Source organism: Bombina bombina, chromosome 3, assembly GCF_027579735.1.
Source record: "Bombina bombina isolate aBomBom1 chromosome 3, aBomBom1.pri, whole genome shotgun sequence".
In the NCBI taxonomy this organism is placed as follows: Eukaryota; Metazoa; Chordata; class Amphibia; order Anura; family Bombinatoridae; genus Bombina; species Bombina bombina.
The window spans coordinates 527,751,120-528,039,477 of record NC_069501.1 but is presented as its reverse complement, the minus strand read 5'-3'; the positions used below and the strand labels follow the sequence as shown (position 1 = coordinate 528,039,477).

General features: G+C 38.0%; 1 protein-coding gene across 1 annotated transcript; it reads right to left on the bottom strand.

The window, feature by feature from the left end:
* Nucleotides 1-52,644: 52,644 nt before the first annotated feature.
* Nucleotides 52,645-233,914, bottom strand: CNKSR1 (connector enhancer of kinase suppressor of Ras 1). Its single transcript, XM_053706965.1, has 21 exons — nucleotides 233,831-233,914; nucleotides 233,326-233,483; nucleotides 227,526-227,728; nucleotides 215,636-215,720; nucleotides 160,042-160,083; nucleotides 158,771-158,890; nucleotides 148,632-148,691; nucleotides 146,421-146,489; nucleotides 143,863-144,501; nucleotides 143,716-143,777; nucleotides 134,267-134,382; nucleotides 99,048-99,160; nucleotides 86,359-86,380; nucleotides 85,988-86,160; nucleotides 62,691-62,764; nucleotides 62,488-62,559; nucleotides 62,199-62,272; nucleotides 59,509-59,558; nucleotides 57,492-57,618; nucleotides 53,980-54,152; nucleotides 52,645-53,699 (listed from the first exon to the last, which is right to left on the bottom strand). Exons 1-21 carry the CDS (start codon nucleotides 233,880-233,882, stop codon nucleotides 53,466-53,468), a joined length of 2,718 nt encoding a protein of 905 aa, XP_053562940.1. The 5' UTR covers nucleotides 233,883-233,914; the 3' UTR covers nucleotides 52,645-53,465.
* Nucleotides 233,915-288,358: the final 54,444 nt, after the last annotated feature.

Sequence of the window (288,358 nt, the reverse complement as noted above, 5' to 3'; positions counted from 1 at the left end):
AAGGTAGGAAGATCATCAGGGGCTTAGTGTTAGGTTTATTTAAGGGGGGTTTGGGTTAGATTAGGGGTATGTGGGTGGTGGGTTGTAATGTTGGGGGGGGGGGTATTGTATGTTTTCTTTTACAGGCAAAAGAGCTGAACTTCTTGGGGCATGCCCCGCAAAGGGCCCTGTTCAGGGCTGGTAAGGTAAAAGAGCTTGTAACTTTTTAAATTTAGAATAGGGTAGGGAATTTTTTATTTTGGGGGTCTTTGTTATTTTATTAGGGGGCTTAGAGTAGGTGTAATTAGTTTAAAATTGTTGTAATATTTTTCTTATGTTTGTAAATATTTTTTTATTTTCTGTAACTTAGTTCTTTTTTATTTTTTGTACTTTAGATAGTTTATTTAATTGTATTTATTTGTAGCAATTGTGTTTAATTAATTTATTGATAGTGTAGTGTTAGGTTAATTGTAGGTAATTGTAGGTAGTTTATTTAATTATTTTATTGATAGGGTAGTGTTAGGTTTAATTATAACTTAGGTTAGGATTTATTTTACAGGTAAATTTGTAATTATTTTAACTAGGTAACTATTAAATAGTTCTTAACTATTTAATAGCTATTGTACCTGGTTAAAATAAATACAAAGTTACCTGTAAAATAAATATTAATCCTAAAATAGCTATAATATAAATGTAATTTATATTGTAGCTATATTAGGATTTATTTTACAGGTAAGTATTTAGCTTTAAATAGGAATCATTTATTTAATAAGAGTTAATTTATTTCGTTAGATAAAAATTATATTTAATTTAGGGGGGTGTTAGTGTTAGGGTTAGACTTAGCTTTAGGGGTTAATACATTTATTAGAATAGCAGTGAGCTCCGGTCGGCAGATTAGGGGTTAATAATTGAAGGTAGGTGTCGGCGATGTTAGGGAGGGCAGATTAGGGGTTAATACTATTTATGATAGGGTTAGTGAGGCGGATTAGGGGTTAATAACTTTATTATAGTAGCGCTCAGGTCCGGTCGGCAGATTAGGGGTTAATAAGTGTAGGTAGGTGTCGGCGACGTTGTGGGGGGCAGATTAGGGGTTAATAAATATAACATAGGGGTCGGCGATGTTAGGGCAGCAGATTAGGGGTACATAGGGATAACGTAGGTGGCAGCGGTTTACGGAGCGGCAGATTAGGGGTTAAAAGTGTAATGCAGGGGTCAGCGATAGCGGGGGCGGCAGATTAGGGGTTAATAAGTGTAAGGTTAGGGGTGTTTAGACTCGGGGTACATGTTAGAGTGTTAGGTGCAGACGTAGGAAGTGTTTCCCCATAGGAAACAATGGGGCTGCGTTAGGAGCTGAACGCTGCTTTTTTGCAGGTGTTAGGTTTTTTTTCAGCTCAAACAGCCCCATTGTTTCCTATGGGAGAATCGTGCACAAGCACGTTTTTGAGGCCGGCCGCGTCCGTAAGCAACTCTGGTATCGAGAGTTGTATTTGCGGTAAAAATGCTCTACGCTCCTTTTTTGGAGCCTAACGCAGCATTTGTTTGAACTCTCGATACCAGAGTTAAATTTATGGTGCGGCCAGAAAAAAACCCGCGGAGCGTTAACAGCCCTTTTACCGCCAAACTCCAAATCTAGCCGCTAGGGTTTATTTTATAGGTAAGTATTTAGATTTAAATAGGAATATTTTAGTTTATAATATGAATTAGATTTATTTAATAAGAATTTAGTTAGGGGTGTTAGGGTTAGATAGAGTTAATATAGTTAATATAAATACTATAGTAACTATATTAACTATATTAACCCTAATATAATTAGGGTTAATATAGTTACATGAATGTGTTTAATAGAGCCGAAATTAAACACATTCATGTGGCCTGGCCTTGAGCTACACGACACTAACTCAAAGAATTTCGCTTTCTTTATAAACCACTCCGGCAAAACAGGAACTGGCGATCAAATATACATTTATTTTACAATTTAAAAAAATATTAGTCACACAGGGCACAAATATTGACACCAAAAGCAACATAATACCACAATAGAAAGCTCAATAGCTCACAGGAACCAAGTGTAAAGCGGTGAGAGTTTCTCAGAATGTTGCAGTGGTCATATGATGGCCCTTCCAGAATATGTCATATGACCACTACAACATTCTGAGAAACTCTCACCGCTTTAAACTTGGTTCCTGTGAGCTTTTGAGCTTTTGAACCCTGTTTTTATTGTGGTATTATGTTGCTTTTGGTGGCAATATTTGTGCAATGAGTGACTTTTTTTTTAAATTGTGTAATAAATTTATAAAATAAAAGTACAAAGCTCGAATATACATAAACCTCAAAACTCCAATTAGTGATCTTCTTGCCTCAAAAAATAATATATATATATATATATATATATATATATATATATATATATATATATATATAAAAATAGTGAAGTACTGTATATATATATATATATATATGAGCAAAAATGCTCAAAACTGCCAAGGGGCTACTCATGTAACGATGAGCCTCAACGGTTTTGGAGATGACGCACTTCTGGTTTTATACTGCCAGATACCCAGTATTCACCCAGCAATACTCCGTGCAATACATTTAACAAACTTTTATTAAAAACAATATAAAATTTTAAATAGCCACAATTTAGCTCCCAGTAGTCATTCTGGTATTTAACCACTATGTGCACTCAGTGGGCAGCATGTAACTTTCTTACAGCAGGATGGGAGTGGATAGGATTTGTAACCGCTCCTCAAAGATCCGACCTAGGATCCAGTAATCTCCAAATACCTTTCCTTGGGATGTTTTTTAGGGGGCGTGGCTATGAAGTATTGTTCCAACATTTCACTGTATGCATTGGCACACATGAGAATATGCGATCGGGTTTGCGCACAAGTTGGGTGTAAGGTTTTTTCCATACTTTTTTTGCTCCATTGACTTCTATGGGGGAAAAAGGAACTCCAAAAGAAAGGGTGCTCCAGCTTTTGCAGTTTAAAGTAAAATGACCTTTATTGTGCCATGGTCCACAAAACAAACAACGTTTCAGACCTACATTAGGTCCTTAGTCATGTCTATGGGGAAAAGGGAATCACATGCGCGTGCAATATTCTAAGTTACGCTTTTTTGTGCTTGTCAGGTTAGCGCACAAGCAAAAACAGTTTAGTTTCAACTCATAATAAAAGCGCAACCCAAAGCGCCCAAAAATCTTACTTCTAGCGCAGTTAATGCTCGAGCGGGAGAGTTAAATAACACTCCACTTGTAATCTAGCCCTATGTGTTTAACCCTTGCAAAGTTAAAGTACAGCTTGGGAGCCACAGAGCGGCTGGTCCCAAGCAAACATGACAACTAACCCAATTAGCGGTGCAACTACCACTGCTGATTGGGTGACCGTCGGTTTCTGCTGAGGATCAGCAGTCCTCTGCGGCTATCATCTTACAATGGCAAACTTACGCCTAGATTACGATTTTTGTCGGTAAGGCTGTGCGGTGCTAATGAGCAGTTTTCCCTCACCGCTCACCTACAGACAACGCTGGTATTACATGTTTTTACAAACCCGGCGTTAGCCGCAAAAAAGTGAGAGTAGAGCAAAATTTAGCTCCACATCTCACCTCAATACCAGCGCTGCTTACGTTAGCAGTGAGCTGCTAAAACGTGCTCGTGCACAATTTCCCCATAGGATTCAATGGGGGAGAGCCGGCTGAAAAAAAAATAACAGCTGCAAAAAAGCAGCATAAAGCTCCTAACGCAGCCCCATTGATTCCTATGGGGAAACACATTTTATCTCTACACCTAACACCCTAACATGAACCCCGAGTCTAAACACCCCTAATCTTACACTTATCAACCCCTAATCTGCCGCCCCCGACATCGCCAACACCTGCATAACATTATTAACTCCCAATCTGCCGCTTCGGGGCACCGCCGCCACCTACATTATAGTTATGAACCCCTAATCTGCTGCCCCCCAACATCGCGGAACCCTACATTATATTTATTAACCCCTAATCTGCCACCCCCAATGTCGCCGCAACCTACCTATACTTATTAACCCCTAATCTGCCGCCCACAAAGTCGCCGCCACTATGTTGAAGTTATTAACATCAGCCAATAGGATTTTTTCTACCTTAATTCCGATTGGCTGCTAGAATTCTATCAGCCAATCGGAATTGAAGGGACGCCATCTTGGATGACGTCATTTAAAGGAACCTTCATTCTTCAGTTGGACTTCGTTGGAAGAGGATGATCCGCGTTGGATGTCTTGAAGATGAAGCCGCTCAGCGCCGGATGGATGAAGATAGATGATGCCGCCTGGATGAAGACTCCTGCCCGTCTGGAGGACCTCTTCTGGTCGACTTCGATGAAGACTTTTGCCCGTCTGGAGGACCACTTCGCCCGGCTTCGTTGAGGACTTCGGCTCGGTTGGGTGAAGACTTCTCAAGGTAGGGTGATCTTCAAGGGGTTAGTGTTAGGTTTTATTAAGGGGGGATTGGGTGGGTTTTAGAGTAGGGTTGGGTGTGTGGGTGGTGGGTTTTAATGTTGGGGGGTATTGTACTTTTTTTTACAGGTAATAGAGCTGATTACTTTGGGGCTATGCCCCGCAAAAGGCCTTTTTAAGGGCTATTTGTAATTTAGTATAGGGTTGGGCTTTTTTTATTTTGGGGGGCTTTTTTATTTTATTAGGGGGATTAGATTAGGTGTAATTAGTTTAAAAAACTTGTAATTATTTTATTATTTTCTGTAATTTAGTGTTTGTTTTTTTTCGTACTTTTGATAATTTTTTTAAATTGTATTTAATTGTATTTAGTTTAGGTAATTAATATAATTATAGTGTAGTGTTAGGTGTAATTGTAACTTAGGTTAGGATTTATTTTATAAAATAGTTGCGGCGACGTTGGGGGCGGCAGATTAGGGGTTAATAAATGTAAGTAGGTGTCGGCGATGTTAGGGCCGGCAGATTAGGGGTTAATCATATTTAACTAGTGTTTGCGAAGTGGGAGTGCGATTGTTTAGGGGTTAATATATTTTTTTATAGTGGCGGCGATGTCCGGTTCGGCAGATTAGGAGTTAAAAAAAAAAATGTTTATTGTTTGCAATGTGGGGGGGGGGGCTCGGTTTAGGGGTTAATAGGTAGTTTATGGGTGTTAGTGTACTTTTTAGCACTTTAGTTAAGAGTTTTATGCTACGGCGTAAGCCCATAAAACTCTTAACTACTGACTTTTAAATGCGGTACCAGGCTTGACAGGAGAGGCTGTACCGCTCACTTTTTGGAAGACTCGTAATACCGGCGCTATGCAAGTCCCATTGAAAATATAGGATATGCAATTGACGTAAGTGGATTTGCGGTATTACCGAGTCTGGCCAAAAAAGTGACCGGTACACCTGTCATTTGAAGACTCGTAATACCAGCGGGCATTAAAAAGCAGCTTTTTAAAACGCTGCTTTTTAAGGCTAACGCAAGACTCGTAATCTAGCCGTTAATTTTGTTTGTCATAACACTCTAGGTATGTATCACACTTTTTCAAGTGAACCAGGTGTTTTATTATGTTTATAAGGCCAAGTTAATGGAGGGTTGCATTGCTTGTGGTGATTTGAAGGAAACATTTTTTTTTATATACATATAACATATCAACAATTTAGAAATGCATTGTAAAACATATTTATATTTGAGTAGTATAAATCCACAAGTAAACACTGCACTGAAAAAAGAACTACAGAAACATAGAAATTTTATAGGTGGTTAGACGTTAATTTCTCTTATTATTATTTCCATTGTTATCGTGCGTTAAAGCAGTTTGGAGGCACAACTGTTGAAAAGCCTTGAGCATAGTACTCTTTAAAGAGACATGAAATCCAATTTTTTCGTTCATGATTCAGATAGCTCATACAATTATAAACAACTTTCCAATTTATTTCTAATCATCTAATTATCTTCATTCTCTTGATATCCCTTGTTGAAGGAGCAACAACCACTATTGGGAGCTAGCTGAAAGTCAATGGCAGAAGACATATATGCACAGCCACCAATCAGCAGTTTCTAAGCCTACCTAAGTATGCATTTCAATAAGGATACAAAGCAAAAAAAAAACAAATTGGATAATAGAAATAAATTGGAAAGTAATTTAAAAGCTCCTGCACTGATCAAGATATCGCTGTTTAGCACATTGCTGAACAGGTCCTACATAACATTCCAGCATTTAAGGTGGTAAATGCCATTAGAATTATGCAAATTTAAAAATTAGAACATATTTTCATGTTGTTTTTTTGTCAAATATGCATAATTATATTATATATTATAGGCAATTTCATTTTTTAGTTTAATGTCCCTTTAATAAAACATGCAGTTTACTGAATGGATTCTGTAAAGACTAGAAACACAGAAATATAATGTAATAATACGAGGTAAATATAGAAGTAGCACATATTTGTGGTCATTTTGTTGTTATTACAAGGCATTATTGACCTCATGATGCCTCTTTTATTCATGTACATCCACAGAAAAGGTTAGTCTAGAAAGGTGTGGTACATATCAGTCACTAAAAGGAGGTAAGACAACCGGTGAACCATTAATCAGAGCAGTGGCATAAGAGTGATATGTTATTGTATTCAGGCTTTATGCTGTGCACGGCTCATTGAAATGCTCCATCCCTAACATTTTTCTCCCACTCCCCTTTATTCTTCTGTCTCTCCTTTTTCTCTTTACTTGTTAAAACCCAACATTTTTCTATCATGATTCAGACAGAGCATACAATTTAAAAAAAAACAAAAAACTTTCCAATTTACTTTTTTTATCAAATCTACTTCTTTTTCTTTGCATTCTTTTTTGAAAAGCAGATAGATAAGCTCAAGATTGGCACATGTCTGAAGCATTATATTGCACTAGTTTTGCAAAAAAATAAACATATTGATAAATGAATTTATTTCATGGTGGTGAGAATCCATGATCCATTACTCCAAGGAATTTTTCTTCCCTACCACTAGGAGAGACAAAGATTCCCAAACCCCAAGAACTCTATAAACCACTCCAACCTCACTAGTACTTCAGTCTAATGTATGGCTGAGCACAAAGAGGAAGGAAAAGTAATAAGAGCAAACAAAAGTTATCAGGTAAGCATAAAACACAATTTATGCTTACCTGATAAATGTATTTCTCTTGAGGTGTATCCAGTCCACGGATCATCCATTACTTGTGGGATATTCTCCTTCCCAATAGGAAGTTGCAAGAGGACACCCACAGCAGAGCTGCTATATAGCTCCTCCCCTAACTGCCATATCCAGTCATTCGACCGAAACAAGCCGAGAAAGGAGAAACCATAGGGTGCAGTGGTGACTGTAGTTTAATCTAAAATTTTGACCTGCCTTAAAATGACAGGGCGGGCCGTGGACTGGATACACCACAAGAGAAATAAATTTATCAGGTAAGCATAAATTGTGTTTTCTCTTGTAAGGTGTATCCAGTCCACGGATCATCCATTACTTGTGGGATACCAATACCAAAGCTAAAGTACACGGATGAAGGGAGGGACAAGGCAGGTACTTAAACGGAAGGTACCACTGCCTGTAAAACCTTTCTCCCAAAAATAGCCTCCGAAGAAGCAAAAGTATCAAATTTGTAGAATTTGGAAAAAGTATGAAGCGAAGACCAAGTCGCCGCATTGCAAATCTGTTCAACAGAAGCCTCATTTTTAAAGGCCCAAGTGGAAGCCACAGCTCTAGTAGAATGAGCTGTAATCCTTTCAGGAGTCTGCTGTCCAGCAGTCTCATAGGCTAAGCGGATTATGCTTCTTAGCCAAAAAGAAAGAGAGGTTGCCGAAGCCTTTTGACCTCTTCTCTGTCCAAAGTAAACAACAAACAAAGCAGATGTTTGACGAAAATCTTTAGTAGCTTGTAAGTAAAACTTTAAAGCACGAACCACGGCCAGATTATGTAAAAGACGTTCCTTCTTTGAAGAAGGATTAGGACACAATGATGGAACAACAATCTCTTGATTGATATTCTTAGTAGATACCACCTTAGGCAAAAACCCAGGTTTTGTACGCAGAACTACCTTATCTGCATGGAAGATCAGATAAGGAGAATCACATTGTAAAGCAGATAACTCGGAGACTCTACGAGCAGAGGAAATAGCCATCAAAAAAAGAACTTTCCAAGATAAAAGCTTGATATCTATGGAATGAAGAGGTTCAAACGGAACCCCTTGAAGAACTTTAAGAACCAAATTTAAGTTCTCTGGGGGAGCAACAGGTTTAAACACAGGCTTGATTCTAACCAACGCCTGACAAAATGCCTGAACGTCTGGAACATCTGCCAGACGCTTGTGCAAAAGAATAGACAGTGCAGAGATCTGTCCCTTCAAAGAACTAGCTGATAATCCTTTCTCCAAACCCTCTTGGAGAAAAGATAATATCCTGGGAATCCTGACCTTACTCCATGAGTAGCCCTTGGATTCACACCAATAAAGATATTTACGCCATATCTTATGCTAGATTTTCCTGGTAACAGGCTTTCGTGCCTGTATTAAGGTATCAATGACAGACTCGGAGAAGCCACGCTTTGATAAAATCAAGCGTTCAATCTCCATGCAGTCAGTCTCAGAGAAATTAGATTTGGATGATTGAAAGGACCTTGAAGTAGAAGGGCTCGTCTCAGAGGCAGAGTCCAAGGTGGAAAGGATGACATGTCCACTAGGTCTGCATACCAGGTCCTGCGTGGCCACGCAGGCGCTATCAAAATCTCAGATGCTCTCTCCTGCTTGATTTTGGCAATCAGTCGAGGGAGCAGAGGAAACGGTGGAAACACGTAAGCCAGGTTGAAAGACCAAGGCGCTGCTAGAGCATCTATCAGCGTCGCTTCCGGGTCCCTGGACCTGGATCCGTAATAAGGAAGCTTGGCGTTCTGGCGAGACGCCATGAGATCCAGTTCTGGTTTGCCCCAACGATGAATCAATTGAGCAAACACCTCCGGATGGAGTTCCCACTCCCCCGGATGAAAAGTCTGACGACTTAGAAAATCCGCCTCCCAGTTCTCTACACCTGGGATATGGATCGCTGATAGGTAGCAAGAGTGTTTTTCTGCCCAGCAAATTATTTTGGAGACTTCTAACATCGCTAAGGAACTCCTTGTTCCCCCTTGATGGTTGATGTAAGCCACAGTCGTGATGTTGTCCGACTGAAATCTGATGAACCTCAGGGTTGTTAACTGAGGCCAAGCCTGAAGAGCATTGAATATTGCCCTCAATTCCAGAATATTTATTGGGAGGAGTTTCTCCTCCTGAGTCCACGATCCCTGAGCCTTCAGGGAGTTCCAGACTTCACCCCAACCTAACTGCTTGGCCCTTGATTTGGACCTGTCCTGAGGAAGGGCATGACCTTTACCTCCAGTAATGTCAGCAATAATTTCCTTCAAACCAGGCCCGAATAGGGTCTGCCCCTTGAAGGGAATGTTAAGTAGTTTAGACTTTGAAGTCACGTCAGCTGACCAAGATTTAAGCCATAGCGCCCTATGCGCCTGGATGGCAAATCCAGAATTCTTAGCCGTTAGTTTAGTCAAATGAACAATGGCATCAGAAACAAAAGAATTAGCTAGCTTAAGTGCTCTAAGCTTGTTAAGTATGTCCTCCAATGGAGTCGTTGTCTGTAAAGCCTCTTCCAGAGACTCAAACCAGAACGCCGCAGCAGCAGTGACAGGAGCAATGCATGCAAGGGGCTGCAGGATAAAACCTTGTTGAATAAACATTTTCTTAAGGTAACCCTCTAATTTTTTATCCATAGGATCTGAAAAAGCACAACTGCCCTCGACAGGGATAGTAGTACGCTTTGCTAAAGTAGAAACTGCTCCCTCCACCTTAGGGACCGTCTGCCATAAGTCCCGTGTGGTGGCGTCTATGGGAAACATTTTTCTAAAAATAGGAGGGGGGGGAAAACGGCACACCGGGTCTATCCCACTCTTTATTAATAATTTCTGTAAACCTTTTAGGTATTGGAAAAACCTCAGTACACACCGGCACTGCATAGTATTTATCCAGTCTACACAATTTCTATGGCACTGCAATTGTATCACAGTCATTCAGAGCAGCTAAAACCTCCCTAAGCAAAACATGGAGGTTCTAAAGCTTAAATTTAAAAGTAGAAATATCAGAATCAGGTTTCCCTGAGTCAGAGATATCACCCACAGACTGAAGCTCTCCTTCCTCAGCTTCTGCATATTGTGAGGCAGTATCAGACATGGCTCTTAAAGCGTCTGTATGCTCTGTATTACGCCTAACACCAGAGCTATCACGCTTTCCTCTAAATTCAGGCAGTCTGGCTAATACCGCTGACAGTGTATTATCCATGACTGCCGCCATGTCTTGTAAAGTAATCGCTATGGGCGTCCTTGATGTACTTGGCGCCATTTGAGCGTGAGTCCCTTGAGCGGGAGTCAAAGGGTCTGACACGTGGGGAGAGTTAGTCGCCATAACTTCCCCCTCATCAGAATCCTCTGGTGATACATTTTTTAAAGACAAAAGCTGATCTTTATTGTTTAAAGTGAAATCAATACATTTAGTACACTTTAAATCAAGTTAACAAGCAAATATAAAAAAACAGTACTGTGCCTTTAAGAGAAACAAATTTTGTCAAAATTTGAAAAACAGTGAAAAAAGGCAGTAAATCAAACGAAATTTTTACAGTGTATGTAATAGGTTAGCAGAGCATTGCACCCACTTGCAAATGGATGATTAACCCCTTAATGTAAAAAACGGATAAAAAAAACGAAATAAACGTTTTTTAAACAGTCACAACAACTGCCACAGCTCAACTGTGGCCCTACCTTCCTCAATAAACGACTTTTGAAGCCTTTAGAACCCTTCAGAGATGTCCTATAGCATGCAGGGGACTGCTGAGGGAAGCTGAATGTCTCTGTCTGTAATTTTAACTGCGCAAAAAAGCGCTAAAATAAGCCCCTCCCACTCATACTACAACAGTGGAAAGCCTCAGGAAACTGTTTCTAGGCAAAAATCAAGCCAGCCATGTGGAAAAAACTAGGCCCCAATAAGTTTTATCACCAAAGCATATATAAAAACGATTAAACATGCCAGCAAACGTTTTATATTGCCATATTATCAGAGTATATATCTCTGGTAGTAAGCCTGATACAAGTCGCTATTAAATCACTGTTTTTAGGCTTAACTTACATTAATCAGGTACCAGCAGCATTTTCTAGTCCCTAGAAAAACTTAAAACTGCACATACCTCAATTGCAGGATAACCTGCACGCCATTCTCCCTCTGAAGTTACCTCACTCCTCAGACAATGTGAGAACAGCAGTGGATCTTAGTTACAAGCTGCTAAGATCATAGAAAACGCAGGCAGATTCTTCTTCTAAATACTGCCTGAGATAAAATAGTACAACTCGGTACAACAACAACGGTACTATTTGAAAATAACAAACTTTTGATTGAAGAAAAAACTAACTATATTTTACCACTCTCCTCTTACTACCTCCATCTTTGTTGAGAGTTGCAAGAGAATGACTGGATATGGCAGTTAGGGGAGGAGCTATATAGCAGCTCTGCTGTGGGTGTCCTCTTGCAACTTCCTGTTGGGAAGGAGAATATCCCACAAGTAATGGATGACCCGTGGACTGGATACACCTTACAAGAGAAATTATGTTTTCTTTCATATAGGTGTTGAGAGTCTGTGATCCATTACTCTTGGGAACTAATAACATAAAGAGTGAGTTTTAAAAAACAACAACATCTTCTTCACTGAGAAACTAAATCCACAAGCCCCCCAAAAAAGGCAATTTAAAAATCACCAACAAGCAAAAATAAATCAATCTGAGACAACTGCCTGAAGGACATACTACCAAAAGCAAAAAACATTAACATGGTAGAACAAAATATGCAAAGAAGACCAAATAGCTGCCTTGCAAATTTGGTCCACTGACAAAACATTATAAAAGAAGTGAGAACAAATCTGATAGAATGAGCAGAAACCCATCTAGCTGGAGGTTGACCTGCCTTAAAGAAAGCTATATGAATCAGAAGCTTCAACCAAGAAGCCAAAGAAACAGCAGAAATGTCTGCCCTTGCATAGAACCAACAAAAGGAAAAAACAAACTAAATGTTTGTCTGAAATCCTTAGTAGAGTCTATATAATACTTCAAAGTTCTAACAGAATCCAAAACATGAAGAGATCTCTCTGAATAATTCTCAGAATTGAGCAGTAAAGAAGGAACAACAATGCCCCAACTTATAGAAAACACAAGAAATAGTAGAAAACTCAGAAATTCTTCTAGCAGATGAAATAGCTAAAAGAAACAAATCTTCCAGAAAGATGTTTAATATCCACCTGATGCATAGGCTCAAAACAAGGAACCTGCAAAATCCTCAAAACCAGATAACAGTTCCAAGGAGGAAAAACTGGATGATAACAGGCTTAATTCTAGGCAAGGCTTGAACTAAACTAGTTACGGAACATAACTAAAAAGGGCCAAAAACTGACCTTTGAAAGAACTGGTGGATAAACCATTTTCCAAACCATCCTGTAAAGATAGCAAGAATTCTAGGAATTCTAAAAGAATGCCACGAAAAAACCCTGATTTGAACACCAAGAACTAAAGGCCTTCCAGACCATTAATTAAAAAGTCCCCTAGTCACAGACTTACGAGCATGTATAGGAAACTCAGTAACTGATTCTGATTCAATATCCATGCCATCATGCTGAGAGATCTAGAATCCAAATTAAAAAAATGGACCTTAAAATAGAAGGACGACTGGATGCAAAGGAAGCAGCCAAGGAGAGAAACAGGACATCAAAACCAGATCTGCATACCAAATTCTGAAGGAACAAGCTAGAGCAATCAGAATCACCAAAGCTCTTCCTGACAGATCTTGACAATCACTCAGGGAAAAAGACCAGAGTTGGAAAAAATAATTAAAAGGCTAGCTAAAATGACCACTGAACTACCAGAGCATCCACAAACAAAGTTCAAAGAAGCCATCAGAACTATCACTGGGCAACCCCAAAGATCTAATATCTGATTGAACATAGCCAAATGAAGAGTCCATTCTTCCAGACAGAATGATAGACGACTGAGAAAAACTGCTGGAATATGAATAGCATAAAGCAGACAACTATTAGCTTCTGCCCAGGAAAACGTTTTTTATACTATCGGCATAACTAGGGAGCTGTAAATTCCCCTGATGATAGACATTAGCTGCAGATGAAACATTGTCTAACTTTGAACAGAGAAAATATTGCCTTTTCAACAGAGGCCATCCCTGAAGGGCCATGAATATTGCACACAGTTCTAAAACATTAATAGGCAACCTTGCCTCCTGAGAAGACCAAATGCCTTGTGCCTTCTGAGACACCCAGATGGCCCTGCAATCATGAGATTACAGATGAAGAAGGATGAAAAAAGAAGCCCCCTACAAAAAGAGCTAATAGTTCGGATACCAAGAGAGAAACAGATGTGTGTATTCTGGAATGTAAACAAGTCCTTTTGAGACAACTGAGTATGGTCACTTCATCATTGGCAAAATATACAAAGCTAACCCCTAAACCGCAAAAACCCCACATTGCAATAAACCTAATTAACCTATTAACCCCTTAAACTGCCAAAATCCACAACGCAAATAACTAATTAAATTACTAAGACCCCTAACCTAACACCCCCTAAATTAACACAAATTAACTAAACTAGTTACAAAAAAAGCTAAGATTACAAAAAATAAAAAAAGGCTAACATTATAGAAAATAAAAAAACAAATTACCAAAGTTTACAAAATGAAAACCTAATCCCTATGAAAATAAAAAAGCCCCCCCAAAATAAAAACACCCCCTACTCTAAGAATAAACTACCAGTAGCCAGTAAAAAGGGCTTTTTGCAGGGCATTGCCCCAAGATAAACAGCTCTTTTACAGAAAAAAAGTCTAAGTCCCCCCTAACAGTAATAACCCCCCAAAATAAAAGAACCTAACACTAAAAAACCTAAACTACCCATTGCCCTGAAAAGGGCATTTGTTTGGGCATTGCCCTTAAAAGGGCATTTAGCTCTTTTACTGCCCATTCCTAATCTAAATAAATAACCCCCCCAAAAAAACCTTAAAAAAACCTAAGTCTAACCCCCAGGTTGGTACTCACCGTTCCTGAAGTCCGGCGGAGAAGGTCCTGTTCCAGGCAGTGAAGTCTTCTTCCAAGCGGCTACCTCATCTTTCTTCTTCCAGGAACATCCGGCACGGAGTGGAGCTGAAGACTGGTGACTGCGGAGCTGAAGACCGGGGACCTTGGAACTAAAGACCGGCGACCCTGGAACTGAAGACCGGCGACCACGGAGCCATGGAGTGTGGAGGATCTTCTTTGTACGATCGCCACCGTACACTGAATTGTGAATTCAAGGTACGCGATTAAAGATGGCATCCCTTGGATTCCTATTGGATGATTTGATTCTTCAAATTCAAATCAGCCAATAGGATGATAGCTACTGAAATCCTATTGGCTGATTTAAACAGCCATTTTCCAAATCCACCTGGATGGCAGGGTGGTGAATGAATCCACCTGGATGCAGCATAAGCTGCATCCAGGTAGATTCTTTCACCCGTCACCACAATAGACTGCCCTTCCGAAAATGGCAGGGTGGTTCGGTGGTTTCGTCACCACAATAGACTGCCCTCTGGTTAGGCTATCCCAATAGTCTGTCTCATAATGTAATTTTGTGAGGTCACGTTCAACCCTTGATTGAAATTCCTCTATATATTTCCCCTAGATTGAATATGGTAAAATGTAGATTTGGGTTTAAAGCCCTTTTTCCCGTCTTCCTGTAGAAGTGTATCTTTCATTTGTTCACCCTGTAATTCCAATAATTTTTCTACCATACACATATCAGAAACACCTAATCCCAATTCTGCTATATTCTAATTATCTGGGATCTCTTCAGATGTTTTATTATAGTTAGTGGACCTGTCCCTTCGCTGCCATATATGGACTGACTTTGCCTGGTAATCGCCAAAATCTCTCAAATACTTGGTAAGTTTGTTATTTACGATATCATCTTCTGTATCTTATATGGTTTTATGTAATATTTTATCAAAGGTCAGATATTCTGGTTTATGTTTTTGTTTTTCTAGTTGTTTCTGAAATTGATCTATTTTATATTTAATGTCTAGTAGTTGTCTATCCTTATAAGCTACCAACATATACATCAATCTGAAGGAACACTCATCTAATGCAGAGTCCCATTCTTCTTTAAATTTAGCATCATCAACTTCAAAAGTAGGATATTTATTAATGTGTATAGGCTCCTATGTATCATTTTCAGACCTAAGTACCTCTGTAATTTTCCAAACTTGATTCTGCCATCAATACCTCTATTTTGGAAAACACATCACTCAGGGATAATAAGGTACCATCCTGTTCAAAGAAGCAGTCAAAGTCCTTATGTGACATTTCCAATTGATTAATGTCCCCAGTGAAAAATAACTGACTGTGGATTCCACTTGACCTTCCAAATAAGTTAATTCCATAGTAGCAAGTCCATATAGTAATAATAATGAAACACTGAAAGAGTCACCTCTTATTTCACAAACAAATGATGCTGTTCCTTAAAATAACATCCTTAAAATATATTGTGGATATAAACTAACCTTGCACAATAGTCAGAATAGTTTCCATTTTGAAAAAAGGAAATTAAGAAACTTGTTCTGAGTTTCTAGATCAGAATTGACCTGAAAGTTCCCTCTTTCTTTGAAACAATGAATATTTTGGAGTTCCCATCTAACTGAGACTTTACAGGGTTTCTAGGAACATTGGACAGAAAAAAACCTTTCCTTGAGAGGCCTTAATCTGAAACCTATTTGATATCCTTGAGACTATATTAAGAAACCAAGGAACCTGAACAGACTAAAACCAAGCTTCCTGAAAGAAGCGTAACCTATCCCCTACCAGAGCTTCTGGATCGGGGGCCACACCTACATGCAGACTTGGAAGAGGGAAAATATTTCTTGAAATGCTTAGACCTGTTCCAGATAAACTAATTGGTACTGACCCTGTCAGCATTCTCCAGAGGCAGGGGCGGAACTACCATTGGTGAAGCAGGTGCGGTGGCACCAGGGCCCAAATACTGGGGGGCCCATATCAGCATGTGTAAAATCCTAATGCAGGGGTGCCTTTTAGTAATGCAGTTTGCAGGTCCATCTATCTATCCTCAAAAGCATTATACATAGCAGAATGTATATTATTGCTATTGTTTACTACTGAAATACCATTGGGGGGCCCCCCAAAAAAATTGCAGCAGGGCCCCCTGTTGAGTAGGTCCGCTACTGTGCAGAGGATATAGATTGGCCTGGTATATAACTTTGCAGCCTTGTAAGTCGAGGGTTTAGTATTTTGCAAATGCTATTCTATTTATTTCCAGATAGAACTTGGCAGAGGAAAAAGATTTCTGAGCCCTGTTCTGATGAAAGGGACTAAACACAAATCTAAGCTTTAGATACACCATTAGACTTCTTGTCCTAAGGAATAAAAGCTCCTTAACCCCCAGACACTGTAGAAAAGACTAGATTCATTAACAATTTAAACATCTTCAATGTTATTACTTTAACCCCTTAATGACCAGCGACATACCTGGTCTTTCAATAAAGATTGCAATTTTGATAGTGGCGAGACCGTACTATTCTAGGATGACTGCCACTGGAAGGGAGGTCATAATAGCGTGGTCCTGCAGCTCACGGCAAGATCCGCGCTACTATGACCTGAAAAACCCTTAATGACCAGTGATTTACAGAGTACATTGTGGTCGTTAAGGGGTTAAAGGGACATGAAAACCCTAATTTTTTTGCCATAATTAAGAAAGAGCATATATTTTTAAACACCTTGTTAATTTACTTCTATTGCTTTTTTCGCTTAATACCCTTTGTTGAAAATCATACCTAGGTAGGCTCAGGAGCAGCAATGCACTACTGGGAGCTAGCAGCTGATTGGTGGCTGCACATGTATGACTGTTGTCATTGGCTCATCTGATGTGTTCAGCTAGCTCCCGATAGCGTATTACTGCTCCTTTAACAAAGGATACCAAGAGAATGCAGCAAATTTGATAATAGAAGTGCAATGGACAGTTCTTTAATATTGTATGCTCTATCTAAATCATGAAAGACAAAAATTGGGTTTCTTGTCTTTTGTTTATTTTTATAATACATAGATGGTTTAACGAATTTGACTCATGTATTCATTCTAAAGTTTATGTAAAAAAACAGATATGATTTGTTGAAGAGCATTTAAATAAAGGGAAGTAAAAATCAAATTTAAAATGCACTGCAATATGCTTCAGACAAAACCTTATCACATGTTTGGTAACAACAATTCTTTTGCACCAAGCTCCAAATTATACACAAAGAAGCTGCCTGCATGTGCGCCCATACTCCATGCATGAGTAATGCATTCCCATTTATATATGAGCCAAGTTCAAGAGGAAGTTATCACTGAATATGCGTTTTTGCCCAAAGCATTTTTTACAAAACATGCATTTCAAACTTTTTCTACTCAAAATGTAAATGCACTATTGTGTATTTAAAATTTTACTTAAAGGGACAGTTTACCCTAAATATTTATCCCCTTTAATTTGTTTACAATGATCCATATTACCTGACTGAGGGCTAAAAGTGGAGCGCTAATTTATCATGCGCCCATAAATGGGCAAATACACCCGTTTACGGGCGCACAATAATCAACCAGCCATTACAGGTGGCTGGTTAATGCTACCACAAGCTTGCGGTAGCAATTAGCTCTCCAAAAATTAACCAGAGATCAGATCTATGGTTAATTTTAAAAATGTCCCCCAATTGCACCCAAAATAAAGTGTAGTGTAGATTTTTAAAATAAAAAAAAAGGGATATAACAGTCAGAGCTAAGGAACACTATCTGCTACCTACAATTGTTGAAATGCCTTGTATTCAACATAGAAACACTACATTTGGATGAAACCAATGTGCTACTCACTGTGGAAGGAGGAAATTGTGCAGCTACTGAAGATTCATTTTTCGATATTGGAGTGTCTGCTGTTAGTGGCTTCTGGGAATACTTCCCCAGTCGAAGAGATGTGTACGCCTAGCATGGTTACAGCCGTAGCAGATGAGATAGCATTACCTATGGAGGCCGATGCTATCAACCACTGGCAGTTTTTCACGACGGTAACACCTTATGTTATCAGCACAGCTTTGTACCAGACATGAAGGAAGGTCCTTGGTATGCCTATACTTATGATGCTGCAACTTATAATTTAAAGTTTGACTTGGCCTTGATGCAGGACTTTCCTACAGTGGTAAGACTTACTGAACTATCTCTGGGACACTCTGACCATTTGCTGCCCATATCTTCTCCTGAGACCAGGCCTCGCAGTTCCGTTACTGCTCTAGATGGGACACATAACTTTTTCCATACTCTTCCCAGTCTCAGAGTGCATATATATTGGGTGTTTTTAAAGTTGGAGTGGGCTAAGTAACTCTGTTATCTGCAACTACCCAGTATCTGTATTTTAATAATTGCATGTCCTTCTAGCAGTTGTTGCTTTTTGTTCAGCTATAAGTTTTGTTCAGTATTATTGAAGATCTCTTACTTCGTAAGGTCTAAGTGTGACCCTATTCAGACTTTTTCTTAACAAACTGAGTGTTATTTTGGTTTATCTTTTGGTCTATAAGCTCAATAACTGTTTTTAGTATTAGCATTTGTTCGGTATTAACCAGTTACTGAATGTATATATAATAGGTTTCTTCTTCTCCCAAAAGACACTCCTTTTGCATTACTAAGGTGCTAAACTTATCATATACAGCAATTCACCACTGGGAATTACCTATTTACCTCTACCCAGGTGGCAAGGTTTTATTATATTATTGAAATAATGCAACCGCATTTTGTTCTGAGCCAACATAGGTTTTATTATTTCTCATTACTGCAGAGACAGTCTTAGTCTTATGGTCCACTTAAAGATCATTCCCATGTTTGTGGTACTTTTTGCTCATTAGTCTGTAACATATTTGACTCAAAACCAGGTTTCTGCAAACATTATACTCTATAACTTTACTCCATAATCAATACTCTTATTATATGCTGCTGGTTCCTTCAACTCCCTATAGTGGTAAACCTGTATAAGGCTGGTCTTTGAATGGGGATTGCAATTGTGATAGCGGTGAGACCGCACTATTCTAGCATGACTGCCACTGGAAGGGATAGGTATATGCAAAATTCATATTAGAATATACTTTAAACCAACTCATATTGTCACAATGGTTATAATGTTTGCACCATAACTCTGAAGCACAATTGTCATAGATAAGTTAATAATGGGGTAAACATGCCCAGGTTGTATTATGGACATAGGTCATTTATAGGATAGAAATACCAAAATTGTATTATGGACATGGTTCAAGTAACACACATGTAAAGATAGGCAAAATATATGATGCCAATTTCATATCATTCCATATGTACAATTTGTATATACATTAAGGCTATCCATATTCAAAACAATCTATTGATCACAATTGAATATATCAGAGGAACTGATATATGTGTTCTATCAGATAAATTGAAAGAAAGAAATGTTCAGGGAATGGAAGTTCATTCCCAAAAGTTAATATGATTGTAACTTGAGTTTAGTCTAAGTGGTATTCTAGTTCTTAACTTGAACACCCAGAACATTTCCCTTTTTGATAGAAGCTCGTCAAGATCACCTTCCCTAGCTGGCAAGACTGCCTTTTCAATAACACACTATTTAAATGTACTTAAATTTCCTTTATGTTTCCCTGAGAAGTGCTGAACTAAAGGCGTAGTTGGTTTTCCAATCTTAATGGTAGAGAAGTGGTCCCTCATTCTAGAGTTTACATCCCTGGTGGTTAACCCTACGTACTGAAGCTGGCAGCTATCACAAGTAATACGATGGATGACATAAGAAGCTTACAGTTAAGACATGATTTAATCTAAAACTCCTGGTTAGTGACGACTGATCTGAATGTTTTTGTAATCTGTACATATTCACAAGGTTTACAGCGTGTATGCCCACATCTATACATTCCACAATGTCTAAGCCAAGAACTAGGTCTATTGTGAAACGGTTTGAGCTTTGAGAGAGGGAAAAAATTACCTATGGCCGGACTTCTCCTATATGAGCTTCTCAAACCCCTTGCAACCACATTGGTTAGTTTGTCATCTTCGGCAAGCAGACCAAAGTGCTTGCGAATAATCTTGCAAATGTCATAATATTGCATACTGTGTGCAGTTACAAAGGTAACCTTTTGTGGTGTACTTTTCTCTATGTTCCCTTTTTTTGTCATTAAATAGTGTACTTCTGCGTAATTTATGCACCTCTGATCTTGCCTTATAGATGTCTCTTTTTGAGTATCCTCGATCTTATAATCTTTGTGTCACATCATTAGCCTCCTTTATAAAATCTCTCTGACTTGTACAGTTCCTTTTGAGTCTCACAAACTGGCCTTAAGCAATTGCGTACAGGACTTGTTTAGGATGACAGCTAGCTGCGTGCAGCAGTGTATTTCCAGAGATAGGCTTGCGGTATACCCTCAAACTCACCCTTCCATTGCTACCTGTAAGTCTTACATCCAAAAAATGTATCAATGACATTTGATAATCAAAGGTAATGCCCAAGCCTACACAATTGTCATTTAGCCAATCAACAAAAGAGTTAACATGTTCCCTAGTACCAGACCAGATAAACAACAAATCATCTATAAAGTGTCTAAAAAAACAAATGTGCTGTTTAAATGGGCTTCCATCTCCAAAGATGTGGGCCAGCTCCCACCAACCTAAAAATAGGTTGGCATAGGAGGGGGCAATCTTGGCCCCCATAGCGGTTCCGCATCTTTGGAGATAGAAAGTTTCCTCAAATCGGAAATAATTGTGTGTCAATAGAAACCCTGAAATACGACTACAGCTTGCTTGAATGTAACTGAGGGTAAGGGTTGTTGATCCCTGGAATTAGATGCACTATGTAGACTTATATGTCTGAACTTTGGGTGTAATTTCCTTTTACTTTTTATTTCTATCTTTTGATTTTGCCCAGAGACTTATTTGCGGTTTCTCTTATAAATACCACCATTAATATTATATATTTCTCTAATTAGATACCCATACCTAGGTTGGTCATATGTGTTTTTAGTTAAATTCATGGTTCCTGTATAGCATGATTAAAATTTTACTATTTCTCTCTTCACATCATAATTGGTCCATATGAGGCCTTCCTATATTACTGTGGGAAACAATTCCTTTCTACATCTTAACTAATATTCGGCTAGATTACGAGTTTTGCGGTATGAGTGAAAAAGCAGCGTTAAGGCTCTTTTTCACTACCGCTGGTATTACGAGTCTTGCAGGTTTATGGGCACTGCACACTTTTTTGGCCTTAACGCAACGTAATTACTGCAGCTTTCAAAAAGGCCTTTTTCAATGGGCCTTCCATAGCGCCGGTATTATGAGTCTGCCTGGGAGGCCAAAAAGTGAGCGGTACACCCTATACCGCCAAGATCCATAACGTAAACTGAAAGTCAGTAGTTATGGGTTTTGCGCTATAAAGCTGTAACATAAAACTCATAACTAAAGTGCTACAAAGTGCACTAACACACATAAACTACCTATTAACCCCTAAACCGAGACCCTCCCACATCGCAAACACTAAAATAAAATTATTAACCCCTAATCTGCCGCTCCCAACATCGCTGCCACTATAATAAACATATTAACCCTTAAACAGCTGCACTCCCACATCACAAACACTAGTTAAATATTATTAACCCCTAATCTGCAGCCCCTAACATCTCCGCCACCTACCTACATTTATTAACCCCTAATCTGCAGCCCCCAACGTCGCCGCCACTATACTAAAATTATTAACCCCTAAACCTAACCCTAAGTCTAACCCTAACACCCCTAACTTTAATGTAATTAAAATAAATCTAAATAAAACCTACTATTAATAACTAAATAATTCCTATTTAAAACTAAATACTTACCTGTAAAATAAGCCCTAAGCTAGCTACAATATAACTAATAGTTACATTGTATCTAGCTTAGGTTTTATTTTTATTTCACAACTAAGTTTGTATTTATTTTAACTAGGAAGAATAGTTACTAAATAGTTATTAACTATTTACTAACTACCAAGCTAAAATAAATACAAATTTACCTGTAAAATAAAACCTAGCCTGTCTTACACTAACACCTAACCTTACACTACAATTAAATCAATTACATAAATTAAATACAATTGACTAAATTACAAAAACAAACAAACCCTAAATTACACAAAATAAAAAAAAGAAATTATCAGATATTTAAACTAATTACACCTAATCTAATAGCCCTATCAAAATAAAAAGCCCCCCTCCAAATAAAAAATAAACCCTAGCCTAAACTAAACTACCAATAGCCCTTAAAAGGGCCTTTTGCGGGGCATTGCCCCAAAGAAAACAGCTCTTTTACCTGTAAAAAAAAATACAAACACTCCCAGAGTAAAACTCACCACCCACACAACCAACCCCCCCAAATAAAATGCTACCTAAAAAACCTAAGCTCCCCATTGCTCTGAAAAGGGCATTTGGATGGGCATTGCCCTAAAAAAAGGGCATTTAGCTCTTTTTCCGCCCAAAACCCTAATCTAAAAATAAAACCCACCCAATAAACCCTTAAAAAAGCCTAACACTAACCCCCGAAGAAACACTTACAGTTTTTGAAGACCCGACATCCATCCTCAACGAAGCCGGCAGAAGTCCTCAACGAAGCGGCAGAAGTCTTCATCCAACCGGGCAGAAGTCTTCATCCAGACGGCATCTTCTAACTTCATCCATTTGGCGCGGAGCGGGTCCATCTTCAAGACATCCGGCGCGGAGCATCCTCTTCAATCAATGTCTTCTTCCGAATGAGGTTTCCCTTTACATGACGTCATCCAAGATGGCGTCCCTTAGATTCTGATTGGCTGATAGATTTCTATCAGCCAATCAGAATTAAGGTTGAAAAAATCATATTGGCTGTAGCAATCAGCCAATAGGATTGAGCTTTCATCCTATTGGCTGATTGCAACAGCCAATAGGATTTTTTCAACCTTAATTCCGATTGGCTGATAGAAATCTATCAGCCAATCGGAATCTAAGGGACGCCATCTTGGATGACATAATTTAAAGGGAAACCTCATACGGAAGAAGACATTGATTGAAGAGGATGCTCCGCGCCGGATGTCTTGAAGATGGACCCGCTCCGCGCCAGATGGATGAAGTTAGAAGATGCCGTCTGGATGAAGACTTCTGCCCGGTTGGATGAAGACTTCTGCTGCTTCGTTAAGGACTTCTCCCGGCTTCGTTGAGGATGGATGGATGTTGGGTCTTCAAAAACTGTAAGTGGATCTTCGGGGGTTAGTGTTAGGCTTTTTTTAAGGGTTTATTGGGTGGGTTTTATTTTTAGATTAGGGTTTTGGGCAGAAAAAGAGCTAAATCCCTTTTAAGAGCAATGCCCATCCAAATGCCCTTTTCAGGGCAATGGGGAGCTTAGGTTTTTTTTAGGAAGGATTATATTTGTGGGTTGGTTGTGTGGGTGGTGGATTTTACTGTGGGGGTGTTTGTATTTTTTTTTACAGGTAAAAGAGCTGATTTCTTTGGGGCAATGCCCCGCAAAAGGCCCTTTTAAATGCTATTGGTAGCTTAGTTTAGGCTAGGGTTTTTTTTTATTGGGGGGGGGGCTTTTTTATTTTGATAGGTCTATTAGAATAGGTGTAATTAGTTTAAATATCTGATAATTTCTTTTTTATTTTGTGTAATTTAGATTGTTTTTTTGTGATTTAGTTAATTGTATTTAATTTATGTAATTGATTTAATTGTAGTGTAAGGTTAGGTGTTAGTGTAAGACAGGTTAGGTTTTATTTAAAGGTAAATTTGTATTTATTTTAGCTAGGTAGTTAGTAAATAGTCAATAACTATTTAGTAACTATTCTACCTAGTTAAAATAAATACAAACATAGCTGTGAAATAAAAATAAAACCTAAGCTAGATACAATGTAACTATTAGTTTTAAATAGGAATTATTTAGTTATTAATAGTAGGTTTTATTTAGATTTATTTTAATTACATTAAAGTCAGTGGGTGTTAGGGTTAGGTTTAGGGGTTAATCAATTTAGTATAGTGGCGGCGACGTTGGGCGGCAGATTAGGGGTTAATAAGTGTAGGTAGGTTGCGGCGACAATGGGGGTGGGAGACTAGGGGTTAATAACATTATGTAGGTGTCAGCGATGTTGGGGGCAGCAGATTAGGGGTTAATAAGTATAATGTAGGTTTCGGCGATGTCAGGGGAGGCAGATTAGGGGTTAATAAGTATAATGTCAGCAATGTCGGGGGTGGCAAATTAGGGGTTAATAAGTGTAAGATTAGGGGTGTTTAGACTCGGGGTTCATGTTAGGGTGTTAGGTGTAAACATAAATTTTATTTCCCCATAGGAATCAATGGGGCTGCGTTAGGGAGCTTTACGCTGCTTTTTTGCAGGTGTTAGGCTTTTTTTTCAGCCGGCTCTCCCCATTGATGTCTATGGGGAAATCGTGCACGAGCACGTAAAACCAGCTTACCGCAGCTTTCAGCAGCGCTGGTATTGGAGTGCGGTATGGAGCTCAATTTTGCTCTATGCTCACTTTTTGCCTGCTAACGCCGGGTTTTTGCAAACCTGTAATACCAGCACTGTAGGTTAGTGAGCGGTGACAATAACTTGCAAGTTAGCACCGCACCCCTCATAACGCAAAACTCGTAATCTAGCCGATTATTAGCAACATTCTAATTAGAAATGCATGCCTAGGTGCATCACATGTGTTTTCAATTACATTCTTGGTTTCTGTATAGTATGATTAAAATTTCACTGTTTTTATCTTTATAATTGGTTCATATGAGGCCTTACTTTATCAATGTGGGAAATTATTCCTTTCTATCTCTTAACTAATATTATAGCCATTATTGTTGACAACCTTGTTCTCCTCTTTTGTATAATAATTTTAGAAAGTGCCGAGGCTCAAGAGTAGCCTCACTAGTTTGTGGAGTACAAATTCATTTTACTTTTACATATATAAAAAAAATGAGGATAATATAGTCAGAGTACATAATATATCTGGTTACATCTTAGCAAGTCTAACTTTTGATAACCTGTTACATACCTATAACTCTTGGTATCACTCATTCTTACATTATTATATGATCACTTTTTCTCTTGTACAGGTATGTAAAAATGTACATATACATATATATATATACAGTATATAACATTTATTGTGGTATATGAGTTGATTTTATGACACTTAAAGGGACATGAAACCCACATTTTTTCTTTCATGATTTAGAAAGAGAATACAATTTTAAACATCTTTCTAATTTACTTCTATTATCTAATTTGTTTAATTCTCTTGATATTCTTTGCTGAAAAGCATATCTAGATATGCTTAGTAGCTGCTGATTGGTTGCTGCACATAGAAGCCTCTTGTGATTGGCTCACCCATGTGCATTGCTTTTTCTTCAACTAAGGATATCTAAAAAATTAAGCAAAATAATAATAGAAGTAAATTGTAATGTTGTTTAAATTTGTATTCTCTATCTGAATCATGAAAGAAAGACTTTGGGTTTAGTGGCCCTTTAAACGCACTGAAAAATGCCTTTACATTGCGGTCTATAGGACGGTGTGTTTACTTTAAATATATATGTATATGCTTATATACATATACATTTATGTGTTAATTTGTGTATATACACATATAAACACAAATATATATACACATATAAACACAAATATATATACACATATAAACACAAATATATATACACATATAAACACAAATATATATACACATATAAACACAAATATATATGCATATACATATATATTTTAAAAATGTCTGCCCATTGCGGCATGACTTACCCCCTTCACTGCACTAGGTTCTCTTCCGTGTCTGATGGCATGAGAACAAGGCTCCCATTGGAGCCTATGGAAGCATGCTCTTGTGAGGGCAAAACTTCCGTGCAATGAAAACGCAAGGTCACGTTCACATTTCGCTCAATTTGTAATACCAGCGCACATTTGCATGGAGCGCAAATATTGCACTTGCGAAAGCGCAATATTGTGCTCAACTCCTAATCTAGCCCTGAGTGTATTAAATTGTTTACTAAAAGTTCCTTTTGCCTTGTTTCAGCATTTTAAATAGTTAATTTAGCCTGTGGTATCCCTACTTATACTGAAAGTTTCTATACTTAAAGGGACAGTTTACCCAAAATGTTTTGAAATCTCCATTTCTAAAGTACTAACCTAAGCCCATCATAATATTTTGTGGCTGCGTGGCCAGTTCACCATTACTGTTTCTTCACATCGCGCATGCGCCACCACAAGTGTGAAAACAGGCTTGAGCTACATAAAAGCCAACTTCCGTGTTCATATGTGAAGACTTTTCTTCTTATCATCTAGATGGTAGGGACACATACTGAAGTCTTTTGACAAAATAAAATCTTCACAACACCATATGACGCTGGCATTGATTACATATATAATTGTGCATCTAATTAATTGCGTGAATGGGATTGGTCAGGGTGCAGGCTAAGAAAGCGATGTTGCCCATCCCTTTTATCTGGGTGTTCTGGGATCGTCAAACACAGCGCCTCAAAAATAAAGTCAAAAGGTATAAAAATGTATTTTGATATATAAAATTTAAGAATGTATTACTCTATATACATTTTGCAAATCGTGTTTTTACTGCAAGATCATCAGCTTAACTTGAGTAAACTGGTATTTTAAGTATAGGCTACTGACAAGCTATGTAAACACAGCCAGCAAAGAAATTACACTCCCAGTTGGGTATAGGAGAGTTAAAGCGACAGTCTACTTCAGAATTTTTATTGTTTAAAAAAATAGATAATCCCTTTATTAACCATTCTCCAGTTTTGAATGTCCAACATGGTTATATTAATATAATTTTTTTTCCTCTGTGATTACCTTGTATCTAAGCTTTTGCAGACTTCCCCCTTATTTCAGACTTGCATTTTAGCCAATCAGTGCTCACTCATAAGTAACTCCACGGAAGTGAGCTCAAATCTGTCTATATGGTACACATGAACTAGCGCTGTCTAGTGGTGATAGGAGGAGATAGGAGGAGATAGGATACGGCTTACTAATTAGCATATGAGCCTACCTAGGTTCAGCTTTCAACAAAGAATACCAAAAGAACAACTCAAATTTGATGATAAAAGTAAATTGGAAAGTTGCTTAAAAATGGAATGCCCTGAGGGGGTTTCCGGTGGAGGAGGAGCTAAGCATGTGTTGCTAAGCCCGTAGCTCCAGTCCCACAGACACTGGCGGTGAAATCCTTCGCGCCCTGCCCCAAGCCTGGGGCTGTTCTTCTGGATAGCTAAGGAAAACTTGCTCTGGAACCCAGCACCAGTGAACCCCCATCTCACTGGTCTATGCTAGTAGCTAACTAGCTACCTGACCTGTCTTGCCCGTATTAACTAACACACCTGGTTGGAATAGGTGTTCCTTACAGCACCTGTATTTCAGCCCCAAGATACTGCACTTATCCTCCCCTTGGTAACTTTGTTCAAAGCTGCTTGTAACTTTATCTTTTCTTACTCCCCTTACTACGCCTGCCGCCCCGCCAGGCTTAACAACAAAGCACAGGTCCGGACTGTAACACCTTAACCCTACCTGTTGTCTCGCTGCGGACCTTCCCCCCGCTCTCTCCTTGCTCGGCGTCCGCCCCCCCCCTCCCCCACCGGTGCTGCGTGGGAGGGAGTCGGGTTGGTGCTGGAATGGTGACCCGGAGTTGAGGCTGCTTCCTTGGTTTTTTCCTGCGTTAGCTGCAGTGCGTCTCTCTCCCCTCCCACCGGTGCTGCGCGAGGGGAGCTGAAATAGACCTGCCAGTGAGGCAGCGGAGCAGGTGGGGTCTCTCATCGGATAGAGCCTTGCGGATCGTAGACCGGACTCTGTGCTGGAATTCAGAACGCCGCAGACGGACACGGCGGGCGGCTAGGCTGCAGGAGTAAGGGTGAGTCATCTTTCTTTTTACCTATATGGAGCCCCCCACATTCTTATTGGCAATACTTGCTTAAATAAGGGAAAAGCCCTGAAGAGGATCCTAAGCAAAGACTTTGGAAAGGGAGGATAAGAGAATAATCAGCAAGGAGAAATAAATTCTGGACATAAAAGAACGGTAAAGTGTCCGGCTCAAAAGGCTACTGAGGGGTTCTCCCTCTTACTATGGAAGATTGTTATAATTGACTGTTACTTGTCTGGGACATTAAAGAAAGGTTCCTAACTTTTACTCTTTGCAGTACATGGTAAACGCAAGTGCACCTCAAGGGTTAATACGATTTGAAGAGGAAAAGAGAACAACAGGACTTTCTGTTACTATAATTTTTAATTTTCTTTTTCCCCCGAATCTTGTATCTTATGTATCTCACTGATATAGAAGCTATATAGAAACTCAGTATTAGGTGGTTACACTGTATCATGCAAGTTATACTGGTGGTTTCCCTAGTGAGTCTGAATTTATAACTATGTTGAATAGGCAAAACAGAGCTCTATGTCCCTGAGCTATTCTAATACTTCTGTGTAATATCTAAACTACAATTAATGACATGCTCCCAAAAGCCTATACTCTAGAGATAAGGTTCAACCTCTACTCTGATTTGGAGGGATTAGCTTTAGCTTGGTTATGCATAAGAACTCTATGTGCTTCTATGAGACCATAAAAGGTTAACTGCAGCTGTAATGTTTGAAATTGGGAAAAAGACTCTTTAAGGGTTATACTTAATTACAGTAATTCTGCTGGTGTCACTTTAATGTAAAGAAAAGCTCTCTAAAGTGCGATTGTGTAAATGTATTTCCTGCTTAAAAATTGTGCAGTTTAGGCGTTATCTCCCTCTTTTGTACTTTGATAATAGATATCTTGATTGTTAAATTCCAAGGGCCACTTTTGGTATAACAGAATTCCTAATAAGTAATTAGATACACTGTGGATGAACTACTAGACCCTTGATTTCTCTCTGCCTTTAAGGCCTTGGGCCTAAATATAGAGAAAGAGAAAAATTAAATACAAAACTTGAAAGCAAAAGTCCATGGAAACTTAGCCTGGACGTTATTTTCTTTTTTTTGCTGTATTTAAACCTTATCTGTTCACTCAAAAAATACAAAACTAGCAACTAAATTGGGGGAGTATAAATGAGTGCTGTAATCAACTGAACTAGGGATGTAAGTTAAAATTTAAAGATACTCAACTAGCTCAAGGAAGTCAGACTCTGCCTCCTTTTCACTTTTGATACAATGTTTTTTAAATAATAAAGAAGAAGGGGGAAAAAATTAGTTATAACTAGGGGAGAATAGAGGGAGGGGGGAACAAACTATTCTCCTCTCTTCTTCTCCTCTCTTTCTCTCTTCCTTATACCATTGTACCCTGAATACAAACTCAGACTGAAAACAAGATATACTTGGAATCCTATTTAAACTGCTAAGAAGTATAGTTCTTCTCTAAAACCCTGAGACTAGGAATTCCTAAACACTATAGTTCAAAGGATAGGTTCTTTAAAATTGGCTGGACACCTTCTCACTAGAAAGAATAATTGCCGACCCTGGTTAAACTAGGGCTGGTGGTTAATCCTATTAGAGAACTAATATCATTGTGACCTAAACACTGGGAGGGAAGGACAGGGGAATTGGAGGGGAACACTCCTTGTTACCACTATATGCGTCTCTTCACTGTTCACTATTAAAACACAGAAGGAAGGGAAGGGGGAAGAATTTTTTTTTTTTTTTTTCCTTCCCCCTCACATGCTATAGCTTAACTCACTCTCTTACTCACTCCAACAGGCTTTCTGCCCCTTCCATTGCTGGGCTCTTGGAGCCCCTGGACACTTCCCCCCACTCCCTCACTTCCACCCCACTGCCACAACACTACCTACCTCTCCTCTTTTTCTCACTACTAATTAATTGTAAATTAATTTTTTTTTTTTTTTTTTGAGTGGCACTTAATTTTTATTCACACCCACGTGGTACATGGATAAGTTCCTCTCTAACTCCCCTAAAATTCCTTCCCCAAATATGACAGGAAGGCACAGAGATAGGAAACCTAAGAGTACGTTGGATCCAGTCACTGAACAAATAAATCCCATTAATATGACAGCATTACCTGAAAATCTTAATATGCAGACACTGGTGACTAATATTACGGAGGCACTTGCCCCTAAATTTGAATTACTTAAAACTGAAATTAAGCTAGATATTTCTTCTTTAACTCAAGAAGTAAGGCAGTTCTCGACTAGATTGCAAGAAGTAGAACAGAGGGTCTCAGACCTAGAAGACCAAGCAATTATGCATAGCACTGAAACTGAGACCTCAGCTAAAACAATACGAAAATTGATGGACAGGGTAGAGGAACTAGAAAACCGCTCTAGACGGAATAATATAAGAATAATTGGTCTCCCTGAAAATAGTAAATTTGAAAATCTCGATACCTTTATATCTGACACACTTACTAAAGCTCTAAAAATCCCCTCCACACACCCATCGATTATAGTTGAAAGAGCCCACAGATTAGGCCCTCTACGCTCTGACAGTAATAATAGCAGTAGACCTCGACCTATAATTGCAAGATTACTAAACTATAAAGATAAAGATCTTATACTGCAGCAGTTTCGGAAGAATCAACCACTTACAATAGAGGATAGTAGAATTCTGATTTTTCTGGATTTTGCGGCAGATACAGCTTTAAAGAGAAGAGAGTTGGCCCCGATATGTTCTAAATTTATTCAACAAGGGTGTAGGGCGGCCCTTATTTATCCCTCAAAATTGAAAGTGGTAATAAAAGGGACAACACATATTACTGAGGATCTTCAAATTGCAGAAAATCTTTTTAAGACTCTAGATACATAAATATAGCCTTTAACTTAGAAGTCCTGATAGGCAGGCCATGGCAAAGGCGGCTACAAACACATTCCCCCCCCCTCCCCTTTTGGGTCGTTGGGGTATTTTTCTTGATTTTTTTTTTTTTTTTTTTTTATTCTTTCTTTTTTGTTCTCTACTTCCCCTTCTCTTTTTTTCCCGCCCAGTTCTCTCATCTCTCCCATCTCACCAATGCTATTTACCCCCCCCTCATATTTAGAGAAGCATGACGTATAAACCCGATAATTTTAAAATTGTATCCTGGAATGTAGGAGGAATTTCCTCCCCCATTAAACGTAAAGCAATTTTATCACATTTGCGGAAAGCTCAGACAGATATTGGTCTAATACAGGAAACGCATCTAAGCCTAGAGGAATCATTAAAATTAAAATCATCCTGGGTAAAAGAAGTCTATGCAGCACCGAGTCTAGGGAAGAAGAGGGGAGTTGTAATACTTATAGGCAAAAAAATTCAAGCAGAGATTCTACACTCTGAGGCCGACCCCGGGGGGAGATATGTAATAGTTAAAGTGAAAATAGGTCAGGCAAAATATACAATTTGCAATGTTTATGGCCCGAATAAAACTGACCCTGAATTCTGGGACTCATTACAAACTAGGCTCCTCTCTACTGTGGAAGGCCACTTAATTTTGGGGGGGGACTTTAATATGGCCCCCAATGTCCTATAGATAGACTCAGAAAAGACACTAAGCTTTTGAAACAGAAAAAGGACAATCTTGATTTTAAATTGATCAAAAAGATTAAACAGATTCTCTCCTTGCGAGATATTTGGAGATATCAGAACCCTGACACTCAAGATTTTACTTGCCTATCCAAGGCTCACAAAACTTTATCTAGAATCGATCTATTCTTGATTAGTGATCATTTGAGCTCCACAAAGATTAAATCCGAGATAATGCCAATCTTTCTATCAGACCATGGGCCCATCGCTCTTGAATTTAACTTAGTACAATCTAGACCAAAGACCTTGCGATTCTTCTTTCCTTACTATCTTTTTACTGATCTGAAGTTTAAACAGTGGCTCAGGAATAAATTCAAGGAATATGCGCGATTTAACATTAATTATGTAGATCGGACAGATATCTTCTGGGAAACTGCTAAGGCAGTTCTTAGAGGAGAAATTACAGCATATTCCATTATTCAAAATAAAAAAAAGCAAGAGAAAAGGAAGTTTATAATTCTCTGATTAATGCCTATAACACCTATTTATTGGAAAGAACTTCCTCAAGCTGGGCAAGGTATATACGCACTAAAGCTGCAAGAGATACTTTTTACTTAACTCAGGAAACGTATAGTGAGCTCAGATTGCAGGCTAAATTACATAAATTTGGTAATAAGTCTGGTAAAATGTTATCTAAATTAATTAAAAGCGAGAACAAAAAATCTAATATTGATAAAATTCAACATAATGAGAAATATCTCTCTAACTCTGATGAAATCACAAATACGTTCCACCAATACTATCAACAACTTTATGCTAATACAGACTTTGACATAGACAAAGCAACCGAATTTTATAGTAAAATTATTTTTCCTAGGGTTACTGCTGAGGAGGCTGTTAGACTTAACACCCCCATTACACGGGAAGAAGTTGAAAAAATAATCTCTAAACTTTCTTTGAGCAAGGCAGCCGGTCCGGATGGATTGCCCAATGAATTCTATAAAATCCTATCATCAGAGATAGTTCCTTATTTAGCCAATCTTTATAATGATATTTTTATTCATCATAAACAGCCCTCGTCCTCTTTCGCGTCCTCTCTAACTACTCTGATTTTAAAGGAGGGGAAGGACCCTACATGTAAGGAATCCTACAGACCAATCGCATTGTTAAACTCAGATTATAAAATACTCTCTTCCATTTTAGCAATTAGACTTCAATCTATTTTATCTGCAGTAATCCATCCGGACCAAGCTGGTTTTCTTAATAATCGTAACTCGTCTGCAAAGATTAGGGAATTACTCGTGACTATGGAATATGTTCAGGGAGAGTCCTCATATGGGGCGGGGGGAGAGGACTCCCCGGACCTGGCCATTTTGTCAATTGATGCGGAAAAAGCTTTCGACCTGGTAGTTCATAAACACTTAATTTTTTCATTAGCAAGGTTTGGGATTGAGGGGAATTTCCCTAAATTCGTGGAGAGCCTCTATAGTCACTCCTTCACAAGTCTGATCATTAATGATGATATCTCCCCACCAATTGCATTAAAGAGGGGCACTCGTCAGGGCTGTCCTCTCTCCCCGCTCCTCTTTGACTTAGCTATAGAACCCTTAGCAATTAGGATCAGGACCTCATTGGAGGGCATAAAAGTTAGGAGTCATGAAATGAAAGTCGGATTATATGCGGATGACCTACTTATATATATATCTAACACAGCACAAAATATCCCAAAACTCCTGCAGATTACTGACCATTTTGGGGTATTTTCAGGATACAAAGTAAATGCGATAAAATCGGAACTAATTTGGCTCAGGAAAAACAAGACCAGCAAGACAGACTTACCCTTTAGAGTAGTATCGGACTCATTGAAATATTTGGGAATTAAAATACCAATCAATTTAAAAGATCTATATAAAATGAACATAGCTCCAATGTTAAGTTTTATCAAAGAAAGGCTTAAGGCCTGGCAAAACTTACCACTCTCAATATCTGGCCGATCAGCCTTACTTAAAATGACCCTTCTCCCAAAATTACTTTATATCTTACAGAATGTCCCACTAATCTTATTTGAGAAAGATATACGTTCAATGAATACATCAATCGGGCAATTCATATGGCAGGGGAAAAGGGCCAAAATTGCCCTCTCTAAATTAATGATGCCAAGGGAACTGGGTGGAATAGCACTGCCGAATTTAAGACTCTATAATCTTTGTTTCTTGGCCCGCATAATAGCGGACTGGTTTTCTACCAAGAACTATGTCTTAAATAATGACCTTGAATATAATATATGTGACCCATACTCTCCAATAGCCCTGGCACATACGAATCCTAAAGATCTACCCAGAAGCATAAAAGAACTTAAATCTATTTTAAACCCGATTAAAGCTTGGTTCAAAATATCCAAGTCTCTTTCTATATGCCCCATGGTATCAAAATATCTTCCTTTAACTAGAAATCCGAACTTTCAACCAGGACTGGATTCAGTCATTTTTAATAGATGGTATAACAAGGGGCTGGATAGGGTGATCTACTTTATCAACCAGGAGAGAAAATGTGTTAAATCCTTTGAGGAATTGCGGATTGAATTTAAATTGTTAAACAAAGATTTTTACGCATATTTACAGATAAGACATTATATTACAGAGCTCATACACAAGATTGGATGAAATTGGACCTTGAGAAGCTTAGAAACCTGGTTATCAATAACCAAAAACTCCTCCATGTCTATTGCCCCATGTTATTATTCATTGAACCTTAACAAGGCCACCCCGATATTGGAGAAGCTGGCCGGGTCCTGGGACACTTTAATTCCACACAGTAACATTAACTCGAAAATTATCCAATCTTCAGTTAACAAAGTAATAAAAACAACATCCTCATCAAATTGGCGAGATGCTCATTTGAAACTTTTGCATATGGCATATTTCACCCCGGAAAGAGGCCTCAGAGTCCGTAATCACCAATTTAATAAATGCCCCAAATGTTCTTATTTCGCTGCTGATATTACTCACATGTTCTGGCATTGTCCTAAAGTGAGTAATGTATGGAGTAAGCTAGAATACTGGCTTAAGAATAAGCTTAAAATTGAACAAATAGCTCTTTCATTGTTTCAGACTATATTCTGTCTAAAACCTGGAAAAGGGCGACAGCCTAATGAGAAATTAGTTAATCTATCTATCTTAGCAACCAGATATCTGCTTTGTCAGAAATGGAAGATGAGGTCGGTACCAACTATTGTTGAAATCAGGGATCATCTAAAGAAACAATGTGTTTTAGAACAGAAAAATACTAATATAGATAATGAACCTGATGTAAAGAAATTTTTTGATAAATGGGCACCATTTATTAAGATTTTCCCTGAGAGAGAAATCGATTACTTAATTTCTCCATTTAAGAATTCGGAGTTAATATTATTGGGTATTTGGTGATTTAGAGAAGGTTCGAGAGAACTGGGATTTCCCTCCCTTCCATCCCTTACCCCCTTCCTTTTTTTTTTTTTTTTCCCTCTCTCCTCTCCTTTTTTTTTTCTTTTGTTTTCCTTTTTTTTTATATATATATATATATATATATATATATATATATATATATATATATATATATATATATATATATATATATATATATATAAATAAAATAACCCAACAATGAGTAATATGCAGATAGGCAGATGATTTAGGTTTAACCGACTAAGTACATGATGGATAATATGCAATTTTGGTTGATAATCAATACTTTCTCTCCATGTTTTTGTTTCTTTACTGTGTTTATGAACTGTAAGACTGTGGCTTTTTATTTTTCATGGAACTTGTACTCATTGTTGGATATAAATAAATGTTTAAAAAAAAAAAAATGGAATGCCCTATCTGAATCATGAAAGTTTAATTTTGACTACACTGTCTCTTTAAATAATAAAAACAGAATTTATGTTCTCTTACGGTGTATCCAGTCCACGGATTCATCCTTACTTGTGGGATATTCTCAATCCCCACAGGAAGTGGCAAAGAGAGCACACAGCAGAGCTGTCCACATAGCTCCCCTCAGGCTCCGCCCCCCCAGTCATTCGACCGACGGTTAGGAGAAAAAGGAGAACCATAGTGTGCAGTGGTGAATTTAGTTTTACAAAAAATAAATTTGAACCTGACTTAATTGCCAGGGCAGGCCGTGTACTGGATACACCGTAAGAGAAAGAAATTTATCAGGTAAGCATAAATTCTGTTTTCTCTTACATTGGTGTATCCAGTCCACGGATTCATCCTTACTTGTGGGAACCAATACCAAAGCTTTAGGACACGGATGAAGGGAGGGAACAAGTCAGGTAACCTAAACGGAAGGCACCACTACTTGCAAAGGATATAAAAGCAACAGCGGGCGCCAACATAGTGTGAATCGGTTTACATAAACTGAGAAATAAGGTGTAAGAAATATACTCACAAGTGGAGTGCAGGCAGGCTGACATTTAAGACCAGCAGTCAGTACGCTGGAGGTCTCACTCGGGAAACCTATGGATTGGTGATGACAGGTGTAGCTTGCGTCAGCTGTAGGTCGTTTGGGAAGCCGGATCGCCGGTGGAGAGGTGCAGACAGCTGTGTGTAGTTTCCCCAAACGATAATGTTTGTATAGTTAGATTTGAACCCAAATGAACTGATATAAGTCCATATAAGGAAAAATATTTAAAATCCAGCAAGATAAAGAAGCATTGTAGGCAGCAATATAAAATAGCAAAGAAACCGGGTCTGTGTGAAAACAGAATATTTTATTTGCTACGCGTTTCTCAGTCCGTAAAGGACCGTTTCCTCAGGCATATACAAGGATGTTTCACAGGTGACTATTTATACCTGATAATGACCCGGAATCTAATCTGGAGGTCATCTCCAAACCATTAATATTAAAAACAATGCATTTAAAAGTGTCATATTGAGCAATGTTTAGAAAACATATATGTCATTAAAATTTCAAAATGAAAAATATACAAATAACTATTACAACGCATGTTTGCACTAATAGATGCAACCTGTAATACTGTTTCTGTGAGTGCATCGCCCATGTTTGTATTCTAAATAAGTGATTATTTCATGAATGATATAATTGGACAATAACATAAAAGACAATTCCAAAAAAGAACAGAGCTTTATCTATCTTAAAAATAATATGAGCTAAAATAAATTTCTAGGTTGGGCTCGAACCCTTGACCTTATGTGTACTAGGTTTATGCTTATCCAAAAGAGCTAATCGGATATGATAACAAATGAGGTTGTGTTGGTCTAATTATACCAAAAACATGCCAAAGTCATAGTAAAGAACAAAAACAGAAAATTATTAGGGTACCAATTTGTTGAACATTTGTTATAACGAGGCATTGTGTCTTGTTGCAAAGATGCAGGAATAGTAGTGAATATTGGAAAAATGTTATTAGTTTCTAAATAAATAAAATACCACTACTTGCAAAACCTTTCTCCCAAAAAAATAGCTTCCGAAGAAGCAAAAGTATCAAATTTGTAAAATTTGGCAAAAGTATACAGTGAAGACCAAGTCGCTGCTTTACAAATCTGTTCAACAGAAGCCTCATTCTTGAAAGCCCATGTGGAAGCCACAGCTCTGGTGGAAAGAGCTGTAATTCGTTCAGGAGGCTGCTGTCCAGCAGTCTCATATGTCAATCGGATAATGCTTTTCAGCCAAAAGGAAAGAGAGGAAGCGATAGCTTTTTGACCTCTCCTCTTACCAGAATAGACAACAAACAAGGATGACGTGTGTCTGAAATCTTTAGTTGCTTTTAAATAGAATTTTAAAGCACGAACCACATCAAGATTGTGTAACAGCGGTTCCTTCTTAGAAACTGAATTAGGACACAGAGAAGGAACAATGATTTCCTGGTTAATATTCTTATTAGAAATCACTTTCGGAAGGAAACCAGGTTTTGTACGCAAAACAACCTTATCTGCATGAAACACCAGATAGGGTGAATTACTCTGCAAAGCAGGCAATTCTGTAACTCTTCGAGCGGAAGAAATAGTTACCAAAAACAAAACTTTACAAGATAATCACTTAATATCTATGGAATGTAAAGGTTCAAACGGAACCCCTTGAAGGACAGAAAGAACTAAATTTAGACTCCATGGAGGAGCCAAGGTTTATAGACAGGCTTGATTCTGACTAAAGCCTATGCAAACGCTTGAACGTCTGGTACTTCCGCCAGACGCCTGTGAAACAGAATAGATAGAGCAGATATCTGTCCCTTTAAGGAACTAGCTGACAATCCTTTATCCAATCCTTCTTGGAGAAATGACAAAATCCTAGGAATCCTAATCTTACTCCACGAGTGACCCTTGGATTCACACCAACAAAGATATTTCTAACACCACATTCCCTTTACACTCCCGTGGAGATGCTACTTGTTAGAGCGGCAAAGAGAATGATTGGGGGGCGGAGCCTGAGGGGAGCTATGTGGACAGCTCTGCTGTGTGCTCTCTTTGCCACTTCCTGTGGGGATTGAGAATATCCCACAAGTAAGGATGAATCCGTGGACTGGATACACCAATGTAAGAGAAATGTTAATTTTTCATTGATCTCTCTAAGTATTGATCTTTGGTATATAGACAAATATAAGATAAGGAAGCATGTGTGTGTACTGAAAGTGTTAAAGGGACAGTCAAGTCCAAAAAAAATTCCTGTTTCAAATAGGGCATGCAATTTTAAACAACTTCCAATTTACTTTTATCACCAATTTTGCTTTGTTCTCTTGGTATTCTTAGTTGAAAACTAAACCTAGGAGGTTCATATGCTAATTTCTTAGACCTTGAAGGCCGCCTCTATTCTAAATGCATTTTGATTGTTTTTCACCACTAGAGGGCATTAGTTCACGTGTTTCATATAGATAACATTGAGTTCATGCACGTGAATTTACCATGGAGACATCTCTGATTGGCTAAACTGCAAGTCTGTCAAAAGAACTGAAATAATGGGGCAGTCTGCTGAGGCTTAGATACAAGATAATTACAGGGGTAAAACCTGTATAATTATAACTGTGTTGGTTATGCAAAACTGGGGAATTGGTAATTAAGGGATTATCTATCTTTAAAAACAACAAAAATTCTGGTGTTGACTGTCTCACATTGGCTTTCATACATATAGAACATAGCTTATCTGAAGGTACAGACATGTTAAACAGGCTTAAACTTGTCAACAAAGCACAAAAAACGTTTTAAAATAAAACCGTTACTGTCACTTTAAATTTCAAACAGAAAACACTTTATTACTGAATATGTGAAAAAGTATGAAGGAATTGTTCAAAAATTACCAAAATTTCACCACAGTGTCTTAAAGCCTTAAAAGTATTGCACACCACATTTCAGAGCTTTAACCCTTAAAATAACGGAACCGGAGCCGTTTTTCAATTTAACCCCTATACAGTCCCAGATATAGTCTTTGCTAAGACCCAACCAAGCCCTGAGGGGAATACGATACCAAATGACGCCTTCTAAAAGCTTTTTTAGAGATTCTTAGATCCTCACACATGCATCTGTATGCCCTGCTCTCAAAAAACAACTGCGCATTAATGGCGCGAAAATGAGGCTCAGTCTATGACTAGAAAGGCCCCCTGACTGAAAAAGGTGTCCAATACAGTGCCTGCCGTTTTATAAACGTTCCCCAAGATTATAATGACAATTGTTAGCCTAAATCTGAATAATATGCACAAATAAAGCAATCGATTTAGCCCATAAAAATGTCTACCAGTTTTTTTAGCCCATAATAAGCCCTTTATTCTGTTTGTTTTTGACTAAGAAAATGGCTTACCGGTCCCCATGAGGGGAAATGACAGCCTTCCAGCATTACACAGTCTTGTTAGAAATATGGTTAGTCATACCTTAAGCAGAAAAGTCTGCTAACTGTTTCCCCCAACTGAAGTTACTTCATCTCAACAGTCCTATGTGGAAACAGCAACCGATTTTAGTTACTGTCTGCTAAAATCATCTTCCTCTTACAAACAGAAATCTTCATCCTTTTCTGTTTCAGAGTAAATAGTACATACCAGCACTATTTTAAAATAACAAACACTTGATAGAAGAATAAAAACTACATTTAAACACCAAAAAACTCTTAACCATCTCCGTGGAGATGTTGCCTGTGCAACGGCAAAGAGAATGACTGGGGTGGGCGGAGCCTAGGAGGGATCATGTGACCAGCTTTGCTGGGACTCTTTGCCATTTCCTGTTGGGGAAGAGAATATCCCACAAGTAAGGATGACGCCGTGGACTGGACACACCAATGTTGGAGAAACATAATTTATGTATGAACTTACCTGATAAATTCGTTTCTTGTATATTGGCAAGAGTCCATGAGCTAGTGACGTATGGGATATACAATCCTACCAGGAGAGGCAAAGTTTCCCAAACCTCAAAATGCCTATAAATACACCCCCTCACCACACCCACAATTCAGTTTAACGAATAGCCAAGTAGTGGGGAGATAAAGAAAGGAGTAAAAAGCATCAACAAAGGAATTTGGAAATAATTGTGCTTTATACAAAAAAATTATAACCACCATAAAAAAGGGTGGGCCTCATGGACTCTTGCCAATATGAAAGAAATGAATTTATCAGGTAAGTTCTTACATAAATTAGGTTTTCTTTCATGTAATTGGCAAGAGTCCATGAGCTAGTGACATATGGTATAGCAATACCCAAGATGTGGAACTCCACGCAAGAGTCTCTAGAGAGGGAGGGATAAAACAAAAACATAATTTATGCTTACCTGATAAATGTATTTCTCTTGTGATGTATCGAGTCCACGGATTCATCCTTACTTGTGGGATATTCTCCTCCCCTACAGGAAGTGACAAAGAGAGCACCCACAGCAGAGCTGTCTATATAGCTCCCCCCTTAGCTCCACCCCCCAGTCATTCGACCGAAGGCTAGGAAGAAAAAGGAGAAACTATAGGGTGCAGTGGTGACTGAAAGTTTTAAAATAAAAATATATATGCCTGTCTTAAAAAACAGGGCGGGCCGTGGACGCGATACATCACAAGAGAAATAAATTTATCAGGTAAGCATAAATTATGTTTTCTCTTGTAAGATGTATCGAGTCCATGGATTCATCCTTACTTGTGGGATACCAATAGCAAAGCTTTAGGACACGGATGAAGGGAGGGACAAGGCAGGAACGTAAACAGAAGGCACCACTGCCTGTAAGACCTTTCTCCCAAAAATTAGCTTCCGAGGAAGCAAAAGTATCAAATTTGTAGAATTTAGAAAAAGTATGAAGCGAAGACCAAGTTGCCGCCTTGCAAATCTGTTCAACAGAAGCCTCATTTTTAAATGCCCATGTGGAAGCTACCGCTCTAGTAGAGTGAGCTGTAATCCTTTCAGGAGGCTGCTGGCCAGCAGTCTCATAAGTTAAACGGATTATGCTTCTCAGCCAAAAAGAAAGAGAAGTTGCCGAAGCCTTGTGGCCTCTCCTCTTTCCAGAGTAGACAACAAACAAGGCAGATGTTTGACAAAAATCCTTAGTTGCTTGTAAGTAGAACTTTAAAGCACGAACCACATCCAGATTGTGCAACAACCGTTCCTTCTTGGAAGAAGGAATTTGGACACAGAGAAGGAACAACAATTTCCTGATTGATATTTCTATTGGAAACAACCTTAGGAAGAAAACCTGGCTTGGTACGTAACACCACCTTATCCGCATGGAAAATCAGATAGGGTGAATCACACTGCAAAGCAGATAGCTCTGAAACTCTTTGGGCTGAAGAGATAGCAACTAGAAACAAAACTTTCCAAGATAAAAGTTTGATATCTAATGAATGCATAGGTTCAAACGGAACCCCTTGAAGAACTATAAGAACTAAATTTAAACTCCATGGCAGAGCAACTGGTTTAAATACCGGCTTGATTCTGACTAAAGCCTGACAAAACGCCCGAACGTCTGGAACATCTGCCAGACGCTTGTGAAAGAGAATAGATAGAGCAGATATCTGTCCTTTTAAAGAACTAGCTGATAATCCCTTTTCCAATCCTTCTTGGAGAAAAGATAGAATCCTAGGAATCTTGACCCTACTCCATGAGAAACCCTTGGAATTACACCAATGAAGATATTTACACCATATCTTGTGATAGATCTTCCTGGTGACAGGCTTCCTAGCCTGGATCAAGGTATCAATAACAGACTCAGAAAAACCACGCTTTGATAAGATCAAGCGTTCAATCTCCATGCAGTCAGGCGTAGAGAAGTTAGATTTGAGTGTTGAATGGACCCTGGATTAGAAGGTCCTGTCTCAATGGCAGAGGCCATGGTGGGCAGGATGACATGTCCACAAGATCTGCATACCAAGTCCTGCGAGGCCACGCAGGAGCAATTCAAATCACAGAAGCTTTCTCCTGCTTGATTCTGGCAATCAGACGCGGGAGAAGAGGAAACGGTGAAAACACATAAGCCAGGCTGAAGGACCAGGGCGCAGCTAGGGCATCTACTAGTGCTTGAAACCTCCAACATTGCCAGGGGGCTCCTTGTTCCCCCCTGATGGTTGATATAGGCTACAGTCGTGATGTTGTCCGACTGAAATCTGATGAACCTGACCGCAGCCAGTTGAGGCCATGCCTGAAGAGCATTGAATATTGCTCTTAGTTCCAGAATGTTTATCGGGAGGAGGGCCTCCTCCTGAGTCCACAAACCCTGAGCTTTCAGGGAGTTCCAGACTGCGCCCCAGCCCAAAAGGCTGGCATCTGGTGTCACTATAGTCCACTCTGGCCTGCGGAAGCTCATTCCCCTGGACAGATGGACCCGAGATAACCACCAGAGAAGAGAATCCCTGGTCTCTTGATCCAGATTTAGCAGAGGAGACAAATCTGTGTAGTCCCCATTCCACTGATTGAGCATGCAAAGTTGCAGTGGTCTGAGATGTAGGCGGGCAAACGGAACTATGTCCATTGCCGCTACCATTAGGCCGATTACTTCCATACACTGAGCCACTGACGGCCGAGAAATGGAATGAAGAGCACAGCAGGAAGTTAGAAGCTTTGATATCCTGACCTCTGTCAGAAAAATTTTCATTTCTACTGAATCTATCCTAATCCCTAGGAAAGAAACTCTTGTGAGAGGGGAGAGAGAACTCTTTTCTCTGTTCACCTTCCACCCGTGAGACCTCAGAAAGGCCAGAACAATGTCCGTATGGGACTTGGCGATTTGAAAAGTCGACGCCTGGATCAAGATGTCGTCTAGGTAAGGAGCCACTGCTATGCTCCGCGGCCTTAGGACCGCCAGTAGGGACCCTAGAACCTTCGTAAAGATTCTTGGCGCAGTGGCTAACCCGAAGGGAAGAGCCACAAACTGGTAATGCCTGTCTAGGAAGGCGAACCTGAGGAACTGATGATGATTTCTGTGAATCGGAATGTGCAGATAAGCATCCTTTAAGTCCACAGTAGTCATATATTGAACCTCCTGGATCATAGGAAGAATGGTTCGGATTGTCTCCATCTTGAAGGATGGGACCCTGAGGAATTTGTTTAGGATCTTGAGATCCAAGATTGGTCTGAAAGTTCCCTCTTTTTTGGGAACTATAAATAGGTTTGAATAGAAACCCTGCCCCTGTTCCTCCCTTGGAACTGGGTGGATCACTCCCATAACCAGTAGGTCTTGAACGCAATGTTAGAATGCCTCTCTTTTTATCTGGTTTGCAGATAGTTGTGAGAGATGAAATCTCCCCTTTGGTGATGAACCTTTGAATTCGAGAAGATATCCCTGGGAAGCGATCTCCACTGCCCAGGGATCCTGAAGTCTCTTACCCAAGCCTGGACGAAGAGAGAAAGTCTGCCCCCCACTAGATCCGGTCCTGGATCGGGGGCTACTCCTTCATGCTGTCTTAGAGACAGTAGCTGGATTTTTAGCCTGTTTCCCCTTGTTCCAAGCCTGGTTAGGTCTCCAGACTGGCTTGGACTGGGCAAAATTTCCCTCTTGTTTTGTACTAAGGGAAGCGGAAGCCGCGCTACTCCTGAAGTTTTGAAAGGAGCGAAAATTAGTCTGTCTGGTCCTTAACTTATTAGCCTTATCCTGGAGAAGGGCGTGACCTTTTCCCCCAGTAATATCAGAAATTATCTCCTTCAGATCAGGCCCGAATAGGGTCTTTCCTTTGAAGGGGATGTTAAGAAGCTTAGACTTTGATGAAACATCTGCTGAACAGGACTTAAGCCATAGCGCCCTACGCGCCATGATGGCAAAACCTGAATTTTTAGCCGCAAGTTTAGTTAACTGAAACACGGCGTCTGAAATAAAGGAATTAGCCAGTTTAAGAGCTTTAATCCTGTCTAAAATCTCATCCCACGGAGTCTCCACTTGTAGAGCCTCTTCTAGAGACTCGAATCAAAAGGCCGCTGCAGCCGTAACTGGAGCAATGCATGCGAGAGGCTGGAGAAGAAAACCTTGATGTAAGAAAATTTTCTTTAGGAGACCCTCCAATTTTTTATCCATAGGATCTTTGAAAGCACAACTGTCTTCAATCGGAATAGTTGTACGCTTAGCTAAAGTAGAAATAGCTCCCTCCACCTTTTAGGGACCGTTTGCCACGAGTCCCGCATGGCGTCAGCTATGGGGAACATCTTTTTAAACATAGGAGGGGGAGAGAACGGTATACCTGGCCTATCCCATTCCTTAGTTATAATTTCCGAAAACCTTTTAGGGACTGGGAAAACATCAGTGTAAACAGGCACTGCAAAGTATTTGTCCATTTTACACAACTTCTCTGGTACCACAATGGGGTCACAATCATCCAGAGTCGTTAAGACCTCCCTAAGCAATAAACGGAGGTGTTCAAGCTTAAATTTAAATGTTGTCATGTCAGAGTCTGGCTGAAGTAATAACTTCCCTAAATCTGAAATGTCACCCTCAGATATCAAATCCCTTGCGCCAACTTCGGAACATTGTGAGGGCATATCGGACATATCTACTAAAGCGTCAGAAAGCTCTGTATTTGTTCTAGCCCCAGAGCTGTCTCGCTTTCCTTGTAAACCTGGCAGTTTAGACAACACCTCTGTGAGAGTAGAACTCATAACTGCCGCTATGTCTCGTAAAGTAAAAGAATTAGACGCGCTAGAAGCATTTGGCGTCATTTGTGCGGGTGTTACAGGTTCTGACCCATGGGGAGAGCTAGATGGCATAATCTCCCTTCTTACAGTCTGAGAATCCTCTGGTGATATATTTTTTAAAGCCACAATATGGCCTTTGTAACTTATAGATAGTTCAGTACAAGTGGTACACATTCTAAGAGGGGGTTCGACAGTGGCTTCTAAACATATTGAACAGGTAGATTCTTCTATGTCAGACATGTTTAACAGACTAGCAAAGACACAAGCAAGCTTGGAAAACACTTTATTAAAGTAAAAAACAGCAATTTCATCAAACCGGTACTGTACCTTTAAGAGAAAAAAAGTAGCACTTAAACTGCAAAACAGTGAAAAAAAAGCAGTAAACTCTTCGAAAATTTTTACAGTGTGTATATGAGACCAAGGTAATATTGCACCCACTTGCAAATGGATGATTAACCCTTTGGCCCCCAAACCGGATTGAAAAAACGTCTACCACCGGTACAAACCGCTAAACACCTCGCCACAGCTCTGCTGTGGCGCCTACCTGCCCTTAGGGACGAACAGGAATGGAAGAAACCCTCTTTAGTGGTCCTCAGATACAGAAGGACTCCTCTAGAGAAGCTTGATGTCTTAGAAGGAAAGCAACTGCGCAACTGAGGCGCGAAAACAGGCCCCTCCCACCACACTCAATGTCAGAGGGGCCTTAAAAAAACACTCCTAGGAGTTTCTGAAAAAGCCATGTGGACAAGTAAACCCCAAAAAACAGAATTTATGCTTACCTGATAAATTACTTTCTCCAACGGTGTGTCCGGTCCACGGCGTCATCCTTACTTGTGGGATATTCTCCTCCCCAACAGGAAATGGCAAAGAGCCCAGCAAAGCTGGCCATATAGTCCCTCCTAGGCTCCGCCTACCCCAGTCATTCGACCGACGGACAGGAGGAAATATATATAGGAGAAACCATATGGTACCGTGGTGACTGTAGTTAGAGAAAATAAGTCATCAGACCTGATTAAAAAACCAGGGCGGGCCGTGGACCGGACACACCGTTGGAGAAAGTAATTTATCAGGTAAGCATAAATTCTGTTTTCTCCAACATAGGTGTGTCCGGTCCACGGCGTCATCCTTACTTGTGGGAACCAATACCAAAGCTTTAGGACACGGATGAAGGGAGGGAGCAAATCAGGTCACCTAAACAGAAGGCACCACGGCTTGCAAAACCTTTCTCCCAAAAATAGCCTCCGAAGAAGCAAAAGTATCAAATTTGTAAAATTTGGCAAAAGTGTGCAGTGAAGACCAAGTCGCTGCCTTACATATCTGGTCAACAGAAGCCTCGTTCTTGAAGGCCCATGTGGAAGCCACAGCCCTAGTGGAGTGAGCTGTGATACTTTCAGGAGGCTGCCGTCCGGCAGTCTCATAAGCCAATCTGATAATGCTTTTAAGCCAAAAAGAAAGAGAGGTAGAAGTTGCTTTTTGACCTCTCCTTTTACCAGAATAAACAACAAACAAAGAAGATGTTTGTCTGAAATCTTTAGTAGCCTCTAAATAGAATTTTAGAGCACGGACTACGTCCAAATTGTGTAACAAACGTTCCTTCTTTGAAACTGGATTCGGACACAAAGAAGGTACAACTATCTCCTGGTTAATATTTTTGTTAGAAACAACTTTAGGAAGAAAACCAGGCTTAGTACGCAAAACCACCTTATCTGCATGGAAAACCAGATAAGGAGGAGAACACTGCAGAGCAGATAACTCAGAAACTCTTCTAGCAGAAGAGATTGCAACCAAAAACAAAACTTTCCAAGATAATAACTTAATATCTACGGAATGTAAGGGTTCAAACGGAACCCCTTGAAGAACTGAAAGAACTAGATTAAGACTCCAGGGAGGAGTCAAAGGTCTGTAAACAGGCTTGATTCTAACCAGAGCCTGAACAAACGCTTGAACGTCTGGCACAGCTGCCAGCCTTTTGTGAAGTAAAACAGGTAAAGCAGAGATCTGTCCCTTCAGAGAACTTGCAGATAATCCTTTCTCCAAACCTTCTTGGAGAAAGGAAAGAATCTTAGGAATTTTTATCTTGTTCCATTGGAATCCTTTAGATTCACACCAACAGATATATTTTTACCATATTTTATGGTAAATTTTTCTAGTTACAGGCTTTCTAGCCTGAATAAGAGTATCTATTACAGAATCTGAAAACCCACACTTTGATAAAATCAAGCGTTCAGTCTCCAAGCAGTCAGTTGGAGGGAAACCAGATTCGGATGTTCGAATGGACCTTGAACAAGAAGGTCCTGTTTCAAAGGTAGCTTCCATGGTGGAGCCGATGACATATTCACCAGGTCTGCATACCAAGTCCTGCGTGGCCACGCAGGAACTATCAAGATCACCGAAGCCCTCTCCTGATTGATCCTGGCTACCAGCCTGGGAATGAGAGGAAACGGTGGGAATACATAAGCTAGGTTGAAGATCCAAGGTGCTACTATTGTATCCACTAGAATAGCCTTGGGATCCCTGGATTTGGACCCGTAACAAGGGACCTTGAAGTTCTGACGAGAGGCCATCAGATCCATGTCTGGAATGCCCCATAATTGAGTTATTTGGGCAAAGATTTCCGGATGGAGTTCCCACTCCCCCGGATGTTCCTCCATCGCCAGGGAACTCCTTGTTCCCCCCTGATGGTTGATATAAGCAACAGTCGTCATGTTGTCTGATTGAAACCTTATGAATTTGGCCTTTGCTAGATGAGGCCAAGCTTTGAGAGCATTGAATATCGATCTCAGTTCCAGAATGTTTATCGGGAGAAGAGATTCTTCCCGAGACCATAGACCCTGAGCTTTCAGGGGTTCCCAGACCGCGCCCCAGCCCACCAGACTGGCGTCGGTCGTGACAATGACCCACTCTGGTCTGCGGAAGCTCATTCCCTGTGACAGTTTGTCCAGGATCAGCCACCAACGGAGTGAATCTCTGGTCCTTTGATCTACTTGAATCGTCGGAGACAAGTCTGTATAATCCCCATTCCACTGTCTAAGCATGCACAGTTGTAATGGTCTTAGATGAATTCGAGCAAAAGGAACTATGTCCATTGCTGCAACCATCAATCCTATTACTTCCATGCACTGCGCTATGGAAGGATGAAGAACAGAATGAAGTACTTGACAAGAGCTTAGAAGTTTTGATTTTCTGACCTCTGTCAGAAAAATCCTCATTTCTAAGGAATCTATTATTGTTCCCAAGAAGGGAACTCTTGTTGAAAGGGGACAGAGAACTTTTTCCTATGTTCACTTTCCATCCGTGAGATCTGAGAAAGGCTAGGACGACGTCCTTATGGGCCTTTGCTTTTGACAGAGACGACGCTTGAATCAGGATGTCGTCCAGGTAAGGTACTACTGCAATGCCCCTTGGCCTTAGAACCGCTAGAAGGGACCCTAGTACCTTTGTGAAAATTCTCGGAGCAGTGGCTAATCCGAATGGAAGTGCCACAAACTGGTAATGCTTGTCCAGAAAAGCGAACCTTAGGAACTGATGATGTTCCTTGTGGATAGGAATATGTAGGTACGCATCCTTTAAATCCACCGTGGTCATAAATTGACCTTCCTGGATGGTAGGGAGGATCGTTCGAATGGTTTCCATTTTGAACGATGGAACCCTGAGAAATTTGTTTAGTATCTTGAGATCTAAAATTGGTCTGAATGTTCCCTCTTTTTTGGGAACTATGAACAGGTTGGAGTAAAACCCCATCCCTTGTTCTCCTAATGGAACTGGATGAATTACTCCCATTTTTAACAGGCCTTCTACACAATGTAAGAATGCCTGTCTTTTTATTTGGTTTGAAGACAATTGAGACCTGTGGAACCTTCCCCTTGGGGGTAGTTCCTTGAATTCCAGGAGATAACCCTGAGAAACTATTTCTAGTGCCCAAGGATCCTGAACATCTCTTGCCCAAGCCTGAGCAAAGAGAGAAAGTCTGCCCCCCACCAGATCCGGTCCCGGATCGGGGGCCATCCCTTCATGCTGTTTTGGTAGCAGTGGCAGGCTTCTTGGCCTGCTTACCCTTGTTCCAGCCTTGCATCGGTCTCCAGGCTGGTTTGGGTTGAGAAGTATTACCCTCTTGCTTAGAGGATGTAGAATTTGAGGCTGGTCCGTTTCTGCGAAAGGGACGAAAATTAGGCTTATTTTTAGCCTTAAAAGACCTATCCTGAGGAAGGGCGTGGCCCTTTCCCCCGGTGATGTCTGAAATAATCTCTTTCGAATCAGGACCAAACAGTGTTTTACCCTTGAAAGGGATGTTAAGCAATTTTGTCTTGGAAGACACATCCGCTGACCAAGACTTTAGCCAAAGCGCTCTGCGCGCCACGATAGCAAACCCTGAATTTTTCGCCGCTAATCTAGCTAATTGCAAAGCGGCATCTAAAATAAAAGAGTTAGCCAATTTAAGTGCTTGAACTCTGTCCATAACCTCCTCATACGAAGATTCTTTATTGAGCGACTTTTCTAGTTCTTCGAACCAGAAACACGCAGCTGTAGTGACAGGAACAATGCATGAAATTGGTTGTAGAAGGTAACCTTGCTGAACAAACATCTTTTTAAGCAAACCCTCTAATTTTTTATCCATAGGATCTTTGAAAGCACAACTATCTTCTATAGGAATAGTAGTGCGTTTGTTTAGAGTAGAAACCGCCCCCTCGACCTTGGGGACTGTCTGCCATAAGTCCTTTCTGGGGTCGACTATAGGAAATAATTTCTTAAATATAGGGGGAGGAACAAAAGGTATGCCGGGCCTTTCCCACTCCTTATTTACTATGTCCGCCACCCGCTTGGGTATAGGAAAAGCACCGGGGGGCACCGGAACCTCTAGGAACTTGTCCATCTTACATAATTTCTCTGGAATGACCAAATTGTCACAATCATCCAGAGTAGATAATACCTCCTTAAGCAATGCGCGGAGATGTTCTAATTTAAATTTAAATGTTACAACATCAGATTCAGCTTGTTGAGAAATTTTCCCTGAATCTGAAATTTCTCCCTCAGACAAACCCTCCCTCCTGGCCCCTTCAGATTGGTGTGAGGGTATGTCAGAACAGTTATCATCAGCGTCCTCTTGCTCTTCAGTGTTTAAAACAGAGCAATCGCGCTTTCTCTGATAAGTAGGCATTTTGGATAAAATGTTTGCAATAGAATTATCCATTACAGCCGTTAATTGTTGCATGGTAATAAGTATTGGCGCACTAGATGTACTAGGGGCCTCTTGTGTGGGCAAAACTGGTGTAGACACAGAAGGGGATGATGCAGTACCATGCTTACTCCCCTCATTTGAGGAATCATCTTGGGCAATATCATTATCTATGGCATTATTGTCCCTACTTTGTTTGGACACTATGTCACAATTATCACATATATTTAAATGGGGAGAAACCTTGGCTTTCATACATATAGAACATCGTTTATCTGATGGTTCAGACATGTTAAACAGGCTTAAACTTGTCAACAAAGCACAAAAAACGTTTTACAATAAAACCGTTACTGTCACTTTAAATTTTAAACTGAACACACTTTATTACTGAATATGTGAAAAAGTATGAAGGAATTGTTCAAAATTCACCAAAATTTCACCACAGTGTCTTAAAGCCTTAAAAGTATTGCACACCAAATTTGAAAGCTTTAACCCTTAAAATAACGGAACCGGAGCCGTTTTTACATTTAACCCCTATACAGTCCCAGGTATCTGCTTTGCTGAGACCCAACCAAGCCCAGAGGGGAATACGATACCAAATGATGCCTTCTATAAGCTTTTTCAGTGGTTCTTAGCTCCTCACACATGCATCTGCATGCCTTGCTTTCCAAAAACAACTGCGCATTAGTGGCGCGAAAATGAGGCTCTGCCTATGACTAGAAAAGGCCCCCAGTGAAAAAGGTGTCCAATACCCGTTTTTTTAAAACAATCCCCAAGATTATAATAACTATTAATAGTTATAATCTGCCAAATATGCTTAGTAAAGTAATCGTTTTAGCCCAGAAAAATGTCTACCAGTTTTTTAAGCCCTTATGAAGCCCTTTATTCTTTTACTTAAACTAAGAAAATGGCTTACCGGTCCCCATAGGGAAAATGACAGCCTTCCAGCATTACAAAGTCTTGTTAGAAATGTGGCCAGTCATACCTCAAGCAGAAAAGTCTGCAAACTGTTTCCCCCAACTGAAGTTACTTCATCTCAACAGTCCTGTGTGGAAACAGCAATCGATTTTAGTAACGTTTGCTAAAATCATCTTCCTCTTACAAACAGAAATCTTCATCTCTTTTCTGTTTCAGAGTAAATAGTACATACCAGCACTATTTTAAAATAACAAACACTTGATTGAAGGATAAAAACTACATTTAAACACCAAAAAACTCTTAGCCATCTCCGTGGAGATGTTGCCTGTGCAACGGCAAAGAGAATGACTGGGGTAGGCGGAGCCTAGGAGGGACTATATGGCCAGCTTTGCTGGGCTCTTTGCCATTTCCTGTTGGGGAGGAGAATATCCCACAAGTAAGGATGACGCCGTGGACCGGACACACCTATGTTGGAGAAACAAAGTTTAAACCCTCTCAAAAAACGATCTTCATGTGCAAAAAGAAAACGTTTTTATCACTAGAAACAAATAAAATGAGTATTACCCAACCTTGCAAGCTTGATCCCAGTCATTATTAAATCCCTGCATCTAGCTTACCTCATTTCCAAAAAAGATCTGTCAGCATTTTCTAGACTTTATCATCTCTCTAGAAACAATTATACTGAACATACCTCAAAGCAGGCAATCGGCAGGCTGTTCCCCCAGCTGAAGTTTTCCCATACTCTTCAGTTATGTGTGAGAACAGCAATGGACCTTAGTTACAATCCGCTAAGATCATTATCCTCCAGGCAGAATTCTTCTTCTAATTTCTGCCTGAGAGCAAACGCCGGTACCGTTTAAAATAACAAACTCTTGACTGAAGATGAAAACTACACTAAATCACCACATATCTCTTTATACTTCCTATCTTGTTGAGAGCTTGCAAAGAGAATGACTGGAGGTGGGGGTTAGGGGAGGAGCTATATAGACAGCTCTGCTGTGGGTGTCCTCTTTGCAACTTCCTGTTGGGAAGGAGAATATCTCACAAGTAATGGATGAACCCGTGGACTGGATACACCTTACAAGAGAAAGATGTTTATATTACCCAAATATGAAACTGACAGTCTGCAGAAGGAAATACATGAACCTGACTCATGGCAAATATAAGTACAATACATATATTTAGAACTTTATATAAATGCATAAAGTGCCAAACCATAGCTGAGGTGTCTTAAGTAATAAAAAAACATACTTACCAAAAGACAGACACCCATCCACATATAGCAGATAGCCAAACCAGTACAGAAACAGTTATCAGTAGAGGTAATGGTAAAAGGGAGGTAGGAGATGAATCTCTACGACCGATAACAGAGAACCCATGAAATAGACCCCCGTTAGAGAAATCATCGTATTCAATAAGTGATACTCCCTTCACGTCCCTCTGACATTCGCTGTACTCTGAGAGGAATCGGGCTTCAACAATGCTGAGAAGTGCATATCAACGTAGAAATCTTAGCACAAACTTACTTCACCACCTCCATAGGAGGCAAAGTTTGTAAAACTGAATTGTGGGTGTGGTGAGGGGTGTATTTATAGGCATTTTGAGGTTTGGGAAACTTTGCCCCTCCTGGTAGGATTGTATATCCCATATGTCACTAGCTCATGGACTCAAGCCAATTACATGAAAGAAATTTGGCTATTGAAAAACAATTGCAGCAAAAAAAAGGTAAATTAGTTTTAAAAATCTTTAGATATGTTCTTCAAAAGAAAGACAACATAAATGTATTTTAATTACAAATGGTATTTACTGTGCCTTTAACTTCAAAATGAATTTTCTTTTTCCGTATGTAAAATAAAAACTCAGTGTAGTGCTAATAAAATAAGGACATTTTTTGGTTATATGGAAATGTTTCTTGGAATTGATTTATTTTCATGACATTGTATAATATACAAAACCAGAACAGTGTCTGGAAATTTATAAAATAAAAAAGAGAGGAGACCCTAAGTAAGTGAGGAATAAAATACTGAGAAATGAGAAGCCTGAACTATTTATCTGTCAAACCACAATATAGGGATCTACTAATATATATTGATACAAATAGAATTCTATAATCTAATAACATTCAATAGCAAAATGCAGACATTTGGGGGGGGACTGGAACACATTGTAAAGATCCAGATAGATATGTTCCCAGTACAAAGAGGTAATCCTGTTTATCAAATAAAGTTATCCTAGGTATATTGGCTAAAAAAAAACAACAAAAAAACACATCACTAGTTTGCTTTGGCTCGCTTTCTCATATTAAAAAAATAAAAATATATTGTTAAAACCTAGCAGTAGTGTTGATAAAGTGTACACAATGTACAATTCTTTTACTAGCACACACAAGCAGATATTCAGCACTACTTCTAGGACAACAAATATGGCAGAATTTCAGCCTCTTCCAGGTTCAGCACAAGAGAATAAAGTCCAGTTAATTTGATCATTCCATGTGAAAGGTGAGACGTAAATCCTGTTCTGTTTGTGGTGCATAAGGACTGGGAGTTGTACAGGTCTATGTTACCTTTCTCCTCTAATAGCTGCCACTCACCTCCCCTCCAATCCACCATAACATACCCATATGGCTAAAATTATAGAATCGGTTCTGCCTAAACCTAAATATAAATGGCATATCTGTATAATGTTATATACATTATTTGTTCTATAGATAGTCTTTTCATGTTGTTTTTAGTCACTTGCATCACTCTCTTCCCTGCCCCCTCGATCCAATTCCCTTTCCAAGCTGTCTGCAGAGTCTGTTCTCCTCTCTTGCTTTGGACTTGTAACCTTTTCATCTCCTCTTGCTTTGCCTATGTTATCATATAGCTGTTCATGTTCATATTTCCATTTTTGAAACAGAGCAGAGGTAAGATATGGATTATCCAGGACTTGATTGAGGGCCTCAAGTTCTGATTCCTTGGCCTGTAAAGAAACAAAGGATCAGTGTGAAATGGAATTACAGAAAGGAGATGGAGAAATCATAAAAGAGAAGAAAGATGGAACAAAGTATATGAAGAAGCAAAAACAAACAGGCATATCAGGTTTAAATAAAACATGAGTGGTAATAAAGAAAACATTAATACATAGTAAATTAAAGAAGAGTAGTTGACTTTGAAAGATGGTAGTGGAGAATTCAGTAACATACTAAGAATCTCCCCTCATTTTTTTAGCTTCTATTCCTGCATTTTGCCATCTCTATTACCTTTAAAGTGCTTTGAAGTGCTCGCAGTGAGTGAGCTCTGCGGTTTATGTCAGGATTTTTATTTCTTTTGATGAATGATTTTCTGTATTCATCTCGAGTCATTGTAGTCTTTGCCCCAATAAGAGACACACCACCTTGTTTCAGGCAGGAGATAAGCGACTCCAAACTGTCATCTGTCAAACAGGGGAAATGCTTTTAACATAACAAAGCCGCTGCTAGAACGTTATAAAGTACTGTAATTTATGTAAGAGTTTACCAAAATACACAGAAAGAGAAGTGCTCAACCAGGAAGCGGCTCAACAGTTTGTTCTTTGGCAGGTCACCACCTAGTAGCAGCTTCTCTTAGCTAAACTGTGCTATATACATAGAACGTTCCTTAAGTATATCAGGTTGATTCCTACTATAATGGACTATGAAGTTCTAAAATATCAAGCAATCATTCCCTGAACAAGGAACATGGCAACCCCAGACTTGTCAGTGAGTGCATCACACTTACTCTAGGCACATTGGGTCTCCCTCCATCACCCATAGGAAGACTTTTCCCAGGGTCATAATAAACATATACACCTACAAAGAAGTGTTCAACCAGGAACCAACAACAGCTCAGTAGCTTGTTCCTTGTTGGGTCACTACCTGGAAGAAGCCTTTTTTAGCTTAATTGTACTTTTTACAGATGAAAATTTTCCTGAAGAATATCAGTCTTATCCCATCTAAAAAGGATTGTTGAGCCCCGAAATACCAGGCAATCCTCTGAACAAGCTATTACACTTAGGGAAGTCCCATGAGGGTGGTGGGGGGAAACCATAAACCAAATGTGGACCTGTTGCCCAATGTGCCTAGAGGGATATGGCTGCACATCACTGACAAGGCTCACACTAGACCAAAATGTATATTTGGGGTTTGCAATGTCTCTTGTTTAGAGAAGTTGCCTGGTATTTTGGGTCTAGATTGTACTTTATACATTTTACTGCAGGAACATTTCTCTTTGTAAAAGGCACATGCTGGGCAACAAGAGGCTGCTCTTGGGGTGGTAACTAGCCAAAGAAAAAAAGCTATTATGCTGTTGTCTGTTCCCTGGTTTGAGTGCTTTTCTTTTGTGTATGCAAGAGTGTACCACTATCTAGATAGTTCCTTCGAAAAAACAAAGTTTAGAGCAGTCACCTTTAGTCTTAATCCATATACCAGATTTATACTTAATAAATTAACTTCACGTTACAAGCAGTACTGGTTGGTAGATTGCCTCTGATCATTTGGGGTGATAGAAACTATATATACAAACAAATTAAATAAATGAGAGCAACAAAAATAACATCCAATTGATGATCTAGATACAATGCTATTGCCAGTGTTTTATTTGCAAGTATCATAACGATATTCAAATTTAGCCGATTATATTCTTATATATAAATATTTGTTTGTATGTACCTGCTAGTTTTTTGTCTATGTGTATTCTTTGGAACAGAGTGGCTCTTGCTGTTTTTTATGAGGCTTAATATGGGGTTGATGGGTAAGGTTTACTAGTTGTAGTTGTGTAGTAGTTTTTTGCTACATATTTAATAATTTAAAACTCAGTGCACCTTGGTCTCCACATTTTTTTTACTGTGGGGCCTTGTCCATAGCCTAATACATTCCTTACTAGCTGGTACAACTTTGTGTGTGTATATATATATATATATATATATAATACATTCCTTACTAGCTGGTACAACTTTGTGTGTATATATATATATATATATATATAATACATTCCTTACTAGCTGGTACAACTTTGTGTGTGTATATATATATATATATATATATATATATATATAAAATACATTCCTTACTAGCTGGTACAACTTTGTGTGTATATATATATATATATATATATATATATATATAATACATTCCTTACTAGCTGGTACAACTTTGTGTATATATATATATATATATATATATATATATATATATATAATACATTCCTTACTAGCTGGTACAACTTTGTGTGTATATATATATATATATATATATATATATATATAATATATATATATTTATATTTATATATTATATTATATATATATATATATATATATATATATATATGTGTGTGTTTGTGTGTTTGAACAATCTGATTGGCTGACCTTATCTCTTTTCATTTCTAAATAGCAAAAAGGGTAAATGGATAATTCTCTTTAAAAATAAGATAAACAAACATATTAACTTGTTTAGGCTATTTCTTAATAAAATCACAGGCAAAATGTGAAACTCTTATTTCTACATGGCAGAATCAGTTCCCCTATGTGTATGCAAAGACATCTATATGTTTTTAAGCAACAGCATGACATGGCATATTTCTGATATGGAAACAGAAGAGCCTAGACAATCAGTATTAATAAACTCACACTACTCCAAATGAGAATAAACAGAAAGAGAATAGATATTTGGAAAAGTGCCCTTGAGCCTTCTGGAAGATTTCTACCTTTTCCAAGATGGCACAAGAATGACAACTGTTATGGGTATGACTGGCTAAAATAATTTTCTGTTTCCCATGCACAAACTTATTACTTTGACTTCCATTGATAAAATGACAGTACATTTGCCATACAAATGACCACATTAATGATTTGTACATTGGAATTTCAGAATTAGGCATACAGAAAGAAACAAACAGCTAAGAAGTTTGTTCTATGGTGAGTTACCACTTACGAGCAGCCTCTTTTAGCCCAATTGTGCTTTTCGCAGAGAAGAACTTTCCTGAAGTATATCAGTCTAATCCTGCCTAGTAGGTTCAGTCCAGCCCCAAAGTACAAGGCAATTATCCTCTGAACAAGGAACATGGCAACCCCAGATGATCGTTTCGGCCTGAGGTGCTACCATATTCTTCTAAGCACGTTGTGCAAGGTGTTCGCATCTGGTTGCTCCATCACCCAGGCTCATGATACAAATGCATACAGAAAGCTAGTTTATGGTGAGTTGCCACATAGGAGCAGCCTCTTTTAGCCCAGTTGTGTGAGGCTACACCTCACTGATGAGGGCCAAAGGAGGGTGAAACGATTATCTGGGGTAGCCATTTCCCTTGTTCAGTGGAGAATTGCCTGGTATTTCGGGGGTTGGACCATACTGATATACTTCAGGAAAAGTAAAATAAAATTAATTACAGTGTTAAATTCAATATTTTTTTAATTTAATGTTATATGCGTATCAAAATAAAGATATTTTTGCAACAAAAAAAAAATATATCAGAAACTTTAGTAAAAATTTCATAAAATTTAGCAAATATTTATAGTTTTAACAAAAGTATCAAAACAAGTTTTGTTCCATAGTGATGATAAAGTAATTTAGTGAATGTCACGACCTATAGGCAAACCTATTTTAATATTGATAAGTTAAGTTGTAGGTGAAACTCAAACCCATAGTATAATCACTCCGTTAACTTATTAAAAACCTAATTTCTTAAAGAATATATAATAATAGGAGTCTGAAGCTGATCAGTATATGTGTTTGTATACAAAATCCTTCATGTAAATGACCTTCAGGTTGAGCCTTGATGGGGCCAGATGCCTGCCCAAGTTCAGCTGCTCCTATATCATCTTTTAGGGAGGGACTCTCAGTCTCCGGCACAGTCTTTGCCTGTGGTTGTATCATCAGTTTTTCTACCTGTCAAATAGAGGGTTATAGAGTTAGTAAGTAAGTAAAGTTAGGTAAAGGGAAATTAGGAGAAGGTTTATTTGCAAAAAAACAATAAAAATGTATGTCTACTCGATAAATTAATTTATTTTATGGTGGTGAGAGACCACGATCCATTACTCCTGGGAATTACTCTTCCTGGCCACTAGGAAGTGGCAAATATTCCCAAACCCCAAGAGCTCTAGAAAACCCCTCCCACCTTACTGGTAACTAGTCTGACCTATAGTCCAGCAAGAAAGGAGGGAAAAGTAATAAGAGCAGTGAAAAAGGAGGTGCAAAAAATAAAAAACTATCCGAAAAATAACAAGTTCAGTGTCGGATTGGCCAAACGGGATGCCAGGATATTTCCTGGTAGGCTAGTGGCATTGAAGGGCCACATGCTGGGCAGCAGGAGCCTTTTGTGCCAGGAGAAAGAGTGAGCCTTGTGAACAGCATAGTGCATCTATTCGAGACTGCTCCATTCCTGGAATACTGAAGGTAACGGGCTGGTAAAAGGCTGAGCGGGGGGGGGGGGGGGGGCAGATGTTGGGCCGGTCTTCAGAAATTTGCAGGGCCAGTTTGATTTCCCAGGCCGGCCCTAAACAGGGTAGAATCTAAAGAGGAGATTGTCACACCTCCAAAAAACCTTATGAATGAAGCACAGCCATAGCTAACTTGTCCTTTTCTAGAACCAGAAATAAAGATCAGACAAGAGGATTGACTGAAATCCTATATAGCTTGGAGGAAAAAAACAAACTACAAAGTACTGACAACATCCAAACTATGACAAAGCCTCTCCATAGAAACCTTAGGACGAAAAGAGGGAACAACCATTTCCAACTTATATTGTCTGAAGACATCACTTTAAGCAAATAATCAAACTTAGTCCTCAAAACTGCCTTATCCTGATGAAAAAGCAAGATTAGAAGGGACACAAGAGAAAGCAGACTCTCCTAGCAGAAAAAAATTGCTACAAGAATCAAAACAGCAAGGCAGCAGAGCTCTAAACCCGACATCAAACAAAAAGACACACACAGGAGAATAGAGTGCAATAAAAAAATGCAATAGCGCGCTTAAAACAGGAAGGGAACGTGTGAATAAACGGCGTGATCAAAAAGACAATAGCGCGCCAAAAAATACCAACAAGCGAAAAAAAACCCGACCTGAGCTATCCCGACTAACCGACGTTCACAAACCTGGCAAACCGATATGCGCAAACTCAAAAAATCTGATGCATGTTAACGTGCTGAAAGAATAAGCACACAAAAAAAAATTAAAGGGGAATAGAGAATTATAATTTTAAAGAAGTTAAAATATAAATATACACACTAAATATTGTCCCAAGGCTACAGAGTACAATAAAGTACAAACGTAAAAGCCTGATAGGCTTAAATAAGTGCCAGAAATATATATAAAAATGTACTTACACGTAGGCACCTTATTATTGGAAGATAAAGTGTTATCCAGAAAGCCAAACCAGTGCTGAAACATAACAGCAGAGGATATGGAATAATATACAGATGACCAAACAGGAGGCGGCAAAGGACAGGTCCCTGCAACACCTGTCTGGGGCATGTGTTACTAAATCCCATAAGGTGTAATTGTGCCACTACCCTATACTCCAATACATCCGTTAAACAACAGTACTCTGAGGGGAAAATGGGCTTCAACTACATCAGGAGCACCTTTATTCTTTACCTACCTCCGTCAGAGGCAAAGACAAGACTGGCTACCAGTAAGGTGGGAGAGGCTTTTATAGAGCTCTTGGAGTATGGTAACCTTTGCCTCCTCCTAGTGGCCAGGAAGTATAGTTCCCAGGAGTGATGGACAATGGAATCTCACCACCTATTTTAAAGAAAATAAATAAAAAAAAGGGCATACCTGTCTTTGCCCTCTAAATTGATCCTCATCTTCTGTCTCACTGTAACACTCTGTGGATAGATAAATATTATGTTATGCATACATAACACAAAAATGGCAGCAATTATCCATTGTATTGGAAAACAAATAAGCCTATACTACTGTATATGCAGATGACTGTAACAGTGCCATGAAAAATAATATATCAACACCAGATTTCACATAGAGGCTCATTTTAGCCACCTGGTCAAACTTGCCCCACTATTAAAAACATGACATAGCGTTAAACACATAGCTTAAGTACTATTTGGGACCCCAGAGCACTGCTGGTCCTGAGCGGAAAGTGCAGCTGATCCAATCAGCAGCGCTAGTCACACAGCTGGGTTGTGCAATTAACTCTGCTGATTGGATCAGCAGCAATTTCCACTCTGGGCCAGAAGTGCTCTACGGCTCCTGAGCAGTATTTTAAATGTGTGTTTAACTTGTTTGTGGGGGTTAAACACATAGACTTTTAGCATAGCTATAGTGATAAAATGACATTTACATTTAAAACATTTTTCTAAATTAAAGAACATTTAATTTTACCACTATAATGGTCCTTTAAATACAGTGGAAGAGTTTTCATTCTTTCAGCATCCTCCCACCTGCAACAACAGATCCCCCTCTTCTCAATAATCACTGTATTTTTGTTATTCTGAAGTTTTGTTTTGTTTTTTTTCTTCCAAATTCTGATTGGTTCATCAAATTAACCAATAAGGATTGGGTATGGGCAAAGTCACTATCAAAATTAACCCTACCCCTCACTTCTGAATTTTCTGGTTTAATAGAAGAAGCTGTCTCAATTTAGAGAGTGAGCCTGCCCATACACAATCCAGAATAATGAACCTGATTAAATAATCAAGATAGTCCAAACATGTTTTAGTTTTTCATATGAGTAAATCCAACGAGAAAGAGAAAAAGAGAGAGATAGAGGGATATAGAGAGAGATAGAGAGATAGATAGAGATAGAGAAAGAGATAGATACAGTAGATAGAGAGATCGATAGATAGAGATAGAGATAGAGATAGAGAGATAGATAGATAGATAGATAGATAGATAGATAGATAGATAGATAGAGACAGAGAGATAGATAGATAGATAGATAGATAGAGAGAGAGAGAGAGAGAGAGAGAGAGGAAAACATCCACAACTTTAAGCCCTGAGTGGAAAGTCACTGGGATACAACATGAGAGACCGGAGTTCAAGACACCATGAAGGTATGACAGTGATTGCATCAACAATTGCGCAATTTCATTTTTCCAACAAGTGTTCACAAAAAAAACTTGATGCCGGCACAAAGAGGTTAAGCGTAATTTCGTTTTTTTTTTGAATGGGGACATTTTATTCTAGTAAGTTGTTTTGCAATGCAGTGGAATGTTCATATTTGTGAATAGGGGGCTGGGCGAGCTGTAGATAATTTTATTTTTGGTGAGCATAATTTAGAGTTAAATGGGGCAGGAATAATCTTAAAGGGATATTAAACACTTTGAGAATGTAATATAAAATGATAAACACACACACACACACACACACATATATATGCACATATATCTGCTATATACTTTCATTATTTATTTTGTCCCCTTTCCTGTAATTCCATTTTAAAATTGTGAGCTTTTCAGTTCCTGTTAGAAATGGAAGTGCAGAACACTGTTATATTCCACACAGCCATTGGCTGCACATTCTAGTGACCTATATATAACTGTCCCTAATTGGCCACAGCAGAGAAGGTAACCTAAGTTACAACATGGCAGCTCCCATTGTTTTATAGAAACTAAAAATGTACACTTATTTTGTCAATATTTAATATAACAGCTAATGAAACTTAAAAAAATACATCCATTTGTTATTCTCAGACTAATATTTTCTTTGAATGCATCATTCTATCTAGCATTTATTTACTGTTTATGTTCCTTTAATATAGGGGACCATTTAATTTTATATCCTCTGCATTAAGTTTTGTATCCCTAGAAACTACTGTATGGCCGCAAAAATCAATTGGAAAAGCTTTACGTTGTCACTGTTATGATATGGCAGCTCTTCCATATGTTGAACTTGTATCCAAAATGGGTTTACTTGAAACAACAAGACAGGTACAATACAATGTGCAGAAGCATTTAAGAAAACAAACAAACAAGGAAACCTCCTGCTAGTAAATATGTAAGCTTCCTGTCTCTATCACTTGACAGTTGGCAATATGAAAAGACAACAACTTACAGAATAATTCAAGATGGTGGTTGGATTGTATGTATATTCCTGTGTGTGATAAGTGTTGATTATATAAAAATGTGGTTGCCTACAGCTTTGTTCTTTCAAGTCTGTTGGTAAGGCAAAAGAAAATCAGATCTCTCACAAGATCCATTATCTTTGAAAAGTAGCCAGTATAGTCACTACCTTCCAAGAACTTTCACAGTAAACTGAGTATCCAAGAAATTATCCTTATCTTGGTTCTTGGTATATGGTATTGCAAGTTCATAACTATAGATCAACTTCCATGTCATTTTTATATGTATGATTAAAGTTTTACTGTCTACATTGATTTGTAATCAGCCACAACTTTAATAAGCTGAAATCTGATTAAAAAAATGACAGGGGATTCATGAAATGACCATTATTAAAATGATATATTTATGGGTGACCTTGTGGTTGTTCATTTCAGAACAATTGAGTACCTTCTTCTTTTTGGTTCCCAACAGATGGAGAAGGCTTGTGTTTCTTGACTGATGCTAGCAAACAGGTCACCCACCTTTTATAGGAGAATAGAAAAATATAAAAGTTAATTTAAAATAAAGATGATATTTTATAGCGTGAAGGAGATGGTTTGAGGAGTATAAATACTAAGGGGAAAAGCAATACAAAACAATTTAATAGTCTAAGAAGAACAGTATCAAGTAAAACAGAACACGGTAGGATATCAAGGACAGAAAAAAAAAGGGCTTTCAAAATGTTGGATTCACTTACTTGCTCATATCAGTCAGGCTGTCTGCAGCAAAGACAAATGGTTTGTAGGTTTGGTGACACAACTGGAACTCACTGAGAAGAGACAAGTATGAAGTTGCCCATTAATACCCAATCACTGCTCGTGCTCTTTTTTTAATTCTCACTTTGCCCCAACCCTCTATCATCCCAGCACCCTTTATATAAACTGGCTCCTGCAGACTCACTATTTCTTTTTAGGATCCTTTGTGCTTTCCAGCTTGTATAAGGAAATATTAACCAGTCCCAGAGCTTTGTCATCCTGAATAAAAAAAGAGATAAAAGAAAATGTGTAGATGGTTACTGATGACAATTAAGTCACTCTGATAAAGACTCACATAACTCTGTGTTTTAATGCAAAATGCAACATATCAGTAACAGCTGGAAGCAAACCTGGTGGTTAACTTGTGGTAGCACTGGTCTTGTGCCCAGCTGCAGTGGAATTGAGCCAACATCACTTTTCCCATTGGAAAATAAGAAACCACTCCAATTGGTTGCATGAAAACACAATCATATGTGTAAATGGTGACTAGTTAAAAACAGAAGAGCAATTATAAAAAATAGGAGAAAAGCGCCCAAGAAAAAATAGACCCTGCTGTTACTGTGAATATCCCCTCCAAGATAAACCAGAATACGGACTAAAGAAAAATGTAAAGTAACAGCTCTATAAGCACGACTCTTACATATATAATAACCAAACTTGGCTAGATATTAATGGGTCAAATCAGTAAAATTTAAAACAAATATACATTTATTATCACATAAATAAGGGGCGTCTCCCTACTAAAATAAATCAACAAGTAAAAAACATAGGGACTCATACATGAAGATGAGTCTAAGGTGTTATACACATAAATAAAATAAAATGGGGTAGCCACAAACAGTGGACACTGCTATTATAGCACTCAAAATAACTGTGGTGACAACAAATAAGTGGATAAGGCTGTACCATCTTTGGTTCCCAAAAAGTACGCTTTATAGGTGTAGCGACGTTAGCATTTGACGTGGAAGAATGTTACCTTTTTGTTTGTTAGAAGAGCTGTGTATACCTCGTTATCTCCTCAGTGGATTTTACCACGTCTAGAGGGATTGCTGGAGGAAAAAAGGCAGTTAATATCTATTCCTTATCTTTGGTGGATATCCTCGCATCCGGGCAGGTTATGCCGCTTGTTGGTGTCCTTGACTGTGATCGAATAACGTGATCTGCCATTGGTGTCATGGTCAAAGGTCGTAGGTATCAGTCTGGGTGTTTGAGCATAACAATAGCGCTATTGTAAAGACTGATGGGAGTTTATCTCTGTCAGTCACTTAGTAGTGGATAAAGAAAAGCATCTTGTATATTGTGGCTGTTGTGCAGAAATCCTGATGGTGCTTGTGTTCACATACACTTCCCTCCATTCAGAATAAGAACTCCTCAGGGTTGGTGTACCTTCAAACACTTGTAATAGTTGTACTGTGGCAAAGCAAAGTAAGGTCCTGGTCAACGCGTTTCACCCACTTGTGGGCTTTATCAAGCCATACATTACTAAATTGCTTTGCTCCTTATCAAGGCCTCCTTCTTTTTCAATTGGTTGATAGATTTTTTCCAAAAGTTAGTTAAAGGTGGTATTTAATAGATTGGGTAGTCTTCGTAAGGTGGAATGTTTGCACTTTTTAGAGCAAGGTTGATGTAAAAGTGGATTAAATTGAAACTTGCAAAGTCTGCTATGTTATGTTATATATATGAACAAAGTATACTTGCAACATTTGTTACAGAACAAATTACATCGGCAACAAGGATGATAAATACATATTTAGTTTGTATTAGATACAAAAAGGAACACTTTATAATTCCACAGTACTTGTTACGCAATTGCTTTAATTTTTTCAGAGGAACTATACTTCATAGCAATGTTATTATAAGTTGTGTCCAATACTTCTATTCTTGGCAATTTATATATTGCACAATGGAAGAATTCTAATAACAAAATACAGATTTTTGGTGACTTATAAAGGGCCCATCTGGTTTGTGTTATAAACTTATATTTGGTATTTATTGTATCATCATTTATTATTGATTTCACTTTATAAAAAAGGTGAGACATCTATCTCAGAATTCAATCCTAAAGGGTGCAGTGTATCCCTTTTATATATAAGTTCTGCCTCTAGTTTAAGCCGTTTATTCTCTAGATTCCATCCTCTCCAATTTGGGCTGACTTTCATGATCCCCCAGTATTTAAAGTATTTAAGGTTGTTTTTGTGAATCTCCCTGAAATAGCTGAACAATTGGGTTTCAAGGGTTTCTCTATCTATGCACGAAATATGCTCCTTTATACGCTCTCTCAGACTCCTGGTAGTTTTGCCTAAATAGATGCTATTGCAAGAGCATTTAATGGTGTAAATAAGCCCCTTTATCCTGACATTTCATGATATCCTTAATTTGTAGTTTATAATTATTAGAGGGTGAAACTAGGAATTTAATTTTGCTAGAAAACTGACATGCTCTGCATCCAAAACATGGGAAAAGGCCCTGTAAAGGGTTCCCATCAATACTTTGTTCTTTTACTTTTCTAGTTTTTGTCTTTCCACTTTTGTAAGTGACAGCTATTATAGTGCATCAAATTGTTGGCATCAACTTTTTTGAAATGAGTAGTTGTAATTAGCTCCTCACCAACAATTTCTATGTCAAGGTCCAAAAATGTAATTTTTTGTTGACTATATGTATGGGTGAATTTGATACCTATGTTGTCGTATTCATGTCTTGTATTAATTCTTGTAAGTCCTGTATTCCTCCCTTCCACACCATGAAGACATTGTCAATGTATCTTTTGTATAGCACAAGATTCCCACCTAGCTTGTGATTTGGGGAAAAATATGTCCTCCCAGTTCCCCATAAATAGATTTGCATAGCTAGGTGCAAATCTTGTACCCGTCGCAGTTCCTTCAGTTGCAGGTAGAAATGCCCTTCAAATGCAAAATATTTTTTTTCCAATATGAACTTTATACCTTTTAAAATGAATTCTGTTAAAGTAGGGTCCTTCTACTTCTACTTTAATTGTTTCAAGGCCGACATCATGGTTTATACTAGTATAAAGTGATGACACATCACAAGTAACAAGGGTATAATTATTGTCCCATTTTAATTGGTTAATGCCGTGTAAAATATATATTTTATCCTTCAAATATGAAGATAACCGTTTAACATAGTCCTGGAGAAAGCCATCAATACATTGAGACAAACCATCGATTTGTTGTCACCGCAGTTATTTGATTGCTATAATAGCAGGGTCCACTGTTTGTGGCTACCCCATTTTTTCTTATTTATGTGTATAACACCTTAGACTCATCTTCATATACGAGTTCCTATGATTTTTAATTGTTGATTTATTTTAGTAGGGAGATGTCCCTTATTTATGTGCTAATAAATGTATATTTATTTGTTTTAAATTTTACTGATTTGACCCATTAATATCTATCCAAGTTTGGTTATTATATATTTAAGATCCGCGCTTACAGCGCTGTTACTTTACATTTTCTTTAAAACAGAAGAGCAAACAAACAAGAAGAGCAAGCCGATAAAAAATATAACCCAGGAAAATCAGTTAATAATGATAATTAAAGGGACACGAAACCTATTTTTTTATGATTAAGATAAAGCATATCATTTTAATCAACGTACCTCTTACATCTATATTCTGTTATTAATTTTGCTTCATTCTCTTGGAATCCTTTATTGAAGGAGCAGCAATGCACTACTGGCAGCTAGCTGAACACATCGGTAAGCCAATGATAAGGGGTATATGTGTACAACCACTAATCAGCAGCTAGCTCCCCCCTTATGAGATTACCTAGGTACATTTTTGAACAAAGGGTACCAAGGGAGTTGGAAAGTTATTTAAAAAAAAATTATCAATCTGAATAATGAAGGGAAATTTTTGGGTTTCATGTCCCTTTAAAAGACTATTAAATACAGCACATTTCCAGAATCAACAAATGCATAATAAAAAGAAAATGCAATAACACTTATTTTTTCAAAGTAACTTCCATTCTCTCTGCCCTCTGTATCATGTGACAACTATAAGCCTAATCACAAAGGACATATATGTGCTGTGAACTCTTACACGTGCTCAGCTGGACTTGGTGCCTCATATAGCGTACATATAAAAAATGATAATGGAAGGATACCAAGAGAATGAAGCAAATTAGATAATAGAAGTAAATTGGAAAGTTGTTTAAAATTGCAGGCTGTATCTGAATCATGAGGAAATGTTTTGGATTTCATGTACCTTTACCAACATGTAAAATAAATGAATATTCAAGTAAAAACAGAATTTATAACCAATATACAAATTAATACTCATTGTTCACCTTGCTATCACGTCAGTGGACTCTTCTAGATCGCTGAACAACACCCTGTTTGATGTCTATATTTATTTTTTAATCGGTTTCAGGCAAATACCCTTACACTATGCACTATGGACAGTGTGCTACTTTTATTTTGGCCTTATTGGCACCATTTTTTTAAATTGTTCAGGCCACTGGTAATTTCTGTCCATAGCTGTCTATCAGGTGACGCCAGATGATGTTATTTTCTGTTTTTGGTTTCCTAGTCTGGTAAACATAACTAAATTTGATATTGACAGCAATGTATATATATATATATATATATTCTTATTTTTTTTTATTACTGTTGCATTGTACAGATGAGACTTAGTAGGATGCCTATTACAAAATGGATAACACTGCCCCTCAATCTATTCTTGCTCAAAGTTATTTTTCTTTCAACATGTTTTTAGTTAATATTTTTTAAGCTTTGACATTGCAGAATATACTTTCCCCCTCCATGTTACCAAACATCTAACCTAATAATCTATCCCTCTTTTTTAGATGCTTACCAGGATGTTGTAATTGTTAAAAAAAAATTCTATTTCTTTTCTAAAGTCAGATTAAATGTAAATGAACTCCTGCTATAGGAGTTTTTTTGAGAATTAGTTGTGCTTTTACTTGTGGGTATGCTTCGCACTATTTAACCTATTCATGTCTGGGTGTTAGTTAGCATAAGCAATCCTCCTAAACAGCACTATTCATCACAGTAATCTGACCTCTTATTCTACTCTATTGTGGAGATTGTCTATGTCTGACAGCCTGAGTTCAAGCTATTTTTAATTTGTGTGTGTGTGCGCGCAAGTGTGTGCATCTTCTGCCTGCTTTGTTTTTTTGTTGAAATATTTTTTTATTTGTTTTCTTATATATTTTTACTTTACAATAAATCTTAAAGTACATTTTTAGTACATACATTACAATATCTCAGAAGCAAATGTACATATTTGAAAAAATAAACTTAGTACTTTATGATAACAAAAACCGGTATCTGTGTCCTCTTTGCCAATCTTCTATAAGTTTGTGTCCAGTTTAAAATCTTTTAAATTCAGTACAACTCAGGAAAAACATTTGTAGGTATTATAGACATACAGTATAACAGCTTTAAAATACCAAGCGATAGCATCCCTCACCTGCAACATATTCCCAAGTCACTACAATTCAAGTAATTATCCGTCTGTTAGCCTCATAATACATTATGTAGGGCTCGCATTGGTCTAAAAACTGATCCACTCTATTTAAAAGAGTGACTGTGAAACTAGACATATGATAGTGATACTCAATATGATTTGTGATGTATTCTAGGTTAGGTAATTCACCGTTCCAATATCTAGCTATCCCTATCCTAGTTATATTGCATATCATGTGGATTATTTTGGCATGCAGTACGCCTATCACTAGGAAATGTAATAAAGCCTGTCCAGGAGTCAATCTAATTTCTCTCTTGAAGATTAAACTCAATAGGTCTGACACAAAGTCCCATATTCTTGGGTAGACATGTGCGTTTCGTTTCAAATTTAAATTCGGACAAATTTGTCAAATTTGGAGATTCGGATCGATTCGAATTTCCGAAATTACAGTAGCACTGAATCTAACGAATAAATCCGAATTAGTTCGGATTTATTTGTACCATTCGGATGGCCATGGACTAATCACAATTACACTAGTATTGTACTGTATATTAGGTTATATCACTCTGCTATGGGTTACACCTAATATTACAGTTCATAATACTAGTCTAATACACAGCACATCCCACCTAACACATACCGAACTTCCGAATTTACGAATCGAATCCGAACCGAATACATCCGAATTTATTTGAATCCGAACGAATCCGAAATAAATGCATTTGAATGTATCCAAATCGATCCGAAAACGAAATTTGAAGAATCGATCCGAAACAATTTTTTTCCAAATACTACTTTTAAGTAATGCATTTACAGAGAAGGATGCACCCCTGGTTACGTTTTTAATCCATGTGTCTACTGTCCAATTATTATCTAAAGCTTTTTCCCATTTTAGCATGGTAGAGGTTATTTGGCTCTCTCTGTTGACCAGATTAAAATAGGTTATAATTTTGATATCAATCCTTTCAGTTGTTGTTTAGCAAGGCATAAAGTTTCAAACCTAGTGTTAGTTGGGGGTTTTCTGCCTCCCAATACTTCTTGTACCCTAGACTGGAGCTGTAAATAATGATACCAAATATTTTTATCTGTGTTGCCTAGTTCTGCGTATTGTGTAAAAGTTATAATTTTATTATTTTTAAGTGTGTCTGCAATCCTATACTGCCCTTTATTTGCCCATTTGTTCTTTACTTGTTCTGCTATTGAGGAGGGAATTATAGTTAGAGGTATTGCTGTAGATCTAATGTTTATGAGAGGATATTTTGTTGTTAATGTTTCCCATAGGTATCTGGTGTGATTAATAGATATAAAGGCCTTCTGATTAACTGGTCTCTCTTGTTTCGGGATCTAATTCTAACATTTCTGTTTCTAGTTGTACCCATTGAGGTTTGTTTTCTAATCTATACCACTGCAAAGTCTGAGCAATACGAGCTGAGTAATAATATATGAGATTTGGGGCTCCTACTCCTCCGCCCCTTATGTCTTAGTATAATATGCTTATTAATCCTCACTCTTTTCCCTTGCCAGATGAAATTTAAAATATCTCTTTGTAGTCTGTGCAGTTCTGATATGGGAATTGAAACTGGTAGTGATCTAAAAAGGTACAGAATTTTAGGTAAGATCGTCATTTTAGTCACCACTATCCTGTCATATAATGAAATGTTATATTTAGTCCATTTAGTCATTAAGTTGCGCAAATTTTTAACCATGGGATAATAGTTTGCTCTATAAATGTGATTAACATTGGGAGTCCTATTTATGCCCATATATTTTAGCGATTTTTTTGCCCAAGAGAAAGATAAATTAAACTTCAATAACTTCTTTGTATGTTGTGGTAAATTTATACTGATAGCCTCGCACTTTTCATCATTAACTTTATACCCAGACAGCTGTCCAAAATTATGAAGTAGAGAGTAAAGTGGTGGGAGCAATAGAAGCGGCTTAGTTAGCGATAGAATCACATCACCCGCAAAAAGCGATATCTTATAGTTTTCCTTTCTTACCATAATCCCTGAAATATCAGGGTTGTCTCTTATTTTAACAGATAGCAGTCCAATACACAGTGCAAAGAGAAGTGGGAACAATAGGCACCCCTGTCTGGTGCCATTACGGATTTTGATAGCTTTAGATTGATAACCCGACAATTTGATATGTGCTTCAGGTGTGGAGTATATGGAGGTTAAGGCATCATACAATGGTCCCGTAATTCCGACTTTATCTAACATTGCATGAAAATCCCAATCAATCCCGTCGAATGCCTCCTCTGCGTCCAATGAAAGAAACAGAGAAGGCACTCCTCTATTTGATGTCAGATTAATTAAGTTGATTATTTTGCAAACATTATCTGGGTCCTCCCTTTGTTTAATAAAACCAACTTGATCTGTAAGAATACGTTTCATTAGGGGGTCGATAATCTATTGGCTAATATCTTAGTAAAGAGTTTAATATCCTGGTTGATAAGGGATATATGTCTGTAGTTTTTGCAGTATGGTCTACTTTTCTCAGGCTTGGGGATGACTGAGATCCTGGCTAGTAACATATCTGGAGGTATATCCCTTCCTGTAATATATGATTAAATAATTTGACCAGTTGGGGTGTTATGATTTCTTGTAGGTCTTTGTAAAAAAAATCCTGCATAACCATCAGGGCCAGGGACCTTGTTTCTTTTTAGATCTTTGCTAGCTTTTTAGATCTTTGCTAGTTTACTTCTGGGCCTTTTATTGGGGCATTTAACATATCTATGTCCTCTTTTGACAGTGTCCTAATAGTACTAGTCCCCAAAAATGTAGTTAAATCATCTAATTTATTTAGGCTGTGTTTATTTGGATTGAGGTTATAGAGGGCATTATAAAAATCTGCAAATACATTTGCGATCTTTAGTGGATCATTTGTGGCCTCACCATTTGCTTGTTGAATTTGGGGTATAGTAGTAGCTCTAGCAATCGCTTTTAATTTGTTGGATAACATTTTATCCAGTTTATTGATATATAAATAATATTGTGAGATCACCAATTTTATCGATTGGATAGCCTCCTTATTTTAACTGATCAAGTGTCTCATTCTTGGTTTTTAATAGTGATTTTCTGTGGTTTTGTATAGTCTGTGCATGTAGTGATGCAATTTCAGCTCTTAATTTTTCAACAGTATTATTGTGTAGTCTTTTAAGTTTGCCGGATTCTGAAATTAAGATTCCCCCTAAGTTTTAAGAGCTCCCCATACCAGTATCGGGTTAGAGGTAGACCCTTCGTTAATAGAAATATATTTATTAATGCTTTGTTGTACCTTCTGTAGTACTATCTTATTTTTTTAAAGCCCAGGGTGAAGGGCCCAGTTTTTGATTCTATGTGGGTTTATCAATCCTGTAAGAGTGACTTCTACCATTGCATGGTCTGACCATGGGCAATTGCGTATATTTGCCTCGAAGAGCGAGAGTATTAAAATCTGGCTGATTAAGATATAATCTATTCTAAAATGTGTGGCGTGATGAGTAATATATATATATATATATATATATATATATATATATATAATCCCTTGTTCCTCTATTGAGAGTTCTCCAGGAGTCTATTAGGTTATGATCCAAAAGAAAATCTTTTTTAGATCTCTAGGGTTATTGTTAGGCCTAGTTTTACCCCTGTGCTCTTTATTAGTTCTGTCTAGATTATCATCTACTGTCATATTGAAATCACCTCCTATAATTGTTTTATATCTCTTCCCCTGTAAAACGAACTGCCTTAATCTGACTAGGTAGGGCAATAATAATTTTTGAACATAGGTGACACAATATTTCACTGTACTTACCAAATGGTAACCCATCTAGAGTGGGTTTAGGCCTCTGGACAATTGTTTGGACAAAAATATAATAATTATTTGAACATGTATCTGTAAACAGTAACTCAAAAATGTCAACATACAAAAACTGAATCAAGTAAATAACATACAGAAACATTCTGTATAACAATACTTTCAATAGTATTATTTAAAAAGGTATGTATTAAACAATCTGACAAGTATGATAATTATATCATATTATTGAATGTGAACCAGGGGAGGGGGTAAGGTAGGTAAGGGAAAGTCAGGGAATGGGAGGTAGGGAACCTGGTAAAAAGGATAAGGGATTGTAGTTTGGTGGTAGAATTTCACTTATATTTACTTCCTCCCATAAGAAGGTGGAACGTGTCCTCTTAGGTCCATTAGGACCCATATTTGCAATAGGGGAAAACAAAAGTTTGCCTGGAAGTTCCAGACAATTTGAAGTGGAAGTTTCTGTAAAAGATCATGTTCATGGCGGAATTTGATCTTCTGTGCTGGATAAGCTTGCCTCCCACGGAACAGTAGATCCTGGTTTGGATTTTTTAGGTTTCCCATTTTTGCCTATGGGAGTCCAATCCCTTTGGAAAAACTTCCTTTGAGGTTTTGGAGTTGTAGACAATTCAGGGTTCTCAATGGGGATCTGGAGGCGATTCAATCATTCAACAATGCCGTGCCTTCTTCTACTGTGGTGCAGATATGCGTAGAATTCTGGTAAGAAGATTAGTTTAAATAGAAAGTTCAATCTATACTTGATTCTGACTTCAATTAGCGCTTGAACCACAGGTTTCATTTCTCTTCTTCTGCGGAGTCTTTTTGGTGAGAGGTCAGTGTAGATCTGTATTGGATGACCTTCATAGGTTAAGATCTGGGTTGATCTGGCATTAGCTAGAATCAATTCTTTTACATGAAAATAATGCAGCTTCACAATAACATCTCTGGTCACAGATTGTGTAGGTCTGGTCAGGGCTCTGTGCACTCTATCCATCAATAGCATATTTGTATCAGTGATCAATCGATCAGAAGAGTTTGGTGATGTCCTCATGCAGATTTTTCTAAGTCTCAGGTAGATTTCTGATACAGAGATTTGAGCATCTTGATCTATTTTCTAGATCTTCGATATGGTCTTCTAGGCTCTTGATATAGGTTGAGTGATCTTGTAGAGTATTCTGTATACGTGGTATTTCTTCCGCTATTTCGTCTAATTTTTCCTCAATTTCTGAGGTGCGACTGCCAATATCTTTTATATCCTGTCTCAGATCAGAAAGAGCTGTTTTGAGTTCTTCTTGGAAAAGTTTTTTGATCTGTGACAGTAATTCTCTGTTGGGTGGATCCGCTAGATTTGATACTTCATCATCTTTAGATGTAGTGGGGGAATCTAAAACCATAGCAGTCATTCTCTTCTCTATAGCTTTTGGTTTCATCTGAGATCTTGAAAGACATTCTTTCACTGATTGATTCTTATTTTTCATGTTGCTGGGTAGCTGCTGTATCTCATATATGAAAGAAATATTGAGGAAGTACGGTGTGCAGATGCTTTAGGTCTTCCACTTTACTATTTCACTTATTTGACATTGAAGGCAAGGATAGTGTAAACAAGCAAAATTAATTCCCAACTTTGCTGGAGCCGGTTCACTTTATCTTTTTAACTTGTCATTTTCAGTTATCTTAGCTTGATTGTCAATACATATGTCAGAGTGTTGGTTAAAGTTGTATTTCACTAATGACGTTCTAAGTTTTGGCACCCAAGAGAGGACTGTGGTTCAAGTATCTTAATGTACAGTATATGTGTCCCTTCCTATCAGCCTCCGAAATGTATCTCAATCCATCTTCCTCAAAGCTTCAGGATTAAGTTAGGTAAGAAAAAGGTGTTGCAAAAAGTAGGAAGAGTATGAACCATATCTCTGTAAGTCCTTCCTGGTTTGGGGGTCTCACTTCATACTCACTTGGAGCTTAAAAGATTACATTACCACATTTAAATATTTCATGAAAAACTAAATTTATGCTTACCTGATAAATTACTTTCTTTTACAATATGACGAGTCCACGGATTTCATCCTTACTTGTGGGATATTAACCTCCTGCAGGAAGTGGCAAAGAGCACCACAGTAGAGCTGTATATATAGCCCCTCCCCTTCCCCTCCACCCTCAGTCATTCGGCCGAAGGTTATAGGAAGAGAAAAGGAAAGGCTAAAAAGGTGCAGAGGTGACTGAAGTTTTCAAAAAATAAAATAAACCTGTCTTAAAACAACAGGGAGGGCCGTGGACTCGTCATATCGTAAAAGAAAGTAATTTATCAGGTAAGCATAAATTTAGGTTTTTTTTACAAAGATACTTGTGGGAAACCAATACCAAAGCAATAGGACATGGATGAAAGGGAGGGACAAGACAGGAACCTAAATGGAAGGCACCACTGCTTGAAGAACCTTTCTCCCAAAGATAGCCTCGGAAGAAGCAAAAGTATCAAATTTGTAAAAAGTGTGAAGGGACGACCAAGTCGCAGCCTTACAAATCTGTTCCACAGATGCATCGTTTTTAAAAGCCCATGTGGAAGCCACAGTCCTAGTAGAATGAGCCGTAATTCTTTCAGGAGGCTGCTGTCCAGCAGTCTCATATGCCAGACGGATGATACTTCTCAGTCAAAAAGAAAGAGAGGTAGCGGTAGCTTTCTGACCCCTACGCTTTCCAGAATAAACAATGAATAATGAAGATGATTGACAGAAATCCTTAGTTGCCTGTAAGTAAAACTTTAAGGCACGGACCACGTCCAAGTTATGTAACAGACGCTCCTTCTTAGAAGAAGCATTAGGACACAAGGAAGGAACAACAATTTCCTGATTAATATTCTTATTCGAAACAACCTTAGGAAGGAACCCAGGTTTGGTACGTAAAACCACCTTATCAGAATGAAATATGAGATAAGGCGAATCACACTGTAATGCTGAAAGCTCAGAAACTCTTTGAGCAGAAGAAATAGCAACCAAAAACAGAACTTTACAAGATAATAGTTAAATATCTATGGAATGCATAGGTTTAAACAGAACCCCTTGCACAACTCGAAGAACTAAATTCAAACTCCAGGGAGGAGAAATAGGTCTAAATACAGGCTTAATTCTAGATAGAGCCTGACAAAAAGACTGAACATCTGCTACATTTACTTAAATTCAATAAAGAATTGAATACAAGGATACTATGTTAGCACTCCTAAGACTCTATGAACAAATTTGAACGGAGAACTTGATAGTTCACTTGGGTTAAAACATATAATCTTTATTAGAACATATTTAAAATAATGGGTGTTGTTAAAACTAAAATGTTAGCAGAGAAATAGTGATGATTTACATCTAATAGTTATTGGGTTGGTGCAGGTAGTTAAATTACCTTGGACACAAATGAGTATAAATAATTGCCTAGTAGGTGGCAGGATATTGGAACTTGTGGGTCAAAGAGGATACTAAAGTAGCACTATGTGCACTAATTCAATATTGTGTCTGGGTTACATTAGAGATATAATCTCTCTCCAATTTCCAATTTGGATATAAGACCTCAGTACTGTCAGTTCCAATATATTACATAAAAATGTCAAAATTGAATTTACTTGTTCTTTATTAACGTTCGTTGAACAGTATATACAAGTATTGTGTTATCTGGATGGAGTAACAACTTGCCACCAAATATTTTAAATTATAAGGATAATTGATCAATTATCCTTATAATTTAAAATATTTGGTGGCAAGTTGTTACTCCATCCAGATAACACAATACTTGTGTATACTGTTCAATGAATGATAATAAAGAACAAGTAAATTTAATTTTGACATTTTTATGTTATCTATTGGAACTGATAGAACTCAGGTCCCAACTTGGATTTTATTAATTATCCTTATAATTTAAATAGTTGGAGGCTAGTTGTTATTCCATCCAGATAATACAATACTTGTATATACTGTTCAACGAACGTTAATAAAGAACAAATAAATTCAATTTTGACATTTTTATGTAATATATTGGAACTGACAGTACTGAGGTCTTATATCCAAATTGGAAATTGGAGAGAGACTATATCTCTAATGTAACCCAGACACAATATTGAATTAGTGCACATAGTGCTACTTTAGTATCCTCTTTGACCCACAAGTTCCAATATCCTGCCACCTACTAGGCAATTATTTATACTCATTTGTGTCCAAGGTAATTTAACTACCTGCACCAACCCAATAACAATTAGATGTAAATCATCACTATTTCTCTGCTAACATTTTAGTTTTAACAACACCCATTATTTTAAATATGTTCTAATAAAGATGATATGTTTTAACCCAAGTGAACTATCAAGTTCTCCGTTCAAATTTGTTCAGAGTGTCTTAGGAGTGCTAACATAGTATCCTTGTATTCAATTCTTTATTGAATTTAAGTTTATGTAACTTTGATACGAAGCACCACACCCCAGCTAAATAATATAGTTTTAGGCCAATTTTTCCTGACCCATGATGGTGATAAGACTCTAAGTATTTATTTATAGTGGTGCCATCATTTATTTCTCTTTAGTAGCATCTGATACATTTGTCAAACGTTTGTGAAACAGAATTGACAAAGCTGAAATTTGTCCCTTTAGGGAACTTGCTGATAACCCTTTCTCCAATACTTCTTGGAGAAAAGACAAAATCCTAGGAATCCTAACTTTACTTCATGAGTAACCCTTGGATTCACACCAATAAAGATATTTACGCCATATCTTATGATAGATCTTTCTAGGCTTTCTAGCCTGTATCAAAGTATTGATAACTGAATCAGAGAATCCTCGCTTCGATAAAATCAAGCGTTTAATCTCCACGCAGTCAGTTGCAGAGAAATTAGATTTGGATGTTAGAAAGGACCTTGAATGAGAAGGCCCTGTCTCAATGGAAGTTTCCACGGTGGCAGAGAGGACATGTCCACTAGATCCTGGCCACGCAGGCGCTATCAGGATCACTGAAGCTCTCTCCTGTTTGATTCAAGCAATCACGCATGGGAGGAGAGGAAACGACGGAAACACATAAGCTAGGCTGAACAACCAAGGTACTGCCAAGGCATCTATCAGTTCGGCCTGAGGATCCCTTGACCGGGATCCGTATCTTGGAAGCTTGGCATTCTGACGAGATGCCATCAAATCCAATTCCGGTCTGCCCCATCTGAGAATCAATGAGGCAAATACCTCCGGGTGAAGTTCCCACTCCCCCGGATGAAAAATCTGTCGACTTAAAAAATCTGCTTCCCAGTTCTCTACCCCTGGGATGTAGATCACTGACAGATGACAAGAGTGGGCCTCTGCCCAACTGATTATCTTGGATACTTTTATCATTGCTAAGGAACTCCTTGTTCCCCCCTGATGATTGACATATGCCACAGTCGTTATGTTGTCCGACTGGAATCTGATGAGTTTGGCTGAAGTCAACTGAGGCCACGCCTGAAGCGCATTGAATATTGCTCTCAGTTCCAGAATATTGATTGGAAGTAGAGACTCCACCTGAGTCCAAACACCCTGAGCCTTCATGGAGTTCAAAACTGCACCCCAGCTCAGAAGGCTGGCATCTGTTGTCACTATCACCCACGAGGGTCTGCGGAAACAAGTCCCCTGGGACAGATGATCTGGCGACAACCACCAAAGAAGAGAGTTTCTGGTCTCTTGATCCAGAATTATCTTTGGAGATAAATCTGCATAATCCCCATTCCACTGACCAAGCATGCACAGTTACAGTGGTCTGAGATGAAAGCGAGCAAACGGAACGATGTCCATTGCCGCTATCATTAATGCGATTACCTCCATACACTGAGCCACTGATGGCCGAGGAATGGACAGAAGTGCTCGGCAAGCATTCAAAATCTTTGATTTTCTGACCTCTGTCAGAAATACTTTCATGGTTACTGAGTCTATCCAAGTTCCCAAGAAAGGAACCTTTGCCTGTGGAACAAATTAACTCTTCTCTATGTTCAACTTCCAGCCGTGAGTTCTCAGAAAAGACAACACTGTGTCCGTGTGAGATTTTGTCAGATAATATGTTGACGCCTGAATCAGAATATCGTCCAGATAAAGAGCCACCGCTATCCCTTGCGGTCTGAGAACCGCCAAAAGAGACCTTAGAACCTTTGTGAAGATTCTGGGTGCTGTGGCCAACCCGAAAGGAAGAGCCACGAACTGATAATGTTTGTCCAAGAAGGCAAACCTTAGATACCGATGATCTTTGTGGATTGGAATATGAAGGTAAGCATCCTTCAAATCCACAGTAGTCATATATTGACCCTCCTGGACCATTGGCAAAATCATTTTGTTTAGACACTTGAGGTCCAAAATGGGTCTGAACGTTCCCTCTTTTTTGGGGACCACAAATAGGTTTGAGTAAAACCCTTGTCCCTGTTCCAATTTTGGAACAGGACTGATTACTCCCATAGTAAAAAGGTCTTTTACACAGCGTAAGAACCCCTCTCTCTTTATCTGGTTTGCAGATAATTTTGAAAGATGAAATCTCCCTCTTGGGAGAAAATCCTTGAATTCCAATTGATAACCGTGGGTCACTATTTCTAGTGCCCAGGAATCCTGAACATCTCTTGCCCAAGCCTGAGCAAAGTAAGAAAGTCTGCCCCCTACTAAATCCGGTCCCGGATCGGGGGCCACCCCTTCATGTTGCTTTGTGGAAGAAGAAGAAGCGGGGGGTCCTCCTTTAAAGTTCCGAAAGAAACGAAAAGTATTCTGTTTACCCCTCATTTTAACTGACCTATCCCGAGGTAGGGCATGGCCCTTACCTCCTGTAATATCAGAAATGATCTCCTTCAATTCTGGCCCAAAAAGGGTCTTACCTTTAAAGGGAATAGCTAAAAGCTTATGTTTTGATGACACATCAGCAGACCAAGATTTGAGCCACAATGCTCTACGTGCTAAAATAGCAAATCCTGCATTTTTTGCCGCTAATTTAGCAATTTGAAAAGCGGCATCAGTAATAAAAGAATTAGCTAGCTTAAGAGCCTTAATTCTATCTAGAATGTCATCTAATGGAGTCTCAACCTTAAGAGACTCTTCTAGAGCCTCAAACCAAAAAGATGCTGCTGTAGTTACTGGAACAATCCAAGCCGTAGGTTGTAAAAGAAATCCCTGATTAACAAATAATTTCTTTAGTAGACCCTCTAATTTCTTATCCATAGGATCCTTGAAAGCACAACTATCCTCAATGGGTATAGTAGTACGCTTAGCTAGGGAAGATATAGCTCCCTCTACCTTAGGGACCGTTTGCCATGAGTCCCGAATGGTATCATATATAGGAAACATTTTCTTAAAATTAGGAGAGGGAGAAAATGGTATACCTGGTCTATCCCATTCCTTACTAATAATTTCCGAAATTCTCTTAGGAACCGGAAAAACATCAGTGTAAGTAGGAACTTCCAAATATTTATCCATTTTACACAATTTCTCTGGAGGAATCACAATAGGATCACAATCATCCAGAGTCGTTAAAACCTAATTAAGCAACAGGCGGAGGTGTTCAAGCTTAAATTTAAATGACATAGCATCCAAATCTGTCTGAGGCAAAACATTCCCTGAATCAGAAAATTCACCCTCAGACAGTAATTCCCTAATCCCCAACTCAGAGCACTGTGAGGGAACATCGGAAATAGCTAATAAAGCATCAGAGGATTCAGTATTTACATTAATACTTGACCTTTTGTGTTTACCCTGCAACACTGGTAATTTAGACAATACCTCTGTAAGGGTAGTTGACATAACTGCAGCCATCTCCTGCAGAGTAAAGGAATTAGACGCACTAGAAATATTAGGCGTCGCTTGTGTGGGCATAAAAGGTTGTGACACTTGGGGAGAATTGGATGGCATATCCTGATTCTCTTCAGACTGAGAATCATCCCTAGGCACACTTACTTTATTTAAAATATGCTTTTTACATTATAAAGCCCTTTCAGTACAAAAGTTACACAATGTTAGAGGGGGTTGCACAATAGCTTCTAAACACATAGAACATTGAGAAACCTCAATGTCAGACATGTTGAACAGACTAGTAATACCACAAAAGTTGTTTAAACACTTATTTATAGCATAAAAAAAACATTAGAAAAAACGTGTACTGTGCCTTTAAGAAAAGAAAAAAAGTGAACAATTTTTCCAAAATGCACAAAAAACGTTAAATTATTCCCAAATTTAACTTAATATCGTTGGTTAATCCAAAAATTACTGCACCCAGAAGCAAGGGCAGAAACAAGGCTTTAGAAGTACTTATATCAACATGTAGTCAAAAGATAGATAAAAATACACTCTGCACCTTGCCACAGCTCTGCTGTGGCGCCTACCTGCCCCCAGGGTACTTCGAATCAAGTTTCCAACCCTTCAGACCAGCTACACAGTCCAGGAGCCACCGAGTTACTGTTTGCTGCTGCTAAGCCTGAAGAAATTGCGCCAAAATAGGCTCCGCCCCTTAAGGTCAAAAGTCAGAGTCGGCCCAAACAACACCGCATGGAAATGCAGTTTTGCACTAAAGTAAAAATACACACACAATATAACCCTCAAGCATAAAACCAATAAGTTTTAAGTGCCAAAAATAAAAAACATAAAACATTGTTTTTTATATTGTCTCCCATGTCACATAATGCCCAAATAGCAACTAATGATAAATATAAAATAGGGACTCCAGTAACACCCCTCTTATTAAAATAGGTTTTACTGCTTATCCCATTCCCATACAGGGAAATAATGCCAGGCAGTTCTGATACACCAAGTCTCCTCAGAAAAAAAGGCTGCACATACCTTAATGCTGCTTGTAGCATGAAACCGGTCTCCACACTGAAGATGTCTCATGGCTACCTTCAGAAGTCTTGTGGGAACCAGCGTGGATCTTAGTTACAAATGCTAAGATCATCAAACCTCAGGGCAGAAATCTTCTTCCATATCCCCCTGAGGAAAATAGTACGCACCGGTACCATTTAAAATAAAAAACTTCTTGATTGAAGAAACTAAAACTAACACCTCACTTTACCATGTCTTCCTATTATAACACAGGCAAAGAGAATGACTGAGGGTGGAGGGAAAGGGGAGGGGCTATATATACAGCTCTGCTGTGGTGCTCTTTGCCACTTCCTGTTAGCAGGAGGTTAATATCCCACAAGTAAGGATGAAATCCATGGACTCGTCATATCTTCGTAAAAGAAAAATTTGTTATGTTTTTGAATTTCTATATATACTTGTTTGATTTCCTATAGTGCAGAAAACTGAAGGCAAGTGCCGTCACTTGTATTTTCAGTAGGCCTGGGTTTATACAATGGCAGTGTCCAGCCAACCCTTTTCCTTTTAATATTGCTGTGTCAGCCCAAATCAATATCTTTGTCATTGTAATCAAGAGGGGTATAGTCCAGTGAAGAATAAAGCCTGGGTCAGGGTTGCGTGGGTGGTTACTATGAATGAGCTGTTTTTTACTGAACAGGGTATTCTCTGAGCCAGATCTCAATATTTACCCACCTATGATAAGGGCTTACTGCTCAAGAATTTTTGTAGGGTGCTATGTACTTGCACCCACTACTGCAAATGGGGCCGGATGGCTCAAATACTGACAAGCTGTAGTGTTTTGGTCTCTTTTTACAGCGTGGCTGAGGCCTTTAAAAGTCACCTGCAGGACAATATATTTGTAAAGCCCTTATTTTGTCTCTGCTTTTGGGGCCGAAAATTTATATTTAGCTAAGTAGAGGGCTTGTATTATAGGCTGCCCTTTTAAGTAGCGAAGCTGCACACTCACTAAAATGGCCGTTTGCGACAAATCCTCTTACCCCCTTCATTCTGATTCCCTTCTCACGAGAACTGCAGGAGATGTGTTCAGTCGGGTCCGCGGGTGTTGTGGTCTGGCTCGTGTCCGGATTTGAGTGTCCCTTAAGTAGCCGGTCGGGATAACAAAGTGGTAGGAGGGGGCTCAAGGGGTGTCAGGCCAGGTCTCTGCTCAATCCTCTTTGCGGCTCTGTCGGTGGAACCAGATCTCGGCTTGGTACCAGGGTTCAGCTGAGGCTACGGGTGGTTGGTGCTAAGCAGGGAGTATGGGTTGCACGGCTCTGAAATTGATGGCCTTCTGCTCACTGCACCAAGTTAGTGGCTCCGGCTGCTAACGCTCCTCGGATTTCAGCTCACAAAAGGTCAGGTGTGTACCCAAATCTCTATACTCTAGTTTTTGGGGCTTTTTTAGGGTGTATTCCCAATATCTAAAACTAATTATCCGACGTTTTGTCTGGAGAGCTGCATACATGTACGTCTGCTTTCTCTGCTGGCTAACTCCGCCTCCTCGTCAGCCTGGTTTTTAATATAATTTCCAATAAAGTTATTCGATATGCATGTGTGGAATGCTTTAAACTTTATATTTTTTTATTTATTTTTTTACATGAGTAAGGTTCTTTCTTTGTTGTGCAACACTTGATGCATTTTTTTAAAAATTGTTACATATCAGCCTGCGTGTTCAGCAGCCTGCTAATTAATGCAGTAATACAGCTGCTTGAACATCACTTTTGGCATTTAATTTACTTATCCCTCAATTCTCTTTTGGTAAAACTAAATATAGCCTTGACAGCAATGTATAGATATACTTTTTACTGTTGCATTGTACTGATAAGACTTGGTAGGATGCCTATTACAAAATGGATGACACTGTCCCTCCGTCCATTCTTGATCAAAGTTATTTTTCTTTCAACATGTTTTTATTTAGTATTTTTTACACTTTGACATTGCAGAATATACTTTCCCCCTCCATGTTACCAAACATCAAACTTAAAAATCTATTGTAATAAGCAGTACACCGCAGTACTTTAAAAAAAAAAAAAAAAAAAAAAAAGCAGTTCTTTTTTTAAAAACTTTTGATATCTACATTGGGCCTGATTCTAGTCTACAACCTTACTTGCTAAGGGCTAGATTTCAAGTGGAGTGCTAAATTATGGCGCTCCCACAAACGGGCAAATTTGCCCTTTTGCAGGAGCGCAATAATTAACCAGCCATTAAAAGTGGCTAGTTATTGCTACCATAAGCTCGCGGTAGAAATTATCACTCTGAAAATTAACCAGAGATTAGATCTCTGGTTAATTTTCTAAGTCCCCCAAATGCCCTCAAAATAGAGGGCATTGTAGCTTTTAATTAAAAAAAAAAGTAGCATTTTTGTTTAGTTAAAAACAACTGCACTAGGCAGTTTTTGGGGTCTAAAGTTGGTGGGAGTGGGGTGTTAGAAAAAATACAGCAATGAAAAGTGCCTTTACATTGCAATCTATGGAAACTATGTGTTCCCATAGACCTCAATGTAAATATATATGTATATGATTATATACATATGTATTTATGTGTTAATATGTATATATACACTTATTAAAACAAATATATATGTATATAATCATATACATATACTGTATATTTAAAAATGCAGCCCATTGCTGCGTGAGGTTCTGATGCCGTCTGTGACGGCATCAGAACGAGGCTTCCATAGGAGTCTATGGAAGTGTGTTCGCGTATGCATTGCGATAATCTTGTAATACCAGCGCACAATAATGTGCATGCAAGCAATATTTAGCATTCCACTTGTAATCTGGCCCAAAATGTTTTAAGACATAAGCATTGGTCTAATGACAGTACTAAATATTTATTTTATTAAAACACTAATGGATGTGATTAATGTATTCTTCTTGAAGTCCTTAAAAAAAAAAAAGTAAAATTTGTTATTTTCTTATTTTGTGACATTTTCTGATTAAATATTTTACAAAATTATTTATTATTAAAACAAAAATTCTATTGTTTCTCTAGTTAGGCAGAATAAACATTTCAGTTGAGAATGTTTTCATCCGACATAAGTTATCCATTTTAAAGGACTACTACATGCAGAAGAATTGCATAATTAATAAGTGCATAATAAAAAGACAATGCAATAACACTCTGAATTTCAAATAACCAGTAGATTTTTATTTTTTATCACATTTTCCGGCCCCTTGTATCATGTGACAGACATCAGCCAATCATAGACTAGTATTATATACCCTGTGAGCTTGTGCACATGCCCAGTAGGATCTTGTTCCCCAGAAAGTGTGTATATACAAAATTTGATAATGTAAGTAAATTGGAAAGTGTCTTAAAACTGCATGCTCTTTCTGATTCATAAAAGTTTATTTTGACTTGGAGTGACCCTTTAACAGTTTTACAAGTGAGCATACTGTAAAAATGTAAGGCTTCCAACAGCCAGATAGCAGCAATTAAGTGCAAACGGTCAAAGTTTGTTTGCTCTTGTAACTGTGTCAGTGTTCAATATTTTTATGGACAAAGTTTAATTTCATTGTGCAATTATTATTTTTTGAGAGCAATACATTTTAATTGGTTTTATAACAAATGATGGTGTATAAAAACAATATCATAAAAATGGCATGCATAAAATGTTAACAGTAATTAAGGGGGGGAAAGGAAAGTAAGGGGAAGGTTAAAATGGTTGAGCACTTATCTGTTAACCCTTTGAGTGCTAACGACTCTGAGCCGGCGCAGAGTTTCCCACTTTGGTGCTAACGACGGCTCAGAGCCATCGCTAGCACTCTCCCACCTTGAGGGAGATCTGGGGGATCCCACCCGCTCCTACCCCGGCAATCATGCCTGTATAGTGACAGGCATCCCCGGGGCTTCCCATTTTGCATGCTAACGTCACGCGCAATGAAATGATGACGTCACCATGCAACTTTATTAACAAAATGACAATGTCACGTACAGGAAAAGGGGGCATGCTACTTAGAAGCCTGTATCTCAGGCATCTAAGCAGCTACAGACCCCCAAGACCCACCGTTGGAAAGGTAATCGCCTAACCTTTACAACCGTTTATGTCTTGGGGATCTGGAAAAAAACACCCAGGTGGGAAAGTGCTTAGCACTCAAAGGGTTAAAGAACATAGTGCTTATATACAAAAAGAAGAAACCAAAAGAGTGCAACCCAATTTGCAGTTAGTAACATCAAAAGTGTAGCAAACAAGAAGAATGGCCAGGGAGAGACTAAAATGAAATACATTCTATAAAGTAAGTTTAACAGTTGTAAGCTCACTGCTGTCTTTATTAACAGCAAACTATTAGGAAGCCTCATTTCAAAAGTGACTTCCAAGTTCAGAAAAAAAAATCTAATTAACCTGCGTTAACATAATGAAGCTTTTTGAGCTTGAGTATGTTCTTCACTTAATTCTTGTAGTCAAGAATGCATATTGTTTCCAGCAGAGGTGAGTAGTTCAAAAGAAAAATTAAAGGGATAGTTTCTTTGGAGCAGTCAAAGGTCTGTTAATCACCTGGGCCCAGGTTCATTGTGCAATTTTTACACAAATAAGGATTCCAGTGGTATTATGAGAAGTGTGGATACTTCTGCTTACATGACATTAGATTCTAATACCATGTATAGAACTTTAGGATCTTCACTGGATTTACCTCTGGTTTTGGAAACCTTGAGGACTACTCCTTTTAGACCATTATGAGAAGCAACTCTCTGAAATTGTATGATGAAAACATTTTTTTCTGTTAGATATTAACTCAGCCAAACAAGCTGATGTGCTGCTGACCCTTGTTCTTATTTGGTTTTCCATCAAATGCAGCTTCAGAGATATCTTGCAAGTGTTTCATTTACAGGTGGATTATTTTCTGCATCATCTGATCCTATCAAGTAGTGAAGACTCAGTCTACATGGGCAATTTCAACTTCTTGCTCAACTGAAGCAAAAATCTATTACAAGGTCTGTGCAAGGCAGTGGTATGAAGTTCTCCACACCTGTTTCGGAACACTGTAAATTGGTTGTTTTTGCAGCAAAGTGGCCCAGCCCGTGTTGGCTTAAAAATAAAGAACAGGTTCATGAATGGCTGAGTTGGGTTTTTTTCATATTCTTATAACCATTGGGCTGAACTGCTTGTTAAATATTAGTTTGTGCAAGTTACTGTGTTTTTAACTAAAAATGTACGTGGCATGAACAGGAGTTCACATGAAAAATATCCACTTGAAAAAGTAGGATTTTAATATTTGAGTATCTATCCTACCACCTATAATAGGGTACTATCTACAATAGATAGTGCTACTTTGTAAACTAATTCAATATATGGAAGAAGTAGTAGTAGTATTAATAGTAGCAACAGCAGCAGCATCAATAGTAGTAGTGCGATTTATTTTTATTTTACTATAAACACACATACCTGAGGTACATTGTACCAGTATAGTCGATCCTTCTTTAGAACACACCAGCAGCGTTTCCATTTCTGAGACATGAAGCCTACATTTTCTTTCCTTTTCCACAGCCATCCATCACAATCTGGAGTCCCCAGGTCTTTGCAGGAGACTCGTCGGCGACTCAACTTGGTCACAGCACCTATAAAACAAGAGCAGAAAACAAGGCCTATAGAAGAGATTACTGTTTTTTAGGAAGAGGTGAGGCTTGAAATGTGCAAGAAACAGGAAGCAAATGATGAGATTAGGTTATCAGAAGAAAATGATTAGTGAATGATAAGGTAGAGAATTACAAAAAGACACCCGGAGTTATGGGCAGGACTGAAAGTGACTTGTTTACCTTTCTGATTCCTGGTTACTGTCTGTAAAAAAAAAAAAAGAAGAAAAGAATTTAAGAATTTGTCTTAAATATATCAAAATAATTTTAAGAATACTTTTCTGAGAAACCCCAGTTTAAAGTACTATTGCCAACAAACTAGCTTTCACAAGAAGCTCATTCCTGTCCCTAATAAGTCTCAGCAGGGTACTGCAAAACCATGCATTTTTTGCTAATATAATGAAAGATATTCATGGTGTCTTCTCAAGTAACAAGTCCATATTGGCTCCATCAAATAAGGCAAGTGATGGTGTTTGACCGTTGAATAATAATTGCAGCATTGTGGCCACATTTGGTTGGTGTGTTAATTTACTAGAAGACAGAAAAATAATTACAAGGTATTTCATGAGTCTTAAAAACATTTATGCTTACCTGAAAAATGGATTTCTTTCATGGTGGTGAGAGTCCATGATCTTTTACTGTTGGGAATTACTCTTCTCTACCACTAGGAGGAAGCAATGATTCCCAAACCCCAAGCGCCTTATAAAACCACTCCCACCTCACACATACCTCAGTCTAACATAAAGCCAAGCAAGTGAGGTAAGAAAAAAAGCATAAGATCCATAATAGTAGCAGGGACAAAAGGTGTGCTGAAGAAAAAACTAACCCCCAAAAAAGTAAAAGGGTGGGGTTTCGTGGACTCTTACCACCATGAAAGAAATTATTTTAATCAGTTAAGCATAAATTACGTTTTGTTTCATACTGGTGGTAAGAGTCCACAATCCTTTACTCTTGGGAACTAAAACACAAGCTGTGGAGTCCATGACATAACAGAAAGGGAGGGATTTTAAAAAAAAACAACATTTTTTCACTGAGAAAATAAATCCAAAACCCTCATTTAAACTGCCTAAAGCATTTTTCTATCAAGGCTGATGTAGAAGAATCAAAAACATAAACATGGTAGAATTTGATAAACTGAAGCTTCATTCTTGAAAGACAAAGAAGTGGTAACTTACCTAGTAGAATGAGCAGTAATCCACTGTGGTGGAGGCTGACCTGCCTCTAAATAAGCTTTGTGAATTAAAAAAGTTTTAACCAAGAGGCTAAAGAAATAGCAGAAGCTTTCTGACCATTCTTAGGACCAGGGTTAAAAAAAAGGATAAACAAACTGGAAGTTTGTCTAAAATCCTTTGTAGCATCGATGTAATATTTCAATGCCCTAACAACATCCAAATAATGCGAAGATCTTTCAGAAGCATTCTTAGGATTACGACACCAAAAACGAACAACAATCTCTCTGCTAATGTTTGCCTGAAGAAACGACATTAGGAAAAAAAAAAAGACAAATCTGCCCATTCAAAGAACTGTCAGAAAGGCCCTTATCTAGACCATCCTGCAAAAACTGAAGAAGCATAGAAATTCTGAAAAGATTCCAGGAAAAAACATGATTTATACACCATGAAATAAATGCCTTCCAGATATTGTGCCAGATTTTCCTGGTTACAGGCTTACAAGCCTGATTCAGGGTTTCAATCACAGAATCAGAAAAACCCCTATGTCCAAGGACTAAGCATTCAATTTCCATGCCATCAAGTTCAGAGACTTGAGATCCGGATGGAAAAATGGACCTTGGGAGAGAAGGTCTTACCACAGACGAAGAGGCCAAGGAGGGCAACTGGACATCTGAACCAGATCCGCATACCAAACCCTGGGATGCCGCACTGGGGAAATCAGGATTACAGACTTATCTTGGAAACCACTCTGGGAAGAAGAACCAGAGGTGGAAATGGATAAACAAGCTGAAAAGAACAATAAACTACAGAGCATCCACTAACTCTGCCTTAGGATCCCTGGACCTAGCAAAGTACCTTGGGAGTTTTTTGTTCAAACGAGAGGCCATCAGATCAATTTCTGGTAGACCCCAAAGATCCCCAATCTGTTTGAACACATCCCGGTGAAGAGACCACTCCCCTGGATGTAAAGATCGACAACTGAGAAAGTCTGCCTCCCACTTGTTCACACCTGGAATATGAATTGCAGAGACTAGAAAATAATTAACTGTGAGTTTGCCCCTGATGGTTGATATAAGCTACTGCTGTGACATTGTCTGTCTGGAAACGAAGATGAGACTCCCTTTCCAACAGAGGACAAACTTGAAGGGCCCTAAAAATAGTTCTAGAACATTGATTAGTAACCTCACCTTCCGAGGATCCCAAACTCCCTGTGCTGTCAGAGACCCCCAAACAGCTTGCATCTATAGTAATCACAGTCCAGGTACGATGAGCATTAGAAGCCCCCTGAACAATAAACTGATGATCCTGCCACCAAGTTAGAGACTGACTTGTACTGGGATCCAAAAATATCCTTTAAGATAAGCTGAGTATAGTCCCTGCACCACTGACACAGCATACAAAGCTGGAGAGGCATCATGTGAAATTGAGCAAATGGATCATCTGAGGCTGCAATCATGAGACCTAGGCCTTCCCTACACAAAGCCCTAGAAGGAAATGAGACGGAATGTTTAGACAAGCTGACACCAATTTCAACCTTCTCTGCTCTGTTAGATAAATACTCATGGATACTGAATCTATTTGGAAACCCAAGAAAATAGTTGATTGGTGTGAGATACTGGTAAAGGAATAGATGGAGCTTGAACCAAGATGTTGCATGGAAACACAGCAATACCCTGAGACCTGATCACACACAAAATGGCACCCAGAACCTTTGGGAATATTCATGAAGCTGTAGCCAGACCAAATGGAAGAGAAACAAACTGAAAATACCTGTCCAGAAAGGCAAACCTTAGAAACTGGAAATGATCTCTGTGAATAGGAACATGAAGGTAAGCATCCTTTAAATCTACTGTGGACTGAATTCTGGACTTAAATCTATTGTAAACTGAATTTGCTAAACAAAAGGCAGAATAGTCCAGATAGTTTCCATTCTGAAAGATGGAATCCTTACAAACCTGTTCAGAGCCTTTAGATCTAGAAACAGTCTTCAAGGTCTTCCTTCTTTGGATCAATAAAGAGAATCAAATAAAATCAAATACCCTGTTCCTGCAAAGGAACTGTAACAATAACTCCCATATCTTCCAGATCTGAGACAGACTGAAGAAAAACTTGAGCTTTTGCAGGATTCCTTGGAACATTGGACAGAAAAACAACTTCCTCTGGGAGACCTTTTTCTGAATCCTATTTGATATACCTGATAAACAATATGCCGAACTCAGGGATCTGGAACAGACTGTAGTATAAGATGAAAAGATGCTTACTCTGCCTCCTACCAGAAAGTCTGGATCGGTGGCTGCGCAATCATGCAGTTTTGGTAGTAGGGATAGATTTCTTACCCTGTTTTGACTTGTTCCAGTTACCATTAGGTCTCCAGACTGAACCAAATGAACCTTGCTTTTGAACAGAGGAGTCAGCTTTCTGTTCCTTATTCTGACAAAAGGAATGAAAACTATTAGAAGCTTTGGATTTCACTCTAGACTTTCTGTCTTGAAGAAGAAAAGCCCTTTTACATACATTAACAGTAGAAACAATAGAATCTAAATCAGAACTAAATAACTTCTTTCCCTGAAAGGAAAGAGACAATAACTTAGATTAAGATACCATAGCAGCAGACCAAGATTTAAGCCGCAGGGCTCTCTAGCTAAGGACTACCAAAGACAAGTGTTTGATATTAATCTTCATAATATCAAAACAGCATCACAAATAAAAGAATTGACCCTCTGAAGCAAACACAATATACTTGCACTAGCAGAGTCATCCGACTACTGCTCTGAAACACTAGACAACCAGTAAGTAAAAACAGCAGCTACATCAGCAATAGTAATAGCTGGTCTGAGAATATAACCTGCATGTAAAAAGGCCCTTCTATGAAAAGATTCTAACTTTCTGTCTAAAGGGTCATTAAAAGAACTGTTGTCTTCCAAAGGAATAGTAGTACTTCTAACAGAGTAGAAATGGCCCCATCCACCTTGAGAACCGTTTCTCATAAATTCAAATTAGTAGCAGGTAAAGGATATAACTTTTTAAACCATGCAGGAGTAAAAAAATTACCTGGCTTAGACCATTACTTAGAGATCATGTCAGAGACAGCATCAGGCACAGGGAAAACCTCAGGGAGATTAACAACAGTCTTAAATACTGAATTTAAACTATTACTCTGATGAGTAATCTACTTAATCTATTTTCCTGGAACGTGGGGGGCTTCTTCTCCCCTATTAAGAGGAAAAAAATACTTCATCATTTGAAAAGTTATAAACCAGATATTGTTTTCCTGCAGGAAACTCATTTGAGCCTGCAGGAAGCAGAACAATTAAGAATGGGATGGGTTGGGGAGGTATTTGCAACCCCAGCAGTAAATAGAAAGAGAGGAGTGGCATGTATTTTTAGTAAGGAATTAGATTTTCAGTTAATTTCACAGTATAGAGATGTGGACGGAAGATATCTGATCTTAGAAATAGAGATTAAAGAATGTCGTTATACGTTATGCAACCTGTATGCACCAAATGAATGTCGTTCATATTTCTGGGACGAGTTATATTTAAAATTAATCAATTTAGTTGACTCTCAATTAATTATAGGTGGAGATTTTAATAGTGTGTGTGTTCCCCAGCTGGATAGATTAAGGACTAGTGGTTCATATAGATCTAGGAAGGAGGCTAAGATTTTGTCCTCTTTTCTGAAAGGTCTTAAACTTAGGGATATATGGAGAATTCAACATCCCAATGAGAGAATGTTTACATGCGAATCCAAGACATTTCACACACTCTCAAGAATAGACATGTTTCTGGTGACTGAAAAGCTTTTACAGTTAGAAATTAAGACAGACATTAATAATATAATTTTATCGGATCATGCTATTATTTCTTTGTCTATCCAGCTGGGAAACAAAAGAGAGAGCTCATGTGGTAAATTCTTTTTTCCCTCCTTCCTATACTCAAATATCCAGTTTAGAAATTGGTTGGTTCAAAGATGGAGGGAATATGTATGTTTAAATAAGGAATATTTCAACAGAACAGAAATATTCTGGGAGGCCGCAAAGGCCTTTCTTAGAGGCGAAATCAAAGCATACATGGTGAAAAGGAAGAGGAAGACAAGAGCGAGGGAATCACAATTAACAAATTATCTTAAAAATAAATTTATAAGTTATATTGATAACCCTGATAGGGATAACTGGGCTGTGTATCAGAAGGCAAAAAAAGAGAGAGAGACGGACATACCTTAAGTCAGCACTGAGAGGATTCGGGGTGGGAGACCTCATGATAAAGAGAATTTTTAGTCTATATAGTGACCCTGTTGCTAAAATAAAGGTCAACGGGGTCATTTCGGAGTCGTTTCCCATTAAGAATGGTACTAGACAAGGGTGCCCACTCTCGCCCTTGCTATTTTCCATGGCTATGGAACCCTTAGCGCAGCATATTAGACAAAACCAGACAATTAAGGGGGTTACCATAGGACCCAATGACTATAAAATTAGCCTTTACGCAGACGATATTCTTCTGACCCTTACTAACCCCGTCAGCTCATTACCCCCTCTCCTGCAGGAGTTCAAAAAATTTGGCAAGCTATCCCAATTCCTTATCAATAATCAAAAATCAAACGTCCTAAACATCAATATGAACCCGCAGAAATTTGCAGACCTGTCTCAGATCTGCCCTTACCAGCTACAGAAGCAACACATCAAGTATCTAGGGATTAACTTAACACCCAGACTTGCCTCCGTTTTCCAATCCAACTATGTCCCATTGCTCAAGAACATCCAAAAAGACTGCCAGACTTGGCAACAAAAACCCTTCTCATGGTGGGGGAGAATTCAGATAGTCAAGATGACTATCCTACCACGAATCCTATATGTGCTACAGACAGTCCCTATCAATTTACCAAACTCCTACTTAACCCAGTTACAGACAGCCTTAAATAGGTTTGTATGGAACAGGCAAAAACCTAGGGTAGCCCGTAACATTTTATACAGATCTAGGCAAAATGGGGGTCTAGGCATGCCACACATACTACGGTTTTATCAAGCTAATGTACTGCAGCGTATACTAGATTGGCACACGAGGAAAGAGGATAAAGCTTGGATACCTTTGGATTCCCATATCCTTCAGTCACCTGAGTTAGGCCCCTTATGCTGGCTTCCTTCTAAGTATAGACCCAACCGAGCCAGAATGTCTCCACTCTACAGACACATCTTCTCAACTTGGGATAACACCATTAAACGGGTCCCCGGAATCTCCACCCCTTTCTCCCCCATGTCTCCGATTTATCAAAACACAGAACTGCTGGCGAACCTATACACATCTCATAGTAATACAAGCTTTGCAGACTTAGGCCATTCTTCCCCAATGGCAGACTTAATGCAGCAGGGAAAGTTAAGACCATTATGTGACCTTGCGGACACTTTAGGAAGGGTTTATACCAATTGGTTAAAATACCGACAACTTCAGAATCTACTAAGACTCTCCCCTCACAGATCTTCCTTTCAGAGACCGTTGACACGTTTCGAGGGCCTTTGTAAACAGGGCAAAGCTTTGAGAGGTTCATTAGCTTTAGCTAAGAAGACAATTGAGGGTCTACTATATAGGGAATTACCAGGATACACCAGAAGCTGGCAGAGAGAGTTAGCAGATGAGATCCACCCAGACAAATGGACTAGGCTTTTTGAACTCACACACAAATCATCCACTTCTACACAATTTTAGAAATTAATTATAAAATCATGTCAAGATGGTACCTCACACCAGTGAGATTACAACAGATTTATGGTACAGCGTCCTGCCTTTGCTGGAGGGGGTGCGGGGAGGCTGGAACACTATTGCATATCTGGTGGTCTTGTCCCAGATTACGGGGCTTCTGGACATCAATTGAAAGACTTTTAGGAATGTTGTGGAACCCTACATTTAGACTCACTTCATCCTCTGTATTATTTAACGATAGGCCTAAGGACGGCTGTAAAATTAGATTACTTCTTTTCCAAATTTGCCTTAATGGAGCGAAATCCCTTATAGCTAGGAACTGGAAGTCAGTAGTAATCCCTACAATAACAGAATGGAAACTACGGACCCATGAATTAATCCTATTAGAGGAAAATGCATACCTTAAAACGGGAAGAGCTGACACTATCCATAATGTAAAGTTTTACTGGGAGATGATCACTACGAACGCTGATAACACCAGGATAAGAGAACAGGGAAGATCCCCTTCCCCCCCTCCCACCCCCTCCCCCACCTCCCTTTCCCACCCCTCTTCCTTCTTTCTACCTCTCTTTCTACTCTTCTTTCCTTCTACTTTTCTTTCTCTCTGAAAATATCGTTTGTTCTTTAAGCATTGATCTAAAAGATTTCAATAGACATTGGAAGACCGTACTGATTTTGATATCTTACTTACAGCAAACCATTTTTCATCATTGTAAACTATATATATTATTTTATGGTTGTCAATGTCTTGTATAATTCAATAAAAATTTATAAATAAAAAAAAATTAAAAAAAAAGAGAGAGAGACATTTCTAACTCAAAATCAGTTACAAGATGATCTTAAAAATAAAGCCATATATGGTAACTTTTCCCCAAAAACAGCAAAAATGCTTGCAAACATCTCCAAACGTAAGAGGAAAAACAATTATATTGGGTCAATCTCTGTCGAGGGACATAAATATAATACTCCAAATGATATTAATAGGCAATTTTATCTCTTCTTTCAAAAACTTTATTCTTTGGCAGAAGTAAATCAGGACGCGAAAAGTTGTTTCTGGCATGATGTTAAGACACCTAAAATATCTGCAGATCAGCTGAATATAATGAATAAAGAGATTACAGCAGAGGAGATTTTAAAGGCTATCAAAGAATCGACTCAGGGGAAGGCTCCAGGCCCTGATCAATTACCGATCGAATTCTATAAAGTGCTTTCAGAGGAGATTACCCCTACTCTCACAAAGCTATTTAATAACTACTTTCTACTCCATCTTAAACCATCCCAAACTTTTTCTGCATCTAATATTACACTCATATTAAAGAAAGATAAGGATCCAAATTCAATAGATTCATATAGACCAATTTCGCTTCTCAATAGCGACTATAAAATACTAGCGAATATACTAGCCTCACGTCTCAAAGAGATTATAGGAGAGGTTATTCATCCGGATCAAACCGGATTTGTACCAGGTAGAACAGCACAGAAAATATAAGAAAGGCTATGTTGCTGATTGAACATATATTAGCATCCCATAGGACAGGGTCAGACATAAAGCAAGATTTTGCTATATTAACGATTGATGCAGAAAAGGCTTTTGACTCTGTCCTATGGGATCATTTATTAACAACTTTAAACAAATTTGTTTTTTCAGGACATTTTTATACATATATTTCGCTGCTATATCAGAATCCTATCTCATATCTTAGTATAAATAATACTCTTTCTCCCCCTATAACTCTATGCAAAAGGTACTAGACAGGGGTGCCCCCTCTCACCGCTGTTATTCAACTTGGCTATTGAGCCCTTAGCTATAAAGTGCAGAGAAATATTGGAGGGTTTCAAGATAAGACAACAGAAGGTGGTATTATCATTATATGCTGATGATATCTTATTTTATATAAGGAATTCAGCCAAAAATATTCCAGTCTTAGTAGATGTCTTAGCGGAGTTTAGCAAATTTACCGGGTATAGAATCAATCTCTCCAAGTCTGAGATTTTATGGATAATTAAAAACAAGAATATCCTTTCAGATAATCCCTTCAAATTTACAGATAAATATATCAAATATTTAGGAATAAATCTTTCTAAGAATCCTGAAGAATGGTATGATATAAACTTTTCTTATATCTGGAGGAAATGTCTAACCGAAATGCAGAATTGGAGTAGATTGCCCCTTTCACTCTCGGCAAGGATATCATTAATTAAAATGCGAATACTTCCAAAAATCTTGTTTGTTATACAGAGTGTCCCTACTTTCTTACGCAAGGCGGATACTCACAAATTCTATGCAGGTTGTTCTCGTTTTCTTTGGGCCTCTAAAAAACCGTGTATTGCACTATCTAGATTAATGCATCCAAAAGAAATGGGTGGATTTGCCTTCCCGAATCTGGTAAATTACAACCTGGTATGTTTTGCTAGAATTGCCCTACATTGGCTAACCTCAGCCAACTATGTTACTAGTTTAGAGTTAGAAGAAAATATAATGTCCCCCTATTCCCTTAAAGCATTACTACATCTCTCTCAACACTCAAAGATACGAAATTTGACACTAAAATACACCATCCACAATGTAATCATAGCATGGCATAAAATCTGTAGGCTGCTAGAGATTAAACATACTCTATCTAAATTTGTACCTATCAGAGGAAATCCGGATTTTTAAAGTGGCTGTACATCTTCTGCTTTTAGAAAATGGTCAGCAAATAATTTGAATTTTGTGATCCAGATGGTGGATTTGTCCTCTAAGCATATGAAAACTTTTGAATCCCTAACTAGTGAATTCAATCTAGATAGGAAATCCTTTTTCGCATATTTACAAACCAGACACTTTTATGATAACCTGAAAGTCTTAGAGGGAGATACCTGGTCTCTGGGCCCATTAGATGCTATTATCAGCAGATTTTCTAGGGGCGACCATTCTATTTCACATATATATAGATTACTCTCATTTAATGAGGCAGAGGCAAGGGTAAAGAGTCTTTTAAGTATCTGGAAATTAGATTTTCCGGAGATTGATTTAGACTACTTTCAGGAAAGCTTTAATAGGGTAAGAAAGAACAAGTAATATGGCAATGAGAGAATCTCATTTGAAGCTTTTGAATAGAGCCTATTTGACACCTAGTAGAATGGGTAAATGGAAAGGTGATATGGCCTGCTATAGATGCAAGTTTCCTTTTGCTGATTTATTTCATGTTTTTTATGCTTGCCCAAAGGCTATTAAATTATGGAAACAAGTGGAATATTGGCTTAACAGATTTTTGCCTGCTAGAATAATACTTAATCCGTTATATATCTTTTTTTTGGTACATGATCAGATTCAAAATAAAGCTCTGATTAATACAGTAATCCTTCTGGTCAGACAAATGATTTTAAGAATGTGGAAGGATAAAGGTGTCCCTAGTATAGCTTCGGTCATACGCAATATCCAGTATCAAATATTGGTGGAACAATTTGATCCAGCAATATTTGAAGAAAAGAAATTAAAAATTTGTCTAGAAAAATGGGACAAAGTAATTTTAGCTTACCCTAGAGAGGTTCAGTTGCAGATATTAAGCCATTTCCGTAAGTCATCGGATTTTTTACAGCTAATATTGTCAGATAGATATCCCGAATTCTGGAGACAACATCTTTTTTGAGGCTAGGGGACGGGGGACGGGGGGTTGGGGGGGGCGAGGAGAAAGGTTTCCCCTTTTTTTTTTTTTTTTTTTTGTGTGTCTTCTTTGTTTTATGTTTATGTTACTTTGTTAGGTTTGAGGAAAAAACGACAGAAAAAACTCAGCAGTGTGCATATTTATGAAGTCACGTTGAATTGTTAGTAAGCATGTACGCAGGATGATTGTTTGATTGTTTTTTCAGATGAGGTTTGGCCCTGCGTGGTGCAAATTGGAAAAGATTTTGATCTGTTTTCTTGTTTTACTTTTTTGCATTCCTGTAAACTGCTGGATATAAATAAATATTTAAAAAAAACAAAAAAAAACTATTACTCTTATCATGAGAAACTTTAGGATCTTTAACCCCTAAAGTAATTAAGACCTCCTTTAAAAGAGAACAATTATGTTCAACTTTAAACAAAAAAAGATGAAATATCAGGTTCAACATCAGATGAGAAATTCTTATCAGAAAAAAACTTCAACATCTGAAGACAAATCAGTATCCCTGGTCTCAGGGAGCATAGCAATTGTAGAAGGTAAAATCTGTACTGACCTTTTACGCTTGTTTGAGGCGGGAGCCAACGCTTCAGAAACTGCAGCCTTGATAAAAAAAATTATGGCAGGAGTGGTCTTATTGCATTTCCAAATCTAAACATGAGCCACATAATGAGCTGGAGAAGGCACTTCAGCTCATTTAGAATAAGCACACCTAATAATGGAAGAAAGGTGTTCAGTAGATTCAGTTTCTTGGGTAGATTTAGGGACAGAATCCGGCTGTTCCGTTATAGCATTTGGCAAAGCAAGGGAATAGTGAAAAGGAACACTGCCAGGGCCATATATATTAGCAAATATATAAATAATTACAAAGTGCCCAAAACATAGCTACATAAGTGTCTAAATGTGAATAAAAATATACTTCACAACAGACACTCGTCCAGTAGAAATCAAGCAGCAGACAGCCAAAACAGTACTGAAACATATCAGCAGAGGTTACGGAATAGGAGTATATCGTAGATCCATAAATGGAGGCAAAAGAAAAGTCCCTGCAACCAATTATACAGGGTTTATGAAAAATTTCCTATGAGGTAAAAAAAGAATCATAAACCATACCCATATACATCCTTCTGGCAAGCACTGTACTGTGTGGGGAAACTGGGCCTCAATATAGAATGAAAACTCCTCTCTCTGAAGAATCAAATGCACATCTCCATACTTCGATAACTTCCAGCGGAGGCAAAGTAAAGACTGAGGTATGTGTTAGGTGGGAGGGGTTTTAAAGAGCTCTTGGGGTTTGGGAATCTTTACTTCCTCCTAGTGGTTGAATAGAGTAATTATCAAGAGTAAAGGTTAGTGGACTCTCACCACCTGTATGAAAAAAAAAATATGGTAAAAGCAATATTCATTAAAGTTATGGTGGAGATAAAAGCATGAAATTAAAATCCTCCATTTTGTAAAAGTAAGAGCAATAAAATGATTGCATAGACAATTAGCACATCTAAACAAGTATCCCCGCTTGCTTCTTCTGCTGATGAGAACTTATGAGCACTAAACAGCTGTCCAGGAGTGGTTTTGTTTCTGCTGCACGTACCCCAATAGGGGATTGCTGTGTTTTAACACAACACCAAAAAAGTCTGAGGTATTGCATATCTAATTTGCATATCTTACCCAGAATCCTCTGGTGCATTGATAACAGTAATTCTGGGGAAAGGCAAGCGGAGATACTTGCCTAAATGTGCTAATTGTCTATGCAATCATTCTACCGCTCTTAAAGTATGGTAATAAAGAGAGGGGGAATGTTACTTTTAGTGCTGGCATTATAGTATGCAGCTGTACTTTTTTGATTTAAAAAAAAAAAAAAAGTGCCAGTACTCATTGATTATTGATTGATATATTGTGCTCAGTAACTTTGAGAAAAGCAAAGGGACAACATTATTTACAATAATTGATATATTTTGCAGCCCCTTCTTAGGAAAACTAAAGTATTTACATGATAATTACAAATAATACCTGTTATGAGATGGCCACAACAGCAGAAATCCACAGCACCAATAAAAAGAGGGATATTCTTGTCTTCTTTATTTTCTTAGCTTACAAAAAGCATATAGGCACACAGCAACAACAGAAAGCTAAGAAAATAAAAAAGACAAGAATATCCCTCTTTTAATTGGTGCTGTGGATTTCTGCTGTTGTGGTTACATTGAGAGGTGTTTGCATTGACCCTCTACCACCTGCACCAGGTATTGCGCTGTTTGTCTGTATTGGATTGTTATGACATGGCGGAGGTGAGTACCACCACAAAAAAAGCCCTGGTATGCAGCTTCTAAATCAGGCACTTGCTGTCAATTAAAGTAACATATTACCTCTTTCCCTCTCTGTTTATGGTTTTTAGAGTCTGGACTATGAAATTTATTTCCAGTATTTGGGCTTTTGGAGATGTTGTTTTCTTGTTCTAAACCCGAATGGTCAGAAGTTCCTGTAATGAAGACACAAATCAGAATTAGGTTTAAGTTCACTGGACTGTTTAGTGTTATATGCTGTTTTTAGGTGCTTCAAACTTTGTATAGTGTCTATTTCTTTGAGACTTAGTAGACAGGAGAAACATTATTAAGTGCTAAAAAAAAAAATATTTTTCTATATCTTTTAACCCTGAAAACGATCACCCAAACCTACAGAAAAAAAGATGAATCAACCATTATGAGATTTGGCATGCAGACGGATTTATATGGTACATTAGCCGTTTGGTGAAAAGCAAGCCGACGTTGCTAAGAAATTAAGATTTAAAGTTGCTTATTTTTATATATTTTGAGCATGCTCAGTAGAAGCAAACAGCTAAAACAAAATAAACAATCATGACATGCCCAGCATTTGGCAAAAGTGGATTTTGGGGCTTATAGTGCCAGATATTGGTCTGTATGGTATTGCAGCATGGAGGGCAGGGAGTTCCTGCAGCAATGTCCTGTAGCCTATACATTAAAAACACATTTTATTTAATAAAATTCAGAGATTAAACACCTAGTCAAATGTTAAAAATAACAGAAATTCCAAAAATAAACTTCCCCAGCAAAGTTTATATTAATCAGATTCACTTTAAAGAGATGTGAAAGCCAAAATGTGTCTTACATAATTCAGACAGAGCTTGCAATTTTACACAACTTTCCAATTTACCTCTTATCTTTTTTGCTTCTTTTTCATGGTGTCCTTTGTTAAAAAGTTAACTTAGGTGGGCTCACATGAACTAGAGGGGACTAGCTACTGATTGGTAGCTGCACATACTGTATATGCTCTTGTTATTGGCTCACCTAATGTATTCAGCTAGTTCCCAGTAGTGCATTGCTGCTCTTTCAACAACAGATACAAAGAAAATTAAGCAAATTTCAAGAGAAGTGAAATCTTATGCTCTATCTAAATTATGAAAAAGAAATATTGGGTTTTATGTCCCTTGTGCTCTCAAAGCGTGGTTTTGCTTTTTTTATGCTTGGTTGTTTATTGGAATAGATTAAATTAGTCTGGATATATATTTAGCTATAATAAATAAACTTATACTCCAAAATATCCCAATTGATCATTTTAAAAAATAAAAAAAGGTTCAAAATTAATATTCAAATGGTACAATTTTTGACAAACGCAAAGCACCCTGGCACATAAAATAAATAGTGTGTTTAAAGTTTTATTACAAGCAGTGAAATACAGGCGACGTTTCGGGCTTCTGCCCTTTCTCAAGCCAAGTTGGTTTGAGAAAGGGCAGAAGCCCGAAACGTCGCCTGTATTTCACTGCTTGTAATAAAACCTTAAAATGCAATTTGGAGTGCTGCAGCCATATCTATTTTATATATATATATATATATATATATATATATATATATATATATATATATATATATATATATATATACACATACACATACATACACACACAGTATATATATATATATATATATATATATATATATATATATATATATATAAAGATAGACAGATAGATATACACATGCACACACATATAGATAGCCTTTTTGTCTGTCTATTGGTGTTTTGATCATATTTACCCTAAGAGATTCACAAAATTGTGCACGTTGGAGTATGTTTCTGTTGTAAAGCTATAGCTCACTTTTAAAACATAATGGCTATCAAAGTGAATTTGGTTCTTGAGACAATAAAATCTACTATTATTTTGTAATTGTAAGAAAACATATGTTAACTTTATACATCCATTGGTGGGTTTCCCAAAATGTGTATTATTCACTTGAAAACATTTTTTTGTCAACAATGGCTAGTTGTATTTACGTGTCTTTTACAGACTGGACACTAGATGGCAATATAAAACCATTTTCCAATATATTCTATATTGTTGTTAAACATCCATATCTATTTTATTGCTATTTGAAGTCGTGCCCTACTCATATATAAAAACTTTAAATGCATTTGAGTTTGATGGTTGTTTTTATGATTTTATCATTCTGAATAAGATCTATGAGTTCTCTTTTGTATTCCCCTCTCCAGTATTGTAATTTTGTCCATTTTAAGGCACAAAGCGTAATCTTCTGTATATGTGTGTGCATATAACACTACGAATCATCAACATATACACTGCATTTATGTTACCTAAATTAAGGAATTATACAAATTAAAGGGACATTACAGCCAAAATTGGGATCCACATGGATGCATTTCAGTTTTGCATAGAAGCATTTTTGTAATATAGATGTATTAGCAAAAATGCTTCAAATAACAGCTATAGTTGTTTCAAAAGTGTATTTAAGTATGCACCATGCACCAGCATTTTAAACACAGCACTTGCTCATACAAGCCCCACTTGTGTTCTGAGCAGCTGAAGTATTTAAAATGTCGGTGCACTGAGAATATCTAGATATACTTCACGTGCATGTGCAGAGAAATATGTTAATGTTAAAATGTTTCTATTCAAATATGTAATTAATATCTGTGCTTTTTGATGGAATGTCCCTTTAAGCATTTTATTTAGCCAAAAAGCAGGTTGGCCATAGCCGACATATGTCACAACCTATTAGCTAGCCAAAGAAATATAAATTAAGCCCATATATACCACCATCTAGATCTTGGCTCACAAACTCAGACAATATTCATTATTTATATACCCCTCCTTAAAGGGACATAAAACCTAAAATATTTATTTTATGATTTAGATAGAGCATACAATTTTAAACAACTTTACAATTTACTTCTATTATATCATTTGCTTTGTTCTCTTGGTATCCTTTGTTGAAAATAATAGGCTCAAAAACAGCAATGCACTACTGGGAGTTAACTGCCAACTATTGGCAGCACATATTGAAGCCTCTTGTCATTGGCTCACCCGGTGTGTTCAGCTACCTCCTAGTACTGCATTGCTGCTTCTTCAACAAAGGATACAAGAGAAAGAAGCAAATTTGATAATATAAGTAAATTGGAAGGTTGTTTAAAATTGCATGCTCTATCTGAATCATGAAAGAACAAAGATTGTGTTAAAATGACACTTTAATGGGAAAATTAACAGAAAAAACTACCTCTCCTTGTAAGATTGCTGCTGCTGGTTGGGTCACTAGCATTTTCCTCTTGTCACCAGCTGTTCTCTTTGGCTTCATTTGCAGGGCTTAAACACAGACTTGCAGGGCCACTAGTGCTAAAATTGGATGCTCTAATGAATTAGAACATATACTTTTTGCACTATAATGGCCGGTTAAACGGTGACTCCGCTTGCTGGCCCATTTATGCTTAGTCATATCCAAAGTTATAGAAGTGCTCAACCAGAAATGAACAATGGCTCAGTGGCTTGTTCTTTGGCAAGTCACCACTTGAAAGAAGCATCTTTTAGCTCAATTTCACAGAGGAGAACTTTCCTGGGGTATAACAGGATGAGAGTTAAGGAGGAGAGTCCAGCCACAAAATACCAGGCAATTCTAGCCTGAACATGGCAACCCCAGATGATTGTTTAGGTCTTCTGTGGGCCTTGCCAATGAGGTGCAGCTATATTTATCTAGGTACATTGTGCAAGGAACCTATCACCCATTTATGATTATTGATTGTCCACAACAGAAAGAATATGCAAGCGAAGGAAGTCAGGTAAGCATTGTTTAGGGCAAGGGAAGGGGAACCTTGGCCCTCCAGATGTTTCAGAACTACATTTCCCTTGATGCTCAACTGGACTTCAAAGTGCCTAAGCGTCATGACTAATGTAGTTCTGAAACATCAGGAGTGCCAAGGTTCCCCATCCCTGGTTTAGGATTATGAGCCAATATATTACAAATTCCCAGTTATATATTGGACACCTTGAAACCCTAAATAAGATAGAGAATTATCATTAAAGTAGCTTCCCACTAAAGATACATTAAAAAAAAAGTAGCTTTATTGCACAACCACATACAACAAACCTATTTTCCAGTGATCGTACGCTTGTTGATTGCGTAAATATTTTAGAATATGAAGTTGAATTACGTGCAGTAAATAAGGTAGAATTTGTGTTTTATTTTATTAGAATCAGTGGGGGCTTTTTGGTTACTGATGCAGGCTTTGAGGGTTCTATAACGTCCCAGCAACTAACGGCATTCCTTAAAGAAACACTTTTCCGGATTTGGGCCAGGTTGGATCATGGTACTTGGAGTTTCAGGGAGATTGCACTCCATTTGCTGGCATCAGGGAGACGCTATTACAATCAGGGAGACTCCCTGAACTTCAGGGAGAGTTGGGATGTCTGTAAATCAGTCACAGTGCCAAAGGAAAATGTTTAAAAAGCCTACTGCCTGGCAAAGTCCAGAAGATACAGCTGAAACTATTGTTGCAGAAAATGTTCATGTTGCCCAAAAAAAGCAATAAAGAGAAACCATGTGAAGGCTCAAAGTTCTTAAAATACAGTAGGGTTCAAAACAACTGGTTTTATTTGATCGTTTATTAAAAAAAAACAGTAGTAAAATATTGTAATCAGTTTGTTACATATCATTCAATATTATATTACTGGAATTGAGACAAATCAAATGTTTTATCACATTGTCCCTACACCATATATATTTTCAACACTTTTTTGATGCTACATATTTCATTCAAATGATTACATCTTAGCATACATATATGATCCTGCTAGTGCTTCTACCTACAAATGCTTCTGATAGGAGAATAGCAGCAGCAGCACTCCACTGGTCCAAACTGTAACTGTTTTATAGGCTCTATATACAACGTTTTGGACTTGTGTCCTTAATCATGTCAGCCTGAAACATTGTCTTGTGCTTGTCTATGGAGCATAATAAACAGTGAAAGTGTGGACAAGTGGAGTGCTGTTTCTTCTATTCATCTGATATTGTTTTTGGGCTGGACGCAGAACCCTAAGCAGAGTTGCACCCATATTAGTACTACACAGGTGCTGGACATTATGCTTCTTTTAGGGCCTCTGAAGAAGTTCATTTGTTGAAATACTTTTGTAATTATGTCAAAGAAGCTCTGTGAAGTCCAAGGACAGGTTGCTTTACTAAGTGCTGAAAAAACCTCCATACTGCATCTAAGGGGGCACTATAATGCACACTGAAGAGATTTTATTAAATCGGATGATTTTCATTCAAAGCATGGACCATGCAGACCTAAATTGACCATCAAATGTTAACCCTTTCCGGTCCTTTAAATGTTTAAATTGTGCGGCCGGCAGGTCTTATTTGATTTTCACAGCAATTTTTTGCTGCTAGATGTCGCTATTTCGCTGTGAAATTCGAAAGCCGCAAAGTCGGAATATATCAGACATTTGAGCGCATGCACTAAAACCCTTTGTCGGATATATTCCGACAAAGGAACGCAAAGGGTTAACATTTTTACACAATAGAACACCACTGCATTCAAAATTCAAGCCCAGCTGAATCAGGAATGTCCTACCCCACTAAGCAAAACCACAGTCAAAAGATTGTCAAAGTGCAGGCTTTATGGAATGATAGAAGTTTGAAGAAAGAAAAAAAAAAAAGTCTAAAAATTTAGCAAGGGCCACACAATACAGGAATTTTATAATGGAAGACTGGAAAAATGTCCTGTTTACTGACTAATCTAAAATGGTTTTTTTTGGGTGCAATCACAGAATCCATGTGAGGTGACAGCACCATAAGAGGACAACACTGTAAAATCTACAAATAAATATGTTGCAGGGAATATTCAGGTGTAGGGATGTTACCTATGTTGGTGTATCTGTATAGCTGCTATTTTTAAGCTTATAATAAGATAGATATTAGCTGTTGTTAGGGTATCTAATACTGAAGAAAAAGGGGTTCTGAAATAAATACTTCTAAACTGTTTTTAAATTATTATAAAGTATTTTAGAGATTGTATTAAAATGTCAGCCATATTGTATTCATTGGTGTTGCCTTGATTGGATAACATTCTCATAGAGCTTCCTGATTGGTGCACTGGGAAAAATCACAATCCCTGAATTATCATTGTAGCTAAGTGACTTAACTTCCTGTTTATAATTTTATTTTATATCTCAGCTTGATATTTTACACATGACCGTCCTAGGATTTATCCATATATCAGTTGTAATGTATACAATATAGTGTATAGGAAATTAATTTAATGTTGAGACTAAAAGGTGTGTAAATATTGTTGAAATGCTTTAAATTATAATAAAGTGTTTTAGGGTTATATTCAATTTGAACTACATTATATTCACTGATAGATGCTGGATAGTCAATGAGTCATTATAAGGCTTCTAACTAATATATTTGATTTATTTGACAATTGTGCTAGGCCTGATAATCAGGTATTAGATTTGATGGCATCTTTTTATTGAATTGTTTTAACAAAAGTCCTGCTGATTGAAATTTTTGTTCAAACTCACTAACTAAATTGTCTTAATTAGTTGCTTGTGTAACAGATTAATATTGTTGGTTTATTTTTGGATTGTTCCAGGAGATTTTAAACTGTGGTGACTGATATCATATGCATTTTGTTAAGCCCTTGTTACTGCATAAATGTATTTGTTGTGTTCATATTAAATAGGAATAAATATTAATATTTAATAATATTTTTTTATTATTAAGTATTCATATTTAAAAACATCTTAAGATTCTGGCTTATTTAAAGTTCAGTAAAAACATAATTTATGCTTACCTAATAAATGTGTTTCTTTCCAGATATGGTGAGTCCACGGAATCATCAATTACTAGTGGGAATATCACTCTTGGCCAGCGGGAGGAGGCAAAGAACACTACAACAAAGCTGCTATATATGTCACTTCCCTTACCCATAATCTCCAGTCATTAGCCGAAGGAAAAATGGAAAAAGAAGATAACACAAAAGTGTAGAGGTGCATGAAGGTTTTAGAAAAAATAACTGTCTTAAATAAAGGGTGGGCCGTGGACTCACCATATCCGGAAATAAATACATTTATCAAGTAAGCATAAATTATGTTTTCTTTCCTAAGATATGGTGAGTCCACGGAATTATCAATTACTAGTGGGAATCAATACCCAAGCTAGAGGACACAGATAAGGGAGGGACAAGACAGGTAGACCTAAACAGAAGGCACCAATGCTTGAAGAACCCTTCCCTCAAAAGAAGCCTCAGCTGAGGCAAAAGTATCAAATTTATAAAACTTTGAAAAAGCATGCAAACCAAGTTGCAGCCTTGCAAATCTGTTCCACAGAAGCTTCATTTTTAAATGCCCAGGAAGAAGAAACAGCCCTCGTGGAATGAGCAGTGATTCTCTTAGGAGGTTGCTGTCCAGCAGTCTCATAGGCCAAACGAATAATACTCCTTAGCCAAAGAGAAAGAGAAGTAGCCGTAGCTTTCTGATCCTTGCGCTTCCCAGAAAAACAAACAAAGCAGAAGACTGACGAAAGTCCTTAGTCGTCTGAAGATAGAACTTCAATGCACGCCCAACATCTAGGTTGTGCAACAAACGCTGCTTAGGAGAAGAAGGATTAGGACACAATCTCCTGATTAATATTCTTGATTGAAACAACCTTAGGTAGGAAACCTAATTTAGTATGTAAAACTACCTTATGAGAATGAAAAATAAGATAAGGAGAATCAAACTGCAGAGCCGAGAGTTTAAAAACTCTCAGAGCAGAAGAAATAGCAACAAGAAACAAAACCTTCCAAGATAACATCTTGATATCCAAGGAATGCATAGCTTCAAATGGAGCCTGCTGAAAAACTCTAAGAACAAGGTTAAGACTCTCACCAAGGCCTGACAAAAAGATTGCATGTCTGGCGCATCCACCAAACGCTTATGCAACAAAATAGACAATGCAGAAATCTGACCTTTCAGAGTACTAGCTGACAAACCCTTATCCAGACCCTCCTGGAGAAAAGACAAAATCCTAGGAATCCTGACTCTACTCCAACAGTAGCCTCTGGATTCACACCAATACAGATATTTACGCCTTATCTTATAGTAAAACTTTCTTGTCACAGGCTTACGAGCCTAAATCATGGTCTCAATGGCCGACTCTGAAAACACACGCAGTCAGCTTCAGAGAAACGAGATTTGGATGAAGAAAAGGACCCTGAAGAAGAAGGTCCTTCCTCAGAGGGAGTCTCCACAGAGGTAGAGACAACATTTTCACTAGATCTGCATACCAGATCCTGCGAGGCCATGCCGGCACTATAATAATCGCCAACGCCCTCTCCTGCTTGATCCGAGCAATGACTCTTGGCAGGAGAGCGAACGGAGGAAATATGTATGCTAGACTGAAATTCCAAGGGACCACCAGAGCATCTATCAAGAAAGCCTGTGGGTCCCTTGACCTCAAGCCGTACCTCTGAAGCTTGGCATTCTGCTGAGAAGCCATGAGATCCAGTTCTGGCTGCCCCCAATTGAAGATTAAACTGGAAAATACTTCCGGATGGAGTTCCCACTACCCCGGATGAAAGGTCTGTTGGCTCAGAAAATCCGCCTCCAAATTGTCTACTCCTAGGATGTGGATCACAGAAAGACAACAGTAGTGAGACTCCACCCACTGGATTATCCGGGCCACCTCTGTTATGGCCAAGGAACTCTGAGTTCCACCCTGGTGGTTGATGTACACCACCGATGTTAAGTTGTCCGACTGGAACCTGATAAACCGGGCTAAGGCTAACTGAGGCCAGGCCAGTAGAGCATTGAAAATCGCTCTCAGTTCTAGAATGTATATAGGGAGAACTGACTCCTCCTGAGTCCAAAGACCCTGAGTCTTCAATGACCCCCAAATTGCTTCCCAACCTAAAAGGCTGGCATCCGTGGTCACGATCACCCAGGAAGGTCTGCGAAAGCAAGTTCCCTGGGAGAGGTGTTCCTGAGACAACCACTACAGAAGAGAGTCCCTTGTCACCTGATCCAGAATTATTTGTGGAGACAGATCCACATAGTCCCCGTTCCATTGCCTTAACATGCATAACTGCAGAGGTCTGAGATGGAACCGAGCAAACGGAATGATGTCCATGGAAGTTACCATCAGACCAATTACCTCCATACATAGAGTCACTGACGGCCGAGGAGAGGACTGAAGTACAAGACAAGAGTCAAAGATCTTTGTTTTTCTGACCACTATCAGAAATATCTTCATTAGTAGGGAGTCTATTATGGTCCCTAAAAACACTACTCTTGTGGCTAGAAACAGAGAACTCTTTCCCAGATTTACATTCCAACCTTGGGAGCAAAGAAAAGACAACAAGATCTCTGTTTGAGAGTCTGCTTGTTGAAAAGACGGCGCCTGAACCAGAATGTCATCCAGATAAGGCGCAACGGCAATGCCCCCAGACCGGATCACTGCCAAAAGAGCCCCCAGGACCTTTGAGAAAATTCTGGGAGCTGTGGCAAGGCTGAAAGGAAGAACCACACACTGGAAATGATTGTCTAAGAAAGCAAACCTTAGAAACTTGTGATGATCCCGGTGAATGGGAACATGAAGGTACGCAATCCTTTAAGTCTACGGTTATCATAAACTGACCTTCTTGAACCAAAGGAAGAATGGAACGTATAGTCTCCGTCTTTAAGAACGGCACTCTGAGGAACTTGTTTAAACACTTTAGGTCTAAAATAGGTCTAAAAATCCCCTCTTTCTTGGGAACCACAAACAGATTTAAATAAAATCCCAAACCTTGTTCCTGTGGAGGAACTGGAACTATAACTCACAGGGCAAAAAGATCCTTGATACAATTTAAGAACGCCTCTCTCTTTATCTAGTCTACAGATAATCTTGAGAGAAGAAACCTGCCTCTGGGATGAAGTCTTGAATTCTATCTTGTACCCCTGAGATACATTTTCAACAGCCCACAGGTCTGGGACATCTCGTATCCAAGCCTGTGCAAATTGAGAAAGCCTGTCCCCTACTAGATCCATTCCTGGATCGGGGGCCGACCCTTCATGCTGACTTGGAGTCAACCGCAGGCTTCTTAGACTGTTTCCCCTTGTTTCAAGACTGACTAGACTTCCAAGAAGACTTGGATAGTTCCTGCTTGGGAGAGGAAGCGGAGGGTTTACCTCTAAAGTTATGAAAGGAACGAAAATTCCTCTGACGTCCTTCTGCTTATTCTTTCTATCATGAAGAAGAAAAGATCCCTTTCCTCCTGTGATATCTGAAATAATTTCAGCCAAACCAGGCCCAAACAAGGTCTTATCCATGTAGGGAATAGCTAATAACTTAGACGAAACATCCGCAGACCAGGATTTTAACCAAAGGGCTCTGCGAGCTAGAACCGCAAAACCAGACATTTTTGCTCCCAGTTTAATGACCTGTAAGGAAGCACCCGTTAAAGGAATTGGCTAACTTAAAGGGACAGTCTAGGCCAAAATAAACTTTCATGATTCAGATAGGGCATGTAATTTTAAACAAATTTCCAATTTACTTTTATTACCAATTTTGCTTTGTTCTCTTGGTATTCTTAGTTGAAAGCTTAACTTAGGAGGTTCATATGCTAATTTCTTAGACCTTGAAGGCCACCTCTTTCAGAATGCATTTTAACAGTTTTTCCACCACTAGAGGGTGTTAGTTCACGTGTTTCATATAGATAACACTGTGCTCGTGCACGTTAAGTTATCTGGGAGCAGGCACTGATTGGCTAAACTGCAAGTCTGTCAAAAGAACTGAAACAAAGGGGCAGTTTGCAGAGGCTTAGATACAAGATAATCACAGAGGTTAAAAGTATATTAATATAACTGTGTTGGTTATGCAAAACTTTGGAATGGGTAATGAAGGGATTATCTATCTTTTAAAACAATAAAAATTCTGGTGTAGACTGTCCCTTTAAGAGCCCTAATCCTGTCCTGGATCTCCTCAAGAGGAGTATCTGTCTGAATAGAATCAGGCAAAGCATCAAAACAGTAAGCTGCAGCGCTGGTATCAGTAGCAATACACACCGCAGGCTGCCATAGAAGACCTTGGTGAACATACATTTTCTCTAATAATGCCTCAAATTTCTTCTCCATTGGATCCTTAAAAGAACAACTATCCTCTATGAGAATAGTGGTCCTCTTACCCAAAGTGGAAATAGCTCCTTCCACCTTAGGAACCATTTGCCACGACCCCTTAATAGAGAGTCAGCTATAGGAAACATTTTCTCAAAAATAGGAGATGGAGAAAAAGGAATACCAGGTCTCTCCCACTCCCGTACAAAAGCACGGTCTGGAACAGAAAATACCTCCACCGCAGAGGGAACAACAAAATATTTGTTCAGCTTACTAGACTTCTTAGGGTTAACAACGATAGTAGTATCGGAGTCATCCAAGGTAGCCAAAACTTCCTTAAGTCACAAGCGGAGGTGTTCCAGCTTAAATCTGAAGGACACAATTTCAGCATCAGTAGAAGTAATTATACTGCCTGAATCTGAAATTTCACCCTCAGAATCTTCATCCTCTTCATCATCTTCTAAGAGGAAATACTTTGATTAACTACTTCAGGATCAGAAACCTTATTTACTGTTTCTTTAAATTTCCTTTTGCGTTTTCCCTGCAGCACGGGAAAAGCAGACAGCGCCTCAGATACCACAGAAGATACCTGGGCAGCAATATCTTGCAAAGTAACTCCAGATGGAGAATGAGAGGAAATGCAGGGCACTGCATGTGCAGATGAATAGGATTGAGACGCTTGAGGAGAAATCTGCGGCACATCTGAAACCCGAGGCTCCTGAACAGCATCCGCCTTAGCTAATGATGGCTCAGGGAAAAAAAACGTACTGGGGGTTCCACCTGGGCATCAAAACATAAGCTACAGGTAACATCCTGAAAAGCCTCCTGATCCATAATACAAAAAAAGAAGCAAATTAAAAAAAAAAACGGTTAAATTTTTTAACTTTTTTCTTCTTCTATCTTTTAACAAAGGATATAATACAGAACCAAAAAATGTTCTTAAATAAATGTTCCCTTTAAATTAACCAAATCAAGAAAACATGCCCCAGGCAACACTCTACACCTCAGCAGAATTACTGAGGTGCCCTACCTGTCCTGCAACCCGCAAACTGAGGGAAAAAAATGATCCCGTTTACAATCCGGATTTCCAGAGAAGCAAAAACAGCAAGAAGCCTTCTAAAAAATTACATAATCTGTTACTAATAAATAACTCTGCACACTAACAGTGCCTGCAAAAACTGCCATAAAAACCTGCACCCTGACAGGAAAAATAAAAAAATGTCCCCCTGCAGCGTTTTAGCTGAATAGGTGCCAAATTTTTCCCTGCTACATAGAAAAATAAAACTGGCACTTACCTTAATATTTATCTGTCCGGCAGTAGGACAGCTCACCTGGTTTGAGAGGATGCCATCCCTCACATTGACCTGTGGAAATACAGAAAGACTGAGTAAACTTACTCAGGCTATCTAAATAGGGCAACAAAATGTTTTGGGAAAATGCAGTGAGGATTGTTCCCCACAAGTTCCCAATTGCTTAAAAGCCACCACTGCCCTACTGAAGAGACTGACATGGGCTAAGGCTAGACCCTTTAGAAAGATCAGAGATAACCTAATCTGCTTTAAAAAAATCTTGATTGTAGATCAGACACCAGAACTTCACCTCCTCCTTGCACCGCAGGCAAAGAGAATGACTGGAGATTATAGGTAAGGAAAGTGACATATATAGCAGCTTTGCTGTAGTGCTCTTTGCCTCCTCCTGCTGGCCAGGAGTGATAATTCCACTAGTAATTGATGATTCTGTGGACTCACCATATCTTAGGAAAGAAAGAGGATTTATTTTTCAGCATGACATCAATTCCAAACACACACGAGCTGTGCCAGGCATATCTGAAGTCTAAGAATGAGCAAGGGATGCTAATTGTTATGGCTTTGTTTCTATAGTACTAAAAATCTCTAGGCAAAACTCATTGACATTGCTAGACACTGTCTATATGTCCCAGATATCCTTGCAAGCCATAAGCAGGCAACAGTGCTATAGCAGACACATTGTGCATTGGTACAAAGCATGAACCTACAAAATTAAAGGGACATGAAACCACATTTTTTCTTTCATGATTCAGATAGAACAAGCAATTTTAAACAACTTTTTAATTTACTTCTATTAGCTAATTTGCTTCATTCTTTTGATATCCTTTGCTAAATATCATATCTAGATAAGCTCAGTAGCTGCACATAGATGCCTTGTGTGATTGGCTCACCTTTGTGCATTGTTATTTCTTCAACAAAGGATATCTAAAGAATGAAGCCAATTAGATAATAGAAGTAAATTGAATATTGTTTAAAATTGCATTCTCTATCTGAATTGCGAAAAAAAATTGGGTTTAATTGGCTGTCCAATCATACGGAGTGGAATCAGAGGGGTAGTCCTACAATTCCTTTTCAGTCTAAATACTAGACTGTCTGGGCTTTTATTTATTTAATCAACATATTGGAACATAAATTATTGCTGAAGAGTAATACCAAGAAAGGTATACAACGTTCTAACAAGTGAGCTACCTACATCATTTATTTCTGTTGATTACTTATTGGAGATACATTTATCTCTTTGCACCCATATATGCACATGTGGAACATCTCCTGGAAGCGCTGATAGAAACACTATCTCTTCAAACCACTAACATTTCATCTCGCTCTGGAGGAAGTGGGATACCCCTATCAGCAGCAATCATCAAATTCACTCCCAGTGCTTTCCACCTCCCTCAACCTTTTTAGGCACAACTACCTACAAGACACACACATATATATATATATATATATATATATATATATATATATATATTTTTTTTTTATTTTTTTTTTTTTTATTTTTTTTAAAGGGACATTAAATAAAAAAAAATAAAAAAAAAAGTTTTATGGCACAGAAGAGGTTCTGGAAAGACTAACCAGCCATCCAAAATTGAAGCCCCTGAATCACACTAGATAAGCTCTACTAACCATTTGTGCAATATGAAACTTGACCTACCTGACACTGAATGCCTGAGATTGATTGTAAAACTTGACTTACCACTTTCCATATTTACCTCTGTCACACCACAATTATCCAATACAGCAAGATCACTGTCTCTCGCAGGTAAGTAGCGCAGCATTTTTAAATATATATATATATATATATATATATATATATATATATATATATATATATATATATATATATATATATAATATATACACATATATTTACATTGCGGTCTATGGAAACAAAGAGTTCCCATAGACCGCAATGTAAAGGCACTTTTCAGTGCGTTGTTTTTTTTTCTAACACCCCACTCCCACCAACTTTAAAGCCCCAAAACTTTATTTAAAAAAAAATACTAGATTTGGTTGTTTTTTTTTAATAAAAATCTGCAATGCCCTCTAGTTTGAGGGCATTTGGGGCACTTTTAGAAAACTAACCAGAGATCGGAATCCTTGGTAATTTTCAGAGAGCTAATTGCTACTGTGAGGTATTAGCAATAATCAGACACTTGTAATAATTTAGCGATCTGCTTGTAATCTAGCCCTAGGTGTTTACTATCCCTTTAACTACACATGTCCAAATTCCACCCTTTATCGCCCTTGCTAAAATCCATCACTTTACTAAAAACTAAGCACAGCATGAAGTAAAAAACAAAACAAAACGTATCCTCCTTTTTAAAGGCAATCCTTCTGCTCTAGTTATGTCTCTGATCTAATTTCTTGATGATTTATTCCTTTACTTCTTATGGCCTGATCGCTCATCATGTCTTGCAGTAGCAGAGTTACCACAAGACTGAAAGGAAATACATTGCTTATGGATATTTACCAAAACCCTTCTTTAATATAATTTATGGTTCTTCTTAAAAAAAATTACCTCCCCAAATATTTAATGCCTTGCAAATACACTTACCCAGAGGTCCTTATCTGGATGCAACTCCCAGTGTGAATTTGATTGTAAACAGTTCAGTATAGGGGCATTTCGCAGTTTTCTATTTGTTTTCACTCAATACTTGCATTTGTAACATCAGAATTGTAAACTGCTGTGTAACGGACAGAATACATACAGACGTATTTAATGATGGCTCTAAACTGAATAAGAAATGCTTATCCAGATGGCCATAGACAGACTGGAATTTCAGGATCACCCTGAGTACAGGTGAGTTAGACAAGTTCCTGCCCTTGATTATGTTTAGGAAGTGATAAAGCCCTGTTTTATTGCTCAGTGACCTTTACACAACTTCATTGCATGTTGAACAGAAGGAAAAAAAGTAAAAAAAAACACAACTTCTAGTGAAACCAAACAAAATAACCAAAATATGGAAGCCAGTAAAAATTAGTCTTAGTCCAAATATGATCATCCATTTGGCTTCCAGAAAATATTATTTAAATCTGGCTATTTTGATATCACTTAGTCTTATGGCGCGGTCGGGCCGGGCTGTGACTATACAGCTGGCCCGATGCGCTGACTAAAAATAACAGACCCGCTCAGCAGAGAGCGGGTCTGTAAAAGGACCGTATTTTAGCAAATTAAACGGTAAAAAATACGTTTATGGCTATAGCACCTAAATAATGTTATATAATTCTGCACTATGTGCAGAATTATATAACATTATTTTTAAGGTTTACTGTCCCTTTAATGATGTAAGTTATCAGTGCAAAGGGAATAAACTATGTTACAATAGCATTTATGTAATTTATAGTTCCAGGAACAGAGAAAAACATTTTTTAACAGATGTATGGCATTTAAAATATTAATACAGAAAGTAAAATATATGTGCTTAAAACCATAGATAAGAAAAAAATACTAAAAACAGCTACATGAACATGCAACGTGCTTAAAAAAACATAAGTAATCAAAATAAAATATATAATAATCTACAGAGGTCATAAAAACACAAATACTTCTGCACAGTATTTGTCCAAAACAATAAATAAAATGTAGCTAGCTAATAGATCATACATTAATTTATCACAAATATATATCACATAATAGTAAATGCATATAGATCATCCTCCACTAGTAAAATAAAACTCATGACTTAAAAATGAAAACCAAAATACAGTATAGGGTTTCTGATTGTGGTTTTGTAAAGGCAGGTCTATGAAATGCATAACTGTGTAAAGGTCAGAATTGATAATTGGATGTTTTATTAAGGCAAGAACAGCATTTCTGCTCTCTCTATATTTCTTTCCTTTCTTCAATACTTTCTAGACACACTACAGTAATCTTTAACCGTTTTACCTAAAAAAGTTGAAGAACGAAAAATTGGAGAATGAAAAAAAATCCCAAATAAATAACAATGATAAAAAGAGAAAAGTGATAAAAGAAAGAAAAAGAGAAAGAGAAATTGAGAAAAGAAAGAGAAAAGAGAAAAGGGAGAGGAGAGAAAAGAGAGAGGAGAGAAAAGAGAGAGGAGAGAAAAGAGAGAGGGATAGAGAAAAGAGAGAGGAGAGAAAAGAGAGAGAGAGATAGAGAAAAGAGAGAGGGATAGAGGGATAGAGAAAAGAGAGAGATAGAGAAAAGAGAGAGATAGAGAAAAGAGAGAGGAGAGAAAAGAGAGAGGGATAGAGAAAAGAGAGAGGGATAGAGAAAAGAGAGAGGAGAGAAAAGAGAGAGGGATAGAGAAAAGAGAGAGGAGAGAAAAGAGAGAGGGATAGAGAAAACATAATTTATGTAAGAACTTACCTGATAAATTCATTTCTTTCATATTAGCAAGAGTCCATGAGCTAGTGACGTATGGGATATACATTCCTACCAGGAGGGGCAAAGTTTCCCAAACCTCAAAATGCCTATAAATACACCCCTCACCACACCCACAATTCAGTTTAGCGAATAGCCAAGAAGTGGGGTGATAAAAAAGTGCGAAAGCATATAAAATAAGGAATTGGAATAATTGTGCTTTATACAAAATCATAACCACCACAAAAAAAGGGCGGGCCTCGTGGACTCTTGCTAATATGAAAGAAATGAATTTATCAGGTAAGTTCTTACATAAATTATGTTTTCTTTCATGTAATTAGCAAGAGTCCATGAGCTAGTGACGTATGGGATAATGACTACCCAAGATGTGGATCTTTCCACACAAGAGTCACTAGAGAGGGAGGGATAAAATAAAGACAGCCAATTCCTGCTGAAAATAATCCACACCCAAAATAAAGTTTAACGAAAAACATAAGCAGAAGATTCAAACTGAAACCGCTGCCTGAAGTACTTTTCTACCAAAAACTGCTTCAGAAGAAGAAAACACATCAAAATGGTAGAATTTAGTAAAAGTATGCAAAGAGGACCAAGTTGCTGCTTTGCAGATCTGGTCAACCGAAGCTTCATTCCTAAACGCCCAGGAAGTAGAAACTGACCTAGTAGAATGAGCCGTAATTCTCTGAGGCGGAGTTTTACCCGACTCAACATAGGCAAGATGAATTAAAGATTTCAACCAAGATGCCAAAGAAATGGCAGAAGCTTTCTGGCCTTTTCTAGAACCGGAAAAGATAACAAATAGACTAGAAGTCTTACGGAAAGATTTCGTAGCTTCAACATAATATTTCAAAGCTCTAACAACATCCAAAGAATGCAACGATTTCTCCTTAGAATTCTTAGGATTAGGACATAATGAAGGAACCACAATTTCCCTACTAATGTTGTTGGAATTCACAACTTTAGGTAAAAATTCAAAAGAAGTTCGCAACACCGCCTTATCTTGATGAAAAATCAGAAAAGGAGACTCACAAGAAAGAGCAGATAATTCAGAAACTCTTCTGGCAGAAGAGATGGCCAAAAGGAACAAAACTTTCCAAGAAAGTAATTTAATGTCCAATGAATGCATAGGTTCAAACGGAGGAGCTTGAAGAGCTCCCAGAACCAAATTCAAACTCCAAGGAGGAGAAATTGACTTAATGACAGGTTTTATACGAACCAAAGCTTGTACAAAACAATGAATATCAGGAAGAATAGCAATCTTTCTGTGAAAAAGAACAGAAAGAGCAGAGATTTGTCCTTTCAAAGAACTTGCGGACAAACCCTTATCTAAACCATCCTGAAGAAACTGTAAAATTCTCGGTATTCTAAAAGAATGCCAAGAAAAATGATGAGAAAGACACCAAGAAATATAAGTCTTCCAGACTCTATAATATATCTCTCGAGATACAGATTTACGAGCCTGTAACATAGTATTAATTACAGAGTCAGAGAAACCTCTTTGACCAAGAATCAAGCGTTCAATCTCCATACCTTTAAATTTAAGGATTTCAGATCCTGATGGAAAAAGGGACCTTGTGACAGAAGGTCTGGTCTTAACGGAAGAGTCCACGGTTGGCAAGAGGCCATCCGGACAAGATCCGCATACCAAAACCTGTGAGGCCATGCCGGAGCTACCAGCAGAACAAACGAGCATTCCTTCAGAATCTTGGAAATTACTCTTGGAAGAAGAACTAGAGGCGGAAAGATATAGGCAGGATGATACTTCCAAGGAAGTGATAATGCATCCACTGCCTCCGCCTGAGGATCCCGGGATCTGGACAGATACCTGGGAAGTTTCTTGTTTAGATGGGACGCCATCAGATCTATTTCTGGAAGTTCCCACATTTGAACAATCTGAAGAAATACCTCTGGGTGAAGAGACCATTCACCCGGATGCAACGTTTGGCGACTGAGATAATCCGCTTCCCAATTGTCTATACCTGGGATATGAACCGCAGAGATTAGACAGGAGCTGGATTCCGCCCAAACCAAAATTCGAGATACTTCTTTCATAGCCAGAGGACTGTGAGTCCCTCCTTGATGATTGATGTATGCCACAGTTGTGACATTGTCTGTCTGAAAACAAATGAACAATTCTCTCTTCAGAAGAGGTCAAAACTGAAGAGCTCTGAAAATTGCACGGAGTTCCAAAATATTGATCGGTAATCTCACCTCCTGAGATTCCCAAACTCCTTGTGCCGTCAGAGATCCCCACACAGCTCCCCAACCCGTGAGACTTGCATCTGTTGAAATTACAGTCCAGGTCGGAAGCACAAAAGAAGCCCCCTGAATTAAACGATGGTGATCTGTCCACCATGTTAGAGAGTGTCGAACAATCGGTTTTAAAGCTATTGTTTGAGATATCTTCGTGTAATCCTTGCACCATTGCTTCAGCATACAGAGCTGAAGAGGTCGCATGTGAAAACGAGCAAAGGGGATCGCGTCCGATGCAGCAGTCATAAGACCTAGAATTTCCATGCATAAGGCTACCGAAGGGAATGATTGTGACTGAAGGTTTCGACAAGCTGCAATCAATTTTAGACGTCTCTTGTCTGTTAAAGACAGAGTCATGGACACTGAATCCATCTGGAAACCCAGAAAGGTTACCCTTGTCTGAGGAATCAAAGAACTTTTTGGTAAATTGATCCTCCAACCATGATCTTGAAGAAACAACACAAGTCGATTCGTATGAGATTCTGCTAAATGTAAAGACTGAGCAAGTACCAAGATATCGTCCAAATAAGGAAATACCACAATACCCTGTTCTCTGATTACAGACAGAAGGGCACCGAGAACCTTTGTAAAAATTCTTGGAGCTGTAGCTAGGCCAAACGGCAGAGCCACAAACTGGTAATGCTTGTCCAGAAAAGAGAATCTCAGGAACTGATAATGATCTGGATGAATCGGAATATGCAGATATGCATCCTGTAAATCTATTGTGGACATATAATTCCCTTGCTGAACAAAAGGCAAGATAGTCCTTACAGTTACCATTTTGAACGTTGGTATCCGTACAAAACGATTCAATATTTTTAGATCCAGAACTGGTCTGAAGGAATTCTCCTTCTTTGGTACAATGAAGAGATTTGAATAAAACCCCATCCCCTGTTCCGGAACTGGAACTGGCATAATTACTCCAGTCAACTCTAGATCTGAAACACATTTCAGAAATGCTTGAGCTTTTACTGGATTTACTGGGACACGGGAAAGAAAAAATCTCTTTGCAGGAGGTCTCATCTTGAAACCAATTCTGTACCCTTCTGAAACGATGTTCTGAATCCAAAGATTGTGAACAGAATTGATCCAAATTTCCTTGAAAAAACGTAACCTGCCCCCTACCAGCTGAGCTGGAATGAGGGCCGCACCTTCATGTGGACTTAGAAGCAGGCTTTGCCTTTCTAGCTGGCTTGGATTTATTCCAGACTGGAGATGGTTTCCAAACTGAAACTGCTCCTGAGGATGAAGGATCAGGCTTTTGTTCTTTGTTGAAACTAAAGGAACGAAAACGATTATTAGCCCTACTTTTTCCTTTAGATTTTTTATCCTGTCGTAAAAAAGTTCCTTTCCCACCAGTAACAGTTGAAATGATGGAATCCAACTGAGAACCAAATAATTTGTTACCTTGGAAAGAAATAGAAAGTAAAGTTGATTTAGAAGCCATATCAGCATTCCAAGTTTTAAGCCATAAAGCTCTTCTAGCTAAAATAGCTAGAGACATAAACCTGACATCAACTCTGATAATATCAAAAATGGCATCACAGATAAAATTATTAGCATGCTGAAGAAGAATAATAATATCATGAGAATCACGATGTGTTACTTGTTGCGCTAAAGTTTCCAACCAAAAAGTTGAAGCTGCAGCAACATCAGCCAAAGATATAGCAGGTCTAAGAAGATTACCTGAACACAGATAAGCTTTTCTTAGAAAGGACTCAATTTTCCTATCTAGAGGATCCTTAAACGAAGTACCATCTGACGTAGGAATAGTAGTACGTTTAGCAAGGGTAGAAATAGCCCCATCAACTTTAGGGATTTTGTCCCAAAATTCCAATTTGTCAGACGGCACAGGATATAAATGCTTAAAACGTTTAGAAGGAGTAAATGAATTACCCAATTTATCCCATTCTTTGGAAATTATTGCAGAAATAGCATTAGGAACAGGAAAAACTTCTGGAATAACCACAGGAGCTTTAAATACCTTATCCAAACGTTTAGAATTAGTATCAAGAGGACCAGAATCCTCTATTTCTAAAGCAATTAGTACTTCTTTAAGTAAAGAACGAATAAATTCCATTTTAAATAAATATGAAGATTTATCAGCATCAACCTCAGAGACAGAATCCTCTGAACCAGAGGAGTCATCAGAATCAGAATGATGATGTTCATTTAAAAATTCATCTGTAGGGAGAGAAGTTTTAAAAGATTTTTTACGTTTACTAGAAGGAGAAATAACAGACATAGCCTTCTTTATGGATTCAGAAACAAAATCTCTTATATTATCAGGAACATTCTGCACCTTAGATGTTGAAGGAACTGCAACAGGCAATGGTACTTTACTAAAGGAAATATTATCTGCTTTAACAAGTTTGTCATGACAATCAATACAAACAACAGCTGGAGAAATAGCTACCAAAAGTTTACAGCAGATACACTTAGCTTTGGTAGATTCAGCACTTGACAGCGATTTTCCTGTAGTATCTTCTGACTCAGATGCAACGTGAGACATCTTGCAATATGTAAGAGAAAAAACAACATATATATAAAACAAAATTGATCAAATTCCTTAAATGACAGTTTCAGGAATGGGAAAAAATGCCAAAGAACAAGCTTCTAGCAACCAGAAGCAATAAAAAATGAGACTTAAATAATGTGGAGACAAAAGCGACGCCCATATTTTCTCGCGCCAAATAAGACGCCCACATTATTTGGCGCCTAAATGCTTTTGGCGCCAAAAATGACGCCACATCCGGAACGCCGACATTTTTGGCGCGAAATAACGTCAAAAAATGACGTAACTTCCGGCGACACGTATGACGCCGGAAACGGAAATAGAATTTTTGCGCCAAAAAAGTCCGCGCCAAGAATGACGCAATAAAATGAAGCATTTTCAGCCCCCGCGAGCCTAACAGCCCACAGGGAAGAGTCAAATTTTTGAAGGTAAGAAAAAATGGTTAAATCAAAATGCATTATCCCAAATATGAAACTGACTGTCTGAAAATAAGGAAAGTTGAACATTCTGAGTCAAGGCAAATAAATGTTTGAATACATATATTTAGAACTTTATAAACAAAGTGCCCAACCATAGCTTGGAGTGTCACAGAAAATAAGACTTACTTACCCCAGGACACTCATCTACATATAGCAGATAGCCAAACCAGTACTGAAACGAGAATCAGCAGAGGTAATGGTATATATAAGAGTATATCGTCGATCTGAAAAGGGAGGTAAGAGATGAATCTCTACAACCGATAACAGAGAACCTATGAAATAGACCCCGTAGAAGGAGATCACTGCATTCAAATAGGCAATACTCTCCTCACATCCCTCTGACATTCACTGCACGCTGAGAGGAAAACCGGGCTCCAACTTGCTGCGGAGCGCATATCAACGTAGAATCTAGCACAAACTTACTTCACCACCTCCATCGGAGGCAAAGTTTGTAAAAACTGAATTGTGGGTGTGGTGAGGGGTGTATTTATAGGCATTTTGAGGTTTGGGAAACTTTGCCCCTCCTGGTAGGAATGTATATCCCATACGTCACTAGCTCATGGACTCTTGCTAATTACATGAAAGAAAAGAGAGACATTTTTGTCTAATAACCCTTCCGATTTAAAGCAACATGTGTATCCATGCCAGAATTAAACTTTTCTTTTTTTCGTTGTTGTTAGTGCACATGTGTGAGCAACATCCTTATAACCATATCACTGGGTTTAACAATTCTAAGAACATTTAGTATAATTAGATCTGTTTGAAAATAATATGGACTTTTGTCTTAAAATTCACTTATTGCAAAATGGGGAGGGGGGAGTATTTTTCACACCTTAATAAAAATTATTAAAATCAATTCAAAATCCTAGGGTTTGTAAACATATGGAAAATTACAGGAACTATTGCTCACTGGTTCTTCTATTGGTGGATTAATACAGAGGGGTCGAATTATCAATGTGCAGATAGACATGATCCACTGGAGCGATCATGTCCGCCACACATCGATAAATGCCAACAGCATAGGCTGTCGGCATTTATCATTGCACAAGCTAGCAGGGGGTGTCAATCAATCCAATCGTATCCGATCGAGCTGATTGCTGTCCGCCGCCTCAAAGGTAGCGGACAAATTAAGGAGCAGCAGTTTTAAGACTGCTGCTTCTTAACTCCCGATTCTGGCGAGCCTGAAGGCTCGTGCGGAAACAGATGCATTGGGGCAAATTGACTGCTTGGTAGATCGTCCCCAGCATAAATTCTAAACACCATGAAAGCAAAAAAGTAGTTTTACTTAAGAATGAAATATTTGTTTTCACAATATGTACAAATTAATATGACTTGGTTATTTGGTGAAATTGTAAATATTGGTGTGTAAAAATTCCTTAAAAAGTACAGCAATGTATGTCATTAGTTAGAAAATCCGCTTGGGCAATATGTAAGGATGACCAATTTATATAACGATGCCATCATTTCTTTCTGTGTTTATTTTTTCTTTCTACTTAGCATTATCATGTTATTTTATGTTGATTTTGGCCCTGCGCGGTGCAAAGATTTGCATTTTGATTTGACATACGCTGTTTATATATAAATAAAAGTATAAAAAAAAAAAAAAAAAAAAAGAATGAAATAAACCTTAAAAATAAATAGAAAAAAAACAACCCTAAACTGTAATACATTTTTAAATACCCTGTTTTAGAAGCAAGGCTTTAAGGTAACCTTTAAATGCCAATATAGAGAAACAACTTTTACTTCCATTTACATTAACATTTTGATACTGAGGATAGGGTTACCAGATGCTCAGTATTTAACCGGGCAGTCCAGTATTTTAGCAAGCAGTCCAGTAAAAAATTCACAAAAATACTGGAAACTTAAATGTTCATCTCTGTGTATTATCTAAATGTAAGAAGTCTTCTAGGCCTCAACACATTACAAATTTCAAGCAGTGAGGGGCAGTCAAGGGGGTCAAATCACTTCTGTTTACGTGTAATTACTTGCAGTCAGATAGGTAAACATTTTGATTTGTGTGTTACTGGCAGCCAAGAGGTAAAATTACTGTTCAGTTGTAAAAAAAATAAAAAAATATACATGGTGGGTTCAAGATTGGGGGCTAAATTAGAGCTTTTGGGGAATGCATTATGTGAGCTCACCTAACATCGTGATCAGTAACCAACAGATTGTCCAGTATTTGTGTGGAGGACAGCTGGCAAACCTAAGGATAGATTGGCCTGAAGATTATTCCTTCTTCAAAAACATTTTCTGGCTTCCTGAGCGGTAAATTTAGAAACTAAATCAAAATGAGTACTATTTTCCTTAAAGGGACATTATACCCTAATTTTTTTCTTCCCTTTAATGTTGTAAGAATATATAACCATAATGATGCCATTTTGTCTCTAGTAATCCATTTTGTGTAAGCATACCATTTTAAGATGAGTTCATTATATTTCATTATAAGTTAGTTATTATGCTGTCAGAAAAATATGAAGCTGAACACTTTATCTCAATAATTTGTCCGATGGGCTTGTTATGTCTTTGGCGATGTGGCCAGGTATACTTTTATCTAACACTCCTCGCTCACTAAAAATACTCATTTTTAATGTAGTTCTTTGTTCCATGCATACTGTGTAACATGGTGTGAATATGATTACGCCATTGTTTAACCGCATATACTGTAACCATTGTCTATAAAAGTATGTGATGCCTTATAATAAACAGAACAGTGATTAGACTTTACTTGCTGCCTGTCTGATTGTTGTTCCTGAGATCTCGCCAAGTAACCCATACAGTGCCAGGTGAAGGTGTAGAATACTGCTAAGTGTCAAGTGATACCCCTGGTTATAAGATAACGCCTAACAATTCTGGTGTCAGAGCGTGGGATTCACACAGGGGTAAGTAGATAAGTGTCTTTATTCTGCTTTTCTCTCTGTGAATCTGAACCGAAAGTCTGGATGGCGTTAGTGATATATAAAGGGTTAAAGTCCCTTTATAAGGGGTTAAAGTCCACTGGGCAGGTTTGAGTCCTGCCATTAAGAATGGGGTTGCGTAGGTTTGAGTCCTAGCGCAAGTTATAGCGAAAATTATAGCATTAGTTAAAGTCTCACCTTATTTGTTTGCAAGTTAAAGTCTTGCAATAACGGAAGTTAAGTATTTCGTTTTTAAGGTTTTAAAGGGTTAAAAGTCACTTGTATAAGCATATAGTATACTTTAGTTTAAATATCACTGGAGCTGAATGGTCACTTGATGCTTGTTGCTTAAAGGGACACTCAAGTCAAAATTAAAATTTCATTATTCAGATAGAGCATGTAACAACTTTCCAATTTACTTCCATTAACAAAATGTGCACAGTCTTTTTATATTTAGACTTTTTGAGTCACCAGCTCCTACTGAGCATGCGCTAGATTTTACAGCATATACGTATTTGCATTTGTGATTGGCTGATGGCTGTCACATGGTATGTGTATGCATTTGTGATTGGCTGATGGTTGTCACATGGTACAGGGGCAGTGGAAATAGACATAACTTTTAAAATTGTCAGAAAAAAAATCTACTACTCATTTGAAGTTCAGACTAAGTGCTATAGCATTGTCTTGTTATCTTGCATTTGTTGTTTATGCAAATCTACTGTGTTGACTGTTCCTTAATTGTGTATTTCATTGCTAATCTTATTGTGTTGTGAATGTGGGGTTTGTTCAAAGGGCTAAGAGATAAGTACTGTAGCTGTTTGTTGCATACTGTGCTCATGGAGAAAAGTTCCTGACTCCCTGTACATAGTGTTGTAATGTGACAAGACAAGATGTATCTTGAAAAATAGCTTGGTATGTGAAAACCCTTTCTTTTTGTTTTATGGTCTTTGCAGTAACGAAACGGAGATTCTGTGTCTATATGTGTAAGAAGTGTCTGCCTGATGTTTCACTGTGTCTCGTGTTACCTGTAAAAGGTCTACTCCCCACTAAATATCTGAGTATTTATTATCCTGTCTAAAAATAATTTGTTTACTTTGCTGGGAAATGGCCATTCTTAGCAAGTTCAGACAATTTTAGATACATTTTAAATTTGGTGGAGAGTTAATCTTGATGTGTTTCCAATGTCCCTGATATGTTTGAAATATATGTTTTCCTTAAAGAGATAGAACGTTAATAAAATGTGTTTCCTTTGTCTTTAAAAGCTTGATTATGTTAAAATCGCTTAAGAATAAATGTTAAGCAGTGAATTCAGCGATTGAAATATTTACGGTATGCAAGTTGAGATGAGTGTTTATTTCTTACAATCGCTGCACAAGGTGACCTTGGTGCTTCTTTTTTTCTCTGTGTTTTCTGGCTGGTAATTTATTTAACTGTGTGTGTATCAGTGTTTCTTAGCTAAGAAATCTGAAGCTGTAATGATTTGCTTGAAGTGTTATTGCTGTAACGTGATTTTAAAGTCATGTAATAATAAAAATGTGTAAAATGCTTAAAGGACCAATAGATAGCAAGACAATACAGCAGCGCTTACTCTGAATTTTAAATGAGTAGTATATTCTTTTCTAACACATTTCAAAGTTAAGTATATTTCCACTCCCCCTGTACCATGTGATAGCAATCAGCTAATCACAAATGCATATATACGTATAGTCTGAGTTCTTGCATATGCTCAGTAGGAGCGCTGGAAATAAATTGGAAAGTTGTTTAAAATTACATGCTGTATCTGAATCATGAAAATTTTATAAAAACTTGAGTGTCCCTTTTATTCTGTGCGCCAATAATAGGATTAATGAGAGATGTGATGTGTCATAGGCATATAAATATATTATTTTTGCAAGTTAACTAACTAAGGAATTTTTAACTGTGATAATGGGTGTGATTTTAGGTCTAGTAATTAAATAAGAGTTTTTCTGGCAAGTGATTAATAGGTTGATTTAAGTATGTTCAATATGTATGCAAGGAGTTTGTGAAAAAAAAGAGAAAAGAAAAGACTATACACTGTATGTTATTAAATGTATCTAAAGTATTTGGGTCTGTTTCTTTTGCAAGTAGAGTAATTCAGTAGAGTTTTAATATAAACTGGTAACATATTACTGTGTAATATTATTTATGCTGTGATGGCTCTCATTTAAATATATGCAGGTTATGATACAGTAAAGAAGTAGAATTTTAATGGTAAATAATACAAGTTTCCGAATCATGGCTAGGTTATATATGTAATATACAAATTATAAATGGTCAGCCCTTAAAGGGACAGTACTCTTTAAAAAAAAAATTATGTTGATGTATTTTCAATGATTTGTCAAACCAGCTGTATAGTATCAAATTTAGGAGAAATTACATTTGCAAAATACATCAGGTGTGTGCACTCTACTTATTAATGGGATAATATTAAGTACTTGCAGTCATGAAATAACATATAAAAATATATAAAAAGAAAGAACAACTAGTAAATATATGGTTATTGAAAGAATGACAAGGCAGCACTCATATCCCTGAAAAAATAGTGGTTTTATTCAACTTCCTCCACTAGTGTCCATGGCAGCATAATCACCAATGAAATAAAGTGTTAAACATATATAACATACATATAACCAGAATTACCAGGCCTGGGTAGATATAACCAAAAAGCTTGAGAGAGCACATAAGTGTTGACACGCTCACAAGAATTAAACTTTTATGCAAACAAGGTTGTAAATAAATGTTGCAAATTGTAGCAAAATTGTTAAACTATACATATCATATAGAAAATGTGTCCATTTAGAAGCACTTAGTGTATTGCACACGCTCCATGTAGAAAAGGCAATACAAATTTGCTACTATCTCTCAAGCTTATGCAATTTGGTTATATCTACCCAGGCCTGGTAATTCTGGTTATATGTATGTTATATATGTTTAACACTTTATCTCATTGGTGATTATGGTGTCATGGACACTAGCGGAGGAAGTTGAATAAAAGCACTATTTTTTCAGGGATATGAGTGCTGACTTGTCATTCTTTCAATAACCACATATTTATTGGTTGTTCTTTCTTTTTATATATTTTTATAAATTACATATCCAGGTTTATTTGTATATATGAAGTATCTGCTTTTGTGCTTTTAATCCACAGCCTATTACAATGGGTTGCAGGCCCGGACTGGCCATAGGGCATGCCTGGCAAATGCCCGGTGGGACGCAGTGTCCCTTAGCCCAGCCCACCGACCACATACCTTAAAGGGATACTAACCCCAATTTTTTTCTTTCATGATTCAGATAGAGCATGCAATTTTAAGCAACTTTCTAATTTACTCCTATTATCAATTTTTCTTTTTTCTCATGTTATCTTGATTTGAAAAAGCAGTAATAAAAGGTTAGGAGCCGGCCCATTTTTAGCTCAGCACCTCGGTAGCGCTTGCTGATTGGTTTGCTACATTTAGCCACAAATCAGCAAGTGCTACCCAGGTGCTGAACAAAAAATGGTCCAGCTCTAAAGCTTACAGTATTGCTTTTAGAAATCAAGATAACATGAGAACAATAATAGGAGTAAATTAGAAAGGTGCTTAAAATCTCATGCTCTATCTGAATCATGAATGAAAAAAATTGGGTTTAGTATCCCTTTAAGCTTGCCCACCATCCGGGTCCCTTGCCCCCATCCAGGTGACTGAAATCAGGGGCCCCTTGATTACAGGGGGCCTGCCCATGCCCCACACCAGCAGAGATCCGTCTAAGACTGGCCCGGTTTCTGCACCCACCCCGTTCATGTGAGCAGGCTCAGTGTGGGGCCCGCCCCCAGCATTACATTTAGTTACTTTCTATATGAGTGGGAGCAGAAGCACAAGCTGCATGCAACAATCCAGGAACTGTTCAACAGCATCAAATGTAAGGGTAATAAACAGTCATTATTTTATATATATTTGTTGTGGGTTTTTTTTTTAAAAAATGGAGAGTGACAGAAAATGTCATAGGGATCAAAGTGACAGAGACAGGAGTAGTAAAATGTTTTATATAGAGACTGAAAAAGGGACAAAGTAACTGCTGTATTTGTCTCAATAGTTCTGATGGCAAATGACCTTCTGTTTTGCAACTGTTTGCCTTTATAATAATATTCTAAACCATACATAGATATAATTATTTCCTTGAATATATATGTGTCATTTGTATTGGTTGTAGACAAGCAGTAATCAGCCTGTAGTCTCCATTGTAACTGTGTACATGTGTGTTTATGCTTTGGATGGTGTGTGTGTGTGAATGTTGTGCAGTGTGTGTGTGTGTGTGTTGTGTGCCTGCATGTATGTGAATGTTGTGTAGTGTGTGTGTGTTGTGTGCCTGCATGTATGTGAATGTTGTGTAGTGTGTGTGTGTTGTGTGCCTGCATGTATGTGAATGTTGTGTAGTGTGTGTGTTGTGTGCCTGCATGTATGTGAATGCTGTGTAGGGTGTGTGTGTAGTGTGCCTTCATGTATGTGAATGCTGTGTAGTGTGTGTGTGGTGTGCCTGCATGCATGTGAATGTTGTGTAGGGTGTGTGTGTGTTGTGTGCCTGCATGTATGTGAATGCTGTGTAGTGTGTGTGTGTTGTGTGCCTGCATGTATGTGAATGCTGTGTAGTGTGTGTGTGTTGTGTGCCTGCATGTATGTGAATGCTGTGTAGTGTGTGTGTGTTGTGTGCCTGCATGTATGTGAATGCTGTGTAGGGTGTGTGTGTTGTGTGCCTTCGTGTATGTGAATGCTTTTTAGTGTGTGTGTGGTGTGCCTGCATGTATGTGAATGTTGTGTAGTGTGTGTGTGTTGTGTGCCTGCATGTACGTGAATGCTGTGTAGTGTGTGTGTGTGTGTTGTGTGCCTGCATGTACGTGAATGTTGTGTAGTGTGTGTGTGTATGGGTTGTGTGCCTGCACGTATGTGAATGCTGTGTAGTGTGTGTTGTGTGTGTGCCTGCATGTATGTGAATGCTGTGTATTATGTGTGTGTGTGTGTTGTGTGTCTGCATGTATGTGAATGCTGTGAAATGTGTGCTATGTATTTTGTGTGCCTGCATTTTGGTCCCAGTCTGGCCCTGATGGGTTGAGTTTCAGGTAATAGCATATCTCATTGTCCTTATCTGATAATTGTCTGGAAAACCAAAGCTCAATACTTGGACAGAACAATGAAAAATTGCCATTTTATTACTTTACTATCCTATACCCCACAGAGAGTGTAATTTCTTCTTCTGACTGTGGTTTCTTAGGCTACTTAATAGATGAGGCTCCAATATACAAACTTTTACTATAAGTGGGTATACCACAGGCTGAATTAGTTATTTCAAATGCCAAAATAGGGGTGAAGGAGCTACTTGTAAACAATTAAATACACTCCATCAGGTAAAATGGATCATTGGGAACAATTTAAAGGGGAGAAGATTTTGGGGTAAACTGTCCTTTTAAACTATTAGTGTAAATTATTATTATTATTATTTTCAGAAATTTCATTTTGTTGTATACAATTATTATATTTTTGTCAGAGAGCTGCAACAATGTTGAATATCAAATTGTATAAAAAAACAAAAACAAACTAAAATAATTGTGTATTTATTAATATCCTGATTATATTAAAGTATAGCATAGCATGTAATGGCTACGTGGCTGATTACTGCCACCAATAGACTGGGTTCTAAAGCTTTTACCAAATTATTTGTGACAAACATGATTCTTTATCAGTTGGTTTGCACTGTGCATAAACAGCAGAAACCATAGAGCAGTAGCAATGCCATTATTGTCTGAATATAGTATTGTGTGTTCATTTTGTCAATTTATGGTTAGGGATTATATTTGTAAATGTGCAATTAGAGTTTATTGATCTTCTAAAGTGATTGCATTATTAGCATGATTTCATAGTATTGTACAGGGTAAAACTTACAAAACCATAGCTAAAGGTTGTTATAGAATTTTAATTATTTGTAGTGTTTTGTTAGAATGTGGTATTTTTCAGTGCTGTGTTTCAGTGAGTAAGTATATGGGCCCCATTTATCAAGCTCCGGATGGAGATTGAGGGCTCCTGTTTCTGGCGAGCCTGCAGACTCGCCAGAAACACCAGTTATGAAGCAGCGGTCTAAAGACCGCTGCTCCATAACCTGTCCGCCTGCTCTGAGCAGGCAGACAGACATCGCTGCAATTCAACCCGATCGAGTACGATCTGGTAGATTGACACCCCTGCTGGCGGGCGAATCTGCAGGGGGCGGCGTTGCACCAGCAGCTCATAAGAGCTGCTTGTGCAATGCTGAATACGGAGAGCGTATTGCTCTCCGCATTCAGCGAGGTCTGTCAGACCTGATCCGCACTGTCAGATCAGGTCCGCCAGACCTTTGATAAATATCCCCCTATGTGCTTGTTTTCAGGTTGATTATATTTGTTAAAAGTTTGTGTCGGCTGTTAATGTTTTGTTTTGCGTAGTAAACAGTTGTTTTTAAATGATTTTTAGAGAATGTGTGTGGAAGGGTGCTGTATGAATGGAATATTGAATATTGAGGTGTATTTGATTTTGCCTGATTTTAAGGATACTACTTCTTTCAGGAGTGCATGAATTGTGTTTAGTTTGCGGTCATATTGTATTTGCGTGACACAGAGTGTTTCACGCGAACAAAAGAGGGGGATATTGATGAGTATCTTTATTTATGTGATTTGGGTGATTGTTTTTAAGTAAGAAAATAAACCTAAAATATTTAGACAAGGTGTTAACACAATATTTGTATTTGCAGGATGAGATCATAGAGCTGTATCGCTTAATATTTAAGCGAAGAAGGGATGTGCGTCTTACAGTGGAGAATGGTATGAGAATAGGAAGTTTTTTTTAGGAATTTCCCATTGCAATCATTCCTTAGTGTATAATCAAACTACTCAAAATAAGAGTGAGGACGCGTCTCAGCTAGAAATTTATATCAATTATACAGAGAAATATGAGTTTTGGGAGTAGAATAATTATAATGGTATCAATGGTATATTTTCTACTTACAATGGCTATTGGATCTATGAAAGCAAATGTTTTTTCCCTTTATTAACTGGTATGGTATCTGCTATTTGAGTTTTGCAATTTCAGGTGTTTGTCAGCAAAAATAATTATCTTATCATAAAGATGTGTTTACCTTTAAAAAGATTGTGTAGTTTTAATAATGTTATGATTGTATTCTTTCCTCATACAGGATTGAGAGAGAATTTTGGTTGCATAAAAGTTTTAGTAAATTAGTAGTGTTTATATCACATGATACAGCTGATTCTACTAAGATCATATTTGGAGAATTATAAACATTACATAGAGTAGCTTTGCAGAATAAAACAACACTAGGTTATTTTTTTTTAGTATTTCAAAGAGAAAGTGTGAAGAAATTAATTTTAAAGAAAATGTTTTCATTTTTGCTGCAGGGCAGGCCTTAGCATAAGTTACTTAGCATAGCTATACAGCCTCTTAAAGAAGTCTAGTAGTTTTTACTTGCTTAGTATTCATGTTTAAGGTATAATTGTGATTGTATCAGGGTGCGTGCTCATCTTGTGCTGTTTTGTTTCCTTCTTAGACTCCTTCTGACTCAAGTGTCTGTTGCTATGAGGATCCCCCTGTTTCCCTTGTCTACCCCATGAACAAACCATCGTACTTCCAGCATGCATCTGCAGATACACTCTCTCATGTGCAAAGCACCCATACTGGAAATGGACTATGGTATTGAAGCAGAGTGTCTGAGGGAGGTGGAGCTCTAAGAGGACGAAGACTGTTCTTAAAGTGATCAGAGACCACCCAGAGATACTTGTGCTGTTCCCATGTTATGCTTCACTGTGGAGAGTGTACAGAGCAGGAAATTGTCTGCTATTTGGAGGATGCTAGCTATGCAGGTTGAGAAATAAAGATGCAGTTTTGTTTTTGGGTAGATAGGGGGACTGGTTGGGTCTTTGTGCAGATGGACCAGTAGTTTGGGGATGCTGGGAGGTAGACAGAGAGTATTGGAGAGACTGTACTCATGTGCCGTGACATATTGTGCCCTATTGGCTTATTTAACATTTTAATATTAGTTAAAGGGACAGTCAACCCAAACATTACTGTTACTTATTTAGATTAGTTAATTAACAATCTTTACATCAAACTCTAGCCCAATTTTCATCTAAATAAACTTTGGCAGAAAATACACTTACTAGATCTCATCTGGCCATTTTAAAATGGCCACCTGACTCCTCCTTCTCTGACGTCTCCCAAAAGCTTGAACTGCAGCACTAGTACAGGATCCTCTCGTCCCTGCACGCTCCTTTCATTCAGTTAATTGAGACACTCCTATGGCACCCCCTCACACTATCTCCCCTCACTTTCCTCACAGCTAGTGCTCTGTGATCTTAGCTCTGTGTGCGGGGGTATTGGCCGAGGAGGACCGGAGAACGGTGAGTATGTGGTCGGGGGAGCACTAGCTGTGAGAATCTGAAGTTCTGGCTTGTGGGGCTCTTTTTAACAGCAGTGGTGGTTGGAGATCGTTCACTACTGAAAAGCACCGGTGTATGTGGGATGGCTTAGAATGGGTTTGTTATGTAAATAGATGGACGGTTGGGCATACACTTCTGCTCTGTTTATTCTAGTGGGAGCGTATATTGATTTACATTTGTATAAAAATGGGATGCTTTTTAAATAGATGTTTTATTAAATGTATCCACAGTTACTTTTTTATTGTGGGAATACTACTGTGACATCTTAGAGATTGACATCTCTAGTGTATCTCGTTGCTGCTAAGCGTGTCGGTGTGTTAGTGCAGACAGAACGTTCTGCTGAAAGAAAGTGAGGGGAGATAGTTTGAGGGGGGTGCCATATGAGTGTCTCAATGAACTGAATGAAAGGAGCGCGCAGGGACGAGAGGATCCTGTACTAGTGCTGCAGTTCAAGCTTTTGGGAGACGTCAGAGAAGGAGTAGTCAGGTGGCAATTTCAAAACGGCCAGATGAGATCTAGTAAGTGTATTTTCTGCCAAAGTTTATTTAGATGAAAATTGGGCTAGAGTTTGATGTAATGATTGTTAATTAACTAATCTAAATAAGTAACAGTAATTTGTGGATTGACTGTCCCTTTAATTATTATAGCAGTAAATGTGAATGAATTTCTCTACAGTATTCTCACATAGATTCATGTTATACCGTAGTATTAGGCTTACATTGTTGTTAATAGATTTACTAATTTTCTGTGCCTTTTATATAGATGTTTAATTTTCATAATATGTTATTCTGTTAGAATAAAAGGGTGAATGTAAGAATATATAGCCTTAATGACGCCATTTTGTCTCTAGTAATCTATTTTGTGTAAGCATACCATTTTTAGATGAGTTCATTATATTTCATTATAAGTTAGTTATTATGCTGTGAGGAAAATATGAAGCTGAACACTTTATCTCAATAATTTGTCCGATGGCCTTGTTATGTCCTGGCGATGCACCCAGGTATACTTTTATCTAACACTCCTTGCTCACTAAAAATACTCATTTTTATTCCTTATTTTTAATGAAGTTCTTTGTTCCAAGCATACTGTGTAAGATGGTGTGGCTATGATTACTTCATTGTTTAATCCCATTAACTGTAACCATTGTCTATAAAAGTATGTGATCCTTATAATAAACAGAACAGTGATTAGACTTTACTTGCTGCCTGTCTGATTGTTGTTCCTGAGATCTCGCCAAGTAACCGATTCAGCTCCAGGTGAAGGTGTAGAATAATGCTAAGTGTCAAGTGATACCCCCGGTTATAGGATAACGCCTAACAAATGTGTTCTACCAGTGGGGGGTATGAGGGAAAGATATTTTTGTATGTGAAATAGCTGCTTGTGTTTATTCAACCCCAGCCATAATTAGAATTTCAATATCTAACATAAACAACATAAACAACTTGCAGGTGCAGCCCATTGCTATGGGCATGCCCTATCTAATGTTTTTTTAATGGAAAACAGCTATTTAAAATACAGAAATAAATATGAAAGATAAATATCCCATACATTCAATACTCGGAAGCATAACAATTCATTTGGAACAAATTAAGGGGAAATAAATATTATAGTACAGTGTCCCTTTAAAATTCATCCTATATATTTGAATATCATAAACACTATGATATGGCTAAAATTTTGTCATGGCACTAGTAATTCTAAGAAACAAGTCCACTCGCTGGCTTTTTTACTGTGAGGAAAAAAACACACTGAAACTAATATTAAAAAAAGTATAGAAGAAAAAAAAAAGAAAAAAAATTAGACTTCAGCAATAAAAACCTTCAATCAAAATGTTTGCAGCAAACCGATGCCAAAACGTATGCATAATAAACCCTAATCAATCACATTAGACAAAAAAAAAAGAAATTATTAAACATTGGCAAACACAGACATCTTACTACTCACCGTGCTGGCTTTCTTTAGGTCGTTCAGGAACTGCAGAGTTTGCAGATTTCAGCAGGCTACTGTCTGACAGTGCTGGACGCAAGATCCCAAGAGAATGGGGCAAGTGTAGAATATTACTAATGAGGAAAGAAAAATTAAATCACAAATAAATTAAAGAGCTATTATAGAGCTAAAATTATAAGTTCTAATTTGTTTGCTTCTGATTCTATTGGCAGTGCTAGTTGCACTACACAGCTGTGCGACTAGCGCTGTTGACTGGATCAGCATCAGTTTTGCTCAGGACTTGCAGTGCTCTGTGGGTCCTGAACTGTACACTTTAACCCCCACATAGGGTTTAAGCAAATAGTTAAACACATCGCTTTGTAACATTGCTAGTGATAAAATAATATGTTCTAATAAATAAGAGCATTTCATTTTATCACTATAATGGCTGTTTAATTTCAATATCAGTTTCCTAATTCATTTATTTCATGGTGGTGAGAGTCCACGTTCCAATACTCCTGGGAATTACTCTTCCCTGCCACTAGGAGGAGGCAAAACCCCTACTACCTCAATGGAAACTTAGTCTAATAAATAGCCAAGCAAAAGAGTTAGGAAAAGAAACAAGTGCAAAAAATTGCAGCAGGGAAAAAAGCATGTGTTCAAAAAATAAACCAACAACATAAAAACACAGGCGGACTCTCAGCAACATTAAATAAATGAAATTTATCAGGTAAGCATAAAAACATAATTTATGTAAGAACTTACCTGATAAATTCATTTCTTTCATATTGGCAAGAGTCCATGAGCTAGTGACATATGGGATATACAATCCAGGAGGGGCAAAGTTTCCCAAACCTCAAAATGCCTATAAATACACCCCTCACCACACCCACAATTCAGTTTAACGAATAGCCAAGCAGTGGGGTGATAAAGAAAGGAGTAGAAAGCATCAACAAAGGAAATTTGGAAATAATTGTGCTTTATACAAAAAATCATAACCACCATAAAAAGGGTGGGCCTCATGGACTCTTGCCAATATGAAAGAAATGAATTTATCAGGTAAGTTCTTACATAAATTATGTTTTCTTTCATGTAATTGGCAAGAGTCCATGAGCTAGTGACATATGGGATATCAATACCCAAGATGTGGAGTCTTCCACTCAAGAGTCACTAGAGAGGGAGGGACTAAAACAAAAACAGCCATATTCCGCTGGAAAAATAATCCACAACCCAAAAATAAGTTTATTTTCACTTTAGAAAGAAAAAAACTTAAATCAAAAAGCAGAAGAATCAAACTGAAACAGCTGCCTGAAGAACTTTTCTACCAAAAACTGCTTCCGAAGAAGCAAATACATCAAAATGGTAGAATTTAGTAAATGTATGCAAAGAGGACCAAGTGGCTGCTTTGCAAATCTGATCGACTGAAGCTTAATTCTTAAAAGCCCATGAAGGAGAGACTGATCTAGTAGAATGAGCTGTAATTCTCTGAGGCGGGGTTTGACCCGACTCCAAATAAGCTTGATGAATCAAAAGTTTCAACCAAGAAGCCAATGAAACAGCAGAAGCTTTCCGACCTTTCCTAGGACCAGAAAATAAAACAAATAGACTAGAAGTCTTCCTGAAATCTTTAGTAGATTCAACATAATATTTAAAAGCTCTTACAACATCCAGAGAACGTAAGGATCTCTCCAAAGAATTCTTAGGATTAGGACACAAAGAGAGAACAGCAATTTTCCTATTAATGTTGTTAGAATTCACAACTTTAGGTAAAAATTTAAATGAAGTCCGCAAAACTGCCTTATCCAGATGGAAAATCAGAAAAGGAAGAAAAGGAGACTCACAAGAAAGAGCAGATAATCCGGAAATTCTTCTAGCAGAAGAGATAGCCAAAAGAAACAACACTTTCCAAAAAAGTAGTTTAATATCCAAAGAATGCATAGGCTCAAAAGGAGGAGCCTGTAAAGCCTTCAAAACCAAATTAAGACTCCAAGGAGGAGAGATTGATTTAATGATAGGCTTGATACAGACCAAAGCCTGCACTAAACAGTGAATATCAGGAAGCTTAGCAATCTTTATTCAAACCATCCTGAAGAAACTGTAAAATTCTAGGAAATCTAAAAGAATGCCAGGAGAATTTATGAGAACACCATGAAATATAAGTCTTTCAAACTCGATAATAAATCTTCCTAGAAACAGATTTACGAGCCTGTAACATAGTATCAATCACTGAGTCAGAGAAACCTCTATGACTAAGCACTAAGCGTTCAATTTCCATACCTTCAAATTTAACGATTTGAGATCCTGATGGAAAAACGGTCCTTGAAACAGAAGGTCTGGTCTTAAAGGAAGTGGCCAAGGTTGGCAACTGGACATCCGGACAAGATCTGCATACCAGAACCTGTGAGGCCATGCTGGTGCTACCAGAGACACAAATGATTGTTCCATGATGATCTTGGAGATCACTCTTGGAAGAAGAACTAGAGGTAGGAAGATATAAGCAGGTTGGTAAAACCAAGGAACTGCTAACGCATCCATTGACTCCGCCTGAGGATCCCAAGACCTGGATAAGTACCTGGAAAGTTTCTTGTTTAGATGGGAAGCCATCAGATCTATTTCTTCAAGACCCCACATTTGAACAATCTGAAAAAACACATCTGGATGGAGAGACCACTCCTCCGGATGTAAAGTCTGATGGCTGAGATAATCCGCTTCCCAATTGTCTACACCTGGGATATGTACCGCAGAAATTGGACAAGAGCTGGATTCCGCCCAATAAAGTATCTGAGATACTTCTTTCATAGCTTGGGGACAGTGAGTCCCACCCTGATGATTGACATATGCCACAGTTGTAATATTGTCTGTCTGAAAACAAATTAATTGTTCTCTCTTCTATAGAGACCAAACCTGAAGAGCCCTGAAAATAACACAGAGCTCTAAAATATTGATTGGTAACCTCGCCTTTTAAGATTTCCAAACCCCTTATGCTGTCAGAGATCCCCAGACAGCTCCCCAACCTGAAATACTTGCATCTGTTGTGATTACAGTCCAGGTTGGATGAACAAAAGAGGCCTTTTAAACTACATGATGGTGATCTAACAACCAAGTCAGAGAGAGAGTGTAACATTGGGATGTAAGGATATTAATTGTGATATCCTTGTATAATCCCTGCACCATTGATTCAACATACAAAGCTGAAGAGGTCTCATATGAAAACGAACAAACGGGATCATGTCCGATGCTGCAGTCATGAGACCTAGAATTTCCATGCACATAGCCACTGAAGAGAATGACTGAGACTGAATGTTTCGACAAGCTAAAAACAATTTTATTCTTCTCTTGTCTGTTAGTCATGGACACTGAATCTATCTGGAAACCTAAAAAGGTGACCCTTGTCTGAGGAATCAATGAAGTTTTTGGTAAATTGTACCTCCAACCATGTCTTTGAAGAAACACCACTAGTGAGATTCTGCAGAATGTAAAGACTGAGCTAGTACCAAGATATCGTCCAAATAAGGAAACACCGCAATACCCTGTTGTCCGATTACAGAGAGTTGGGCACTGAGAACCTTTAAAAAGATTCTTGGAGCTGTCGCTAGGCCAAATGGAAGAGAGACAAATTGGTAATGCTTGTCTAGAAAGGAGAATCTCAGAAACCGATAGTGGTCTGGATTAATCGGAATATGAAGATATGCAAAGGCAGAATAGTCCTTATAGACACCATTTTGAAAGTTGGCACTCTTACAAAACGATTTAAAATTTCCAGATCCAGAACTTGCCTGAATTAATTTTCTTTCATTGGGACAATGAATAGATTTGAATAAAACCCCAGACCCTGTTCCTGAAATGGAACTGGTAAGATTACCCCTGAAAGCTCTAGATCTGAAACACACTTCAGAAAAGCCTGAGCCTTCACTGGATTTTCTGGAACGTGTGAGAGAAAAAATCTTCTCACAGGAGGTCTTACTCAGAATCCTATTTGATACCCTTGAGAGACAATACTCTGAATCCATTGATTTTGTACAGAATCTGCCCAAATGTTCTGGAAATTTTTTAATCTGCCCCCCACTAGCTGAGCTGGAATGAGGGCCGCACCTTCATGCAGACTTGGGGGCTGGCTTTGGTCTCTTAAAAGGCTTGGATTTATTCCAAATTGAAGAAGGTTTCCAACTGGAACCAGATTCTTTGGGGGAAGGATTGGCTTTCTGTTCCTTATTCTGTCGAAAAGGACGAAAATGATTAGAAGCTTTAGATTTACCCTTAGAGCTTTAATCCTTAGGCAAAAAAAATTCCCTTCCCCCCAGTGACAGTTGAAATAATTGAATCCAACTGAGAACCAAATAAATTGTTACCTTGGAAAGAAAGAGATAGTAATCTAGACTTAGATACCATGTCAGCATTCCAATATTTGAACCACAAAGCTCTTATAGCTAAAATAGCTAAAGACATAGATTTAACATCAATTTTAATGATATCAAAAATAGCATCATAGATAAAATGATTAGCATGTTGAAGCAAGCGAACAATGCTAGACAATACAGGATCTGTTTCCTGTTGCGCTAAGTTTTCCAACCAAAAAGTTGATGCAGCTGCAACATCAGCCATGGATATAGCAGACCTAAGAATGTAGCCAGAAAATTATATAATAAGCTTTCCTTAGATAAGATTAAAGTTTCCTATCTAAAGGGTCCTTTAAAAGAAGTACTATCTTCCATAGGAATAGTAGTACTTTTGGCAAGAGTAGAAATAGAAATAGCCCCATCAACTTTGGGGATCTTTTCCCAAAACTCCAATCTAACTGCTGGCAAAGGATACAACTTTTTAAACCTAGAAGAAGGAATAAAAGAAGTACCAGGCCTGTTCCATTCCTTTGAAATCATATCAAAAATAGCATCAGGAACTGGAAAAACCAACAGGAGGTTTTAAACAGAATTTAAATGTTTACTAGTTTTAGTAACAAGAGGACTAGTTTCCTCAATATTCAAAGTAATCAACACCTCTTTTAACAAGGAACGAATATACTCCATCTTAAAGAGATAAGTAGATTTGTCAGTGTCAATATCTGATGTAGGATCTTCTGAATCAGATAGATCCTCATCAGAGGAGGATAATTCAGTATATTGTTGGTCATTTGAAATTTCATCAACTTTATGAGAAGTTTTAAAAGACCTTTTAAGTTTATTAGAAAGCGGAATAGCAGACAAAGCCTTCTGAAACGCATCAGCAATAAAATCTTTAATATTCACAGGGATATCATGTACATCAGATGTTGAAGGAACAACAGGCATTGTACTACTACTGTTGGATACATTCTCTGCATGCAAAAGCTTGTCATGACATCTGTTTCATACTACAGCTGGAGATATAATCTCCACAAACTTACAACAGATACACTTAGCTTTGGTAGAACTGTTATCAGGCAGCAGGATTTCAACAGTGGTTTCTGAGACATTTTGCAAATGTAAGACAAAAAACAACAATATATAAAGCAAAATTATCAATTTCCTTATATGGCAGTTTCAGGAATGGGGGAAAAAAAAGAACAGCATAGCCCTCTGAGCATAAAAAAGAGCAAGAGGCATATAGGAAGTGGGGTTTAAATAATGAAATTATTTGGCGCCAAGAATGACGCACAACATAAATGAAATTTTTTTGGTGCTAACGACAACCGGAAATGACAACTCGTGTCATGGCAGAAGCAACTTTGTGCAAGGAAACCTGGCGTCAACTAAGATGCCGGAAATTATGAATTTGCGTCACCTAACGTACCTTCGCGCCAAAAAATTCTCGCGCCAAGAATGAGGCAATAAATATCAGCATTTTGCAACCTCGCGAGCCTAATTTTGCCTGTGAAATTTAATGAAAAAGCAGTCAATTTTGAAGAAAAGACTATACCCTAGGTAAAATAACTTCCTAAATATGTTTCCCAATTTGAAACCGATAGCCTGCAAAAAGGAAATATACATAAACCTGACTCATGACAAATATAAGTACAATACATATATTTAAAACTTTATATTAATACATAAAGTGCCAAACCATAGCTGAGAGTGTCTTAAGTAATGAAAACATACTTACCGAAAGACACCCATCCACATATAGCAGATAGCCAAACCAGTACTGAAACGGTATCAGTAGAGGTAATGGAATATGAGAGTATATCGTCGATCTGAAAAGGGAGGTAGGAGATGAATCACTACGACCGATAACAGAGAACCTTTGAAAAGATTTCCTGTGAGGAAAACCATAGAATCAATAGGCAATACTCTCTTCACATCCCTCTGACATTCACTGTACTCTGAGAGGAATCGGGCTTCAAAATGCTGAGAAGCGCATATCACAGAAGAAAATCAAGCACAAACTTACTTCACCACCTCCATAGATGGCAAAGTTTGTAAAACTGAATTGTGGGTGTGGTGAGGGGTGTATTTATAGGCATTTTGAGGTTTGGGAAACTTTGCCCCTCCTGGTAGGATTGTATGTCCCATACGTCACTAGCTCATGGACTCTTGCCAATTACAGGAAAGAAATATCACTAGTTTACTAGTAAAGTGAGTAAAGTTACTACTAGCCCAGAGGAAAAAAAAAAGTTATTTATCCCTCAATGTAACAGATAAAAAAAGCCAATTTTTTCACTTAGCCAGTTTAATTTCTTAGTCATCTTGGTCTTATGAACCAGTGGAATGTTCCAGCCCTGATTATGGGTATATATTCTTTAAAAATGTGGTAGCATATCAGTTGATTTTATTGATCATTTAAAATATATATATATATATATATATATATATATATATATATATATATATATATATATATATATATATATATATATATATATATATATATTTTTATGGACAGCAGTGTATAATTACAGTCTATTGGTGCAAAATACCTTATATATTTCCTCTATGCTACAATCTAATTAGTCCCATGGATATTTTCTTTTTTTTTTTTTTAACAATTATTAGCAAGAAATCTTTGTGGTTTTAAATAGCATTGCCACTTTTTTAGAGTATGTATTTTTTATGGGCTGTAAAAGAGCTGATTGCTCTTTTAAGGGCAATGCCCATACAAATTACATTTTTTGGGGGCAATGAGTAATTATTTTTTTTAGTTGGTTTTTTTTATTTTGAGGGGTTGGTTGGGTGGTTGTAAATGTTAGGGTGTTATTTGTATTTTTTTACAGGGAAAAAGAGCTGTTAAACTTAGAGCAATGCCCTACAAAAGGCCCTTTTAAGGGCTATTGGTAATTTATAGATTAGGTTTTTTTTATTTTGGGGTGTTTTTTTAAGGGGGTATTAGATTAGGAATAATTTATTTTGGATAATTTTGTTTTTTATTTTCTGTAATGTTAGTTTTTTTATTTTGGGTAATGTTAAGTTTCTTTTTCATATATTTTTTTTTTATTAAGAAATATTTATTAATTTTTAATGTAGTTAGTATTTTTTTATTTTATGAAAGTGTATTTTAATTGGGGTTAAGTTAAGGGGTGTTAGGTTAGGGGGCTTAGTTATTAGGCTAATACTTTGCATTGTGGGGGGTTGACGGTTTAGGGGTTAATAGGTTTATTTTAGTGTTGTCGATGTGGGGGGGCAGTGGTTTAGGGGTTAATAGGTTGATTTTAGTGTTGGTGATGTGAGGGGGGTGACTGTTTAGGGGTTAGTAAGTTTATTTTAGTAGTTGCGATGTGGGGGGTTATTAGACTAGGGGTTTATGTTAGGGTGTTAGGTTTACCGCACAGCAAAATAAAGTTTTATGGTGACTTGTAATGGCGGCGCTATGGAAATAGCGGTACAGACCCATTTTCCACGGTATGTACGCAACGGGTTTACCGCACAACTTGTAATCTTGGTGATTGTCTGGAACAGTAGTTTTTCTAAAAGCACCATTGTACATATGCTTAATTATTATATCTATTTATTTTTTTTTGTGTAATATCATAATAATAATTATAATAAATGCATTAAGGATGCACAAATTATCATGAAATTTTAAAATATAAGCCAATATGCACAATAATGCCCAAGAACAGAACACACAAACACAAAAAACAGCATAGGCAAAAAAAGTACATGAATTCAAAATGACATGCAACAGTAAAACATTGGCAACAACAGATAAAAAAAATAATAACAAGCAACACCTTTGTACTGCTTACAATCTTTTTGTGCCCCATTTGATTAACTTTTCCCTTTCAAAATTTCTCTCACCTGTCACAGCTCCTCAAATTGTATTGTTCTGCTTTCCTTGAGATCACTCCCCTTTGTACTTTACACTAAAATTGCTATTGTTTAAAAAGATAGATTTTGCCTACGGGTTTTGCACCCAAACTTGTCTGGGGATAACTGTGTGCATCACTGTTGGCAAATGCATCCGTCTGTGGGTGCTGGTGAGTACCCATGATTGATTTATTTTAGTGGCATGGAATGTTTACCCTTCCCGTTTGCCAACACATGCTAGCCTTCAACCAAACTGAGGTACAACAAGGGTGACACAGGCTTTTTTTCTATATCTATATATTGTTTGGTTGAAAGCTAGTATGTGTTCAAAGCATTAATGCATGTTCATGAAAACACATTAATGTATATGTAAAACAACAAAGAGGCAAAATAGTTAATTAACACAAAGACAGTATAGAAAAAGAAGCAAGTGCTAGTCAAAAATGTAAAGTGGTCAGAGGATTGATCTCAAGGAAAGAAGAATAGTATAATGTGAGAAGCTGTGACACGTGAGAGAAATTATGAGAGGGAAGAACTGCAACATACAGTGCCCAAACAGATTGTACATAGGAGGGGAAAACATAATGGGCTATGTTTAAAATTTGCTTGCAACTAATAAGGGAAATAATCTAGTCAGGGAAGAAACAAAATGTAATTGTGACAGGACAAAAGACAGTTCAATGCAAGGGAATACAGACAGTGCTCAGTGTAGCAGAGGTCAGACAGTGCAACATGATAGGAAAAGAAACCACAATTAAAAAAATAAGGAAAATGGGGCAGTTAAATTAACATGGGTTTAAGACAAGATAAGAGGAGGAGGGAAGGCGAGAGATAGTGGCACCAAGAGATTATTAAGAAGTCTGTTTTATAGCCACTAGCACCCACCAACACACTAATTAATTCTACATATTAATTGCTAAATTTGAAATAATAATACATATCTTCTAACTGGTAATCCACACACTTAATTATACTTCCTTTACTTTTGTTCTTATTTTGAGCACAATCAAACAACTCTATAGAACCTATGGTTGGTAATGACAGCTTTACGATACAGCTATTTTAGCTTTAAAAACAAAAAATAAAAAGCGTAGATGAAACAAAATTGTAACTTATCAATCAGATAAAATATTGTCTTGACCCGTGATTCACATTTGGAAAAAAAAATGTGTGGCAAAAGCCCACAAAAAAATGTCGAAATTTTAAAGAGAATATAGGGGAAAATGAAAGTAGTTAAACTGTATCCAATACCTGCTAGTGGGTTCAGATGTTGTATCTGATCCAGTCCTTGATCTAGAGATGAATTTGGAGCTCTAAAAGACATAGTTACATAAAATGAGTTACTGGGGTACAACTTACATAATGTTAAAAGTTGAAAAAGATACAAGGTTTACTCACCTTTTTGCTCTGTTGCATATGGGTGAGGGACGATTCTAGCTGAATATCTGGGATAAGGGTTCCTGCATATGAGGGAAAGGTTGGGGAGGTAGGTTCTAAATTATGGGTGACAGGCTCGGGAGAAGATTGGGTAAAGGGAGATGTTGGAAAGATTGAAGAAACATGACATTTCCGATTAGTAGAGGAACCATGATAGGTCCAGAAATATTTTGGTGACAGTACTTTCTTCTGACTCTTTTGAAATGAAAGTGTACTGGGTAAGACTGGAGTTCCAGACAAAGTTGATGGAGAGGTGGAAGATTTACACTCTGCTTGTGCAGTTAGAGCACAGGAGTCAGACAGGATGTCTTTGTATTCTGTTGGTGTTGTAGGAGCACTACATGTAGTTTTTGATATGGATTCTCTGTGTGATTTCTTGGTGATGTGAATATTTGGCCCTGTTAAGAAAAATGGTGCACTATTTCCTGCTGGTGAAGAAGGAGAACTGTGTGAGGAACGTGGTGAAGTAGAAGAACGATGCTTCTTGAAGCTGGCGGTGGCAGCTGATGAGGATAGAACAGATACTTTCTTAAGAATTAGAGAGACAGAATCTGTATTCTCCCGTATTTTTGTCACAAGATTTTTTCGAGTCCAACCAACCTGAGTATAAAAAAAAATAAATATATAAATATATATATATATATATATATATACACATACACAGTATATGTCTTTAACTACATATATGCAACTACAAGAACAAATCCCTAAGAGTGGTAAAAAGCAGCTTCCCTTAGTGTTATACACCAAGAGATGCTTAAGCAATAGTTAGATGGCAATTAGCTCTCAAATATATAATGAAATATAACAGTATTTATTCTGCATGTTGAAGTCAAGGTTTGTAGAAGCATTATACATAAATTGGCTTGAATCTAAATATTGAAAAGATGGAAAGCAAATATGTATTTGGACTAAAATAATGGTCTCCAAGTCATGGAAAGAATATATTTTTCTAATGCTGGAGAAGGTTTTGATTGACTTTTTTTTTTAATATGATATTTCTAGTTTCTGGAAAATAAAATCAACACAAAGAGATGTTTAGAAATAACCTGGAGGAAAGAAGGAGATAAGGCTTTAGTTTCTTGGCCCCTCTTTATTTATGTATATATTTACTTTAGTCAGGGTGGATTTCCATAAGGCAGAGTAAGCATGTGTCTACAGGCGCCTTCCATAGAGGGGCGCCTGTCTCTTCTTCTCCATATGCCTTTTCTGCACACATCTACCCTCACTCACCATAGTAGATAATAACTTTGCCCTAAACAGAGATGGCCACCACGCTGGCCGGTCCATTTCTCCAGTGAATGCAGACAAAGCAGCCTGTGTGGGGATTGGTTCTTATAATGGGAGTGACTGTGAGTGACTATTTGTGCGCTATTACAGAGCGCTCTGAGTGCGCGGTGGTCATGTATTAGCTGCAGCGGCTGTCAAAATCAAAATGACACATTGTATAGTCAGAGGGCAATCTTTTATATAAAATACCATAGGTATGAATATTATTGCTAAAATGCAAAATGCCAGGGCTGGTGCACAGGATAAACACACTTTAAAAAAATCAACTGACCCTTGGTTTATTGTGCACATTACAGGCTTGGTCAGGAAAGTTTCTAAATGAAGCCCCAGTCTAGACAACCTGCACTTTTCTTGTATAAATTAATTATATATATATATATATATATATATATATATATATATAATATATATACACATACAAAATACTGTTCTAACTGGAATCTCATCATACTGGGCAAATACTGTCTGGAGTGTTTTGTTATAGATCATGGACTGTGTTTTATGTGGCAAAATTAGCAGCTGCTGTAAAAAAAATAAAATCAAAATTCTATAAAGTTTTACGCTGTAACTATAGGTTCATACATGTGAATCGGGAGCGCATGGGGGGCGCTTTACCCTGGGCTGTAAATCCAACCCTGACTTTAGTAGTTGTACATATTTTACAAATCCTTTTTTCTATGTATGCATTTCAAAAATTAAAATTAATAAAGGCTTTATAAACGATCTCTCATTTAAGAGACATGGAACCCAATTTTATTTATTTCATGATTCAGGGAGAGCATACAATTTTAAAGAAAGTCCCAATTTACTACTATTTTCTCATTTGTTTAGTTCTCTTGGTATCCTTTGTTGAAAATCATACCTAGGTAGGCTGAGAAGCTGCAGATTGGTGGCTGCACAAAAATGCCTCATGCTATTGGCTCACCCATGTACATAGCTGTTTCATTAACAAACGGTATCAAGAGAATGAAGCAACTAAGATAACAGAATCATGAAAGAAAAATTAGGGTTTCATATTCCTTTAAGAGAAAAAATACACAAACAAACAAACACAAAGCAGCAACAGTGTTATTCCTTCTCCAACATTAATATCTATAATGATAAATGTTATAATAAAACGCTCCAAATGCATTCAAAAAATAAAAGCTCACATAATGTTGGTCAATAATCGCCATTTGATCTTTCAGTAAATATTGCAGACATTTCCTCAGAACATAGAATATACTCACCACCACTTGGCCATTCACTTGTATTATCTCATCTCCAGGAAAGATACCACCATAACCAGCTGCCGGAGACTACGTTTAATAAACAGGAAGATATTACAGATCAGCAAAAGTGAACATTTCCGTTTTAAATGTATTGATTGTGAACTAAGTAAGGGATTGAACAATATCTGATTTTCAATTAACAAAAATGAACCAACTTCAAAAAACAAAGCAATAAGCTCTAGAAAAACGTAGGCGCCAATCTTCTCCTGTCACAGCTGTTGATTAATATAAGATATTTTTTTGTCGGAATTTTGGTATTGTGCCATCTATTTAAAATTTCAAATGAATTTCTTTTTAAAGGGTTGGAAAGGTCAAAATTGAAATGTTCATGGGTGCATTTTAATCTTAAAATTAAAGATTTTTTTTTAATATACTTCCATTAGCAAGGATATCAAGATAACTGTTAATAGAAGTACATTCAAAAGTTGTTTAACCCCTTAATGACCAAGGTGATTGTATACTCAGTAACGGTCATTTTTGATAGTTACTCTACTATTGCTGGCTAGCCTCACATGCAGGCTTCCAGCAGCAGCATGAGATACACGCTGATTGCAACGTGTATCAAATGAATGGAGACACCCCTTGTCCCTGTGATCGCTAGCCTGGAGTGTCCTCCATTACGCTATTTCTGCACTGCTTCACTCCTGAGGCATGCAAAAATAGCGAGGTTGCGTTGACACAAAGAGTAGGGCGCTGGTTCTTAAAAGCTATACGACCAGTGCTGTACCCTGTACACCGCTGGTCCTTAAGGGGTTAAACTTCTATGCTCTATTCAGTACATTTCATTTAAGTTTAATTTTAACTTTACTGTCTATGTTTTTTTTAAAATACAAAAAATATTTTTTTAAGATTGTACAAAATCCTAGATGAATATACTCAGTTTATAGCCATTGTCTCCCAACTCTCACTGCTTTAACATGAGAGATGCTAGTGATTTTATCTGCTAGTGTTTCTATACTCAAGGAAAAGTGGAATAAGGACTATAAGCAACATTGCCAAGACCCATTTTTATTTTAAATAAGCCATAATGACTGGTAACTATCCACTTGCACATGGTCAAATGGATGACCGTATAACAAAATCAATACAAGCTATTAACTTTTCAAGCCCTGCAATCAAGTGTGAATAATTAAAAAAAATTGCAAAAGAAAGAAGTATAGTTAGATTAATGCTATTCTGATGAAGGGCATATCCATGAAACACATTGTAAACTGCTATACAAGTTTGGCAAGGCAAGTTTCATATGTTAATTTTCTGACAGTGTGTATTTGCTTTTATTGTATTTACGTCTTATGTTTAGGCATTCCATATAGTGAGCACTTACATGCACCAAACATTCTGAAACACATTTTGTGCAACTTGAACATTCTGTGCAACTGATAAATACACAGACTCTTAAGGAGCTTTGTTTGTGGATTGTCTTTTTTATATTATTAAATATCTGTACAACACCATTTGTTGAATATATATGCACATTTTTAATAAACATATTTTCTATATAAAGTCATGTATTTGACTGTGAAATATGGGTACAAAATGGCCTGTAAGCGTTTGTAATAAAGGATAGTCAATGTGCCAGGTTTGGAGCTTTATTGGACTTAAATTACTCAAGAGCATTGTCAACTTTTATTGCCTGATATAAATATTTATATCAAAGAGTAATTAAACATTGATTACTTATTTGTGATTTCCTAAATGATATTAGAACAAACCAAGCTATGTTCCATTCTATGTGCAGTAATAATACTTCTGTACTACAAAATAGTCTGTTTATTAATGACAAAAGACAAACAACATACAGCATATTAAATCCTGAGGGACTACTAAATCCTGAGGGTGCCATGTATTAAGCAGCAGAGGCTGCTCAGAGTTAAATGTCTCTTATTGTAGGATGACTGACAGGCCCTTCCCTCACATAAGAACAGGGGGCAGCATTGCACAAGAATTTCCTAGTGCAACAATAAATGTGGGCAGCAGATTAAAAATATGCACTGCCCACTTGCCACAAAGATAGACGAAGAGGTTCCCTAGTATGTCATTTTGTCTGCCCATCGGATGATAAATAAGGCTCTATGAATGATGGTGAGAGTGAGTCAGTATATGTGGTAAAGTGTAACCAGTGATATATAAGAGATGAGTGCAGGCCTCAATTGAAAGTACACAACTTACCTCATCAAGTATGCCATTTATATAGTGATGGCCTGAACAAGTGCTTTTGATTTCAATGCCCTGTAGAAAACAGTTGAACATCATAAATTGTCATAAGCCCTTAAATCCTTAACTTTTACCCCATCCAAAAACAAATCAAATAAATAATAATCATTATAATACTTTATCTGGTCTCTCACTTTCTAACCATCTGCCCCACCCTCTTGTTCATTTTAATAGAATAGACAAAAAAAAAATTCTTACTGGAATCCGTTGTAAATTGTCATTTGGTATTCTCCCTCACAGAAAAGCTAAACAAACACAGTACATTATCATAATTTGTCTTTTACCAGATTTAATAAAGGGATGTGGAAGACAAAATTCAGAGACATCGTAAAATTAAAAAAAAAAAACTTTCCAAAGTAATTCTTTTATCAAATACACATCTTTCTCTTTGTATCATTTGTTTAATCTTGGTTCCTTTCAATGAAAACATACTGAGGCAGGTTCAAGAATGTGTGTGTGTCTTGAGCACTTAAAGGGACATAAATCCTCATTTTTTTTTCTTTTATGATTCCGATGGAACATACAATTTTAAGCAACTGTCCTTGTTTTCTTGTTATCCTTTGTTGAAAAGCAGGAAGGTAAGCTCAGGAGTGTGCACGTGTCTCCACCACTAAATGGCAGCAGTTTTTCAAAAATGTTATATATTAATTAGCAAGAGCACTAGGTGGCAACACTATTTCCTGTCATGTTGAGCTTCAGAAATGTGCACACTACCTATCCAGATATCTCTTCAACAAAAAATAACAAAGCAAATTTGAGAACAGGAGTAAATTGGAAACTTTTTTAAAAATTGTATTATCTATCTGAAAATTGAAAGAAAAAAAATTGGGTTTCATGTCGCTTTAACCCCTTAAGGACGCATGTCGTACAGGGTACGTCACACACAACCTGGTCTTTAAAGACCAGCGAAGTACCCTGTACGACATTAGGGGTTTAAAGTGGCTGGAAGCGATCCTGCTCGTTTCCAGCCGCTTTCCGGTTATTGCAGTGATGCCTCGATATCGAGGCATCCTGCAATAACACCCCTTGGCCATCCGATGCAGAGAGAGCCACTCTGTGGCCCTCTCTGCACCGGACATCGATGGCCGGTATCGGTGGGTGGGAGCTTACATGGGAGGCGGGTGGGTGGCCATCAATGGGCCCTATGACGTTGAGGGGGGCGGGATCGTCGGGGGCTTGCATCGAGGCGCGCGTGTGCACGGGGTGGAAGCGGGTGAGCACGGCTACACTACAGAATTTTTTTTTAAAAAAGTGGGATAGAGTGGGGTAACATTTAATTTTAAAAAAGCTGGGAGGGGGTGGGGGGTTGGTCTTTGGCTGGGGGGAAGCTACACTACAGAAAAAAATAATAAAAAGCAGTTTTTTTTAGTAAACTGGGTACTGGCAGACAGCTGCCAGTACCCAAGATGGCTCCCAATAAGGTAGAGGGGGAGGGTTTAGAGAGCTGTTCGGGCGGGGGGATCAGGGAGGTTGGGGGCTAAGGGGGGATCCTACACATCAGCATATATAAATATGCTAAAAAATACCTTTTATTTTAGTACTGGCAGACTTTCTGCCAATACTTAAGATGGCGGGGACAATTGTGGGGTGGGGGAAGGAAGAGAGCTGTTTGGGAGGGATCAGGGGGTGTGGTGTGTCAGGTGGGAGGCTCATCTCTACATTAAAGCTAAAATTAACCCTGCAAGCTCCCTACAAGCTACCTAATTAACCCCTTCACTGCTAGACATAATTCACGTGTGATGCGCAGAGGTATTTAGCGGCCTTCTAATTACCAAAAAGCAACTACAAACCCATATATGTCTGCTATTTCTGAACAAAGGGGATACCAGAGAAGCATTTATAACCATTTGTGCCATAATTGCACAAGCTGTTTGTAATTAATTTCAGTGAGAAACCAAAAGTTTGTGAAAAAAAATTCTGAAAAAGTGAAAGTTTTTTTTTATTTGATCGCATTTGGCGGGGAAATGGTGGCATGAAATATACCAAAATGGGCCTAGATCAATACTTGGGGTTGTCTACTATACTACACTAAAGCTAAAATTAACCCTAGAAGCTCCCTAATTAACCCCTTCACTGCTGGGCATAATACACGTGTGGTGCGCAGTGGAATTTAGCGGCCTTCTAATTACCAAAAAGCAACGCCAAAGCCATATATGTCTGCTATTTCTGAACAAAGGCGATCCCAGAGAAGCGTTTACAACCATTTATGCCATAATTGCACAAGTTGTTTGCAAATAATTTCAGTGAGAAACCTAAAGTTTGTGAAAAAATTTGTGAAAAAGTGAACATAGTCAAGTAGTGGGGTGATGAAGAAAGGAGTAAAAAGCATCAACAAAAAAATTTGGAATAATTGTGCTTTATACAAAAAAATCCTAACCACCATAAAAAGGGTGGGCCTCATGGACTCTTGCCAATATGAAAGAAATGAATTTCTTTCATATTGGAACCTTCATTCGTCGGGAGTCGCCGGAAGAAGAGGATGGATCCGCGTCGGCTGCTTCAAGATGGTCCCGCTCCGCGCCGGATGGATGAAGATAGAAAACGCCGCCTGGATGAAGATTTCTGCCGGTCCGGATGTCCTCTTCTTGCTGGATAGGATGAAGACTTCGGAGCCTCTTCTGGACCTCTTCTTGCCGGATAGGATGAAGACTTCGGACCCTCTTCAGGACGGATCGGTGATACCCGGCGTGGTGAAGATAAGGTAGGGAAATCTTCAGGGGCTTAGTGTTAGGTTAATTTAAGGGGGGTTTGGGTTAGATTAGGGGTATGTGGGTGGTGGGTTGTAATGTTGAGGGGGGGGTATTGTATGTTTTTTTAAAATGCAAAAAAACATAATTTATGTAAGAACTTACCTGATAAATTAATTTCTTTCATATTAGCAAGAGTCCATGAGCTAGTGACGTATGGGATATACATTCCTACCAGGAGGGGCAAAGTTTCCCAAACCTCAAAATGCTATAAATACACCCCTCACCACACCCACAAATCAGTTTAACGAATAGCCAAGAAGTGGAGTGATAAGAAAAAAGTGCGAAAGCATAAAAATCAAGGAATTTGAATAATTGTGCTTTATACAAAAAAATCATAACCGCCACAAAAAAGGGTGGGCCTCATGGACTCTTTCTAATATGAAAGAAATGAATTTATCAGGTAAGTTCTTACATAAATTATGTTTTCTTTCATGTAATTGGCAAGAGTCCATGAGCTAGTGACGTATGGGATATCAAATACCCAAGATGTGGAACTCCACGCAAGAGTAACTAGAAAGGGAGGGATAAAAAATAAACAACAGCCAAAATGTTGAAAAAAATAATCCACAACCCAAATATAAGTTATTCTCATAAAGAAAAGAAAAACTTAAAATAGCAGCAGAATACTCAAACTGAAACAGCTGCCTGAAGAACTTTTCTACCAAAAACTGCTTCAGAAGAAGCAAATACATCAAAACGGTAGAATTTAGTAAATGTATGCAAAGAGGACCAAGTCGCTGCTTTGCAAATCTGATCAACTGACGCTTCATTCTTAAAAGCCCACAAAGTGGAGACTGATCTAGTAGAATGAGCTGTAATTCTCTGAGGCGGGGCTTGACCTGACTCCAAATAAGCTTGATGAATCAAAAGCTTTAACCAAGAGGCCAATGAAATAGCAGAGGCCTTCTGACCTTTCCTAGGACCAGAAAATATAACAAATAGACTAGAAGTCTTCCTGAAATCTTTAGTAGCTTCAACATAATATTTCAAAGCTCTTACCACATCCAAAGAATTTAAGGATCTTTCCAAAGGATTCTTAGGATTAGGAAAACCGCCTTATCCTGATGAAAAATCAGAAAAGGAGATTCACAAGAAAGAGCAGATAGCTCAGAAACTCTTCTAGCAGAAGAGATGGCCAAAAGGAACAACACTTTCTATAGGCTCAAACGGAGGAGCCTGTAACGCCTTCAACACCAAATTAAGACTCCAAGGAGGAGAAATTGATTTAATGACGGGCTTAATACGAACTAAAGCCTGTACAAAACAGTGAATATCAGGAAGTGAAGCAATCTTTCTGTGAAATAAAACTGAAAGAGCAGAGATTTGTCCCTTCAAGGAACTTGCAGACAAACCCTTATCCAAACCATCCTGAAGAAATTATAAAATTCTAGGAATTCTAAAAGAATGCCAAGAGAAATTATGAGAAGAACACCATGAAATGTAAATCTTCCAAACTCGATAATAAATCTTCCTAGAGACAGATTTACAAGCTAACATAGTATTAATTACTGAGTCAGAGAAACCTCTATGACTTAACACTAAGCGTTCAATTTCCATACCTTCAAATTTAATGATTTGAGATCCTGATGGAAAAATGGACCTTGAGATAGAAGGTCCGGCCTTAACGGAAGTGGCCAAGGTTGACAACTGGACATCCGAACAAGATCTGCATACCAAAACCTGTGGGCCCATGCTGGAGCCACCAGCAAAACAAACAATTGTTCCATGATGATCTTGGAGATCACTCTCGGAAGAAGAACTAGAGGCGGGAAGATTTAAGCAGGTTGATAACACCAAGGAAGTGTCAGGGCATCCATTGCTTCCGCCTGAGAATCCCTGGACCTGGACAGGTATCGGGGAAGTTTCTTGTTTAGATGAGAAGCCATCAGATCTATTTCTGGAAGACCCCACATCTGAACAATCTGAAAAAACATCCGGATGAAGAGACCACTCCCCTGGATGTAAAGTCTGACGGCTGAGATAATCCGCCTCCGAATTGTCTACACCTGGGATATGAACCGCAGAAATTAGACAAGAGCTGGATTCCGCCCAAACAAGTATCCAAGATACTTCTTTCATAGCTAGGGGACTGTGAGTCCCACCCTGATGATTGACATATGCCACTGTTGTGATATTGTCTGTCTGAAAACAAATGAACGGTTCTCTCTTCAACAGAGGCCAAAACTGAAGAGCTCTGAGAATTGCACGGAGTTCTAAAATATTGATTGGTAATCTCGCCTCTTGAGATTTCCAAACTCCTTGTGCTGTCAGAGATCCCCAGACAGCTCCCCAACCTGAAAGACTCACATCTGTTGTGATCACAGTCCAGGTTGGACGAACAAAAGAGGCCCCTTGAACTAAACGCTGGTGATTTAACCACCACGTCAGAGAGTGTCGAACAATGAGCAAAAGGAATCGCGTCCGATGCTGCAGTCATGAGGCCTAAAACTTCCATGCACATAGCCACTGAAGGGAATGAATGAGACTGAAGGTGCCGATATGCTGCAACCAATTTCAAATGTCTCTTGTCTGTTAGAGACAGAGTCATGGACACTGAATCTATCTGGAAACCTAAAAAGTTGACCCTCCAACCATGTTTTCGAAGAAACAACACAAGTTGATTTGTGTGAGATTCTGCAGAATGTAAAGACTGAGCTAGTACCAAGATATTGTCCAAATAAGGAAACACCACAATACCCTGTTCTCTGATTACAGAGAGTAGGGCACCCAGAACCTTTGAAAAGATTCTTGGAGCTGTTGCTAAGCCAAATGGAAGAGCAACAAATTGGTAATGCTTGTCTAGAAAAGAGAATCTCAGGAACTGATAATGTTCTGGATGAATCGGAATATGAAGGTATGCATCCTGGAAGTCTATTGTGGACATATAATGTCCTTGCTGAACAAAAGGCAGAATAGTCCTTGTAGTCACCATTTTGAAAGTTGGTACTCTTACATAACGATTCAAAATATTCAGATCCAGAACTGGTCCGAATAAATTTTCTTTCTTCGGGACAATGAATAGATTTGAATAAAACCCCAGGCCTTGTTCCTGAAAGGGAACCGGCATGATAACCCCTGAAACCTCCAGATCTGAAACACACTTCAGAAAAGCCTGAACTTTTACTGGATTCACTGGGATGCGTGAGAGAAAAAATCTTACTCTGAATCCTATTCGGAACCCCTGAGAGACAATGCTCTGAATCCATTGATTTTGGACAGAATTTGCCTAAACATCCTTGAAAAACCTTAATCTGCCCCCTACCAGCTGAACTGGAATGAGGGCCGCACCTTCATGCGGACTTAGGGTCTGACTTTGGTTTCTTAAAAGGCTTGGATTTATTCCAATTTGAGGAAGGCTTCCAATTGGAAACAGATTCCTTGGGGGAAGGATTAGTTTTTTGTTCCTTATTTTGACGAAAGGAACAAAAACGATCAGAAGCCTTAGATTTACCCTTACGTTTTTTATCCTGAGGCAAAAAACTCCTTTCCCCCCAGTAACAGTTGAAATAATAGAATCCAACTGAGAACCAAATAAATTATTACCTTGGAAAGAAAGAGATAGCAAACTAGACCTAGATGTCATATCAGCATTCCAAGATTTAAGCCACAAAGCTCTTCTAGCTAAAATAGCTAAAGACATGGATCTAACATAGCATCACAAATAAAATGATTAGCATGTTGCAGTAAGCGAACAATGCTAGATATGTCAGAATCCAATTCTTGTTGCGCTAAATTCTCAAACCAAAAAGTTGAAGCAGCTGCAACATCAGCCAAAGTAAATGCAGGCCTAGGAAGATTACCTGAATATAAATAGGCTTTCCTTAGATAAGATTCAAGCTTCCTATCTAAAGGATCTTTAAAGGAAGTATTATCTTCCATAGGAATAGTGATACAATTTTTTAAACCTTGCAGAAGGATTAAAAGGAGTACCTGGCTTATTCCATTCCTTAGAAATCATGTCAGAAATAGCATCAGGAATAGGAAAAACCTCTGGAGTAACCACAGTAGGTTTAAAAACAGCATTTAAACGTTTACTGGTTTTTATATCAAGAGGACTAGCTTCCTCAATATCCAAAGTAATTAACACGTCTTTTAACAAAGAACGCATATACTCTATTTTAAATAAGTAGATTTGGCAGTATCAATGTCTGAGGAAGGATCTTCTGAATCAGATAGATCCTCATCAGAGGTAGATAATTCATTATGCTGTTGGTCATTTGAAATTTCATCAACTTTATGTGAAGTTTTAAAAGACCTTTTACGCTTATTACAAGGTGGAAATGCAGACAAAGCCTTCTGAATAGAATCAGTAACAAATTCTTTAAAATTCACAGGTATATCATGTACATTAGAAGTTGAAGGAACTGCAACCGGCAATGTACTATTACAGATGGACACTCTATCTGCATGTAAAAGTTTATCATGACAACTAATACAAATGACATTAGGAGATATAATCTCCACAATTTTACAACAAATGCACTTAGCTTTGGTAGAACCGATGTCAGGCAGCAAAGTTCCAGCAGATACTTCTGAGGCAGGATCAGATTGAGACATCTTGCAAAATGTAAAAGAAAAAACAACATATAAAGCAAAATTATCAATTTCCTTATATGACAGTTTCAGGAATGGGAAAAAAATGCAAATAGCATAGCCCTCTGACATAGAAAAAGGCAAGAGGAAAAAGCAATGGGGCAATAAATAATGAAAAAAGTTTGGCGCCAAGTATGACGCACAACGTAACTGAAATTTTTTTTGGCACCAACCATGTCCGGAAATGACACACTTGCGTCACTAACGACGCAACCCTGTGTGAACCCCTGCGTCAAGTACGACGCCGGAAATGACAAACTTGTGTCAACGGACGTGCCCTTTGCGCCAAAAAATTCTCACGCCAAGAATGACGCAATAAAGTGTAGCATTTAGCGCACCCGCAAGCCTAAGACAGCCCGCAATTTGAACAAGTAGTCAATTGAAAAAAAGACTAAACCCCAGGTAAGAATAATATTTCTCAATATTAACTTCCCAAATATGAAGCTGACAATCTGCAAAAGGAAATACATGAACCTGACTCATGGCAAATATAAGTACAATACATATATTTAAAACTTTATATAAATGCATAAAATGCCAAACCATAGCTGAGGTGTCTTTAAGAAATAAAAGCATACTTACCAAAAGACACCCATCCACATATAGCAGATAGCCAAACCAGTACTGAAACAGTTATCAGTAGAGGTAATGGTATATGAGAGTATATCGTCGATCTGAAAAGGGAGGTATGAGATGAATCTCTACGACCAATAACAGAGAACCTATGAAATAGGTAATACTCTCTACGTCCCTCTGACATTCGCTGTACTCTGAGAGGAATCGGGCTTCAAAATGCTGAGAAGCGCATGTCAACGTAGAAATCTTAGCACAAACTTACTTCACCACCTCCATAGGAGGCAAAGTTTGTAAAACTGAATTGTGGGTGTGGTGGGGGGTGTATTTATAGGCATTTTGAGGTTTGGGAAACTTTGCCCCGCCTAGTAGGATTGTATATCCCATACGTCACTAGCTCATGGACTCTTGCTAATTACATGAAAGAAATGGCCTTGTCCTTAAGGGGTTAATGGTGGAGTGTATATAACATTCAAGGCACGGGGCCCCATTTATCAATCCTTCAAAAGCAAAAAAAGTCTCCAAATACACAAATAATTTACAATCCAAAGTTACTGTGCGTCAACCTATTAAAAAATGTACCCACGTCCAATATAACATATGCTACAGCCAAGAACAGTTGATGAGAATCAATAAGATCATTACTCGCTCAGTGATGTTGCTGTACGACTGCAGATTCAACAGATTTAATATCTTCAAATGACACATTCACATTACGAACATCAAAGAAACAATCAGTGGAGAAACAAATCTTGCAGAGTTAACAATAGACTGTCTAGAGGTATTCAAGAGCCACCCACAGCTTAGTTGTTCAGTTTTGTGAGCACTTACATTGCTGTTTTGTGTATATGAAACTTATACTCCTGGAAAGATAAACAACTTTATGACTCTGGTGTTGCTCAGCATACTAAAAAAGCACAGAAAAGGGATATTGGAAAACGTGCAGGCTACAAACAATGGTAGCATCAGCAAGAAAGCATTTATAGGGGCAATAAACACTTTCAGACAGTAATTAATAATGTTTAATTATATGTAGTATCACAACTTTGCAATATACCTTCATTATTTATTTTGCCCCTTTTTACTTAATTTAATTCTGAAAATAGTTGGCTTTCCATTCCTTTTAAAAGTGCAGGCTCCAGACTGGCTGCACCCTCTAGTGACCCATTTAGAACTGTCCCTAATTAGCCTCAGCAAATAATGAAACTTAGGTTACAACATGGCAGCCCCCATTGCTATATTGTCACTAAAATGTTACATTTATCTTTTTAATATCTAAACAACTAACAAAAATACATCTGCAAATAATATTCAGGCTAATCTTTGTTCGAAATACATCATTAGTTCTAGCATTTATGAAGTGTTTAATGTCCCTTTATAGTCTTTCTAGACACAACCATTTTTGGGGCAGAATTTTCTGACGTCAAATAGGATTTAAAATGATTTATTCGTATGAAGTAATAAGCTCAGTTTTTCACTGCAATTAAGTTCAATCTAATGCTTTCAATGTACTCTTGCAAATTATATGGTTTTTATAATGTTGTTTTGAAAAAAACTTTTATAATCCTTTAATAAAAAGAATAAAATGTAAAAAAATATATATTTTTTTTTAAAATGTATTTTGTATATTTGAAACCTGTAAATGCTCCAGAGTTCTCAAGAGATCACCATTGTCAATGTCCAACTTGATTGAATCTGGCTACATTTTGATAACTTCAGGTGTCGACGTGCTAATTGCTCAAAACAAGATACAGCTGAAAAATTTACATCACGGTATGTCAACCAATGAAAGGTTTGATAAATGTGACCCATGGGCACATTCCTGAGCCTACCCCAATTTGCTCTCACAGAAAGGAGCTGAATTTAACAAAGAATAGGAGAAAGAGGTCAGTTTGATTTTGACTTACATGTCTCTTTATGCCTTTGAAACCATCACTATGGTCTCCATCATTCAATTGTTATCATCAGTAATAAAGGGTTTGTCTATTACCTGGCACTTTATCATAACATGTTAAACACTTTTGCATAGTTCTCTGAAAAGTATTTTAGCAAGAAAATGGGTCATTTTTCTGCTGATAAGCAACATAAGCCATCCTTGAGAAGTGCCATCTAAACACCCTACTCTCAACTCTTTACTATTGCCTCACTTGTCTAAATTCTTTATTTTCCCTCTCTTACCAGAGTGTAGTGTGGGGGCTCAAGTTGTATCTGCAGAGGCTCAAGTGTTGCTGTTTGACTCAAGAGTTTTTCAGGACTGCAACTCAGAATATTCTCACAGATGCCACAAATATTCAAACACTGTAAAAAAAAAAAGACTAATTTACAAAAACAAAAACAAAAAAATCAGCTAAAATGGGAAAACAGTCAATGTTTTTCTCTTTCGTGTAATAACAGGATACCCCAATTTTAATGAAACAAAATCACAAGCTTTATCATTCCTTAGTGGAATTGGTACATAAAGCATTATCTTATTTTAGTCATTAGAAAATGTATTTGTTTATGATGTTGAGACGTTTGGTATTTCAACATTGTTTTCCAATGTATAGGAGCACTATACCTACTTTTCGATATGTTTAAGAGACAATAAATTGATTCAGTTACATTTTATTTTTACTTTTTACAATGATTTCTATCATCCAATTTAATAATAGCAAACATTGTAATGAAGTTTGATATAAATGTAGTATTCTGTGTGTACTGTAAATATGCTTGATTCTAGATCCATTAGTTTCTTTTAAAGATTGAGACCCATCCTAGAACTGCATTACATTACAGGAGGAGCGTAACTATACGTATTTAATCATTCAGTAGAAGCGAGAAGCTAAAACAAGGAAATTACATAAGGCATTGCCCTGTAATTCCCTTTATTGGGGGAGCGTAAGATACAAACAAACATGGCGTAACATTTATCAGCTAGAACAAATGCAAATAGAGCAACATATTCCATGGACAAATAGGAAATTACAATTAGATGATGCTTTCTAACTCATGGACCTCAGTCAAGATCTCAGGTCTTAAGGAGAAAGTTATGACTATAATCAGTTTGAGGTGATAAATTACCCAGCACTTCATGATGCAAAGAACAGACCATGACAACATTACATTAACGTATTTTTGATACCAAAAGAAAAACATATCACCATAAAAATAAATTAAAAACAAAATTTGTCATGCAAAGTATGAACTGCAATATGTTTAGCTACATTGTTTATTACTATGTCCCTTTAACAAAAGTTGACATTCTGGACTGTTGGGGAACTGAGGAGGACAGATTTGTTCACTGTTAAATTGAAATATAAATACAAATACATGACATTATGTATCATCACAGGTTATCATGGTTATAAGAGGACACAACATATAATTATACAGCATTATAGACACACAGTTTGGTATTAAGTTAATTGCCTTGTTTTTTTCCCCTCCCCTTACTTAGAGCAGAAACTCACAATAGATAAAATCCTTTCTTCAATCTTGGGGTCCGACCAGTCCTGCAAAGTAAAAAGATGCAAAAAGTGTAAGATCAGTGGTGTCTTAAGAATGTTTCTTAAAGTTCCAAGAGAGTTAGGTTTAAACACTAAACTAAAAATATAAAGTCAGTTGAATGTTGTCACAAGGGATCATATTCACACTTTCAAGTAGGAATCCTGGATAGGAACATCTAAAAATGAGGAGGAAGAGATGCACTCACTGTTCTTCAATAATATGTTCAATCTATGAGAGATGATCGGGGGTCTTTAATCAAAGAAATGGAACATTTCACAACCTCAATAAATTGCTTTGACTCCTTTCACCCTGAACGTGTTGCTCAACTGACTTTGTGCAATTGGAAACTAGGTTATAAAAAGAAACAGCTATACCATTACAGACTACCAAAAGTTGTTTGCAATTTCTGAGGTCAAATGTCACAGTACCAATACATGCTTTAAAAAAGCAAACACACGACACACATTCTTTGCAGACTGAGAGTAAATAAATAGGAGCTAGTTGTTTTGGTTTTTTTTTTTTTTAAAACTGGATCATCAAGAATCAATGGGACACTAAACATCTCTTGCTTTTATCTAAAAAAAAAAAAAATTTTTGTCCCACACTCCCTAGATAGAGCAAAATGCAAAAACCATAACAGGTTTTCAAAATGTTTGCATTTTATTAACCGGTAATTTAAATTTGCAACATTTGCAGGTTACAGAATTTACGTATTGGCATCGCTAGGGACCGCAGGACTAGCACAATTTTTACACAAATGCTAGAGATATTACTTATTTATTTTAAACCAATGTATGTCTCACAATTTTACAACAGTGGTTAAAAAGGCATTCTTATTTTCTTTATTCAAACAATATACTGAAATCATTTACACGATAAAAAAAAATTGGGTTAAAGGAACAGTCAAGACAAAAATAAAAACTTACATGATTCAGATAGAACATGAACTTTTAAACAACTTTCCAATTTACTTCCATTAACAAAATGTGCACAGTCTTTTTATATTTAAAATTTTTGAGTCACCAGTTCCTACTGAGCATGTGCAAGAATTCACAGAATATATATACGTATATGCATTTGTGATTGGCTGATCCCTTTCACATGATACAGGAGTGGAAATAGACATAACTAAATTTTGTTAGAAAAAAAAAACCTGCTACTCATTTAAAGTTCAGACTAAGGGGTGGACATGATTCGATATAGCGAACCATGTCAGCCCGACATTGCTAAATGCCAACAGCATACTCTGTCTGCATTTAACATTGCACAAGCATTCCTTGTGAAATGCTTGTGCAATGCTGTCCCCCCTGCACATTTGCGCCCAATAGTCTGCTAGGAGGTGGTGTCAATCATCCTGATCGTCTAAAAGGTGGTGGACAAGTATTAAGATCGCTGCTTCTTAACTGCCGTTTCTGGCGATCCGGAAACTACAGGTGAATAAAGCAGCATTCGCTGCTTCTTAAATACGCCCCTAAGTGCTATTGCTTCGTCTTTTTATCATGTATTTGTTGATTATGCAAATCCACTGTTTTTATTGGTCCTTTAAATACATTCATATTTGTTTTATTTTTTATATTTTGATTGAGGTTTGAATCAAGGTATAGAAACATAGGGCAAGATTACATATGCGGTGGCGCCGTTTATTACAAGGTTTTGGTATCACATATATGGCGGCGCATATAAATGCAACGCGTATATTTCACCCGTTGCCTGCAATTTTTACTCCCATAAGCCAACACAGAACCGCATTGCAAATCGGTATTATATATTCAGCGCAAGGACTTACGCAGTGAAAATGGAGAAATTTTACTCAATTTTAACCTTGCCACACATAGGCAGGTGCAGCAAGCCTTGCGCTGAAAAATCTGAGCACCGTAACTTCCGTAACTGCATGAAAATATTAACTAACACCTAACGAATGCGCAATATCTATCTACCTGTCAACTGCCAACCCCACCACAATAAAGCTAATAAAACTATTAACCCCTAATCCACCATTAACCCACAACGCAATAAACCCAATAAAACTATTAACCCCTAATTCACCATTAACCCACAACGCAATAAACCTAATAAAACTATTAAATCCTAATCCGCCAAACCCCCACAACGCAATTATCCTTATAAATATTAACCCCTAATCTGCCAAACCCCCACAATACAAATAAATAAATATCTTACTAAACCCCCTAACCTAAACACCCCCTAAATTAACCCCAATTAAAAAATACTAAGTTAGAATTAAAATAAAAAAAAGTTAACATTACTTAAAAAATTAAATTAATCTAAGATTACAAAAAATGTAAAAGTCTAACATTACATAAAATAAACCAAATTATCAAAAATAAAATGTTTTAACCTAATCCCTATAAAAATAAAATAGTCCCCCAAAATAAAAACACCTCCAAAATAAAAACAACCCCTAATCTAATACTAAACTACCAATACCAACCTTAAAAGGGCCTTTTGTATGGCATTGCCCTAAATTAAACAGCTCTTTTAACTTAAAAAATACTAGGTCCCCCCTCTAACAGTAAAACCCACCACCCAACAAAACCCCAAAATGAAAAAACCTAACACTAAACAGTCCTAAACTACACATTGCTAAAGGGGCATTTTGTATGGGCATTGACCTTAAAAGGGCATTCCGCTCTTAAGATTGCCCAATAAATCCCTAATCTAAAAAAAAAAAAAAAAGCCTAAGTCTAACCCCCAATAGGTACTCACCATTCCTGAAGTCCAGCGGAGAAGGTCCTGTTCCAAGAGGCCAACATCTTCTTCCAAGTAGGGACCACTTCCTTCTTCATCCAGGACCAAGCCAGCACGGAGCGGAGATGAGCACGGAGCAGGACTGGCAACCGCAGAGCCATGGAGGATCCTCTTCGTATGATCGCCGCCGTACACTGAATAGTGAATTCAAGGTACGCGTTTAAATATGGTGTCCCTTGCATTCCTATTGACCGATTTGATTCTTCAAATTCAAATCAGCCAATGAGAGCTACTGAAATCCTATTGGCTGTTCAAATTTATAGAAGGAGCTCATCAGCAATGACCTTAAAGAAAAGGAATACACATTTTGCACTCAGAGACGTAATATTATGTGATAATGATCATAGCTCTGATGTCATAAAACTTAACTTTTATTCAAAGATATAATATAAAAACAAATGGTGTAATAAAAACATATGAATGGGAATTTTGAGGAAATCAAAAAGAGGGAAATTAATTACATTTCCAAAAATAATTGTGTACTTGCAGCACAGTGTTTTCTGTACATAGGGTACTTATGTAATTTGTGGGGGTTAAAGTTAAAACCCTTGTTCCACCCGGTGGCTAAAAAGTACGAGCTGATTCTGAAAAAAATCAGAGAGGGAAATAAAATTTCCGGAATTACGCCTAGATTTAGAGTTTTGCGTTAGCCGTTAAGGGGTCCTAACGCTGGTTTTGGCCGCCCGCTGGTATTTAGAGTTAGTTAGGAAAGGGTCTAACGCTCACTTTCCAGCCACGACTTTTCCATACCGCAGATCCCCTTACGCCAATTGCGTATCCTATCTTTTCAATGGGATCTTCCTAACGCCGGTATTTAGAATCTTGGCTGAAGTGAGCGAAAAAAAAGTCAGGAGTTAAGAGCTTTCTGGGCTAACGCCAGTTCATAAAGCTCTTAACTACTGTGCTCTAAAGTACACTAACACCCATAAACTACCTATGTACCCCTAAACCGAGGTCCCCCCACATCGCCGCCACTATAATTAAAATTTTTAACCCCTAATCTGCCGACCGCACACCGCCGCAACCTACATTATCCCTATGTACTCCTAATCTGCTGCCCCTAACATCGCCAACACCTACATATTTATTAACCCCTAATCTGCCCCCCCAATGTCGCCGCTACCTACCTACACTTATTAACCCCTAATCTGCCGACCGGACCTCGCTGCAACTATAATAAATGTATTAACCCCTAAACCGCCTCACTCCCGCCTCAAAAACCCTATAATAAATAGTATTAACCCCTAATCTGCCCTCCCTAACATCGCAGACACCAAACTTCAAGTATTAACCCCTAATCTGCCGACTGGACCTCACCGCTACTATAAGAAATGTATTAAACCCTAAAGCTAAGTCTAACGCTAACCCTAACCCTAACCCCCCCCCTAAATTAAATATAATTTAAATCTAACGAAATAAAATAAATCTTATTAAATAAATTAATCCTATTTAAAGCTAAATAGTTACCTGTAAAATAAACCCTAATATAGCTACAATATAACAAATAATTATATTGTAACTATTTTAGGATTTATATTTATTTTACAGGCAACTTTGTATTTATTTTAACTTGGTACAATAGCTATTAAATCGTTAATAACTATTTAACAGTTACCTAGTTAAAATAATTACAAAATTACCTGTAAAATAAATCCTAACCTAAGTTACAATTAAACCTAACACTACACTATCAATAAATTAATTAAATAAACTACCTACAATTATCTACAATTAAATCAACTAAACTAAATTACAAAAAAAAACAAACTCTAAATTACAAAAAATTAAAAAAAGATTACAAGAATTTTAAACTAATTACAGCTACTCTAAGCCCCCTTAAAAAAATAACAAAGCCCCCCAAAATAAAAAAAATGCCCTACCCTATTCTAAAATAAAAAGTAAACAGCTCTTTTGCCTTACCAGCCCTTAAAAGGGCCTTTTGCGGGGCATGCCCCAAAGTAAACAGCTCTTTTGCATTTTAAAAAAACATACAATAACACCGCCCCAACATTACAACCCACCACCCACATACCCCTAATCTAACCCAAACCCCCCTTAAATAAACCTAACACTAAGCCCCTGAAGATCTCCCTATCTTATCTTCACCACGCCGGGTATCATCGATCCGTCCAAAAGAGGGTCCGAAGTCTTCATCCTATCCAGCAAGGAGAGGTCCAGAAGAGGCTCCGAAGTCTTCATCCTATCCGGCAAGAAGAGGACATCTGGACCGGCAGACATCTTCATCCAGGCGGCGTCTTCTATCTTCATCCATCCGGCGCGGAGCGGGACCATCTTGAAGCAGCAGACGCAGATCCATACTCTTCTTCTGGCGACTCCCGACGAATGAAGGTTCCTTTAAGGGACGTCATCCAAGATGGCGTCCCTCGAATTCCGATTGGCTGATAGGATTCTATCAGCCAATCGGAATTAAGGTAGGAAAAATCTGTTTGGCTGATTGAATCAGCTAATCAGATTCAAGTTCAATCCGATTGGCTGATCAAATCAGCCAATCAGATTGAGCAAGCATTCTATTGGCTGATCGGAACAGCCAATAGAATGCAAGCTCAATCTGATTGGCTGATTGGAATCCTATCAGCCAATCGGAATTCGAGGGACGCCATCTTGGATGATGTCCCTTAAAGGAACCTTCATTCGTCGGGAGTCGCCGGAAAAAGAGGATGGATCCGCGTCGGCTGCTTCAAGATGGTCCCGCTCAGCGCCGGATGGATGAAGATAGAAGACGCCGCCTGGATGAAGATGTCTGCCGGTCCGGATGTCCTCTTCTTGCTGGATAGGATGAAGACTTCAGAGCCTCTTCTGGACCTCTTCTTGCCGGATAGGATGAAGACTTCGGACTCTCTTCAGGACGAATCGGTGATACCCGGCGTGGTGAAGATAAGGTAGGGAGATCTTCAGGGGCTTAGTGTTAGGTTTATTTAAGGGGGGTTTGGGTTAGATTAGGGGTATGTGGGTGGTGGGTTGTAATGTTGGGGGGGGTATTGTATGTTTTTTTAAAATGCAAAAAAACATAATTTATGTAAGAACTTACCTGATAAATTCATTTCTTTCATATTAGCAAGAGTCCATGAGCTAGTGTCGTATGGGATATACATTCCTACCAGGAGGGGCAAAGTTTCCCAAACCTCAAAATGCTATAAATACACCCCTCACCACACCCACAAATCAGTTTAACAAATAGCCAAGAAGTGGGGTGATAAGAAAAAAGTGTGAAAGCATAAAAAACAAGGAATTGGAATAATTGTGCTTTATACAAAAAAATCATAACCACCACAAAAAAGGGTGGGCCTCATGGACTCTTGCTAATATGAAAGAAATGAATTTATCAGGTAAGTTCTTACATAAATTATGTTTTCTTTCATGTAATTAGCAAGAGTCCATGACCTAGTGACGTATGGGATAATGACTACCCAAGATGTGGATCTTCCACGCAAGAGTCACTAGAGAGGGAGGGATAAAATAAAGACAGCCAATTCCGCTGAAAAATAATCCACACCCAAAAAAAAAGTTTAAATCTTATAATGAAGAAAACTGAAATTATAAGCAGAAGAATCAAACTGAAACAGCTGCCTGAAGTATTTTTCTACCAAAAACTGCTTCAGAAGAAGAATACACATCAAAATGGTAGAATTTAGTAAAAGTATGCAAAGAAGACCAAGTTGCTGCTTTGCAAATCTGATCAATCGAAGCTTCATTCCTAAACGCCCAGGAAGTAGAAACTGACCTAGTAGAATGAGCTGTAATCCTTTGAGGCGGAGATTTACCCGACTCGACATAAGCATGATGAATTAAAGATTTCAACCAAGAAATGGCAGAGGCCTTCTGACCTTTCCTAGAACCGGAAAAGATAACAAATAGACTAGAGGTCTTTCGGAAATTCTTAGTAGCTTCAACATAATATTTCAAAGCTCTAACTACATCCAAAGAATGCAATGATCTCTCCTTAGAATTCTTAGGATTAGGACATAATGAAGGAACCACAATTTCTCTACTAATGTTGTTAGAATTCACAACCTTAGGTAAAAATTTAAAAGAAGTTCGCAACACCGCCTTATCCTGATGGAAAATCAGAAAAGGAGATTCACAAGAAAGAGCAGATAATTCAGAAACTCTTCTAGCAGAAGAGATGGCCAAAAGAAAACAAAACTTTCCAAGAAAGTAATTTAATGTCCAGTGAATGCATAGGTTCAAACGGAAGAGCTTGAAGAGCCCCCAGAACCAAATTCAAACTCCAAGGAGGAGAAATTGACTTAATAACTAGTTTTATACGAACCAAAGCTTGTACAAAACAATGAATATCAGGAAGAATAGCAATCCTGTGAAAAAGAACAGAAAGAGCAGAGATTTGTCCTTTCAAGGAACTTGCAGACAAACCTTTATCCAAACCATCCTGAAGAAACTGAAAAAGTCTCGGAATTCTAAAAGAATGCCAGGAAAAATTATGAGAAAGACACCAAGAAATGTAAGTCTTCTAGACTCGATAATATATCTTCCTAGATACAGATCTACGAGCCTGTAACATAGTATTAATCACAGAGTCAGAGAAACCTCTTTGACTAAGAATCAAGCGTTCAATCTCCATACCTTTAAATTTAAGGATTTGAGATCCTGATGGTAAAAAAGGACCTTGTGACAGAAGGTCTGCTCTTAACGGAAGAGTCCACAGTTGGCAAGAAGCCATGCGGACAAGATCCGTATACTAAAACCTGTGAGACCATGCTGGAGCCACCAGCAAAAAAAAACGAGCATTCCTTCAGAATCTTGGAGATTACTCTTGGAAGAAGAACTAGAGGCGGAAAGATATAGGCAGGATGATACTTCCAAGGAAGTGACAATGCATCCACTGCTTCCGCCTGAGGATCCCTGGATCTGGACAGATACCTGGGAAGTTTCTTGTTTAGATGAGAAGCCATCAGATCTATCTCTGGAAGTCCCCACATTTGAACAATCTGAAGAAACACCTCTGGGTGAAGAGACCACTCGCCCGGATGTAACGTTTGGCGACTGAGATAATCCGCTTTCCAATTGTCAATACCTGGGATATGAACCACAGAGATTAGACAGGAGCTGGATTCCGCCCATACCAGTATTCGAGATACTTCTTTCATAGCCAGAGGACTGTGAGTCCCTCCTTGATGATTGATATATGCCACAGTTGTGACATTGTTTGTCTGAAAACAAATGAACGATTCTCTCTTTAGAAGAGGCCATGACTGAAGAGCTTCTGAAAATTGCACGGAGTTCCAAAATATTGATTGGTAATCTCACCTCCTGAGATTTCCCAAACCCCTTGTGCTGTCAGAAACCCCCATACAGCTCCCCAACTTGTCAGACTTGCATCTGTTGAGATCACAGTCCAGGTTGGAAGAAAAAAAGAAGCCCCCTGAACTAAACGATGGTGGTCTGTACCACGTCAGAGGGTGTCGAACAATCAGTTTTAAAGATATTAAATGAGATATCTTTGTATAATCCCGGCACCACTGGTTCAGCATACAGATCTGAAGAGGTCGCATATGAAAATGAGCAAAGGGGAACACGTCCAATGCAGCAGTCATAAGAACCTAGAATTTCCATGCATAAGGCTACCGAAGGGAATGATTGAGACTGAAGGTTTCGATAAGCTGAAACCAATTTCAGACGTCTCCTGTCCAACAGAGACAGAGTCATGGACACTGAATCTATCCGGAAATCTAAAAAAAGGTTACTCTTGTCTGAGGAATCAACAAACTTTTTGGTTAATTGAGCCTCCAACCATGTTCTTGAAGAAACAACACTCATAAAAAGCTGGAAAGGATCTTTCCATTGAAAATGAGCAAAGGGAATTGAATCCAATGCTGTTAAAACTTCTATGCATATATAGCAACTGAAGGAAATAATAGAGACTAAAGGTACTGACAGACGGAACCCAATACAAATTGTCCCTTGTCTGATAGAGACAAAGATAGTGACATAAACCATCTGGAAACCTAAAAAAAGGTGACCCTTGCGTGAGGAATCAAGAGCTTTTGAAAAAAGATCCTCTAACTATGTCCTGAAGAGCAAGTGAAACATATGAGAATCTGCATCCTCAGGAAATAATCTGAATGAAAACAGAAAAATGAAGAATACGCATTTATTGTATCTAAAGAAAACAAATAATGCTATCAATGACCACAAAAAGGCAGAATAGTTTGAATAAAACTCGAAAACCCAGTTCCTAGAAAAGGAACTGGAATAAAAACCCCAGAAGATTCCAGGTCTGAGCAGCGCTTGAACCCCATGGGTACCCAGCCATGCCTCAACAGTATCCAAAATATATAGGACAGAAACACACTGAAAGAAAGTGTTAGCCTTACTGGAATAAAATCAAAGAAATTTGGACAAAATAGAACCAAATAAATTTCAAAGAAGTCTTAACCTGCCCCTTACCAGCCAAGCTGGAATACGGCACGTGCATCGCAACATTAGGGAGCTAATTTCGAACCCCAATTAAAAACATGTTACTTGGGAAAGAACTCAGGATTTGTTCCTTAATAAGAACAACCAAACTAGTATAAGCTTAAAGTTTTAGTCTTAGAACTCAATCTTGAAGCCCATAGTAACAGTTAAGAATTGAATCCAATTATAATTGATTATCTTAGAATCAAAGAAATATGGATTTTCTTTTTTTTTTTTTTTTTCTTAAAAATCACAGAATTCTTCTAGCTAAAATAGCTAAAGACATAGATTAACCCTCATTTGCTAATATATTCAATAAAATGAAGACACAAATGAAATCATTAGCATGATAGTCCAGTTTAAAGGACCAGTCAAAACAGAAAACTTGCAAAATGCAAAACAACAAGACAAATACAACGGCACCTAGTCTAGTAAATGTTGTCCCTTAACAATGCTAAAATAAATCATGATCTGATACTTGATCTTAAAGTAAACAGAAAAAATGAAGCAATTGCAATATCACAGGACCAAGAAAAGTACCTGAAACTAAATAATTTTCCAAAAATAAGATACAACTATATAAAGGAAAATAAATACTATTTTGCTATAAAAACAATAGCATAATTAGTAGGAGTAGAGATAGCTCCAATAAATTGAAATCACAGAAGAAATAAAAAGGCAGAAATAGTGTCAGCTAGTCTTAAAGAACTAGTTACCTTAATATCCAAAATAATCAACACCTCTTCAACAAAGAACAAATGTACTTTAATAATAAAAAAAATATATAAAAAAGTAGATTTGTTAGTGTCAATATCTGATGAAGAGAATTTCTGAAAGAGAAAAAAACATCATCAGAGAAGGATAAATCAGTATGTTGTTGGTCATTTGAAACTTCAATAATTAAAAAAGAAGTGAAAAAGACCTAAAAATCGTATTAGAAGGCACAAAGTCAGACATAGCCTTAATCAGAAAAAATATTTCTTATAAATCTTCTAAACATTTCTTGCACTTAAGAAAGGAAATGTAAAAAGCATAAATACTAATGGAATCTGCATGTAAAAGTATATCATAATAACTTATTACAAACCATAGCTAAAGATAAACATTTATAACATTTAAAATAAATGAACTTAGCTTTGGTAGAACTGAAACTCAGTTAAGCATTTTTCCAGAAGTGGCTTCTGACTCAGGGACAAACGGAGACATCTTGCAATATGTAATAGAAAAAACAACATATAAAATAAAATTGATCAAATTCCTTAAATGACAGTTTCAGGAATGGGAAAAAATGCCAGTGAACAAGCTTCTAGCAACCAGAAGCAATAAATAATGAGACTTAAATAATGTGGAGACAATAGTGACGCCCATATTTTTTAGCGCCAAAAAAGACGCCCACATTATTTGGCGCCTAAATGCTTTTGGCGCCAAAAATGACGCCACATCCGGAACGCCGACACTTTTGGCGCAAAAAACGTCAAAAAAATGACGCAACTTCCGGCGACGCGTATGACGCCGGAAACAGAAAAAAAAAATTTGCGCCAAAAAAGTCTGCGCCAAGAATGACGCAATAAAATGAAGCATTTTCAGCCCCCGCGAGCCTAATAGCCCACAGGGAAAAAGTCAAATTTTAAGGTAAGAAAAAAATTGATTAATTCATATGCATTATCCCAAATATGAAACTGACTGTCTGAAATAAGGAATGTTGAACATCCTGAGTCAAGGCAAATAAATGTTTGAACACATATATTTAGAACTTTATAAATAAAGTGCCCAACCATAGCTTAGAGTGTCACAGAAAATAAGACTTACTTACCCCAGGACACTCATCTACATGTTTGTAGAAAGCCAAACCAGTACTGAAACGAAAATCAGCAGAGGTAATGGTATATATATAAGAGTATATCGTCGATCTGAAAAGGGAGGTAAGAGATTAATCTCTACGACCGATAACAGAGAACCTATGAAATAGACCCCGTAGAAGGAGATCATTGAATTCAAATAGGCAATACTCTCCTCACATCCCTCTGACATTCACTGCACGCCGAGAGGAAAACCGGGCTCCAACCTGCTGCGGAGAGCATATCAACGTAGAATCTAGCACAAACTTACTTCACCACCTCCATAGGAGGCAAAGTTTGTAAAACTGATTTGTGGGTGTGGTGAGGGGTGTATTTATAGCATTTTGAGGTTTGGGAAACTTTGCCCCTCCTGGTAGGAATGTATATCCCATACGTCACTAGCTCATGGACTCTTGCTAATTACATGAAAAAAAGAGCTGTTTACTTTGGGGCATGCCCCGCAAAAGGCCCTTTTAAGGGCTGGTAAGGCAAAAGAGCTGTTTACTTTTTATTTTAGAATAGGGTAGGGCATTTTTTTATTTTGGGGGGCTTTGATATTTTTTTAAGGGGGCTTAGAGTAGGTGTAATTAGTTTAAAATTCTTGTAATCTTTTTTTAATTTTTGTAATTTAGTTTAGTTGATTTCATTGTAGATAAGTGTAGGTAGTTTATTTAATTAATTTATTGATAGTGTAGTGTTAGGTTTAATTGTAACTTAGGTTAGGATTTATTTTACAGGTAATTTTGTAATTATTTTAACTAGGTAGCTATTAAATAGTTATTAACTATTTAATAGCTATTGTACCTAGTTAAAATAAATACAAAGTTGCCTGTAAAATAAATATAAATCCTAAAATAGCTACAATATAATTATTCGTTATATTGTAGCTATATTAGGGTTTATTTTACAGGTAAGTATTTAGCTTTAAATAGGATTAATTTATTTAATATAATTTATTTTATTTCATTAGATTTAAATTATATTTAACTTAGGGGGGTGTTAGGGTTAGACTTAGCTTTAGGGGTTAATACATTTATTATAGTAGCGGTGAGGTCCGGTCGGCAGATTAGGGGTTAATACTTTAAGTTAGGTGTCGGCGATGTTAGTGAGGGCAGATTAGGGGTTAATACTATTTATTATAGGGTTTTTGAGTCAGGAGTGCAGCGGTTTAGGGGTTAATACATTTATTAGAGTAGCGGCGAGGTCCGGTCGGCACATTAGGGGTTAATAAGTGTAGGTAGGTAGCGGCGACGTTGGGGGGGCAGATTAGGGGTTAATAAATATAATATAGGGGTCGGCGATGTTAGGGGCAGCAGATTAGGGGTACATAGCTATAATGTAGGTTGCGGCGGTGTACGGAGCGGCATATTAGGGGTTAATAAAATGCAGGGGTCAGCGATAGCGGGGGCGGCAGATTAGAGGTTAATAAGTGTAAGGTTAGGGGTGTTTAGACTCGGGGTACATGTTAGGGTGTTAGGTGCAGACTTAGGAAGTGTTTCCCCATAGGAAACAATGGGGCTGTGTTAGGAGCTGAACGCTGCTTTTTTGCAGGTGTTAGGTTTTTTTTCAGCTCTAACTACCCCATTGTTTCCTATGGGGGAATCGTGCACAATCACGTTTTTGAAGCTGGCCGCGTCCGTAAGCACCGCTGGTATTGAGAGTTGAAGTGGCGGTAAATTATGCTCTACACTCACTTTTTGGAGCATAACGCAGCCCTTCAGAGAACTCTCAATACCAGCAGTATTTAAAAGGTGCAGGGGGGAAAAAACATGCGTAGCTAACGCACCCCTTTGGCCGCAAAACTCTAAATCTAGCCGTATGTGTTTATATGACAAGTAAGTGTGAGCTTACAGCAGAGTAGTTTTTGTGCAATGTGTTGCTTAAGTAATTAGGTGTGGGTTAAAATTAAGACCCAGGTTCCACTAGACTCAAGTGCCAGAAAAAGACGTGCTGATTCGGTCACTAGTATACGTAGATTACGCCAAGTTCCCATTGTCCCTCTTATCGTTATTATATTCCCATTATGCTATTAAAAATAAATTTATACGGGGGCGGAGCTAGCATCAGAAGAGACCAGACGTACTGTACATGGGCTCCTGTTCAATTAATATTTATTGAGTCTGATAAGCTATATAACTTATAATTTATAACCTAGATCTGGTTACACATCTACATGAGGGAGAAGAGAACCCTTTTACAGCTTTACTCCACAAAACTATAAACTTTTATCACGAATAACGGTTTGAAAGCACTCCGCTTGGTACAGCCACGAGGCAGAACTGATTAATATTCAAATAGACATGTCGGGCTTTGGTGAACAGCTACAAGCACTACTTGACACATTTGAAGAGAAGATGGACTCCTGTTTCTACGACCTACTATCCATAGTTAGAGGCCAGAGGGAAGAAGAGACTAATTCAGTCCCCAAGATGGCGGCCCCTCTAGTGGTTAATGAGAATAGTGAGGCCTCCCCTATGGCTGGCAACACTGCAGCTCGGAAGGGGACAGACAACAATACACAGATGCCGCTTGTTTTAGCGGAGTTCACACAAGCTCCCTGTTATATAGACCTTCGGTCACTGGGGAGGCCAAGTACTGTGACCCCTCTGTTGTTGGATGCCCCAACCCCAGGAACAACTAGAGAGTTTTCGAGCACGGCACTGACTAAAGAGGAGCTTTATGAGAGCAGATTAAAGTCGCTACAATCCCGACATCATCTGAGTCTCCAGCCAGCCGCAAGCTCTGTTAGAATTCTCACAATATCAGGGAGACCGGCAGCACGACATCCTGCGATGCAGGTAGCTTACCAAATATGCGAACTGGAGCTGGCTAATAGGAAGGATATAGAGAGTTGGTGCCCCCTCATCTCGACGCAGAGTAAGAATCACAATATCGGCAGATGCCTAACTTCTCTTGACTCTATCTCTTATTTCTTAGTCCGGGTGCCTTGTATTCCCTCATATACACTCCCACGCATATGGCTTCATTGGGACATCCTAAGACCGCAGAAGGCTGGAGTCGGCTAACTGAAAGTGAGTCGGAGTGAAAGGGGCCAGTGATATAGCTGGATCATCCCCGCTTGAGATTTGGGCCCGCCACCCTGGAGAACGTTTTACATAAGATATAAATAAAACAATCTGCATGTTTAACCGGACTAAGTGTTACTGTTTTGCAGACCTAGTTGGTTCTAACGGTTTTTGATGTTGTGTTTAGATGTTTTACATGTTCACTAATAGGTGAGAGAGCAATCCTGTATTATGTTACAATATCCTACTTCATAGTTAACTATCCTTGATCCAGTGTGCTGCTTAGTTAAACTCACGCTGTCACAGTTTCTTATCCCTCTCTATAATTACATGCTTGGGGTTCATTTACTAACAGAGGGAGCCAGTGTGGAGGTATGTAACTCATCTAACATATTTCCTATGTTAATTTTGTATTGATTGTTGAGTGCCAGTTCACGCTCTGTTATCTAGAGTCTCTAATGTTGTATTTATTAAAGGTCATTACAAGCTGTCCCCAGGTAGTAGACCACCCTCCCCTATGCAAGACCTGAGAGTACCCACCTTTAAGGGAAGTAGCTAGACAATCTTAGCTTCAAGCTTTAACCTTCCTAAGAACCTCAGCAGATTGGTTGACAAAGCTCCCTATCCTCAATGTGAATGAATGGTTTTAGTTGACAAATATTAAGCTGACAGTAATTAACTACACTATTTATATCTAGATTAGGATAGCTGATCATATACCCTGCTACTGATCCCCCTATCTTAAAATTTGGTTTTTGACTTACTCCTACTTATGTACATGAGGCAAGTATACTATTAAATCCTCTCCATATATATACCTGAAACTCTTATTTACTGGATTACACAGTTACTATATGTGCCTGACCAGTCTGATGTCAGCTCTATCTAGCATAGATAACTAATAGGGGGAAGTCATAAGTATATATACATCCACTAAACATATTGACCTCAACTATTTCCCACATAAAATGATATTAAGCTATCTGCTACTTAGATGGTTTGACTCCCTATACTCCACTCTCCCCTCCTTTTCTACTAAGGAGTTTAGTTAGAAATACTCCTAAAGATGTCACAGATAGCATGGTTTTACCGTCTCTCCACCTTTTGAGTTAACATACCTAATAAATAGCTCTTTCTCTTACTTTACCTCAGAGGGTTCCTTACTATAGTTTATGACCCCCATGCTGGACACTAGGTGTTCCTCTAGAGAGGCCCTTAGTTCAAATTAGCAGGGTATTGGCTCAGGCTCTAATATAACCTCAGAATAGATAATTATTAATTATACTCTCCTTGCTTCCACACAGATAACTCAGACACCCCTAGACCCAGATATATCATAAAACATTATACCTTATAATATCTCTAATTACTGGGTCTCATTAATCCCCCGCCTCTTTTTACACTTCCTTTAATCCAGATAACACGCACTTTTGACAGGAGCCCAATTTCCCTCCCCCCCCCACCCTTTCTGTTCTTCCCTATCTTCTCGTCTTTTCTTCTCCCCTCTTTCTTCATCTCTTTAAAGCAGTTTTTTCCTGCTGATTTTCCCCATCTTACTTTCTTAAGTATAAGGTCCAAAAGTGACCACCTTCAAAGCCAACTTCCTCTCTCAGTATTCATCAGCTCTGTGGGGTTCAAAAGTAACCCTTTGTTTTCATAGAGGAACTCATTTTCGATTATTATATAAAACAGAGGTTCAAATTGTCTAACCATCCAGATTCAAAGCATTACTTCTATCTGTAACAATATGTATCTATTTGTTATGTAATTCACTATCTATAATTGTATGGTATTTCATATTTGCTGTTTTACCTATATAACCTCAATAAAAAATTTATACACAAAAAATAAAAAAATTTATACAGACAGACACCACTGTTACACCATTTGTTTTTATATTATAACTTCAAGTAAAAGTTAAGTTTTATGACATCAGAGCTATGATCATTATCACACGTCTCTGAGTGAAATATGTGCATTCCTTGTCTTTCAGTTCTTTATTGATAAGCTCCTTCTATAAGTTTGCAACAATAACACTGCACTCCATCCTAAATAAAACTGTACATATACAGAAACATAGTTTCACAATGTAACATTCAAATAATGCAATGTTAAGCACGTTACAGAGGACAGAACATTGGAAAATAATTTCAGTAAGTATTATGACAATACTATACCATATAGAATGTAAGCCCTCCTAAGAACTCAGATGGCCCACTCTTGGACCTTACATGTCTATATAATTATTGCTACAACAGAGATCATCCTGAAACAGAGGAGACTACTCATGAGTCCCTTATGGAGAACCTCAGTTTTATAGTATTATATTAATTTGGACCCCTTACGAACCGTAATATAGCTTGTGAAAGGCCTATACATTTACAATGCAGGAGTCAGCCTAGCATATCAAGTAAATTATACCAGATAAGCAATATAGATGATGAACTATAAAGTAGATATATATATCATGGAAGGGGACTGCACTCTCAGACTGGACACACATCCCATGACCCTGCAACATGCTCAGCTCTGGGTGCTCACTGGCACTCACAGGAAGCTGTGCTGTCCCCAGAATCACAGGCAGTTAACCCCAGACAGGCCTGGGTGCAAGGCCCATAGGGAAAATTATATATATGTGTGTGTGTGTGTGTATATGTGTGTATGTATGTATGTATGTATGTATGTATGTATGTATGTATGTATGTATGTATGTATGTATGTATGTATGTATGTATGTGTGTGTGTGTGTGTGTGTGTGTGTGTATCTCAAACATTCTCAAGCTCTATTCAGGCGTGGCCAAACAGTAATTATGGAGAAGTGTTCTCTAGATGTAACTGCAGAAGCATAATACTATAAATGGAAACACATAGGAGGTCAACATAAGCATAATAACCTATGAGCACCACTGGGGGATAATTACGTTTTAACATGTTATTGTGCTTAAGAAGAATATGTTCAACCTGTACTTATCCTGCCAATCCTCATAGGGACTCGTCTTAACTAGGGACTAGAAGAATCATGGCAATAGAGGTGACTCAAAGGGTCAAGTAAATAATACAGGTAAACCATAGCTGGGCAAAAAGAAAATTTATGCTTATCTGATAAATTTATTTCTTTTTTGACACGATGAGTCCACGGATCATCTTAATTACTAATGGGATATTCACCTCCTGGTCAGCAGGAGGCGGCAAAGAGCACCACAGCAAAGCTGTTAAATAGCTCCTCCCCTCCCTCCCACTCCAGTCATTCGACCAAAGTTAGGAAGAGAAAGGAAAAGCCAAGGTGCAGAGGTGTCTGAAGTTTACATAACCCACAACCTGTCTTACAAGAAAAGGGCGGGCCGTGGACTCATCGTGTCAAAAAAGAAATAAATTTATCAGGTAAGCATAAATTTTCTTTTCTTTTTTAAGACACGATGAGTCCATGGTTCATCTTAATTACTAATGGGATTCAATACCCAAGCTAGAGTACACAGATGATACGGGAGGGACAAGACAGGGAACCTAAACGGAAGGTACCACTGCTTGAAGAACCTTTCTCCCAAAAGCGGCCTCAGCCGAGGCAAAAGTGTCAAATTTGTAGAACTTTGAAAAAGTGTGAAGAGAGGACCAAGTTGCAACCTTGCAAATCTGTTCCACAGAAGCTTCATTTTTGAATGCCGATGAGGAGGCAACGGCCCTCGTGGAATGAGTCGCAACTCTCTCTGGAGGCTGTTGTCCAGCAGTCTCCTAAGTAAAATGTATGATACTCTTAAACAAAAAGAAAGAGAAGTAGCCGTAGCTTTCTGTCTCTAACGTTTTCCTGAGAAAACCACAAACAAAGAAAAAGACTGACGGAAATCCTTAATTGCCTACAGGTAAAATTGTAAAGCACGGACCACGTCCAAATTATGCAGAAGACATTCCTTCTAAGAAGAAGGATTAGGACACAAGAAAAAAAAAAAAACTCCTGATCAATGTTCCAATCAGAAAAGAACCTTAGGAAGAAATCCTAAGTTAGAACGTAAAACTACCTTATCTGAATGGAAAATAAGGTAATGAGACTCAGACTGCAATGCTGAGAGCTCTAACACTCTACGAGCAGAAGAAATAGCCACAAGAAATAAAACTTCCCAAGATAACTTAATATCTAAGGAATGCATAGGCTCAACTGAGCCCCTTGAAAAACCTTAAGAACTAAATTCAGACTCCATGGAGGAGTGATGCTAACCAAGGCCTGGCAAAACGATTATACATCGGGAACATCCGCCAGATAAGGTCGAGACTTAACCCTTTAAGCAACTAGTCGATAAGCCTTTCTCCAAACCTTCTTGGAGAAAAGACAAAACATTTTGGAATCCTAAATCTACTCCATGAGTAGCCCTTGGATTCACACCAATAGAGACATTTACGCCATATCTTATGGCAAATCTTTCTAGTTACAGGCTTACGAGCATGAACCATGGTCTCTGACCGAGTCAGAAAAGCCCCGCTTGGAAAAAATTAAACGATCAGTCTCCAAGCAGTCAGCTTCAGAGAAACTAGATTTGGGTGAAGAAAGGGCTCTTGATTAGGTCCCTCCTCAACGGAAGTCTCCAAGGTGGCAGGGATGACAAGTCCACCAGATCCGCATACCAAATCCTGCGAAGCCAAGCAGGAGCAGAGGGGATCACCAATGCCCTCTCCTGCTTGATTCGAGCAATGACCCGAGGAAGAAGCGCAAATGGAGAAAAAAAGTATGCTAGACTAAAGGTCCAAGGAACCACCAGAGCATCTATCAGTTCTGCTTGGGGGTCTCCGGACCTCGACCTATATCTTGGCAGCTTGGCATTCTGCCAAGATGCCATGAGATCTAATTCCGGCTGACCCCACCTAAGAATCAGGCTGGATAAAACTTGCGGATGAAGTTCCCACCCCAGATGAAAATTCTGTCTGCTCTGAAATCCGTCTCCCAGCTGTCCAACCCTGGGATATGGATCGCCGACAGGCAGCAATAAATGGAACTCCGCCCACAGAAATATTTTGGTTACAACTGTCATCGCTAGGGAACTACTTGTTCCTCCCTGATGATTGAAGTAAGTCACAGATATTATGTTGTCCGATTGGAACTTGAGAAAACTGGACTGAGGCAAACTGGGGCCAGGCCAGAAGAGCATTGTAGATCGCTTTCAGTTCCAGAAAGATTATAGGAAGAATAGACTCTGACAAAGTCCAAAACCCCTGAACCTTTAAAAGGCTGGCTTCTGTCCAAGATGGTCTGCGAAAGTAGGTTCCCTGGAAGAAATGATCCAGAAACCACCACTATGAAAGAGAAACCCTTGTCTCCTGCTCCTATTCAAGGAGACAAATCCGTATAATTTCCGATCCATTGCCTGAGCAAACTTAACTGCAGAGGTCTAAGATGGAACCGAGCAGACGGGATGATGGCCACTACCATCAACCCGATTACCTCCATGTACTGAGTCACTGATGGCCGAGGAGTGGACAGAAAGGCTAGACAAGTATCGAAATCCTTAATTTCCTGACTTCTGTCAGAAAAGACTACATTGATAGGGAATCTGTTATGTTTCCCAAGAAGGTTACCCTTGAATTTTGGGATTAAGGAACTCTTTTCCAAATTTACCTACCATCCGAGAGATCTCAAGAAGGATAACAACATTACCGTGAGGGATCTTGCTTGTTGTAAGTATGGCGCCTGGACTAGGATGTTGTCCAGATAGCGCACCACTGCAATGCCCCGTAAGCAAAACACTGCCAATAACAATTCCAGAACTTTGAAAAAAAAATGTTGGGAGTTGTGACAAGTCCGAAAGGAAGAGTCACTAATAGGAAGTGTTTGTATAGAAAACTGAGATGATACCCGAGAATGGGAGCATGTAGATATGAGTCCTTTACATCCACTGTTGTCATAAATTGACCCTCTTGGATCAAAGGAAGAATGAAACGAAAAGTTTCCATCTTAAAAGGACAGTACTCTGTTTAGTCTCTTGAGTTCTAAAATAGACGTGACGGTTCCCTCTTTTTTTTTTTTTTTTAAACCGTGATCCTATCGGAATAAATCCCATAGCCTGTTCCTGATCGGAACAAGCATTATCATTCCTAGGACAGAGAGGTCTCTAACACAGTGCCAGAGCGTCTCTCTTTATGTCTGGTCTACAGATAGATAATCTTGAAATTGCTAAACCAGACCTAAACAAGGAATCGCCAACAGCAAGGTTTAGATGACGCATCCTCAAACCAGGAACTTTACCATAACATTTTTCGATTAATATGGTAAGCCTGAAAACTTATTTTCCCACCTAATACCCGACGGGCAGAAACTATAAGAAAGGAGTTGATCAACTTAAGGGTCCTCTATCTTATTCTGGATATCCTCGAGGGAAACGTTTGTCCAAATATAATCAGACAACGTATGAACCAGAATGCTGCCGCATAAGGTAGCAATACTAAATTTAGGCTGCCATCTTGAGTCCCCCCAATATCATGGGATCCTCAAAAGAACAACTATCCTCTATGGGAATAGAAGGTCTCCTGGCTAGGGTGGAAATTATCCCTCCATTAAAGGGATTTGTAACATTTCAACAGATGGAACTTAGACAGATCAAGCCAGCAGCTGCGGCCAGATTTCAAAAGCTCGATCTGGTATAACCTAACACAAGAACGACCGTAATGTTGTTCCAGAATAGCTAAAAAAGACAAAGGTGATTTAGCTTAAACCTGAAAGATACTACTTCAGTATCAGCAGGAGGAATTATACAGTCAAAATCTGAAATTTCATCCTCAGATGCTACCTAAGTATCCCTTTCCTCAGGCTTCTGGGAGGGGACCTCTGAGATAGCACAACTGTGACAGAGATCTCGCTCACTGAATGTTTAGTTTTCCTCTTGCGCTCTCCCTGCAAGCATGGGAAAAGCTGACAACGCACCCAAGACCGCCTAGTACAAGGGGGAAGCGATGTCTTGCAAGGTAACTCCAAGAGGAGTCGTGGAGGAAATGCAGGGCACTGGTTGAATGGACTCAAAGTCTTTTTGGGACACTTGAGGAGAAGACTGCGGAATATATTTAACATTGTCAGAATGCCTCATGAACAGCATGCGAAACAATGTTGGCTCTGAAAAAGAGGTTTATCTCTGAATTGTAAAATCCTCATAATACATGAGACAGAAAAACTTTAGTCATACCACCATAGTAGCAAAGCATAAAGTATATGTAACCTCATTATTCACATTTTGTATCAAATAAAAATTGAATATCCTAATCAGGGATACTGTGTCTTTAAATGTTTAAAGGATTTACATTTATTCCAATAACAGAGAAATGTAAATTAATGTGTCTAGAGTGTACTTAGACCACCGTTGTCATGCTCAGCCGCCGGGAATCTCCGGCGGCTCTCCTTGCTTGCTTGGTTGCCAGGTAACATCTAGCTCGGCTGAGCCATCCCCTCCAGCTGACGTCAGGACTAGGCTTCTTATTCCGGGCTTCCTGTTCCTTCGGTGCCCGTTTGTTTCTCTTTGTGGCTCCTGTGAGTACGCTGTGTTAACCCTCAATCTGCCTGATAACCTGTTGCCAAACTCTGCAAGTACTGACTACGCTGTGTTAAAGGGACAGTCTAGTCCAAAAAAAAAACTTTCATGATTCAGATAGGGCATGTAATTTTAAACAATTTTCCAATTTACTTTTATCCCCAATTTTTCTTTGTTCTCTTGGTATTCTTAGTCGAAAGCTTAACTTAGGAGGTTCATATGCTAATTTCTTAGACCTTGAAGGCCGCCTCTTAAGAATGCATTTTAACAGGTTTTTCACCACTAGAGGGTGTTAGTTCATGTTTTTCATATAGATAACACTGTGCTCGTGCACGTGAAGTTACCTGGGAGCCATCACTGATTGGCTAAACTACAAGTCTGTCAAAAGAACAAATAAAGGGGCAGTCTGCAGAGGCTTAGATACAAGATAATCACAGAGGTAAAAAATATATCAATATAACTGTGTTGGTTATGCAAAACTTGGGAATGGGTAAACAAGGGATTATCTATCTTTTAAAACAATAACAATTCTGGTGTAGACTGTCCCTTTAACCCTCAAACTGCCTGAAAAGCTGTTGCCAAACTCTGCAAGTACTGACTACGCTGTGTTAACCCTCAAACTGCCTGATAACCTGTTGCCAAACTCTGCAAGTACTGACTACGCTGTGTTAACCCTCAAAATGCTTGATAACCTGTTGCCAAACTCTGCAAGTACTGACTACGCTGTGTTAACCCTCAAACTACCTGATAACCTGTTGCCAAACTCTGCAAGTACTGACTACGCTGTGTTAACCCTCAAAATGCTTGATAACCTGTTGCCAAACTCTGCAAGTACTGACTACGCTGTGTTAACCCTCAAACTACCTGATAACCTGTTGCCAAACTCTGCAAGTACTGACTACGCTGTGTTAACCCTCAAAATGCTTGATAACCTGTTGCCAAACTCTGCAAGTACTGACTACGCTGTGTTAACCCTCAAAATGCTTGATAACCTGTTGCCATGGATTTGAGACTTCCGGTGGAAGCGGTCAGGAGAGCAGGCAGCATGGTGCATGGCGGCTAATGGAAGAAGTGACTACGCAACTAAGCTTCTGAAGGTGTCTCTCTAGGCGGTTCTACAAGCACGCCGAGACCTAACCTTAAGGAGCGGAACCCGGAGACAAGCCAGGCGGCCGTAGGAGGGCGGTACAAGGAGTACAAGCTAACACTGTTAGCAAAGATCATCACGCCTGGGTAAGATCAAACCCCTATCGCAGTAAAAGAGGGGACTTCGGAGATCCACTTGGTTAATACGAGTCACCTGACCACACTCAGACGACCCAGCGGGATTCCTGCCATCTGGGGTCAGAGGAAAACCGCCGTCAAGGGAAAAGAGTCACTCGGAACAGCAGTGCAGGTACATTGCTGCAGGGCTACAAGGAGGAACAGACTTGGACGCAGAAACACAAGAACGACCACAAAGAAGACAAGATAAGTACCACGCTTTACCCTTTTTTTTGACTGTGTATAATAAAAGGGCGATAGGTACCGACGTGGGAGGACCAATTACTTTAAGGCTAATCTGCTAAACAAACCGGGAGACCTGGGTGTACAATCCTTAGGCTTGGGAAAGAACAGGGATTTCCTGCTATATGTAGGGCCCAGGATTTATGGTGTAACAAAAAAGGGATTAAAGATATCATATACCCTCAGTGAAAAATTGGGGCGCTTTTTTAAGCCAGTCTTTTTGAACTGCTACTTAGCATCTTTCAGCTACTAGACCAGAGAGACACAAGTGGGTAAAATATATACATCAAATAACGGAATACCTGGAATAATTTACTAATCAGCTCTGGCTGCTGGTGAAAAGCTGTATTAGAGTGGACTAGAGACTGCTCCAGTAACAAGAACAAAGGGATTTAATAAAGGAAGACTAAGACTCTTGAACAAAAGTGGCTGAATTGGGAGTTCAACAAAAGCTACAACAGATCTAGCTTCAGCAGAGTGACTTTTATAAGACATGGTGTTTGCCACAGTAGGGGCAAATGAATTAGAGAACAGCTTTAGAGTTAAAGGGAAAATAGATGTATTAGTAAGAAGTGCCTAGAGAAAACAACAATTGCTAAGAGGGAAATTCTTTTTCTTGTTTTTTTGTTTTTTTGTTTTGTTTTTTTTTTCTTATATGTAATACCCTTCTTTGTGTTATATGATCTGGTTTGCCTATAATAGTGTATACGTGGGTAAAGGGAATCTCACATGCAGGGCTTTTTTATATTTTGAATGGCCTAAATGCTCTTTTTCCTTTTTTTGCTTTTGTAAAATCATACCCAGGGATGGAATAAGCAGTAAGAGATTGTTATAGTAATAAGATAGGGATCTGCTGAGAGGTGTGAAATTTTATTCCTTACACTTAAAGGGTCATAATGTCCTAAATTGCCAGGGAGAAATCTTTTTCTAATATATCTTTGCTAGTATATGGATATATGCACGGGCAAGGTAGCCTCTACATCTTAAAGAAAAGTCAATTGAATAGAAGGGGAGATTATTCTTCCCCCGAGTGGTTTTTTATTATTTGCTACTGAGTCAGCTACAGGTTCAGAGGATAGATAAGAGTATAGAAAGATTACTGGTATTAATATATAAATACAGCTAAACATAGAGGTTTCAACATTAATGAAAATATAAAGTTTGAAAAGCTGTAAATAGTGTTATTGTTAAAATTGAATGCTTCCTTACTATATTTGGTTCTAAACTTATGTTTGTATATGGGCATATGAATAGGCTGTATAATACCTATAGGTAAGCATATGTAAAAGAAGTAACAAGGATAACAGAGCAGCCTACAAGGGGGCACTATTTGATGATAGAAAGGATCATATAGTTTAAAGGGAAACTAGCTGAGTAGAAGGGGAGATTAACCTTTAACTATTGGTGAACCAGATTCTAGGTTCAGAGCACAGACAGGAAAATAGGACGAATAGTGGCATTAATACATAATTATATTAAAACACAGAGTGCCCTACATGAGTGGAAATTGTATTGTGATAAAGTAATACATATAAGTGGGTAAAGAGGTATTACTGAGTTGGAAGAACATCAAAAAATAATCTAACAGAGTCAAAGAACACAGGGACACTAACGGGAGGGTTGAAATATAACACATTCTTAAGATTAATTCACTTTTTTTTTTTTTCTCTCCCCATCACGCAATAGGGGAACACAATTATTGGAATAAATAGTAATTCACTTACTGGCACCAAACATATGCACATTCACACATATATATATATACATATATGGATAAATATATCTCAAAAAATAAGTTTAAATCACCTACCATGTCAGCTAGAAATAAGAATCAAGATAAAAAAAGTAACAAATCCACTATAGAGGTTTTTGAAGGAGTGGATGAAAATATTACACAGAGCACGAATAATGAAGAATTAGTTAGACAATTAAATGCACTTTTTTCCCCAAAATTTGACTTAATACAAAGCAGCATAAGTGAACTTTCCAATGAAGTTAAATACTTCGCAACTAGAATCACCCACGTGGAACAAAGGGTATCAGATATCGAAGATAGGGAAATACAAAGGGATCAAATGACTCAAAATATGTCTACCCAGCTAGAAGCAATAAAGGCGAAATTGGAAGATTTAGAAAACCGTACTAGACGGAATAATGTAAGGTTAATAGGTCTGACTGAAGGAATTACAGAAAAAGAGCTGAAAGAGTTCGCGGAAGGTGAACTTCTACATTTACTTAAAATTGACAAAACAGGCCCTAAAATCGCGGTCGAAAGAATTCATAGAATAGGCCCCCCAAAGAAGACAGTAAAAGGAGAATATATTAACAGAGCAGTAATTATGAAGGTCTTAAATTTTCATGATAAAATTAGGATGTTTAGCGCTTATAGGAAACTAAATAATGAACTAACCTACGAAGGGAAAAAATTATTACTTTTCAATGACTACTCAATTGAAACGTCTAATAAAAGACGAATTATGGCACCATACTGCACAAAACTTATACAAGCAGGCTGGAAAGCTAGACTACTATACCCGGCTAAAATAAATATACAAACTAAGGAAGGTAATAAATTATTTACAGAGGAAACAGAAGTGAAACTTTTTTTGGAAAGCAACCATGAAGGAGACAAAATATAAAGAGAGGTTGGAAAGTAATCGGGAAGAAAGGAAGGAGGAGCTAAGTAGTTATCAGGCCTGTTCTCCTAACTTGTACAATAAGATGTTTTTATATTATATGATTAAATGTTTACATTTTAACAAAGGGGGTAAGAAGGTAAGAATGATAGAGAAAATATATAGGAATTGTCACACTGTGAGGCAGCTAAGCAGAACAAAATGGCTTTTAAAATTATATCATGGAATATAGGGGGAATTACATCCCCCATTAAAAGGAAAGCCATATTAAAATGTGCAAGGAAATTAAATGCGGAGATAATCTTCCTCCAAGAAACTCACTTAAAAAGTGAAGAAGCAATTAAATTAAAAGGGGGGTGGATAAAGGAAGTGATTTTTACCCCATGTAGTAGAAGAAAAAAAGGTGTAGCAATCTTATTTAGTAAAACACTGGATTACAATATAATATAATATTAGATCAAGATGAGAGATTTATTATCTTATCAATAAAAATTAAAGATAAGGATTATATTCTATGCAACCTATATGGCCCTAATATAGAAGATCAAGGTTTCTGGAGGGATATTAGAGACCAACTAATTATACATGCAGATAAACCACTTATAATTGGAGGAGATTTTAACCTCACACCAAATTTACTTTTAGACAGACGGAAGGAAGTAGGGGACCCCAATACTAGGAACACAGGAATTAAAAGTAATACAGGGGCTAAAAGGAAAAGGGAAAGTATAATAATTAAAAAATTGAAAAAAGGATTTAAATGTACAAGACATATGGAGAATTAGGAATCCAGATAAACTAGAATTTACTTGCCTTTCCAAATCAAAGCATTCATTATCAAGAATAGATCTTTTCCTTATATCAGAATGCTTGATTAACCGGGTGGAAGATGCTAGGATTGATCTTATTACCTTGTCAGATCATGCTCCCATTAGCATTAACATCAATCCACCACATCTAAATCAATCAGGGTCATTTTTTTTCCCAAAATACCTATTAAATAATCCTAAATTTGTTAACTTTTTAAAAGAAAAATGGAAAGAGTATGACAGATTTAACAATAATTATCGGAATAAAACTAATATATACTGGAATGCGGCGAAAGCCGTACTTAGGGGAGAAATCACTTCTTTTATAATTAATATGAAGAGGAAACTTAATTATAGGAAACAGCAGATAACTAAAACTCTAACCAACGCATATACAAGATTCCTAGGCAGTAAAACTAAGGACAACTGGGGAAAATATATCTTAGCAAAACAGGATAGGGATAATTTCCTAATCCAAAATGAAATTAGTGAAAATATGAAAAGATGTTCTAAATTTTATCGATTCGGAAACAAATCCGGCAGGTTTCTGGCACAAATAGTTAATAATCAGAAAAAATCTACATTTATTTCCAAATTAAAGATAGGGGGCAAAGATGTAACCAATTTAGAAGAGATTCAAAAACATTTCAGGAGTATTTTGCTAAACTATATGAGCCATTTCACATAGATGAGGTAAGGAAAAATCAATTTTGGGAAACAATAGAAGTCCCAAAAATTGATACAACTCAATTAAACAAGCTTAATGAAAATATCTCGGAGGAGGAAGTAATGCAATCAATTAAAAGTTTAGCTAATAACAAGGCTGCTGGTCCTGATGGACTCCCCTCAGAATTCTATAAAATATTAATAAATGATAACCTGTTGCCAAACTCTGCATCATTGACCACACTGTGTTTAACCCTCAAACTGCCTGATAACAAGTTGCCAAACTCTGCATTATTGACCACGCTGGTGATTAACCCTCAAACTGTCTGATTACCTGTTGCTAGACTTTGCATTTCTGACTTCGCTGTGCTTAACCCTCAAATTGCCTGATTTCAAGTTACCAACTCCTGCATTATTAACTGTTTATTGTTTAACCCTCCTTCTGTCTGAGAATAAGTTGTTTTAGCCTGCAACCCTAGTACTGTGGAGGACTATTCCTGAACTGCCCGAATACAGTTCCCTATTCAGAAGTTTATCCGGCTGATATCAAGAATTCCATTTCTCTTCCCAGAGGACTCAGACCAACACTGCTCCATATCGTGAGTACCTTGTTTTATAGAAGTTGTCGTGGGGTCACGTCCTGGATTAAACTCAGAGTCCAAGGGTGTTGTTTACGTTCGCCCTAGCATTTGGGTCTTCTTCTGGACATTACCCAACATAACCTAACTGTAAGCACCATTTGGTCAACTAAAAAATAGGGAGTTACTACGCCTTTAAGAGACAAAATAAACTGCATTATTATGTAAATTATAAAACTTTATTATAAGAATGAAATAATTCCCCAAACCTCAGTGAATCTGAGGAGACGACACCGGATTGCATAAGAAATAGAAGGCAACTGTATATTTCCAGAGAATGAAACTTCTAAAAACGCAGCAGAGAAGACCCACCATAACTGCCCGATACAACGGGATTACTGCTATGAGCCAATGTGCGCCAAGACGCGTAGCATAGCTTCGCCCATTGTGGGCGTGACGAAATAAACCTCCCGGGCGGCTAAAAGCTTGTTAGAAACAGAGCCGCCGGGAGAATTAACCTCCATCATGGCGGCAATAATAGACAAAACCTCCCATTCGACTAGTATGTGCAAAAAAAATGACGCTGGAAGTAAAAACTTGCCCCAAACAGTCTAAGGCTAGTTGTAAAGCAAGAAGAAAAGCTCCCGGCCGGCTAGAAATGTTAAATAAAGCCACTGGGAGTACAGCTTGCCCCAAACATTTGAAATTTGAAAACGATGCTAAAACTCCCGGATGGCTAGTTTTTTTAACGTTAAATGAAAACCGCTGGGAGTAAAATGCACCAAACATGATGATATCTGATATCATAATCCCTATAAGAGCCACTTCTCCTACGTTCCCAGTGCCTGCAGAGACTGCCCTATGACTTATTCTCCCTCATAGGAAGAATGTCATCCTGTGTCCATTGTGTATGTTAAAGTGCTAATATTTCTGCGCACAAACCCCAGAAAATAAAACATTAGCACTTACCTTAGAAATCTGCCCGGCAGCAGGGCAGCTCACCCAGCTTGAGAGGTTCTCCTCCTCACATTGGCCTGTGGAAACGAGAAAGGACTGAGTATATCCCCTCAGACTTTCATAATCAGGCCAGCATCAATATATGGGAGGCGCAGTGAGAATTATGTCCCACAAGTTCCCATTGCTCTAAAGCCACAAAAGATCTACTGAAGAGACTGATATGGACTACGGCTACACCCTAAAACAAAGCAGCACAATCTTGCACTACTTTAAAAATAATAAACTCTTAATTGAAGAATCTAATCTAACACCTCACTTTACCACTTCCTATCACTAACGTAGGCAAAGAGAATGACTGGCGTGGAAGGGAGGGGAGGAGCTATTTAACAGCTTTGCTGTGGTGCTCTTTGCCGCCTCCTGCTGACCAGGAGGTGAATATCCCATTAGTAATTAAGATGATCCGTGGACTCATCGTGTCTTAAAAAAAAGAAATAGAGGGACAAAAGCTGAACTCCCAAATTATGACAATGATATTACATAATGGTTAATAGTGAAAAAAATGGGAATCGGGATAAAATTACCTGACACCTCGGGCTGTAGACGACACAGCAAGTCAAATATATACCCATGGAGTCTATCTGTAGAAGTACAAAATTTGGTAATATCTATATAGCATTGGACCCTGATGGAGTCACTATCCTCATGCTGTATACTAACACAAAGTATGAGTGCTTGCGCTTTTCTCCTAGGAAGAAACCTTAAATGTGAGCAATCTATTCTGTTACAATGCCTACATAGTAACATAGTAGATGAGGTTGAAAAAAGACCAAAGTCCATCGAGTTCAACCTATACAAATCTAAAATACTTACATAAAGCTCCAGTTAAATTTAAATAATCTCACTAAAAGGTGACCCATTTAATACTAGTAATCATATCCATGAATTTTGTTTCTAGACAGAAATGTATCCAAACAATTTTTAAAATGTACCTAAGTTATTGGCATTCACTACCTCCTTTCCACAATTTTATAGCACTTACAGTGGAAAAAAACAATTCCGTTGCAGGAGATTAACTCTCCTTTCCTCTAACCTTAAATTGTGACCTCTTGTTAAAAAACAATTTTCTTGGACTAAACAGAGCTTTTGCCATCTCTGTATATGGGCCTTAAAAATATATTTATATAAAGTAATCATGTCACCTCTCAAGTGCCTTTTTTCCAAAGAAAACAGACCCAGTTTGGCTAGCCTCTCCTCACAGCTCAAATTCTCCATTCCCCTTATTAGCTTTGTGGCCCTTCTCTGAACTTTTTCTAGTTCTGCAATATCTTTTTTTTTACGATCGGTCCCCAGAACTGCACTCCATACTCAAGGTGAGGTCTTACTAGGGATTTATATAGTGAAAGAATTATGCTTTCCTCCCTTGAATCAATGCCTCTTTTAATACATGCTAGTATCTTATTAGCCTTTGTAGCTGCTGCCCTGCATTGTGCACCCATCTTTAGCTTGTTATCTATTACTACACACAAATTCCATTCCTCCTCTGTTTGGCTAAGTCTTGGCCCATTTAAATAATACGTTGCCTGCTTGGTTTTTACTTCCAAAATGTAGAACCTTGAATTTTCCTGTATTAAATCTCATTTTCCATTTTCCTGCCCATACTTCTAATTTTTGCAGATCCCTTTGTAACGAAAGTTCATCCTGCTCTGACCTAATGATCTTGCTTAATTTAGTATCATCTGCAAAAACAGAGATGTCGCTATTTGAACCTTGCTCCAAGTCATTTGTAAAAATATTAAAAAGAACAGGGCCCAGGACTGATCCCTGGGGGACTCTGCTTATTACCTTTGTCCAATCTGAGTATGATACTACTAGTTGCTTCCTATCTTTTATCCAGTTATTTCTCCATGAGCTAACATTTTCAGCTATTCCCAGTCCCTTAATTTTGTGCATTAATCTCTCATGTGGCACTGTACCAAATGACTTTGCAAAAACATAATTTATGTAAGAACTTACCTGATAAATTCATTTCTTTCATATTAGCAAGAGTCCATGAGCTAGTGACGTATGGGATATACATTCCTACCAGGAGGGGCAAAGTTTCCCAAACCTCAAAATGCCTACAAATACACCCCTCACCACAACCACAAATCAGTTTAACGAATAGCCAAGAAGTGGGGTGATAAGAAAAAAGTGCAAAAGCATAAAAAATAAGGAATTGGAATAATTGTGCTTTATACAAAAAAATCATAACCACCACAAAAGGGTGGGCCTCATGGACTCTTGCTAATATGAAAGAAATGAATTTATCAGGTAAGTTCTTACATAAATTATGTTTTCTTTCATGTAATTAGCAAGAGTCCATGAGCTAGTGACGTATGGGATAATGACTACCCAAGATGTGGATCTTTCCACGCAAGAGTTACTAGAGAGGGAGGGATAAAATAAAGACAGCCAATTCCGCTGAAAAAATAATCCACACCCAAAATAAAGTTTAAATTTTATAATGAAAAAAACTGAAAACATAAGCAGAAGATTCAAACTGAAACAGCTGCCTGAAGTACTTTTCTACCAAAAACAGCTTCAGAAGAAGAAAACACATCAAAATGGTAGAATTTAGTAAAAGTATGCAAAGAAGACCAAGTTGCTGCTTTGCAAATCTGATCAACCGAAGCTTCATTCCTAAACGCCCAGGAAGTAGAAACTGACCTAGTAGAATGAGCTGTAATCCTTTGAGGCGGAGTTTTACCCGACTCGACATAAGCATGATGAATTAAAGATTTCAAGCAAGATGCCAAAGAAATGGCAGAGGCCTTCTGACCTTTCCTAGAACCGGAAAAGATAACAAATAGACTAGAAGTCTTTTGGAAATTCTTAGTGGCTTCAACATAATATTTCAAAGCTCTAACTACATCCAAAGAATGCAATGATTTCTCCTTAGAATTCTTAGGATTAGGACATAATGAAGGAACCACAATTTCTCTACTAATGTTGTTGGAATTCACAATCTTAGGTAAAAATTCAAAAGAAGTTCGCAACACCGCCTTATCCTGGTGAAAAATCAGAAAAGGAGACTCACAAGAAAGAGCAGATAATTCAGAAACTCTTCTGGCAGAAGAGATGGCCAAAAGGAACAAAACTTTCCAAGAAAGAAATTTAATGTCCAATGAATGCATAGGTTCAAACGGAGGAGCTTGAAGAGCACCCAGAACCAAATTCAAACTCCAAGGAGGAGAAATTGACTTAATAACAGGTTTTATACGAACCAAAGCTTGTACAAAACAATGAATATCAGGAAGAATAGCAATCTTTCTGTGAAAAAGAACAGAAAGAGCAGAGATTTGTCCTTTCAAGGAACTTGCAGACAAACCTTTATCCAAACCATCCTGAAGAAACTGTAAAATTCTCGGAATTCTAAAAGAATGCCAGGAAAAATGATGAGAAAGACACCAAGAAATATAAGTCTTCCAGACTCTATAATATATCTCCCTAGATACAGATTTACGAGCCTGTAACATAGTATTAATCACAGAGTCAGAGAAACCTCTTTGACTAAGAATCAAGCGTTCAATCTCCATACCTTTAAATTTAAGGATTTGAGATCCTGATGGAAAAAAGGACCTTGCGACAGAAGGTCTGGTCTTAACGGAAGGGTCCACGGTTGGCAAGAGGCCATCCGGACAAGATCCGCATACCAAAACCTGTGAGGCCATGCTGGAGCTACCAGCAGAACAAACGAGCATTCCTTCAGAATCTTGGAGATCACTCTTGGAAGAAGAACTAGAGGCGGAAAGATATAAGCAGGATGATACTTCCAAGGAAGTGACAATGCATCCACTGCTTCCGCTTGAGGATCCCTGGATCTGGACAGATACCTGGGAAGTTTCTTGTTTAGATGAGAGGCCATCAGATCTATTTCTGGAAGTCCCCACATTTGGACAATCTGAAGAAATACCTCTGGGTGAAGAGACCATTCTTCCGGATGCAACGTTTGGCGACTGAGATAATCCGCTTCCCAATTGTCTATACCTGGGATATGAACCGCAGAAATTAGACAGGAGCTGGATTCCGCCCAAACCAGAATTCGAGATACTTCTTTCATAGCTAGAGGGCTGTGAGTCCCTCCTTGATGATTGATGTATGCCACAGATGTGACATTGTCCGTCTGAAAACAAATGAACGATTCACTCTTTAGAAGAGGCCAAGACTGAAGAGCTCTGAAAATTGCACGGAGTTCCAAAATATTGATCGGTAATCTCACCTCCTGAGATTCCCAAACCCCTTGTGCCATCAGAGACCCCCACACAGCTCCCCAACCTGTAAGACTTGCATATGTTGAGATTACAGTCCAGGTCGGAAGAACAAAAGAAGCCCCCTGAACTAAACGATGGTGATCTGTCCACCACGTCAGAGAGTGTCGTACAATCGGTTTTAAAGATATTAATTGAGATATCTTTGTGTAATCCCTGCACCACTGGTTCAGCATACAGAGCTGAAGAGGTCGCATGTGAAAACGAGCAAAGGGGATCGCGTCCGATGCAGCAGTCATAAGACCTAGAATTTCCATGCATAAGGCTACCGAAGGGAATGATTGTGACTGAAGGTTTCGACAAGCTGATATCAATTTTAGACGTCTCTTGTCTGTCAAAGATAGAGTCATGGACACTGAATCTATCTGGAAACCCAAAAAGGTTACCCTTGTCTGAGGAATCAATGAACTTTTTAGTAAATTGATCCTCCATGATCTTGAAGAAACAACACAAGTCGATTCGTATGAGATTCTGCTAAATGTGAAGACTGAGCAAGTACCAAGATATCGTCCAAATAAGGAAATACCACAATACCCTGTTCTCTGATTACAGACAGAAGGGCACCGAGAACCTTTGTAAAAATTCTTGGAGCTGTTGCTAGGCCAAACGGCAGAGCTACAAACTGATAATGCTTGTCTAGGAACGAGAATCTCAGAAACTGATAGTGATCTGGATGAATTGGAATATGCAGATATGCATCCTGTAAATCTATTGTAGACATATAATGCCCTTGCTGAACAAAAGGCAGGATAGTCCTTACAGTTACCATTTTGAATGTTGGTATCCTTACATGACGATTCAATATTTTTAGATCCAGAACTGGTCTGAAGGAATTCTCCTTCTTTGGTACAATGAAGAGATTTGAATAAAACCCCATCCCCTGTTCCAGAACTGGAACTGGCATAATTACTCCAGCCAACTCTAGATCTGAAACACATTTCAGAAATGCTTGAGCCTTTGCTGGATTTACTGGGACACGGGAAAGAAAAAATCTCTTTGCAGGAGGCCTTATCTTGAAGCCAATTCTGTACCCTTCTGAAACAATATTCTGAATCCAAAGATTGTGAACGGAATTGATCCAAATTCCTTTGAAAAAACGTAATCTGCCCCCGACCAGCTGAGCTGGAATGAGGGCCGCACCTTCATGTGGACTTAGGAGCTGACTTTGATTTTCTAAAAGGCTTGGATTTATTCCAGACTGGAGATGGTTTCCAAACTGATACCGCTCCTGAGGATGAAGGATCAGGCTTTTGTTCCTTGTTGTGACAAAAGGAACGAAAACGATTATTAGACCTAAATTTACCTTTAGATTTTTTATCCTGTGGTAAAAAAGTTCCTTTCCCTCCAGTAACAGTTGAGATAATAGAATCCAACTGAGAACCAAATAATTTATTACCCTGGAAAGACAGGGAAAGCAGAGTAGACTTAGAAGACATATCAGCATTCCAAGTTTTAAGCCATAAAGCTCTTCTAGCTAAAATAGCTAGAGACATATACCTGACATCAACTCTAATGATATCAAAGATGGCATCACAAATATAATTATTAGCATGTTGAAGAAGAATAATAATGCTATGAGAATTATGATCTGTTACTTGTTGCGCTAAAGCTTCCAACCAAAAAGTTGAAGCTGCAGCAACATCCGCCAAAGATATAGCAGGTCTAAGAAGATTACCTGAACACAAGTAAGCTTTTCTTAGAAAGGATTCAATTTTCCTATCTAAAGGATCCTTAAAGGAAGTACCATCTGCCGTAGGAATGGTAGTACGCTTAGCAAGAGTAGAAACAGCCCCATCAACCTTAGGGATTTTGTCCCAAAATTCTAATCTGTCAGATGGCACAGGATATAATTGCTTAAAACGTTTAGAAGGAGTAAATGAATTACCCAAATTATTCCATTCCCTGGAAATTACTTCAGAAATAGCACCAGGAACAGGAAAAACTTCTGGAATAACTACAGGAGATTTAAAAACCTTATCTAAACGTTTAGATTTAGTATCAAGAGGACCAGAATCCTCAATTTCTAATGCAATTAGGACTTCTTTAAGTAAAGAATGAATAAATTCCATTTTAAATAAATATGAAGATTTATCAGCATCAACCTCTGAGACAGAATCCTCTGAACCAGAAGAGCCATTATCAGAATCAGAATGATGATGTTCATTTAAAAATTCATCTGAAAAATGAGAAGTTTTAAAAGACTTTTTACGTTTACTAGAAGGAGGAATAACAGACATAGCCTTCTTAATGGATATAGAAACAAAATCTCTTATGTTATCAGGAACACTCTGAGTATTAGATGTTGATGGAACAGCAACAGGTAATGTAACTTTACTAAAGGAAATATTATCTGCATTAACAAGTTTGTCATGACATTCAATACAAACAACAGCTGGAGGAACAGCTACCAAAAGTTTACAGCAGATACACTTAGCTTTGGTAGCTCCAGCACCAGGCAGCGATTTTCCAGAAGTATCTTCTGACTCAGCTTCAACATGGGACATCTTGCAATATGTAATAGAAAAAACAACATATAAAGCAAAATTGATCAAATTCCTTAAATGACAGTTTCAGGAATGGGAAAAAATGCCAGTGAACAAGCTTCTAGCAACCAGAAGCAATAAAAAATGAGACTTAAATAATGTGGAGGCAAAAGTGACGCCCATATTTTTTTAGCGCCAAATAAGACCCCCACATTATTTGGCGCCTAAATGCTTTTGGCACCAAAAATGACGCCACATCCGGAACGCCGACATTTTTGGCGCAAAAGAACGTAAACAATGACGCAACTTCCGGCGACACGTATGACGCCGGAAACAGAAAAAAAAATTTGCGCCACAAAAGTCTGCGCCAAGAATGACGCAATAAAATGAAGCATTTTCAGCCCCCGCGAGCCTAACAGCCCACAGGAAAAGTCAAATTTTAAGGTAAGAAAAAAATTGTTTTATTCAAATGCATTATCCCAAATATGAAACTGACAGTCTGAAAATAAGGAATGTTGAACATCCTGAGTCAAGGCAAATAAATGTTTGAATACATATATTTAGAACTTTATAAAAAAGTGCCCAACCATAGCTTAGAGTGTCACAGAAAATAAGACTTACTTACCCCAGGACACTTATCTACATGTTGTAGAAAGCCAAACCAGTACTGAAACGAAAATCAGCAGAGGTAATGGTATATATATATATATATATAAGAGTATATCGTCAATCTGAAAAGGGAGGTAAGAGATGAATCTCTACGACCGATAACAGAGAACCTATGAAATAGACCCCGTAGAAGGAGATCATTGAATTCAAATAGGCAATACTCTCCTCACATCCCTCTGACATTCACTGCACGCTGAGAGGAAAACCGGGCTCCAACCTGCTGCGGAGCGCATATCAACGTAGAATCTAGCACAAACTTACTTCACCACCTCCATAGGAGGCAAAGTTTGTAAAACTGATTTGTGGGTGTGGTGAGGGGTGTATTTGTAGGCATTTTGAGGTTTGGGAAACTTTGCCCCTCCTGGTAGGAATGTATATCCCATACGTCACTAGCTCATGGACTCTTGCTAATTACATGAAAACATAATTTATGCTTACCTGATAAATTCCTTTCTTCTGTTGTGTGATCAGTCCACGGGTCATCATTACTTCTGGGATATTATCTGCTCCCCCACAGGAAGTGCAAGAGGATTCACCCAGCAGAGTTGCTATATAGCTCCTCCCCTCTACGTCACCTCCAGTCATTCGACCAAAGACCAACGAGAAAGGAGAAGCCAAGGGTGTAGTGGTGACTGGATTATAATTTAAAAAATATTTACCTGCCTTAAAAAACAGGGCGGGCCGTGGACTGATCACACAACAGAAGAAAGGAATTTATCAGGTAAGCATAAATTATGTTTTCTTCTGTTATGTGTGATCAGTCCACGGGTCATCATTACTTCTGGGATACCAATACCAAAGCAAAAGTACACGGATGACGGGAGGGATAGGCAGGCTCATTATACAGAAGGAACCACTGCCTGAAGAACCTTTCTCCCAAAAATAGCCTCCGAAGAAGCAAAAGTGTCAAATTTGTAAAATTTGGAAAAAGTATGAAGCGAAGACCAAGTTGCAGCCTTGCAAATCTGTTCAACAGAGGCCTCATTCTTAAAGGCCCAAGTGGAAGCCACAGCTCTAGTAGAATGAGCTGTAATTCTTTCAGGAGGCTGCTGTCCAGCAGTCTCATAGGCTAAACGAATTATGCTACGAAGCCAGAAGGAGAGAGAGGTAGCCGAAGCCTTATGACCTCTCCTCTGACCAGAGTACACGACAAACAGGGAAGACGTTTGTCGAAAATCCTTAGTTGCCTGCAAGTAGAACTTGAGGGCACGAACTACATCCAGATTGTGTAGAAGACGTTCCTTCTTTGAAGAAGGATTTGGACACAAGGATGGAACAACAATCTCTTGATTGATATTCCTGTTAGTGACTACCTTAGGTAAGAACCCAGGTTTAGTACGCAGAACTACCTTGTCTGAGTGAAAGATCAGATAAGGAGAATCACAATGTAAGGCTGATAATTCAGAGACTCTTCGAGCCGAGGAAATAGCCATTAAAAATAGAACTTTCCAAGATAACAATTTTATATCAATGGAATGAAGGGGTTCGAACGGAACACCCTGTAAAACGTTAAGAACTAAGTTTAAACTCCATGGCGGAGCAACAGTTTTAAACACAGGCTTGATCCTAGCTAAAGCCTGACAAAATGCCTGGACGTCTGGATTTTCTGACAGACGCTTGTGTAACAAGATGGACAGAGCTGAGATCTGTCCCTTTAATGAGCTAGCCGATAAACCCTTTTCTAAACCTTCTTGTAGAAAGGACAATATCCTAGGAATCCTAACCTTACTCCAGGAGTAATCTTTGGATTCACACCAATATAGGTATTTACGCCATATTTTATGGTAAATCTTTCTGGTAACAGGCTTCCTAGCCTGTATCAGGGTATCAATAACCGACTCAGAAAAACCACGTTTTGATAAAATCAAGCGTTCAATTTCCAAGCAGTCAGCTTCAGAGAAGTTAGATTTTGATGTTTGAATGGACCCTGTATCAGAAGGTCCTGTCTTAGAGGTAGAGACCAAGGCGGACAGGATGACATGTCCACTAGATCTGCATACCAAGTCCTGCGTGGCCATGCAGGTGCTATTAGAATCACTGATGCTCTCTCCTGTTTGATTTTGGCAATCAATCGAGGAAGCAGCGGGAAGGGTGGAAACACATAAGCCATCCTGAAGTTCCAAGGTGCTGTCAAAGCATCTATCAGAACCGCTCCCGGATCCCTGGATCTGGATCCGTAGCGAGGAAGTTTGGCGTTCTGGCGAGACGCCATGAGATCTATATCTGGTTTGCCCCAACGTCGAAGTATTTGGGCAAAGACCTCCGGATGAAGTTCCCACTCCCCCGGATGAAACGTCTGGCGACTCAAGAAATCCGCCTCCCAGTTCTCCACTCCCGGGATGTGGATTGCTGACAGGTGGCAAGAGTGAGACTCTGCCCAGCGAAATATCTTTGATACTTCCATCATTGCTAGGGAGCTTCTTGTCCCTCCCTGATGGTTGATGTAAGCTACAGTCGTGATGTTGTCCGACTGAAACCTGATGAACCCCCGAGTTTTTAACTGGGGCCAAGCTAGAAGGGCATTGAGAACTGTTCTCAATTCCAGAATGTTTATTGGCAGGAGACTTTCCTCCTGACTCCATTGTCCCTGAGCCTTCAGAGAATTCCAGACAGCGCCCCAACCTAGTAGGCTGGCGTCTGTTGTTACAATTGTCCAGTCCGGCCTGCTGAATGGCATCCCCCTGGACAGATGTGGCCGAGAAAGCCACCATAGAAGAGAGTTTCTGGTCTCTTGATCCAGATTCAGAGTGGGGGACAAATCTGAGTAATCCCCATTCCACTGACTCAGCATGCACAATTGCAGCGGTCTGAGATGTAGGCGTGCAAAGGGTACTATGTCCATTGCTGCTACCATTAAGCCGATCACCTCCATGCATTGAGCTACTGACGGGAGTTGAATGGAATGAAGGACACGGCATGCATTTAGAAGCTTTGTTAATCTGTCTTCTGTCAGATAAATCTTCATTTCTACAGAATCTATAAGAGTCCCCAAGAATTGAACTCTTGTGAGAGGAAAGAGAGAACTCTTCTTTTCGTTCACTTTCCATCCATGCGACCTTAGAAATGCCAGAACTAACTCTGTATGAGACTTGGCAGTTTGAAAGCTTGAAGCTTGTATCAGAATGTCGTCTAGGTACGGAGCTACCGAAATTCCTCGCGGTCTTAGTACCGCCAGAAGGGCACCCAGAACCTTTGTGAAGATTCTTGGAGCCGTAGCCAATCCGAATGGAAGGGCTACAAACTGGTAATGCCTGTTTAAGAAGGCAAACCTTAGATACCGGTAATGATCTTTGTGAATCGGTATGTGAAGGTAAGCATCCTTTAAATCCACTGTGGTCATGTACTGACCCTTTTGGATCATGGGTAAGATTGTCCGAATAGTTTCCATTTTGAACGATGGAACTCTTAGGAATTTGTTTAGGATCTTTAAATCCAAGATTGGCCTGAAAGTTCCCTCTTTTTTGGGAACCACAAACAGGTTTGAGTAAAACCCTTGTCCTTGTTCCGACCGCGGAACCGGATGGATCACTCCAATTAATAATAGATCTTGTACACAGCGTAGAAACGCGTCTTTCTTTATTTGGTTTGTTGACAACCTTGACAGATGAAATCTCCCTCTTGGGGGAGAGAATTTGAAGTCTAGAAGGTATCCCTGAGATATGATCTCTAGCGCCCAGGGATCCTGGACATCTCTTGCCCAAGCCTGGGCGAAGAGAGAGAGTCTGCCCCCCACTAGATCCGGTCCCGGATCGGGGGCCCTCGGTTCATGCTGTCTTAGGGGCAGCAGCAGGTTTCCTGGCCTGCTTGCCCTTATTCCAGGACTGGTTAGGTTTCCAGCCTTGTCTGTAACGAGCAACAGCTCCTTCCTGTTTTGGTGCAGTGGAAGTTGATGCTGTTCCTGCTTTGAAATTCCGAAAGGGACGAAAAATAGACTGTCTAGCCTTAGCTTTGGCTTTGTCTTGAGGTAGAGCATGGCCCTTACCCCCTGTAATGTCAGCAATAATTTCTTTCAAACCGGGCCCAAATAAAGTTTGCCCCTTGAAAGGTATATTAAGTAATTTGGACTTAGAAGTTACATCAGCCGACCAGGATTTTAGCCACAGCGCCCTACGTGCCTGAATGGCGAATCCTGAATTCTTAGCCGTAAGTTTGGTTAAATGTACTACGGCCTCCGAAATGAATGAATTAGCTAGTTTAAGGACTCTAAGCCTGTCCGTAATGTCGTCCAGCGTAGCTGAACTAAGGTTCTCTTCCAGAGACTCAATCCAAAATGCTGCCGCAGCCGTAATCGGCGCGATGCATGCAAGGGGTTGCAATATAAAACCTTGTTGAACAAACATTTTCTTAAGGTAACCCTCTAATTTTTTATCCATAGGATCTGAAAAAGCACAGCTATCCTCCACCGGGATAGTGGTGCGCTTAGCTAAAGTAGAAACTGCTCCCTCCACCTTAGGGACCGTTTGCCATAAGTCCCGTGTGGTGGCGTCTATTGGAAACATCTTTCTAAATATTGGAGGGGGTGAGAACGGCACACCGGGTCTATCCCACTCCTTAGTAACAATTTCAGTTAATCTCTTAGGTATAGGAAAAACGTCAGTACTCGCCGGTACCGCAAAGTATTTATCCAACCTACACATTTTCTCTGGTATTGCAACAGTGTTACAATCGTTAAGAGCCGCTAAGACCTCCCCTAGTAATACACGGAGGTTTTCCAATTTAAATTTAAAATTTGAAATATCTGAATCCAATCTGCTTGGATCAGAACCGTCACCTACAGAATGAAGCTCTCCGTCCTCATGCTCTGCAAGCTGTGACGCAGTATCAGACATGGCCCTAGAATTATCAGCGCACTCTGTTCTCACCCCAGAGTGATCACGCTTGCCTCTTAGTTCTGGTAATTTAGCCAAAACTTCAGTCATAACAGTAGCCATATCTTGTAATGTTATCTGTAATGGCTGCCCAGATGTACTAGGCGCCATAATATCACGCACCTCCCGGGCGGGAGATGCAGGTACTGACACGTGAGGCGAGTTAGTCGGCATAACTCTCCCCTCGCTGTTTGGTGAAATTTGTTCAATTTGTACAGATTGGCTTTTATTTAAAGTAGCATCAATACAGTTAGTACATAAATTTCTATTGGGCTCCACCTTGGCATTGGAACAAATGACACAGGTATCTTCCTCTGAATCAGACATGTTTAACACACTAGCAATAAACATGCAACTCGGTTACAATCTTATTTAACAAAAACGTACTGTGCCTCAAGAAGCACTAAACGATTAAATGACAGTTGAAATAATGAACTGAAAAACAGTTATAGCATCACACTTTAAAAACAACACAACTTTTTAGCAAAGGTTTGTTCCCATTAGTAAAATAACACTAATTAAATTTTAAACATAAAAATTACAGAGCAACGTTTTAAATCACAGTCACTATATAAGTCTCACAGCTCTGCTGAGAGAATCTACCTCCCTTCAAAGAAGTTTGAAGACCTCTGAGTTCTGTTAGAGATGAACCGGATCATGCAGAAAATACAAGAGTAACTGACTGGAAATTTTTGATGCGTAGCAAAGAGCGCCAAAAACGGCCCCTCCCTCTCACACACAGCAGTGAGAGATAAACGAAACTGTCATAATTAAAACAAGCAAACTGCCAAGTGGAAAAATAATGCCCAAATATTTATTCACTCAGTACCTCATTAATGCAAACGATTCTACATTCCAGCAAAAACGTTTAACATGAAAAATACCTATTAAAAGGTTTAATGTACTTTTACAGAGTAATTCCGGTGAAATACCATCCCCAGAATACTAAAGTGTAGAGTATACATACATGTTCATTATAACGGTATGGCAGGATCTTTTCATCAATTCCATTCAGAAAATAAAAACTGCTACATACCTCAATGCAGATTCAACTGCCCGCTGTCCCCTGATCTGAAGTTTTTTACCTCCCTCAGATGGCCGAGAAACAGCAATATGATCTTAACTACTCCGGTTAAAATCATAAGAAAAACTCTGGTAGATTCTTCTTCAAACTCTGCCAGAGAGGTAATAACACGCTCCGGTGCTATTGTAAAATAACAAACTTTTGATTGAAGTTCTAAAAACTAAGTATAATCACCATAGTCCTCTCACACCTCCTATCTAGTCTTTGGGTGCAAGAGAATGACTGGAGGTGACGTAGAGGGGAGGAGCTATATAGCAACTCTGCTGGGTGAATCCTCTTGCACTTCCTGTGGGGGAGCAGATAATATCCCAGAAGTAATGATGACCCGTGGACTGATCACACATAACAGAAGAAAGAAATCTTAGTATATCACATCAACTGATTCCCTTTTATCTATATTTTTACTTTTTATTTCCTCATAGGAATCTAATTAGATTAGTTTGACATGATCTATTTCTCATAAAACCATGCTGATTTGAACTCATAATCTTGTTTACACGAATGTGCTCATCAATATAATCCCTTATAATCCCTTCAAATATCTCCCCCACTATTAGCTGGTCTATAGCTTCCTGGATCATCCCTGCTTCCCTTTTTGAACAGTGTCACCACATCATCTTTATGCCAATCCTGGGGTACCATGCCTGAGGATAATGAGTCTTGAGAAGTTTGTCTATAACAGTGCTAAATTACCTTAAACACCCTTGGGTGTATTCCATCTGGGCCTGGAGTTTTATTTACCTTAATATTATCCATTTTTTTCCTGATATCCTTTATACATACCCCAGTTAATGGTATGGGCTGGCATATTCTAGTTTGTTCCAAAGTATCGTCCATTGGTTCCTCTCTTGTGTATACTGAAGAAAAAAGCTGGTTTAGTACCTCAGCTTTCTCCCTGTCACTGTTAACCATGCTACCCTCCATGCATTTTAATGTACCTATATTGTCCGTCTTAGATTTTTTGCTATTTATGTACTTAAAGGGACAGTCAAGTCCAAAAAAACTTTCATGTTTCAAATAGGGCATGTAATTTTAAACAACTTTCCAATTTACTTTTATCACCAATTTTGCTTTGTTCTCTTGGTATTCTTAGTTGAAAGCTAAACCTAGGAAGGCTCATATAATAATTTCTAAGCCCTTGAAGGCCGCCTCTAATCACATGCTTTTGTATTTGCTTTTCACAACAGGGGAGAGCTAGTTCAGGTGAACCATATAAATAACATTGTTAGCACGCCTGTGGCTTGTGGCAGACACTGCACTAATTGGCTAAAATTAAAGTAAATAGATAATAAATAAAATGTCATGTGATCAGGGGGCTGTCAGACGATGCTTAGATACAAGGTAATCACAGAGCTGTGCAAAACTGGGGAATGGGTAATAAAGGGATTATCTATCTTTTAAAACAACAAACATTCTGGTGTTGACTGTCCCTTTAAAGAACCTTTTAGGGTTAGACTTAGAATCCTTTGCAATTAATTTTTCATTTTCAATTATGGCTAATTTAATACTTTAATATAATACTTATACAAGATATAGTGTAAGTATAGAAGTCATACAACTCTGCATAACAATTTAGTGCATGTCCCAGGTATTACAAACATCAAATAAAGAGACGAGGAATCCCTAGCCAGAGCATAAAACTTACAATGTGAGATAAGAGTATCACTTGTTCTTGGAGAACATTAGAAATTAAGGCAATAGTCCACAGTACCAGGCTTCCGGTCAATGAGACTTCAAAGGTGCAAAGGAACACCACTTTAAAGTCAGTTATAATATAGCACAGAATAATGTGTGTACAGGCTAATCCAATAGTGACAAATATTGTCATTACACTTGTTCACATTCTTTCTAACCAACCCCTTGTCTCTGCGTCTTTAAAGAACCTTTTAGGGTCCAATCACGCAGTAGTCCCCAGACCGGCTCCCACCTGGCGGGGAGGAAGGGTAACCCATAAAGTGACAGAGCTCGTGAATTATTTTAAAAGCAGCAATAGGATCTACATTCCCGAGATCCCTTTTCTAGAGCATGAAAAAAGCCTTTCTGGAGTGGGGAATTCAAAAATGAGTGTTTGGAGGGGGATCTGAGACGCAGATTTCGGAGATAGAACCAGTGTGTATGCTTCAACGGAGTTCCGGAGCCAATTGTTCCCGTGGAATTTCTACGGTCAAAAAATCCTTCTGATCACACGTCCGGCCTATACCTCATCAGATTGAGGGTCTCTAATGTAAGTAGATTTGCAACTCATTCTTAGGATGCCTGGATACTGAGAAGATTGCCAGAATAAGATGCAATACACCTTATAAAAGACATTACTTCGTTTATGGACTTCTCTGCTTGATTACATCTATTTTTAACACTGTGTAGTAGGACTGATTAATTATATATATATATATATATATATATATATATATATATATATATATATATATATATATATATATATACACACACACACGCATACACAAACAAAGAGGTATTGGCGCACATCAATTTTCAAAAGCACAACATATTTTCTTGAACTGCTGCAAAAAAATTGCCTGCAAACAACATCAAGAGACAACTATTCTTTTTAAATATTGGGATCTTAGTCACACAATATGGCCAGTCACCACTTACAAGGTGCCCCAATTAGACTGGTCCTAACACTACTTTGCCACAGAGGGCTGAATCATTCCTGCTTTTACTCTCCATAATAGAATGAGACTCCCTGGCTTTTTATTCACAACTCTATTACATTGTCATGAGCACACCTGAACTTGGGTGGGGTGCTTAAACCAATGGGAGATGGTCAGTCTCCCTGATTACTTTTAAATACAAATACAAAATTTGTTTTTTTAGCACACCTTACAAAATTTATATACAACATCTGAGTGCTACCAATATGACCCAGTAATTACACAAACAAAGAGGTATTGGCGCACATCAATTTTCAAAAGCATAACATATTTTTTTTTAACTGCTGCAAAAAAATTGCCTGCAAACAACATCAAGAGACAACTATTCTTTTTAAATAATATTGGGATCTTAGTCACACAATATGGCCATATTTTGCTTAGCCAGTCACCACTTACAAGGTGCCCCAATTAGACTGGTCCTAACACTATATGTTGAATTGATGTGCGCCAATACCTCTTTGTTTGTGTAATTACTGGGTCATATTGGCAGCACTCACAGATGTTGTATATACATTTTGTAAGGTGTGCTAAAAAACAAATTTTGTATTTGTATTTAAAAGTAATCAGGGAGACTGACCATCTCCCATTGGTTTAAGCACCCCACCCAAGTTCAGGTGTGCTCATGACAGTGTAATAGAGTTGTGAATAAAAAGCCAGGGAGTCTCATTCTATTATGAAGCATAAAAGCAGATATATTTATATTTGCTGTAATCGCTGCACTACTTACCCCCTTCGCTGCACTTAGGTTCTCAACATTAGCGTGAGCTGGTATTACACAGTGTAGCTCAAATATCGGTTTCGCCAAAGCGATATTTAGCTCTACACTTGTAATCTGACCCTTAATACCTAATATCTCTGTATATATGTTAGATCTAACAAAACAACTGACTGGTCCATACTTTGTGTCCAATTTTTTTTTAGGGGGGGGGGCTGATGACAGTTAAACCCCCACACCAAATAATTGTTAATATCAACTTTTGCTTGTTAGATCGAACATAAGAAACACTTGAAAAATGTTAAGCGGAGGACTACTCCCCCAATTTAATACATAATATCTCTGTAATTATATTGGGGCTAAGAAAAGAACGGACTGATTATACCTGAACTAACAAACATCTATCAAATTATATAACTTTTTGTCCAATTTTTATTATGGAAGCGAACAGCCCATACTGAATACTTAGAAGCTCCCATGATACGATTATCAATACTACCTTTTGCAAGTTAGATCTAGAATTTTAAACACTTAAACTTTTGGTGTTGACTGTAGCAGTTGTAACAGTAAGCGACAATGACGGTTTCACCGGAAACTTGTAACGAGTTGCACAGCTCTTTTCCAGAGAGCCGTGACTCGTTAGCGTTACTTGCTGGAATAGTGAAAGATCTTGCAATAGTGCGCAGGTTCTTAAATTCAGTATCCCATGTTTTAGCGATTTTCTCAAAATGTGAAAGTAGAAGGGCTTCAACTTCCATTAGGGTAATATGAGTTGTGGTTGCCATGTTGGGAAGAAATTAGTTATGACAGAGATTGGCTGTGAACAGGCCAGTTGCTAATGAACTGGTTTGATAACCCAGGGTCCTGGGGGGTATATATGCGGCAGCTTTAACGACACTAGCAGTCAGTCCATAAAGGCCTCACAACCTCGTGGCTAGTCGTAGTGTAGTCAGCTGAGGAACATAGGTAGGTCCGTTTCGTGCCAGATGTCTCCATTCTCCTCTTGAATGCCACAAGGTTGTATAGCATATATTTCCCAAAAGGAAAATCAAATTAAAGTTGAGAATCAACTCCAAAATAAGTATTTTAGACCGGGAGCTCCTCAGGCACATGTCCTACCGCAACAGCTATAGGCTCCGCCCCCCCAAATTTGTATTTTTTTAAAAGATAGATAATCTCTTTATAGCCCATTCCCCAGTTTTGCATAACCAACACAATAATATTAATATTCTTTTTACCTCTGTGATTACCTTGTATCTAAGCCTCTGCAGACTGCCCCCTCATCTCAGTGCTATTTAAATACTTGCATTTTATACGATTTGTGCAGACTCACAAATAACTCCTAAGTAGAAAAAAGGGGGCTGAGGGCCAGTGGGTTGAGAGTAAATGAAAATTATAGGGAAAAGTAATGAAGTAATACCAATATATTAGCCCTATAATTTAAGAGAGAGGCAGGAAGGATACATATATATGTACCATTAATTGCAAAGACAAAGAGAGATCTTGCAAGAAAAGGGCTAGGCCTGTCTAACTCTAAATAAATATCTTGAAAGAACCCACTGATTTAAATTATCAACAACAAGTAGTAAGATTGTGTGAGAGAGCAATACTCTGTGTCAGGGGGTAAATGGAACCCCAGATACCCAGTAAGAAGTATTAATGTAGTTAAAATGGTCTCAGAAAACCATTCATACTAAAAAATCTTTATTGGGAGACAAAAGTAAAGTCCAGCAGGACTCAGACAAACATTCACACATACACTGATTAAAAATAGCTCAAGCTCGTGTGTTTAATTAGAAAAGTCCGATATATAGCGAGGGAAACAGAAATAATGGTATTGCAGTAATCTCTGCAAATAATACTCTCGAGGATATCTAATATGAGCAAATGCTGTAAGATTCCTTTGAATATTAATAATGTGCAGGTTAACTTTGCACAGTAAATTATGGACCCTTGGATGGTGTGTTGAGAAGATAATAACCAGAATATATATTTTTATATAGTAGTCAGGTTAAGTGTTTAGAATCTCATAAAGCTCAGTTGTGTGTGCACTAGTAGTAAGCAGAAATAGCACCCGATATCACAGTAATGGGTTAAATATATTGCGTTATAACTGAGAGCTTAGGTTCAGCTGTATTGCTCAAAAAGGATACTGGCCTAACCAATCCGGTATTTTGTGACCCAGTGTTCTCAATGGTTTGACCGGTACATACGTAGTTGCTAATAATTTATTTAGTTTAGTAGTATTTAGTTTTAAATAGGAGTTATTAAGGTAATAATATTTATATTTAATTAAATTATATTTAAGTTAGGGGGTGTTCGGGTTAGGGTTAGACTTAGGTTTAGGGGTTATTACATTTAGTATAGTTGCGGCAGCAGATTAGGGGTTAATAAATGTAGGTAGGTGTCGGGGATGTTAGGGACGACAGATTAGGGGTTAATAATATTTAACTAATGTTTGCGAGGCAGGAGTGCGGCGGTTTAGGGGTTAATATGTCTATTATAGTGGCGGCAACGTTGGGGACAGCAGATTAGGGATTAATAAATGTAAGTAGGTTGCAACGACATTGGGGGCGGCAGATTAGGGGTTAATAAATATAATGTAGGTGGCGGCGATGTTGGGGCAGCAATAAATATAATGTAGGTGGCGGCGATGTCCGGAGCGATAGATTAGGGGTTAATAAATATAATGTAGGTGTCGGCGATGTTGGGGGCGGCAGATTAGGGGTTAATAAGTGTAAGATTAGGGGTGTTTAGACTCGGGGTTCATGTTAGGTGTAAACATAAATTTTATTTCCCCATAGGAATCAATGGGGCTGCGTTACTGAGTTTTATGCTGCTTTTTTGCAGGTGTTAGACTTTTTGTCAGCCGGCTCTCCCCGTTGATTCCTAAAGGGAAATTGTGCACGAGCACGTACGACCAGCTCACCGCTGACAAGCAGCGCTAGTATTGGAGTGAGGTAAGGAGCACAATTTTGCTCAACGCTCACTTCTTGCCTTTTAACGCCGGGTTTGTAAAAACCCGTAATACCAGTGCTGCAGGTAAGTGAGCGGCGAGAAAAAACTGCTCGTTAGCACCGCATAGCTCCTAACGCAAAACTCATAATCTGGCCGATAGCATTCTACAACAAGTTTAGACAGAGATAAAAAAATATATTTTTAACAGATTAGGAAATTAAAAAACTAAGCAAAAACTGTGGGAATTCATATATCATCACTCTAAATATCAATACATTATTAAATCTTCTATTTGGTCATATTAATGTGACATATTCATGATAACTGGATCAGTGTCAAATAGTCACCTGTAGGCAAGAAAAAAAAAAAAAAAAAAAGGGGGAAGGAGGAAGTCTAGAAGACTTTCCTTCCAAATGCTGCTTGAGAAGAAACAAACACAAAAAACTGGTACAACTTGTATATAGGGATAACAGTATGTCTTGCATCTTGCACTCTTATTCAATCAGTTTCATTATAACTAGCCCATTAAAAGAGACATTGAATACTAAAAATGTAAGATAAAATGATGTATTCAAAGCAAAGATTACCATGAAAATAAAATACAGGGGTTTTTTTTTAAGTTATACAAGTTGCATATAATAAATGGAAAGTTTTAGCATCCATTAAACAACGGACACTGCCGTGTTGCAACCTAGGTTTCTTTCTTTGCTGTGGCTAATTAGGGATAGCTATACATGAGTGCAACCAATGGCTGCACTTCCGCAAATTTCAAAATTAAATGACAAAAAATAATTATAAAGTATATTCTAAAGTTGCTATAATACATAACATTTAGCATATTATATTACAATCTCAAACACCGAGATTACGAGTTTTGCGTTAGAGGCTGTGTGGTGCTAACGAGAAGTTTATGCTCACCGCTCACTTACAGACAGCGCTGGACTGGTATTATACAAGACAAGAAGTGAGCGTTGAGCAAAATTTTGCTCCTTACCGCACTCCAATACCAGCGCTGCTTACGTTAGCGGTGAGCTGGTGTAACGTGCTCGTGCACGATTTCCCCATAGGAATCAACGGGGAGAGCCGGCTGAAAAAAAAGTCTAAAAAAGCAGTGTAAAGCTCCTTAACGCAGCCCCATTGATTCCTATGGGGAAATACATTTTATGTCTACACCTAACACCCTAACATAAACCCCAAGTCTAAACACCCCTAATCTTACACTTATTAACCCCTAATCTGCCGCCCCCGACATCGCCGACACCTACATTATATTATTAACCCCTAATCTGCCGCTCCGGACACCACCGCCACCTACATTATACTTATGAACCCCTAATCTGCTGCCCTTAACAATCGCCGACACCTACATTATATTTATTAACCCCTAATCTGCATTCTATTGGCTGGTGGATCAGCCAATAGGATTGAACTTCAATCCTATTGGCTGAGTGCATCAGCCAATAGGATTTTTTCTACCTTAATTTCGATTGGCTGATAGAATTCTATCAGCCAATCGGAATTGAAGGGACGCCATCTTGGATGACGTCATTTAAAGGAACCTTCATTCTGTTGTAGCCGTGGAAAGAAGAGGATGCTCTGCGTCGGATGTCTTGAAGATGGACCCGCTCCGCGCCGGATGAAGATAGAAGATGCCGCCTGGATGAAAACTTCTGCCCATCTGGAGGACCACTTCTCCCGGCTTGGATGAAGACTTCTCCCGGCTTCGTTGAGGACTTCGGCCCAGTTGGGTGAAGACTTCTCCCGGTAAGGTGATCTTCAAGGGGTTAGTGTTAGTTTTTTTAAGGGGGTATTGGGTGGGTTTTAGAGTAGGGTTGGTTGTGTGGATGGTGGGTTTTAATGTTGGGGGAGGGGATTTGTAATTTTTTTTACAGGTAAGAGAGCGGATTACTTTGGGGCAATGCCCTGCAAAAGGCCCTTTTAAGGGCTATTTGTAATTTAGTGTAGGGTAGGGCTTTTTTTTTATTTTGGGGGGGCTTTTTATTTTGTTAGGGGATTAGATTAGGTGTAATTAGTTTACAAATCTTGTAATTTGTTCATTATTTTCTGTAATTTAGTGGGGGGGTTGTACTTTAGATAATTTTATATAATTGTATTTAATTTAGGGAATTAATTTAATTATAGTGTAGTGTTAGGTGTAATTGTAACTTAGGTTAGGTTTTATTTTACAGGTACTTTTGTATTTATTTTAGCTAGGTAGTTATTAAATAGTTAATAACTATTTAGTAACTATTCTACCTAGTTAAAATAAATACAAACTTGCCTGTGAAATAAAAATAAACCCTAAGCTAGATACAATGTAACTATTAGTTATATTGTAGCTAGCTTAGGGTTTATTTTATAGGTATTTAGTTTTAAATAGGAATTATTTAGTTGATGATAGGAATTTTATTTAGATTTATTTAAATTATATTTAAATTAGGGTTAGACTTAGATTTAGGGGTTAATAACGTAGTATAGTGGCGGCAACGTTGGGGGCAGCAGATTAGAGGTTAATAAATGTAGGTAGGTGTTGGCGATGTTAGGGAGGGCAGATTAGGGGTTAATAATATTTAACTAATGTTTGCGAGGCGGGAGTGTGGCGGTTTAGGGGTTAATATATTTATTATAGTGGCGGCGATGTCCAGTTCGGCAGATTAGGGGTTAAAAACTTAATTTTAGTGTTTGCGAAGCGGGAGGGCCTCGGTTTAGGGGTTAATAGGTAGTTTATGGGTGTTAGTGTACTTTTTAGCACTTTAGTTAAGAGTTTTAATTCTACGGCGTTGTAGTGTAAAACTCTTAACTACTGACTTTAAAATGCGGTACCAGTGTTGACAGGAGAGGGTGTACCGCTCACTTTTTGGCAGATTCGTAATACCGGCGCTATGCAAGTCCCATTGAAAAAAAGAGGATACGCAATAGACGTAAGTGGATTTGCTGTATTTACAAGTCTGGCCAAAAAAGTGAGCGTTACACCTGTACCTTCAAGACTCGTAATACCAGTGGGCCTTAAAAAGCAGGGTTGGGACCGGCCAACGCTACTTTTGAAGCCTAACGCACAACTCGTAATCTAGCCGAAAGTGTTTAATGTCACTTTAAGGAACACATAGCTCCAGTAGGAAGAATTTTCAACCTTATGGAGGCATTAAAGGACCATTGAATACAGTATATTTACATAATCAACAGATATACAAAAAAAATAATGAAAAAATCACTTAGTCTACATTTCAAATGGAGTAATATATTTTTTTCTAACAAATTTCAAAGTCAGTTCCATTTTCCTTCACCATGTGATAGCAATCAGCAAATCACAGAATGTTTACACATATATACTGTGAACTCTTGCACATGCTCAGTAAAGCTGTGTGCATCAGAAAGTGTGCATATAAAAAGATTGTGCAAAGGGAGTGAATTGGAAAGTTGTTTACAATTGTGCGTGTACAATTGAATCATGAAAGTTTAATTGTAATTTTAGTGTTCCTTTAACAAAATAAATACAGTATATCATGTATAGGTACTAGCACATGTTGATAATATTTTTGCTGAAAAAAAAAAAAAAAAGTTAAAGGGACACCATACTCAAAACACTTTTATCATCCATATGATAGAGCAACATTTAAATATGTTGAATTTTGTTGCCTGAAATATATTTAAAGGGACACTGAACCCAATTTTTTTCTTTCGTGATTCAGAGAGCATGCAATTTTAAGCAACTTTCTAATTAATTCCTATTATCAAATTTTCTTCATTCTCTTGGTATGTTTATTTGAAAAGCAAGAATGTAAGTATAGATGCCGGCCCATTTTTGGTGAACAAACTGGGTTGTCCTTGCTGATTGGACAGCACCAATAAACAAGTGCTATCCATGGCCTGAACCAAAAATTCGCTGGCTCCTTAGCTTAGATGCCTTCTTTTTCAAATAAAGATAGCAAGAGAACGAAAAAAATTGATAATAGAAGTAAATTAGAAAGTTGCCTAAAATGGCATGCTCTATCTGAATCATGAAAGAAAAAAATTGGGTTCAGTGTCCCTTTAAAAAACTGATTAAAATTTAAATGTAAAACTAATAAATCAGTATCAAGTGTGCGCTTCCTACTAATGCTCATTTTAGGAACAGAAAGTGCCTGTTTACCAATGAACATCAACAGGAAGTACAGTCCTCCTTTGCTGATGAGTACTGCCCAATAAGATTTATTTTAAAAAAGCTTTTACCTTACAATATTCATGCAAAACAAAAAATGTTTACTTGTTGATCTTTATTATTGATGACAGAAAATTTTGGGATGCAGTGTCCCTTTAAACGTGTTTTAATTTATTTTAAAACTTAAGACAGTCTATATTAAAACGGTTATTATTTAAAAAGACAGACAATGCCTTTACTACCCATTCCCTAGCTTTGCCCAACCAACATTGTTAGATTAATATATTTTATAACATGTATACCTCTAAATTTCTGCCTGTTTCAAAGGCTCTATTGACAGCCTCTTAATCACATGCTATTTATTTTTTCACAACAGGAGACAGCTAGTTCATGTGGGCCACATAGATAATGTGTTCACACACCAAAAAGTTATTTAATATTTAGCACAACACAGTACTAACTGCAAGTCAACAGATGATAAATACAAAGTCATGTGATCAGAGGGCAATCAGAAGATGTTTTGATACAAGGTAATCACAGAGGTAAAAAGTATATTAATATAACTGTGTTAGTTATGCAAAACTGGAGAATGGGTAATAAAGGGATTATCTATCTTTTAAACAACAAAAATTCTATTGTAGACTGTCCCTTTAAAGGATATTCCTGTTTATATGCATCTATCCCTAGAGACAGGCTAAAAAAAAAAAGTTGGCTATGCAATTGGCTATGGAGTTTCTGGGAGCATTCTGTTATTTCCTGGAACCAATAAGAAAATAAGTCAGACTTCCTGATTTACTTTGGACCAGATGCATTAACATGGAACTGCAACTTCCAGCAAAATATAAGATATTCTAAGGACCACCTTGTACTAATTATTTAATTAAAAAACCACACACAACTAAGATTTCAAGAGAAAGACACCAATATTTTTTCTGGACTTAACCATCGATACTAGTTATTTTCAAAATAAGTTCCTAGTCCTTGAAACAGGCGATCAGTACATTTGGAAAATAAAAATAAATCTAACAAAGGAGATCCTATTGGTCTAATAAGAAATTTCTTGGTCTGTCTTGTTTGGCCTTTTGAATGGCTGCAGGAGACAAACATACTAGAGAAGCCATATACACACTTAAGGGGTTATGTTTCCATGAGGTGCGATGACAGGTGGCAATATTGGTATCCGATGTCGCGCCATATATCTGTTTCCACTGGAATCATCCAGGCTGAAAACATGTTGGGTCTGTTTTAGATAGCCTTGCTCAACAGATTGCTATAAAATGTTTTAGGATTATAACTACAGTATCAATCTGGAAGGTGGCCCCAGTATGGATAGGCCTTTAAACCCCAGCCCTGGAGTAAGGGGAAAGCAGTGTACCCACTGTATTATTTAACAATCTGACAAAGGCAGGGGACCATTTTTATGCCCAGTATCTGTAGTGCACAGTGCTTTAATGGTCATGGATAAATTATTGGATTAACTCCTACACAACATTTATGAACTCTGTAATATGTACATACTTCAAAAGCATCTGCACTGTGCTTTTAATGCAGTTATAGGAAATGAATCAAGCCTAGCTATCACAAATTACTGACAAAGGCTAAAATATCAGAACTGTTGTTAATATATGCATTATATTCTAGGGTTAAGACATAATGTTTCATGTTCCTTTTTGTACATCTTATATAAAGGGCAGGTCCAAGAGTGGCCTTTTGTGTATAAATACCAAAAGCTGGTATTAGAGGCATGCATTTTTTTTTTGGTGGTATATATATATATATATATATATATATATATATATATATATATATATATATATATATATATATATATATATATATATATATATATATACACACACATCTTTTTTTTTTTATTTTTTTTTTTTTTTATTAATCCAAAATAAAATAATTAAAAAAAAAGCTACACACACAAGCACACACTCGTAAAGGGACACTAAATTAAAAATGTAATGATTCAGATAGGGCATGCAGTTTTAAGAGACTTTCCAATTTACTTCCATTATCAAATTGAGCAGTCTTTTTATATGCATACTTTCTGAGGCACCAGCTCCTACTGAACATGTGCAAAAGTTCACAACGTATAAGTATATGAGTCTGTTATTGGCTGATGCCTGTCACGTGATACAGGGGCCGGCAAACTGAAGTAAAATTTGGAAATTTAATCACCACTGCATGTACGATAAATGCACTAAGATCCCATAATTTCAAAGATTTATCTATGGGTCTCCTCATTCCCATTCCCCCAAAACAATTGTTGTATAGCATGGTTTAAAGCTGTAGCAGAATATACCATATTGATTTTCGATAAACCATATGTCAGATAACAGATTTTGGAAGCTATGGAATTATGACATCTGGGATGTGGTGCAATGGATTCTGGTCTCTATATTAGTGGGCTGTCCAGTTAAGTATTAACAAAAAATACTGAGTGTTAGCTAAGTGTAATATGCTTTCTATGTCAAAATGGAGCAGAGAGAAGGGACGTCAAATCACCTTTGTTATGTGTTAATAGCAGCCAAAATTAGGTAAATTATTCATTTGTATATTACTGGCAGACAAGGGGTAGAATGACTGCTAACTCATAAAAAAAAAAAAAAAGAGGGGGGCTATAGTAGATAAATATATAACTGTGGTCAGAAAAAAAAAAAAGTCTGGTCATCTGTCACATGACCACTTTAAAATGTTACTCGCCCACAAGGAATTTTAGTCGCATTTGGAGACCGTACTGGTCTATTCATATGCACTGACCTAAATAATTACAGTTCTAAAAACGAGAGAATTATTGAAAAAAATGTCTTACCTATGTATTAAAACTAATCCTAATCACAAGGTCCCCTTCTCCTTTATTGTAATTATCTTTTAAAACAATGCTCACAAAACTTTGCATATTATGTGTAAAGGAAATGAATAAACATACCTTGTACAGGGCCTCTGCCAGCTCCAGACACAAAGCAATAACATCACGGCTTGCTGAGTAATCATTTAAACGGGTGAAAAGATACCTGGAGGTTTAAAGAGAGAGGTCTCACAATCAAGTGGTTACATTTTAACCATACTTCAGTAGATCATCTCAAGTTAAAACTACTGACAGCAGTGTTTTATCATAGCAAACCCATGAAAAGAGAGAAGAAGAGAGAAGAAAAAGAAGAGAGAGAAGAAGAGAGAAGAAAAAGAAGAGAGAGAAGAAGAGAGAAGAAAAAGAAGAGAGAGAAGAAGAGAGAAGAAAAAGAAGAGAGAGAAGAAGAGAGAAGAAAAAGAAGAGAGAGAAGAAGAGAGAAGAAAGAGAAGAGAGAAGAAAAAGAAGAAAGAGAAGAAAAAGAGCGAAAGAAGAAAGAGAAGAAAAAGAAGAGAGAAGAAGAAAAAAGAAGAGAGAAAGAAGAAAGAGAAGAGAGAAGAAGAAAGAGAAGAGAGAAGAAGAAAAAGAAGAGAGAAGAAGAAAAAGAAGAGAGAAGAAGAAAAAGAAGAGAGAAGAAGAAAAAGAAGAGAAAGAAGAAAAAGAAGAGAAAGAAGAAAAAGAAGAGAGAAGAAGAAAAAAGAAGAGAGAAAGAAGAAAAAGAAGAGAGAAAGAAGAAAGAGAAGAGAGAAAGAAGAAAGAAAAGAGAGAAAGAAGAAAAAGAAGAGAGAAAGAAGAAAAAGAAGAGAAAAAGAAGAAAAAGAAGAGAAAAAGAAGAAAAAGAAGAGAAAAAGAAGAGAGAAGAAGAAAAAGAAGAGAGAAGAAGAAAAAGAAGAGAGAAAGAAGAAAAAGAAGAGAAAAAGAAGAAAAAGAAGAGAAAAAGAAGAGAGAAAGAAGAAAAAGAAGAGAGAAGAAAAAGAAGAGAGAAGAAAAAGAAGAGAGAAGAAAAAGAAGAAAGAGAAGAAAAAGAGCGAAAGAAGAAAGAGAAGAAAAAGAAGAGAGAAAGAAGAAAGAGAAGAGAGAAAGAAGAAAGAAAAGAGAGAAAGAAGAAAAAGAAGAGAAAAAGAAGAAAAAGAAGAGAAAAAGAAGAAAAAGAAGAGAGAAGAAGAAAAAGAAGAGAGAAGAAGAAAAAGAAGAGAGAAAGAAGAAAAAGAAGAGAAAAAGAAGAAAAAGAAGAGAAAAAGAAGAAAAAGAAGAGAAAAAGAAGAGAGAAAGAAGAAAAAGAAGAGAAAAAGAAGAAAAAGAAGAGAAAAAGAAGAGAGAAAGAAGAAAAAGAAGAGAGAAGAAAAAGAAGAGAGAAGAAAAAGAAGAAAGAGAAGAAAAAGAGCGAAAGAAGAAAGAGAAGAAAAAGAAGAGAGAAAGAAGAGAGAAGAAGAAAAAAGAAGAGAGAAAGAAGAAAGAGAAGAGAGAAAGAAGAAAAAGAAGAGAGAAAGAAGAAAAAGAAGAGAGAAAGAAGAAAAAGAAGAGAAAAAGAAGAGAAAAAGAAGAGAAAAAGAAGAGAAAAAGAAGAGAAAAAGAAGAGAAAAAGAAGAGAGAAGAAGAAAAAGAAGAGACAAAGAAGAGAGAAGAAGAAAAAAGAAGAGAGAAAGAAGAAAGAGAAGAGAGAAAGAAGAAAAAGAAGAGAGAAAGAAGAAAAAGAAGAGAGAAAGAAGAAAAAGGAGAAAAAGAAGAGAAAAAGAAGAGAAAAAGAAGAGAAAAAGAAGAGAAAAAGAAGAGAAAAAGAAGAGAAAAAGAAGAGAGAAGAAGAAAAAGAAGAGAGAAAGAAGAGAGAAGAAGAAAAAAGAAGAGAGAAGAAGAAAAAAGAAGAGAGAAGAAGAAAAAAGAAGAGAGAAGAAGAAAAAGAAGAGAGAAAGAAGAAAAAGAAGAGAGAAAGAAGAAAAAGAAGAGAGAAAGAAGAAAAAGAAGAGAAAAAGAAGAGAAAAAGAAGAGAAAAAGAAGAGAAAAAGAAGAGAAAAAGAAGAGAAAAAGAAGAGAAAAAGAAGAGAGAAGAAGAAAAAGAAGAGAGAAAGAAGAGAAAAAGAAGAGAGAAGAAGAAAAAGAAGAGAGAAAGAAGAGAAAAAGAAGAGAGAAGAAGAAAAAGAAGAGAGAAAGAAGAAAAAGAAGAGAAAAAGAAGAAAAAGAAGAGAAAAAGAAGAGAGAAAGAAGAAAAAGAAGAGAAAAAGAAGAAAAAGAAGAGAAAAAGAAGAGAGAAAGAAGAAAAAGAAGAGAGAAGAAAAAGAAGAGAGAAGAAAAAGAAGAAAGAGAAGAAAAAGAGCGAAAGAAGAAAGAGAAGAAAAAGAAGAGAGAAAGAAGAGAGAAGAAGAAAAAAGAAGAGAGAAAGAAGAAAGAGAAGAGAGAAAGAAGAAAAAGAAGAGAGAAAGAAGAAAAAGAAGAGAGAAAGAAGAAAAAGAAGAGAAAAAGAAGAGAAAAAGAAGAGAAAAAGAAGAGAAAAAGAAGAGAAAAAGAAGAGAAAAAGAAGAGAAAAAGAAGAGAAAAAGAAGAGAGAAGAAGAAAAAGAAGAGACAAAGAAGAGAGAAGAAGAGAGAAAGAAGAAAAAAGAAGAGAGAAAGAAGAAAGAGAAGAGAGAAAGAAGAAAAAGAAGAGAGAAAGAAGAAAAAGGAGAAAAAGAAGAGAAAAAGAAGAGAAGAAGAGAAAAAGAAGAGAAAAAGAAGAGAAAAAGAAGAGAAAAAGAAGAGAAAAAGAAGAGAGAAGAAGAAAAGAAGAGAGAAGAAGAAAAAGAAGAGAGAAAGAAGAAAAGGAAGAGAGAAAGAAGAAAAAGAAGAGAGAAAGAAGAAAAAGAAGAGAGAAAGAAGAGAAAAAGAAGAGAAAAAGAAGAGAAAAAGAAGAGAAAAAGAAGAGAAAAAGAAGAGAAAAAGAAGAGAAAAAGAAGAGAGAAGAAGAAAAAGAAGAGAGAAAGAAGAGAAAAAGAAGAGAGAAGAAGAAAAAGAAGAGAGAAAGAAGAGAAAAAGAAGAGAGAAGAAGAAAAAGAAGAGAGAAAGAAGAGAGAAGAAGAAAAAAGAAGAGAGAAAGAAGAAAGAGAAGAGAGAAAGAAGAAAAAGAAGAGAGAAAGAAGAAAAAGAAGAGAGAAAGAAGAAAAAGAAGAGAAAAAGAAGAGAAAAAGAAGAGAAAAAGAAGAGAAAAAGAAGAGAAAAAGAAGAGAAAAAGAAGAAAAAGAAGAGAGAAAGAAGAGAGAAGAAGAAAAAAGAAGAGAGAAGAAGAAAAAAGAAGAGAGAAAGAAGAAAAAGAAGAGAGAAAGAAGAAAAAGAAGAGAGAAAGAAGAAAAAGAAGAGAGAAAGAAGAAAAAGAAGAGAAAAAGAAGAGAAAAAGAAGAGAAAAAGAAGAGAAAAAGAAGAGAAAAAGAAGAAAAAGAAGAGAGAAAGAAGAGAGAAGAAGAAAAAAGAAGAGAGAAAGAAGAAAGAGAAGAGAGAAAGAAGAAAAAGAAGAGAGAAAGAAGAAAAAGAAGAGAGAAAGAAGAAAAAGAAGAGAAAAAGAAGAGAAAAAGAAGAGAAAAAGAAGAGAAAAAGAAGAGAAAAAGAAGAGAAAAAGAAGAGAAAAAGAAGAGAGAAAGAAGAAAAAGAAGAGAAAAAGAAGAAAAAGAAGAGAAAAAGAAGAAAAAGAAGAGAAAAAGAAGAGAGAAGAAGAAAAAGAAGAGAGAAGAAGAAAAAGAAGAGAGAAAGAAGAAAAAGAAGAGAAAAAGAAGAGAGAAAGAAGAAAAAGAAGAGAGAAGAAAAAGAAGAGAGAAGAAAAAGAAGAGAGAAGAAAAAGAAGAAAGAGAAGAAAAAGAGCGAAAGAAGAAAGAGAAGAAAAAGAAGAGAGAAAGAAGAGAGAAGAAGAAAAAAGAAGAGAGAGAAAGAAGAAAGAGAAGAGAGAAAGAAGAAAAAGAAGAGAGAAAGAAGAAAAAGAAGAGAGAAAGAAGAAAAAGAAGAGAAAAAGAAGAGAAAAAGAAGAGAAAAAGAAGAGAAAAAGAAGAGAGAAAGAAGAGAAAAAGAAGAGAGAAGAAGAAAAAGAAGAGAGAAAGAAGAAAAAGAAGAGAGAAAGAAGAAAAAGAAGAGAAAAAGAAGAGAAAAAGAAGAGAAAAAGAAGAGAAAAAGAAGAGAGAAAGAAGAGAAAAAGAAGAGAGAAGAAGAAAAAGAAGAGAGAAAGAAGAGAGAAGAAGAAAAAAGAAGAGAGAAAGAAGAAAGAGAAGAGAGAAAGAAGAAAAAGAAGAGAGAAAGAAGAAAAAGAAGAGAGAAGAAAAAGAAGAAAGAGAAGAAAAAGAGCGAAAGAAGAAAGAGAAGAAAAAGAAGAGAGAAAGAAGAAAGAGAAGAGAGAAAGAAGAAAGAGAAGAGAGAAAGAAGAAAGAAAAGAGAGAAAGAAGAAAAAGAAGAGAGAAAGAAGAAAAAGAAGAGAAAAAGAAGAAAAAGAAGAGAAAAAGAAGAGAAAAAGAAGAGAAAAAGAAGAGAAAAAGAAGAGAAAAAGAAGAAAAAGAAGAGAAAAAGAAGAAAAAGAAGAGAAAAAGAAGAAAAAGAAGAGAAAAAGAAGAGAGAAGAAGAAAAAGAAGAGAGAAGAAGAAAAAGAAGAGAGAAAGAAGAAAAAGAAGAGAAAAAGAAGAGAGAAAGAAGAAAAAGAAGAGAGAAGAAAAAGAAGAGAGAAGAAAAAAGAAGAGAGAAGAAAAAAGAAGAAAGAGAAGAAAAAGAGCGAAAGAAGAAAGAGAAGAAAAAGAAGAGAGAAAGAAGAGAGAAGAAGAAAAAAGAAGAGAGAGAAAGAAGAAAGAGAAGAGAGAAAGAAGAAAAAGAAGAGAGAAAGAAGAAAAAGAAGAGAGAAAGAAGAAAAAGAAGAGAAAAAGAAGAGAAAAAGAAGAGAAAAAGAAGAGAAAAAGAAGAGAAAAAGAAGAAAAAGAAGAGAAAAAGAAGAGAGAAGAAGAAAAAAGAAGAGAGAAGAGAAAAAGAAGAGAAAAAGAAGAGAGAAGAAGAAAAAGAAGAGAGAAAGAAGAGAGAAGAAGAAAAAGAAGAGAGAAGAAGAAAAAGAAGAGAGAAAGAAGAAAAAGAAGAGAAAAAGAAGAGAGAAAGAAGAAAAAGAAGAGAGAAGAAAAAGAAGAGAGAAGAAAAAGAAGAGAGAAGAAAAAGAAGAAAGAGAAGAAAAAGAGCGAAAGAAGAAAGAGAAGAAAAGAAGAGACAAAGAAGAGAGAAGAACAAAAAAGAAGAGAGAGAAAGAAGAAAGAGAAGAGAGAAAGAAGAAAAAGAAGAGAGAAAGAAGAAAAAGAAGAGAGAAAGAAGAAAAAGAAGAGAAAAAGAAGAGAAAAAGAAGAGAAAAAAGAAGAGAAAAAGAAGAGAAAAAGAAGAAAAAGAAGAGAAAAAGAAGAGAAAAAGAAGAGAAAAAGAAGAGAAAAAGAAGAGAAAAAGAAGAGAGAAGAAGAAAAAGAAGAGAGAAAGAAGAGAGAAGAAGAAAAAAGAAGAGAGAAAGAAGAAAAAAAGAAGAGAGAAAGAAGAAAAAGAAGAGAAAAAGAAGAAAAAGAAGAGAAAAAGAAGAAAAAGAAGAGAAAAAGAAGAAAAAGAAGAGAAAAAGAAGAGAAAAAGAAGAGAAAAAGAAGAGAAAAAGAAGAGAAAAAGATGAGTAAAAGAAGAAAAAGAAGAGAAAAAGAAGAAAAAGAAGAGAAAAAGAAGAGAGAGAAGAAAAAAGAAGAGAGAAGAAGAAAAAGAAGAGAGAAAGAAGAAAAGAAGAGAAAAAGAAGAGAGAAAGTAGGAAAAGAAGGAGAGAAGAAGAAGTAGAGAGAAGAAAAAGAAGAGAGAAGAATAAGAAGAAAGAGAAGAAAAAGAGCGAAAGAAGAAAGAGAAGAAAAAGAAGAGAGAAAGAAGAGAGAAGAAGAAAAAAGAAGAGAGAGAAAGAAGAAAGAGAAGAGAGAAAGAAGAAAGAGAAGAGAGAAAGAAGAAAAAGAAGAGAGAAAGAAGAAAAAGAAGAGAGAAAGAAGAAAAAGAAGAGAAAAAGAAGAGAAAAAGAAGAGAAAAAGAAGAGAAAAAGAAGAGAAAAAGAAGAGAAAAAGAAGAGAAAAAGAAGAGAAAAAGAAGAGAGAAGAAGAAAAAGAAGAGAGAAAGAAGAGAGAAGAAGAAAAAAGAGAGAGAAAGAAGAAAGAGAAGAGAGAAAGAAGAAAAAGAAGAGAGAAAGAAGAAAAAGAAGAGAGAAAGAAGAAAAAGAAGAGAGAAAGAAGAAAAAGAAGAGAAAAAGAGAAAAGGAAGAGAAAAAGAAGAGAAAAAGAAGAGAAAAAGAAGAGAAAAAGAAGAGAAAAAGAAGAGAGAAGAAGAAAAAGAAGAGAGAAAGAAGAGAGAAGAAGAAAAAAGAAGAGAGAAAGAAGAAAGAGAAGAGAGAAAGAAGAAAAAGAAGAGAGAAAGAAGAAAAAGAAGAGAGAAAGAAGAAAAAGAAGAGAAAAAGAAGAGAAAAAGAAGAGAAAAAGAAGAGAAAAAGAAGAGAAAAAGAAGAGAAAAAGAAGAGAAAAAGAAGAGAAAAAGAAGAGAAAAAGAAGAGAAAAAGAAGAGAGAAGAAGAAAAAGAAGAGAGAAAGAAGAGAGAAGAAGAAAAAAGAAGAGAGAAGAAGAAAAAAGAAGAGAGAAGAAGAAAAAAGAAGAGAGAAAGAAGAAAAAAAGAAGAGAGAAAGAAGAAAAAGAAGAGAAAAAGAAGAGAAAAAGAAGAGAAAAAGAAGAGAAAAAGGAGAAAAAGAAGAGAAAAAGAAGAGAAAAAGAAGAGAAAAAGAAGAGAAAAAGAAGAGAGAAAGAAGAAAAAGAAGAGAGAAAGAAGAAAAAGAAGAGAGAAAGAAGAAAAAGAAGAGAGAAGAAGAAAAAGAAGAGAAAAAGAAGAGAAAAAGAAGAGAAAAAGAAGAGAAAAAGAAGAGAAAAAGAAGAGAAGAAGAGAAAAAGAAGAGAAAAAGAAGAGAAAAAGAAGAGAAAAAGAAGAGAAAAAAGAAGAGAGAAGAAGAAAAAGAAGAGAGAGAAGAAGAAAAAGAAGAGAGGAAAGAAGAAAAAGAAGAGAGAAAGAAGAAAAAGAAGAGAGAAGAAGAAAAAGAAGAGAAAGAAGAAAAAGAAGAGAGAAAGAAGAAAAAGAAGAGAGAAAGAAGAAAAAGAAGAGAAAAAGAAGAAAAAGAAGAGAAAAAGAAGAAAAAGAAGAGAAAAAGAAGAAAAAGAAGAGAGAAAGAAGAAAAAGAAGAGAGAAAGAAGAAAAAGAAGAGAGAAAGAAGAAAAAGAAGAGAGAAAGAAGAAAAAGAAGAGAGAAAGAAGAAAAAGAAGAGAGAAGAAGAAAAAGAAGAGAGAAGAAGAAAAAGAAGAGAGAAAGAAGAAAAAGAAGAGAGAAAGAAGAAAAAGAAGAGAGAAAGAAGAAAAAGAAGAGAGAAAGAAGAAAAAGAAGAGAGAAAGAAGAAAAAGAAGAGAGAAAGAAGAAAAAGAAGAGAGAAAGAAGAAAAAGAAGAGAGAAGAGAAAGAAGAAGGAAGAAGAAGAAGGAAGAAGAAGGAAGAAGAAGAAGAAAGAAGAAGGAAGAAGAAGGAAGAAGAAGGAAGAAGAAAAAATATCTAGGCACTTATAATAGGTCATCAAATAGGCCCCTAAGACCCTTTGTTTAAAGGCCCTATTTAAAAAAAAAAAAGCCTCTATATAGGGTTTAATATCCAGTTGATCGCCATGGATGGTAATAGTGATAACCTGGCATGAATAAATGTCCATTATTTGAGTATAGTCTAATGGGAGCCACCAAGTGCAAATCAAAGTTATATAATCATACCCAAAGACCCCTATTTAACCCCTTCTTATTTGAACTGAAGTGTGAAGAAAAATAACACACACACACACACACACACAATTGTTTACAAAAATTGAAATGAACATAGATTAATTACATTTTTTAATATAAACATATTTGCAATGTACTTGTATTGGCAAAAAAATATTCTAGTAAAAGTTATCACTGTTTTAGCGTTAACATTTTTCTCTGCATGTGAAGCATAGCTAGATATTCTCAGTGCACCAGCATTTTAAATACTGGGGCTTGTGTCTTGTCAGCAATGAACAAATTTAGTCATTACCAGGTGGTACAAGCACCTTAGACTTTCTGAGCAAGTTCAGTGTTTAAAATGCTGGTGCACGTTGCATACTTAAAGGGACAGTCTAGTCAAAATTAAACTTTCATGATTCAGATCGGGCATGCAAATTTAAACAACTTTCCAATTTACTTTTGTCATCAAATTTTCTTCATTGAAAGCTAAATATAAGTAGGCTCATATGCTAATTTCTAAGCCCTTAAAGGCGGCCTCTTATCAGTGCATTTTGACAGTTTTTTACAGCTAGAAAGCTCTAGTTCATGTGTGTCATACAGATGACATTGTGCTTACTCCTGTGGAGTTATTTATAAGTCAGCACCAATTGGCTAAAATACAACTGTGTCAAAAGAACTGAAATAAGGGGGCAGTCTGCAGAGGCTTAGATACAGGGTAATCACAGAGGAAAAAAAGTGTATTAATATAACAGTGTTAGTTATGCAAAACTGGTGAATGGGTAATAAAGGGATTATCTATCTTTTTAAACAATAAAAAATATGGATTAGACTGCCCTTTTAAATACAATTTTGAAAGAGCTATAGCATTTATTAGAAGTATTTTTGCTAATATATGTATATTACAAAAAATCTATTCAAAAGTAAAATGCATCCATGTGAATTCCAATTTGGCTGGAATGTCCCTTTAATCACTTTAATAGTATGTTGTACTTGAAAGATTTATTTCAATGGATACCTCAACAACACAATACAATGAAACAATATATATCACAGAAGAGAAAATACAAAATAGCAAAAGGCATTTGTTTACCAAGAACATGAAGCAGCACCTAAAAAAAAAGTAATGCCACTCATCTGTGCACATACATGTGTGGCAAATATATTTTGGCAATAAATGTAAACATGGTCACAATGCAGTGGCACTCAGTGAAGAACTATTTATTCAGAACCATACAAGGTAACAAAGTAACAAACATTGTTTCAGACTTACATGTCCTTAGTCATGACTAATTCACAAAGAACAAACCAATGAAATCCCACATTTTCACCCCTCCTTGTAGTGAATGGCTTAATTAATAAACTTTGATATTTGAGCTTTTCATTATTAGGAAGGGTTAATATGTGGGATTTAATTAATAAGTGGGATGATTATGAGTGGGAGGTCTTTATACTTTTAAAGGTGCAGTGAAAAAAGTAGAATTGAATAAGTGACAAATACACAATAAAATCCAATGCAATTCATTTAAAATGAACAGTAGAATAATTTCTGTAAAATTTCAAAGTTAATCAAATTTTCCCTCCCCTGTGTCATGTGACAGCCATCAACCAATCACAAAATGCATATACATATATACTGTGCACTTTTGCAAATGCTCAGTAGGAGCAGGAGCCTCAGAAAGTGTGCATATAAAGAGCTTGATTTATTAAGCCTTCTCCTCACCTACGACTGCAGGTTCTAACAAGAGACCGCTGCTTCCAACGCTCCACTCCACTTCTTAGGTGGATAATTTCAATCTCAGACAGAAAGTGCCAGGCAATCTGCCCTGCAATGTGATCTATCACAACACTGGAATTAGAAATAAGCCCTCAACTTGCAATGCACATGCGCAAAACACCGCTCACGAGCCTGACTCGGTGCACACAACACTAAGCCCAGAACCATATCCACAAAGCTATGGAAATAGCGACGTCACGAGTAGAAGGGGTAAGGCGGGCATTTCAAAATGGCCAGTGCTTTAAAACAATATAGTTTTTGCCTGCATGTAGAAAAATCCCCTCCTGGGGATACTGTTAGTCTGTATAATAAATGAGCAAGGATTACAATTATGTAAATATATTTGTAGTGTTGACTGTCCCTTTAACAGGACAAAATCATTGAAGGGGAAGAAAATGAAAACTAGCTTAAAGGACCAGTAAACACAGTATATTTGCATAATCAACAAATGCAAGATAACAAGTCAATACAATAGCATTTACTCTGAATTTCAAATGATTTGTAGATTTTTTTCTAACAAATTTCAAAGTTATGTATATTTCCACTCCCCCTGTACCATGTGATAGCAATCAGCCAATCACAAATGCATATACGTATAGTCTGTGAATTCTTGCACATGCTCAGAAGGAACTGGTGATTCAAAAAGTGTAAATATAAAAGAATGTGCACATTTTGTTTAATGGAAGTAAATTGGAAAGTTGTTTAAAATTACATGCTGTATCTGAATAATGAAAATTTATTTTGACATGAGTGTCCCTTTAAGCAGGCAGTCAGGAACTGGCTGGAGAGCTACCTTGTTTTGACGCAAATAAGAGAAGGTTAAAAAGGACAGTTTGCCCTAAATGTTTCTACCCTTTAATTTGTTCACAATTGTCCATTTTACCTGCAGGAATGTATTAAATTGTTTACAGATAGCTCCTTAACCTTTATAACAGCATTTGAAATAGCTTATACTGTCTGTTTTATCACTACCTATACTAAAAAAGTGTCTATACTGAAGTATTAGCTATAAATATTTGTGTAAACATAGCCAGCAGAAGAAATTACATCCCAAATGGGGGGTAGCCGATATAAGTAATAAAAAATAATTTCCAATTGTTCTCTCTAAGTTTTGGGATTTTGTACACAAACAGAGATAAGATAAGGAAGTATTTGTGTCTACAGAAAATGATTCCCCCACTGGCTCAACTAATTTTGATGGGATGTTGTGTCAAGGGACAAAGACATCTATTTCATATACAAAAATAAAACAAAATAAGCAACTTCTCATACATTGTATACTCTGCCAGTATAACAAGTCAGTGGAAACACATTAAGGGAAAACAATTTTACAGTACACTGCCCCTTTAATGACCTTCAATAAGCATGCAAACAATATACAATATCCCACAGACACCACATAGCACACTTAAAGGACCATCAAATACAATAGAATACCATAGTCAAATGCGTTATAAAATTACAATGCAATAACACTTACTTTGAATGTCTAATAAGCTTTACATTTTGTTTTCTTACACATTTCAAAGTTTCATTCTCCTGTCCCCTGTAACACATGACAGCCATCAGCCAATCACAAACCCTTATATATGTATTTGAATAATTAACTCTTGCACATGATTTTTAGGATTTGGTGCCTCCGAAAATGTGTATATGAGTGTTTACACTCCTCCAAGAATGAGCACCTGTCCAGTTACAATTGTTTATTTGTACTAGCTATTTTACAGTCAATAGTGTCTGTCGGATTCCAAATTCCAACAACTAAACAACTTCTCCAAGTATATGAGCTGTGATACAACTGTAAAGTATTGTAAATAAAAAAACACTGCTTCTTAAAATGTTCAAGGAATATGCAAAATTCCAAGGATATCTAGATATGATCTTCAACAAAGGATATCAATACAGCAAATAAATCTTGATAAAATATGTAAATTGTAAAGTGGGCTTTTTTTTAGCCTGTACTATCTAAATCATGATGGTTTCAAAAGGACAGAATAAAAAAAAAAGCAAATAGAAGCAGTCTCCAATTCCCCTTCAGGATTTATGGTTTTCTCCAGCTCTTAATTAACAATTGAAAGAGAGCGAGAAGAGAGTGGAACGAAAAAAGAGAGGGGAACGAAAAGGAGGAAAGAGAGAAGATAGAATAAAAAGGTATACATCCGCATGTGTGCGGAAGAGGAGTTTCTTCCCTGAAGCATCACCTAATAAATCATTATATTTGTACAACTCTGTAGAGTACAAACCCATATTGCTTTCAGATGAAATAGAATGCAGAAGTATACAGGCAGCTCATTAAAGACAAAACCTAAATAACCAATATAAAATGTGGCCAACAAAAGTATGAATGTGTGGGACTATATTCCAAAAGCATAGAGGGAAGCAGGTAGAGACAATGAGCATAATGCTAGTAAATAGTAACATGTACAGTACCTGTTGAGCCAGGAGAATAGACAGCGTGAAGCTGACACAATGTCTATGATGCACACCAGCTGTTTCAGAGAAGGCAAAAGGGTGGTGGTGGTGGAGTGCTTAGAAGCTTTCTTGTGGCTCTGGATGTGAGATCTCAAATTTTGAGAGACACCCCAAAGCTTCTCAGTGAGGGTGCGCAGATTTTCACTGTTCAGTTCATAGTGCTATGGAGATAAGGAAAATAAGTTGAGGTTAAATTAGTAGGATGTGAAAAATAGAATTGTGAGCAAAAAAGAAAAAAAAAAAAAGGACATGCTGAGGTGTCACAACCCTTAAAGGGACAGTCTACACCAGAATTTTTATTGTTTTAAAAGATAGATAATCCCTTTAATACCCATTCCCCAGTTTTGCATAACCAACACAGTTATAATAATATACTTTTTACCTCTGTGATTATCTTGTATCTAAACCTTTGCAAACTGCCCCTTTATTTCAGTGCTTTTGACAGACTTGCATTCTAGCCAATCAGTGCCTGCTCCCAGATAACTTCACGTGCACAAGCACAGTGTTATCTATATGAAATACGTGAACTAACACCCTCTAGTGGTGAAAAACTGTTAAAATGCATTCTGAAAAGAGGTGGCCTTCAAGGTCTAAGAAATTAGCATATGAACCTCCTAGGTTAAGCTTTCAACTAAGAATACCAAGAGAACAAAGCAAAATTGGTGATAAAAGTAAATTGGAAAATTGTTTAAAATTACATGCTCTATCTGAATCATGAAAGTTTATTTTGGCCTAGACTGTCCCTTTAAAAGGGACATTGTACAATAGAGTTTCCTTTGCATAAATGTTTTGTAGATGATCCATTTATATAGCCCACCTGGGAGTGTTTTTGTAACAATGTATAGTTTTGCTTATTTTTTAATTGTGCTTATTTTCAGACTCCTAACCAAGCCCTAAAGTTTCAGATGTATACACGTGTTTACAGACTCCTGCTGGCTCTTGTTTATGTAATCTGTCTTTTCATATACAGGGAAGGGGGAGGGGTGGAGTGTCTGCCCTTCCTGTTTTCCCAGCCCCATTCAATGGGTACCCCAGCCTAACCTCATCAACAGAGCTAAACTGGGAGCTTCTAAGTAAAAATCTGTGCATATTCAGTTATATGAAAATTGGTGTCTACTGTCCCTTTAACTGTGAAGGAGAAGTATTACGTATAAACTCAACCTTATAAAAATGTTGGTGACAGATATTTAGATGTTAGGAAAACAGGCAATGGTGGGAGTATAGCTTGAAGCAAAGAATTTATGAGAAAGAGTAAAACGGAATAAGGAAGAGAACAGGAGAAATAAAGGTAGAACAGTGGCAAGATCAGGTGTGTGATTAGGTTGTGTGACAGTAGAGAACGCAGCTTGAAGAAATGAAAGGAAAAAGAAAAACACATGGGGTGAGATTACATATGCGGCACAGGCTTCAGCATAACTGCTGAAACCCACGTCGCCCGTAAGTTCCCCTCGCACATCGGGGAATCCAATAAACCCCGCCAGCAGTTCATAAGCTGCCGTAAGTCAGATAAACTAGCGATGTCCAGAAATGTGCATAAATACAAATTTCTGGAGTCGCCAGTGACTTACGGCCCTTTAGAAACTGCTGGCGCCTAAGAAAATAAAAAAATGTCAAAACTCCTGTATTAACCCCACAATGCAATAAATCTATTAACCCCTAAATTGCCAACCCCTCACAATGCAATTAACCTAATAAATCTATTAACTCTTAAACCGCCAACCCCCAAAGCAAATAACTAATTAAATTGCTAAGTCCCCTAACACCCCCTAAATTAACCCCAATTACCTAAAATTAAAAAATATTAAATTACAATTAAAATAAAAAAAAACTAACATTACTTTAAAAATTAAAAAAAACTAAGTTTAAATTAATCTAAAATTACAAAAAATAAAAAAGTCTCACATTACAGAAAATAAACCAAATTATCAAAAATAAAAAATAAATAACCTAATCCCTATGAAAATAAAAAAACCTCAAAATAAAAAAACGCCCCCTTATCTAATCTAAGATTTGTAGGGCATTGCCCTAAGTTAAACAGCCCTTTTACCTCTAAAAAATACTAAGCCCCCCCTTAACAGTAAAACCCCCCACCCACCAAACCCCCCAAAATAAAATAAACCTAACAGTATAAAAACCTAAACTACCCATTGCTACTAAATGGGCATTGCCCTTAAAAGGGCATTCAGCTCTTTTACAAGTGCCCATTAAATCCCGAATCTAAAAAAAATTTTTTAAAAAATTAAAAAAAAGGGAATGGCAGATTAGGGGTTAATAGTTTTATTAGTTATTGCGATGGGTGTTGGCGATTGACAGGTAGATAGATATTGCGCATGCGTTAGGTGTTAGTTATTTTCAGGGGGTTACGCTGCTTACATTTTCAGCGCAAGGCTTGCTGCGGCTGCCTATGTGTGGCGAGATGAAAATTGAGTAAAATTTCTCAATTTTCACCGGGTAAGTCCTTGCGCTGAATATATGAAACCGATTAGCGATGTGGTTCTATGTTAGCTTATGGGAGTAAAATTAGCGGGCGACGGGTGAAATATACGCACCGCATTTATATGCGGCACCGTATATGTGATTGTGATAGCAAAACCGGACTAAAAAACGGCCTTTGCGGGGCGATGCCACATATGTAATCTCGCCCACGATTGGGAGGAGGAAGAGAAGTCACAAAAGACTGAGTACCAAACAGAACAAAGAGAGGATTCTGCATTCACTATTTTTTTAGCTAAACAAATGCAGAATATAGCCCTGCTCTGCGGCTCTTTTCAGCACCAGATTTATTGGGGAAAAAATATGAAGGCAATAGGGCACCACAGACCAGCTTGAGAAGCAGAAGGGCAAATACACAATCAAGAAAAGCATAAATACAGAAAATGGTCACAAAAATGACAAAAAGGGGGAGTGCAAACAGGCAGATAGTTAGAACTGAGTCAGAGGTGGCTAGACAAAAAAAAAAAAAAAAAAAAGCTAAACATCAATGATGCAAGAGGGATCACTGGGTAACCTAATCTTCTACTACCTATTGCTACCGGTATTTATTTTGAATAACCTTTTTGCAACCTTTCCTTGTTCTGTATAGGAAACTGGACATATAAAAAGTCACTACCTTCCTCAAGGGAGCAACTGGCCCACCTGAGGTTTAGAGGTGGCACATTGCACCCCCTGCCCTCCTCCCCCCCCCCCTCCCCCCTCTATAACCACCACTGAACATATTGTATGTAGGAAAGAACAGAAGAACAAAGAGCATGAATGAGAAGCAGAAGGGAAATACAAATAGAAAGTTTATATACAAAGGAGACAAGGAGAAGAGAAAAAAACCCATAAAAGTAACCAGGAGTAAAAATGACTATACAGAAGAAGACAACTGAGAGAAAGTAAGGCAGACTGACTTCCAAGGGCATGAGCGAGACACAAATGGGAGCGAGAAAAAAAAACAATCAATGAAAGGACCACTCAATGCAGTACAATTGTATAATTAAGTGCATAATAAAAAGACAATGATTTAACACCTACTCTGAATTTCAAATAAGAAGTAGATTTTTTTTCCAACAAATTTATTTTTTCTCCCATTTTCCGGCCCCCTGTATCATGTTGCAGACATCAGCCAATCACAGACTAGTATAAATATACCCTGTGAGCTTGTGCACATGCTCAGTAGGATCTAGTTCCCCAGAAAGTGTGTATATATAAAAAGACTGTGCAAAATTTGATAATGGAAGTAAATTGGAAAGTGTCTTAAAACTGCTGCTCTTTCTGTATCATAAAAGTTTATTTTGACTTGAGAGTCCCTTTAAGAAAACAATTTGCCAATGTAACTCCCAGCCTCTTCATCTACATGTTCTATACACAGAGTATTTTTTTCAATATTATATTAGTAGAACTAAATTAAAAAACATAGTTCATGCACCTTTACATACAGACATAGATTTACATTTATAAATTCCAATAGTATGAATGGTATAAAACAACTGCCTCTGTATTTGTAATCTCAAATTGACAAATAAAGCAATATGCTTTAAAGGGACAACAAAAAAACATTTTTCTCTCTCATGATTTAGAAAGAGTATGCAATTTTAAACAACTTTCTAATTTACTTCAATTATCTATTTTGCTTCATTCTCTTGATATCCTTTGCTGAAAAGCATATCTAGATAGGCTCAGAAGCTGCTGATTGGTAGCTGCACATAGATGCCTTGTGTGATTGGCTCTCCCATGTGCATTACTATTTATAAAGATATCTAAAACATGAACCAAATTAGATAATAGAAGTAAATTGGAATGATGTTTAAAATTGTATTCTCTACTTAAATCATGAAATAATTTTTTGGGGTTTAGTGTACCTTTAATGTGAAGTAACAAACTTTGTGAAAGAAAATTATAACTAAACAATGCTGTCCCATTGTCAACTATTCTAGATAAGCAGCCAGAATTCAAATTCTCATCCCAGAGAACACGAACTGTCTTCTGATCAAGTAAAACCAAGATCCCTCCTAACTACTCATTGCTTATTATTTTCCACCAATGACACCTAGATCCCTTTCCTTCTGCATCAGTGCTACCCTCGGCACATATAATTACTTAAAGGGATGGTGTCCTGTGATCCCCCCCTCTCCCCTTTAAAAAGTGTCCCCAGTGATCCATTTAACTGCTGTGGTGCATTAAATTATTTACACATAGCTCCTTTATCTTTATTTTATGAATATTTCAATGCTTAAAGGGACATGATACACAATTTTTTATTTCATTATTTATATAGAGAAATTGATTTTTTTAACAGCTTTCCAATATACTTCTGTTATGCAATTTGTTTTTTTTCTTCTTGGTATCCATGGTTGAAATTGATACCTAGGTAGGCTCAGAAGCAGCTGATTGAGGGCTGCACATATATGCCTCATGTAATTGGCTTACAGGTGTGTTAAGCTAGCTCCCATTAGTGCATAGCTACTCCTTCAATAAAGGATACCAAGAGAAATAATCAAAATTGATAACCGAAGTTAAAATTGAAGGTTGCTTTAAAATGTATTCTCTATCTGAATCATGAAAGATTTATCAATTGGTTATAGAGAACCTAGGTAAACAAAAAGGTTTGCAGACATTATACTCCCAATGGATGGTGGGACAGAGAGATGCTAAAATATTAATTTTCCTTTGTGTTCTCTAAGCATTGGTCTGACTGTGTATAGAGAGATAAGATAACGAAAGATAAATAAGCTAATAAGGTATGCTCTCTCTGTAAACTCAGCCAATTTGATTAGGTTGCCATTTTAATTAGCAGATATAACTATTTTATAAACAAAAATATACACAAAAGAACTATTTCCCCTGGTTTTAAACAATGCAGCTGATATAACAAGTCATTGGAAAACAAATTTACAGTACACTGTCCCTTTAAGGGTCACTAACTACAAATACATCATAACTACTGTGTGTAATTCTGACCTGTCACTACTTTTCCAGTGCCACACAGGACCATCTATAATGTCTTCTATTCTAGTACCACCAAGCAATCACAAGTCTGCTCTAGCATTACTACATACATCAGCACCCTGCACCAGTTATAACCTCCCTACAACAGTAAGTCTAACTATAAATCTTTCTGCTAGTAAATAAAGATCATCATGAATTATGCTAAATCCAGAATTTCCCTCTATTAATACAAAAACAACTCCATTTTCTTATGCAATTTAAAGGTCTCTCTCTTCTTATTCAGTACCACAAAGTATATTCTGTCTACTATTATTCAGTAATTGCTTACCAGTACACAAAGATGTTCTACAGCCTCCAGAATGATTTCCTGATGCCCAATACATCGCACCCCAAGTTGCTCAAGGCTCTGTGGGGACAAACCCAGAAGTTCTTGTCCATTTATATCCCATTCCTGGAAGGGATAATGATGGAGGGAGTCATCCAGACCTGATAAAGAGAGAGGTGAGATCCTCTAAGGATACATGCACTTTTATATACCAATGTAAAACATTTAAACCTTTACAACAAAATATACCTCTATAGCAGGCAATGTGTTTTTTGCAGAATTGTGCCTTTCACTATTTTCCCCATGTTCTATTATATCTTGAGCTCTTTTACTCACTATCTATGCCACCCTTTTCCTCAAGACCCAGCCCTCCTCCCCCTCAGTCATTGTGTACCCTTAGCCAGCTACCCCACCCCAGCTGTCATTCACATGAATATTATTGCCTGATCACCCCAGCATGCTCTCTAGCCACATCACTTCCTGTTGTGCCCCTTGATCAAGCCCTTACCATTCAAATAACCCCTCACAATCTCTGGACTCCAACTAGTTACAGGCTCCATCTAGCCACTTCCGTCTAATCACCTGAGTGACATCACGCAGGTAAGTTAGCAAACTATTTGTTATTGGCTGCCTGGGCTGTCAGTTCTAAGAAAAGGGTGGGTCAAAATAATTGCAAACATTCCAAAGTTCCTTGATGTAGTTTTACATTCCGTGCTGCATAGTAAAGAGTACTGACTGTATAGGAAGGGAACAACTTAAAGGGACAGTATACACCAAATAAAATATGGGTTAATTTAATAAAGCTTTTGATGTAGACAAAGTTTGCAATTCACATGCATTAGTTATTTTGCTTCTAAGTAAAAATGAGAAAGAAATGTGCAGTGCTTTCACTGGATATGCATAACTAATGTGCTTATGGCCAGACCTCCTGCTGGAGCTATTTGGGTAAAGATATCAGAAATGATAAAGATGTACACAGAAAGCAGATAAAACTCACACAGCTTATTTTCCCTTATGTCCTCGGTTATAACTGCAGGAATTCCAACCCTCCCTCCCAGTTACCACAACTTTAATTGGGGTTTGCAGACACCGGAGAGGAAACTCTCACACACTGCTCATGGTAACCGGGAGGGGGGAAGGGGAGTGGAATTCCTGCAGAGTTAAAACTAGATAGAAGGGCAAATAAGCTAAGTGAGTTTTGCTACTTGGTATCAATTTCTGCAGCTTCTGATGTTTGCACATAGCACTGCACAAAATAATGAAATAAAAAAAATAATTTAAAAAATGCACTACTCCTTTGAATAATGTGCTAACAGCAATTTAGACTCGTAATCTCTGCCTAATTTATTAACTATTTGATCTCTGAATCTCTGCTACACAAAATAATGGCACTATAAGTGGTTAACATTAAAGGGACATTAAACCCAAAAAATTTCTTTCATTATTCAGACAGAGAATACAATTTTAAACAACATTCCAATTTACTTCTATTATCTAATTTGCTTCATTCTTTAGATATACTTAAAGAAATAGCAATACACATGGGTGAGCCAATCACATGAGGCATCTATGTGCAGCCACCAATCAGAAGCTACTGAGCCTATCTAGATATGCTTTTCAGGAAAGAATATCAAGAGAATGAAGCAAATTAGATAATAGAAGTAAATTAGAAAGTTTACTTAAAATTGTATTCTCTATCTGCATCATGAAAGAAAAAATTTGGGTTTAATGTCCCTTTAACCCCTTAATGACCGAGGACGTACGCCATACGTCCTCAGAAAAAAGGCAGTTAACGCCTGAGGACGTGTGGCGTACGTCCTCGGTTTGGAAAGCAGCTGGAAGCGATCCTCATCGCTTCCAGCTGCTTTCCGGTTATTGCAGGATGCCTCAATATCGAGGCATCCTGCAATAACAATTTGTACCCCTCCGGTGCAGAGAGAGCCACTCTGTGGCCCTCTCTACACCGGACATCGATGGCCGCAATCGTTGGTGGGTGGGAGCTGCAGTGGGAGGCGGGTGGGCGGCCATCGATGGCTTCAGATACACAGAGGGGGGCGGGATCGGGGGCGGGAGAGTCAGGGGCGCGCACAGACACGCGCGCGTGCACGGGGGATCGGCGGGCGGGCGCGTGCACGGGAGGGAGCGGGTGGGAACCGCTTACACTACAGAAATAATCATGTAGTAAGTGGGAGGAAGAGGGGGAATAAATGCCCCCAAAAAGTAATCTAAAGGATCTGGGAGGGGGTGGGGGTAGGGGTTGGTCGTGGGGAAGCTACACTACAGAAAAATGTAAAAAATAAAAATAAAAAAGAGAAAAAAATATTGTTAACTGGGTACTGGCAGACAGCTGCCAGTACCCAAGATGGCCCCCAATAAGGCAGGGGGGGTTAGAGAGCTGTTTTTGGGGGGGATCAGGGAGGTTGGGGGCTAAGGGGGGATCCTACAAAGTAGCATATGTAAATATGCTAAAGATGTATTTTTTTTTTTTTTTAAAAACTTTTATTTTAGTACTGGCAGACTTTCTGCCAGTACTTAAGATGGCGGGGACAATTGTGGGGTGGGGGAGGGAAGGGAGCTGTTTGGGAGATATCAGGGGGTCTGATGTGTCAGGTGGGAGGCTGATCTCTACACTAAAGCTAAAATTAACCCCTAGCCCCAAGCTCCCTACAAACTACCTAATTAACCCCTTGACTGCTAGCCATAATACATGTGTGATGCGCAGCAGCACTTTGGGGCCTTCTAATCAGTGATGTGCAGTCACTAGAGGCAGGTGAGGCAGTGCTTCACCTCTCATATGGGCAAAAATATATATATTTTTTATGGGCTTTAAAAAAATAAAATAAAAAAATTGCAATTTTTCCCCCCAGTATTTTTTCTTCTTCACAGATACATGTTGTGCAATGGAGAGGCACAAGCAGGTCTGCCCACCATTACACAACATGCTGCGCCATCTACTGGATGACAGTGATCATTGGATGGCCCATTAACTGCTTATTTGAGGCAGTCCCATTTGGGCTGACCCAATCCAGTGAGAGGCATTAGTAAGTGGAACTTAGGGTTGGGGCTGGATGTTAAATCATATAAAACAAAACAAAAACGGAAAAAAACTACTTTCATTTATTTTGTTGCTGTGCTGTGAAGCTGCCAGCTTTTGCTAAAGTGAAAAAGAGAGTTCTGTACTTCCCCTCTAAGTGCAGTGGAATGTGTCACTGTCACTTCCTTAATACAGACAGAGGCAGAGCAGGAAGAGATTCAGTCAATAAGCAGTGTTTAAGACACATCTTTGAAGTAAGTTCTACAACCTTAGATTTCACTGAAAGGGATTCTGTTAGTGAAAATTATAATTTAATGAACGTGGTTTAGTGTTTTTTTACTCTTTTACAGCAGGGTCGTTTTTGTATTTTGTTTCCTCAACCTTTACACACACTAACTTAACAGCTTGCCTTCACTTTCTGAACTCTCTGTAGCTCTGCTGTTTTATTACTTAAAAATGCAGTGGTCTCTCTCCCTCCCCCCTTGTGTGTGTGTGTCTCTCTATCTATCTATCTATCTATCTATCCATCTCTCTCCTTATGTGTTGTTCTCCCCATGGTCTCTCTGTCTCTCTTCCTCCCCCTCTGACTCTCTCATCCCTTATGTGTCTCTCTAACCCTCTGTGTTTGATTGTGTCTCTCTCTCTCTTTCTCTAACCCTCTGTGTGTGATTGTGTTTCTCTCTCTCTCTTTCTCTCTCTCTAACCCTCTGTATGTGTGTGTCTCTCTCTCTCTTTCTCTCTCTCTCTCTAACCCTCTGTGTGTGTCTCTCTCTCTCTCTTTCTCTCTCTCTAACCCTCTGTGTGTGTCTCTCTCTCTCTCTCTTTCTCTCTCTCTCTCTCTCTCTCTCTCTAACCCTCTGTGTGTGTCTCTCTCTCTTTCTCTCTCTCTAACCCTCTGCATGTCTCTCTCTCTCTCTCTCTAACCCTCTGTGTGTGTCTTTCTCTTTCTCTCTCTTTCTCTCTCTAACCCTCTGTGTATGTGTTTCTGTCTACCTTTTATTTATTTAATTAATTAATTGGTAGTGCCATCTGATGGTGTGGCTTTTTTTAAAGGGGTGGGGTCAAGCGCCCCACCATCTTTAAATTTCACCAGCCGCCACTGGATCAAGACATTTTTATATTTACTGAATAATGAAAGAATCTATAAGCATAATTTGCAGCATTAAAGTAAAAAACATAATTTATGTAAGAACTTACCTGATAAATTCATTTCTTTCATATTAGCAAGAGTCCATGAGCTAGTGACGTATGGGATATACATTCCTACCAGGAGGGGCAAAGTTTCCCAAACCTTAAAATGCCTATAAATACACTCCTCACCACACCCACAATTCAGTTTAACGAATAGCCAAGAAGTGGGGTGATAAGAAAAAAGTGCGAAAGCATATATAATAAGGAATTGGAATAATTGTGCTTTATACAAAAAAATCATAACCACCACAAAAAAGGGCGGGCCTCATGGACTCTTGCTAATATGAAAGAAATGAATTTATCAGGTAAGTTCTTACATAAATTATGTTTTCTTTCATGTAATTAGCAAGAGTCCATGAGCTAGTGACGTATGGGATAATGACTACCCAAGATGTAGTCACTAGAGAGGGAGGGATAAAATAAAGACAGCCAATTCCTGCTGAAAATAATCCACACCCAAAATAAAGTTTAATGAAAAACATAAACAGAAGATTCAAACTGAAACCACTGCCTGAAGTACTTTTCTACCAAAAACTGCTTCAGAAGAAGAAAACACATCAAAATGGTTGAATTTAGTAAAAGTATGCAAAGAGGACCAAGTTGCTGCTTTGCAAATCTGATCAACCGAAGCTTCATTCCTAAACGCCCAAGAAGTAGAAACTGACCTAGTAGAATGAGCTGTAATCCTTCGAGGCGGAATTTTACCCGACTCGGCATAGGCATGATGAAATAAAGATTTCAACCAAGATGCCAAAGAAATGGCAGAAGCTTTCTGGCCTTTTCTAGAACCGGAAAAGATGACAAATAATACAAAGCTCTAACAGCATCCAAAAATGCAATGATTTCTCCTTAGAATTCATAGGATTAGGACACAATGAAGGAACCACAATTTCTCTACTAATGTTGTTAGAATTCACAACCTTAGGTAAAAAATTCAAAAGAAGTTTGCAGCACCGCCTTATCCTGATGAAAAATCAGAAAAGGAGACTCACAAGAGAGAGCAGATAATTCAGAGACTCTTCTGGTAGAAGAGATGGCCAAAAGAAACAAAACTTTCCAAGAAAGTAATTTAATGACCAAAGAATACATGGGTTCAAAAGGAGGAGCTTGAAGAACCCCCAGAACCAAATTCAAACTCCAAGGAGGAGAAATTGACTTAAAGACAGGTTTTATACGAACCAAAGCTTGTACAAAACAATGAATATCAGGAAGATTAGCAAACTTTCTGTGAAAAAGAACAGAAAGAGCAGAGATTTGTCCATTCAAGGAACTTGCGGACAAACCGTTATCTAAACCATCCTGAAGAAAATGTAAAATTCTCGGTATTCAAAAAGAATGCCAAGAAAAATGATGAGAAAGACACTAAGAAATATAAGTCTTCCAGACTCTATAATATATCTCTCTAGATACAGATTTACGAGCCTGTCACATAGTATTAATCACAGAGTCAGAGAAACCTCTTTGACCAAGAATCAAGCGTTCAAACTCCATACCTTAAAATTTAAGGATTTGAGATCCTGATGGAAGAAAGGACCTTGCGACAGAAAGTCTGGTCTTAACGTAAGAGTCCACAGCTGGCAAGAGGCCATCTGGACAAGATCCGCATACCAAAACCAGTGAGGCCATGCTGGAGCTACCAGCAGGACAAACGAGCATTCCTGTAGAATCTTGGAGAATACTTTTGGAAGAAGAACTAGAGGCGGAAAAATATAGGCAGGATGATACTTCCAAGGAAATGATAATGCATCCACTGCCTTCGCCCGAGGATCCCGGGATCTGGACAGATACCAGGGAAGTTTGTTGTTTAGATGAGAAGCCATCAGATCTATTTCTGGGAGTTCCCACATTTGAACAATCTGAAGAAATACCTCTGGGTGAAGAGACCATTCGCCCGGATGCAACATTTGGCGACTGAGATAATCCGCTTCCCAATTGTCTATACCTGGGATATGAACCGCAGAGATTAGACAGGAGCTGGATTCCGCCCAAACCAAAATTCGAGATACTTCTTTCATAGCCAGAGGACTGTGAGTCCCTCCTTGATGATTGATGTATGCCACAGTTGTGACATTGTCTATCTGAAAACAAATGAACAACTCTCTCTTCAGAAGAGGCCAAGACTGAAGAGCTCTGAAAATTGCACGGAGTTCCAAATATTGATCGGTAATCTCACCTCCTGAGATTCCCAAACCCCTTGTGCCGTCAGAGACCCCCACACAGCTCCCCAACCTGTAAGACTTGCATCTGTTGAGATTATAGTCTAGGTCGGAAGAACAAAGAAGCCCCCTGAACTAAACGATGGTGATCTGTCCACCACGTCAGAGAGTGTCGTATAATCGGTTTAAAGATATTAATTGAGATATCTTTGTGTAATCCCTGCACCATTGGTTCAGCATACAGAGCTGAAGAGGTCGCATGTGAAAACGAGCAAAGGAGATCGCATCCGATGCGGCAGTCCTAAGACCTAAAATTTCCATGCATAAGGCTACCAAAGGGAATGATTGTGACTGAAGGTTTTGACAAGCTGATATCAATGTTAAACTTCTCTTGTCTGACAAGGACAGAGTCATAGACACTGAATCTATCTGGAAACCTAAAAAGGTTACCCTTGTCTGAGGAATCAATGAACTTTTTGGTAAATTGATCCTCCAACCATGATCTTGAAGAAACAACACAAGTCGATTCGTATGAGATTCTGCGAAAATGTGAAGACTGAGCAAGTACCAAGATATCGTCCAAATAAGGAAATACCAAAACCCTGTTTTCTGATTACAGACAGAAGGGCACTGAGAATCTTTGAAAAAATTCTTGGAGCTGATGCTAGGCCAAACGGTAGAGCCACAAAACTGGTAATGCTTGTCTAAAAAGAGAATCTCAGAAACTAAAAGTGATCTGGATGAATCGGAATATGCAGATATGCATCCTGTAAATCTATTGTAGACATATAATGCCCTTGCTAAACAAAAGGCAGGATAGTCCTACAGTTACCATCTTGAATGTTGGTATCCTTACATAACGATTCAATATTGATAGATCCGGAACTGGTCTGAAGGAATTGACCTTCTTTGGTACAATGAAGAGATAGAATAAAACCCCAGCCCCTGTTCCAGAACTGGAACTGGCATTATTACTCCAGCCAACTCTAGATCTGAAACACATTTCAGAAATGCTGAGCCTTTGCTGTGTTTACTGGGACACGGGAAAGAAAAAAATCTCTTTGCAGGAGGCCTTAACTTGAAGCCAATTCTGTACCTTTCTGAAACAATGTTCTGAAACCAGAGATTGTGAACGGAATTGATCCAAATTTCTTTGAAGAAAACGTAATCTGCCCCATACCAGCTGAGCTGGAATGAGGGCCGCACCTTCATGGGTACTTAGGAGCTGGCTTTAGGTTTCTATAAGGCTTGGATATATTCCAAACTGGAAATGGTTTCCAAACTGATACCGCTTCTGAGGATGAAGGATCAGGCTTTTGTTCCTTGTTGTGAGGAAAGGAACGAAAACGATTATTAGACCTAAATTTACCTTAGATTTTTTATCCTTTGGTAAAAAAGTTCCCTTCCCTCCAGTAACAGTTGAGATAATAGAATCCAAATGAGAACCGAATAATTTATTACCCTGGAAAGAAAGGGAAAGCAAAGTTGACTTAGAAGACATATCAGCATTCCAAGTTTTAAGCCATAAAGCTTTTCTAGCTAAAATAGCTAGAGACATATACCTGATATCAACTCTAATGATATCAAAAGATGGTATCACAAATAAAATTATTAGCATGTTATAGAATAATAATAATGCTATAAAATTATGATCTGTTACTTGTTGCGCTAAAGCTTCTAACCAAAAAGTTGAAGCTGCAGCAACATCCGCTAAAAATATAGCAGGTCTAAGAAGATTACCTGAACATAAGTAAGCTTTTCTTAGAAAGGATTCAATTTTCCTATCTAAAGGATCCTTAAAGGAAGTACTATCTGCCGTAGGAATAGTAGTACGTTTAGCAGGAGTAGAGACAGCCCCATTAACCTTAGGGATTTTGTCCCAAAAAACTCTAATCTGTCAGATGGCACAGGATATAATTGCTTAAACGTTTTAGAAGGAGTAAATGAATTACCCAAATTATTCCATTCCCTGGAAATTACTTCAGAAATAGCATCAGGGAGAGAAAACACTTCTGGAATAACTACAGGAGATTTAAAAACCTTATTTAAACGTTTAGATTTAGTATCAAGAGGACCAGAATCCTCTATTTCTAATGCAATTAATACTTCTTTAAGTAAAGAACGAATAAATTCCATCTTGAACAAATACAAAGATTTATCAGCATCAACCTCTGAGACAGAAACCTCTGAACCAGAAGAACCATTATCAGTATCAGAATGATGATGTTCATTTAAAAATTCATCTGAAAAAAGAGAAGTTTTAAAAGACTTTTATGTATACTAGAAGGAGAAATAACAGACATAGCCTTCTTAATGGATTTAAAAAATAAAATCTCTTATGTTATCAGGAACACTCTGAAAATTAGATGTTGACAGAACAGCAACAGGTAATGTAACAGTACTAAAGGAAATTTTATCTGCATTAATAAGTTTGTCATGACATGCAATACAAACAACAGCTGGAGAAACAGATACCAAAAGTTTATAGCAGATACACTTAGCTTGGTAGATCCAGCACCGGGCAGCGATTTTCCTGAAGTATCTTCTGACTCAGTTGCAACGTGGAACATCTTGCAATATGTAATAGAAAAAACAACATATAAAGCAAAATTGATCAAATTCCTTAAATGACAGTTTCAGGAATGGGAAAAAAATGCCAGTGAACAAGCTTCTAGCAACCAGAAGCAATAAATAATGAGACTTAAATAATGTGGAGACAAAAATGACGCCCATATTTTTTAGCGCCAAATAAGACGCCCACATTATTTGGCGCCTAAATGCTTTTGGCACCAAAAATGACGCCACATCCGGAACGCCGACACTTTTGACGCAAAAAAAGGTCAAAAAATGACGCAACTTCCGGCGACACGTATGACGCCGGAAACAGAAAAAATTTTTGCGCCAAAAAAGTCTGCGCCAAGAATGACGCAATAAAAAGAAGCATTTTCAGCCCCCGCGAGCCTAACAGCCCACAGGGAAAAAGTCAAAAAAATTTTAAGGTAAGAAAAAATGATTGATTCAAATGCATTATCCCAAGTATGAAACTGACTGTCTGAAAATAAGGAATGTTGAACATCCTGAGTCAAGGCAAATAAATGTTTGAATACATATATTTAGAACTTTATAAAAAAGTGCCTAACCATAGCTTAGAGTGTCACAGAAAATAAGCTTACTTACCCCAGGACACTCATCTACATGTTGTAGAAAGCCAAACCAGTACTGAAACGAAAATCAGCAGAGGTAATGGTATATATATATAAGAGTATATCGTCGATCTGAAAAGGGAGGTAAGAGATGAATCTCTACGACCGATAACAGAGAACCTATGAAAAAGACCCCGTAGAAGGAGATCATTGCATTCAAATAGGCAATACTCTCCTCACATCCCTCTGACATTCACTGCACGCTGAGAGGAAAACCGGGCTCCAACCTGCTGCGGAGCGCATATCAACGTAGAATCTAGCACAAACTTACTTCACCACCTCCATAGGAGGCAAAGTTTGTAAAACTGAATTGTGGGTGTGGTGAGGGGTGTATTTATAGGCATTTTAAGGTTTGGGAAACTTTGCCCCTCCTGGTAGGAATGTATATCCCATACGTCACTAGCTCATGGACTCTTGCTAATTACATGAAAGAAAGTATGTTTTAAACATATTTTAATGGGCATGGCTTTCTAGATTTCATAATCAGAGCAAGCATTTTGTTATCTGGCAAGTGTTTCTGTTACAATCCTTTAGACTAAAATCAGATGTTTACTAAGTTGACCAGTTTTCCAAGACACCATTTAAAGGGACATGAAACCCATATGTTTTCTTTCATGATTTAGAAAGAACATGCAATTTAAATAACTTTCCAATTTACATCTAATTGTCTTCATTCTTTTGATATCCTTTGTTGAAAATCATATCTAAATATGCTCAGTAGCTGCTGATTGGTGGCTGCACATAGATACCTCATGTGATTGGCTCACCCATGTGCATTGCTATTTCTTCAACAAAGGATATCTAAAGAATGAAGGCGTATCCAAGCCACTGCCTCACCAGCCTCTGACGTCACTGCACGTCACTGCTTCTAATTACCAAAAAGCAACGCCAAAGTCATATATGTCTGCTATTTCTGAACAAAGGGGATCCCAGAGAAGCATTTACAACTATTTGTGCAATAATTGCACATGCTGTTTGTAAATAATTTCAGTGAGAAACCTAAAATTGTGAAAAATGTAGCGTTTTTTTTTATTTGATTGCATTTGGCGGTGAAATGGTGGCATGAAATATACCAAAATGGGCCTAGATCAATACTTGGGGTTGTCTACTACACTACACTGAAGCTAAAATTAACCCTAGAAGCTCCCTACATGCTCCCTAATTAACCCCTTCACTGCTGGGCATAATACACGTGTGGTGCGCAGTCGCATTTAGCAGCCTTCTAATTAGTAAAAAGCAAAACCAAAGCCATATATGTCTGCTATTTATGAACAAAGGGGATCCCAGAGAAGCATTTACAACCATGTATGCTATAATTGCATAAGTTTTTGTAAATAATTTCAGTGAGAAACCTAAAGTTTGTGAAAAAAATTGTGAAAAAGTGAACATTTTTTTTTATTTGATCGCATTTGGCGGTGAAATGGTGGCATGAAATATACCAAAATGGGCCTAGATCAATACTTTGGGATGTCTTCTAAAAAAAAATATATACATGTCAGGGGATATTCAGGGATTCCTGAAAGATATCAGTGTTCTAATGTAACTAGCGCTAATTTTGAAAAAAAAGTGGTTTGGAAATAGCAAAGTGCTACTTGTATTTATGGCCCTATAACTTGCAAAAAAAGCAAAGAACATGTAAATATTGGGTATTTCTAAACTCAGGACAAAATTTAGAAACTATTTAGCATGGTTTTTGTTTGGTGGTTGTAGATGTATAACAGATTTTGGGGGTCAAAGTTAGAAAAAGTGTGTTTTTTTTCTATTTTTTCCTCATATTTTATAATTTTTTTTATAGTAAATTATAAGATATGAGGAAAATAATGGTATATTTTGAAAGTCCATTTAATGGCGAGAAAAACGATATATAATATGTGTGGGTACATTAAATGAGCAAGGGGAAAATTACAGCTAAACACAAACACCGCAGAAATGTAAAAATAGCCTTGGTCCCAAACGGACAGAAAATGGAAAAGTGCTGTGGTCATTAAGGGGTTAATGATGCTTAATGATGAGAACTTATATGTTGATAAAATAAGTGTTAAATGTGCAGTGTCTGTAAACGTTATGTGCTGCTATAGTGCTTAAAGGGATACTAAACCCAATTTGTTTCTTTCTTGATTCAGATAGAGCATGCAATTTAAAGTGAAGATCAATTTTGACAAATTAGTTGCCGGTTTTTAATAATCCTATTAAAACAAGGGCACTTTAATTCATCAAAATTGACATTTCAAACATTTTCTTCAAAAACTTACCTTTTAATCCTGAGAGCCGCTGCAGCGCTTCCTCCGCCCATCGCAAGCCCTCTTCGCGGGTCCAAAATGACGAATCCGGCTACATCCAATCACGGCGTTCCCTCAGGCCATGATCCCCCGGGGGGGAATGCTGTGATTGGAGGAAGCCGGATTCGTCATTTTTGACGTAAGCAGAGGCTTCCGACGGCCGAGGGAATCGAGGGAGCGACTTTCAGTATTAAAAGGTAAGTTTTTGAAGAAAACGCTTGAAATGTCAACCGGGCACTTATTCGTCAAAATTGACCTTCACCTTAAGCAACTTTCTAATTTACTCCTATTATCATTTTTGTTGTTCTCTTTGTATCTTTATTTGAAAAAGCAGGAATGTAAGCATATGAGCCGGCCCATTTTTGTTCAGAACCCTGGATAGCCTCCAATCAGCAAGTGCTACCCAGTTTCTTAACCAAAATTTTGATAATAGGAGTAAATTAGAACGTTGCTTAAAATTGCATGCTCTATCTGAATAATGAAAGAAAAAAATTGGGTTTAGTATCCCTATAATTACAGCAGGTTTGTACTAAAGCATTTGGCAACAAATGTTACTATTGTAGTCTGGCCAAGCAGTCAAAATAATGTTTGTTATTACTGCAGATTTAGATCAACATATTTACATGCTTTCATGGATGTAATAATGTCATTTCCCTTTTCAATTTTATTAACTAGCAGAGTAGCTGTGTGGAGTTGGCACCCTATGTAATTTAATTGTAAATAAAAAAATATACCAATTGCTAGTGCTACGTTCGTTCTGACTTGTGCCGCAAAAAAGAACGCTGGTTTCAATTTAGGCATATTGCACATTATATTTTAGCCCATGTGACCTAATTCTCTGCCCACTTCTTACCACATCTAATTAAATCCCGGAAAAAAAAAAATATCATTCATCAGAGCTACGTTTGTGCTGATAGTCCATGTGACCTCAATCTCCACCTACTTTCCACCCCATATGATTAAATTTGTATAAAAAAAATATACCATTCATTTGTGTTTGTCCTGAACATTTGATACTGTTTGGTTCTGGAGATATATTACACATTGTATTTCATGTGACCAATCAAGTGCAATCTTTGCCCACTTTCCACCCCATATAATGAAACCATAAAAATAATAAATACTATTGTTTGTGCTGCGTCTATGCAGATTTGTGCTGCAAAAAAATAATGTTTGTGCCAGTTTGGTATAGTAGATATTGCACTTTATATTATAGGCCATGTAACTTCAGTCTCCGCCCACTTTGCAACCCATGTAACTAAATCGCAAAAACAAAATATACCATTAGTTTGTGCTGCATTTGTGCTGCAAAAAAAAAAAAATTGTGATGGTTTGGTTTTGGAAATATTGCACAATATATTCCATGGGACCCCCGTCTCCCCTCATTTTGCATCCCAAGTACTTAAACCATTAATAAAAATATTCTATTTGTTTTTACTCCATTAGGCCTCATAAACCACCTAATGGCCATATTAACTAATTTGCTGCCATGTTAATCCCCCTCTATGACATGTTAAAGGGACACTGAACCCAATTTTTTTCTTTTTGTGATTCAGATAGAGCATGTTATTTTAAGCAACTTTCTAATGTACTCCTATTATCAAATTTTCTTCATTCTCTTGGTATCTTTATTAGAAAAGCAAGAATGTAAGTTTAGATGCCGGCCCATTTTTGGTGAACAACCTGGGTTTTTCTTGCTGATTGGTGGATAAATTCACCCACCAATAAACAAGTGCTGTCCATGGTCCTGAACCAAAAATCTGCTGGCTCCTTCGCTTAGATCCCTTCTTTTTCAAATAAAGATAGCAAGAGAACGAAGAAAAATCAATAATATGAGTAAATTAGAAAGTTGCTTAAAATTGCATGCTCTATCTGAACCACAAAAGAAAAAAATTGGGTTCAGTGTCCCTTTCAGTCCTATATTGCATTGTTAACCCCAAGTATGCCATGTTAACCCCAACTTGCCCAATATTAACCCCACTTGCTCAGAGTTAATTGGTAGTTAACTAACCAAACCAGCACTCCAGCAACTTTTCTCGGATAAGTCAGATCTTTAATAGCTGCATTGCATCTTTTTCTGTTCATATCCATGTCTTTAATATTTTTTTCCAGTGTATATGCAACAGCAGCAAAACTATTTTTGCGGCATTGTAAGAAAAAAAACGCATTGCAACTAATACAACAATAAGGTATGGGTTATCCATGAAAATGACACCTAATGCTTGGGATAATTATTGTCATATGTTTAACATACATTTTCAGCAATTTTTAGTTTTCAAACAAGCTTTATTAATTTTAGCAAGATATACAACCAATGGTCAACAATATACATTGAATAGACAAATAATGTACAGGGGTCCTGCCCATAGGACTAAATCACAAGCATCCCCCCGACATTGTTAACATGAAAAATTTTGTACAGTTTATCCACTGGGTAAGAGTTATGAGTGTACAATTACAACAAGTATATCATTTTCTTGCTCTCAACATTTTGTAAACAGTGTGAGAAACTTGAGCTTGTATCCACAAGACACGGGCTCATGGTGCTAAAATACTATAGACATCTCAAACATAAACTTTGGGAATTGACATCAGATATTTAAGACAAAGTTATACCATTCAGTTTTCAGCACGCTTGATTCATGCTGCTGAATATGACCTCAGGTCTGACGTCTGACTTGGACAGGAAGAAAGTTGGAGAAAGAGCGAGGGAAGAGAGAGAGAAAGAGAGAGAAAAGAAAAAAAAAAAAAAAAAAGGGAAAGGAGAGGGAGGGGTACAGATGGGAGGTGAAGGGGACTGGGGGGGGGAGGAAGGGGTACAGATGTGAGGTGAAGGGAACCCCCTGGGGAAGGGTGACAAAGTGGCACACTAGATCTTGACGAGAGGAAGTTACAGCCTTTTGCCCTCCCAGGCTAGGGTCATAATTTCATGTGTGGCAAGCCTTCCAGTTTTAAGGAAGTGAAACCTTTCGAGTCTAAGGAGATCTCCCACTTTGTGTCTCCACTCCTGTAGAGTCGGAGTCTGCGGGCTCTTCCAGTGTACGGGGATGAGTCCTTTTCGCGCTGCCCAACATTATAAGAAAAAGAATGTGCCTATCGACACCCGCCACCTTAGGCAGGTCGTGAAAGATCAAATATGTTAGCTTAGGGGGAATAATGATTCCTAAAATGTTGCTCATTTCTCCCAGCACCTCCCCCCAGAACGATAGTATTCGGGGACATTTTCAGCAATTTTATATATAATTAAAGAGACATTAAAGGGACAGTCTATACCTATACAAACATTCGCCCATACCTTAGATCCGGTGCCGATTTTCATAACTCACCCCTTCAACCCTAATGAGTCAGCGACACAACTGAAGTTATTTGAAATCAAAAGTTAGATTTTGGTCCAATCAAAAGTGGATAACCAGTTAAAATTATGTCTCACCCTTTCGTTGTTTTGCGCATGCGCACCAGTGGTAGAAACAGAAATCCGGAACCAAAACATCTCAAATAGAGAGCTTAGACATATGCTCTGCAAAATTTAACTGTTATTGTTTGCCAATTATGCGTTCTTAATAATGCTTTAATTGATTCATTAAAATTGGATCTAAAATGTAGTTGTTTAGGAGATATAGGCTGTAAAGGAAAAGGCTAATTATGGAGATTATGAAAAAATAAAATAAAAAATGAGACACATATGTATCATATACTATATCATAATGTGTGTGGTCAAAACTCAAAAATATATATAGTAATTTAAAATTTGTATATTAACGATATCGACATTGGATATATATCAGATGATGAAACGGAGGATCACAAAATAAATATGCATTTATTTGCATTCCCTCTCACTTTCATCCCCTCTTTTCTATCTATCTATCTATCTATCTATCTATCTATCTATCTATCTATCTACACAGTCATGGCCAAAAATATTGGCACCCCTGCATTTCTGTCAGATAATGCACCACTTCACCCAGAAAATTGTTGCAATTACAAATATTTAGCCATTCTCATGTTTTTTCTTGGTAGGACACAAAAAAAGTGTTATTTGTCCAGTCCATTTTTGGAGTTTTGCGTGGAATGCGTCAGATTTGGCTTTTTTTCTCTCCACTTTTTTGTGTCATACCAATACAAACAAAAGAAATAAACATAAAAATGCCTAAACATTTGTAATTGCAACAAATTTCTGGGCAAAGTGGTGCATTATCTGACAGAAATGCAGGGTTGCCAATATTTTTGGCCATGAATGTGTGTGTGTATATATATATATATATATATATATATATCTGTCACCTCATCTATAATTTTACTTCTGAATTGTGACTAAAATATGAAAAAACAATAAGGCTTTACCTATCCCAGTTTATAGCCTGGCTTATAAAAAAATCTTGTAACTGACCTAAAGTTGATAATAATACATCAGTCAAAATCAGGCATTAACACTTAAAGGGACACTAAACCCAATTTTTTTTCGTTCATGATTCAGATAGAGCATGCAGTTTAAAGGAAGTGAAACCTTTCGAGTCTAAGGAGATCTCCCACTTTGTGTCTCCACTCCTGTAGAGTCGGAGTCTGCGGGCTCTTCCAGTGTACGGGGATGAGTCCTTTTCGCGCTGCCCAACATTATAAGAAAAAGAATGTGCCTATCGACACCCGCCACCTTAGGCAGGTCGTGAAAGATCAAATATGTTAGCTTAGGGGGAATAATGATTCCTAAAATGTTGCTCATTTCTCCCAGCACCTCCCCCCAGAACGATAGTATTCGGGGACATTTTCAGCAATTTTATATATAATTAAAGAGACATTAAAGGGACAGTCTATACCTATACAAACATTCGCCCATACCTTAGATCCGGTGCCGATTTTCATAACTCACCCCTTCAACCCTAATGAGTCAGCGACACAACTGAAGTTATTTGAAATCAAAAGTTAGATTTTGGTCCAATCAAAAGTGGATAACCAGTTAAAATTATGTCTCACCCTTTCGTTGTTTTGCGCATGCGCACCAGTGGTAGAAACAGATATCCGGAACCAAAACATCTCAAATAGAGAGCTTAGACATATGCTCTGCAAAATTTAACTGTTATTGTTTGCCAATTATGCGTTCTTAATAATGCTTTAATTGATTCATTAAAATTGGATCTAAAATGTAGTTGTTTAGGAGATATATGCTGTAAAGGAAAAGGCTAATTATGGAGATTATGAAAAAATAAAAACAGAATTTATGTTTACCTGATAAATTGCTTTCTCCAACGGTGTGTCCGGTCCACGGCGTCATCCTTACTTGTGGGATATTCTCTTCCCCAACAGGAAATGGCAAAGAGCCCAGCAAAGCTGGTCACATGATCCCTCCTAGGCTCCGCCTTCCCCAGTCATTCGACCGACGTAAAGGAGGAATATTTGCATAGGAGAAACCATATGATACCGTGGTGACTGTAGTTAAAGAAAATAAATTATCAGACCTGATTAAAAAACCAGGGCGGGCCGTGGACCGGACACACCGTTGGAGAAAGCAATTTATCAGGTAAACATAAATTCTGTTTTCTCCAACATAGGTGTGTCCGGTCCACGGCGTCATCCTTACTTGTGGGAACCAATACCAAAGCTTTAGGACACGGATGAAGGGAGGGAGCAAATCAGGTCACCTAGATGGAAGGCACCACGGCTTGCAAAACCTTTCTCCCAAAAATAGCCTCAGAAGAAGCAAAAGTATCAAACTTGTAAAATTTAGTAAAAGTGTGCAGTGAAGACCAAGTCGCTGCCTTACATATCTGATCAACAGAAGCCTCGTTCTTGAAGGCCCATGTGGAAGCCACAGCCCTAGTGGAATGAGCTGTGATTCTTTCAGGAGGCTGCCGTCCGGCAGTCTCATAAGCCAATCTGATGATGCTTTTAATCCAAAAAGAGAGAGAGGTAGAAGTTGCTTTTTGACCTCTCCTTTTACCAGAATAAACAACAAACAAGGAAGATGTTTGTCTAAAATCCTTTGTAGCATCTAAATAGAATTTTAGAGCACGAACAACATCCAAATTGTGCAACAAACGTTCCTTCTTTGAAACTGGATTCGGACACAAAGAAGGCACGACTATCTCCTGGTTAATGTTTTTGTTAGAAACAACTTTCGGAAGAAAACCAGGTTTAGTACGTAAAACCACCTTATCTGCATGGAACACCAGATAAGGAGGAGAACACTGCAGAGCAGATAATTCTGAAACTCTTCTAGCAGAAGAAATTGCAACCAAAAACAAAACTTTCCAAGATAATAACTTAATATCAACGGAATGTAAGGGTTCAAACGGAACCCCCTGAAGAACTGAAAGAACTAAATTGAGACTCCAAGGAGGAGTCAAAGGTTTGTAAACAGGCTTGATTCTAACCAGAGCCTGAACAAAGGCTTGAACATCTGGCACAGCTGCCAGCTTTTTGTGAAGTAACACAGACAAGGCAGAAATCTGTCCCTTCAAGGAACTTGCAGATAATCCTTTCTCCAAACCTTCTTGAAGAAAGGATAGAATCTTAGGAATTTTTACCTTGTCCCAAGGGAATCCTTTAGATTCACACCAACAGATATATTTTTTCCATATTTTGTGGTAAATTTTTCTAGTTACAGGCTTTCTGGCCTGAACAAGAGTATCAATGACAGAATCTGAGAACCCTCGCTTTGATAAGATCAAGCGTTCAATCTCCAAGCAGTCAGTTGGAGTGAGACCAGATTCGGATGTTCGAACGGACCTTGAACAAGAAGGTCTCGTCTCAAAGGTAGCTTCCATGGTGGAGCCGATGACATATTCACCAGGTCTGCATACCAAGTCCTGCGTGGCCACGCAGGAGCTATCAAGATCACCGATGCCCTCTCCTGATTGATCCTGGCTACCAGCCTGGGGATGAGAGGAAACGGCGGGAATACATAAGCTAGTTTGAAGGTCCAAGGTGCTACTAGTGCATCTACTAGAGTCGCCTTGGGATCCCTGGATCTGGACCCGTAGCAAGGAACCTTGAAGTTCTGACGAGAGGCCATCAGATCCATGTCTGGAATGCCCCACAATTGAGTAATTTGGGCAAAGATTTCCGGATGGAGTTCCCACTCCCCCGGATGAAATGTCTGACGACTCAGAAAATCCGCTTCCCAATTTTCCACTCCTGGGATGTGGATTGCAGACAAGTGGCAGGAGTGAGTCTCTGCCCATTGAATGATTTTGGTCACTTCTTCCATCGCCAGGGAACTCCTTGTTCCCCCCTGATGGTTGATGTACGCAACAGTCGTCATGTTGTCTGATTGAAACCGTATGAACTTGGCCTTTGCTAGCTGAGGCCAAGCCTTGAGAGCATTGAATATCGCTCTTAGTTCCAGAATATTTATCGGGAGAAGAGATTCTTCCCGAGACCAAAGACCCTGAGCTTTCAGGGGTCCCCAGACCGCGCCCCAGCCCACCAGACTGGCGTCAGTCGTGACAATGACCCACTCTGGTCTGCGGAAGCTCATCCCCTGTGACAGGTTGTCCAGGGACAGCCACCAACGGAGTGAATCTCTGGTCCTCTGATCTACTTGTATCGTCGGAGACAAGTCTGTATAGTCCCCATTCCACTGACTGAGCATGCACAGTTGTAATGGTCTTAGATGAATTCGCGCAAAAGGAACTATGTCCATTGCCGCTACCATCAAACCTATTACTTCCATGCACTGCGCTATGGAAGGAAGAGGAACAGAATGAAGTATTCGACAAGAGTTTAGAAGTTTTGATTTTCTGGCCTCTGTCAGAAAAATCCTCATTTCTAAGGAGTCTATTATTGTTCCCAAGAAGGGAACCCTTGTTGACGGAGATAGAGAACTTTTTTCTACGTTCACTTTCCACCCGTGAGATCTGAGAAAGGCCAGGACAATGTCCGTGTGAGCCTTTGCTTGAGGAAGGGACGACGCTTGAATCAGAATGTCGTCCAAGTAAGGTACTACTGCAATGCCCCTTGGTCTTAGCACCGCTAGAAGGGACCCTAGTACCTTTGTGAAAATCCTTGGAGCAGTGGCTAATCCGAACGGAAGTGCCACAAACTGGTAATGCTTGTCCAGGAATGCGAACCTTAGGAACCGATGATGTTCCTTGTGGATAGGAATATGTAGATACGCATCCTTTAAATCCACCGTGGTCATGAATTGACCTTCCTGGATGGAAGGAAGAATTGTTCGAATGGTTTCCATTTTGAACGATGGAACCTTGAGAAACTTGTTTAGGATCTTGAGATCTAAGATTGGTCTGAATGTTCCCTCTTTTTTGGGAACTACGAACAGATTGGAGTAGAACCCCATCCCTTGTTCTCCTAAAGGAACAGGATGAATCACTCCCATTTTTAACAGGTCTTCTACACAATGTAAGAATGCCTGTCTTTTCATGTGGTCTGAAGACAATTGAGACCTGTGGAACCTCCCCCTTGGGGGAGGCCCCTTGAATTCCAGAAGATAACCTTGGGAGACTATTTCTAGTGCCCAAGGATCCAGAACATCTCTTGCCCAAGCCTGAGCGAAGAGAGAAAGTCTGCCCCCCACCAGATCCGGTCCCGGATCGGGGGCCAACATTTCATGCTGTCTTGGTAGCAGTGGCAGGCTTCTTGGCCTGCTTTCCCTTGTTCCAGCCTTGCATTGGTCTCCAGGCTGGCTTGGCTTGAGAAGAATTACCCTCTTGCTTAGAGGACGTAGCACTTGGGGCTGGTCCGTTTCTACGAAAGGGACGAAAATTAGGTTTATTTTTGGCCTTGAAAGACCTATCCTGAGGAAGGGCGTGGCCCTTACCCCCAGTGATATCAGAGATAATCTCTTTCAAGTCAGGGCCAAACAGCGTTTTCCCCTTGAAAGGAATGTTAAGCAATTTGTTCTTGGAAGACGCATCCGCTGACCAAGATTACAACCAAAGCGCTCTGCGCGCCACAATAGCAAACCCAGAATTTTTCGCCGCTAACCTAGCCAATTGCAAAGTGGCGTCTAGGGTGAAAGAATTAGCCAATTTGAGAGCACGGATTCTGTCCATAATCTCCTCATAAGGAGGAGAATCACTATCGATCGCCTTTTCTAGCTCATCGAACCAGAAACACGCGGCTGTAGTGACAGGGACAATGCATGAAATTGGTTGTAGAAGGTAACCTTGCTGAACAAACATCTTTTTAAGCAAACCTTCTAATTTTTTATCCATAGGATCTTTGAAAGCGCAACTATCTTCTATGGGTATAGTGGTGCGTTTGTTTAAAGTAGAAACCGCCCCCTCGACCTTGGGGACTGTCTGCCATAAGTCCTTTCTGGGGTCGACCATGGGAAACAATTTTTTAAATATGGGGGGAGGGACGAAAGGTATACCGGGCCTTTCCCATTCTTTATTTACAATGTCCGCCACCCGCTTGGGTATAGGAAAAGCTTCTGGGGGCCCCGGGACCTCTAGGAACTTGTCCATTTTACATAGTTTCTCTGGGATGATAAAATTCTCACAATCATCCAGAGTGGATAACACCTCCTTAAGCAGAGCGCGGAGATGTTCCAACTTAAATTTAAATGTAATCACATCGGGTTCAGCTTGTTGAGAAATTTTCCCTGAATCTGAAATTTCTCCCTCAGACAAAACCTCCCTGGCCCCCTCAGACTGGTGTAGGGGCATATCAGAACCATTATCCTCAGCGTCCTCATGCTCTTCAGTATCTAAAACAGAGCAGTCGCGCTTACGCTGATAAGTGGGCATTTTGGCTAAAATGTTTTTGATAGAATTATCCATTACAGCCGTTAATTGTTGCATAGTAAGGAGTATTGGCGCGCTAGATGTACTAGGGGCCTCCTGAGTGGGCAAGACTGGTGTAGACGAAGGAGGGAATGATGCAGTACCATGCTTACTCCCCTCACTTGAGGAATCATCTTGGGCATCATTTTCAGTGTCACATAAATCACATCTATTTAAATGAGAAGGAACCTTGGCTTCCCCACATTCAGAACACAGTCTATCTGGTAGTTCAGACATGTTAAACAGGCATAAACTTGATAACAAAGTACAAAAAACGTTTTAAAATAAAACCGTTACTGTCACTTTAAATTTTAAACTGAACACACTTTATTACTGCAATTGCGAAAAAGTATGAAGGAATTGTTCAAAATTCACCAAAATTTCACCACAGTGTCTTAAAGCCTTAAAAGTATTGCACACCAAATTTGGAAGCTTTAACCCTTAAAATAACGGAACCGGAGCCGTTTTTATCTTTAACCCCTTTACAGTCCCTGGTATCTGCTTTGCTGAGACCCAACCAAGCCCAAAGGGGAATACGATACCAAATGACGCCTTCAGAAAGTCTTTTTTTATGTATCAGAGCTCCTCACACATGCGACTGCATGCCATGCTTCTCAAAAACAAGTGCGCAATACCGGCGCGAAAATGAGGCTCTGCCTATGATTAGGGAAAGCCCCTAGCGAATAAGGTGTCTAAAACAGTGCCTGCCGATATTATTTTACAAAAATACCCATATTAAATGATTCCTCAAGGCTAAATATGTTATATATGAATCGATTTAGCCCAGAAAATGTCTACAGTCTTAACAAGCCCTTGTGAAGCCCTTATTTACTCTGTAATAAAAATGGCTTACCGGATCCCATAGGGAAAATGACAGCTTCCAGCATTACATCGTCTTGTTAGAATGTGTCATACCTCAAGCAGCAAAAGTCTGCTCACTGTTCCCCCAACTGAAGTTAATTCCTCTCAACAGTCCTGTGTGGAACAGCCATCGATTTTAGTAACGGTTGCTAAAATCATTTTCCTCTTACAAACAGAAATCTTCATCTCTTTTCTGTTTCAGAGTAAATAGTACATACCAGCACTATTTTAAAATAACAAACTCTTGATTGAATAATAAAAACTACAGTTAAACACTAAAAAAACTCTAAGCCATCTCCGTGGAGATGTTGCCTGTACAACGGCAAAGAGAATGACTGGGGAAGGCGGAGCCTAGGAGGGATCATGTGACCAGATTTGCTGGGCTCTTTGCCATTTCCTGTTGGGGAAGAGAATATCCCACAAGTAAGGATGACGCCGTGGACCGGACACACCTATGTTGGAGAAATAAAAAATGAGACACATATGTATCATATACTATATCATAATGTGTGTGGTCAAAACTCAAAAATATATATAGTAATTTAAAATTTGTATATTAACGATATCGACATTGGATATATATCAGATGATGAAACGGAGGATCACAAAATAAATATGCATTTATTTGCATTCCCTCTCACTTTCATCCCCTCTTTTCTATCTATCTATCTATCTATCTATCTATCTATCTATCTATCTATCTATCTACACAGTCATGGCCAAAAATATTGGCACCCCTGCATTTCTGTCAGATAATGCACCACTTCACCCAGAAAATTGTTGCAATTACAAATATTTAGCCATTCTCATGTTTTTTCTTGGTAGGACACAAAAAAAGTGTTATTTGTCCAGTCCATTTTTGGAGTTTTGCGTGGAATGCGTCAGATTTGGCTTTTTTTCTCTCCACTTTTTTGTGTCATACCAATACAAACAAAAGAAATAAACATAAAGATGCCTAAACATTTGTAATTGCAACAAATTTCTGGGCAAAGTGGTGCATTATCTGACAGAAATGCAGGGTTGCCAATATTTTTGGCCATGAATGTGTGTGTGTATATATATATATATATATATATATATATATATATATATATATATACCTGTCACCTCATCTATAATTTTACTTCTGAATTGTGACTAAAATATGAAAAAACAATAAGGCTTTACCTATCCCAGTTTATAGCCTGGCTTATAAAAAAATCTTGTAACTGACCTAAAGTTGATAATAATACATCAGTCAAAATCAGGCATTAACACTTAAAGGGACACTAAACCCAATTTTTTTTCGTTCATGATTCAGATAGAGCATGCAATTTTTAAGCAACTTTCTCTTTTACTCCTACTATCAACTTTTCTTCATTCTCTTGCTATCTTTATTTGAAAAGCAAGAATGTAAGTTTAGATGCCGGCCCATTTTTGGTGAACAACCTGGGTTTTTCTTGCTGATTGGTGGATAAATTCACCCACCAATAAACAAGTGCTGTCCATGGTTCTGAACCAAAAATCTGCTGGCTTTTTGATTGGTGGATGAATTTATCCACCAATCAACAAAGACAACCCAGGTTGTTCACCAAAAATGGGCCGGCATCTAAACTTACATTCTTGCATTTCAAATAAAGATACCAAGAGAATAAAGAAAATTTGATAATAGGAGTAAATTAGAGAGTTGCTTAAAATTTCATACTCTATCTGAATCACGAAAGAAAAAATGTGGGTTCAGTGTCCCTTTAAAAAACACTTGGTGCTAAATTAAAGGCTAAGGGCTAGGTTAAAAGTGGAGTGCTAATTTATCACACACCCGCAAACAGGTGCGCAATAAATAACTAGTTTTCCAAGTGGCTGGTTACTGTGACCGCGAGCTAGCGGTAGCAATTAGCGCTTATAAAATTGGCTAGAAATCAAAAAATCTAATTTTTTATTACAATAAAACTGCACTAGGCAGGATTTATGGGGTAAAGTTGGCAGGAGTGGGGTACTTTTACATTGTGGTCTATGGGAACTGTGTGTTCCCAGTAAATATTTATGTATATTACTATATACATATATATTTATGTGTGTTAATATGTGTATATACACATATTAACACATAAATATATATGCATATAAACTATTTATTGTGCTGGATTGTATTACATTCTTTGCAAACAGCTATTTTACCTTTATTTTGTCTTTTGAAATAGTTGTTTGTCTGTAGGAACCACCATCTATACTGAAAATAAGAATATGCTTGTGTGTTTGGTAGAAAAGCTTTGTAAACGGGGGATAATAGCATAAATTAATTTCCCAATGGGGGTGGTAAAGAAATATTTTTGTATCTGAAATAGCTCACTGAATTCCCCCAGTTAATTATTATTTCAATAGCTAATTATTAGACTCTGTATACAAAAGGAGATAACACAAGCAGTTTTTAAAGTACAAAAACCAATGACACTACCTTTTTAAATTCAAAGCACTACCTTGCTTCATTGTTTATTGGGTATAGGTGCTATATATTAGGACTTAAAAAACTTGGTTTAAGGGGTTAAAGACCCACAAAAAGATATACATTTAAAGGGACAATCAAGTCAAAATTAAACTTTCATGATTCAGATAGAGCACACAATTTTAAACAACTTTCCAATTCACTACCATTATCTAAATGTGCACTATCTTTTTATATGCACACTTTCTGTGGTCACAGAGCATGTTCAAGATTCACAGAATATACGTATATGCTTTTTGTGATTGGCTGATGGCTGTCACATGATGCATTAGGAAGGAAAATGTAACTAACTTTTATATTTGTATATTTATACCTATTTATTATGCATTTAATGATTATGCTATTCATTGTGTTTAGTGGTCCTTTAACAGCACTCAAAATCCACAAAAATGTATTTGTGTGATTAACTATTACATCAATCTCATAATTGGTGTGTGTCACTTTAAATAAAAAATAACATTTATTTAAACAATCCAATGGGAATGCAAGTTTAAAACCACTCTGCACTTACTTTATTTTCAATATGTAACATCCAATGTAAAAATCCCTAAAGGGATAGGAAAGTCAAAATTAAACTTGCGAGATTCCGATAGAGCATGTCATTTTAAGACATTTTTACTTCTATTTTCAAATGTACTTTGTTCTCGAATTGGTGCCTGCACACATTTGTCTTTTGTGATTGGCTAACTAGATGTGTTCATCTAGCTGACAGTAGTGCAATACTGTTGCTTCAGCAAAGGATAACAAGAGAATGAAACAAAATTGATAATAGAATTGGAAAGTTGTTAAAAATTGTTTTTTCTATCAAAATCATGAAATACATTTTCTAGGTTTCCTGTCCCTTTAATGTTTAAGACACTTCAAGGAAATATATCTCCCCCTCTAAGGAGTTAAAGGGACAGTTTACTCAGAAATTTTCTCCCCTTTAATTTGTTCCCAATGATCCACTTTACCTGCTGGAGTGTATTAAATTGTTTACAAGTAGCTCCTTTACCCTTATATTGGCATTTGAAAGTTCTGAAAGTTTGTGGCCACGCGTACCAGCTATAGATAAGCTTTGTAAACACAGCCAGCAGAAGAAATTACACTCCCAGTGTGATAAAGCAGATATAAGGTAATAAAATGTTGATTTTTCATTGTTCTCTCAAAGTACTGGTGATTGTTTTATGGACAAATATAAGATAAAGAAGCAAGTATATGTATACAATGTGATACAGTAATGAGATCTGATTATACCTACAAGCTCAACCCATTTTATTAGGTTGTGGCTTCAAAACACAAAATCAGAGCTTTACAATACACAGATAAACCTTAAAAGCTAATTTTCATACATTGTTTACTCTGCAGTTGGTAAAAAAAGCAATTGCAAAAACATTAAGGGAAAAACTATTTTACAGTATACTGTCCCTTTAATGTGTATTTTACATCCAAAAGTACTTGGGATTAATGTTCGGCAGACTTCATCAGCCATATACAGGTGAAACTCGAAAAAATTTGAATATCGTGCAAAAGTTCATTTATTTCACTAATGCAACTTAAAAGGTGAAACTAATATATGAGATAGACTCATTACATGCAAAAGATAGTTCAAGCCGTAATTTGTCATAATTGTGATGATTATGGCTTACAGCTCATGAAAACTCCAAATCCACAATCTCAGAAAATTAGAATATTGTGAAAAGGTGCAATATTCTAGGCTCAAAGTGTCCCACTCTAATCAGCTAATTAAGCCATAACACCTGCAAAGGGTTCCTGAGCCTTTAAATGGTCTCTCAGTCTGGTTCAGTAGGAATCACAATCATGGGAAAGACTGTTGACCTGACAGTTGTGCAGAAAACCATCATTGACACCCTCCATAAGGAGGGAAAGCCTCAAAAGGTAATTGCAAAAGAAGTTGGATGTTCCCAAAGTGCTGTATCAAAGCACTTTAATAGAAAGTTATGTGGAAAGGAAAGTGTGGAAGAAAAAGGTGCACAAGCAGCAGGGATGACTGCAGCCTGGAGAGGATTGTCAGAAAAAAACATAATTTATGTAAGAACTTACCTGATAAATTAATTTCTTTCATATTAGCAAGAGTCCATGAGCTAGTGACGTATGGGATATACATTCCTACCAGGAGGGGCAAAGTTTCCCAAACCTCAAAATGCTTATAAATACACCCCTCACCACACCCACAAATCAGTTTAACGAATAGCCAAGAAGTGGGGTGATAAAAAAGTGCGAAAGCATATAAAATAAGGAATTGGAATAGTTGTGCTTTATACAAAAAAAATCATAACCACCAAAAAGGGTGGGCCTCATGGACTCTTGCTAATATGAAAGAAATGAATTTATCAGGTAAGTTCTTACATAAATTATGTTTTCTTTCATGTAATTAGCAAGAGTCCATGAGCTAGTGACGTATGGGATAATGACTACCCAAGATGTGGATCTTTCCACGCAAGAGTCACTAGAGAGGGAGGGATAAAATAAAGACAGCCAATTCCTGCTGAAAATAATCCACACCCAAAATAAAGTTTAATGAAAACATAAGCAGAAGATTCAAACTGAAACCGCTGCCTGAAGTACTTTTCTACCAAAAACTGCTTCAGAAGAAGAAAACACATCAAAATGGTAGAATTTAGTAAAAGTATGCAAAGAGGACCAAGTTGCTGCTTTGCAAATCTGATCAACCGAAGCCTCATTCCTAAACGCCCAGGAAGTAGAAACTGACCTAGTAGAATGAGCTGTAATCCTTTGAGGCGGAGTTTTACCCGACTCGACATAAGCATGGTGAATTAAGGATTTCAACCAAGATGCCAAAGAAATGGCAGAAGCTTTCTGACCTTTCCTAGAACCGGAAAAGATGACAAATAGACTAGAAGTCTTACGGAAAGACTTAGTAGCCTCAACATAATATTTCAAAGCTCTAACAATATCCAAAGAATGCAACGATTTCTCCTTAGAATTCTTAGGATTAGGACATAATGAAGGAACCACAATTTCTCTACTAATATTGTTGGAATTCACAACCTTAGGTAAAAATTCAAAAGAAGTTCGCAACACCGCCTTATCCTGATGAAAAAAACAGAAAAGGAGACTCACAAGAAAGAGCAGATAATTCAGAGACTCTTCTGGCAGAAGAGATGGCCAAAAGGAACAAAACTTTCCAAGAAAGTAATTTAATGTCCAATGAATGCATGGGTTCAAAAGGAGGAGCTTGAAGAGCCCTCAGAACCAAATTTAAACTCCAAGGAGGAGAAATTGACTTAATGACAGGTTTTATACGAACCAAAGCTTGTACAAAACAATGAATATCAGGAAGATTAGCAATCTTTCTGTGAAAAAGAGCAGAAAGAGCAGAGATTTGTCCTTTCAAGGAACTTGCGGACAAACCTTTATCTAAACCATCCTGAAGAAACTGTAAAATTCTCGGAATTCTAAAAGAATGCCAGGAATAATGATGAGAAAGACATCCAAGAAATATAAGTCTTCCAGACTCTATAATATATCTCTCTAGATACAGATTTACGAGCCTGTAACATAGTATTAATTACAGAGTCAGAGAAACCTCTTTGACCAAGAATCAAGCGTTCAATCTCCATACCTTTAAATTTAAGGATTTGAGATCCTGATGGAAGAAAGGACCTTGTGACAGAAGGTCTGGTCTTAACGGAAGAGTCCACGGCTGGCAAGAGGCCATCCGGACAAGATCCGCATACCAAAACCTGTGAGGCCATGCTGGAGCTACCAGCAGAACAAACGAGCATTCCTTCAGAATCTTGGAGATTACTCTTGGAAGAAGAACTAGAGGCGGAAAGATATAGGCAGGATGATACTTCCAAGGAAGTGATAATGCATCCACTGCCTCCGCCTGAGGATCCCGGGATCTGGACAGATACCTGGGAAGTTTCTTGTTTAGATGAGAAGCCATCAGATCTATTTCTGGGAGTTCCCACATTTGAACAATCTGAAGAAATACCTCTGGGTGAAGAGACCATTCGCCTGGATGCAACGTTTGGCGAATGAGATAATCCGCTTCCCAATTGTCTATACCTGGGATATGAACCGCAGAGATTAGACAGGAGCTGGATTCCGCCCAAACCAGAATTCGAGATACTTCTTTCATAGCCAGAGGACTGTGAGTCCCTCCTTGATGATTGATGTATGCCACAGTTGTGACATTGTCTGTCTGAAAACAAATGAACGACTCTCTCTTCAGAAGAGGCCAAGACTGAAGAGCTCTGAAAATTGCACGGAGTTCCAAAATATTGATCGGTAATCTCACCTCCTGAGATTCCCAAACCCCTTGTGCCGTCAGAGACCCCCACACAGCTCCCCAACCTGTAAGACTTGCATCTGTTGAGATTATAGACCAGGTCGGAAGAACAAAAGAAGCCCCCTGAATTAAACGATGGTGATCTGTCCACCACGTTAGAGAATGTCGGACAATCGGTTTTAAAGATATTAATTGAGATATCTTTGTGTAATCCCTGCACCATTGGTTCAGCATACAGAGCTGAAGAGGTCGCATGTGAAAACGAGCAAAGGGGATCGCGTCCGATGCAGCAGTCATAAGACCTAGAATTCCCATGCATAAGGCTACCGAAGGGAATGATTGTGACTGAAGGTTTCGACAAGCTGAAATCAATTTTAGACGTCTCTTGTCTGTCAAAGATAGAGTCATGGACACTGAATCTATCTGGAACCCTAAAAAGGTTACCTTTGTCTGAGGAATCAATGAACTTTTAAGTGAATTGATCCTCCAACCATGATCTTGAAGAAACAACACAAGTCGATTCGTATGAGATTCTGCTAAATGTGAAGACTGAGCAAGTACCAAGATATCGTCCAAATAAGGAAATACCACAATACCGAGAACCTTTGTAAAAAATTCTTGGAGCTGTAGCTAGGCCAAACGGCAGAGCCACAAACTGGTAATGCTTGTCCAGAAAAGAGAATCTCAGGAACTGATAGTGAGCTGGATGAATCGGAATATGCAGATATGCATCCTGTAAATCTATTGTAGACATATAATGCCCTTGCTGAACAAAAGGCAATATAGTCCTTACAGTTACCATTTTGAATGTTGGTATCCTTACATAACGATTCAATATTTTTAGATCCAGAACTGGTCTGAAGGAATTCTCCTTCTTGGGTACAATGAAGAGATTCGAATAAAACCCCAGCCCCTGTTCCAAAACTGGAACTGGCATAATTACTCCAGCCAACTCTAGATCTGAAACACATTTCAGAAATGCTTGAGCTTTCACTGGGTTTACTGGGACACGGGAAAGAAAACATCTCTTTGCAGGAGGTCTTATCTTGAAACCAATTCTGTACCCTTCTGAAACAATGTTCTGAATCCAAAGATTGTGAACAGAATTGATCCAAAATTCTTTGAAAAAATGTAATCTGCCCCCTACCAGCTGAGCTGGAATGAGGGCCGCACCTTCATGTGGACTTAGAAGCTGGCTTTGCTTTTCTAGAAGGCTTGGATTTATTCCAGACTGGAGATGGTTTCCAAACTGAAACTGCTCCTGAGGATGAAGGATCAGGCTTTTGTTCTTTGTTGAAACGAAAGGAACGAAAACGATTATTAGCCCTGTTTTTACCTTTAGATTTTTTATCCTGTGGTAAAAAAGTCCCTTTCCCACCAGTAACAGTTGAGATAATAGAATCCAACTGAGAACCAAATAATTTATTACCCTGGAAAGAAAGGGAAAGTAGAGTTGATTTAGAAGACATATCAGCATTCCAAGTTTTAAGCCATAAAGCTCTTCTAGCTAAAATAGCTAGAGACATAAACCTGACATCAACTCTGATAATATCAAAAATGGCATCACAGATAAAATTATTAGCATGTTGAAGAAGAATAATAATATTATGAGAATCATGATCTGTTACTTGTTGCGCTAAAGTTTCCAACCAAAAAGTTGAAGCTGCAGCAACATCAGCCAATGATATAGCAGGTCTAAGAAGATTACCTGAACACAGATAAGCTTTTCTTAGAAAGGATTCAATTTTCCTATCTAAAGGATCCTTAAAGGAAGTACCATCTGCCGTAGGAATAGTAGTACGTTTAGCAAGGGTAGAAACTTTAGGGATTTTGTCCCAAAACTCTAATCTGTCGGACGGTACAGGATATAATTGCTTAAAACGTTTAGAAGGAGTAAATGAATTACCCAAATTATTCCATTCTCTGGAAATTACTTCAGAAATAGCACCAGGAACAGGAAAAACTTCTGGAATAACCACAGGAGATCTAAAGACCTTGTCTAAACGTTTAGATTTAGTATCAAGAGGACCAGAATCCTCAATTTCTAATGCAATTAGGACTTCTTTAAGTAAAGAACAGATAAATTCCATTTTAAATAAATATGACGATTTATCAGCATCAACCTCTGAGACAGAATCCTCTGTATCAGAAGAATCATTAGAATCAGAATGATGATGTTCATGTAAAAATTCATCTGTATAAAGAGAAATTTTAAAAGACTTTTTATGTTTACCAGAAGGAGGAATAACAGACATAGCCTTCTTAATGGATTCAGAAACAAAATCTCTTATGTTATCAGGAACACTCTGAACATTAGATGTTGATGGAACTGCAACAGGTAATGGTACTTTACTAAAGGAAATATTTTCTGCATTAACAAGTTTGTCATGGCATGTAATACAAACAACAGCTGGAGGAACAACTACCAAAAGTTTACAGCAGATACACTTAGCTTTGGTAGTTCCAGCACCAGGCAACGATTTTCCAGTAGTATCTTCTGACTCAGTTGCAACGTGGGACATCTTGCAATATGTAATAGAAAAAACAACATATAAAGCAAAATTGATCAAATTCCTTAAATGACAGTTTCAGGAATGGGAAAAAATGCCAGTGAACAAGCTTCTAGCAACCAGAAGCAACAAATAATGAGACTTAAATAAAGTGGAGACAAATTTGACGCCCACAATATTTGGCGCCTAAATGCTATTAGCGCCAAAAATGACGCCACATCCGGAACGCCGACATTTTTGGCGCGAAAAACGTCAAAAATGACGCAACTTCCGGCGACACGTATGACGCCGGAAATAGAAAAAAAATTTCGCGCCAAGAAAGTCCGCGCCAAGAATTACGCAATAAAATGAAGCATTTTCAGCCCCTGCGAGCCTAACAGCCCACAGGGAAAAAGTCAAATTTTAAGGTAAGATAAAAATGATATATTCAAATGCATTATCCCAAATATGAAACTGACTGTCTGAAATAAGGAAATGTTGAACATCCTGAGTCAAGGCAAATAAATGTTTGAATACATATATTTAGAACTTTATAAAAGAGTGCCCAACCATAGCTTTAGAGTGTCACAGAAAATAAGACTTACTTACCCCAGGACACTCATCTACATGTTGTAGAAAGCCAAACCAGTACTGAAACGAGAATCAGCAGAGGTAATGGTATATATAAGAGTATATCGTCGATCTGAAAAGGGAGGTAAGAGATGAATCTCTACAACCGATAACAGAGAACCCATGAAATAGACCCCGTAGAAGGAGATCATTGAATTCAAACATGCAATACTCTCCTCACATCCCTCTGACATTCACTGCACGCTGAGAGGAAAACCGGGCTCCAACCTGCTGCGGAGCGCATATCAACGTAGAATCTAGCACAAACTTACTTCACCACCTCCATAGGAGGCAAAGTTTGTAAAACTGATTTGTGGGTGTGGTGAGGGGTGTATTTATAGGCATTTTGAGGTTTGGGAAACTTTGCCCCTCCTGGTAGGAATGTAGATCCCATACGTCACTAGCTCATGGACTCTTGCTAATTACATGAAAGAAAGGCCATTCAAAAGTGTTGGGGACTTTCACAAGAGCCACCACACACAGACCGATCCTGGACATGGGCTTCAAATGTCGTATTCCTCTTGTCAAGCCACTCCTGAACAAACAACGTCAGAAGCGTCTTACCTGGGCTAAAGAAAAACAGACCTGGTCTGTTGCTCAGTGATCCAAAGTCCTCTTTTCTGATGAGAGCAAATTTTGCATCTCATTTGGAAACCAAGGACCCAGAGTATGGAGGAAGAATGGAGAGGCACACACTGCAAGATGCTTGAAGTCCAGTGTGAAGTTTCCAAGTCTGTGTTGAATTGGGGAGCCATGTCATCTGCCGGTGTTGGTCCACTGTGCTTCATTAAGTCCAGGGTCAATGCAGCTATCTACCAGGAGATTTTGGAGCACTTCATGCTTCCTTCCGCAGACAAGCTCTATGGGGATGCTGACTTCATTTTCCAGCAGGACTTGGCAACTGCCCACACTGCCAAAAGCACCAAAACCTGGTTTAATGACCGTGGGATTACTGTGCTTGATTGGCAAGCAAACTCGCCTGACCTGAACCCCATAGAGAATCTATGGCGCATTGCCTAGAGAAAGATGAGAGACATATGCAGAAGAGCTGAAGGCCGCTATTGAAGCATCCTTATCTTCCATAACACCTCAGCAGTACCACAGGCTGATAGCTTCCCTGCCACACCGCATTGAGGCAGTAATTGCTACAAAAAGGGCCCAAACCAAGTACTGAGTACATACAGTATGAATGCTTATACTTTTCAGAGGTCCGATATTGTTCTATGTACAATCCTTGTTTTATTGATTGCATGTAATATTCTAATTTTCTGAGATTGTGGATTTGGGGTTTTCATGAGCTGTAAGCCATAATCATCAAAATTATGACAAGTCCCAGCTTGAACTATCTTGCTTTGCATGTAATGAGTCTATCTCATATATTAGTTTCACCTTTTAAGTTGCATTAGTGAAATAAATGAACTTTTGAACGATATTCTAATTTTTTGAGTTTCACCTGTATATTGCACAAAAATGCTTGTGTGTATTTATTTGGACAGAAAGTACCTATATTTTAGTATGTTCTGAACTGTTACAACAGATAATCTCAATTATTTGTAGACAGTGATGTGCAGTGCTTCACCTCTCATATGGGCAAAAATATATATATTTTTATGGGCTTTAAAAAAATAAAATAAAAAAATTGCAATTTTTTTTCCCCAGCATTTTTTTTTCACAGATACATGTTGTGCAATGGAGAGGCACAAGCAGGTCTGCCCACCATTACACAACATGCTGCGCCATCTACTGGATGAAAGTGGTTAAGATCATTGCATGGCCCATAAGTGCTTTATTTGAGGCAGTCCTATTTGGGCTGAACCAATCTAGTGAGAGGCATTAGTCAGTGGAACTTAGGGTTGGGGCTGGGTGTTAAATCATATAAAACAAAACAAAAACGTAAAAAAACTACTTTCATTTATTTTGTTGCTGTGCTGTGAAGCTGCTAGCTTTTGCTAAAGTGAAAAAGAGAGTTCTGTGCTTCCCCTCTAAGTGCAATGGAATGTGCCACTGTCACTTCCTGAATACAGACAGAGGCAGAGCAGGAAGAGATTCAGTCAATAAGCAGTGTTTAAGACACATCTTTGAAGTAAGTTCTACAACCTTTGATTTCACTGAAAGGGATTCTGTTAGTGAAAATTATAATTTAATGAATGTGATTTAACAGCAGTTGAAGGATCGTTTTTGTATTTTGTTTCCTCAACCTTTACACCCACTAACTTAACAGCTTGCCTTCACTTTCTGAACTCTCTGTAGCTCTGCTATTTTATTACTTAAAAATGCAGTGGTCTCTCTCCCTCCCCCCTTGTGTGTGTTTCTCTCTCTCTCTCTATATATATATATATATATATCTATCTATATCTATCTATCTATCCATCTCTCTCCTTATGTGTTGTTCTCCCCATGGTCTCTCTGTCTCTCTTCCTCCCCCTCTGACTCTCTCATCCCTTATGTGTCTCTCTAACCCTCTGTGTTTGATTGTGTCTCTCTTTCTCTAACCCTCTGTGTGTGATTGTGTGTCTCTCTTTCTCTCTCTCTCTAACCCTCTGTGTGTGTGTCTCTCTCTCTAACCCTCTGTGTGTGTCTCTCTCTCTCTTTCTCTCTCTCTCTCTAACCCTCTGTGTGTGTCTCTCTCTCTTTTTCTCTCTCTCTCTCTAACCCTCTGTGTGTGTGTGTCTCTCTCTCTCTCTCTCTAACCCTCTGTGTGTGTCTTTCTCTTTCTCTCTCTTTCTCTCTCTAACCCTCTGTGTATGTGTTTTTGTCTACCTTTTATTTATTTAATTAATGAATTGGTAGTGCCATCTGATGGTGTGGCTTTATTTAAATGGGTGGGGTCAAGCGCCCCACCATCTTTAAATTTCACCAGCCGCCAATGGATCAAGACATTTTTATATTTACTGAATAATGAAAGAATCTATAATCATAATTTGCAGCATTAAAGTAAAAAGTATGTTTTAAACATATTTTAATGGGCATGGATTTCTAGATCTCATAATCAGAGCAAGCATTTTGTTATCTGGCAAGTGTTTCTGTTACATCCTTTAGACTAAAATCAGATGTTTACTAAGTTGACCAGTTTTCCAAGACACCATTTAAAGGGACATGAAACCCATATGTTTTCTTTCATGATTTAGAAAGAACATGCAATTTAAATAACTTTCCAATTTACATCTAATATCTAATTGTCTTCATTCTTTTGATATCCTTTGTTGAAAATCATATCTAAATATGCTCAGTAGCTGCTGATTGGTGGCTGCACATAGATACCTCATGTGATTGGCTCACCCATGTGCATTGCTATTTCTTCAACAAAGGATATCTAAAGAATGAAGGCATATCCAAGCCACTGCCTCACCAGCCTCTGACGTCACTGCACATCACTGTTTGTAGACTACTTTATCATCACTGCGTCTTCGGTTAAAAAAGCTTAAATCTTTAACTTTTTCAGTTTACCACCAGGTGTTTATTACTACTAAAGTATAAACCCAAAAATTAGGAAATCGATTTACTTGAATAAATAGATAATAATTTTTGGCAGCTGTGTTCACAGTTATTCTAGATTACTATAATATTATACACATTACCACATACTTCATCATAGAATATCCCACTGCAAAATATAAATAAATTGCCTGGTTTTATGTTGCAACAAATGTTGCCAGATGAATTAACCAACATATATTGTCAAGTTACTAGTCTCATCGCAACATAAGTTGCCAAATAATTTGAAACTAACATATTGGGTATTCCAAAATATTATTAAACTGCAGGCAATCTAACAGTAAATCTTCCTATGGAAAAAGAGCAGAAATATTCCCCTTCGGGGAACTGGCAGATTAAGGCCCTTATCCAGATCATCTTGTAAAAACTGCAAAATCCTAGGAATTATAAAAGAATACCAGGAAAAAACATGATCTACACACCAATATAGACCTTATGATAGATTCTCCTATAGTTACAGGCTTATGAGCCTGAATTAAAGTTTCAATCATAGAATTAGAGAAACCCCTATGTCTAAGGACTAAAAGTTCAGATCAATAACTGGTCTGAAAGTACCTTCCTTCTTTAGAACAATAAAAAGCAGCGGTTGGGATGATTGACACCTCCTGCTAGCGGCCAATTGGCCGCAAATGAGCAGGGGGCGGCATTACACAAGCATTTCACCAGAAATGCTTGTAGAACGATAAATGCCAACAGCGTATGCTGTCGGTATTTGGAGATGTAGGGCCGACATGATTTGCTACAGCAAATCATGTCCGCCCGCCATTTGATAAATCGTCCCCTTAAACCCCCTCTGACAAGCACTGTACTCTGAGGGGAAACCAGTCCTTAAAGTGATGGTAAACTCCTCTGTTGGTACATGACAGATTCTTATTCTGTAATAGCATATTATTAAACCGCCTTAACTTTTTTAACTTTTTATATGTAATTTTATTATATTTTCAACTTATTTACAAACCGTTGTAGCACCGCATCGCCCCGCCCCTTATATTTTCTTCACTGAAGGCACTAGATGCGTTCCTTGTTTCCATCCTCTCTGCACGTCAGAGAATTTGCGTGCTCCAGACCCTGCTATTTTCCATGCATGCGCATTGGGTTTGTAATACTGTAAAATATCAGTAAGTCTAAAAATATTTTATTTTTATACAATTTGCATATTTATTTACCAGAACCGAAAATTTATAGTGATGGGGTGTTATCTTTTTAATCTAAAAATCGCGTGGAAGCGCATGCGTACTCAAAACATGCACGTGCAAATTCGTCAGAGAATTCTAAAAGCTCCTGATTGGATGCGCGTCTTGAAAGTAAAATGACATTGCACAGGCGCATAGCAAGTAGCATAGAAGATAGCCTGTCTGGCGACAGGCTTGCTTATTGGTCCGACTTCATAAACATTGGCTATTACGTCACAGGGGGCTGGAGATGTATCTCAGAAGATGAACGGATAAATACAGATTGAATAAGTATTCAAAGCATTTTTTTATATATTGCATTAGATGTAATTTGGTGTGTGTCATTAAAGGGCCACTAAACCCAAAATCTTTCTTTCATGATTCAGATAGAGAATAGAAAGTTAAACAGCATTACAATTTACTTCCATTATTTATTTTGCTTCATTTTCTAGATATTCTTAATTGAAGAAAAAGCAATGCACATGGTGAGCCAATCACACGAGGCTTCTTTGTGCAGCAACCAATCAGCAGCTAGTGATCATATCTAGATATGCTTTTCATCAAATAATATCAAGAGAATAAAACAAATTAGATAATATAAGTAAATTAGAAAGATGTTTATAATTGCATTTTCTTTCTAAATCATAAAAGAAAAAATGTGGGTGGCATGTCCCTTTAAGGTGATCTATCCTGTTAATTGATATTATCGCAACATATGGAGTTTACCATCACTTTAATGAAGACTGAAAACCCCTCTCTCTGAAGAATCAAATGCACATCTTCATTCTTCAACCACCTCCAGCGTGGGCAAAGTAAATACTGAGGTATGTGGGAGGTGGGAGGGGTTTTATAGGGCTCTTGGGTTTTGGGAATGTTTGCCTCCTCCTAGTGGTAGAGAAGAGTAATTCCCAGGAGTAATGGATCATGGACTCTCACCACCTGTATGGAAGAAATAAAGCCCCTATATAGGTAATTATAGCCAGGTGATCACTGTGGTAATAGAAGTACCTTTATTCGAGTAGAGTCTCATGGGAGCCCTTTTTTTTAAGGGGAGGGCAGACATAGCAGTTGCCCGGGGTGCTGGGACAGTAATTTCACTTAAGTAAGCAGGGAGTGAGGACTTTAACTTCCTTGCTCTGTGATTTAGCTGTTATTTGATGTGAATCATCATGACAGGCAGTCATCAGCACACAGACAGCAACTAAATCACAACAATCACTGAGCTTCTCTTGTGCTCGCCTTACATTCCAGGAATACATGTCCATAGCTGCAGCCTGCACAGGTTAATAAATTCCTGAGCTCACAGAGCTAAGCTGCTGGTGAAAGGTCTTACAGGATTGGCTGACCTGCCATGATCTCCCGTTGGCTCACTGCATTCTGACATCATGCAGGCAAACAGTCACAATGCATTTTAGTAATAGGCACATGTAAGATAAGTGAGGGTATGACCCAAATTAAGTGTTACAATTCGAACTAATGATTTTAGAGCCTAATTTTTAGTATCTCATTTTGCTGCTTTAGGTTATTTATTCCTCATATATTCATAAACGGATCATAAATTACTATTGATAAGGCTCTATGGCTAAGCTTAAAGGGACACTGAACACAAATTTTTTTCTTTCAAGATTCAGATAGAACATGCAATTTTAAGCAACTTTCTAATTTACTCCTATTATCAAATTTTCTTCATTCTCTTGGTATCTTTATTTGAAATACAAGAATGTAAGTTTAGATGCCAGCCCATTTTTGGTGAATAACCTGGGTTATTCTTGCTCAGGGGCGTATTTACGTTTTGTGCTGCCCTAGGCACTCAAATTTCTGCTGCCCCCCCCCTACCCCACCCTAGGTTTAAGGCCTTTTTTTAGGCATAATATTTTTGGGGCAGGGTGTAAAAAATTAATAAAATAATGTCTTTTTAAGTAGATGTTCACCAGGGCTTGGATTCACTCTGGTCACACACACACACACACACACACACACACATATATATATATATATATATATATATATATATATATATATATATATATATACATATTTTAAAACATTATTTTGCAAGTCAGATGATTAAAGTGTTTATATCAGAAAAACATATCCTTCACTGTATGATAGTTTGTCAGTAGGTAGTTGTTTAACCTTAAACATCTTCTTTGGTGATTGACAGTTATTTAAGCAAAATATCTGCTTGGATAAATATGTAATGAATATACAAACTGGCCTTTAAAAGTACTTAAAAAATACAACAGTAGTTATGATAGGTTTAGGAATTGTATCCTAGGAGATAAAGTCACATGATACAATCATAACAAAGTATATACTTGTATTGTTTCTGAATGTATTAAATGCATACAACATATTTTCAGTTGTGTTTTAAGCCACATAGTTGTATAGATTCAGCAATAAATACTTATTCTTTGCATGTATGACAGATAGACAAACAGTAAATGTGCAAGTATTTAGTAACTAATCCGTTTAAGTATTTTAATGCCTAATGAAGATTTATTGAAGGGAGAAAGGCATATGCTGTTTCACAGTGGTCACGGTGTAGTGCACACTGCACTGTGTAGTCTGTGTGAGTCTCAATCACGCGGTGGAGCCAGGAAGAATACCACATTCCCTCTCAGTCCAGGCCAGGCTGCGCAAGTGAGCTCCGCCTCCACTGTCACCACGTCATGCGCACCCACATACAATCCCATAGGATAGCAATAGCCGGGCCAGCCATTTAAGTCATTAGTAATTGGTTGATTTAGCCAGCCGGCCCTGAGTTCAGTAGAGTGGCCCTAGGGACTCAAAATTCTGCTGCCCCTTAAAAATCTGCTGCCCTAGGCACCGGCCTTGTTGGCCTATGCCTTAATACGCCCCTGTTCTTGCTGATTGGTGGATAAATTCATCCACCAATAAAAAAGTGCTGTCCAGAGTGCTGATCCAAAAAAGAAGCTTAGATGCCTTCTTTTTCAAATAAAGATAGCAAGTGAACGAAGAAAAAATGATAATAGGAGTAAATTAGAAAATTGCTTAAAATTGCATGCACTATCTGAATCACGAAAGAAATTGTTTTGGGTTCAGTGTCCCTTTAAGAGGCTTTTATATTAATGTGGCCGAGTGTATTAATTCAAAATGAAATGTTTGGAGCTTCATCCTAATGTATGTTGTATTGTGGATGTACTATGGGGGTCCATTAAAGGGATACTAAACCCACATGTTTTCATTTATGATTCAGATAGAGCATGCAATTTTAAGCAACTTTCTAATTTACTCCATTATCTTTTTTTGTATCTGCTTGCTGATTGGTAGCTGCATTAAGTCACCAATCAGCAAGTGCTACCCAGGTGCTGAACCAAAAATTGGCCGGCTCTTATGCTTACATTCCTGATTTTTTAAATAAAGATAGCAAGAGAACAAAAAAAAATTATAATAGGAGTAAATTAGAAAGTTGCTTAAAATTGCATGCTCTATCTGAATCATGAAAGAAAAAAATTGGGATTAGTGTCCCTTTAACTGTAATTTTTTTTTAAAATTGTATTGCATTAGTTATATGTTTGATTAACAACTGAATAAGAATTGTCTTGTTGGGTATTATTTGTTTACTAAAGAATGAGCATTTTTGAGTCACCCATGTGGTGAACATACAATGTATGTGTGAACAAGAATAATTAAAAAAAAATAAAGGAAAAAAATGATCAGCACCAGAAAATTAATTCAAACAATAGGTTACACCTCTCTGTTTATACCATATTCCTTCAGAGAGATGGTTCTACGTGGATTGTAGAATTATTACTAAAAAATTTAAACAGAAAAACAATCAAGGAAATATCCTTCTATAGTTAGTCAAAATGCCTATAAATACACCCCCCACCATACCCACAATTCAGTTTAATGAATAGCCAAGAAGTGGGGTGATAAGAAAGGAGCGAAAGCATCAACAAGGAATTGGAATAATTGTGCTTTATACAAAAAAATCCTAACCACCATAAAAAGGGTGGGCCTCATGGACTCTTGCCAATATGAAAGAAATTAATTTATCAGGTAAATTCTTACATAAATTATGTTTTCTTTCATGCAATTGGCAAGAGTCCATGAGCTAGTGACGTATGGGATAGCAAATACCCAAGATGTGGAACTCCACGCAAGAGTCACTAGAGAGGGAGGGATAAAAATAAAAACAGCCAATTCCGCTGAAAAAATGAATCCACAACCCAAATAAAAAGTTTTAATCTTTATAATAAAAACCCCCCTGAAATTATAAGCAGAAGAATCAAACGGAAACAGCTGCCTGAAGTACTTTTCTACCAAAAACTGCTTCTGAAGAAGAGAAAACATCAAAATGGTAGAATTTAGTAAAAGTATGCAAAGAAGACCAAGTTGCTGCTTTGCAAATCTGATCAACAGAAGCTTCATTCTTAAAAGCCCAGGAAGTAGAAACTGACCTAGTAGAATGAGCCTTAATCCTCTGAGGCTTATTACCCGACTCCAAATAAGCATGATGAATCAAAAGCTTTAACCAAGATGCCAAAGAAATGGCAGAAGCCTTCTGACCTTTCCTAGAACCAGAAAAGATAACAAATAGACTAGAAGTCTTTCTAAAATCTTTAGTAGCTTCAACATAATATTTCAAAGCTCTTACCACATCCAAAGAATGTAAAGATCTCTCCAGAGAATTCTTAGGATTAGGACACAACGAAGGGACAACAATTTCTCTACTAATGTTGTTGGAATTCACAACTTTAGGTAAAAATTTAAATGAAGTCCGCAAAACCGCCTTATCCTGATGAAAAATCAGAAAAGGAGACTCACAAGAAAGAGCAGATAATTCAGAAACTCTTCTAGCAGAAGAGATGGCCAAAAGGAACAATACTTTCCAAGAAAGAAATTTAATGTCCAGAGAATGCATAGGCTCAAACGGAGGAGCCTGTAAAGCCCTCAAAACCAAATTAAGACTCCAAGGAGGAGAGATTGACTTAATGACAGGTTTGATACGAACCAAAGCCTGTACAAAACAATGAATATCAGGAAGATTAGCAATTTTTCTGTGGAACAGAACAGAAAGAGCAGAGATTTGTCCTTTCAAGGAACTTGCAGACAAACCCTTATGCAAACCATCCTGAAGAAACTGTAAAATTCTAGGAATTCTAAAAGAATGCCAAGAGTATTTATGAGAAGAACACTATGAAATGTAAGTCTTCCAAACTCGGTAATAAATCTTTCTAGACACAGATTTGCGAGCCTGCAACATAGTATTAATCACTGAGTCAGAGAAACCTCTATGACTAAGCACTAAGAGTTCAATCTCCATACCTTCAAATTTAATGATTTGAGATCCTGATGGAAAAATAGGCCTTGAGATAGAAGGTCTGGCCTTAATGGAAGTGGCCAAGGTTGGCAACTGGACATCCGAACAAGATCCGCATACCAAAACCTGTGTGGCCATGCTGGAGCCACCAGCAGTACAAATGAACGCTCATTATGATTTTGGAAATCACTCTTGGAAGAAGAACTAGAGGCAGAAAGATATAAGCAGGTTGATAACTCCAAGGAAGTGTCAACGCATCCACTGCTTCCGCCTGAGGATCCCTGGACCTGGACAGATACCTGGGAAGTTTCCTGTTTAGATGAGAAGCCATCAGATCTATTTCTGGAAGCCCCCACATCTGAACAATCTGAAAAAATACATCTGGGTGAAGAGACCACTCCCCCGGATGTAAAGTCTGGCGACTGAGATAATCCGCTTCCCAATTGTCTATACCTGGGATATGGACCACAGAAATAAGACAGGAGCTGGATTCGACCCATGCAAGTATTCGAGATACTTCTTTCATAGCTTGAGGACTGTGAGTCCCACCTTGATGATTGACATATGCCATAGTTGTGACATTGTCTGTCTGAAAACAAATAAACGGTTCTCTCTTCAGAAGAGGCCAAAACTGAAGAGCTCTGAGAATCGGAGTTCCAAAATATTGATTGGTAATCTCGCCTCTTGAGATTTCCAAACCCCTTGCGCTGTCAGAGATCCCAAGACAGCTCCCCAACCTGAAAGACTTGCATCTGTTGTGATCACAGTCCAGGTTGGATGAACAAAAGAGGCCCCTTGAACTAAACGATGGTGATCTAACCACCAAGTCAGAGATAGTCGAATATTGGGATTTAAGGATATTAATTGTGATATCTTTGTATAATCCCTGCACCATTGGCTCAGCATACAAAGCTGAAGAGGTCTCATGTGAAAACGAGCAAAGGGGATCGCGTCCGATGCTGCAGTCATGAGACCTAAAACCTCCATGCACATAGCTACTAAAGGGAATGATTGAAACTTTGAAACTGAAGGTTCCGACAAGCGGAAACCAATTTCAGACGTCTTTTGTCTGTTAGAGACAAAGTCATGGATACTGAATCTATTTGGAATCCTAAAAAGGTTACCCTTGTCTGAGTAACTTATTGGTAAATTGATCCTCCAACCATGTCTTTGAAGAAACAACACTAGTTGATTCGTGTGAGATTCTGCAGAATGTAAAGACTGAGCAAGTACCAAGATATCGTCCAAATAAGGAAACACCGCAATACCCCGCTCTCTGATTACAGAGAGTAGGGCACTGAGAACCTTTGAAAAGATCCTTGGAGCTGTTGCTAAGCCAAAAGGAAGAGCAACAAATTGGTAATGCTTGTCTAGAAAAGAGAATCTCAGGAACTGATAGTGATCTGGATGAATCGGAATATGAAGATATGCATCCTGTAAGTCTATTGTGGACAAATAATGCCCTTGCTGAACAAAAGGCAGAATAGTCCTTATAGTCACCATCTTGAATGTTGGTATTCTTACATAACGATTCAAAATTTTTAGATCCAGAACTGGTCTGAAAGAATTCTCCTTCTTTGGAACAATGAACAGATTTGAATAAAACCCCAGACCCCGTTCTTGAAAAGGAACTGGCACAATTACCCCAGATGACTCCAGGTCTGAAACACACTTCAGGAAAGCTGAGCCTTTACTGGGTTCACTGGAATGCATGAGAGAAAGAAACTTCTCACAGGCGGTCTTACTTTGAAACCTATTCTGTACCCTTGAGAAACAATGTTCTGAATGCAATGATTTTGGATTGAATTGATCCAAACATCTTTGTAAAATCTTAGTCTGCCCCCTACCAGCTGCGCTGGAATGAGGGCCGCACCTTCATGTGGATTTGGGGGCTGATTTTGATTTTTTAAATGGCTTGGATTTATTCCAGACTGGAGAAGGCTTCCAATTGGAAACCGTTCCCTTAGGGGAAGGGTCAGGTTTTTGTTCCTTATTCTGACGAAAGGAACGAGAACTATTAGCAGCCCTGAATTTAGGCAAAAAAGCTCCCTTCCCCCCACTGACAGTTGAAATAATAGAATCCAACTGAGAACCAAATAATTTATTACCTTGGAAAGAAAGAGATAGCAACGTTGATTTAGAAGTCATATCAGCATTCCAAGATTTAAGCCATAAAGCTCTTCTAGCTAAAATAGCTAAAGACATATATCTGACATCAATTCTAATGATATAAAAAATAGCATCACAAATGAAATTATTAGCATGTTGAATTAGCTTAACAATGCTATACACATTATGATCTGGTAAAGTTTCCAACCAAAAAGTTGAAGCAGCAGCAACATCAGCCAAAGAAATAGCAGGCCTAAGAAGATGACTTGAACATAAATAAGCCTTCCTTAGATAAGATTCAAGCTTCCTATCTAAAGGATCTTTAAAAGAAGTACTATCTGCCGTAGGAATAGTAGTACGCTTTGCTAGAGTAGAGATGGCCCCATCAACTTTGGGGATCTTTTCCCAAAACTCCAATCTATTAGCCGGCAAAGGATACAGTTTCTTAAACCTTGAAGAAGGAGTAAATGAAGTACGCAGTCTATTCCATTCGCTAGAAATTACATCTGAAATAGCATCAGGAACTGGAAAAACCTCTGGAATAACTACATGAGGTTTAAAAACCGAATTTAAACATTTACTGGTTTTAATATCAAGAGGACTAGTCTCAACACCTCTTTTAATAAGGAACGAATATACTCCATTTTAAATAAGTATGAAGATTTGTCAGTGTCAATATCTGAGGCAGAATCTTCTGAACCAGATAGATCCTCATCAGAGATAGATAAATCAGAATGTTGTTGGTAATTTAATAATTCATCAATTTTATGAGAAGTTTTAAAAGACCTTTTACGTTTATTAGAAGGTGGTATGACAGACAAATCCTTCTGAATAGAATTAGAAACAAATTCTCTCACATTAACAGGAATATCCTGAGCATTAGATGTTGAAGGAATAACAACAGGTAATGGATTACTACTAATGGAAATATTTTTTGCATGTAAAAGTTTGTCATGACAATTAACACAAACTACAGCCGGAGGAACAGTTACCACAAGTTTACAACAAATGCACTTAGCTTTGGTAGAACCGACATCAGGCAGCAGGATTCCAAAAGTGGATTCTGAAACAGGATCAGATTGAGACATCTTACAATATGTAAGAGAAAAAATAACATATAAAGCAAAATGATCAATTTCCTTATATGACAGTTTCAGGAATGGGAAAAAATGCAAACAAAATAAGCCTCTGGAAACCAGAAGCAAAAATACATGAAGACTTAAATAATGACAAAAGTCTGGCGCCAAGTATGACCGCCCACAACTGACAAAATATTTGTTGGCGCCAAAAACGTCTGCAACAAACACGAGCATCATAGATGACGCAACTATGTTAAAATTCTCTGCGCCAACTAAGACGCCGGAAATGACGAAAATACGTCAACAAACGTAATTCTCATGCCAAAAAAGTCTCGCGCCAAGAATGTCGCAATAAATTATAGCATTTTGCGCACCCGCGAGCCTAACAGCCCGCAATTTAGAAAAAAAGTCCATTTGAAAAATTTCAGGTAAGAATTTTTTTTAAATTTTTTTTTAATGTGCATTTCCCAAAATGAAACTGACAGTCTGCAAAAAGGAAATATACTGATAAACCTGAATCATGGCAAATATAAGTACAAACATTATATTTAGAACTTTTAAAACATTTAAAGTGCCAAACTTTTAGAACATTTAAAGTGCCAAACCATAGCTGAGAGTGTCTTAATAAAGGAAAACATACTTACCAAAAGAAACTCATCTACAGAAAGAAGATCAGAGGTAATGGTATATAAGAGTATATCGTCGATCTGAAAAGGGAGGTAGGAGATGAATCTCTACAACCGATAACAGAGAACCTACGAAATATATCCCTGTTAGGATGACCATTGCATTCAATAGGCAATACTCCCTTCACATCCCTCTGTCATTCACTGCACTCTGAGAGGAACCGGGCTTCAGCATGCTGAGAAGTGCATATAAACGTAGAAATCTAGCACAAACTTACTTCACCACCTCCATCGGAGACAAAGTTTGTAAAACTGAATTGTGGGTGTGGTGGGGGGTGTATTTATAGGCATTTTGAGGTTTGGGAAACTTTGCCCCTCCTGGTAGGAATGTATATCCCATACGTCACTAGCTCATGGACTCTTGCCAATTACATGAAAGAAATACCAATTAAGCATACAAAGGTGTGTGCAAGCACAGACCAGTAAGTTCACAATTACAACAGAAACAAATTCTTCCACCAATATTTATTATTTAAAAATATATGATAATAATAAATAGTGGACGGAAAACCACACATCTAAATGATGTGTGTCATAAACAACAAGAAACTATCTCATGTTTACAGTAAAACAAACTGGGTCATGATTCACCACTGCCTCTTTAATAGGAGAGCTGTCTCAGATAAATATGTCCCTTTGTTATTCGATTAAATATGGGGATTCAAATATAACTTGTATGTATGGCTCCTTTGTTATATTCTCGGGGGCACACCCGTGATAATAATAGTGATAATAATAGAGACAAGCATTATTTGTATAATATTATCTATGTTAAAGGATCCAAAAACCTTTTTTTTTTTGTGTGTATTACCGAACCACAAATTTCATCTAACAATCAATAATATATAAAAATCACCTACTTCTACACTCCAACGAAGCACTCTACATGTTAAAATATACTTTTTATTTTCGCCAATTACGTCACCCAATACGGGCTGTACAAAATGAAAAGCAATCTCCAATCTGATGCAGATTTTCTGCATATGATTATATGATGATTTTGTCACACTGCGCATGCGTAATGCGATTGTGAAACTTGCGCATGTGCATATCCCGTCCCTTACACAGCGGGTCTGCTGGTTTGCATCAAGAGACATTGTGAGTGTCATAAAGGATGACTCTTCAGAAGCTCACGTATGCGGTTCGTGGCAATGTTCCGCCATCTTTGAACCTGGGTTATCCACCAGAATTGGAGTACAAAAATGCATACCCGGTGCCGGTGGTGGGTTTGGAAATCGTTCAATTTTAAGAAGAAGATTACAACTAAATTGGAAAAATTGGAAACTAAATGTATAATACAATATACAATCATATTTATTCATTTTGCGATTAGTGCCAACTTTTTTGGGGGGTTTAGTGTCCCTTTAAATAATGTCTATGAAATTATAACATACAGTTCCATGCAGGGCAATAACAACATTCATAGGTAATGCTATGTGAGCAATAGCACAATATAGATTATCCCCTTTACTTATTAAATACACAAGCGGGCTATAGGGAATCCAAATGACCATCAACAAGTACTCACTCAGACCTTCCTTTATTGCTGGTATTTTGGATATCATACTACAACTCTGTTCCTCACCACTTGCATGCTGTTACTGTCACATCCCAGATCCCACACTGGGATGTAGAGCAGAAGTGACTGGCTTCACAGATACCTATTGCTCAAACCCACTTACCCCTATGCTGCAAATGCTGTTTAACCACGAGTGCCCCTCATTATTGGCAAAGTGTTCCACTGCTATTTAGGCTCAGGCTGAAGATCCATACACATTAAGCAGTTGTGCACCAGTGGACACAATATATATATATATATATATATATATATATATATATATATATATATATATATATAAAACTTAATATAACTTAACATAAGTTCGACAGGAGTTCACAAATTCTTCATGTGCGCTAACTCAACATGAGTTATATTAAGGTGTGTTATGTATTTATTAAATATAATATATTGAAAAATATTAATAATCATTGTAAATAATTATTATAATTGTACTAAAATAAAATCCATAGAATATATGTATATTTTACAGTAGCTATAATTAATAATAATTATTAATATTTTTCAATATTTATTATTTCATATTTACCTAACGCGCCTTAATATAACTAATTCTTCATGTGCGCTAACCCAACACCACATTGGACCTAAAGTGAGGAAAGTAAATTAGTTTGATTGCAATATCCAAATCCCTGAAGTTAGAGTGTGTTTTGGGGTTTTGCTCGCATGCAAAAGTTTTACTTTCAATTTGTAATATGTGCGCTAATACTTGCACAGTGAGGGGCCGAATTATCAAGGGCCGAACGGCCCTGAATATCTCTGTTTTGTGTACGATCAGGTTGATTGACACCCCCTGCTAGCGGCTGATTGGCCGCGAATCTGCAGGGGGCGGCATCAGGGCCGGTGCTAGACTATTTTGTGCACTAGGCAAGACCAGTTACTTGCGCCACCCCATGCGAAAAAAAAGAAACAATTAAAAGAACAAAACATGACACAGTAGGAGAGAGATGGGCTGATATTGGTTACGGGCCGGCCGGGGTGGTGCCGAGACTTATTGGGGTTAGGGGAGGGGGCCCTGTGGCCGAGATGGGGGGTTACAGGGGACCCTGGTGCTAATAATGGGGGTTACAGCCAGGGTGGTTTGCTGAGGCTGATGGTGTTACAAAGGGGACCCTGGGGCTAATGGGGTTTTAGGGTGTGGGTGCTGAGGCTGATTGGGTTACAAGGTGGACCCTGGGGCTTATGGGGGTTACAGGGTGGGGGTGCTGAGGCTGATGGTGGTTACAGGGGGCCCCTGGGGCTGGGCTGATGGTGGTTACAGGGGGGCCTAGGTTGATGGTTACAGGGAGGTCCTGGGATTGATAGTAGTTACAGGGGGGCCCTGGGACTGATGGTAGTTACAGGGGGGGCTGTGACTTATGGTAGTTACAGGGGGGGTTGATGGTAGTTACAGGGGGTTGTAAACCACCATCAGCCCCAGACCCCCCCTGTAACCTCCATCAGCCCCAGGGTCCCCCCTGTAACCTCCATCAGCCCCAGGGCCCCCCCCCCCTTTAACCACCATCAGCCCCAGGGCCCCCCCTGTAACCACATCAGTCCCAGCCCCCCCTGTAACCATCAACCCAAGCCCCCCTGTAACCACCATCAGCCCAGGCCTCCAGTCCCAGGGGCCCCCTAGCTTGCCTAGCGGGAGTGCCGCCCCTGGGTGGCATTGCACAAGCAGTTCACCAGAACTGCTTGTGCAATGTTAAAAACCGACAGTGTATGCTGTCTGGATTCAGCGATGTCTGGCGGACATGATCCACTACAGTGGATCATGTCTGCCAGACATTGATAAATAAGATCTTTACTTCCGGGCGGTGCTAATGCTCGAGCAAACGCTACATGTAATCTGGCCCATCATTTTTAGTTTATTATAGTGGATTGACATTACCAGATCTACAATATTATGATTGTTTGCATGAGTAAATATGTTTTTAATTGAATTAGAGAAAGCAATTACTGTACGTTGCATGAAATGGAAAAAAAAACATTGTATCTCCTAATATTTTTAAATATCTAATCCATATTAAATATTTGAATTTCGTGATGATGTTAAAAGATTGGCTACCTTTGTATATCCTATTATGACCTGGCAAAAATTGTTTGAAAAATTAGAAATAAATTATGCTATTTCTTCTTATGTGCCAGGTTTTTTCTTTCTTTTTTTGTAAATTATTTATGCATTAAAATGATCTGTTTTCTTTTTAAATGAAACAAAACTTAAAGGGATACTGATCACAATTTTCTTCTTCTTTAATGATTCAGATAGAGCATGCAATTTTAAGCAACTTTCTAATTTACTCCTACTATCATTTTTTCTTCACTCTCTTGGTATCTTAATTTGAAAAAGCAGGAATGTAAGCTTACGAGCCGGCCCCTTTTTGGTTCAGGACCCTGGATAGTGCTTGCTGATTGGTGGCTGCATTTAGCCACCAATCAGAAAGCGGTACCCAGGTGCTGATCCAAAGATGGGCCAGCTTGTCTCAATCTATACAAGTCTGCTGAAGGCAAAATAAGGAGTACAATGTTTGCATTTGTAAAGACAAATTATGATCATACTTTGTATATTTATGTGAATATTTGATTAATTACATTGTACTTTGTGTGTTTTCTATGAAAAATAAGCCTTTTTCTTTCAGAGAGTGGTGTTTCTAACGTTTTCTCATTTTTTTTGCTAAGCATTTTACACCTGCAGTTCTCACTAGTTTATTTTGACAATAGACTATTGTTTAACTCCACTCAAAATTTAAAATACACTTATTAAACTTAATTTTTTATTTGCTTCATAATGGTAATATATATCATTGCTAGATTCTCCTATTTTAACCCCACTCTCCTCTTTGAGAATTTTCATCCAGACTAGAAAGCTTAAAGGGATATGAAACCCAAAAAAATAATTTTATTATTCAGACAGAGCATACCATTTTGAAAATGTTTCCAATTTAATTTATTTTATCACATTTGCTTTATTCCTGTGATATTCTTTGTTGAAGAGATACTTAGGTAGGTATCTGGAGCAATACATGGAAGGAAATAGCGCTGCCCTCTAGTGCTCTTACAAATGGATAACATTCTTGCAAAACTACTGCCATCTAGTGCTCCAGAAATGGGCCGGATCCTAAGCATGCATCCCTGCTTTTCAACAAGAGATACCAAGAGAACAAATTTAATAGACACAAAATGAAAAGGTTGTTTAAAATTGTATGCTCTATCTGAATCATGAAAGAAAGAAAAAACAGAATTTATGCTTACCTGATAAATTACTTTCTCTTGTGGTGTATCCAGTCCACGGATTCATCCTTTACTTGTGGGATATTCTCCATCCCTACAGGAAGTGGCAAAGAGAGCACACAGCCGAGCTGTCCATATAGCTCCCCCTCTAGCTCCACCCCCCAGTCATTCAACCGAAGGTTAGGAAGAAAAAGGAGAAACCATAGGGTGCAGTGGTGACTGTAGTTTAAACAAAAAATTATTACCTGACTTAATCGCCAGGGCGGGCCGTGGACTGGATACACCACAAGAGAAAGTAATTTATCAGGTAAGCATAAATTCTGTTTTCTCTTGTAAGGTGTATCCAGTCCACGGATTCATCCTTTACTTGTGGGAAAACAATACCAAAGCTTTAGGACATGGATGAAGGGAGGGAACAAGACAGGTACCTTAAACGGAAGGCACCACTGCTTGTAAAACCTTTCTCCAAAAAAATAGCCTCAGAGGAAGCAAAAGTATCAAATTTGGAAAATTTGGGAAAAGTATGCAGCGAAGACCAAGTCGCTGCCTTACAAATCTGTTCAACAGAAGCCTCGTTTTTAAAAGCCCATGTGGAAGCCACTGCTCTGGTAGAATGAGCAGTAATAGTCTCAGGAGGCTGCTGGCCAGCAGTCTCATAGGCCACACGGATGATGCTTTTCAAAGGAAAGAGAGGTAGCATTCGCTTTCTGACCTCTCCTCTTACCAGAATAGATAACAAACAAAGAAGATGTTTGTCTGAAATCCTTAGTTGCTTGTAAATAGAACTTTAAAGCACGAACCACATCAAGATTGTGTAACAGATGTTCCTTCTTCGAAGAAGGGTTAGGACACAGAGAAGGAACAACAATTTCCTGGTTAATATTCTTGTTAGAAACAACTTTAGGAAGAAAACCAGGTTTGGTATGCAAAACTACCTTATCTGCGTGGAACACCAGGTAAGGTGAATCACACTGTAAGGCAGATAACTCTGAGACTCTTCGAGCAGAAGAGATAGCTACCAAAAACAAAACTTTCCAAGATAACAACTTAATATATATGGAATGTAAAGGTTCAAACGGAACCCCTTGAAGAACTGAAAGAACTAGATTTAAACTCCATGGCGGAGCCACAGGTTTATAGACAGGCTTGATTCTGACTAAAGCCTGAGTAAACACTTGAACGTCTGGTACCTCTGCCAGACGCTTGTGTAAAAGAATAGACAGAGCAGATACCTGTCCTTTTAAGGAACTAGCTGACAATCCTTTCTCCAATCCTTCTTGGAGGAAAGACAGTATCCTGGGAATCCTAATCTTACTCCATGAGTAACCCTTGGATTCACACCAACAGAGATATTTCCGCCATATCTTATGGTAGATTTTCCTGGTGACAGGCTTTCTAGCCTGAATCAGGGTATCTATAACTGACTCAGAGAAACCACGCTTTGATAGAATTAAGCGTTCAATCTCCAAGCAGTCAGACGCAGAGAAATTAGATTTGAATGCTTGAACGGACCCTGTATTAGAAGATCCTGCCTCATTGGCAGTGTCCATGGTGGGACAGATGACATGTCCACTAGGTCTGCATACCAAGTCCTGCGTGGCCACGCAGGCGCTATCAGAATCACCGAAGCCTTCTCCTGCTTGATTCTGGCGACCAGACAAGGGAGAAGGGGAAACGGTGGAAAAACATAAGCCAGATTGAAGGACCAAGGCGCTGCTAGAGCATCTATCAATACCGCCTTGGGATCCCGGGACCTGGACCCGTAGAGAGGAAGTTTGGTGTTCTGACGGGACGCCATCAGATCCAACTCTGGAATGCCCCATAGCTGAGTAAGCTGGGCAAACACCTCCGGATGGAGTTCCCACTCCCCCGGGTGAAAAGTCTGACGACTTAGAAAATCTGCCTCCCAGTTGTCTACTCCTGGGATGTGAATTGTAGAGAGATGGCAGGAGTGATCCTCCGCCCACCTGATTATCTTCCGTCATCGCTAGGGAACTCTTTGTTCCCCCCTGATGATTGACGTAAGCTACAGTCGTGATGTTGTCCGACTGAAATCTGATGAATTTGGCCGCAGCTAGATGAGGCCATGCATGAAGAGCGTTGAATATCGCCCTCAGTTCCAGAATGTTTATCGGGAGAAGAGTTTCTTCCCGAGACCATAAGCCCTGAGCTTTCAGGGAGTCCCAGACCGCACCCCAGCCTACCAGACTGGTGTTGGTCGTTACAATGATCCACTCTGGCCTGTGGAAACATATTCCTTGAGACAGGTGATCCTGAGACAACCACCAGAGAAGAGAATCTCTGGTCTCCTGGTCTAACTGAATTTGAGGAGACAAATCTGCATAATCCCCATTCCACTGTTTGAGCATGCATAGTTGCAGTGGTCTGAGGTGTATCCGAGCAAAAGGGACTATGTCCATTGCTGCTACCATTAACCCCTTAACGACCGAGGACGTGCAGGGTACGTCCTCAAAAAAAAGGCAGTTAACGCCTGAGGACGTACCCTGCACGTCCTCGGTGTGGAAAGCAGCTGGAAGCGATCCTGCTCGCTTCCAGCTGCTTTCCGGTTATTGCAGTGATGCCTCGATATGGAGGCATCCTGCAATAACCTTAAATGGCCATCCGGTGCAGAGAGAGCCACTCTGTGGCCCTCTCTGCACCGGACATCGATGGCCGGTATCGTTGGTGGGTGGGAGCGGACTTGGGAGGCGGGTGGGCGGCCATCGATGCGCCGTGTAATGTGCAGGGGGGCGGGATCGGGGGCGGGAGCGACGGGGGCGCGCATGTGAGCATGCGCGTGCACGGGGGGCGGCGGGCGGGCGCGTGCACGGGGCGGGAGCGGGAGGGAACCGCTGCACTACAGAAAAAAAAATCTGAAATAGCTATAATAAATAAGAAAAGAATAATGTTTCTAAGTGATCTGCAACTGGTGGGAGGTTGGGGGGGGGACAGCTACACTACAGAAAAGGGGATTTAAAAAAAAAAAAGATTTCTTTTTTTACTAAACTGGGTACTGGCAGACAGTTGCCAGTACCCAAGATGGCGCCCGCTAAGGCAGAGGGGGAGGGTTAGAGAGCTGTTTGGTGTGGGATCAGTGAGGTTGGGGGCTAAGGGGGATACTACAAAGCAGCATATGTAAATATGCTAAAAAAAAACCTAAAACCCCCCACAAATATACCTTTTATTTTAGTACTGGCAGAGTTTCTGCCAGTACTTAAGATGGCGGGGACAATTGTGAGGTGGGGGAGGGAAGAGAGCTGTTTGGGAGGGATCAGGGGGTCTGATGTTTCAGGTGGGAGGCTGAGCTCTACACTAAAGCTAAAATTAACCCTGCAAGCTCCCTACAAGCTACATAATTAACCCCTTCACTGCTAGCCATAATACACGTGTGATGCGCATCGGCATTTAGTGGCCTTCTAATTAACAAAAAGCAACGCCAAAGCCATATATGTCTGCTATTTCTGAACAAAGGGGATCCCAGAGAAGCATTTACAACCATTTGTGCCATAATTGCACAAGCTGTTTGTAAATGATTTCAGTGAGAAACCTAAAATTGTGAAAAATTTAATGTTTTTTTTAATTTGATCGCATCTGGCGGTGAAATGGTGGCATGAAATATACCAAAATGGGCCTAGATCAATACTTTTGGTTGTCTACTAGACTACACTAAAGCTAAAATTAACCCTAGAAGCTCCCTACATGCTCCCTAATTAACCCCTTCACTGCGGGGCATAATACACGTGTGGTGCGCAGTGGCATTTAGCGCCCTTCTAATTACCAAAAAGCAACAACAAAAGCCATACATGTCTGCTATTTCTGAACAAAGGGGATCCCAGAGAAGAATTTACAACCATTTATGCCATAATTGCACAAGTTGTTTGTAAATAATTTCAGTGAGAAACCTAAAGTTTGTGAACAAAATTGTGAAAAAGTGAACAATTTTTTTTATTTGATTGCATTTGGCAGTGAAATGGTGGCATGAAATATACCAAAATGGGCCTAGATCAATACTTTGGGGTGTCTTCTAAAAAAAAATATATACATGTCAAGGGATATTCAGGGATTCCTGAAAGATATCAGTGTTCCA

Bases quoted from the DNA above. Each gene is read 5' to 3' on its own strand.
- CNKSR1 (XM_053706965.1), bottom strand. From the start codon at position 233,882: ATGGAGCCTGTAACTAGTTGGAGTCCAGAGATTGTGAGGGGTTATTTG. The intron at 215,721-227,525 runs GTACTGTACATG...TTAAACCTCCAG, and splicing joins CTATTCTCCTGGCTCAACAG to GTATCTTTTCACCCGTTTAA. The intron at 134,383-143,715 runs GTATTGGATACA...TTTCCTCATTAG, and splicing joins ACATCTGAACCCACTAGCAG to TAATATTCTACACTTGCCCC.